Source organism: Lycorma delicatula, chromosome 7 (genome assembly GCF_047948215.1).
Source record: "Lycorma delicatula isolate Av1 chromosome 7, ASM4794821v1, whole genome shotgun sequence".
NCBI lineage: Eukaryota > Metazoa > Arthropoda > Insecta > Hemiptera > Fulgoridae > Lycorma > Lycorma delicatula.
This window is the reverse complement of record NC_134461.1, coordinates 99,011,011-99,299,368: the sequence shown is the minus strand read 5'-3', so window position 1 is coordinate 99,299,368 and position 288,358 is coordinate 99,011,011. Positions and strand designations below refer to the sequence as shown.

Below are 288,358 nucleotides of genomic sequence, written 5' to 3'. Positions count from 1 at the left end.
ATTTCATTTTCTAAAACCCATTTTGGTCGTAGCATAGATAATGATCAAACAGGATTGCACATCATGGTGTCTTCGATTATTTTACAAATATATATATATATATGTCGTCTTTCATCAACTGAAAACAATTGCTTTTGTGAGTTTCTAACACTGATCTACGCCTGGAGAAACTTTTAAATGAAAAACAAACGCAACCATCTCATTAATCATTTTCATTACGTGTGTACTTATAAATGTAAATAAAATATTTATAATAAATAGATTTTTTCTCATAAAATGTTTTCATTATAATTTTGCGACCCTCCTTTGTGAGCATGAGATGCTTGCAGAGATTGATGGGATAGGAGGTGTTGGGGGAGAAGAACCTCAGTGACCACAGACTAATCACTTTTGAAATTGGCGACATTATCCAGTAAGAATGGGCGTGCACCAGGAGCATGAGATTTCATCCAGGCAGTGTCACGCACTTCAGAGCGGCTATTGATTTTGAACTTGGCTGTAGCGAAGGCACGGATTTGAATGAGCTGACAGACACAGTATTCAAGGTGGGAGTGAAAACGGGTGTAATTAAGGATGTAACTGCAGGGCGTGCAGGAGTATATTGGTGTTCCCGTACCTCCCGAACTCGCCAAATTGAAAAGATGTGTGATGAATAAGCGCTGCCTCAAGAGAACGCAGAGGCGGAATGAGAACATTGAAGAGGAGCTCGGAAGGTTAAGACTTGCTAGACAGAACTATCGTGGAGCAATTGCTGCGTCCGAAAAACGCAAGTGGCAGCAACTGTGTGATGTGTTGAAGTTGATCCGTGGGGTGATGACTATCGTATCGTTACAAAAAAGTTTGGAAGACGGTTGTCACTCCTCACCGAAGATGAACTGAGGAAAGGCGTTGATGAACTGTTTCCGAAAGGAATGGACTTTCAAAAAGAGAAGATTGTGGTGAAATCAATAGGTCCTTTCTCGCTGCAGGACCTGAGTGAGGCGCCTCAGTTGATTAAAGGCGGCAAGAGTCCTGGGCCGGATGGAATCCCAGGACTAAAAATAACGGTACCGGTATCTTTAGTTTTACCGCATAATTTATTGTGTAGCAGTTTTTTGACGCGCTAATGAATAAATTAAGCATGAACTTATTTAAATTAGGCATGGCATATAAAAGAATGAAGACTCAAGAAAACTATAAAATGAATTAACAAAGCATAAAAACATATGATAATACAAATAAGATATAACCCTCTAATTGGTTGTAGTCTGATTTTTTTTCAAGCTGTTGCATAGAGAATAATATAATAAATGCCTATGACCTCTAACGTTTTCATTCTAGACTTTCGATTTTTTATGTTTTGAAATCGAAAAATAATTTTCAAGAAGAAAATTTGATATTCATGTATTTCAATTTATGTGCATCATTCGTGCTCTAATACAAGATTACATGCAGTATTACGTTATTGTTTAGTTTTAAAATAAATCCATTTATAAAAACTTATAAAAATAATAAATAAAATGAATTCTTCTCGTCGTGGATACCGGTGTTCTTTGGTGGTTGGGTTTCAATTAACCACACATCTCAGGAATGGTCGAACTGAGAATGTACAAGACTACACTTCATTTACACTCATACATATCATGCTCATTCATCCTCTGAAGAATTATCTAAACGGTAGTTACCGGAGGCTAAACAGGAAAAAGAAAGTGTTTTATTATACTATTTTTGTCATTATGTACCTTATTGTACTAGTACTTCATAAGAAATAAAAATTATGTAATATATTGAATCTAATACAATCACTTAAGAGACGGTTTTTTTTTTGTTTATTTTTTTTTATACCGAAAAGTTTATATTAACTTCATAATCGTAAAACTTTGTTCGCTCAGTATTAAAGAAAACTACTGAATACAGTTTTTAATTATAAGTTCTATTGATTTACAGCAGCGATTCTCAACCTTTTGTCTTTACGACCAACAAAAAGTAAAAAAATATATATATAATGAATATTAGGTACACCCCGTACCTATTGTAACCTAGTTAAAACTATTTAGCTGCGGTTGTTTGCTAACTATACGATGAGATGGACGAAAAGAATAACATATTTTTCCATACAGAAGTGGTTACGTGGGGAAAGTGTTAACCCGGTTGTTGAAATTGCGAGATGAATTAATAATATTTTTCTAGGATAAACAAATATTATTCCCAGTGTTTTTTTACAGAAAATTGAGAGTATTTTTATTTGGCTTACTTGGCTGACGTATTTCCGCATTTAAACGACTTGAATGTGAATTTATAGGCAGTGGTGGAAACATTTTATTAATAATATAGTTCCTACCTTCATTAAGAAGCAAAAAATGATTTATCGAAGAGATGGGTTCTGAATCAACTTAGTGAAAACGTTGTTGCAGCTGCTAAATTACCAGTTGAAATTCACGATCATCTGATTGAAATATCTGCCGATGAAACTTTACAACCGCAAATCACACCGAAAATTTACATACGTTTTGGCATGCTCATCGAAGTGGATATGGAAATTCAGTCACACAAGCATTGAAAATATTTATCTGTTCCACCACGTCTTACCTATACGAAACCGGTTTTTCGTCTATGGTTGCCGTAACAAATAAATGTAGGAGTCGTCTTTTATCAACTGCAAACAATTGCTTTTGTGAGTTTCTAACACTGATCTACGTCTGGAGAAACTTTTAAATGAAAAGCAATCGCATTAATTAGTTTCATTACTTGTGTTCTTATGAATGTAAATAAAATATTTAAAATAAATGTATTTTTTCTTATAAAATGATTTTATTCTAATTTTGTGACAACTCCCCTCTTTCCTCTTTTGATATCACCGCAATCCACGTAGGAGTCAAGATCCCCAGGTTGAGAAGCACTGATTTAGAGTACATAGGTAAATTGATAAAATATGTTTATTTATTCTTGTTTATCTTCCTTAAAATACAAATCCGACCGTGGTGTTATAACAATGAGCTTATATCCCGCAACCGTAAAAATAATAATTATAATATTTAATAATAGATTGCTTGTAGTTAAACAATTAAAATAGCTATCTATATGATATGGTGTTTAATTCACCGCCTATTTAAAAAACAGTTAAACGGATTCAGAGTGTTAATTATGTAACAAACAGATTTTTCTCACATTCCGTCCTGTATTGAACTTCGGATAAGACTCGTCTAAAACGATTACGAGATTGCACTTATAAGAACTACAGACTTCTTATAAGTGCAATCTCGTAATCGTTTTAGACATAAATTGGTTGATCAACAAATAAAAAAACTAAAAATATGAAAAGCAATAGTAATATTTTTGCAAGATACAATAAAAATATTTTTTCAAATGAGAAAATTTACAGGTATTATAAAAATATTTAATAATCCAAGAATTATAATAAACAAGTTACGAATAGTATCTTACAAAATTTTAAACGTTTGAAAATTATACTTAGTGCTGTTACATTAAATTTGCTTTTTAATCAATATATCGATCAACAAAGAATTATGTTTATCAATAAAATTTAACATAAATTTCTTGAATTCATTTTTTAGTTTTCATGAATGAAAACAAAAGAATAATTATAATAACATCGTAATTTCATTTAATGCCAAACTGTTTAGTTTATTATCTGTTAAAATAATATTTTTCAAATTATATCAACTAAGGTTGATATAACGGTGGAGTCTCCAAAGGGATCACCCACCGGGACTTTGGTCTTGACTCCCCCCTAAAAAATCTCAGGTCCAGATGATCGTCGTCAAAGCGGAAAGCGTTATACTTCGTACATGAAGTCCCCAACTGATCATCGGAGCCAGCACATCAATCATACCGGCCCTCACAGCTGGGGCTGTCCAACACCTCCCGCTAGAAACCTCAACACTGTCCCTTATCATCTTTGGCTCGAATCACCGTCCAAGAAAAGATGCTGAACGCATTCCAGCAAGCCGCAGAAGCGATGACATAAGGTAGCAGGGACACAGGTTCGATGAAGATAACTGCAAAAATTACCATGGCCTGTGAACATTTGCATGGTGTAATAGTCAAGGTCACCGTGTTTTCTCAAACACCACGATCGCAGGTCCAGTTTTAAGACTCTCGTCCAGGCTTCTGTTTCCCCGGCCAGTCACCGATCTTGCCAGACGTTAAAAGTCGAGTCCTGTACCAACGTAGCTGGCCTGTCCGTCCGTTCCTTTACCAGGCAGGGCTTTTAAATATTATGATGAATTTAAGCCAGTTTTTAATTTGTAGGATTCAAAACTATCTCTCAATTTTTTAAATTCTTGACCAGTCATATTATTTAATCCAAAAAATTTCACCTAAACAATTCGAAAGTATAATTAAATTTTCTCTTTTTCCTACCTATGTGAGGATTGAGAGCGTCTCTCTGTTTAATCTGAAAGACCATTCGCGTTCAAATCGTAATTAAACTAGGAATTTTTCATAGATTAAAAAATGTTAAGTTTAGATTTCCTGTTCAACCACCGAGATTAAATAAATAGTAGATTAATTTTATTAAAAAATAAATAAATAATACATTTTAAGGTGGAAAAAAACTATTTTCACGGGTAAAGAATGAATAAAAATTAAAATAATTATTTAGATTTTTTTATTTTGAAAGTAAATTAATGAGTAACTTTTATAAGATATATATATATATATATATATATATATATATATTACCCGTAGTTATAGTAATTATAGAAATTTTTGTTCCCTAGCTGAAAAAAAAGATAATTCGCAGTAAATATTTCTTTACAACTTTACGATTTGTATTAATACAAAGATATTTTCAACTGTAAACCTTTATGCGACAAATTATGTCATTAACGTACATTCATTTCAAAACAAAATTGAGATTTTTCATTAAATATTTAAAAGGGAAAGTAGTTATTTTATTTTTTCTTAAAAAAGTAGCTATTTTTTCTTAAAAAATAAACCTGTTTAATTATACCGTTTAACATCTTATTTTAACTCTACTATTTTTTTTTTTTTTATATCTAAAATGTTGCTTCTGTTAATCTTTGTTGAACTCCATATAGTTTTTAAAGAATAATTTTATATAATCATTATATTTTTTATATCTCAATTATATTTGAATCCTTATATGGTTGTATTCAATGAATAGCAAGCTCGAGTTCGTAAAACCTCACGTTAAACTCTTTAATTATTGTTATTATTAAAATTACTTATCTGGTAGACCGCTTATTATAAATGAGATAACTACTTAATATTATGTTTTGGTGTTTAAAAATAAGAAACGATGTATCTTTTCACATGTCAAACAATGTCCGATTATCTTAAATGATCTGATATGTTTTGAATCGATAGTATATGTCTTGTCGTTGTCGATGAATGTAGTGTGTTGTAAGAAAGAGTAAAGAAGAGTAGAAAAGGTGTGGACAGCCGAAGAAGATTGAGAGTGCAGTTGAGGGGAAACAATGCTCCGCTGTTGGCAAGGCAGCACCGCTGGCGGCTATTCGTTCGTTCTTACAGATGCTGACAAAAAAATAAAAAATAAAAGAAATAAAGAAGGCACTGGATTGTTCTGCCGAAATCGCATTTTAATACACGCATGAGATCAGCTCCATCAATAGTGCGGGGAAAACAATGCCGTCCTTTGCATACCATTTGAAATTCGAACCGCATTAACTGTAATCGGACTGGCTTCTTCAACTCATTCGTTCCATCTTATTTTAAAAACTTTTTCCTCTTCTTTCTCTTTCTCAATAACGATTCTCTTTTTCTTTTGATTTTTAACAGCGTCATCCACTGTTTGTCAAACCGTCGCGCACTGTGACGTTGTTCACATCAATAGCAATTGTTCGTTTCATTCTTGAAACGGATTGGTAAATTCAAACCGTGTGATGAGCTCATATTTTGTTGATCAAAATTTAACAACTTCAAAAATGTTAAATTTTTTATTTATTTTTTTAAATAATTTCTACGATCTTTTTAATTGTTTAATATGAGTTTATGTTTTATAAAGTAAATTCGTAATGGTAAATAATAGGTAATTATATATTGTAGATATATAATAATCTACTCGTAAACAAAAGGTTTAACTTATTCTTCACTGCCAGTTATCAGTACTAGTGCAATAATTATTATAACTATTAAAACTTTTATGAATTGTAAAATAAATTTTTAATATTTTTTTATTGAAGTACAAATTAATAAAATAATAAATATACCACTAACAATTTTAACGAATTGCAATGTGAATACATTGAGCAAAAAAATTCAAAATAATCCTGTTTTCTTTGTCTGGCCTAGAACTTTCCAAGATACAATTATTGTATAATAAACTTATTTTAAATGTTATTTGTTCTTCACTTATTGCAATATCTATATTTTTAAATTAATAGATTACTTATCAGTAATTATTATTGAAGATTTTTTTTTAATTATGGGTATAATTGAATTTTCAATATTTTTTTTTTTCTTTAGTGGCTTATCGTAAATATAAAACAAATTACAACTAGTTATTATGCTTTTTATTTCAGTCAAAACAATTTTATCAAAAAGTAGAACGAACAGTAATAATGAATGAGTTTAATTTGTTTTTTTTGATAAATGAGTTGCAGTATTTTTTTTAAGTACGTAAAATAAAAATTATTAAATTTTTATATTTTTCATCATTATCGTTATACTACTTAAAATTACATTCAGACTAGTTAAAAACACTGAAATTATTTTTATAGGAAAACAAATTAATTTTAAAATACATAATTATAGGTTCATTCTGCAGTAGAACCCGTACCAATGATATTACTATTACTATTAATATAATAGTGAACGAGGGTGAAGTGTCATTTTTAAAATAGACGACGTAATAAAATGAAGATAGATATCATAAACACGCAAACTACTGACGATCAGTCACGTAAATTTTGTTGTCAACTAGTCCTTCTGAAATTTCTGACACGCTAAATAAAACCAATTCCTTTTATTTTCTTTCTGTTTGGTTTATTTATTTTATGTAAATATTTCTCAGCTATATGCTTGTGTAACAAGTATATCTATTCAAATTTTACAAGTCTACACAATGTATTTACAACTATCAAATGTTATTACCACGAGTATTCAAATAAAATTATTTTAAAACTTTATATCTATAAAACGTCAGTGGTATTAATTAAAATTATACCTTACCTTTAAAGATAAATCAAAACTTTAGTGATTTTTCTATATATTTTATTTTACATTAAAACTAGTCGAACTACCTGCTCTTCGCACGGGCCAAGTACAAAACTTTTAAGATTTAAAAATTATTTCAGCTTCGTATCTGTTCATAATATGACTATTCAAATAGTGCTGCTTTCTTTTATATTTAATTAGTATATGCTAATTTAAAAGTTTCTAACAATTTTGGAATATAAACGAAAACGAAAAATCCATTTATTATTTTCATACCAGCTTTAAAGTATATCCTAAAATACCTTTATATTTTAGATAGGATTTCATAATTAGCTTTTAATAGAAATTAAATTAGTTTCTTTTGATTGAATTATAAATTTTCAGGATTTTTTTTTTACAGTGTTTTACCCTTTTAAGAATGGTTAAAAAACACGCCCCTACTTTTTCCAGATTTTTTGTTGTTAATTTCAATGTTGAATATTTCCTTCTGCCATAATTAGATTGAAAAATATACGGGATCATTAAATCTATGTTTAATTCAGCTTCATTCTTTAAGGGGTGGTTTAAATGGAAAACCTGAGATAAGTTTTCATATAATGTTAGTTTTATTTATGCTAGATTTCAAACTTTTAATAGATGTTCGGATATTAAGGTAAACATCAAAGTAGTTTCAAAGAAAACTTGAAACGTTTTAAATTTGAAGAAAAATATATTTCTGATAATATATGAATAAAGAATAATTCTATAATATTTTAGTGTTGTTTTACAGCTGAAGAGGTACTCTGGTTCTGATAAAATTGATTTACTTTCCTTATCCCTCTCTTAAAGAGATGATAAAGAAATTTTTTCTTAGCAAGAAGGAATCCAAAAAATATGTTATGTTTCAAGCTCTTTTGTTCGCAGCAACCTTTGTTAACCCCTTTTGTATATTTCTCCTTATTGAAAGTTTATCAAAATAATATTTTTTTCCTATTATTGCTAAACGTCCTGTTAAAATTAACTACGCAAAACTTTATATTTTTATCTATTTTAACAATGATTCAGTTAAGATTTACAGCAGTATTCTGTAGTTAGAGAATGTTTACTAAAGATTATGCAAAAATTAATGAAATGATTTTATAGGAAAAAATTGAAGAAAAATCTACAGAAAACAGATCTAAATTATTTTTCCGTTTGTTGTTTTTTTGTTTTTTTTTTAATTTTTTTTTTTATTAAAACAAAATTAATTACTTAACATTCACGTAAAATATGAAATCCAAATTAAATGTACTTTATCCCTAATCAACACAAAAAATTTTTCTATAAAAATAATTAAAATAACATGTCATTAAAAATTATTGATTCAATTTAAAATCTGATGACCATGTGACATGACTTTCCCAAAAATGATAAGCAGTCTGAAGAATAACAAATATATAATCTATAAAAAGTGAGCAGTGAAGTGATTTCACACTGGTTTGTTTACTGAGCCAGTTATAATATTAAATATCTGTATGCCAATCCTACTGAACTGAAGGAAATATTCAGCCCTTCATATACTCTCTTTACATGTAATATTTCTCGGAAGAAGCAAATAAACTGAAAAGATTCCGCTTTCTAACGACACAGTATCAAGGGGAATCAATGTCATGGCTGTCGATGTTCGCAATCAGATAATTCAGCAAGTGAGTTGAAGTGAATTTTTTAGTATTCAATTTGATGAATCAACAGACATGGCAAACATTTCTCAGTTCTTATGTTTTGTGACATATGAATGCGATAGAGATAAGTCAATCAAAGAAAATATGTTTTTTTGCAAATCAATACCTGGTCGTGCACAGGACAACACGTCTTGACTTAATGATGCAAAGGCGATAACAGGAGAAAATAGTGGATTTCTGAAAAAATTAAAAGATCGTCCTATTCTAAGGGCAGAATGGACGCACTACTTCTTTCATAGACATGCTCTTACCACAAAAAATATGCTGGAAAATCTCAAACAAAATTTTCTAAAGCTGTAACAATGGTTAATTTTATTAAAAGTCAGCCATTATGGGTTTCCTTGGTAAGCCTATCATGGGGTTATCTATTACTATTATTATTACTATTTATTCTTGGAAAAAAGTGTAATTTTGGGAATATTTTGTATATTATATCATACATCCCACATCCGGTTTCTTTGTGGCACCTATTAGATAGGTAATCATTATTTATTTTCTTATAAAATGTTTAAAAGAACAGAAATATAAAAAATTTAACGTGATTACATTGATCCAAATGTTAATGAAGTGGTACATATTTTGAATCGATATTGGTTGCAGAATTTTTCAGGTACGTTGGTAGAACGTTTTTCTAATTACAAAGAACGTCATTATAATTGGTTGGAGTTATGTATAAAATCAACCAATCCACATAAACTTGAGATTAAAATTAATTTTCATGAAGTTTTTTATGTTAAATATATGCCCCCGACGGGGAGTCTTACTTTTTAAGGCTTTAGGGGTTGGCGTCCCCACGGCCCTAGCCTCTGCAGCTTTTCTTCCCACTACACCCAGAGCTATTGAACCTTTTCCACCGTACACATATATCACACCATAAACACTACATAAATTACAACATTTATTCTTGCACAACAGTTCTTCTTACACTTTCACACGGTGGTGTTGTGACACCTTACGAAATACAACCGTAACCCAACGTGGAAACTATCGTGCCAATGGGTGGATGGCTCAACGTATTAGTCTTGAATGATGTCCTCTGGGCACTAGGGTGAACCCAGTTGTGTGTAGCCCTAGCTCCAATACGCGCGCGCTCTTTTGGAGTGGTCCGATGCTTTTGTGGCTTGCAATGGCACCTATATGCAAAGTCAATATTTTTGTTGTGGAGCTGGGATGCTTAATAAGGCCTTAAATATAATTAGCCCAACATTTCGACACGTATTTGTCTGTTCAGATTCCACGAGTGCCTTACGGGCAATTAGTGATATGTTCTCCAGATATCTTGTTGTCTGTGAGATTCAGTGTGTTATTTCTTATATGAATCAACGCAACATAACTATGGGCTTCTGCTGGATCCCCAGCCATATTGGAATTTCAAGCAGTGAGCGCGCTGATAGTGCAAAAAAAGAAGCTTGATTCTACATCCTTTCACTAATCGTATTGTTTCTGATGGTCTTGTCTGTTTTCTGAAGAGGATGGTCCGTGATGAGTGGCAAAGTGAATGGAATGCTACCATCAACAATAAATTTTGTCCTGTTAAGAAACTGTATCACCTTCGAGCTCCTCATACAGGAATTACCATCGAAAGGAAGTTATTACTTGCCGTTAGCTAATAGGACACTTTAGGCTTACTCTTGGATATCTCATGATTCAGACCGATACACCCGTTTATGTTCACTGCGACTGCTAACTAACTGTACACCACATCCTTGTGTATTGCACCTGTTACTTGGCGTTGCGTTGGAAGTTTAAACTGGTTAACTTCCGAAATATCTAAGGAAAAATGATATTGCATCTTTTACGATTTCTTAAGGCCGTTCGTTTGTATTCAAATATTTGATGTGTGTTATAGTATGTTTCAACTATTTATGCCATTTGGCGTATGGCAGATGGTATAAATAAGATGGATTTTATTCTTTTAATTTAGATTATTAATGTAATATTTCAGTGTGGTTTTATTTCACTTTTATCAAACGTCATAGGCGTTTTCCATTTATGCTGTGTTTTTATATTCCTGGGTTTTAGTTTTTAATCTAATTTTTAATATTTATTTATTTACTACATAAATATTGTGTCCGGGCGCTTATGACGACAATTTATTTTGCTCTCAAGAAAAAGAAACAAATACATGAAATAAAGATCTGTTTAGGATCTTCACACATTTAGACTATTTTATTTCGGTTCATTTATTTTCTGCATTCTTAAAATTGCATTTTTTACCTAAAAGATAGTCTGTACCTAATTAAAAATTGATATTTATGTAGTTTGGATGATTAATATAAAGATCATTCCAATTGTAGGGAAGTTATTGTTTTCTATTCTGTTTCTGTCGTTTTACATATCAAATGGAAATACAATTGACTGCTCTAATGGTTCCATTTCTAGACTTACGAAAGTAAATTTTAGGTATATATGTGCTTACAGATCGATAAATATTTATAGCCCCCTAAGTGGCTTTAAATTTCAAGTAAAAAAAAAATGTTCCCTGGAATAAGGATGACTATCTTTATGACCAGCAATCTTGACTTACTAAGGGTGGTTTGTATAAGGGTGGATGGTAGAGGCATACGCCTCTTACTCCAGTAAGGGAGAATCGTCCACTACTGCGAGGTTTCCCTCTCTGGGCTACAAATAGATAAACAGAATATTGATTAATTATTGCACAGTCGACTTAGTTCTAAATTTGTTTTCAGAATCCTTAATTTTTGAAGTGTGAGTTTTCAACTGATATTGATAAGGCACTGTTGCTAATACACATTGTCTAATGTAGTAGACTTTTTATGAAAAAAATTGTAATCGATAGGCTACAGTTATTTATAGAATACTTGATTACTTACTATTCATTAAAATGTAATAAAATTATATAATTTTTTGAAGTTTGCATTTCCTGTAGTGTTTTCTTAATGAAATTTTTACTGCTTTCCAAACTCAATATTTATTAATTTTATGCTAAATACCAATAATCTACATAAGTCTACTTTAATGATTACTTTTATCAGTGAGAATTATGACAAAATAAACATTAAATATTTTTATGCTTCTTAAAAAAACCTTAAAGATATTTTAAAATGCTCTGAAATATTTTACGTATTAAATATTTTTTTATAAAAAAGCCTGACGAAGCTTTTATTCTTATTTTTATATTTTCAAACAAAAAATAAATTTCAGACAATTTGACATGAAAATCAATCTCCTAAACACTTTATTTATTATTAAAGGATCAATAGTCTACGTCGTTTAGGCTTACGGTTTATATTATTCTGTTGGAAGCTTACTGCTTATAGAATAGGAAATGATGTCTAGATTTCATTTCCGCTTTGTGAGAACTGTAACCGCAATGTACTGAAAGGGCTGTCTCAAAACAATACAGAAAATGGACTAGTATACAGTTAATGTACTGACTTAAAAAAAACGTGACATTTATAAATGTTTGATATTTTTAACTACATAATATTAATTTATTTTTTATCAAACAGAAAATGAAGATAATGAAAAGAGAAAGATTTAGCGAGAGAAGAATCAGAAGATGAAAAGAAAATTAGAATGAGATATAAAGAGAAACTTGGATTAGAATAATCTAACAAAATATATACTAAAAACAATTTAGAAAACGTTTTACAAAAGATTGAATAACTACGTGAAAATTTTATTTCTCCTTGATTTTATTTTAAATTATATCTATCAGATTTGGCAATATTTTAATGATAAAACAATCATTCTGAGTAGAATTATTATTTCCTCGTTGATATCTTCCTCAGTGTTTCTCTTCAGATAAAAGACGGATTTGAAGAAGGAAGTAGTACGGAAGTACATATTTATTCTGACTCAAGAATGATTCCGTAGTATATTTCGTAATTATTATTATCACGTATCTGAGCCCTGTCAGAACTACACGAGGCAATTTCACTTAGTGTAAACTTGTTTTTCTTCCGTTTTCTTCTTCCTTCTTAGTTGCTCAGCGGAGTTTGATTTTTTGACTACGCTCCTGCTTTCTTTCTTCCATCCACTTTGTACAAGTCCTCTTTTACTCTTCCTCCTGGTGGTGAACCAGGTACATCAAATATACAAGTGGGAGGTGATCCCACTTGTATATTTTATGTTTGTAAATGTTTTCTGTCATTTATATCGTTTGGTGTGATTCTAGCTTTCTGTAGGTCTTTTCGGACTTCTATGTTCCACGGGATGTTCTTGATTGATTCTGCATATTCCAGGATTCTTCTGGTGAAGCGTGTTGATGGAAATCTCTCTATAAAATTTTAGCCTTCTCTTCCTCATGTCCTTTACTATGTTAGAAAATTTTCCAGTTTCTTTTCTTCATCTTAGTCTGAAACCTTCTTATTATTATTAATAATATCAATATTTATTGAAAATTAGGTGTCTGTAGGCAACTGTATTCCTTGTTCATGTAGTGGTAGCTTAAGTGCCTTTAGATCAAGGTCTGTCGCAAGCCTACTTGACTGCGGTGAGTCATCACTTTGGGATAGACGGGAACAGCTCCTAGCATCTTACTCTTCCTGCCTTAAAGGAAAAACGAATCATCCTCATTATACAGCACCTGCGGATGTTCGTACCCGGCGTTTACTGCAACTTTTAAATTTAAACACCTTCTATTTTTCCAACTTATCCCCTCCTTGATTCATATCCTCCTTGGAGGACCAATCCTATAAATTTTAAGTTTGATCTTACCATATACAATAAAAAGTTACCAACTCCTTTTATCTTCCAAAAAATGTTTTACCAATTTCTCTCTAAGGCAAACCCAGACGCAGTAGTATACAAAGATGGATCAAAACAGAATGAAAACGTTTGATGCTCATTTGTTATTAATGACAAAACCTATATGTTTGGTCTATTTAATATTACAAGTGTACTTACTGCTGAACTGTACGTTATCAATAAGGCTTTGAATATCATTAACGCTAAACTCCGTGATATGCTTATTTGTAGTGACTTGTGTAGTTCACTTCAAGCTTTACAAGATACAAGATATTAAAATTTACAAGATACTAAGATTGTATTCTAGGCATCCTATTGTCACAGAAATTTATAATTCAAACTCGAGTTGAACCATCGCAACACACAAGTGAGTTTCTGCTGGATCCCTAGCCACGTGGGAATTCCGGGTAATGAACGTGCAGATTCCGCTGCAAAAGACGCGTGTAGTCAACCACCCTCCACCACTGGTGTTACTACTTTTGATTTTATTAATTGTGTATAACACACTCGTCGAGCAAAGTGGTAAGGGGACTGGACTGCTATAGCGGATAATAAACTCCAACACATCAAAAATATTGTGTTGCCATGGGACTCTTCCGCAGAAAACTCCATTGAGGAAAAGTGATCCTCTGCTGATTACGGTTAGGACATACCAGAGCTACTCACGGGTATCTGATGCCAGCAGAAAACGCACTCCTCTGTCTACAATGTAACTGCCGCTTGACTGGGCACCACATCCTTGTGGATTGCATATGTTACACGGGCTTAAGTCGTAAATTTAAATTACCGAGGAACATTCGCCGCATCCTAGGCAATGATAAGAATGTACTAGATTGGGTATTGTCACTTCTACGAATTATCAGTATACTTCATAAAGTTTAATTTGCCCAATGATAAATTCTGTTTTTTTTTCGTGTTGTATATTTTATACTGGTTGTATTTTTTAAATTATTTTTGTTTTAATCTTGGAATTATCACACTGTTTCATCTTAGATTTAATCTTTATTTTATTAATATTTTTCTCATTCGAGAAGGAAACTTTTTTTTATAGTTTTTTCCCGGACGATGATAACGCGTAAAGCGTTTTTTTTCACCCAAAAAAATATATATAATGTAGCTCAACATCATTAAATAATTATGCACTATGTAAACATCGCATTCAACTATAATTTGTAGTTTATGAAAATCAAACAACAGAATGGTGGGTAGACGAATTGGGGAGCTGAACAGTGTAAAAATATAACTGGTCCGGCCGGGCTTCGAACTGTATACCTCCACACAGGAAACAAGCGCTAAACCTCTGTGCCAACTCTCCCATAGTTATTTATTCTCTACAATAAAATAAATAAGTTCTTATCACTATTTCAAATGGATAACAGAAAATAAGGTTTGTTATTATATGAAAAGCAAAATGTACCCAGAACATAGTATAATTCTAAGAATTACAATATTGCTACAGTGGAATAAGCCTTTCTCAATTATTTGGACCTAATTCATGGCTTAATAAAATATTTAAACCGAAGTATAAACAAACAAAAACATATTTTAAAATTTAAGAGATGGAACTTGATTTTTGGAAAAAAATTTTTTTTATTATTTCTACATTCATTGTAGATAACAAGTTTGCTGTAATAATGTTTTCTCTTAAATGCGTCTGATGAGAATCGAAATTGTTTTTTTGTGAAATCCTCCATCCCATAACGAATTGTGAAAAAAAATAATATGATCAAAGGCCGATACATAGAAATATTTGAGCTAAATTTAAAAAAATCAGTAAGATTAATCCTAAGAAGGCCAGAAGCAAATATGTACATACGTATGTTTCTTTGGTCTAGAATAACTAGTACCCTAAAGCATAACCAGTAACTGTGTGCCCTAAAACGTAAAATTTGCAAAAAGATTCATCACCCAATTTTTTACACTATCGCCATACTTTCCTCTTCAGTATAGCTACCTAAATTTGCCGGGAAAGTCAAATGAATCATAAAAAAGCTGACAAGTTTTAAGGACTTTCCCTTCACGTGGGTTACACACGCAAACACAACTTAATTTAGCACGTCAGTGCCATACTAGCCGCTTCTTGTGATGACAGGGGGTACTATTGTCCCAGTATATCCACTTAGCCACTAGTTTAGAGCATTTTTTTGTATGCGGGTGCGATTTTGCAAAATTATTATTCTTTAATTGTTAAAAAATGTGTCTAAGAATGATAAGACCTTCAGACGAAATTTCGAGATACTGAGGGTGACCTTGCTTTATAGCCTCACCCCCTTGACCTTGACCTTTTAAGTTAAAAGTTTAATGGTATATATACATACATGGCCAAGTTTAGTCAAAATCGATCCAGTCGTTCTCGGAAGATATAAGGTGATTTAGAGTGTGACACCGAACACACACATGTACATACGAACATTCGGGAAATTTCTATCCGAATTTTTGGGTTCCTTAGATGTCAAAACGACAAGATCTGGTGAAAAACGCATATGCCAAAATTGGACCGATTACAATACTTTCTCTTCTACAGCTATAACTCTGCTATAGCGCTACACGGGATAGTAAAGATTAATCGATTTTGAGAAGAGTAAGCCGTGAAATAACAAATAAAAAAATAACATGAAGGTTAGATTGTGAACCTTCTTTTATCGACGTGGAATAAAACAAGAGCTATTTTTATATCCCCCAATTAATTTTATAATAAATATTTTAATTTTTTTATTAAAAACTAACAATACTTTTTGCGTTTATTCTTAATAATTTGACGTGGAAAAACAGTTTTTATATAAAAGAAATGTTAATTTTGTTTACCGACTATAATAGAATTAAATTATATTACACAATTATTCAGATGAATTTATTAACTAACGATGAAATTTATTCTTTTTGTTGGTTACGTGCTTTAAAAATATTAAAAAAAATAAAATAATTACTTTATTACGAATTCTTGTTATCAACTTAAAAAAGTGACTAAATTAAAGATAATAAGTGATTTATTTAATAGATGAAAAAAAAATAACTCCAGTAAAAGGAAAAAACTAAATAAATTTATTAATATTCATTATATTACACAACAAGGTAATATTTAAGTTTAGGTAGACTATATTCAATTGGATAATGCAAAGGTGGAAAATAACATAGGGTATTATTAGTAAGTGTAATCCAACTAGCATGATAAAATTCAAATCCTTTAATTGCATGCGTAAAAGGAAATCTAAAAATAATAATTAACTACATATTAAAAGTAACATGAAAAATTGCAAATATAATGGCAGCAATGATTTTTGAATCCTACTGAAGCCGGTTTTCTTGAACACAATAAAAGTAATGGAATTGTAGTCATAGTATTCGGATTATATAGTAGCATTTGATGTAAAAGAAGAATTTCATACTATATCAGAAACGGAACGAAAAATATTTCATTTGTTTTAGTCACGCTAACTGGAATAATTAAATAAATTTAATGCTTCAAAAACAGCGGTGTGCACTTAACGTGTTATCGTTCGTCCATAGGGTCACTTTAATAAACTACGTTTCTACAGTAACATACACAGTTTTACTATATACATCCAAGTATCTGTGGTAATTACCAATCTTTATTTGTCTTCTTTCCATAATCTTTTCAGCTTTATTTAATCATTCATCCTTCTTTTATATTCACCTAGTATTCCTGTCTTTTTTTCCTCTTTAAATAAACATTCTGTAACATATATGAACATGTCTAGAGATTTAACGTTACTTTTAATAAATACCTTTATTACTTACTAGTAAATAAAAGTGGTCGATCAGTTAATTTGTATCGCGTACATTATTGACTTTTAAACTTTTCAATTCGCTTTAAAAGCTTTTTTATTGGTATTAATTTTATATATAGATAATTTTTATTAAAAATATACTCATATTCCACCTTAAAAAGCGTCATTTACCGCTTGTTTTTTTTTACAATAAGCGGGATAAACGGGTTAAAATCTCAAAGATTATCACTTACGCTGATTAAATTATCCTATATTTAATCGTATTTATAAATATATGTAAGATAATAATAACAATATATAAGTTTAATCGTAAATAAAAATAAAAATCAAAGAATGTAAAGTGATATATAATAAAAAATCTGATCTGGACGCTACATGATTTCCTTGTACGCCTATTAAATTACATATTCACATTTTTAAAAGTACATAAAATTTTATTTCACTAATAACTTCTGATTTTTTTATTGTTATTATTGAATTATTATTTCATGGTAATTTTTTTTACAATCAGAGATTAATAATTATTAATAAATCAATATATTTAAATTAAAAAAAGAAAAAAGTTAAAAAAAGGAAATGAAGTCGGATTTGAACCGATATGCCCTCTCTTTTAAGATTCAAATATTTCATTAATTAAAATTTTATTTGACTATAACTCTGGAACCAATAGATCATTTACGATATATCGTTGAAAAGCTATTAATGAGGGCTTTTTACTGCAGTTAACAAAAAGTCCAAAATCCATTTTTGGGGGGATTTTGGGCTTTTTTGGTCCTATCGATTACAATGAAAAAGGAAGGTGCACAACTAGATGTTACAACACTCCTAAATCCAAAACTTCAACATTCTCGGCTAATCGTTTTTGAGTTATACATTCGTACATACGTCACGCCGAAACTAGTCAAAATGGATTCAGAGATAGTCAAAATGAATATTTTCGTTGAAATCTGATAACCGAAATTTTTCGCGATCACAATACTTCCTTTACTTCGTACAAGTAAATAAAAATGGTTTAAAAAATGTCTGTCAGTAAATTGGCAAAGTAATAAATTTCCAGCAAAGATTTATGTGATCAAGAATATTAAAATGAGAGCAAAGGACTTACGGGAACGTATAAGCAACTGAAAACCTAGCTGATTGATTTAAGTACGAGTAAGATAATAACCCATAAACAAAAACAGTACGACAAAAACACATATTCTTGAACCATTAATATTATATAGTTTGGTAGTTATTAGCTGTAAAAGTGTATATACATTTTTTGTGACTACCTGATTGAAGAAAATAAAATGATTTTTATGATTTTTTATTTCTTTGAACGTAAAAAAACACTATAAGTTACTATTTAAATAGAATAAAATAAAATCAGTAATAACCCTGGGTCCTCTCTTTCTTTGTTTAGCCTCTGGAACCACCGTAAAGTATTACTTTAGAGGATGAATGAGAATGATATGTATGATTAAAGTAAAGTGTAGTCTTGTACAGGTCGACCGTTCATGAAATGTGTGGTTAGTTGACACCCAACCATCAAAGAACACCAGTATCCACGATTTAGTATTAAAATCCATATAAAATTTGCTGGGATTTGAATCTTAGAACTCTCGACTTCGAAATCAGCTGATTTTTGATAACGAGTTCACCACTAGACAAATCCCGGTTAATAACCCTGGGTTATTACAAACGATCTTTGCGATTACAAATCTGAATAACTCACGTTTAATAGCACTCAAATATATGAAAGTAGAATCAATGGAAAGGGGAACAAAAACGTTTTCCTGTTACATTCAGTTTATAACACTGAGAGAGTCACGTACATCGTATGTACATACATACGTTGCGATGTAAGATACATACGATGTATGTATGAGTCACGCCACATACATCGATACTTCTTTCTTTTACTGTTTAGCTTCCAGAATCACCGTAAGGTATTATTTCAGAGGATTATATGTATGAATGTAAACCAAGTGTAGTCTTGTGCAGTCCCAGATTGACTATTCCTAAGATATGTGGTTAATTGAAACCCAACCACCAAAGAACACCGATATCCACTATTTTTTTCTTTTTCCCCCTACACTCCTGGATCAGATCTGCAGTCAAGCATGATTCAGTCCAGGGTTGTGTCCTTGCTACTCTAACAGGCCTCCCCGCCTGTCAACAGTAGGTACCGTCATGGCAGGTCGGCCCGCCGGTTCTGGATCTTCTTATCTTAATTTGCCTACCTCTAACTTCAGCGGTGGGTTTAACCGGACCTGGCTATACCGTTCCCGAGATCCCGCCCCATCCGTCGGCGCTCGGTCTTTTCTGTAATTTTTTTTTTGACACGGGGTTGGGAGTCCACGTGCCTCTTCACTGCCGCCCACCCGTGCAAGCACGGAGGAACTTTTATTAATAAGAAAATATTCATTAATACCTACTGAATAAGTGCCATAAACAAACCGCTTGTGAGTCATGTTATAAGATAAAAATTATCCCGTGATAGGCTTACCAAGGAAAGTGATCAATGAAATAGTTTCCTGTTGGTTCTACTCTCATCCTAATATATTATTACAAACGTGTATACCAATCCTCCAAGTAGGTTAAATAGACAAAATAAAAACTTTGATTTGGTTTATGAATAACTATAATAAATAATAACAATATTCAATCCAAAAGCTGGCAAAGTATTACATGACTTTCCTGGCTATTAATAATACAAATTAAAAGAGTTACAGCCAAAAAGAAAAAAATAACAGAATATATGTTTTATAGGAGGAGAATTTATTTTAAGGAATATTTTTCTAAAATTATTCATATATAGATTAAACACATTTGCTTAAGTAACACCGCCTTCAATAAAGGTTAAAATAAGAAAAAGAAAATTTTCAAAAAATGTTTCTCCCTTTTAAGTCCAAGGTCTGCAATTTTAAAAACTGTAGACATTTCTTGATAGTTTTTATATGTAGTATAAATTTTTAATAAACTTTTGAAAAATATTTAAACTGAAGGTAGATACAGCAAAGGAACAAAATAGATATAATTCAATCTTAACTTTTTACGAATTTTTGAATAATTTATTCGTACATTGTAGATAACAGATTAGCTTTAATAAAGTTTTCTCTAAAGAAAATTAAAATTAGTCTTTTCACGATATCTCCCAGCCTCTTTAACGATTTTTAAAAAAGAAAATACCATCAATGTCCCATGTATAGAGTATTTGAGCCAAATTTGAAGAAAATCAGTTTATCAATCAAATAACGAAATAGGAAAAAAAGATCAAAATAGTGCGACACACATTTGCACACACATAAATGCATATTGCTTTTTTTTGGATAAGATGAACTAGTTGGACTTTAAAAGATAAAAATTTTCAAAAACCGACTCCCCACTTTTGACATGATCATTATACTTTCCATTTTTTAAATCAATTCCCAATATATTCGGCGGAAAAATAATTGCCTTTAAATATAGCTAGTTATATTCGCCGGAAAAGTAAAAATTAAAACAATGTTTACGGTTTCTATTATTATATTTCTGCTGATATTCGTTGCACAAATTTACTATCTGTGTAATTATCTGAAAGGTATTTGGCTCGAATCCTTTACATAGCTTCCTATATTTTTGCAATAAAAATTCTTCTTTCACTATACGTAATTTAAATTGAGTTTAAGTACGTGTAATTGACGGCCTGTACATAATATTGCCGTTCTCCGTGGGGCGAGTGGTTTCGTCTCGGCCTTTCATCCGGAGATCCCGGGTTCGAATCCCAGTCAGGCAAGGAATTTTCACATACTACAAAAATTGTCATTCATCTAATCCCCTGAAGTAATACTTGACGGTGTTCCCAGAGGTTAAAAAAAGTACGTGTAATTAAAACATATATAATTAATAAATGATATACTTTCGCAAGAAAATTTAAGCTCAGTTATATATCAGCATCAGATTTTCAGGTAAATGATTGTGAATACATTGTCGTTAATTAAACTAAAACGATTTAAAAATTATATCAATAAAGTAGGTAGTTCAAATTCATTTAAAATTAACTACATATGTATTTTAATAAATAGTTTATTTTGTTAATTAAATTATTTTCATTATTTCGCAACTTTTATTAAATGACTTCCTTGTATTTAATAATTGGAGCTTGCAAAAACTGAGAGTATATACGAAAAAACCTGGTCGCTATGAGTCAGTATCGACTGACGAATGAAATGAATTTGTTTTTTTTTTTGCAACAGTAGTATTTATTAAAATTAACATTATTTCATTAACTCTCTTAAACAAATTAAATTTAATCCATATTTAAAATCATAAATTACGTAAAGTTAAGCAAATTTAAATTAATTTCACAACTTATTTTCTAATTTAAAACTCATTCATTCCTACCTAGTAAAAAAATTGTATAATTTGTTCTTAAGAAATGTGTGAAATAATTTTTGTTTTTGTGTATCCAATTTATTTAAATTTATGCCATATTCTTTGGTAAAGTTCCTAGTATAATTATACAACTACGTAAATTTTATGAAAATAATTAATAAATTATGATTTTTAATTAAGATTTAATTATAAACATTGAATTTTGTGAAAGTCAACTAAATTAATTCGATGTGAATTATGGAATTACTTCACTGCAATTCAGTTTTTGATATATCAAAGATAAGAACCTTTCTTAATATTTAAATATAGCCAACTGTACACTAGACTTCATCTTTACGTTATAACACTTCTGGGAAATAACTCTCTTACTAAATCGTAGTGAAATAATGACTTCTAGAGTCACTGGTGACATCAGTTTAATTAGAGGAAAAGGTCGATATTAATGTTAGATGTTATTAGTCTCTTTAAGTAAAAAGGAATTTCTCTCTTTACTTTACAGAAATGAAAATTCAACTCCTTTCATAAGGAATGGGTTATGGTAAAGTTGATGGTGGCGTATGTTTACTTACTTAAAACAAGGAAAGATGATAAAGTATTATTTTACCTCCCCGTTTTGTATAACGGTATATACATAAATAATATTACTCCACGTAACTTCATTTTCTCTTTATTTATAAATAAATATGACAATAAATTTAATTATTTTATACGAGCAGACCCCGGAATACTTCGCTATTGCTAGATTTGAGTATATATATAAATTAAATGAACACAATTGAAAGTTTGATAAAACATTAAAAAAATGAGCATTACGGAACTTCACAAAAATCTAGCCTTTCACTTTATCCTTTTTTCCCTATTTTATTTTTTTCCGTCTTCCCTTTTTTCTTTTTTTCGATTTTCCCTTTTACTTTTTCCCATTTTCCCGTATTTTCTTCTTTCCATTTTCCCCTACTTCCCTTTCCCTTATTTCTCTTTTCACCTATTTCCCTTTCTCCATTTTCCCTTTTTCGAAATTTCCCTTTATCCTTTTTTCACTTTACCCCTTTTCCCTCTCGTAAATCGGTCCACTAATATTTTAGTCTATAGCGGAAAAACGTATATATATAACGTATATGTAGAATATATGTAGAAGAAGAAAGTCTGTTTGTATACTTGTCTGTTTCGTAAATATCTCGACACCGGCGCCACCTAGCGGGTATAGTTTTTGCAAAATTTTTCTGTTCACGTAACTAATACATATTCTGAATATAAGATAAATCGGTCCATAAATATATTTTTTCGTAATATCTCGACTCAAGCGCCACAAATTAATCGGGTCCAAATTAATTCAGAAACCTTCGCGAGCGTGCGCACAACTCACCAAAATTTCATCACAATCGAATAATGGTATAGAAACGCCGCATACGGAACAAACAAGCATTCATTTATATACATATATATATATATATATATACTTGCATGGATGAGAAATGAGAAACAAAACAAAGCATACGTTTCATAGAAGTTTAATTTTGCAATACTTGTGGATATACAATATTACGCAACAATTAATGTGGTGTATTGTTTTTAAATAGAGGATTTAGAAGATGTTTGGTCTAACGTAATAAATATGTACATCTCTGCCAAAACCAGGATTATTGGACGTTTATACTAATATATACATTACAAAGTTCGCGGGTATGTGTGTATCGATGATGGAACATATCTGTATTGATCTGAATAATACTACTAGCAATTCTTATACTTAAATTTTTGAAGTGGTATCAAATGTAATTAATCCAAGATACTCCATCATTTGGTGAGCAGTATAACACATTCTGAGAGCTCACGTATATTTTACATATCATTCTACGTGAAGTAATATCATGAGTTGATTAAATACAAGTATATAAAAATGAGAGGGTAAAATTTTGATGAGGGAGTTGTATCTTATGAACTTTTTATAAAATTAATATAATTTTAAAATATGCAGATGATTTCCCGATACTACAAAAAGTTAAGTGGCTAATGTTATAATCAAAATAACAATATCAGTTTAGAAAAATTCTGAAAATGTAGTTCAATTCCTATAATACTCAAATCCATAGAAGGAATTTAAGAAGACGCAGTATTTTCTTGAAGATGAGCTTGTAAAACTTTATTTATTATAAATACTAAATAAAAATCATTCCTGTAATTTAGAGGAGAAAAAATCGAATGAAAAAGTGCAGTACTATATATATATATATATATATATATATATATATTTTTTTAAAACTCTCTTTTTATACTAAAAACAAGAGAATAATATTAATAATTGGTAACAGAAGAAAGAATTCAATATTGGAAACAAATTAAAGAATTAAATATTAAGCTCACAAAATTGAAAATACTGTTTCTTTCATTATATTACAAGCAACTGGAAAGTGAATAAAATATTTCAATTTTAATTTCTGCCGACTTTTTATTCCTGGTTAGTTCGTACATACCTTTTTGTGTTATATTTTAATTAATTCAGATCTTTTTAACAATTTTCTTGTGTTTTGTCTTTTTTCATTAATTTTCTTTTACTTGCTTTGGATGTTATGTTTTCTATGATACTTATTTTCTTCTTTTTTATAACGTTTTCAAAACTATTTTCATGATAAGGAAATTGTTTTCTTGAGATATAATAATTATTTTAATAAATATATTTTTATTTTAAAGAACCAAAATCATTTCCCTTTAAAATCTCATTTTAGTTATTTTTTTCTTCTTTAATGAAAAAAGAAACTCTTTTTTTTATTTCTACTTAATTTTTATCGTGTTTTACAACTTAGGGCTTTATAATTTATAAATAAAAATTTTCTAGAATTTATTTAAATTACCTATAATGGAGTTTTTAATCAAATTAACATTTGATTGTTTTATTTTAGTATTTGGTGGTAATAGAGTTAGATTTACTCAAATATAAACCAATTTTGTAAAATTATACTGCCTCAAAAGAGAATGAACTACTTTTAAGACAATGTCAGTAACTTCTATATACTGGATATTTGTTTTAAAACGCAACCCAATTAAAAGAAAAATAATGTGATATATTTAATGCTATTAGTTATAAAAATTAAAATTATCTGTGCAAAACAATATTAAAAACATTTTTTTTATAACAAATGTTGAAAGAGTCCACCATTGAATCCATGCAAGCCCTATTTTTCATATTCCGTGCAATCTTCCGCAGTGTACCTCCTAAGATTTCTCGTAATTCTTGAGTTTTGTTGGCTGTCAGTTCCTTAATGTTGAGTGGAATGATTTTTGAATACACAACCTTTTAGATATCCCCAGAAAAAAAAATCTGCAGGAAAAAGATCAGATGACATAACTGGCCATAAGACAATCGATATAATTCTTTTCACCAAAGAAGTTTCTGAAAAGGTCCTTTGTTGTTCATAACATGTGACATGTAGCCTCATCTTTTGAAATCACGAATCTCTATCATTTAATTATAGATTTGCAATAAATTGCATTTAAATGTCTTGGTAGAGGTCAGCATTAAGAGTTTTTTCAAACAATATGGAGTAAATTATTCTTCGCTTGGAAACTGCATACCACATACCAATTTTCTGTAGGTGTAGAGGTCGTGAATGGATGATGTAAGGATTATTGGAGCTCCAGTAGTGATCATTCCAACAATTAACGTAACCACTCAAATGAAACCAAGCCTATCTGTAAAAAATACATTACCCAAAACTTTAATAACAAACTGATTACACCACTGATATAGCGGTACCTAGCAGCATAATTAACCGTATCTAATTCACGTGATATTGAGGTCAGTATGCCTTTAAGTTAAATAGACAAGAAGCTTTAAAGGCAGTACACAGAGATATTCCTTTTTGTTGCGAAAAGTTTTGGAATGACTTTTTAGGTCAGTTTAAAAAGCTTACCCAAAAATCTTCCAGTGTTTCGTCATAAAATACTGTACATTCCGGCTACGTCTCTGATTGCAAATAGAACCAGTCTCTCTAAATTTCTTTATCAAACGATAAATTGAAGAATTATTTGGTACATCATTAACCGGGAAGTGCAACTGTAAAACTTCTTGGAATAAAAGATTTAGTTGTTAAATAATTTTCCACAATGAATTTCTATTTTCTTCCGTGTTCAAAACCATTTTTTCTTAATAAAAAACACAGATAACCAAAAATAACTAACTGTTCCTAAAAAAATGAATAGAAAATTCATCAATTAGCTGATTATAAAATAAAAATAGATAGTGCTGCCAACCTCTACATTCAAAATTATTGTATTAATTTTTCTAAAAAGAATTTTGCTTGGATTGATTTTAAAACAAACATCCTTTATATATAAATTTAAAGATTAAGTTGAGTGGTTTTTACACTAATGCAGAAAATTCCTTCTTAATGGTTCAACTGTGATGCAAGCGAGTATTACATTAAAAATAAAGCACAGACGCTAAAAAATATGTATAATTTAAATCATTGTGATTCTTCGTTTTATTAAGCCTTTAAAAATATTATTTATCTTTATAGAATTACTTTAATATTATTCTATTTCGCTGGAGGTTACATTTTTTTATTTTTAACTTGTTTATTTTTTTGTATCTAAATTCGTTTTGTATTTAAAGAAAAGTTTTAAAACAAAATTAAATTAAAAATTAAAACTAGTAGGATAAAAAGGAATGTTGTTGGGGGAATATTAGAGATGATTCTGAATAGTTTTACGGATGTTTCTATTTTTAAAGAACAAGAGAGTACTGAGAAAACTTTCCTCTTGGGATATTACTAAGGGATTTAGTTACTTTTAGTTTCTACCTCACCTTTTACCTAATCTGAAACAACGAGTACAATCATGAAACCACTTTATTACATGATTTGGTTTTTGTTAGAATCGTGGACCCTTACAAAATTATTGAAATTGTATTAAAAAAAAACGATAAAAAACTTGTCTGTACAAAAAATAAAACCGAGTATAGCAAGCTTGTAATACTAGTATTATTAGAAGTAGCTGTTCGTAATTACGTAACGAAGCTTCCTTAGTAGTTATGTTAGCATTAAGAGGAGGGATAGTTGGCATTTATTATTCTCTTGCAATAGATGAACGTCCGAGGAGTCTTAAGTACCACTCATGTAGACGTACACACACACACGGATATTCAATTTAATTACTCGGTCGCTGAATGTAATACAAGTGGACCTGACTAGCCAGTCGCACAAGTATCTTAGTACTTAGACCCCTTACTCTCAATAAAAACCAGTGCCCAATAATTAAATAACATGTTTGTGTGTTTTTTTTTAATTCTATTTAAAATCGTCACAAATTTATCTTCAATTTTTTTAATCTTTAACTAGATTTTTACGTTTTCGGTTAAATTACTTTACGATTCTTTTTTTTTATTATCATATTTCTTGTTCCAGCCTAAGATTTTAATTATATTTTTTTATCTCCCTAATCTACTATGTAGATTACAATTGGATTTTAATCTTAAACCCTCAGCACATTAGTTAAGATTATTTTTTGTAGTGAGTGGAATCCTATTAAATGAATGTACGAGTATTAATAATTACTAATATTAACTATAAAAAATTGTCAACACCAACGGTTTCCAAATTGTGATTCATGATCCTTTGGTGAGGTGCAAAAAAAATTTAGTATGTCGAAAAAATTTAAATAACATATAATTATTCATTTTTAATCAAATTTAAATAAAATTACTTCCAAAACTATTAAACATTTTCTAAACTAGTTCTGAATTATTTAACGACATTTATAATAACTTACCTTTGTAAAGAGAAGTATTTTTTCATTAGTGTTTTTAAAAAATAAATATAAAAACAGACGTTATAACGATGCAACGTCTCTGCCAATATGTTGTATGAAAAACGGTACTTTCTGATTAAACTGAGGGAGGCCACCTTTTCATAAGGAAGATTGATGTTTTTAAAAAAACTCAAACATTTACACGCAGTATAGGCCTTTATTTATATCACACAAAATTTTCGAAATTTTACAAACTACTTTTGTGCTTGAACAGAGTCCCAAAACTTGACGGTGTCGCCAAGGATCATGTTGAATATATTGCCACCGCTCGCCGATCGCCTCATGTATTCAACCAGATACGAATCTAAATAGTGGCGAGCTGTGCCCCTATGTTTTTTTTATAAATAATAAATAAATATAATTATTATAAATAAAATCTAACCATTATAATTATTATTATTATAAATAAAAACAACAAAGCAAGTGGAGAATATTTTCTGACTACAGAATTATGCAAGAACACGTCAGAAAAAATACACAGAAATCTTCACAAAGAAATGGTAAAAATATGGCACAAAGAGGAATTTCCGGAAGAATGGAAAACCGCAATAATCCACCCCTTACATAGAAAAGGTGATAAAACCAACCCTGACAACTATAGGGGAATTTCCTTACTAGATTGCACTTACAAAATTCTATCAAGAATAATTTACAACAGAATAAAAGACCAACTGGAACAAGAACTAGGGGAACACCAAGGGGGATTTAGACCATGGCGAGGCTGCCCAGAACAAATTCTAAATTTCAAATTAATTATAGGGTATCATAAACTAAGGAATAAACAACTGGTAGTGACGTTTATTGATTTCAAGAAAACATATGATTGTGTATAACGAGAATCCCTGTTAAAAATCCTGAGAAATTTAGGGCTTCACCCAAAACTAGTCAGAATCATCGGACTAACACTAACGGATACCAAATCCAAGGTTAAATTCAGGAGAAAAGTATTTGATCCATTCGACATCAAAACAGGACTGAGACAAGGAGATGGACTGTCACCTGAATCACCGTTCAATTTTATTCAATTGAATTTATAATACGGGATTGGAAAAAATTAAATAGAGATAACGTTGAAATAGGAAAAGATATCTCAGTAAATTTCCTAGGCTATGCGGTCGATTTAGCCCTACTATCCCAAAATATAGAAGAGGCCAGATACCAACTGTCAACACTGGAAGAAATTGCACGAAAAATTGGTCTAAATATTTCATACGAAAAAACCAAAATTATGGTGAGAGACCCGCTATGCATAATCAAAGTAAAAATAAACAATAATGACATAAAACTAGTAGAAAACTTTAAATATTTGGGGGAAAACATCACACACAACCTCCAAGAAAATCCAAACTGGAATGAAAGAATAAATAAACTCATCAAAGCCACAATAAAAACACAAAACATCTATAACAAAAAATACATGTCCATAAACACAAAAATAAGACATTATAACTCAGTTATCCAACCAGAAGTACTATACGGGTGCGAAACCATATTTGGACCGTACCAGATAAAGTTTACCGACAAACTGGAAAAGATTGAAAGACAGATTCTACGACAATGCATCGGGAAAAAACATTAAAAAAGACGGGATTTGGAGAATTATTCCAAACGAAGAGATTTACAAAACTATCATCCCGATAGCTAATAAATTTAGAAGGAAGGGAATTTCCTTTCTAAGACATATTTTCAGAATGGAAGAGACCAGATTTATCAGACGGATAATCGAACTTTTCTGGAACAAAAAAAGTAGACCGAACTTGTTATACGAAGTACAGAAAGACATGGAGGAATTAGACATAAACCCGTGAAAACCTAAACACGAAAACCGGAAACTATGAGAAATTAAAAAATAAAGAAACAAGATTCCTATCAAAACCCAAGAAAACAATAAGCCGAGTGTACTCTGAACAAGAAAGGGCAAGAAGATTTGAAATCCTTACAAATTACTGGCAAAAAAGAAAAGCTGAAAAACAACAAATCAGCAAGAAAAGAAAGAACGTGCCAAAAAAAATGAACTAAAGTGATCCATTATGGTCTTAAAAGCAATAAATAAATAAAAAAATCTAACCAAACTTAACCTACGCTCGCTTCGCTCGCTAACCTTGACTAGCGAGCGTCTGTTAAGTTTGGTTAGATTAATATAATCTAACCAAATCGGCTGCTGTTGCACCTGGATAACATGCGGTTCCGGACTGGGACAGTCCCGTCCGGGAGGGGTGGGATGCTCCGGCGTCTTACTTTCGATGATCGGGTGGGGACTCCTTCCGGAGCCGCCTGGGGAAAAATTAAGATCGTAGTTCCGGTGGGGGATCCCTTCAGTGGTTCCTCATTTGAGGCAAGGCAACGTAAAGACCGGATTCCCGGTGAGGGTATCTCTCGAGGATCTCCTTTTTTGAGGCATGGCAAGAAAAGACCGCGTCCCGGCTGCCTGGGTGGGGCCTTGGAAATGGCATAGCCGAGCCCAGGGTTATTGCTCAGCTGGTATGAGGCAGTGGCACCCCCCCCCCCAGAGCTGAGTTTGTGTCTGAGTATGTGTCCGGCTCTGGGGGGCGGGGCAAATAAAGAAGAAAAAAATATCTATATATTGTTTCAGTTTGTTTTTAAAAGCATCATTCTTCCTTCTGAAAACAGGTGGCTTCCGTTTAATAAGAAAGTATCGAAAACTGTTTAATAATCAAAAGAGTAGATCATTCTTTACACATATATATTATTTTAAAGCAGATATTTTTTTTAGAAAATGAAAACAATACCTGAGTTCTACTTCAATTAATGTTTTTTTCAGTAGAAAATTTTAGTTTCACGATAGGATGATAAAAGAAGGAGGAAAATTCTTTTCTGCTTATTGTCGATGATTGCTTATAAGTTCGTGTACAGCATGCTTAAACATGTTTGGAAAAAGCGAACAACAAAATTGTAATACTTTCCAGGCATTGGTTATTTGATACGTTTTTGAAATTTCTCCCCTCCAAAACTATCCTATTTTTTTTAACTATATATACTTATAACAATGTGCAATATCATAATTCATTAAAACTACACATATTTTCAATGATTAGATAAAATGATTTTGAAGAAATAATTAAAAATTCATATAATATACTTTTAAATATAACATTGTAAATCATAATTCCAATTACTTTACACAACACAGTACAATACTTATTTTGGAAAACAATAATTATACTACAGGATGAAACTCAGTAAAACGGTGAAGTATCAAACTAAACAAATCTTCTATCCTTATGTCGGTGACGCCGTAGAAATTCACATAAATAAGAATGTAACAAATTCTATCAGCCATCATAAAAAACTGCATCATTATTGTGTATTGTTGAATAACCAAACATAACCTACGCTCGCTTCGCTGGTTAAACTCGTCTAATTAACGTTAAATATAAATTTAACATTAATTATACGAGGTTAGCGAGCGTAGGTTATGTTTGTTTAGGTTATGTTAATATACGTACGATACATCATACATCGTTAAAAAAAATCTGATGTGGACACCACACGACTTCCTTGTACGTCTATTAAATTACATATACACATCCTTTAAAAATGAAAAGTACATAAAATTTTATTTCATTAATAACTTCTGATAATTTTTCACTTTTATTGTTTATTATTGATTGTAAAAATTTTTGTACAATCAGAGGTTAATAACTAATAAAACAATATATTTAAATTAAAAAAAAAATTTAAAAAAAAGGAAATGAAGTCGGATTCGAAACGATGTGCCTTCCCCTTATAAGATCCAAATATTTTATTAATTAAATTTTATTCGGCTGTAACTGGAACTAATGAAAATAAATACCACTTATATCCTTGAAAATTCTCTCAATGACGCTTATTACTGCAGTTAAGAAAAGGTCCAAAATCCAATTTTTTTTCGATTTTGGGCTTTTTTTGTTCCGTCAATTGCAACCAAAAGGGGAGATTCACAACTAGATGTTATAACAATTTTAAATCTAAAATTTCAAAATCCAACGGCTAATCGTTTTTGAGTTATGCGAGATTCATACATACATACAGACGTCACACCGAAATTAGTCAAAATGGATTCAGGGATGGTCAAATCGATATTTCGATTGAAATCTGAAAACCGAAATTTTTCGCGATCACAATACTTCGTACAAGGAAGTAAAATATAGAAACATTTTGGGAAAAAATTCCGATAGGGTACTGGTTATTTATTCTTATATGGTGGAAAAATAATGATGCATGAAAATAAACCAAAAAAATTAATTTTTTAAATTCAATATTTTAAACTTTGATCGGCTCCCTCACTACAAGTATTGCCCTCAAACTATTTTTGGGGGATCACTTGCGCTACTACTATGCGTAGGAAGACATAAAAAAAATTCGGTTAAAAAATATGCGATAAATAACAAGATGGTTTTTCTGATTTTTGGGAAAGGGAAATGTTGGGGCAAAAGCTTTTCCAAAATGGTAAGATACTCATGTACGCATGTACTGAACATATAATAAAGTGGGGTTATTTTTGCAAAATTAAAAAAAATGATTAACCTCAAAGAAACTATTTACCCCTCCCAATGGAAATTTTAATACCAACATGTTACCAACAACAGCCCAAATACGCAAGTTCTGAACAAAATTTTTATCAAAATCGGTTAATCCAGTCTTAAGCTTCAAACGCGCCAAGACTTGTTTATACGTATGTACGTAACAGTTTACTTCCTATGTTTTTTGTTTTTTAGGGCCCTTGGATCATGAAACCTTGAGAAACGCCAAAAACCCATACCCCCATTTTTTGACAGATTACAGTACTTTTCTTCTACATCATAACTCTAGAGGTATGATGCCAGGAAAGTAAAATACTTTCTGCTTATGATGATGGTTACTTAGAAGCCCGTGTACAGTTTGCTTTTGCGTGATTAATAAAATCCATAGGGTCATTCACCTCACCAAAGGATGATTGTTTTAATTTATGAAAAAAATATTAATTTTATCAAAATTATTTCGAAAAAAAACTATAATTTTTTTATCGCTACATAGATTATTTTAAATGTTTTCTGTTAGATTCTTTTGTCGCCTAGGTTTTACTTATATTATGACTTAAGTTATTTTTTGATTTCTGTTAACCGGAAAATAAGCAAGTGTTTTTTTGTTGGTTTTTTTGTTTTAAGTTAACTGTTTTTACTTCTTATACGAAGTAAAGGAAGTATTGTAATCGCGAAAAATTTAGTTTTTCAGATTACAACGGAAATATCCATTTTGACCATCCCTGAATCCATTTTGAATAGATTCGACGTGATGTTTGTGCGTACGTACGTAATACGTATCTCGCATAACTCAAAAACGATTAGCTGTAGGATGTTGAAATTTTGGATGTAGGACTGTTGTAACATCTAGTTGTGTACCTCTCCTTTTGATTGAATCGACTAAACCAAAAATGTCCAAAAATCCCAAAATCTAAAATAATTTGGATTTTGGACTTTTTCTTAACTGTACTAATAAACACTCATTGAGAGCTTTTCAATGATATATCATATGTGGTATTTATTTTCATTGGTTACAGAATTATAGCCAGATAAAATTTTAATTAATGATTTATTTGGTTCTTACACGAGGAAGGTACATTGGTTCGAATCAGACTTCATCTCCTTTTTTTTCAACTTTTATTTTATTTAAATGTATTGATTTATTAATAACCTCTAATTGTAAAAAAAAATTACGATAAATAAAAATTTAATAATAACAATAAAAAAAAAAATATGAAAAATATCCGAAGTTATTAATGAAATAAATTTTTATGTACTTTTTATTTTAAAAGAATGTGTATATATTATTTAATAGGCGTACAAGGAAGTCATGTAGTATCCACATCAGTATTTTTTTTAAATCTAGTTTTATTTATGAAAATTTTATTTATTTTTTAATATTTTTCAATATTATGATAGTTAATTATTTCATAAACATAAATAATTACTATTACTAAAAAGTTGTTTAATAAAATTAATAGCTTTTAACTGTAATTATAATAAAGCTTTTTATCCGTTCAAACGTCTACAAGAAAAAATTCTTTAAAGTAATAGGAAAAAATATTATCTCAGTTATTAGAACAGAGCCCAGCTTTCAAAGGATTTGCGAGATAAATGAGGGGTCAGCTGCCATATCTCATTTGGACCTGCACTTAATGAAACGCTTACTTTAAAAATGTTAAGCTATTTTAAAAATACAATAACAATTTTACCTAATACAACTTTCCCCAAATCATTTTCTACAATCAAAAATAGCGCTTTTAGTCAAAATTTTTATTTTCCTATAGTTTTTTATTTTTTTTTTAAATTTTGTATATTTTCTTAAATGTATAAAGGTATTGTTGCAGTTAAATTCTTGAGTATAAATCTCAAAAAATAAAAACATAATAGAGATAGTTAATATGAAATAGGTTAAATCAGCAGAATGTGATTTTAATATTGTGTTGTCTAGCAGTAAAGAATGTTTTTCTGGTAGAGGTGAGCTAACTCAGTACTGGGATTAGCAATGCGCTTGCGCACTGAGTGTCTGTTATCGGACCTGTTTCAACAGGCACGAAACGCTCCATACTACGCAGCGCCACGTTGGTATGCAGTAGACTCAGTACACTCTGTCTCTTACAATATGATTATTTAATTCTGTTTTGTTTGTTTTTAAAAATCCAGTTCATTTATTTATTTAATATATGTAGGAACGGATGGGAAATTTTAGAACAGTTTATGATCAGGTAAGATATTTTGTATTATTAAAATTTAATAATATGATTTTAGTTTTATATTAATTGTACGAATCATTCCTGTTTTCAATTTTTGATATCCACCCTAAGCTTTAAATTTCTGCTGCAAACGGAATGTAATTATTCGTGAAATATAGATATGATGAAGTTGGTTGAATATTTAAAAGATAAATGTTAACAATTATTCGTATATACGAAATTTTAATCTGGGATTCTTAAGTAGTCAACCTCAAAATAATTTTTTCAATTTTATATTATAAAAATTTGAAATTTACATAAGACTACGTATTCGTAAACTCGTAAATATAAGGAGACTTTGGATCCCTCCAGCCCAAATGTACCTCCCGGGAACGTGCAATGCTTAATTGTGAACCCGACCACGGGAGGGGTGGATCGGTGAGATATGAGGTTTGGCACAGGCACACATACACTCTCTTAATCACATCTAGCGGAACCTGTTAGTGAGTCCGACACTCCGCCCGTAAATGGGGTTCCTCAAACTCATCGGAAAAAAGTATTCGTAAAGATTGAGCCTGTCTAAAATATGAAAAATTAACTTACTTGTACCTTGAATAATGCTCAATATTTTATAACGATAAGAAATAATAGTTGTTAATTATTTATATAATTACAATGGATATGCACTGTAGAAGTTAAATTAATGGATTCAGTATCAGTCATTAGCAAGATACAACTATGACAGGTTTGACAACCCCCTTTATTTGGAAATTCTTGAATCTTCCCATTTTGCGATCCACCCTTTCAACAAACGCTTAAATCTTGTTAATATAATTTTGCGTTAATATAATTTTAGATTATGTTTCTATATTAATTACTGTTTAGCAGTTTAACCTTCAACCGTGATATTTCGTGGCATAAATTTTCTATGATAATTCTTTGTATTAAATATTAAAAAAGATTGCTTAAGGAGTGTAATCAAATTCAAAAATTATATTTATTTGATATCGCACCGCTGTTTTTTTTTTCATTTTTTTTTATGCAACTTCTTTGTCAGAAAACAACGTTTTAAACATTTTATTACAATGTTTTAAACAAAATATATGTTTGATAAAGAGCAAAGTGAGCGTAGATTACGTTTTTTTTTCATTATGTTGACTTCGTGTACTGCCGAATCGTACGTATATCAGCATAACCTAACCAAACATAACCTATGCTCACTTCGCTCGCTAACCTAATCTAATTAACGTTAAATATGCATATTACCCTGTGCAAGTTATTTGTAATATAACCTTATTGTTATCGCACCGCCACATTTTTTGGTGACAAACGTTGAAAAATGAATAAAAATTTTGTTTATGGTATTTATGAATTTATTCTGTATTTATGAGGTGTTTATTGTTGTTTTGTGATTTTTATTTTTCATTAAAAATGTACTTTTTCACCTTAAATAAACGTTATTATTCATTTTCTCATGAATTCTGAAGAAGTTGCATCAAAGAAAGTGAAAAAAAGATTATTTCAGAAACCATATTCTTCTCAATCTTTTGAATATTTTTTCAAAAATATGAGAATATGAGGGGGTGCGACAACAAATATAAAAAAGTACCTCAAAAATTAAGGGTTTATTTGAAATCTCCAAGTTGTTTCAGATTTTATGTTTTTCCGTGAAACTATATTCAGTATCTGTATAAATTATAATTTCTATTAAGCCATTAATTAATTTGTTCCAGTATTGGCGTCTGTCATACATTCACAGCAAATTATAACTATAAATAAAGAATTAATAATTAAATTAAAATTTCTAACCCTTTTAAAGAATTAAGTAAGAATTTGCTAAACCTAAAATCTTCATGGAAATATAAAAATTACGTAATTATATACAATTATGGACTAGCTTCCGATTTTGGTGAAATTTGGAATATACCTTATTCACGACGTAACTTCTTCATTGCAATGGAAATTATTCGTCAGAAACTCCTTTCACCTGAGTTATGTCCATCGTAAGTTACATAGCATCCTCACCATATATTTCGTAGTTCAGCACTGTACAATTGTCCGTAATTCGGACTAAATAGTTTAGAGTGAAAATAAGTTAAGAATGAAATTAAATTCACTTAAGAATAAATTAAGTTAGGTTAAACTTAAGATATGGGTTTTAGCAAACGTGCAATATACATTATTTACGAAGTAAATAACTTCAAGTGAAATTTAATTGAGTTCAGTTAGGTTTAGGTCAAAGTTGGTAATAGGTTAGGTAGTTAACAATTTTGTGAACTGAACTTCGTTCGATATCAGCAAACTTAATCTAACGCTCGCTTCGCTCGCTAACCTCGTCTTAAATTATTATTATTATTATTAAAAATTATTATTAAATTGGTCCATTGTTAGGCTGAGTCCATAATTACATTCATTAATAAATTATTTAGTTTGTAAATAATATATATTACACTGTATACAGTACTTAATTACGAAATTTTTGGAGCGTGTACCGTTTAACTTAGGAGGGACCGTTTAACTCTAGTAAAAGGAACTTCCGACGAGTAATTTCTGTAACGAATAATTTTAGTCTTAAATAAGGTATATCCAAACTTCATCAAAATCGGAGGTGAGCCCATTATAATTACCAAAAATGGTATCAAAATGTATAGAAGATTTAAGCATTTATAGAAGTAAAAAGAAAGACCATTTACCGGGAAATTCCAGTAACGACATTGATGATTTCTTTAACTTTCTTATAGACTACCGTGTAATTCAAATAAACGGTTTAATCTCCTTTTTTTCTTTTCTTTATAATGAAAACCTTTCTAAAAGATAATTTAAAATAAATTATTAAAATGGAATGAAAAATTTATAATTATGAGAATAGTAGATATTTATCAAAACACTAATTAAAAGATAATCTTTATAAAATATACGTAAAATATAAAAAAGCGTAATCTGTGAAATAAAAATAAAAGCACCTGATTTTAGTTTTTTATTTAATAATTTTTATTTTCCAGATCCTTACATTTCGTATTAAAATTAATTAATTTTTATCAGATACGGCTTTATTTATTTTTTTATTATAGAAATTTACAATAAATAATACTTTTTAGAATAGAATTTCAACCTTCTGGAAGATGAAATAAGTTCTGTTTTAAAGAATTTTAGGATAATGCAAAGTTAAAATAGCTTTTTTTTGTAAATTGTATGTTTTATTAAAAAAATAATTGTACATAAGGTAGACATCTCAAAACAAAATTATGTACCCTTACTTTATAAAATTTTCTTTCTGATGTTTCTGGAAAAATGAATAACCTCCATAGTTACATTTATGACCTTTCTTAGAATCTTAATCTGATTTAAACAAATCAGATTCAGAAGGTAATAGTAGAGTTTTGTAGAGACTTATTTTTTGTTATCCGATATTAAGAAAAAAAGTTGTCTTGCAATATTTTAAATTTATTTTTAGTTTCCGTCTAGATAGCGCTATAGCGCTAGAAGGGAAATTATTGTAATCGGTCCAATTTGGGCATATGCGGTTTTCACCGAATCTTGACATTTTTACATCTAAGGAACCCAAAAAACCGGATGGAATTTTTCCGGATGTTAATGTTCGTAGGTACGTACGTGTATTCGGTGTTGGCCTTTAAATCACCTTATATCTCCAGAACTCCTGGACCGATTTCGCAAAACTTGGACAGATTACTTTTATCTATGAGGCATTGATGTCATTAAATTTAACTTAAAAGGTCACGGGGGATGTAGAGCAAGGTCCATCCTCAGTATCTCAAAATTTCATCTAATTAAGGTCAATTTTTTTTTTTAGGAACATTTATTAACAATTAAAAAGAAACATTACATTAAAAAAAACTTTTTTGAAAAATCGCACCCCTGCCCCATAAAAGTGCTGTTGTAGTATCTCCTATGTTGTAACGTCACAGGTGAACGATAGAATTAAATAAATGAATAATATTTAAAGTGTAAAAAAATAACTCGGTCTGGCTGGGTCTCACTCGATCACCCGATTGATTCGGTACGTCCAGCTGGTGGCTTGAGGCTGGTGCGTCCAGCCTCAATTTGTTTTATTTATATTGTAAAATTACATTAGTTTAGTTAGTGCTGACTCTCGCCGCTAGTACCGCTACGTCCGCGAGATTTAAATACGGTATGCGCGCGCACGCGCTTAATTAGAATCATTGAATTAAATAAACGAAAAAATGCTATGTTTAAATAAAATGATAATTATATTCAATTAAGTTGTGTGTATATGTATGTAAGCCGTCCATCAGAAACAACCCACAGTTGTAGGATTTTCCCGGAATGCAGCTTTAACCGCATGACAGGAAAGTCCTACAACTGTGTTGTCAGCTTTTTTTATTTGTCAAAAAAAAAATTTCAGTATTAATTATATTGTCCTTATTTTGTCACTGATAAATTATAACTTTCCAAATTTTTTTTTGTAGTTATATAAACGTAGAAGATATTAAAGTTTTTTTTTTTTATGAATAGAAGTATCACTTGTTTTGTTTAAAGATACGTTTTTCAGAATAGAAGAACTCTGTTGTATTAGTTTTTTTTTTTTTACTGAAACGATCTAAAGTTATTAGAATGTTATTATTACTATCAATATATTCATAATAGAATAAATAAATAAATAAGTTATAAATTATAAAACTGGATTCATATGATCTCTAATGCATATATTATATTAACAGATATTATCATTTAAATTTCTATTTGATTTATATCACAAAGGATATAAATCACCGATATCTTATATAGTTAAAAACTTCAACACTTTTTTAATCTTGATAAAAATAAGAAAAAAACAGCTTCGCTTCATATATTCTATATTTTTGCCTGTAGCATCTTAAGAATTATTATTTTAATTCTGCTGAATAACTTAGTTATTTAACGATGTAAATTAACAATTTTTTATTAAAATTGTTAATAAATTTTAAAATAATATTTTAAAGGAACCTTAAATAAAATTTTAAAGACAAAAAACCAAATAAATTACATTTAAAAAAGGATCTTCTCCCCTGTGAAAACATAACTTCAAGCTACCCAACAAAAAAATCAAAAAAAAAAAAAAAAAAAAAAAAAAAAAAAAAAAAAAAAACAAACCCACTAAATAAACAAATCAAAAAATTGCAAAAAATTGCAAAAAATTGCAAAAAATTGCAAAAAAATTGCAAAAAATTGCAAAAAAATTGCAAAAAAATTGCAAAAAATTGCATTGTAATTTTGTGATAAAAAAAAAATAAAAAAAAAAAAAAAAAAATTCGGCGGTTTTTTTTTGTTGTTTTCATATATAGAAAACTATATATGTATATATATATATACATATATAGTTTTCTTAAAAGTTATTCCCTCTTCTTTTCTCAATTATCTCATTTTGTTTCCGTTTCAATATATTAATTTTTTACATCACCTTATTTTTTATTTTATAAAGCCGAATGTGAAAAAGTAATTTTATCAATTTTTAATTTGATAAATTAAGTAAATGTTTTGTGTGTGTGTGTGTGTGTGTGTGTGTGTGTGTGTGTGTGTGTGTGTGTGTGTGTGTGTGTGCGTGCGTGTGTGTGTGTATATATGTATATATAGTCGAAATATTGTAATTCCAGAACGTGAGTATCGATTAATATCAAATAAGTATTAAGAAATTCGTCACACTTTGACAAAGAATAATTAATGATGTTTTGAAAAAGCTCCAAAACAGTGAATTTTTTTAGGGCAATCAACCTAATGGTTAATAATTATATGCAATTACTTGATCAACTTAATTTTTTTTTTATACTTTAATATCCCATAGAAGATATACTTAGATTCAGAAAAACGCCATCGGAAAGATGGACAGCGGATGACCCATGCAAGGTCCAGTTCCGCACCGCGTTAACAGAACTCTAGTCAATAAGCAAGCAGTTTTGTAAGTTATGGTGACCTGTTCAGATACTAATCTGTTCTGTGGAAAGAGGTTACAGTTACAGTTCTGTAAGAGTTACAGTTAAGGTTAGAGTTTGGTGGAGGGAGGAATAAACCATAAACTAACGTTAAAAGTCGAACTCGGAGTCAGCCATTGAAGATAACTGACGGCGCTCATTCTAATGTGAATATCCATCATCATGGGACATGTGTTGCAATTTCTCTGTGTATCGATTATATTTCCATTTAAACATAAATTTGGTAAATGTTCTACGAAATTGAGTTAAGTATTCCCATATCTTGAAAATGTATTCCTAACCTCACTTTATAAAAGTCTAATCTTAACTCAACTATAATCTGTACACTAACCTCTTTCCACACAACAGATTAAAACAGGAACGGATTTAAACAGATTTTTAAAACTCACAAAGCTGGTAGCTAATTGCCTAGAATACTGATAACGCGGCACGGACTTTGATCTTCCATGGGTTACCGCTGTCTAAACCTGTTTTCCAACATTTAGTTCTTATGTTTTCCTGATCTTAGCATATCTACTATGGTATGTTAAAACTTGAACAAAATTATGAAGCTGATCAAGTAATTGCACACAATTACGTTATATTATATTACATTAAAATTATATGATATATATATAAAATTTGACTAACTACTATATAATTAACTACTAACTATATTTTATTAAAAATTTGTTACATTTTTTAAATACAACATACGCCAAAAGTGAAAAAAGGTGAAATTGATTATGAAGAATAATTCAATGAAATATGTTATAGGGTTCCGTTACAATTTTATTCATAAAGAACCGCCAAAACTACATTCCAAGCTTATTAGATAAAGTGAGGAGTGAAGTCGTTTACGTTGCCCTTTTCAATAAGCCGAAAATACTTTTACACATCAGTATACAATGCCTACTGAAATTCAGGGGCTATTTAGCCCTAAAAATTGTCACTTTCAACACAGGGTGTAATTGAATAAAAATTACTGACACTTTTGAAGAAAGCAACTTATTAATTTACGGACCTTTACATATCTATGAATTGTTCCCAGACAGATAACAATGATTTAATTTCAGTAAAATCAGTGTAACATTATTTCATTATTTTAATTATGTATTTCTTGTGTAACTGGTGAAACATTTGTAACCTCTCTTTTATTAAATAAAACACGAGATCTGAGATGAAAAGTATGTGTAAAACGTGAGAAAACATTCATGAATTATAAAATCACTCACGTATAAAGTTTGCTTATCCGTGTGTAAATTATAGAACATTTCACAGAATTACCCGTGAGTTAGAGATAAATACTATATAGTTAATTAAATGTTTTCATAGTATCCATCGTACTATGAAAACTACTTAATCGCCATTAAAAAAAAAGCAAGAAGAGTTACTGTAACAGAAAGAACTTTAAAATAACTGGGAATCTTGTTCATTTACTAGAAAAGTATACAGAAGACGCTTTGATATAATTTCTCTAAGACAAACTTTGTCACACAATTAAAGAAAAATTTTTAATAAATTTGATTTATTTTTTTAAGTCCTAGAAAATGCTGTTGTACTATAACTATGTATGTTATTGAACAAAATATAATTTTTTATATTAATTACTTATAAAGATATATACTAATAATAATATTTTATATATATTAAATATAATATATATTTAATATAATATATATATATATATATATATATATATATTAGTTTCCCGTCTTGGTAGCGCTATAGCTCTAGAAGGGAATCTATTGCAAACGGTCCAATTTGATCATATGCGGTTTTCACCAGATGATAGCTAAGGAACCGGATAATTTTCCGGACGTTAATGTTCGTATGTACGTATGTATGTTTAATGTCGGCCTCTAAATCACCTTATATTTCCAGAACTACTGGACCGATTTTGACAAAACTTGGTCAGATTACTTCTACACATGGGGCATTGATGGCATTAAATTTTCAACTTAAAAGGTCAAGGATGTAAGGTCACCCAAGTATCTTGAGATTTCGCCTAATTAAGGTCATATTTTTCTTAGGCACCTATGTTAAAGAATTTTTTTAACCTCCAAGTCCACCGTTAGGCATGCTTCAGAGAATGAGATGAATGATTTGTAGCGTGTGTAAAGATGCCATACCTGACCGGGATTTGAACCTGGGACCTCCGGATTTAAGGCCGATACCCCCACATCAAAAAATGCTATAAACTCTTGCTATGCTGTTACGTCACAGGTGAGCGGTAAAATTAATAAATGAATAATATTTAAAGTGTAAAATTTAATTTGGTCTGGCTGGGTCTCAAACTTGATCGTCCGGTCGATTCGGTATATGGCGCGTTAAGCCTCGCGGTTACACCAATCTGCCGACCGTATAAACGAAATTTGTTCCATGCAAGTTATGAAAATTACATTAATTTAGTTAATGTCGATCGTCTCTGCTAATACCGCCAAACCCGCGCAAATTAGTACGGTATGCGCGCGCGCATTGGTTAGAATCATTGAATTAAATAACAAAAAAATATATTATATCTAAATAAAATGATAAATATGTTTAATTAAGTTGTGTTTCTAAGTCGTGTATCAGAAACCACAGTTGTAAGACTTCCCCGGAACACTGCAGTCAGTGTTGTCAGATTTTATTAATTACATATTTATTATATTTAATAATTTGACCCAAGTATAATTATGTTTATAATTATTGTACGTGTAACTAAATAATATATTATTGCATTTAAAATTAAAATAAAAATTTTTATTTTATTCATAAGTTTAAATCTTCAGGAAAAAAATATTAAATTTTACTATGAATGACATTTTGTATATATCAGTTTAAAAAAATTACTTTATTCATGAACCCTCTACAGTAGAGATTCGTAAAGTGGGCGCTATTACTCCCTTGGGAGCGTTAAAATGCTCAAGGGCAACTACAGTGCGCGGATAAAGAAGCGGTAAGACCATAAAAATAAGGAAACCTTACATCTTACGTTTTTCTTCAAATAACATTAGAAATACAAATATTTTAACTTAAATATGTTGACTACGAGTTATAAATTAATAAATAAGTAGCAAACAATTATTAGTTAAATCTTTAAATAGCTTTACAAAGTATTAACTTTTCTAATAAAAAGTAGCTTGCACGTTTTCTTTGTATAACGAGGATATCTAAAAAAATTTAAAAAAATGGATAGTCTATCTTTATTTTTGTTACGTAAAAAACAACCATTAACTTAAAGAAGTATATTTCAGATTTGTGTGCCACTTATCATTTATTATTGATACTTTGGGACAAATCTACGCTCATTTCAAAATATAAATGTTTGATAAAAACGTTTTTCTCATTTCTGATTGCTTTTACAAACAGAGCTCTGAAGAAGTATTTGTTTGCTATATATGGAGGTATTCACTTGGAAACAATTTAAAATTCACTGTCTAGTATCAGTTAGTGTTTAGAAAGTCTCGTCATCAGAAATCATACGGATTTTCTTCTAAACCCTTTTTATACACAATTGTATTTATTCTTTCTTTTCGTTTTTATATCTTCATTAATTTTCAATGATTTACTGGTAGTAGGTTTTTCTGAAATCATTTTTTTTTTTTTTGTTAATTTTAACATTAATTCTTAAATCATCAACAACAGATCCCTAAGACTGAAATATTAATTTGATACTTTTCATTCATTAAAACAAAAAGATTATTATTATTGATTTTGTTTTCTATGTAAAAAGCGGTTTACAACTTTTTAATTCTACCATATAAGTAAATTCTTTTCTCATGATATTTTCATCAGTTATCTTAGTCTATTCTTTTCTACTGACGTTATCTTTCCTCTTTATCTACTTTTACGTTCATCATTTCTTTGGAATGATAAATTTGTGATAATATGTAATAAAATACTTTCATCACTTTGACGTCTTTTGACAATATTTAAAAATTTCTATAGATTATTTATTTTTAATTCTGTTCAGATCTGGTTCAAGTTTTTATTTTATATTTTTTTTACGTATTGGATATCTAATTAGTTCTATAAATCATTTTATATTAAAGTAGTTTTAATTTCCTTGCATCATATCTCTACATCTATGATTTGAGAAGTATGGTAATCTCAAAAAATTGGGTATGGATCTTTTTGCATTTCTCAAAGTTTCATAACCCAGGAACCCCAAAAAATACAAAAGGGAGTAATGCACGTAGTACGTATGTAAGGGAATTGGCGTTTTTGAAGCTTTTGACTAGATAAACCAACTTTTGATGAAATTTTTTACAGATTCGTATATATGAGACAGTTTGTCGGTAAAATTTTGAGATCAATATATTCAGGAGGTGGTGGATGGAGGGTTTAAGGGTCAGTTTTTTTCAAAATTTTGCAAACATAATTCTATTTTATACTAATCTCACTCAATACATGTATACCATGCTTATCTTACCATTTTTTTTTTCAAATTGTCTTCAGATTCCCCCTTACCCAAAAATCAAAAAACTATGTTGTCATTTATTACAAATTTTTTAACCGATCTTTTTTTTAATATTCTCCTAGGTAGTGAGTAGCGCAATTGACCCAACAAAAAAAATACTTTAGGGGTAATATTGTGGTTTAAAAATATCGATTTTTCTTTTAGTTTTCGTAACTTTTTTTTGGGTGATTTAAACTTTTAATAATATTAAAGGTTTGTAAACAATCGTTTTCGTTTTAGGTAATCCTAATTTAAAACTCAAAATTTGCTTAAGATAACCTCTTAATTCCAGGTTGCCTACCATGACCTAACACCCCTCCCCCCCCCCGCCCTGTAAGGTTGAAGAAGATAACAATTTCAAAAAAAATAGAGAAAACGTAAATTTTAATTTAGCCAAATAGATATCCTAGTCTGACCGGGATTTGCATCCAGAGGTCCCGGGTTCGAATCCCGGACAGGCATGACATTTTTCACACACGCTACAAACCATTCATCTCATCCTATGAAGCAATAAATAACTGCGGTTTTGGAATTTAAACAAGAAAAAAAAGTAGATATCCTAAGTAGGTAGTTTGAGGCGATGGCATCCCATGTAGCTAAGCTTATGCTAGTCCCGGATCCGGCTCCAAGAGGCGGGGAAATCGAAGGAGAATCAAAAAAAAAAGTAGACTTCCCTAATCGTAGTAAAGTCAGTTACTTTTATACGGACTTTAACACTAGATCGTGGATACCGGTATTCTTTAGTGATTGGGTTTCAATTAACCACACATCTCAGGAATGGTCGACCTGAGACTGTTCAAGATTACACTTCATTTGCATTCATACATATCATTCTTATTAATCCTCTGAAGTAATACTTTACGGTGGTTCAGGAGGCTAAACAGAAAAAAATAAATAAAAAAATATTCCCTCCCATTAACAAAATTTAAGGGAGGGAATGATCGTTTAATGTTCTTTTAACAGAAAGCTTCCACCAAATTATTTTTAATCAATTTAAAATTATAAGATTATTAAATAATAATCCCATATGATAACTGTTAATAAAGTAAGTTTCTCAGATATTTAGTTTTGGTTTATTACGAATAATATTTTTTGTTAAATCTCGTTTCTACTATACTAATGACCAATTTCTAGGTAATGATGGAATACTATCAATTTTTATTCTATAGTTATAATGAAAATAAAATGTTTCTTTATTCCACTCTCAGTCTTTCTTTTACTTTGCCTTAGATACTCTCTATATTGAAACCTTTTCTCTGTAAAGCATATTTGAACGATCTTTATATTTCATAACTTGCTTGTTTATTAATTTAATCAGATTTTATAATGACTTGCACAAAGATTTTTTTTGTAATTTTATTAAAATAGAATTCCTTAAAAAAATTATTTGTTGATAAATAATTTTTTTCTAAACTTCTGTTGTGAATTTATTTATCAGTCAAACAAAAAAAAAATATTATAAATACTGAATTTGTTAATTATATTTTAAAATCCTGTGCTAGTAAGTTTTAATTTTTTTATCGTTGTTCTTGTTAATTTTCTTGAAATCTATATTACGAAAAAATATATTCTGCATTTGATGATCAGATCGCTCGATTTTGACTTAACATATTCACAATACTACACACCTAATGTAAGTGTTTGTTAACTGTAATTATTCTATTCCTCAATATATAAAAATTTTACATAATATAGCATTGCTCTTGTGTTCCCGTCAAAATGTGTTGTCCGATTATCATCTTAATTCGTCCGATCATAATTCTTAATTTATCTTATTTATAAAGTCGAAAGTTTGCTCGATCACTGGCTTGTACGCTTCTTTTTTTTTGTTTGTTTGTTCTCGCATCACGCGGGAACCAACCGACCGACTGCTTTCAAATTTGCGGGATAAATTCATGTTACCTAGTGAAGTTTTTAAGCCATAGGCCGAGTTCCTAGCCCCCTTGGGGATGAAGTTGTGAATTAAAGATATTCTTTAAGGAAAAAAGATTAATACTTTTACTTCATTATTATATTTTTGTCACCATGGCAACAGGATTAAGTTATGAATTTTTCGTCGTCAAAGATTTGTGCACAAGATCTGTTCAGAAAATAACCGAACATTGTTAATTACGCCAACCAATATATTTTGTGACGTGCGGTTGGCAGAATTGTGTTCCGCATAATCTCCTTTGTAACCACATGTTCTTGGATTGTTGATATCTCGTTTTTTATTCGTTATTTAAGTGGAACGTGTTTAATAGTAATTATTTTTGTAATGTGTGATTTTTTTATGAATGAACTTTTGTCTCAGTGTCTTTTAGCCGTAAACCCAGCTTTGGTGTCCCTTTATGATTCTTCACATGAATGTTTCATTGTCATTATCTTGAAAAAAAAGTTGCCGAAAAACATCCACTCGATTTTTTTTCTGCTGTTCGGTCATCAAACGAGGAACAAACTTTGCTGCAACTCGACGCATGTTCAATTTTTCAGTTAAAATTTCATGACATAATACCAAAAGGGTATCAAAAGAGATATGTTGCGCTTCAGGATTAGCTAATTTATCATTAATTCAAAAAACCGTAGAAGGTACTTGAAGCACTGCTAAATGTAGTCATCCGAAATCGAAAGATTTTCTAACCAGTAAGAGCCTACAACAGCACCTTTAAAATAACTTCGTTTTGGAGATATTACCAGTATTATTCTCACAACCATGAAGAAAATGAACACAGCGGAGGTTAAGGAGACAGAGCCCCTGACCGGACAGTATATATATAATTAGATACATCTAATTAGATAAATTCTTTATGCTAACTCTGATCTCAACAATTATTATTGTCTTATTGTTTCTTTTTTAAATTCTATTTTACTTTCCATGGGTTAACTATTTGAAATATTGTCTAAATTTTTATTTCTTTTTCCTTTATAGTCTAGGAGGAAACATTTTTTGCCGGTAAACTGATAGTTTCAGGATAATAACCAATTATTAAATAAAATCGATTTTGATAAAAGTATTTTAAATTACATAAACCACATGGTTATCGCTTTGAGGATAGGATTAACACCCCAAACGGAATTTCATTTTATTCTATTACCGCGAAAAACATATTTAACAGTACGTATGGATCACTCGGTGAGATTGGTAATGATGTAAATTTGAATGTTACAGACGATGTGGGTCATATCTAAATTCAAGTCGACTAACGCTTTGCGATTTATATTCTATAAGCCATAAGCAGTTCACAGGATTAAATATGTTATTTGTAAAATATTTTATGGTTTGTCCAGTTCTTTTACTTTTTTCTTTCAAAATTAAAAAATTATCATAACTTGTTATTAATTTATTAGCTCTAATTACATTGTACACTCCATTATGATATGATTAACAATCGTTACTCAGCCAGATTATGAGAATTGTAAAATAATATTAATAAAATAACTTAGACAAACACATTTTTATTAACTATATATTTTTTTGAAATTATACTATCTTAAAAAAAAAATAGGCTCGGATTTTTCGGCGGTCGTACGTATCTACTTTCAGAAAAGTCATACTTAGACAATGTCGTTAATTGAAATTCATTGTCAGACAACATTAGTAATTTTAATTATTTAAATCTCATTAAAGGTAAAATTTATTAAACTAGGTTCTTTAGAAGTTAAATTATTTATACTAGACGCTTGAATGATTACAAAATTTCAGTTAATTTCATTTAATTTGTAGTCATAGATGTGTACACGTATGTATATTAAATTAAATTAATTCATTCAACAGGAGTTTCATTTTGTCAACTAAATTTTAAACTGTATTAAATGAAGTTTTAAATTACTAAGTCGTTAAGTAAAGAAATGAATTTCACTCTGTTATAAAGCAGTGACTATTGATTCTTTATATTACCAACAGGTTGCACCACTAAACGGGAGTAGCACTGCGCCGGTATATCTTAGCAGACGCTAAAGAAATATGTTCATAATGAATTAAGTGCTGACAAAATAAATTAAAAAAATTCTTTAATTTTTTTGTTATTGTCTTAAAGTTCTATTTTTAAAATAATAATACTTTCTATATGGTATTTACTTACTTTTAACGCGTTTCGGAATTCTGATCTATCCTCAAAAAATCACTTGCTGGAAGTCGTCATCATGTCAAGGCAAAATGAAAAACGAAAAAACACATACGATAACACAACACATAAAATGAGGATGATTTTACAGCATAAAAAGTCATCACCTGAGGATGGAACAGAGTTCCGAAACGCGTTAAAAGTAAATAGATACCATATAGAAAACTCACATAGACTGATATAATTTATTAAATGAATTATCAATTGGGACTTGATATATTAAAATGAATTTTAATGTGTATTAATATTTGTAATAAATTATGATGGATAAAATATAATAAAAGAAATAGTTCCTCTGTTTTATATATATATATATATATATATATATATATCTATACTCTAATAAAACAAAATCCGTCGATTTCTTATTATTTTATTTTTTATTTTTTCGTTAATAACGTTTCAAATTTTAATCAACATTTTAAAAATTTAGAAACGTTTCTTGAAATTTTTATGAAATAAAAAAAATGACTATATATATATTTTTTTTGTTGTAAATTTATAAATCTTTATCGATTATCATAGACGTTTATCATTATGAAAGTGGTAAGTTCTAAGAAAATATTTTAAAATGATATACAACAAAACATTGCACTCCTGGATTAAGATAAAAATATCCTAAAACTTTGCTAAAATCTTATCAAAGTTCTTTATTTTAGTTGTTTGAAGATTCACGGAATAAAAAGACAGAAAAACAGACAAAAATTAAAAAATTAGTAAAGATCATACCAATCTATTTTTAAACGTACCTTTAAATAAAAATAAAAGCTTATCTAGCACGCGCGCGCGCGTGTGTGTACGTTATAGATTATAAAAAGTAAGAGAAAAAGATTCTCGATCCAATATAGACTCTGAATCTCTTTTATATTAATAGAGCTATCATAAATCCTTCAATTCTAGCTCTTCAGTTCTTGGTTAATAAAACTTGCTTATCTCAAAAAAGTTTTTTTTTACATAATTTTTTTATTGATTAAATAAGCAGAATTTTTTCTTTAACTATGACTTAAAATTCTTTCAAGAATTTATTTTAAATAATTGTTTTGAAAAAAATTGTTTTCTAAAATTTATAATGATGATTTTTAATCATAATTTTAAAATTATTATTTTTCCTTTATTGTGCTATAAATAATTACAATCATAGATTATGTATAAGATAAAATAGCTTAAAATAATAGTAATAATAATCTCATAAAAAGTAAAAATTCTTGGTTTTTAACTTCCTGCACATTTTTACGTTGTCTTAGTAAGTTAAGTTGTTTTTAGCTATTAAAGAAATTACAAACTGAAGAGAAAACTGGTTACTGCTCTTCATTTTCCGAGATTAATTTTCTTATATGAAATTAGAGTTTTGATTAATAACTGCGAAACCACGAAATTAACAACTTAAAAGTGACGGCTTCCATTTACTTGTTTAATTTGTTCAAAACTATACTGTAATTTGGTCGTAAATTTTAGAATACTTCTAATGTTCATTATGTATTACAAAAGTTGTATATCATTTATAAATTGCAGCGTGACTGGAATTATGCACCAGTCTCTACTTTCCGTATGAATAAATGGATGAATATTTAGACATGTATTTTCTCCAATAACAACAGGTTGATATCCAATACAGTTATTTAATGAACAATGTACAGTATGAAAAAAAATGCTGTGAATCGGCTGAATTCAAACCCACGACCTACTGTTACCAATAATATTATCTGACCTCCGTGTATGAGTAAGTACCGTCTCGGCATTTCGTACGAAGGTCCCGAGTTTGAATCCCGATCAGGTATGGCATCTTTTCATATGCTACCAATTTTCACCGGATTAATCATAGCTGTTGTTTGCCGTATATTATATAAAAAGGGCATTTCCGAATCTCTTAAAGTAAGTAGAGATTTGAGAAATCTACTGTCCTTAAAAAAAACGTGAACATATTTACACATCAACTACCAAACATTTCAATAGGAAGCCCAAATTTGGGATTTAAAAAAATAGTAAATCTTTTAAAATCAAGCTTCTTTATTTTCTAAAAGTTCAAATTCTATTTGAATATTTTTTTTTTAAATTTTATTTGATTATTTTATTAAAACCCATCTAGCAGGTGTAGTGGTTAACTAGTTATCGCAAAGCAACTGTTTAATAGCTGGTTTTCGAAGTCGAAAGTTCTGAGATTCGAATCCCAATTAAAACTAGTTGCTTTTATACGGATTGAATACTAAATAGTGGATACCAGTATACTTTGGTGGTTGGGGTTCAATTAACCACACGTCTCAGGAATGATCGGCTAAGTCTTTACACAGTCTGCTGTCTTCATTTACATGTCATACATATCAACATCATTTCATTTATTCTAATTTATTAGCATTTAATTTATTATCTGATTTAAATTATTTATTATAAGCCCACCGGATTGGTCTACTGGTAAACTTGTCGCAAATCACTTGTTTAACAGCTGATTTTTGAAGTTGAAGATTTTTAAGTTCGAATCCTAATAAAAGTTGGTTGCTTTTATATAGATTTGGATACTAAACAGTAGATACTGGTATACTTTCGTTTAATTAACATATCTCAGGAATGATCGGCCAGAGTCTGTACAAGGCTACATTTCATTTACGTGTCATCATATCATCTTCATCTCATTGGACCGTGGGAAAGGTGGCTTATTGTTCACTACTTGAACGGATGCAACGTACAGATTAGGAAAATAAAATAAAGGTTTTTATAAAAAAAAAAGTTTAAGAGATAAAAAGAAAATTAAAGGAGTATAAATTACCTTTCCGTAAATTAGATTTCTTCTGTTTTCTTTTCAAATTATTTATTCCTTTTTATTATTTTTTTTTAAAAATAACAATAATGTTTTGTCTTCGATTTTGATTAATTTTTGTTTCATTTGATTTTATTTCAAATTATATCAATGTTTAGTTAGATTGAATTTATTTTAAAATAAACTCAAAAAAATAAACAGTTTTTAATAAAAATTATATGTAGAAAAATTTTCAGATTTTTATTATATTAATTTGGAAATCAAGTTTCGTATTATGTCGAAGTGAAATAATTTCACTTCGATAATTTAAAAAATTATATTTCCAAGTCATCTGTCAAAGAATGCTCTTTTGGTCTTTTCAAAAAGTATTTTTTTGAGTAGATAAAATTATATTACTACATTAATCTGTTTAGCTTCAAGACACGCGTCAATACAAATTATAATAAAACACATGTATGCCTTAAGCAAGGTTAATTTTTTTTTTTCAAAAGAATGTCACCGTATGAAGTAGTAAAATATATTCTATTTAGGTTCGCATTGATTAAACTTAATTTAAAGAATGAGAAATGCTGTTCTTGAAGAAAAACAATAAGGAATAAGTATTCTTTTTTTATTGATATCATTTCAAAGGATGATGCCAAACAGATCGACCGACAAACAGACATCCAGACAAAGACTTCTGCAGACATAATAAAGTTACAAATAGCTGGAGGGTCTCAGAATTCAATTCCGATTCAGTCCTTTCAGAAAAAACCAAGAACCTTCTCGGGGTTGATAACAGTACTGGAACAGGATTAAGGGTGTCCTTATATTTGCTGCTGCTGTAGGATGAATGAATGGTAGGGGGTTAGAGAGTCGAGGGGATTTTAGAGAGAGTTGGAAACAGTAAGACTATGAGTACGAACAGGGAGAAGGAGTTAGACACCCTACACCCAAAATAATTACTTTTCCCTTTATTATTGATCCTGTCACTTCTGTAACCAAACCAGCACCAACCCGCACTTGCAGTTCCTGTTCCCACCCTTCCCGTTAATAATCTGACAATGTCACCCTCCATACTCTCTTTTCAACCTCCTCTCGCACGCACTTTTACCTCCTCTTCCTCCTCACTCTTTTACTCTCTGGCGTTCGTAATCTCTGCCAACTCTTCGAAGTATTCATTTTCATAAGAGTTACAGATGCTGATTTTAAACCTACGTTGTGAAATAATTATTAAACTCCCAAGCAAGTCATCTATCTTTGAATAAATTTAAAATAAAATATGTTTTTTTTAATAGAAGTCGTAAATCAAAAATATAGATATTTTTTGTCGTTTTTATAATTAATCATTCGTTTGACTATTTTAATTTGAATAGAATTATTAATTATGGTTAGTTAATAATAATAATGAAAAATAAAACACCGGTATTTATATTAAAATTAATAATATAATATGAAAATCAGAATGATGATATTGCATTTTTTACAATTCACTATAATTTAAGGTGAAATTTACAAAAATTTAACTAATTTTTATCCAGTTTTCGCTTGGTTTTAAATTCAATTTTAATTATTCGTATCTAAAGTTAAAGTGTATTATGTAATTAAAATATATTGTGATTTATTTAAAAACTATTTAATTCGGGTTTTGAATTGAACAATTCAAAATTAGTTCAATTCGTCGGATAACTGCGGATTGGCACGTTTTTATGAACTATGCTATGCCTTAGACGGCTGTGTAAAATAAACCTATTCAAATTAACCATTTCAGGATTTACTAGTCCTGAAACGTAGACATTAATTCTACTTTAATAACAAAAATTAACTGTTTCCATTAACTTTAAATTTTAAATATTATTTCACTTAGGTAGAAACTCTACATTCTTGCCCGAAACAGCTCATTCTGTGTTATTTGTTTTTTTATGATTATTTAAGTTGTTTTAGATTTCAATCTAGATTATTTACTTTTATATCATATTGGGAATCAGAACACATCTTATCACACTGTTATTTATTTTTCTTCTTTATACTCTTATGCTGTAAAACGTTGTTTATCTTGCAGTTTTCAATTGTTTCATTTCAACTTTATGTTTTATTTTTACTTATTTTTCTTTTTTTTTATTTCCTTTTTTGCCTTTTTATACTTTATTTTATTGCGAATGAAGTTCCTTAAAACGCTTATTCACACTGTTTTTCAGTTTATAGATTTAATTTATTTTTTGTGTGTTTATTATTTTTTTTCTTAAAATATTCCTTTTTTTATTCGATTTTTTTATTTGGATTACAATAAACTTGAAGTTGTGCACAGTTGAGAACCATCCCACTAAAAAAGATTTTTTTTTACTTTATATGTCTGGTTATTAAAGTACGAGTTTAATATATGTATATAAACTTAATTGAAAATATATATATATATATATACATATACATATACAGAGTGTATCACGAAGTTCTCCCGGAATTTTCATAACCTATTCTACTCGTGAAAATAATAGAAAAATAACTATAAACATATGTCCTAAAATGCTTCGTTTGCGAGTTACAGCTAGTGAAATATTTCGTTCGGATTTCAGTTACCCCGGTGAAATAAGGTAGTACTGAAGTTTTAGAACGTTAATTAAGGGGTTAGTATTAATTATTTCTTGGTTAATGACCTAAAAAATTGAATATAATAGGTTCGAGAACCGGAACTGCAAGTTTTTGAGAAATCTGGAGTGAAAACAAATAAATTGGGATAAATAACCCTGTTTTTGTATAGTTAACGTACAATAAGTTTGTTAACAGGGTAATAAACACATAAAAATTTTAAACAAAACTGGAAGAGAATTTAATTCTGATCAAAATGGCGCATGATATGTTGAATAAAACAAAGAAATGATAAAAAAATTCTTTTTCCCATTATTTTCACGAATAGAACAGATTATGAAAGTCTCGGGAGAACTTTATTCTATACATATATCTTATCATTTAAACTATTATTAAAAAATATTTTGCGAAACGTACATATACAGATATTTAAATAAAAACTAATCAGATTTTTATGATTTTTTAGCAGGGTTTTTAGAATAATAGAGTTAAGATTAAGCATCATAGCTTTCACCAATAAAACATGTAGCTGTTAAAAATTGAAGTTTCATAATTTATAAGTACATACTTTTCAAAAGTTTAATTTCTCAAGCGTAGATATATAAATAAAATTATATACATTATTGTAATTGGTCTAGATATTTGTAAATGCGTACACACGCAACACACACACACACACACACACACAAATGATATAGTTTAGTTAGGCATATAAAGTTCTCCGACCCAAGTGTAACACAAAGTGTATTTGTATAATTTAATTATATGATACGTGAAATTAAAAAGACTATATTTTAAATTTTTTTCATGTTCATCTTGAGCATTAATACAAACATGAACTCGTTTCTTCATGTTCAGTGCAATTTTTCATAAGGGTTTCCTCCATCTTAACAGATGTTAAAGATGATCTTCTATATTTTCTTTCAATTCATCTTCTACGGTGTTGGGGTAGTTCTTGAAAAGATACCTTTCAGATAACCCTCAAGATAACCCTAAGATTAGTAAAAATCTGGAGGTAAAAAATCCGAGTATGGTGAAATTACTGTGGAAAAATGAACGGCAATCAAAAAATTCAATTAGTATCTTCAGAGTCAAATCGGCATTGTAGCAAATACCACCATCTTGCTATAACCAACAGCTTTGCCCGTCACTTTCAAGCAAGGCTACAGAATTTGTAATAATTTTTTACCAACTTTTGCAGTTAATGTTTGCATAGAAAAAATATATCCGATCATTCTTATATGCGAATCTCGTACCCATACACCATTTTTGAAACTTCTACAACCTTTCATGATAAATTAGTAATCTTATGAGAGAACTCCATATTTTATTTTTTGGTTATTAACTTATCCCAGAATGATAAAACCATGTTTCAGCTGAATAAAAAACATTTTCTGAAATATATATATACCACCTGGAATAAAACATTTAAATCACACGTAATAATGAAATCGTTTGTTAAGTCACCTTCTCCAAACACTTCCACCTCTAGAATTTTATACAGATTAACTTGAATTTTTCTTTGTTGGATCCTTCTGAACAACAACCCCGACTGTAAGTTAAATCTGTTGATAAAGTTTCTAGAATGATTTTCCTGAAGAAGGTGAAAACGGTTGATAAAAGTCTTGCAAAGTATCAACCTGTAACAGTGATTTTTACAGGTTTTTGAAGTTTTTTTACAGTACAAGGTACAATTTTTTTTTTTTAATTATTTTCCTTGCATAGATTTAAAAGGTATTATAAAATACGAAAAACAAACTTTTTTAATCAATACAAAAAGTTATACTTGAATTTTGTATTTTAGGTGATTAAAAAATTTGTTGTTAAATCCTTGCATTAGTTTGTAAGCTTGATAGCTCACATCATTATTGCGTAATGATTATTACAACATTTTATTTTTGGCGACCATTTTCAGCTGGACCCGACGATCGATTGTTGCTATTTGTGTATTTTTGTAATCCCCTAACGATGCTTAATCCGAATCCGGAATCAAAATTCGAATCTAAAAGTGTTCACACACACACATATAGTATTTGAGTTCAATAACGAACTGTTCGTTATTATTGGTTCAGTGGTTTTTGCGATTATCGGAAACAAGTGAAGAATACGTCTCTTTATATAGTACTGAGATGAGATTAAACTAAGCAACGAAACCCACCGGGTTGGTCTAGTGATGAACGCGTCTTCGGAAATAAGTTGATTTCGAAGTCGAGAGTTCCAACGTTTAAATAATACTAAAGGCAGTTACTTTTATACGGATTTGAATACTACATCGTGGATACCGGTGTTGGGTTTCAATTAACCACACATCTCAAAAATAGTCGACCTGAGAATGAACAAGACTACACTTCATTTATACTCATACATATCATTCTCTGAAGTAATACATGACTGCGATTCCCGAAAGTTAAACAGGAAAAAACTAAGGAACGAATTTCCGTCTCCTGAATATAAGTATATTATATATTGATTATTGGATTTTAGAACCGTTAATACTTGCCTAAATTATTTCTTCAATAATTATTTATTAAGTACTTATTTCTTCAATAAGTACTTAGTACAATATTGTTAATCTTTTTTCGTAATTTCATCTAATAAAAAAGAATTGAGTTTGAAAATAATAATTACATCTGTGTAACTAAATTTAAAATTACATTCATAGTAATTTAGTTATTAGAAACATTGTATTTAATGTCAAAAGATATTTTCGTTATAAATGCATTACTAAATTATTATGTTAACAATCCAGGATGATGGTTACAAGTATGATTTATTAAGTGGTATACGTAAATAATTTTATATTTATCTTATGAATAATATTAATATTATCATATAATATAATTTATTTATTCATATACGCGTACATGAATAAAACTACATTTGGTTATATAAACCTATTCAGTGTGTGTGTGTGTGTAGCATGATGAATATTATTTGCATAACACCTGCTGATTTTCTTACTCTGTAAGTTTTCCGATGTACGTTTGTAAAGTCAAATACGTAAATCGTTATGAAATATTAATTACATCTATTCATGAATGAATATATCTAACTTCTCATTATATCATCTTTCCTCATTATTCTACTTTATTAAGTTTTGTTCATTTCTTGGTCTTGCTCTTATACTACATTTATTTTCCCTTCTTATACATTTCTTCATTTTCTAAAACTTTTATTTTCATTATTGGACATTCTTCTACGTTTCTTGAATTTCTCGCTATATCTATTTTTATATCCTCTTCTAATTATAATTTTTTTCAACTCCTACATAGTTCCCCTTCTTTTCCTTAAAGTTTTCTCTCCTTTTCATTTAAAAGTCGTTTACCTTTTTTTCAATTCATATAATATTATTATCAATATTATTCGTCTATTACTTTTTGTTGCCCTTCTCTTTAGAAGTTCTAATACCTTTTCTGTCTTACTTGTGTTCTTTTATTTTCTTCCCCTTGCTATTAATTTTTTTCTTGTTCTTCTTCCCTTTTTTATTTTCTCTTTTCGTACTTTTATGATTTCTAATAACGTTCCTATTTTCTTCTCGATTTTTTTTTACCATTTCTTCTCATTTTCCTCAACTTCCATATTTACTTTTTACTCTTTCATTTTTAATTTTACTATTTTTTTCAGGTTCTACTAATTTTTATTTGATTCGTAAGTAAATTTTTTGTATAGTTCTTAATTTATTTCATGCTGTTCTCTGAACATTAAATTATATTTCATTTTTTTGTACATCTTTAATTTTTTTTTTTATTTTTGACTTTCAATTCGTCAAATATTCTAATTATTATGTTTTTTTTTTTAGATCTTCTTCGTCTGTAACTTCAAGTTTCTCTTGTTTTTCTTCCTTTAATTTCTAGTTTTAATCTGTTTTCTTTTTTCTGATTTTTATTTTGAACTTTCGTTCTCTAACTTTTATATTTTCTGATATTTTATTTCTTCGCATCTCTGTTTTATTATCATTACTTTCTGATTATTTATCATCTATCATATATATATATATATATATATATATATATATATATATATATACAGTAAAATCTTCTTATTCGCGGAGGTTAGAGACCGTAAAAATGCCGCGAATACAGACGGAACTAACATTCATTTAAGGAAGAATGGTTAGGTTCTATGTAAAATGAAAAAAAGTCATGCGTACTTACTTAGGGCGATGTTATTGATGAAATACAGACGGCAACATTAATTATAAGCACTGGTTTAGTACAGTACATAAGTACGCTACACAAAAAATATTTAACAAAATACAGTATATTTCCTAATTTACTCGTAAGCACATACCGAACTGTTTGATTTAAAAACTCATTACAGTACGTAGAGTACTGTACCTCTTCACGTTCATACTATACCTGCGCCATTAAATCTTACAGATCTTGTTCATTAAGTTCTTCTCGTATGTTTACGAGATTTTTAATGTCTATGTCATCTACTTCATCGAACCCATTTTTCCTCTATTGAACGAGCTATTATTGCTTTCACGCTTTCGGCGATATTTCCTGGGGTCTTGATGAAACCAGTACCTTCCAGCGTATCTATTTGAAGCAGCTTCTTCCAGCAAGATACCAGAGTTTGTTTCTGTTCATTTAATGAAGACTTTATGCACATAATGCAGTCAGCAGTATTAAATATCTTCCAACATGTTGTAACATTCAGCTCAGAATCGAAATCCATCGCGTCTGAAATAATTTTAAATGTTCTTTTGATATAATATAATTTAAACGATTGAATAATTCTCTGATCCATCGGTTACAATAAAGCGGTAGTGTTTGGCGGCAGAAAAACTACTTTTATTTTGGGATGAACTGTTTGGATTTTCTGTGGATGACCGAGAGCATTGCCTAAAACTAAAAGAGCCTTAAAAACAAGATGTTTTTTGATTTTAGATATTTTTTAACTTCGGGTACAAAACAGTTATTGAACCAGTCCATGAAAAGAGAACTGTAATCCACGCTTTTTTATTGGATCGTCAAAAAACTGGTAACAACGTCTTATTTTTATTTTTTAGCGCGTACATGTTTTGGGATCTGTAAATAATAAGCGGTTTAATTAAACAATCACCGGCTGCATTTGCACAAAGCAAGATTGTTACTCTATATTTTGCTACTTTGAACCCCGGTGCTGATCGTTCATTTTTTGAGATGAAGGTACTATCGTACATTTGTTTCCAAAACAAGCCTATCTAAGCATTAAAAATATGTTCTGGCTTGTATTTAATATCCTCGACGCTTTTTACAAATTTTGTTGGGAAGTTCTGCGGCTACTTTATCTGCTGATGCAGCTTCCCCTACAATTTATACGTTGTGTAAAGATTGCCTGACTTTAAATTTATTAAATCGGTCTTCTAAAGCTTGGAACGAATAACATCATTTTGGCTCGGCCCTTGATTAAAATGATCTTACAGTCTCTTAGCTTTTTCACGAATAATAGGTCCACTTAATGGAACCCATTTTTGATTCTGTTCTGATCTTCGATTCAAATACTTAGTGAAGTTTCCATCTTCTTAATCGAAAGATCCCTATTTTAACACTTGAGATGATGAAATGACCGCTGAGATCCTAATTTCTTGTTCAGATTTCTTAAAGAAAGGTCGATTTATTTACTGCAAACCTTCGAGTAACAGAAACTACCGATTCACCTTCTTTAAGCTTACCTGGGATTTCAGATTTTTTATACCACAACATAACTATTTTTTACCCTTTTTCTTTCATTGCTACCGGTTGAAGACATTTTACAGTAATTCAATCCCTTTGTACTATAAAAAATAATTTGAATTAAAAAATAATTTTATTAAAGTTTAAAAACAAAAACCACGCAAATAAATACAAAATAGGCCTTCTATTCTATATGTACAGTAAAATAGATTAACGATCGCACTGGGAAATGTCAACAATTCTGTATTGAATAAAAATACTTCCTACTTATTTACAACACGCACACAAAAATAACCGTTACACGACCGATACTTCTGCTCAACAAAATTACTTTACGTACGTACTGAACTGCCGTAATCTGAAACTCTACATTAACAATGTAGATAATTTTTGTAGGTGACTCTCATCCTGTCCGTCATTGAAAAGCAAATACGATGGAGAAATTTCTGTACTTTATCTTTAAAAACAAGTACTGTACTGTGCAGAACAGTATTGCAATATATATTCGTACGTATTAAATTATTATTTTCTTAATGTGCGATTATGTTTTTATTATTTAATATTACTACATAATGTAATGTACGCGAATACGGAAAATTTTAGCCCCGAATATAGAAAAGATATCGCAAAGTATTGCACCGAAAATAGGGGACGCGCGAATAAAGACATTTCATTTTATATATATATATATATATATATATTTTTTTTTTTTTTTTTTTTTTGTCTTCAGTCATTTGACTGGTTTGATGCAGCTCTCCAAGATTCCCTATCTAGTGCTAGTCGTTTCATTTCAGTATACCCTCTACATCCTACATCCCTAACAATTTGTTTTACATATTCCAAACGTGGCCTGCCTACACAATTTTTCCCTTCTACCTGTCCTTCCAAAATTAAAGCGACTATTCCAGGATGCCTTAGTATGTGGCCTATAAGTCTGTCTCTTCTTTTAACTATATTTTTCCAAATGCTTCTTTCTTCATCTATTTGCCGCAATACCTCCTCATTTGTCACTTTATCCACCCATCTGATTTTTAACATTCTCCTATAGCACCACATTTCAAAAGCTTCTAACCTTTTCTTCTCAGATACTCCGATTGTCCAAGTTTCACTTCCATATAAAGCGACACTCCAAACATACACTTTCAAAAATCTTTTCCTGAGATTTAAATTAATTTTTGATGTAAACAACTTATATTTCTTACTGAAGGCTCGTTTAGCTTGTGCTATTCGGCATTTTATATCGCTCCTGCTTCGTCCATCTTTAGTAATTCTACTTCCCAAATAACAAAATTCTTCTACCTCCATAATCTTTTCTCCTCCTATTTTCACATTCAGTGGTCCATCTTTGTTATTTCTACTACATTTCATTACTTTTGTTTTGTTCTTGTTTATTTTCATGCGATAGTTCTTGCGTAGGACTTCATCTATGCCGTTCATTGTTTCTTCTAAATCCTTTTTATTCTCGGCTAGAATTACTATATCATCAGCAAATCGTAGCATCTTTATCTTTTCACCTTGTACTGTTACTCCGAATCTAAATTGTTCTTTAACATCATTAACTGCTAGTTCCATGTAAAGATTAAAAAGTAACGGAGATAGAGAACATCCTTGTCGGACTCCCTTTCTTATTATGGCTTCTTTCTTATGTTCTTCAATTGCTACTGTTGCTGTTTGGTTCCTGTACATGTTAGCAATTGTTCTTCTATCTCTGTATTTGAACCCTAATTTTTTTAAAGTGCTGAACATTTTATTCCAGTCTACGTTATCGAATGCCTTTTCTAGGTCTATAAACGCCAAGTATGTTGGTTTGTTTTTCTTTAATCTTCCTTCTACTATTAATCTGAGGCCTAAAATTGCTTCCCTTGTCCCTATACTTTTCCTGAAACCAAATTGGTCTTCTCCTAACACTTCCTCCACTCTCCTCTCAATTCTTCTGTATAGAATTCTAGTTAAGATTTTTGATGCATGACTAGTTAAACTAATTGTTCTGTATTCTTCGCATTTATCTGCCCCTGATTTCTTTGGTATCATTACTATAACACTTTTTTTGAAGTCTGACGGAAATTCCCCTTTTTCATAAATATTACACACCAGTTTGTATAATCTATCAATCGCCTCCTCCCCTGCACTGCGCAGTAATTCTACAGGTATTCCGTCTATTCCAGGAGCCTTTCTGCCATTTAAATCTTTTAATGCTCTCTTAAATTCAGATCTCAGTATTGTTTCTCCCATTTCATCCTCCTCAACTTCCTCTTCTTCCTCTATAAAACCATTTTCTAATTCATTTCCTCCGTATAACTCTTCAATATATTCCACCCATCTATCGACTTTACCTTTCGTATTATATATAGGTGTACCATCTTTGTTTAACACATTATTAGATTTTAATTTATGTACCCCAAAATTTTCCTTAACTTTCCTGTATGCTCCGTCTATTTTACCAATGTTCATTTCTCTTTCCACTTCTGAACACTTTTCTTTAATCCACTCTTCTTTCGCCAGTTTGCACTTCCTGTTTATAGCATTTCTTAATTGCCGATAGTTCCTTTTACTTTCTTCATCACTAGCATTCTTATATTTTCTACGTTCATCCATCAGCTTCAATATATCGTCTGAAACCCAAGGTTTTCTACCAGTTCTCTTTATTCCGCCTAAGTTCGCTTCTGCTGATTTAAGAATTTCCTTTTTAACATTCTCCCATTCTTCTTCTACATTTTCTATCTTATCTTTTTTACTCAGACCTCTAGCGATGTCCTCCTCAAAAATCTTCTTTACCTCCTCTTCCTCAAGCTTCTCTAAATTCCACCGATTCATCTGACACCTTTTCTTCAGGTTTTTAAACCCCAATCTACATTTCATTATCACCAAATTATGGTCGCTATCAATGTCTGCTCCAGGGTAAGTTTTGCAGTCCACGAGTTGATTTCTAAATCTTTGCTTAACCATGATATAATCTATCTGATACCTTGCAGTATCGCCTGGCTTTTTCCAAGTGTATATTCTTCTATTATGATTTTTAAATTGGGTGTTGGCAATTACTAAATTATACTTCGTGCAAAACTCTATAAGTCGGTCCCCTCTTTCATTCCTTTTGCCCAGCCCGTATTCACCCACTATATTTCCTTCCTTGCCTTTTCCAATGCTTGCATTCCAATCTCCAACTATTATTAAATTTTCATCTCCTTTTACGTGTTTAATTGCTTCATCAATCTCTTCGTATACACATTCTACCTCATCATCATCATGGGCGCTTGTAGGCATATAGACGTTAACAATCGTTGTCGGTTTAGGTTTTGAATTTATCCTTATTACAATGACTCTATCGCTATGCGTCTTGAAATACTCCACTCTCCTCCCTATTTTCTTGTTCATCACGAAACCTACTCCTGCCTGCCCATTATTTGACGCTGAGTTAATTACTCTAAAGTCACCCGACCAAAAGTCGCCTTCCTCTTCCCACCGAACCTCACTAATTCCTACTATATCCACGTTTACCCTATCCATTTCCCTTTTTAAATTCTCTAGCCTACCAACCTTTTTTAAGCTTCTAACATTCCACGCTCCGACTCGTAGAATGTTATTTTTTACTTTTCTGGTGACCCCTTCCTTAGTAGTCCCCACCCGGAGATCCGAACGGGGGACTATTTTACCTCCGGAATATTTTACCAAGGAAGGCGCCTCCATTATTGTTATGTGAAAATGCAGAGAGCCACATTTTCTTGGAAAAAAAAGCAGCTGTAGTTTTCCATTGCTTTCAGCTGCGCAGTACTCAGAGGACTGAGTGATGTTGATACGGCCGTTTAAGTCGTCCTGACTCACGCCCCTAACAACTACTGAAAGAGCTGCTGCCCTCTTTCAGGAATCATTCCTTAGTCTGGCTCTCAACAGATACCTCTCCGATATGGTTGCACCTTCGGTCCAGCTACTCTGTATCCCTGAGCACTCAAGCCCCCTCACCAACGGCAAGGTCTCATGATTCATAGAGGAGGATTTTTTTTTAAATTATATTTTCTATTAGTCCCATGTAAGTATTGACGTATTTATTAATTTTTTTTTATCTAGTTTCCATTTATTTTTCTGGGTATAGATCAGTTATACAATTGTTATCATTTATTAATAAAAAGTTTTATAGATTAAAATTCAATTAACTGTTAACCTTTTTTTTATAGGTAATATATATATATATATATATATATATATATATATATATAATATATATATATATATATATTATATGTATATTTGGTGTAAAATCCCGATGTCGGCGAAAGATGACATTTTAAATTCCTCGAAAATATTTCATAAAATTCTAAATATATTATTCATTGATGGCGTTACCCAATGATGACCCAAAATATTTTACTAAGAATTTAGTTTTTTTCTCAGTTATACTTAATGCATAATTTTTAAGGTAAAAACGTAATGGGTTTTCAGTTAAAAATCATGGGGATCAAAACGGGTCCAAATTTTCTATTAAATATTTTAATCTTTTTCGAAATTTTACTGTAAATATTGCACATCTTTGTCATTAATACTTAAAAGCCGTATGTTGTATTTAAAATAAATATCTGTCAAGAGCAAAGCCAAGAAAGTTGTACAACTCTTTACAATATTTTTTATCAAACTGCTTAATTGCTATAGTACATGTCTTATTCATTTTAAATTTTATTATAACTACATTTTTAATAGTGATACTATTCAACAAAATTTTGATTTTGTAAATATAATTTCAGTTCTGAATACAATACGACGCAATAAAATAATCATTTTTCTTCAGGTGCTTTATTATTTTATTTCAAACTCTATCAGTAAACAGAATTATCCACATTTTTACTATTAAACTTTACATTTTTAAGTTTATGTCACTAAACAACAGTATAAAATTGGTACGCTCAAAACAGTTTCTTTTATTTTATATTTAATTTTGGTCTTAAATTATAAAAAAAAAAAAAAAAAAAAAAACTAATTATGAAGTCTAAACTTTTACCTTCAAATAAATTTTTTTTAATATATGTTAAAAATATATGAAGATTTTTTTCATAAAATTTATCAAGCACCAGTCTGTTTTTTTTTTTATCTAATTTGGTTCATTTATTATTTATTTATAACATTTAAATCATGTCATGGATGTCTTTTATAAGAAAACATTTCATTTTAGTCAACATCGTTAAAATAACTAACATCAGTACTTTCCATTCTATTGGTTTTTTTCTTAGAAAAAAAATCATGAAAAGATTTTTGACTAACTACTTCGTTTATTATAAGTTGCTTTTCTTATTATCTTTAATTTTTTTTAAACTTGTCAGAAACCTATTAAGTTTAGTACATTACTTGTTATCATTTAGTAATAAAAATTTTTATAGATTAAAATTCAATTAACTGTTAACATTTTTTTATAGGGAACACAGAGTTACATGGGAAATTCTATCGAATTGTTGAGGTGATAAAATAATATTGCACTTTTGTGTTTTGTTTCTCAGAAAATTACAATCTGTGAAGGTAGTAAGGCAGTTTTAAAAACGAAACAAAAACATTGACTTGAATAAGAATAGTCTATTTAAAAGGCAAAAATATATATTTTTATATAGGAGTTTATAACAAAGAACACGGAATTTACCAACGAGAAGATTATGCAGTACATCGTAATAAGCCATATTATTTTACTGTTCTTGAAGGAGGTAAAGTTATTGTTTGTTTTTACTGAAGTTGCAATATCATCCTAGAAGATTTTTATACGCTAGTTTTCTGTTTTACTTAATTTTTTTTAGATGTTTGGAATTTGATAGCCCTGTAGTAAACTGTTTAAAAAATTTACATCAAATTTTATCACACCTATTTCATAAAATATTATGCTTTTATAATAGAAATTGTGTGTTTCTTATTCATGTAATATTTTTTTAATCAAAAATTAAATCTTTTCAACCTAATTTATTATTTAAAAAAATACTGGTTGACGATTTCTGTTTACTCATGACATTTGAGTTTGGTTGATACAGTACATATTAATTAGTGTAGATTGCATAAAAGACTACTCAACGGAAATCTTCTAGGAAAGTAATAATCTATAGATTTTACTACTTAGAGTATTAAATTATCTTACTATCCATTCGGGTAGAGTAATTACTAGTTTTTTGCCATATGCCAGACTTGTACATGCCATATGGCATACGATCTCCCGTTAGCCTCTTCATCCCCGTTTCAATCCCACTTCCCTAATTTTCTTCCATTATCCTCTTCAATGTATACCTCAACTGACATTTCTTATTTAATACTCATTTTATTTTTTCAGACCATTCTTTCTTTACTTACAATTTTAAATAATACTCCGTACTTTATTCAGCTTTTCTCCATATTTATTTATCACAAATAATTTAAGTTATTCTTGTTTTTCTTCTTTAATATTAAAATCCCCACCCCCCGATACAATGCCATCTTTTCTCGTACCTTATTACTGAAATTGCCCTGTAGCAGTTTTTTCTTGGTCAAAAAATTATTCCTTTAATTTCTTAGATGTAGTTGTAAATACTAAAACATGACTTCTTTACATTTTAATATTAATTTTTTTATTTATTTTTATTTTATCTTATATCATTCATTTCTTCCATATACAGAGTGATTCACCAACTATGTAATAAATTTTAATGTGTTATTTAGCCTTTTAACAAATTTATTTTACGCCATACATAAAATAGTGTGTTTTTCGATCGTAATATATTGTCTTTTACTGGAAAATTACGAAAAATGCAATTCTGGGACCTATTTTATTTTTTAGTTTTTAGAGCAGATTTCATTTAAAACTACTAAATTCACTTCTGAGTTTGGGTCCCAAGAAGTATAGTGTGGTTTAATTTCACCGAAGATAGAGAGATGAAGGTGAAATCTTTTACCAGCCGACAATCGCTAATAAGGCGTTTTCGAACCTATGTTTATATGAACTTTCTTCTATATTTTCACCAGTACAGCATATCCAAAAGTTTGGTTCATTTTTCATGAACTGTATATCATTTTAAAATGAATCATGTATGTTATATAATAATACGACTAGGTCGTTATAAATTTAATGTAATCTAAAAATTAGCTAAAATATTTATCATTAAAATATTCCAGATGACTGAGCTAACCAAATTAATACTACTCATTCAACATTCAATCACTTATTTTTCATGAATTTTTTTTTGGTTCATTTGGAAACTTTTTAATGGATGATTTCTTTATTTTTTTGACTGATGAATTCACCACAGAAGCTTATAGAGAAGCTTTTACCGTGGGAATATGGAAATGAAATTTTTTAGTTATGAAATATGTCATGTCTAACCTGGATTCGAACACGGGACCTATGGATAAATTAAATATTTAATTTAATTTTAATTTTTCCTCTCTGCATCAAGATCTTTCATTTTTAATAGAAAAAAAACCATTAATTGTTATCAAGAAAAAAGCAGACGAAAAAGATTCTATTTTTATCAGAAGGAATCGTATTTTTTATTAAAATCTACTAGTAGGAGAATAATTAAAGAATAGTTGTTTTTAACCCTGTAACTTCAAAAAGGCTCCAAAAATCTCATAAAATAACTATTTAGTCGATTCATTTCAAATGCACGAATAAAATTTAGTGTATATAAAGATTTTTAAAAAACGGGAAAAATGATGCATCCGTTTGCTGTTTTGAGGAATGGTATACCATTTTTTTTTTCAAATTAAAAACCAAAATTCTTTAAACTCATCTAATGGGTTTTAAAAAATAATAATGCTTACAAAGATAAATAAAAATATAAGCATGTATGTTTCATATTAAATATATAAAGTGTTAGAGTTTATTTTTAATCACAAAAATGCATTATTCAAGAAATGTTTCGAGTAAAACAATACCTTTTTGGGTTTTTTTTAATAAAATTTATTTATTTTCTAAAATAAACTAAGAAAGCATTTGTCTATTTTATTTTTATTTCAAGGTTATTATTATAAGATTGAATTTTAACTATGTGTATTTTATTTAGCAACTTCTTAGTGTAAAAATTCAGGTACAATTTAATTTTGTGAAATTCAATTTCGCCTAAAAATTTTTCACCTAAATACTTTGTCTCTGTTTTTACAAATACTTAAATAATTGTTTTCAGTTTTGAAATCGGCAAAGAAGTGTTTTCAGGATTGTATGTTCGCGTACATTTCTACAAGTATATATAAAATATAAAAATAATATAGATGTTATGTCAAATAAAATTTAACAAATTTATCAATAATCGAACGTCAGCAAAAATACTGGTCGTATTATGTCTTCGCCGATGAGTTTTAAACTTAAAAGTTCGCTTTATAATAAAAACAGGAAGGAAATTGAGGGATTTTATTCCCCAACCTTTTTCTTTCAAACATCTATAAGTTAGTATAATATTAAAAACCTTTCTTAAAAAAAATAGAAAATCAAATTGCCCCTTTATGAATTTTTTTTAAACTAACACGATTTATATGTGTGAAATATGAAAAAGAGAAACTAAAACTGCCCAATAACAAATGACTTTTCACTCACCTCTCACAATTCTGGTCTTTTTTTGGATTAACGGTATTGTCGATCATTTCTCCAGTAATCATTATTTCAGTCTGAAATTAACATTTTTAGAAATAAAGTAATGGAACTGGTATATTTGTTTCGAAAAATTACAGATAACTGAAATATTATCCGCCAAAAAAAAACACTCAAATTTGGCTAAAAAAGTGAGAAAATCTTGGTTATTGGACAGTTAAGTTTACTCAAGCGTAGATTAAATTTGAAAATTAATTTTAGAACATTATTTTTTTCTGATTTTCTTTTAATTTTTTAATGAAAAGTTGAAATAAAATTATGTAAGTTACTGTTGAGAAATAAAGTAAAAGTCCCCTTTGAAAAGTAAAGTAAATGGAGCTTGTTTCCAGCCTCCTTTCATTAATCGCGTTGTTTCTGAAGATAGCTGTCTGTTTTCTGAAGAGGGTAGTCATGCTGAGAAGCAAACTAAATGGAATGCTACCGTCAACAATAAACTTCATCCAGTTAAGAATGGAGCTCCTCCATTCAGGATAACATCTCTTGCAGGATCCTTGCGTGGAGCTCCTCTTCAGAATAACTGTCGAGAGAAGGTTCTTAATTGCCGTTTGCGAATAGGGCCAAGTAGGCTCACTCATGGATATCCACCGGCTTAGAATAGTGGTGAACTCGTTATTACAAATCAACTGATTTGGAAATCATGAGTTCTAAGGTTTAAATCCTAGTAAAGGATTTCATACCTAGTAAAAGACTTTTATACGGATTTGAATACCAGATCGTGGATACTGGTGTTCTTTGGTGGTTGAGTTTCAATTAACCACACGTCTTAGGAATGGTCGAACTGAGAGTGTACAAGACTACATTTCATTTACATTCGTACATATCATCCTCTTTTATACTCTGAAGTAATACTTTACAAGGTTTAGGAGGCTAAACAGAAAATGATAAGCTCATTCATGGATATCTGACGGCTCAAACAGATGCGCCCAGTTGTGCTTGTTGCGACTACCTATCTTTACACCACATCCTTGTAAATTGTGTCTGTTATGCGGCATTGCGTAGAAAATTTAAGTTAGGGTCTAAAATGCGAAGTATGTTACGGAACAATATAATGATGTTCAAAGATTTGTAAATGCCGTGCATCTTGATTCAAAAATTTGATTATTTTAAGTTTTAAGCCGGATGGTATTTTCATTATTTTAAGTTAGATTTTGATTATTACATTTAACTGTGTCGTTTTATTTCGCTTTTTATATAGGTCATGGGCTTTGTCCATCTATGCTGTATTTTTAAAGTATTTTTGTCTAGTTTTTAAATTTTCTTTTTTTATGTTTGTATATTTACTATATAAATATTGTATACGGGCGTTGATAACAACACTTCGTTGTACACCCAGAAAAAATAAAAAGATAAAACTCACCCCTAATTTCTCCTCATAATTATGATATGAATTATTAAGTTTCAAATTCATCGGCAAAGATATAATGATATTAATAGAGTCAAGAATCATAATTTTTTTTATATAAACGCTTCAGTACATCTCATTACAATGCCTGTTTGACGGTTTATAAGGGATTTTCATATGTGATTGGAGAAGATTGTGTTTGTGAATTTTCTTGTATGATAAATAATATACATGTCTTTTAATTGCATTTTTATTTTTATTTATTTATTTGAAAGAGTTGATTTTTCAACGGATAAAAGCTAATAATAATAATAATAATAAAGAATAGTTAAAAAGCAAACGCCCAAAAATAATAATACTTGAATATTTTTAATCCTGTAAAAGAAAATTACTTTTTGAAGCAGTCTTTAACTAATTACAGCCAAGTTATAAAACATTTTCTCCTTTTTTTCTTTTTTTACAATATTAAGCTTTAATTTCTTCCTTTCTTTTTTTTTCATTAATTTCCTTTTATTTTTCCATCTTTCTTAGATGTAAAAATCATTCTTTAATTTTATATGAAGTTTTAAAAGTAAAAGTGGACGTTTATTTAATAGGGCTCTTTTACAATTTCTTAAAGAAAAGAGAACAAATAAAATCGATTTTTTTTTTTTGTTATTTCCTTAATTTTTTTTCTTGTGCGGATCTTTTATTTTCATAACTGAACGCTCCTTTTAAAAACAATTTTTCACTCTCATTAACGTTACATGGTTTTATTTTGTTCTCAAAAACTTAAAATTTATTTTAAACCTTTTATAATCCTTTATAAGGAACAGCAAGATAGATTTTTTAAGGAACAGCAAGATAGAATTTTTTTTACAATAAATAAATAATTTTTTTTTTTTAATTACGAAAAATCATAATTGATTTTTACCGAAGATGCTTCAATAAGAGTTATGCATTTGTTTTATTAGTTAACCGTTAAATTCCTGTACAAAAATATATGATGTTTTTTGAATACAGATATTAGATGTTTTTGTATATTTTTTTTGTAAATTAATATTTATTTAAATAAATTGAAAATATTATTACTCTACTGCATACAACATAAGATGAAACCTGGATGGAACTACAAGCCTAATTTATGGGGTCATTCTTTGTCTTTCTTGAAGCGTGGAATATTTTTCAGTTAAAGAAACATTTTTTCTTTCTTCATTACAAGCTTTTGCTTTGTAAACTCCGTCAGTTATTTAAGTAATCAGCGATATCCCTCAGTATTAAAACTACCAGCCTTCTTTTCTTCCGTTTAAGAATTCTGCTATGAAATTTTCTCTTCACCAATTTTTTAAAACGTTTCTCAAAGAAATCTTCTTCTTTTTTATCCCTTTGCTTGTTTGGTTCCAATCCTATTACAATTTTAAAATAAAATCTGATCATCTCTTTGAAGGTCTGTCCCTAAATAACTCTTTCCTTATGATTTTCCTAAGATTCTAGAACATCCTTTCTAGTAGAATATACTCGTATTCCACTTATTACTTTAAATTCTGCTATAATCTTATATTCCATCAATCGAATTCTAAATTTTTTTTATAAAAATCCTCATTTTAAGCCTGTATAAATATCATCTACACCATTTCCAAATTTTATGACAGCTTAAAGATAGCCCATCACTCCTTCTTGGAATCCCGCTAATGTTCCTTATGTTTATAGTTTAGCACACACTTTCATATAATTAATATAGAAAATCCATTTTTTTAATAAAATTATAAATAGCCTAAATAAAGAAAATAAATTGTAAAAAGAAAACTCTAAGAGTTTTCTTTTTACAATTTATTTTCTTTGTGTTATACGAATAAATAAATTGGAATACAAGATCACAATCTAAAGACCGTTTACAAAAATTATATTCAAAATCTAAACCTAGATGACAGATCCATTGTTAATTATTATCAGTGACACTGCGGCAGAAATATATATATTAAAGATAAATGAAAAAATGAACAGAGAAATAATAACATTAATTGATGACTAAATAATATTAAAATAAGAATAAAAAATAAAACTTAAAAACCTCAACCGGATGTCATTTTAGGCAATCCCAGTAGAAAGCGTATATTTAGTTTAAAAACATATAAAACCAGTTAAACATTTTTCCCCTCCTCTGAGCCGGAACCACAGCTAAGTATAACTCAACCCAGGGGAATCCTTTAACTCTAACGGGCCTTCCCGCCCACCAGCTATAGAACCGGCAAAGCTGGTCGGCCCGCCAGTTGAATCGTTTTTATTGTGCCAGCCTCTAATCCTCAGTGAGGAGACTCCGGATCCATCTAAGCTGCAACCTCTATCCCCACGCCGAAGGCCGGGTCTCGGTCTTATCTGTGCCTTATGCCTCAAATGAGGGGTCCCTAAGAGGATCCCCCACCGGGACTCTGGTCTTAACTCCTCCCTACTGAATGACGGATTCTGAAGATCTTCATCGCAACAGGGATCATAGCGGTAAGTGTTATGTACGGAGTCCCCAGCTGTTCATCGAAACTGGCACACCAAGGCGTACCAGTCCTCACAGCTGAGGATGTCCAACGTCCACCCGTTATAAGCTCCTTCCCCGTTCCTCATCATCCTTAGCTCAAAGCACTGTCCGGAAAAGAGACTGAACGCATCCCAACGAGCTGCAGAAGCAATTATGTGAGTCAGTAAGAATGCAGGTGTCAAGCCGGGTATCCCTGCACGAACCCTATGTTCCTCCCATTAAGGGCACTGAAACAAGGTGTGTTCCACAGTGTCGTGATCTGTACAGAACATACAGTTAGGGTTGTAATGCCTCTCAATACTATTTAGATAGCTTCCAAAGTTCTCATGACCTGTGAACACTTGTGTAGTGAAGTAGTCGAGATTACCAAACTTTCTTAAACACAACAGTCACAGGTCCAGTATCAGGATCCTCGTCCAGGCTGCCGTCTCCCCAGCCAGCCATCTATCTTGCCAGACATTATAAGTCACATCCCGAACCAAGTCAGCCGATATTCCAGTACACCTGTCCGTCCTCTCTTTAACCAGTAGATCAATAGGTGGGACACCAGATAACACGCAGGCAGCATCATATGATCTGGTCCTATATGCTGCAATGATTCCCAGCAGCGGTCGTCTGTGCAGGCTCTGAAGTTTAGCGAGGTTTCTTTTAATCTGTAATGTTGAGCCTCCAAACGGGAGTAACATATAGAATGATGGATGTAAGGGTAGACATGATGACCCTCCGTTTCGACGCTCGAGGTACCATCTGGCTCGAGAGGAATCGCTTTAGGGCAGCAAGTGTATTGTGGGCCCGCTTGCAGACTGCGATGATGTAGTCGCTGAAATATCAGTTAAACCTACCACGAATTACAGTACTCCTCTTTTATAACTTGGATAGATAAAATTTATCTGAAGAAAGATAGTTAACATGAGCCTTCAACTAAAGAGATATCCTAGCCCATGATAAAAATTTAATTGAGAGGATAACCGTTTAATATTTTTACTAACGAATTTTGTATAAATCTAAAATTCAAAAAGGTTATTATTAGATGTTGGTCTCCTTATCGTTTTTCAACAATGACGTTTCTGTTTTACTCCTGATTAAGTAACAACACTTTAATAACTGGATTGAGTTTAAAGTTTCAATTTTAAAATTAGAACAACATGTTAGAGTACAGTGTGAAAATGAATTTTAATAACAAAACCAAAATTAATGAGGATAGAAGACAGTATACCAATATGAATAACTACGCAAAAAAATAAAAAATTGAAAACATAACTAAATCAAATAAATAAAAAAAATTACTTTCTAATGCTTTTCTGTTCATGGTAGTTAGGTACTATATTAACAAAAAATGAAAACGAAATAAAAAACAAAAATTACAATGACAGAGGAAAGTATTTAACAGAAACAGACTTGATGAAAGTAGACTTGAAGAACCGTCTTGTAGAATGTTATGTTTAAGAAGTAAATGTTGTATTTACTTCTTAGTAAATACGAAACTTTGACACTAAGAAAAAGAGAAAATTAAAATACAGCTATTTAAAACGTGAGTATGGAAAAGATTAAACTGAGAAACAAAGTGAAAAATTAAGAACTGTTCATCAGAGTGAACGAAAATACGAGTAGCAGCTTACACTCAGAAAAATTAAGATTAGGAAAGTTAACGGGCTACAACATTTCATGAGAAAAGAAGGGTTGATAAAAATAATATTAGAAGGACACTCGCTACAAAGGGGATCCACCACACGCAAATATATCTGTACTTATAAAACAAAATGTCTTGACTAACTCATAATCAACGCCCAGCAAAAACTACTGAAGATAAATTCATGAATCAGGTACTTAGTAAATCTAGTAAATCCATTCAAAAAAGATTTTTTTGAAATTCTAAGTTTAAAGGGTTAAATACAGTAATATCAAATGTTATTTCTTTATTATTGTATGAAAAAAAACCTTTATTAATTTCTTAGTAACAAATGAAGACAACTACTTGATTTTTGAAGTGTGTAATTTTCATATAAAAATCTAAAAACCAGCTTCTAGATTTTTTTTTTTAAATTCAACCTGGAAAGGGAATAGAGAAAGAAATAAAAAATTTAATCAATGATAACAAATTTTCCCCATTTTTATACAAAAATGCAAAACGAAATATTCATTCGATTTAGGCTTGCAGATACTTTTAAGATAAATATGTAAAAACTATTTTCGGGATTTTTTTAAATTTCGATTTTTAAGGGGTGCGACGATGTACGGCGCGGCGGTTGAACCAACACTGCCACTGTCCCTGTTACTGTATCTGCAATGTGACTGGTTGCATCTGCCTCAAACTAATTGTCTAAAAAACATAAAATTAAAAAAAAACTTTAAAAAATGAGGAACGAACTCTGTTCACTTCCTAGGGGGTGTTTGTCGGGTAACGCTAAGAACCGGGTGAAATACATTTTTACCCGTATAAAGGATGGGTAGCCTATAACTAATATTTTTTAAAATGGAGGCCGATTATTTTGAAACCCGCATTCTTCAGATGCCTCAAAGTTTCGGGTCCTGTACTGCCAAACTCTTGTTCTGAAGAAATTACAATACCCTGATAATTTTTATAATTTTTTTTTCATTATTATTCTCATAAGCAAGAGTTTAATGAACAAAGGTGGGTCCAGGGGGCACAACCCCCCGGCTAGACGAAAAAACCGAGTACTGACCGGTTAGTATATATATATATATATATATATATATATATATGAGTGTGTGTGTGTGTGTGTGTGTGTGTGTGTGTGTGTGTGTGTGTGTGTGTGTGTGTGTGTGTGTGTGTGTGCAATGTACGTTTATTTATTTATTTATTTTCTATTTTTCCTTAAAGCGCTTTTGTTTTGCATTAATTATTTCAGTTTATAATGTAATTTTTATATTTATTTCTGTTTTTAATTCTGTTTTGAACGGAAATTCTTTATGCTTTCAGCTATATCTCTGTAGGCTATGCTTTGTTTTATGTATTAGTTACATATTTCCCCATCTTTTTATATTTGTTTTTAGGGTGTTTTTAACCGTGGAAAAAAAATCAGATATTCTATTATTAATATCTTATTAAAATAATACAAAACATATAAACTAGATTAATAATATTAAACATAAGAAATAAAAATGCAAATAACAATTTATATCTAATTCGGGTAAACTTGTACAAAACGAAGTTCTACAAAAAAAGCTGCTTAATTAAAAGATATATTGGATTTAAAAGAGAACCTTCCGATGTTTGTATAAAAAAATGTAAAATAGAAATACTTTACTTTTAAAGGTCACTGATAATGAACCTTATCGTTCCTAATTAATCTAACTTATCTTATTCTAATCTATTATACTCTTAATTAACTCAGTTTTTTTTAATTTTCACCGTATGTGTTTATAGAGTTCTGTATCGATCAGGTTAGTAAAATATTCCTTCCATATGGTAAACGTTACAAGAATCTCCCAATTTAACAGCAATATGTTTTAAAAAATAAATTGTTTATAAAAATATAAATATAATTAACCGAACGTTTATGAATTATATAAATTACAAGAAACTGTTTTAATAGAACCTATTATGTTTTAAAATATTTAATTTTAAGTATTAACAATGTTGGCAGACTTACTTTCAATCCGTTTAACGTTAGTATAAGTAAAATAAATACTATTTAAAAAATAAACAAATGATTCATTTTAATTAATTACATACATTCTGAAATAAATATTAAAAAACAACTACAAAAAGAACTTTGTTTTGGAATATTCATGTACTGAATATTTGTACAAGTACTTGAGTAAGATTGAAATGAAAGGGGTGAGATGAAATAGACTATATGTTGTAGTGCCTAAGGGAAAAGGGATTGAGGTAATTCTACTAAACATACTCAAAAAAAAAGAATAGGGAATTAACATGAAGTAATTATTTTCCCCTATTTGCAGTAGTATTTTATTCTCCTTTTTTTTATTAAGTTTTCTTTTATTTGTATTTTTCTTTATTTTATTTTAAATAAGAATTTAAAAAAAAAATTGATGTAAATCAGTGGTTTTGTTTTACTTATTAATAATAGTGATTTTTCAGTAACTTAAATTATTCACTGATTGAATAATTTTATCACGCACTTGAGTGACACATATTAATAATAATTGCCAATAATACGTTTCTGAGCATAATAAGTATATTCTATACTGTATATAGTATCCGTAAAAATAATATTAAATCGATTGATAAGTAAATAAATCATATATATATATATATATATATATATATATATATATATAAAGAAGATATGAAAGAATTGGGAATTTCCCTGACTGGCCTACAGAATAAAACTGGAAAAATTACAAAGCTAAAAGACAAAAACATTAGATTTAAACAAAAGACAGACAGACGACAAAATACGACGAAGAGGGTGTTTACAGATGAAGAAAAGAAAGCAAGATATGAACGGATGAAGAGATACTGGGCAGCTCGGAAGAGTAAAATAACACGCTTTCTCAGAAAAGATCTAACTAAAATTGACTTAAGTGGTCCCATGTTGGCTGTAAAAGCATAATAATAGTATATATGTATATATCTTGTGTGTGTGTGTGTGTATATATATATATATATATATATATATATATATATATATATACATAAAAATGCATGTATGTTTGTTTGTTCCGTATGCGTTCCTATACCATTCATTCGATTGCGATGAAACTTTGGTGAATAGTTGTGCACACGCTTGCAAAGGTTTCTGAATTAGTTTGGACCCACTAGGTGGCGTTGGGGTCGAGATATTTCGAAAAATTTTATTTATGATCCGATTTGGTTCATATTCAGAATTTATTTTAGCTACGTGAAAAAAAATATTTTTGTAAAATTGAACCCGCTTCATATTAAGAATATACATTAGTTAGTTACGTGAAAAGAAATATTTTTGCAAATTATGGACCGGCTATATGGCGCCGGGGTCGAGATATTTCGAAAAATTGTATTTATGGTCAGATTTGGTTCATATTCAGAATATATTATAGTTACATGAAAAGAAATAATTTTGTGAAAAAGGGAACAAGGGAAAGGGAAAATGGGAAAGAGCGGAAGGAGTGAAGATTGGAAGAGGGAAAGAGAGAAAAAAAGAAAGGTTAAATTTTGTGATGTTCCGTAATGTTCAGTTTTTTAATGTTTTATTAAACTTTCATATGTGTTCGTTTAATCTATATATACTAAAATCTAGCAATAATGAAGCATTTCCGGCTCAGATAGTTTTTTATAAAATAGTGAATGTATGTGATACGTTATTTCACAACAGATTATAAAACAAAAATGGGTGTTATATATAATAGAATAAAGAATACATAAGACCATTCTTTATTACGCCTATAAAGCACTTGAGATAAAATAATTTTACCAGAATTGCTTTCAATAAGAGTAATGATGTAAACTGTACATCTAATCCCTGTGGTTAACAGAATGAAGCTGTTATTACTTATACAATATATATCGACTTTATATTATTTAACTTATTATGTTGATATATAACAATATATCAATTGATTCATTTTAATCCACATTCCATTGTAATCCTGGAATGGAATGCTTATTATTGTTGAAAATGTCTGCTCCATTTTGGTACGTTGGTTATTTTTTTTTTTTGTCTTCAGTCATTTGACTGGTTTGATGCAGCTCTCCAAGATTCCCTATCTAGTGCTAGTCGTTTCATTTCAGTATACCCTCTACATCCTACATCCCTAACAATTTGTTTTTACATATTCCAAACGTGGCCTGCCTACACAATTTTTTCCTTCTACCTGTCCTTCCAATATTAAAGCGACTATTCCAGGATGCCTTAGTATGTGGCCTATAAGTCTGTCTCTTCTTTTAACTATATTTTTCCAAATGCTTCTTTCTTCATCTATTTGCCGCAATACCTCTTCATCTGTCACTTTATCCACCCATCTGATTTTTAACATTCTCCTATAGCACCACATTTCAAAAGCTTCTAATCTTTTCTTCTCAGATACTCCGATTGTCCAAGTTTCACTTCCATATAAAGCGACACTCCAAACATACACTTTCAAAAATCTTTTCCTGACATTTAAATTAATTTTTGATGTAAACAAATTATATTTCTTACTGAAGGCTCGTTTAGCTTGTGCTATTCGGCATTTTATATCGCTCCTGCTTCGTCCATCTTTAGTAATTCTACTTCCCAAATAACAAAATTCTTCTACCTCCATAATCTTTTCTCCTCCTATTTTCACATTCAGTGGTCCATCTTTGTTATTTCTACTACATTTCATTACTTTTGTTTTGTTGTTGTTTATTTTCATGCGATAGTTCTTGCGTAGGACTTCATCTATGCGTACGTTGGTAGGGTTGTAATAGGCTAAAAGAGTGTTCATTAAAAAACTGCTGAAATAATTAGTTTTATTGAAAGAGGTATTTTTATCAAAATAGATGTGAATGTCACACATCCTCTTCCGAATTTTTCAATTACTTTATATTGAATCCATTACAGATAATTTAAAAACTACCGCATTGCAATTTTTATGGTTGTAAATCGTACTTGGTCACTGCTGTAAATTGCACATAAAATCGTTTCATGGTCGAATATTCACTGTTGTAGATTGTCAACTTATATAGATATACATAGAATTTTGCTCCTGAATTTTTTTTTAGGGACCTCAAATCATGCAAAAATAAAAACTATCCAGCTGAGGATCATTTTTTGATTATCAGTAAGAATTTATGAATTTATAAATTTTTTTTTTCACTAACTACTTTTTATTTTCTTTAATCTTTAGTAATTTTATAGAGATCTTTGCTTCAACAGAATGGTATTAAATGTATATTTTCAATATTTTAAATTAAATCTTGTAAATATAAACCCTCTAATAAAACAGAATTCTCTGCGAAAGTATTAATCATAGAATAAAAAAGATAAATGTCAAAAAAAATTGATTTTATAAATAACTATATTCTGCTTCTAAGAGCATATTTGCAAAACTATTAATTAACAATTAATAGTAATATTTGCAATCTCTATAATAAATTTTATAACAGCTAAAAAAAAAATTCAGTTTAGAAAATTTATCAGAATTTGATTGTAGCACATACATTTAAAATTGTAAAAAAAAGCTTACATGATGGAAAAATGACATGAAAAAAGTTACCTAACATTTCTTTTTTTTTGAGTTGGAATAATTTATGATAAAGTTTTATTGTAAAATTATCATTATATGTTTAAACAAATCAAAATCAGTTTAAAAATTTCAAAGTATCATTATCTTTTTTCTATGCCCCATCTCGAAAATCATCTTTCAAGAAAACCTTTGGTTTTTTTTTTTTACTTTTACTATGTTAAATGGAAGACAGTAAAATAAATTCCACTGAAAAAACTACAACCAATAAAAAGTTCTGTAAAATTTTTTTTTTTTTTGTTGGTGTGGGGGTGAATTATGGTGAAATTTTATTGTAATATTAAAAGTTTATTTTTTTAACTTTTAATAATATTAAAAGTTTAAATAAACTAAAAAAAGGTTTGAAAAATTCAAAACATTGATATTTTTAAACTTTAATTGGCTACCCCACCACCAATATTGCCCCCAAAATATATTTTTTTTGGGTTGCTTGCACTTCTAAAATGCTTATGAAGACATTAAAAAAAATCTGTTAAAGTATATCCAATAAATAAATTAAAAGATTTTTTTTTTTTTCAGTTTTTTGGGGAAAAGAAAATTTTGAGACAAAATATTTTAAAAGCGGTAAGATAATACAAATTATCTTACCGCTTTTAAAATAATTGTTATATTTAGCACGCAAATAGATTATATTAAGCACGCATGAACACGCTTGCTGAACAGCTTGATACAAGCGTACTTAATACGTATAAAGTGGGGTTATCTTTACAAAACTTTGAGAAAATTGGCTTCAAAAAACTACCTACTCCACTCCGTGGAAATATTAACTGCAAAATTTTACCAACAAATTCCTCCATATGCACGAGTCTCCGTACAAAATTTAATTCAAATCGATTTATCCAGTCAAAAGGTTATTAAGCTTCTAGCACGCCAACACACGTACAGTATATACGTACGTACGAACATTTCTCCTCCTTTTTTTGACTTCTTGGGTTATGAAACGTCGAGAAATAAAATATAAACCACTCCATTTTTTTTTCATTGATTAACCTATTTTCCTTCTTATAGTATAGCTCTAGAGGTATGATGCCAGGAAAGTAAAATGGTCTTCTAATATTTTCATACTAGCACTAGATAGGAAATCTTGGAGAGCTGCATCAAACCAGTCAAATGACTGAAGACAAAAAAAAAAATATTTTCATACACTTTTGATTACCCATTCCAAAATATTTACATTTAAAAGAAAGTTGGGGGCATTAAATTTTAGGAACCTGATGGAAATAATCCCATAGAAAGTTGTGCATGTAATTTAGTCAACTGATTCTTTTTTTTTTAAATCTTATTATTCTAAACGCACGAGGGTTTGTACAAGTAAAATATTGTTTGCTACCCACGTTCATATATTCCGAGATAGAATATAATATACCGCTCTAGCGCGAAACAAGCCTATAAAAGGTCATATTTATCAACAAATTGCCTTTAATTGCAAAATATTTTTGCCGTAAGCGTATAATAAATAGTAAAACTAACAAGTTTAGTTACTATTTACACGCCTTGATTGTCCGTCCTGTAGGAGAAAGAGTGATAAAGAAAAAGAAATAATATAACATTAGTTTAGGTTGTAATTTTGCGGTGTATTTTCGCATTTTACTTCCTTGTAATAAATACGTTGATAAACTGTAACAATTATTGTTATTATATCTAGCACTCTTGTCCTGTACACCATACTATGTACTTCAATTTATCTAATAATTACAAAGTACATTATGTAATGCGCTATTCCAGCAATAATAGTACAATGGTATACTATGATATTTATCTATTGTAATCTTATAAAAAATAATAATAGTAATACATAAACACGTTCTGTTTAATGTATTTATTAAATTATATTTTATAGATAATATTTTTGTTCTTTTTTTATAATTACATACAATTTAGATTATCACTAAAATAAAATTAAGTTATTATTTTGCATAATTATTTTATAACCATACTAATTAATGTTATTAAGTCATATTTTTCAATAACATAATGCGTTTTTCTATATTTTATTATTAATAACATAAAAATTTTAACTTATAATAATAAAAATACATAACTTTTATTATAACCGTCGGAATATTTTTCATTGTTTGATAATTTTGTTTTTCATTTTTCTATAATATTTTAAAATATTGAATTACGAAAAAGTAGTCTATGTAAACCTGTAATGATTGTCACGTTTATTGTCTTCGTTTTATCATATGTATCTCAGGATTATTATAAGATATCATTATAAGATATATATCATATTATAAGATATCATTTAAAATTTATTCATCCTTAATATAATGCATTAATACATAATGTATTTATTTGTTTATTGTTTAACTATTTACTTATTTACATAGAAAAAAGAGGCTTACGCCCTCTTACAGTTACTAGGTAATAATGAATTTTATAGCGAGTGAAAAATGCCATGCCTGACCGGAGTTCGAACCCGGGACCTCCGGATGAAAGACCAAGACGCTAAAAATCTACCACTCCGCAACACTGCTATTATTATTATTATTATTATTATTATTATTATTATTATTATTATTATTATTATTATTATTATTATTATTATTATTATTATTATTATTATTATTATTATTATTATTATTATTATTATTATTATTATTATTATTATTAAACAATTTAATTGATATTTTGGTGATTTTTTTTTTTTTTTTTTTTGTTTAATGGTTTAAACGATATTAAATAATAAGAGTTTTTATATTTAAATATTTAATTTTAGATTAGTTAATATTTTATAAAAAGCTCATTTGCCGTTAGGATATAATGTAAATTTACATATACGTCACATTATTTTAATTTTTCTGTCATTTACATTTTCATTTATTTTTCTTCACTTTCTTTCTTTTCTTTTTTTTTTTGAAATACTGGTTCGTTATGCAGATCAGATTAACTTAAGGGTGGCACATCGTATACGTAAAAAAGATTTTTAAAAAATAGGGGAAGTAAATTCCTGCCAAGAATCTTTTCGGCGTAAAATGTTCTTTTCCACATAAAATAATTTCTGTTTTTAAATATTGTTGTTCCCTATTTATACAAAGAATACATGTATCTATATTAAGGTGAGAAATCCCTTGTTATTCTCTTTTGTTTATTACGTGTCATAGTATCGTGTAATATGAAAATAAAAATAGGTAAGACGTCATGACATTATTTACTTAATCTGCGTATTTTTATTTCATAGCATTAGGATAAAAAAATCTAATGAAGGTGTTTTCTTTTAACTCTAAATAAACTTGTAAATTTTATAAATTCTTATTATAAGTATAACTAAATAAACTTAAAAGTTTATGATTAACTTAAAAGTAATATATTTTATATTACTTTATTACTTTTATTTATCAGGTAGATAAACTTTTTTATTTGAAATGTTTTTATTCTAATTAAATTTTAGATTAAAGTATACCTTCTAAGCTACGTTTGTATAATTTATTAAAATACTGTCAAAAACTTTGTATAATATTACACGGACCTAATGCACTCAGGTAGTACATTATGTAATATTATTTAAATGATTACATTAAAAAAAGGCGTTTTTTTTTTTCATATTTACATTTAACATACGAAGTTTGTTTCAAAGTTTAAAAGCTATCTTAAAGTAGAGTAAGTGAATAAAAATAAATTTTAGATACAAAGTTAATAATTTTTTAAACCCGTAATTTATACTATTTTGATGTTTTTTTTTTTTAATTTATCCTTAACCAGAAGACTTTGACAAATATTAATATCGTATTACCGACTGAAATTCTAAACCTGATGAGTAAGTATTATATTCAAAATTAGAATAATGTAAAAGGTCGACCAATTCATTTACAGTCGCCTACATTAGTTTTTAAATTAATTAGTTTTACTCTTTTCCTGGAAACTATTTGTGATATTTACATTTATTTATAAAACTTTATTTATCTTTTTAACTCTATGATGAATTTGTGTCAAGTGTATATTTGAAATTGCTAGTTGTGAAAAAACATACATAATGTTGTCTTCTCGTTTATTTGATAATATAAGGAGTTAGATTTTTTTTTAACAACGTTCAAAAAAAAAAGAGAGAAGCTTCTCAATTCAATATGTATTTATTTATTTTTAATATGGTTTAAATTTTGTTAGTTCAAAATGAACCGATTTTTTTTTTATGTGTACGGAAAGCTACATTGGTGGTTCCATTGAAAAAGTTTATTGCTAGATAATTTAGATGGAAGATTTTTAAAATAATACTTTATATTTTCTAAAAAAATAGATTTGAAAATTTCTTAATTCTTTCATTGCCCTCGCCATTTAGTCACGCTAAACTTGAAGAATATTAATTGAAAAATTCTAGGTAAAAGTAGATAAAATTCTATTCTACCATAACACATGCTCGTTAGTAGTTTTTTATATTGTTTCTCTACATTTATCTTAGTTTTATCAAAACTTAGATTGCTTACATTTGTGTTTCTTGCGAACAGATTTTTTTTGTACGTGACATTTTTTGTAGGCGTATCCATATTTAATAAAAAAAAAGTAAGAATGTAAAATAAATATATATAAAAAATAATAATACTCTTAAAATCAGTTTAAAAATTGTGTTCATAGTAAAACATTTTTTTTTAAAAACTTTACAACTACCGATCTACAAGCAATGTTATTTGTTATATGTATAACAAATATATATATTTTTCTATACTGGGTATTTCAAACAGGACTTCACAAATCTAAAAGCTTATAAAAACTTAGAGATAATTTACAGATTCGGTTGAGGTATAATTTCATAAAAAAATACATCAAGTTTTTTAACAAACATTCACTTTGGTTCGATATGGCTTCTATTTGTAATGCGACATTCACCCCACCTGAAGTCGATTTTATTCCAGTCGGCCGTTACCTCTGCAGCTGCATCGTTAATTCGAAGTCTTGACTCAACAGACACAGGTGGTAAACCCATTCTTTAATGAACCCGATCTTGATATAATACGATCGGGTCATAAGTCTGATCGTTAATAAACCCCACAAAAAAAAATCTAGTGGTGTCAAATCTGGGAAGTGAGGTGGCCATGCAATTGGACCTTCAAGACCAATCACGACCTGGGAATCGAATATCAAGAAAATCTCCGACTTCTAGGCAATCTAGTTATTTTGGGCAGTTAGTTTCGTCTAACTGAAGAATTAGAAAATTTTGAAAGATGGCCAAATAAACGATACGATTTTAGGTTGGCTCTTGGAAGAAGAACGGACCGTACATCCTTTGTTTGCTTAGGGCACAAAAAACATTGACCATAAGGGTATCACGAATGTTTGAAAGATTTCGTGAGTGTTTTCACTACCCCATATTCGGCATTTATGGGTGTTTAGCAACTAATGTGAAAATTGCGTTGAACTGCAGTTGCTGACTGCAAATCGAGAAACCAAAACGCACAGCAAGCACGTTCCCCGCCAGTAAATGAATTCATATTTAACAATACTGGTGATAGCTTTGGTAGCCAAATTCGGTACTAATGAACTACGTAGTCGAAACTTGATTTGTTTTGCTATGAAATGAGACCTCAGCCGAATCTGTAAGTTACCTAAATAAATTTTTGTATGCTTTTAAATTTGTGAAGTCCTTTTTGAATCATTCTGTATAAAGTATAAAATTTCCAAAAACAGTTTTTGAATACCATATAAACTGAAGGGAGATATAGCAAGAGAATAAAAAAATTCAATTTTAAGAGGTGGGGATTGATTTTTGTAAAAAATCTTTTTGGATTATTTATATATGCAATGAAGGAGTCAAACTGGCAAGTAAAATTTTTCCTAAAATGCCTCTAAAGAAAATCTAATTTTTTTTTCGCGATATCCCCCAATCTTCTTAAGAGGGTGGTTTAAGAGGTTAGTTCGTTCCACTTACATTAATTTTGAAAAAAAAAAAATTAATATGTTACTCCAAATGTAGAAATATTTGAACCAATTTTGAAGAAAATCGGTTTAATCAATCTTTAAATATAAGGCTAAAAGTAGTGCGTCGAAAACACTATGTATTAGTAATGGGAAGAATCGTGAACGAGCAGTTCCTTCGATTCAATTCTCTATACTGAACGAAAGAATCGAGAATCGGTTTGCGGGAAAAACCGATTCTATTTACGATTTTCAACAATAAATTGGATAGGCGATAGAAAACCAATCTTTCTCGTTACAATTCGATTCGATTCATAGCAATCTTTCTTAAGAAGTCGAATAAGAATTTAGAAGAATCGAAGATATTTAGTAGATATGCATCAGTTGAGTCGACATGATTATAAAGAGATATGAACCGCTAAACATGGGTAAAGAAGAGAAACACAGCATGCGCATTAGAGTTTACAGTTTTGGTAGTGGTGGCAAGGAAAAGAATCGTTGAATCGGACGAAAAATTCTTTTTTACGAACCCTTTCTGAGAATCGAATCGAAAGAATCGATTCCTGAAAAATAATCGTTTATCTCATCATTACTACGTACATACATGAGCTTGTAAGTTCACCCCTAGCAATATACTGTATCTGGTGAACTATTCATTGTACTGTACTAGTCTGTTATATTTACATTTTATATACAAATATGACATGTTATTAGTAATCCGATGTTATCATTTGGTTAGGTAGTACAGTAAACACCCGTCACGACTAAGCTAGCTGATAGCGGTTGACAAAAACAGGGGCAAACCTTCAGCTCAAATAGTATACATAAATAAACGCATATATTTTTTTGTATCCTAGATGAACTAGTTGGACCCTGAAACGTAAAGATTTGTAAAACAAATCCGTTATCTCATTTTGATATGACCACTATGTTTTCCCCCATTAATATAGTATTTCTACTACATTCGCATGAAAAGTAAGATTTATAAGCTAATAAATAATGTTACTAGAATATTCTCTATTCCACTTGGCTGTTTTTCATCACAGTTTGTGAATAAAATCTGTAGGTACATTTATTATAGATTTGAATAAAAATTATGCTTAACTCGATTTACTTAAGAGCTATTCTGTTGTAAAACCGTGTTGCGTTGTAATTGAACGTCTCAAAAATTAGGCGTATAAATTATGTTTTTATGTTTTATGTTTGATTATGATCTGATTTATATGTAATGTTTTCATTTGGCTTCGACTGAATTTAGTTTAATTACGAATTAATTACATGACTGTTATATTTAAAGCTATTCATTGTTGACAAAGTACTCGTATACGAGTAGATTGCCCCTCCAGATACTAGTGGGGCAATCAAATGAGTCATCCGTTAGAATTTTTTTTTCCTGTTTAGCCTCCGGAAATCACCGACAGGTATTACTTCAGAGGATGATACATATGAGTGTAGTCCTGGACAGTCTCAGGTCGATCATTTCTGAGATCTGTGGTTAATTGAAACCCAACCACCAAAGAACACCGGTATCCACGATCTAGTATTCAAATCCGTATAAAAGTAACTGCCTTTACTGAGATTTGAACGTCGGAACTCTCGACTTCGAAATAAGCTGATATGCAAAGACGCGTTCACCACTAGACCAACCCGGTGGGTTGGTAGAATTATTGTATCAACACAATCGCACATGCTGCAATAAAATCCCATTACTACAAACAACAGTTAGGATAGCTTTTACGCTGAACACAGTGTACCATTTTTATTATAAAATTATATTAATAATATTATTATAAAATTAATAATATTAAATGGATTTTAATTAGAATAAAATAGTTTATGGTACACTCTATTCTTTTATATAATTCTGATTTTTAATTTATTAAAAAATAAATAAAATTGCCATACTTGTGTTTTAAAATTGAATTGATCCGATCGATTAAGTCAGTATTCATTCATTAACTACGAGTACTGTTTTGAATTCTTTTACTATTGGTATTATGCTAGTTAAAGCCAAACGAATGAGTATGTTCTAAAAATGTTTCTCCATCAGTTACTTTAACTTTGATCTTTTATATTTTTTCTAAACTCAGTCTGAAACGTAGTAACAGCACTACCTACAGAATCAACCGATGTGGTTTTTAAATTGAATTCAATCTCAGTCTTAGTATCTCAAACTCGCTTATTTTACATTTGCAATGAATAAAATGTTCGTTCCACTTTTCAAACGTAGATAACATTTTAAACTTTGATAACTGTAATACTGTAGTTGTAATACTTTTGCACACGCACATAACGTGTTTTTAAAGCACCGTACTTTGCTATACACACAAAAATACTGACTGATAATGGATGGATTCAGTACTATGTATCCTTTCATGTTAAAAATTCCTAAAAACTCAGAATAATATAGATAAACCGTATGATTTCACTAAGTAATTACAATTCCATTCATTTATCATTCTAAATAAAAATGTCTAATTTAATTTGACTGTGCATTTTCAAATACTATTCATAAAAATGTATGCACTTTTTCCCTCAGTTCAGCTTTCATTTAACAATAATAGAATGCTAATAAAAACCCGTTTTTATTTCAGCTAAATACAATACTTAAAGATAATTTCAGACAAAGATTATGAAATATATATATATTTTTTTTATTATTCTTTCATAAATGTGTTTTCATATCTGAATATAATATTTTATTTATGCTGTTGGGTTTTTATACAATCAACCTCTTTCATCTTATTGAATTGAAATTTTGTTATTACTGTTATTATTATAATATCCTTGTATGTGTTAAAATGTATGCATTTTTCCCCAAAAAAAAGAACACATTGTACATGATAATTTATATGAAAGGCTGTTTCTCCTGCTACCCGACATTTAGATCTATAGTTAGAAATCAAAAGACTACTTTGACCCACGTCTGACTAAATGTGGTGGATAATATTTATAAAAAAAAAAAAACAGAAATTTCGTAGTTTTCTTGTGAAATCATGTGTCTCTCCAACTTTAAATTGTAATGAAATAAGTAAAATTATTAACATGCACATCTTATATTAATCGTATACAATTATGAAAAAATATAACTTCGATTGAGTACTGTTTGTACCAAGAGAAATTCCTGTTTAAAAAAAAATGATAAACTTAATAATAGCCTCAGAAGGATTTTAATTTTTTTTTCGTCAGGGGAGTGTGACAAAAGCTAAAGAATTTCACTTTTAATCTACATTTTTATATCTTCACGAAAAGAAATTTATTTAGCCTAACTAGAGGCGATGATGGTCCATCGAGTTGAAATAAAAGTAAGTACCTCTCTTCATTATCGTAAAGTTTTATTTCTCCCCTTTTTGTAAGTCCCATTTTCTCTTTTTACTGGCTGAAAACAATTACACGTGGGTTAAATAGCCTTTCTATCTCGCTCCTGACTTTCATACTTAGCTGCAAAGTGCCGCTTCCAAGGACCACACAGAAACATTTTCACAACCTGTTCCCAACAGTGGTCACCGTGTATATAGATACGGCTGTTCTTGTACATGTACTGCGATAACGTTCGTTCACGAGGGGTAAAGCTACCCTTTGCAATTAGTCCCGCGGGTTAAGGAACCCACCCGTTAGGGTTTGACCCCCTTTGATTGTCATTCCACCGGATGATAATGTGCGACCCTCAATTTTTTTTTTTTTTTAGAGACGGCTAAGCAAAAGGGAGGACTTGGCCGCCCACAGTTGGCAATGACACAAAGGGACAAATTGTAATTTGCATAGTTAATTACGGAGGATGTTTTATAGCTGTTTAAGAGCTTTGCAGTTCGTTCACTCGCTCGCTCGTTGATTCGGTCGTAGGTCGGTCGGTACGTTCATTCGCTCGCCTAAAGCGCAAATCAACAAACATCCCTTTAGTTCGTGATACAGAGATGATTATTCAAGGTTTCATTCTCATTCACTCCGCGGGGGTTGTTTCAACCCTTAATAAAACTTTTAAAAAGAATTTATCTCCTCTCGTTCTTTTAACTAAATAATGGGGAAATCAAAAGAATAGAGTTTATTTTATAAAAAGGATAATGTACAAACAAAATTTATTGTAGCGTTTATGATTAATGATAAACAACACTCATATGATAAATTACTACATACAAAAAGTATGCTTACAAAGTTCGGATCCTTTGTTCATCCTTCTTTTCCGTCTAATCAAAACAAAACGCTTTGAAAAGAAAAGCTTAAGGTAATTTCTGTTGCGTAAAAATAACAGCAAATAAATAAAAATGATTTTATTGGGAAACCGGAAAAATAATAATACTACGTCTATAGAATCAAAACAATAAAATATTTAGATTTGAGAATGTTATCCCAGTGTAAGATAAGTGATTTGGAACACCTTCCTTTACTTTTTCTGTTGTTAATACTTCCATTCTAAAATAAAAACAGTTAAAAAGTAATAGCTATCTAAATAAATAGTATAAGATATTTGCTTAATTATGTCTTCTAAAACCTTTTTCCTTAATTATGAAAATAAACTTTTTTCCCCAATAAAGTTAATGTTTATTTTTGTAACTTATATTTTTGACGTCCTGTTTGTATGATGTACATGTAAATATTAATAGCATTGAATATTCCTGTAATACTCGTATGTGATGGAATGAGTAAATTTTATTAATTTTTAAGTTTATAAAAAAGGAAAACTCTTTATTTTTTTTTTTAATTTCCCTATTAGGTTCCGGTATTGTATTTTTCAATGAACTCAAACCCAAAGTTTCACTCAAACTCAAAGTTTCGTTAATGATGTAATAAAATTAATTGTTTTTTTTTTTTTTTTTTGTAATAATAGGGCTAATCCCTCTACCAAGCTGAGACAATGTAAACAATTTACTGCATGTCAACCAAAAAAAGTAAATTAATTTGTTTTACAATATCTATCGTAGCCTTCATTACAACTGTAATCAATGAAAGGTACAAAAATCAATAACCAGAGTTGCTTTCTCTGAAATTAATAATGTTCTATATATATCTACAGTCCTTGTTTTGAACAGAATAAAGGTTTCATTTTTAAAACTAAAATCTAATATCCAACAATATGTTTGACTCTGTAAAGAACCAAATGAACAATTAAACAATTTATAAAATCTTATTTTTCATTAGTAAGCTTCGCAGGGTAATCTTGTTATTTGGTTCTTGAATAAGAATTTTAGAAGTGACTTTTATCATCTTATGTCACCTATAACTTTATGAATTTAATATACAAAGATCATTCATTAATTAAAGATATAAATTGCCTCTGAGGTAAAACAGTTTATTTAATCAAAGTAACTTTTTTCAGTTTTCAACATAATCTCTAGCAACATTAATTAATACATTTGTCCCATCTTTGAATCTATTTATGTCTTCTGCGAAGAAATTTTTGTTTTGATGTCTGAGACAATTTAGCAGATTTTCTTTGACATCAACAATGACATTAAAAGTCTTACCACGTAGCGCCTCCTTGAGTGGACCATACAAGTTGCCTTTGCGCTGAAATTTAGTATGTTTTTTCAACTCTGCTGGCTTCACTTTTTCGATAAGCATGTCACAATAATATGCACTATTTATTTTCTTTGATCTTCTAGAAAATCGGCAAAAACCGGGCCTTTTGCATCCAAAAAAATTGTCATCATGAGTTTTTCTGCTTATTATAGGGTTCCGAATATTTTCTTGATAAGTGAATTCGTCTACTTTCATTCCAAGCTTCTTTTTTATTCCGGTTCATGATGGTAAATCCAAGTCTTATCACAGGTTCACATCATACTGAACAAAAAAGCATCACCTGATGATACCTTTGTTTCAGCTCTGTCCAAATGCGAATTCTTGTTTGCTTTTATGGTGATCTGCTGTGGATTCGCTTGGAACCCATCTTGTGCTTGTTTTATAGCACTTGAGCTTGTTGGTCTTCTTGATGAGAGAACCTATGCGAGTTTCAAACGCTGAAATTGAAACTTCAATTTGACGTCCAGAATGGTCCTCGTCAATCATTGAAGTTGATCAACCTTCTTTAAATTTTTCTATCCATTTGTAAAAATTTCTGCAGCCCAAAATCGGATCTGCGATTTTGGGCTGCTGAAAAAAAAACTTCGCAAACTTCAAGAGAATTTGCCATCGTAAAATGAGATATTGAGGTTATAAGCAAAACAGTTTAAATCCACATACTTGATCAAAAGTCATCACAGGGTTGGCAACTCTTATGAAAGTACCATAAGCCTAAAAGAGTTACAAGAAAATTAACTTAAAAGTAAGTTACATTTCAAAGTGTAAAAATTATCGTGTTGCTTAGTTAGTTATGTTTAAATTTTAAGAATATATTGTAACTAAAGTAATATCTATTAAACAAAGAAAAACTTCTCAGGTGTAAATCATAAGAACGATAATAATACTTTACTAAAGGAAATTTTTTAGAAACTTAAGCGGTGTTAGTTTCAGTTAAATCAATCAGTTTATTAAAATAAACTTAAAAATTTGATTATGAAATCAGGAGGAAAGTTTTCTAGCTTTTGATAATATTTGCAAGCCTATAAATTTTGACTTGACCAAAAATTTATTTTTGATAAGTTATCGAATGAAAATAAAAAAAAATGATGGATATTCTCTGCCGACTGTAAATAAATTTTTAAGAAGAAAAAATAAATTACCGCTTATGAGGCTTCAACAAGAAAGTTAAAGCGTTTAACTTCTCAATTATTTTCTGACGGAAATTTTAATAGTGTAGTATTTGTTTTTGAACTGTTATTTTAAATAGCAAAGCTTCGTAATAAGCTGAACGAAAATCGCTGGCAACAAGCGTTCGGCCGATGTTTCCCGGCAAAGCTTTCATTAGTTAGATACAAAAATATAATCGCGTTGCCGGTTCACAACAATTTTATTTTCCTTCCTGTATCCTGTAAACATCGGTGAGTTTTGACGTGTCAATGAACAGACAAAAGAAACAATTTTTTGGAGCTCTCTTTGTATGAATGTTGTAAAATAAATTCATATTTTATATAACCAGTTTGAAATTAATCCAGTTATTTATTATAATTTACGTTGCATAAATATATTTCTGTTATTTATAGGGTAAATACAGACAAGTTTTTATTTTTTTTTTTAAAAGAACTTTTAAATTTGTACGAAGTAAAAAACAAGTAATTAATTTTAAATTATATAGTATATTTACTGTGAATATAGTGCTGATGTTCAAAATAAAGTGATATCGGCCTGCCGGATAGTGTCAAACGTGCAGTTTTCAATATGTTTATATTATCAGTCTCTTTGGTCATTTAATATTACAAGTACGCAGTTGCGTTGAATTTCCGAGCGGAAATTAGTACATCTTTTTATCATTTTTGAAGACTGACTCAAAGAATTCTTTCAATTCGATTTATTCGTTCACATGAAATTGCTATAAGAACTTCCATTAAGGAATAATTTTTTCAATAAATTAATCCTATTAACTTCACTGTGTGTATATATATATATATATATATATATATTTTTTTTTTTTTTTTTTTTTAAATACTAGCATCCCCATTATCGCTTCACCCGCGCTGTATGGTTACTTGCATTTCCCGTTGCGTCAACTTTTTTTTAATTTTATATTTTTTAATCAAGTAAACGAAGGCAGGTGCAGCCAGTCGCGTAGTACATACAGTAACAGTGGCAGTGGCTGTTGGTTGAGCCACCACGCTGTGTTCCGTCGCACCCCTTAAAAAATCAAAATTTAAAAAACCCGAAAATAGTTTTTAGATATTATCTGATGAATATTTACAACCCCAAATCTATTCAATATCTTGTTTAGTGTAGTAGAAAATGAGAAAAACTTGCAATCATATTCAAATTAATTTTATCTCTCTTGATTCTGTTCAAGATCTATTTTCGTAAAAATTTTGAAATTAACTTTTAAATATTCTCATGAAGATTGCACATACCAAAAGTCAAGTTGATATCTACATTAATTACCGAGAAGTTAAAAAAATAGTAATTTTCATTTTACTCCATCATAACCCCCTTTAAACTCGGATTTTTAAAAATCCTTTCTTAGTGTGCACTTACAGTAGACGGTTGGGTAAGCAAAGCAAGCCCTGACTGGCTAGTATATGTATATTTTAATGATAATAATAAAATAAATTAAATCTAATAAGTAAAATGAATTAAATTAACCCGATCTCCGTGGTGGAGTGGTAGCGTCTCCGCCTTTCATCCGGAGGTCTCCCACAGGTTTGAATCCCGGTCAGATATGGCATTTTTCGTATGGTATTTTTAATTTAATTGACTGTAGGAAAATGGAATTAAAAATGTCCAGTTTTATTTTCCTACGTACCAGCTTTTTGCAAGCTTCTGTGATGAATTAATTCATCAGTCAAAAAAAGAAGATAATTTAATCTAAGAACCTGTGTATTGATCATAACAAGCTATCGGGCAAATTATTCTGTATTCTTTGAAATTTTGGGTTAATTTTTTTAATTTATAATCTACTTAATTTATAAGAGTATATCTTTGACGCAAAAGTTCTCTACCTTTAGATAATTATTATTATTATTATTTATAATTAAAGGTACTGGTACTAACCTTTAATTATTTTAACTTAAATACTCGATTTTTGAAAAAAAAATTTCTTTAATCTTTACCAAAATCAATTTTTTTTAATTCCTCTGATTACTTTATGATTTTCAAAATCATCTAACTCGTTTTGATTAAGATTTAAAAAATTTAAATTCAAATTTTAAGATTCAAAATTTGTGAACATTTCTCTTTCTCTCTTTCAGTTCGATCTCTATGTTTTTCTTTTTTATGAAGCTGTATTCCATTAAACATTTTTAATATGTACTTTATCACCCTCAAAATTATTTTGCATATAAGCTATCGCTTTTTTTTATATGAAGATTAGAAAAATTTTACCAACTCATCTAAAGTTCTAAAATTGCCTATCGTCTTAAATTCCATGCATATCGTATATCACTGTTCACTGCCGTAAGAAGGAACGTTTTAATAGAATTTCTTTCCATATAGAAACTTTACTATCAGTTATCTATTTTTAAGCATTGTAATATCACTAGTAATTCTCATTATACCTACCCGCATCAATAACAAATTACTACTCAAGAAAAAAAAATTACTCTGATATTTAGATACCTATTTTAAAGTGAGTTAATTTGTTTATTTTTTTTTTTATTTTTATTAAACTGGTTTAGAAACAGTTACGTACTTACAGGTTTTATTTAATAATATGTACTTATGTTCCATCTAAACTGGGTAGCTGATGGCTCATTGGCAGATAATTTAAAATTCTTAAGCACTTAAAAGATATATCTGTAACAAGGATCGTATGCGTTTTGAATGATAATGTATTCGCTGTTTTAAACTATTTTTATGTTTCGATACTAAATCCTTTTTGAAAGTTTGTAATTTTTTTACTTTAAATATTTTTTCCAGTTTTAAAATGTGATTATTTTCTAATTTTTTTTTTTTTTTTTTTTATTATGTATTTACGGTTAAATAATGAATACTCGTATATTAATAGATAACTATAGTAATCCGCAAACTTTAATTATATTCATATGAAATCCTTACTATGTATTATCAGTAAATCACAAGGGCGGGTGGTCTACAAAATTTTATAGCTCATGAAACGCCACCATGTAATAGACCTAACATGTCGTTATAAACAGTTACATTCGTTGGAACTGTAACTGGTGGGAAGTAGATATGACTTCCCCTAATTCTATAGCACTATTTCTCCTACCCCTTAACTACACATACTTACACTGACGCAATCGCTCCCTTTTAGACATACACACACACACATAGACCTTAGACGTTTGTAATCTGCACACCCCTTGTTAACTCCGTTAGAATATTATTAGCTAAGGGTCGAATGAATCATCAGTTAAACTACAGATAGGCTGTATTAGGGTTGTTTGACGGTTTTTTAATCAATTTATATTTATAAGATTATTATATCAATCTTAAATAATAAACTAAATTTTTGCTTAGATTTAATTAAAATATAATAATAAAATGCTTGTTAATTATTTTCAGCTGTTAATAGTTTTTTTTTATTGCCTTATAATTAAAAATATTATTTATTTTTATAAAAATGCTGATCTAAAAAAAAATATTAAACAAAAAATATAAAATTTATATTAAGAAAAACATTGCGAACGAAAACAATTTCTTTATTTTTCGACTAGTATAAATCGTTAGCAAATTAACAGAAATTTATAAATTAATCCATAATTTGGCGCTGATTTCAAAACATAGACATTTAAATTTTGTTTTCCTAATGTATATATTGCAATTTGTTCAACTAATAAAAAATTAGCAACCCCCCTCAATCACACGGCCCAGTGAAATAAGGATGATATGTACGACATAACCCACCGGGTTGGTCTAGTGGTGAACGAGTCTTCCCAAATCAACCGATTTGGAAGTCGAGAGTTCCAGCGTTCAGGTCCTAGTCAAGCCAGTTATTTTTACACGGTTTGGAATACTAGATCGTGGATACCGGTGTTCTTTAGTGGTTGGGTTTCAATTAACCACACATCTCAGGAATGGTCGAACTGAGAATGAACAAGACTAAACTTCATTTACCCTCATACATATCATCCTCTGAAGTATTATCTGAACGGTAGTTACCGGAGGCTAAACAGGAAAAAAAAAGATATTACGACTTGCAAATGAAGTGTAGTCTTGTACAGACTCAGGCCGACCATGTGTGGTTATACCTGAAATGTGTGGTTAATTGAACTCCTATCACCAAAGTAAACAGGTATCCACTGTCTAGTATTTAAATCCGTTTAAAAGCAACCTACTTTTACTAAGATTTGAACCTCAGAATCTACGAAAAATAACCTCGAAAAAATATCGCAGTTAGACACATTTGGGGAACATGTAGACCACCGCCCTCTGCTGACAGTTCGTTCTTCCGTAAAAGCCACATGAAGGCATACTAGTGAACCGTTTAATTTATAACACGTTGTTACGTCTTGTTAGAAAAAGCCGTGCTCTTTTTCACGATCTGTTTGTTAACTAAATGTAGAATAATAATAATAATCTTTATTTCACAAAATAAACAGATTACAGATGAAACATTCTTCGAAAATTGTGTGATACGCTTTTGTATTGACAGTCTGATCAAAAAATATTGCTCCAATAATACGATTTTAATTTGTTAACGCTATAAACTTTGTAAAAATTATTTTAAGAAGGCACATCATAGACCTATTTTCTTATCGTAAGGTGGAGCTGACCCATTTTCTTATCCTCGCTAGATGTTTGAGGATCGAACATCTACTAAGGATTTTCAGTTGTCCGATACCTATTGTTAAGCGAATTTACATGTCCAGATAAATGAAACCATTCCTCGTCTTGACATGGAATTCAGCTTCGGATTTGTCTATCCATCGATATGCTTTTGAGAAGCTAGCCCCAATAATTAAGACTTTTGGTTTTTCTGTTTTCTTAAATTGTTGCACGATATGGTTTCAAGTAAATCGTGAAGAATCTTACAGAAATTTGTGTATTTTACACCACTTTGTTGTGATAACTTATGTATATATTTTTTCAAAGTGGCAGTTTTTTTAGTGTCGGTTTTTTGGTCTCTTGAGTTCTGTTGGAAAGTCGCATATTTCGTTTTGAGTTTGAAACCGACCCCGTTGTATGCCATTTTTTAATCAAATCCTTTATACTACTAACTGAGATACTGGCATTTGGAAATTTTTCTGTAAGTATTTGACTCGTTTCTTGAAAGGATCCATGACGCGCATATTCTTCCACTATAGCAATCCCTTCCTTCGATCGAGTTAAGGCATGTTAGAAAAAAAAATGGACAAAACAAAACTATACTTCACTGAATTGTGAAAAATTTATCTCGTAAACCTCCTGGACAAACTGCTTGAGAGCGAAATCTATTGGAAGGCGATCCTATCATGAGCCGGGACTTTCTCAAGCATAAATGGCAAAAGTGAGTTATCAACAGTGATTGCTACGTGTTGGGTGGGGATGAGACTGTCTGCGGGAAGAGGTAACCGGGGGCCCCTAGGGGTTGCCACTCCTGTTGAGATTCTAAGGCTTACAACATGCCTCTGAGTAATGCCAAAAGGCGGGTGAAATTTAGGCATGGTGAACCAGGGGAAGGGTTTTAAACGGTGAGTGCCCGACATCGCCCGTCTATGCGGGCAGGCGGCGACTGGAAGAGCTTTCCCCTCCTCCGACGGAAAAAAACAGCATGAACAGTTACAGCTGATAACAATAAATAAAAGCAGTAAAAACATAACCAACAGTGGTACTAGTGGCAGAAACGTTAAAGGTGATATCAAATAACTAAATTTTGAATTCGCTCGGTTCGATTTTAATTTCTTAACCCTACAAAAATTGCAAAAATTATTTTATGAAATAGCAAATTAGAATATTAAATATCAATAAACTAACAGTACTTTACCTTTTTTTATTTGCCGTATTATTTGAACAACTGTTTACCATACTTAATTATTTTTATTTAAAATAATACTGTATTAATTAATTACTTGTTTATCACTGTACTAAACAAAATAAAGTGCGCAGTTTTTTTTTGTTTCTTTTTTCTAATAAAAACAAAAGTATTTTTGGAAAGTTCTTTTTTTAATTACTATGTCTCAATCTTTGTTTACTTCCTAGAAAATGTATTTCTTTTTATTATTTTTAAAAGAAGGAGAATCCATATAAAAGTAAATAAATTGTAATTTTGAATTAAACATTGTGTTTTTCTGAAATAAATCAAAGAAACCTTTCAAGTAATTTATAACAAATTAGTTATAGATGAATTTATTTATTTTATTTTATTTTTTTTTATCAACAAAAGTAAAGTATCAAAGTTCGAACAGTGTCAAATAAAGTAAATTAATATACTTTGATGGCTTCGTATCATTCTTTGAAAATCTTTTGTTATATTTGTAATAATACTTTTCCTCCTCCGTATCTGTCACGATTTTTTTCCTTATAATTACTTTTTTCTGTTTTTCTTTAATACTTTATTTATAGTCGCATCAACAGTTAAAGTCATTAGCGACTTAAAGTGTAATGTTACTGTCTCGGCCTCCGTGGCGCGAGTGGTAGCGTCTTGGCCTTTCATCCAGAGGTCCCAGGTTCGAATCCCGGTCAGGCATGGCGTTTTCACACACGCTAAAAATCATTCAGCTCATCCTCTGAAGCAATACCTAACTGTGATCCCGGAGATTAAAAAAAAAAAAAGTGTTATGTAGCGGTAAATTTGTATTCTTGAACAAACTCAGGTCGACTACTCCTGAGACGTGTGGTTAATTGAAACCCAACCACCAAAGAACACCGGTATCCACGATCTAGTATTCAAATCCGAATAAAAGTAACTACCGTTATTAGGATTTGAACCTAAGAACTTCTTCAACTTCGAAATCAACTGATTTACGACGATGAGTTTACCGCTATACTAACCTGGTGGGTTTATAATTACTTATTTTAAAAAATACTAAGAAAAATAGAAATTATTTATTTTTAATTAACTTAGAAAGAAAAAAGTATATAAAGTTAAATTAAAGAGATTTAATTATTCATTAATTACTGAATATTTCCGGAGGTAAATTAAAATATCATCATGTAAAAAGAGTTAATTAAAAATAGATTGTATTAAAAATATAAATTGGTTATAAAATTTATAAATGTAATGGAAACCAAAGCATAAAATCAAAATCGTAAAATTAAAGTGAAATCAAAATTATTTGTAAAACTAAGTGTCACGAGTGAAATCGGTTATTGCCTTTTTTATTTTTTTTTATTTTTTTTTTTTTTTATTGCATTTTACACTGTGGTCCCTAAAAAAATCATCCGATTTTAAAATTTCATAACTATTCAGCTTTTAATCCGTTTTGATCAAACAAGTACTTTTAGAAAGAGGAACTCTCGAGTTTCACGCGGTTACCGCTAGGTAGCACCAGAACAATGTCAGATAAAATGGCGACTCCACAATAAAAATCATTTTGGTTCTACGCTTCGCGCATTAGGAGTCCGTAATTACTGTTCAGCGCGATTTCCGTAGGGAATTCGGTGTTGAACCTCCTACCGCTCAGAGCTTTCTTTCTTGGCGTTCAATTATTTGGGTTTCGCGTTTTGTTAGTGGTAAGGGCCGGTACTAGGTGGTAGGCAAGGTAGGCGAATGCCTAAGACGGCAAAATTTAGGAGCGGAAAAATCGTGTAGAAAAAACTAGAGCGCGAAAAAATAAACACAACCTACAAAAATACATTCAGGCTCCTTGAATCTGGAAAATAATATTATTTACTATTTATTAGTAAAATAATATTATTATTGTAGTAGTTTTGTTTATTGTTTTAAATTATCTCTGAAAATAGTAGTTATTGTTTTAGTTTTGTAAGTTCGTTGTCATTAGCTCTTCAAAAATGTAAATTTCGTTTTTCAATAAAACAATTTTCCGTAAATCTGTATTAGTATTATTGTCTTAATTCAATTATACATAATTTTTCTGGTTAACATGGTTCTTTTATAATTCTGTTTTTTTTTTGGAAAAATTTTAAATTTTTTGAAGCTTGGGGAGCAGTTTTTTTTTGGTTTTTCTACGGTGAAAAAATGCTAAAGCTGTCTCTGTAGTTGTCCCAGACATTCTGCTGCACACAAGCATTCATTCGTCTTGTACCGGTGGATCTTAGCGTTGATTGAGTTGCATTTTTATTGAAGATATTTCGGATGAGGTGTTCATTGCTTCTTTTTGATAGATGTTTGGCGTGATTGTTTCAGTGAAAATACTTGAATTCCTGACTAGAGATTTGATCGTTGTTGATTTAAATACGTTTGGGAGAGTCTTTAGTATTTGTAATGATCTGCATTTTTTCAAAGGAAACTTGGAGGCCAGATTTAACTGCGATCCTTTGATAACAATCATAAAAAGGATTAACGTAAAGAAAATTTTTTATTAAATTTAAAAAAATAATTTTATTTTTTGTATATTTTTACGTTCAAAAATAAGTTAATTAAAATAAATACTAATAGTAACAGTCTAATATTAAATTAAAATTTAAATATATATATCCTTGATATAATTTATACATTTTAACTATAACAATAATTAATTATACAGACTTATTTTTAAATATTTCATTCTATAACCAGTTATAAAATTATTTCATTTATTTTTTAAGTTGTTTATTTACAAACATAGTTTATTCTGTGTATTCTATAAATAAAAAATTAATTTATCTTATATAATAATACAATAAAATAATTATTTTTTTATCACAATTATAATAATCGTAAACCTGTATAGATTAGTTTTGTTTCTTTTCTTTTAATAATTAAACTGGAATGTTATTATATTAACTAATATTATTATTTTTTTATTATTTAACAGTAATAAATTTTTTTTTTATTTTTTGATGATGGAAAAAATTATTAAAAAAAATAAAAACTGTAAAATACAGAGTAAAGAAATTCATAATTGTTTTCTTTCCCCCAAATTTTCTAAAGGTGTTTGAATAAAATATTTAATTATTCATAAAGAAAATGAAAATAGTTATATTAAAAATAGCGCAGGTTATATTAATATCATATTCTAAAATTTGGACTAACGAATAGTATTTTTTTATAATTGCCATGCTTTGCCAAACCCTATAACTACTTGTACTTTGATAATTTTAAACAGTAACGCATGCTGTTGCCATCTGTGTGCAAGACATTTTACAACAAAAAAAGTTTTTACTCAAGTAAAAGCAACATTTTTTTTTATTTTTGTATTTTATTAAATATCTTGTTTTTTTTAAATTTTATATAGTTTATTTTGGTAGTAGCCTAATAAGCCCCAACATTATATACACAGTTATGTTTATAAAGATTGCATCATGTTTCAAAATAATTTTATGTAATCTTATGTCATCAGTTATGATTTTTAACAAAGTAGCTTTTAAGATAGGATAAAAATTATTTTAATGTAATATAAAGAATGGTACAATAAAATCAAATTTTACAAACATTGTATCAAGTTTTACAAAATATCAAAATTTTACAAATTCTGGTAAAGTTTATATGTCTATAGAGGAAGGTAGTAAGAGATAAACAAAATAACAGAAGAAATAAATTGTGGAATCATAATAAAAAATATATTCAGCATGAAAAAAAACTATTTTTTTATTAATATTTTTAATGATTGTATTATATTAAAATAATGTACAATTGTAGCAATTATTTTTTCTGTAATCTAAAATTGAGTATAACATAAAATTCTTATGCCTTTTGTTATGCATAACGGTGTGTTGAAACTATGAGCTTTGAATGGAAGAATAAATTTCTTAAGTTGAGAAATTGAGGCTGTTAAAAAATTCTGGAAATAAGATCAAGTGATACTGTAATGATGAACATGTAAGAACAAAAGGGAAAAACTGATCCAGCGTATGACATGATTGATATGAAATAATTAATTTTTTTTTTTAATTCATACAAAGTAAAGGTGATCCAATGCATTCTATAGAACAGATATCTCAGCATCAAAATTTAACAAGATGTAAGAACCGCCATCTTAAATCTTGTTCAATTTTGATGAGGGTAAAAATAAGAAACATTTTGAATCAATTAAACTACTCTTTTATTCTGATTTTTGTCAGGTAACCAGTTTTAAACTTCACAAAAAAAAGAAGAAAGACTTTTTGATGCAACTGAATTATCTTTTACTTTCTGGGAATAATTGATTGTTTATTTAGAAAGGAATTTCTATTATAAAATCAAAGAATTTGTAAAATATTTGTTCTAATATAGTCTAATTAAAACCATTAATGCAATGAAAAAGAAGAAATTATGAGAAAAATTCAGAGGCACAGTTAACATTGTAGAAGATAAAATTTTAAACAATTAGTACATCACAGATGTATTACTTATTTAAGTCTTTGTAATTTTTTATAATAGTGTTACCATTTACGAGATTTTTTACACGATTAGTAATGCCATCACAATAAAAATGTAACTTTTTGAATTAACTACTTTAGAACAATATAGTATTATAACTTTTAACCTTTTATTAAACTAATAGTTCATCCTATTTAACCTTTATTTAACTCAAAACGTAACAAAAATATAATATAGGAAAATGTTGTAAATCATAATGATAAGTTGTTTTATAGAAACTGAATCAGTAATGTAATTATTAACGTTCATACCTGTGACTTTTTTTTAATGTATTTTTATTTTGACTTTATTATTATTATTTATTTTTATATGTGTTAAAAGAGAAGAAATTACATTGAAGATATGATAAACTGTAATCAATTTCATAAGATACTTATCAGTTTAACAAGTAAACCCAAGTTTTATGTTAGTAAAAAAAAAGAATTGTACAAATAACAAGAACTTTTAACAACTTAGTAATAAAAACGTCGACACAAATCTTAAAACTGTTCAGTATGCTGCATAATAGAACAGTTTTTCTAATTTAATATAAGACAATTTAATTCAGAAAATGTCAAAGTGGTTTCCTTCTAATTTCCATTATTTACTCTTCACTAAACCAAATGCACTACTGTTTATCAGTGCTCTAACTACACTAACATGCAAGGGTTGCAGCCATAAGAAAAATAGTGACAGATAATTTAGTGACAAATTAATTTATCCCCTCTCTATGGTAAACATATTACATTACAATCTTGTTTCTACTTAGTACCAGTGAAAACTTGGGTTGAAAGATTTTATATTAAGAAAATTAACTTTATAAACATAACTTAATATTCTGTTTGATTATTAAGTGTATTTATTCTCTCAGTAGATTTTTATTTCTATTTTAATCCAGTAACATAGATTTCACATTATAATTTTTAATTTTAACAAATATAAAAAATAAATATCTTTGAAAATACTTTTTTCTGACCTAAGTAAAACAATTTTTTTTATTTTTTTTTAACTTGCTTCAATTAGACATTAATGATTAGCTGTGAATTAATCCCAGGACTTTCACTATAGCAGTCAAGCATGCTTTACTACCAAAGTTATTTTATTTTTTATCTTTAAAACATTGTGTCATAGAATGAACACAATTCAACTTAATCATAAAAATAATATAAAAATATATATATGTAATAATAATAATATAAAAATAATTTTTATTTTATTTAAAAATCTTATTTGTATGTAACTGGAATTTAATTTAAAAATGCATTATTAAAATAGTAATTATATGCTCAACATTGAAATGAAGTAGTAAAAACAATAAAATTAGTACAGTCTAATGTCTTAATTAAAATTTAAAAATAATAACAATAAACTAAGGAGATACAAAAATAAACCATATCATCTCTGAATGTATGATACAAAACAAAAACTTTTACAATAGAAAAAGAATTAATAATTTATATACTTTACAGGACTAGAAGTGTGTTTTTTTTACGGCTATATACTTTTTTATGTCTATTTTTTTTTAGTTTAATTACATCATTTTACACTATCTTACAAAACTTTTTTTTTACAAAGGTGATTTTATTTTTATTACTATCCTGCTATTTAACTTTTTTATGCCGTTCTTTGTAGAGGATTATTTGGATCTCTTCTTTCATCTGCTTCCATACCATTTCTTGGTCGACCTGTTAATCTCACGCTATTATCTGGCACTATCACTGAAATTATAATTTATTAATTATTAAACATAGCTTAATGAATTGCATCATAAAAGGAAAATATGTTGTTTTTTTTTTAATAAAAATGTTTCACCAACCCCTTTTCCTTTTTTATCATCAAGTACATTCATAAAAAAAGATAGAAAGATCTTTGTGCTTCTTCAGAATGAAATTTTATTATGAAAAATTAATTATAATTCTAATTAAACATTTTAAATTATAGTTATAGATCCTCCTCTATGAATCATGAGACCTTGCCGTTGGTGAGGGGGCTTGAGTGCTCAGGGATACAGAGTAGCTGGACCGAAGGTGCAACCATATCGGAGAGGTATCTGTTGAGAGCCAGACTAAGGAATGATTCCTGAAAGAGGGCAGCAGCTCTTTCAGTAGTTGTTAGGGGCGTGAGTCACAATGACTTAAACGGCCGTTTCAACATCACTCAGTCCTCTGAGTACTGCGCAGCTGAAAGCAATGGAAAACTACAGCTGCTTTTTTCCAAGAAAATGTGACTCTCTGCATTTTCACATAGCAACAATGGAGGCGCCTTCCTTGGTAAAATATTCCGGAGGTAAAATAGTCCCCCGTTCGGATCTCCGGGTGGGGACTACTAAGGAAGGGGTCACCAGAAAATTAAAAAATAACATTCTACGAGTCGGAGCGTGGAATGTTAGAAGCTTAAAAAAGGTTGGTAGGCTAGAAAATTTAAAAAGGGAAATGGATAGGGTGAATGTGGATATAGTAGGAATTAGTGAGGTTCGGTGGGAAGAGGAAGGCGACTTTTGGTCAGGTGATTTTAGAGTAATTAACTCAGCGTCAAATAATGGGCAGGCAGGAGTAGGTTTCGTGATGAACAAGAAGATAGGGAGGAGAGTGGAGTATTTCAAAACGCATAGCGATAGAATCATTGTAATAAGGATAAAATCAAAACCTAAACCGACAACGATTGTTAACGTTTATATGCCTACAAGCGCCCATGATGATGATGAGGTAGAGTGTGTATACGAAGAGATTGATGAAGCAATTAAACACGTAAAGGGAGATGAAAATTTAATAATAGTTGGAGATTGGAATGCAAGCATTGGAAAAGGCAAGGAAGGAAATATAGTGGGTGAATACGGGCTGGGCAAAAGGAATGAAAGAGGGGACCGACTTATAGAGTTTTGCACGAAGTATAATTTAGTAATTGCCAACACCCAATTTAAAAATCATAATAGAAGAATATACACTTGGAAAAAGCCAGGCGATACTGGAAGGTATCAGATAGATTATATCATGGTTAAGCAAAGATTTAGAAATCAACTCGTTGACTGCAAAACTTACCCTGGAGCAGACATTGATAGCGACCATAATTTGGTGATAATGAAATGTAGATTGGGGTTTAAAAACCTGAAGAAAAGTTGTCAGATGAATCGGTGGAATTTAGAGAAGCTTGAGGAAGAGGAGGTAAAGAAGATTTTTGAGGAGGACATCGCAAGAGGTCTGAGTAAAAAAGATATGGTAGAAAATGTAGAAGAAGAATGGGAGAATGTTAAAAAGGAAATTCTTAAATCAGCAGAAGCAAACTTAGGCGGAATAAAGAGAACTGGTAGAAAACCTTGGGTTTCAGACGATATATTGCAGCTGATGGATGAACGTAGAAAATATAAGAATGCTAATGATGAAGAAAGTAAAAGGAACTATCGGCAATTAAGAAATGCTATAAATAGGAAATGCAAACTGGCGAAAGAAGAGTGGATTAAAGAAAAGTGTTCAGAAGTGGAAAGAGAAATGAACATTGGTAAAATTGACGGAGCATACAGGAAAGTTAAGGAAAATTTTGGGGTACATAAATTAAAATCTAATAATGTGTTAAACAAAGATGGTACACCAATATATAATACGAAAGGTAAAGTCGATAGATGGGTGGAATATATTGAAGAGTTATACGGAGGAAATGAATTAGAAAATGGTTTTATAGAGGAAGAAGAGGAAGTTGAGGAGGATGAAATGGGAGAAACAATACTGAGATCTGAATTTAAGAGAGCATTAAAAGATTTAAATGGCAGAAAGGCTCCTGGAATAGACGGAATACCTGTAGAATTACTGCGCAGTGCAGGTGAGGAAGCGATTGATAGATTATACAAACTGGTGTGTAATATTTATGAAAAAGGGGAGTTTCCGTCAGACTTCAAAAAAAGTGTTATAGTTATGATACCAAAGAAAGCAGGGGCAGATAAATGTGAAGAATACAGAACAATTAGTTTAACTAGTCATGCATCAAAAATCTTAACTAGAATTTTATACAGAAGAATTGAGAGGAGAGTGGAAGAAGTGTTAGGAGAAGACCAATTTGGTTTCAGGAAAAGTATAGGGACAAGGGAAGCAATTTTAGGCCTCAGATTAATAGTAGAAGGAAGATTAAAGAAAAACAAACCAACATACTTGGCGTTTATAGACCTAGAAAAGGCTTTCGATAACGTAGATTGGAATAAAATGTTCAGCATTTTAAAAAAATTAGGGTTCAAATACAGAGATAGAAGAACAATTGCTAACATGTACAGGAACCAAACAGCAACAATAACAATTGAAGAACATAAGAAAGAAGCCCTAATAAGAAAGGGAGTCCGACAAGGATGTTCCCTATCTCCGTTACTTTTTAATCTTTACATGGAACTAGCAGTTAATGATGTTAAAGAACAATTTAGATTCGGAGTAACAGTACAAGGTGAAAAGATAAAGATGCTACGATTTGCTGATGATATAGTAATTCTAGCCGAGAGTAAAAAGGATTTAGAAGAAACAATGAACGGCATAGATGAAGTCCTACGCAAGAACTATCGCATGAAAATAAACAAGAACAAAACAAAAGTAATGAAATGTAGTAGAAATAACAAAGATGGACCACTGAATGTGAAAATAGGAGGAGAAAAGATTATGGAGGTAGAAGAATTTTGTTATTTGGGAAGTAGAATTACTAAAGATGGACGAAGCAGGAGCGATATAAAATGCCGAATAGCACAAGCTAAACGAGCCTTCAGTAAGAAATATAATTTGTTTACATCAAAAATTAATTTAAATCTCAGGAAAAGATTTTTGAAAGTGTATGTTTGGAGTGTCGCTTTATATGGAAGTGAAACTTGGACAATCGGAGTATCTGAGAAGAAAAGATTAGAAGCTTTTGAAATGTGGTGCTATAGGAGAATGTTAAAAATCAGATGGGTGGATAAAGTGACAAATGAAGAGGTATTGCGGCAAATAGATGAAGAAAGAAGCATTTGGAAGAATATAGTTAAAAGAAGAGACAGACTTATAGGCCACATACTAAGGCATCCTGGAATAGTCGCTTTAATATTGGAAGGACAGGTAGAAGGGAAAAATTTGTGTAGGCAGGCCACGTTTGGAGTATGTAAAACAAATTGTTAGGGATGTAGGATGTAGAGGGTATACTGAAATGAAACGACTAGCACTGGATAGGGAATCTTGGAGAGCTGCATCAAACCAGTCAAATGACTGAAGACAAAAAAAAAAAAAAAAAAAAAAAAGTTATAGATGTCTGTTGTTTCCATCATAAAAATAGATAATTTGTTCTGCTTCTATTACAGTCTGTTAGGTAATTAAATAGCACATATTTATAGATAGAAATTCATTTATTTTCATTTTTCTGTATTTTATGTGTTTATCAACTTGATATTTTATAATTAAAATTTACATATACCACAATTAAACATTTTAATCTATATTAAATTTTAGTTAATGTGCTTTGTTTTTGAAGATTCATTTGCAAAATTAACAAGACTAGTAGTAGTTTGAACTCTACATTGCAACTAATAATATTATCACTGTTTGTTGCAGAAGGCCTTGCATTAAATCATGAATTACAGTCTGGGCTCTACATCCTCCTCCCTTTGTAGTGTATGTATGTTAATGGACAATATTTTCCTTCAAACAAGTGCGTAACATATAATATAAAATTTTAATAAACTGTAAAATACTATGAGTTAATAAGAATTTCCTAATAATAATTGTTTGAACCTTAAATAAAACAATAAAATACATCACCTTATGGCATCATTGTTTCAATCCATTAAAAATATTTCACAATTTTCTTTCTCTACCAGATAATACTGTAAAGTAAAAATAAAACTAATAGAAGCTGGAGCTAAATTTTATATCATAGTGCATACCAAATTAAAAAAAAAAAAAAATGCTAAAGTTTTTCCTTTTGATAAATTACAGCTTAGTATTGAAACTGGTTGCTAACGAATGTGATATTCAATAATGAATGATAATTAATATTTTAACTACAGAAATTCAATATCCACTGCAAAAAAAATATCTGTGACCTCATTGAAATTTAAACAACAGTTTAGAAAAATAAAACTGTGAAAGCAATATGTCTGCTATCATTTTTGTCTTGAAAATATGGCAAGCACATGTAATTCTCCAATGAAAAATCTTCCAAGTGAACAACTTTTCTGTATTATTTGACAAGTGACATCCTTTAGAGATCATGTTTTTATGTCTATTCAAAATGTCTTTACACAAGAGGTAATCAGTTTGGACACCTAATAATCCCATTACAAGACGCCGCCTAACAGGGCAACCCACCCAGAGAGCCTAGTTGCAGAGGGCGTGCCTATGGCACCCCTCTGCAGCTAGTATGAATAATATAAAGTTTGGATTTATCCACTAAGCACTTCACTTTCTTGTTTGACATTTTGTGATAAGATGAAAACGTTTATGAACAGTTCTACATACACAGAACACTGATGCCTTTAAATCCCAATAAAAAATCAGCTGGCTTAGCAACTTTTATTCCAGAAAGTGCCAGCATGATATTACCAATTTTCATGGTACTTATCTAAAAAAGAATCAATAACACTGGTTATTACAGGACTGGTGCTATAATGAACATTAATCTTCTTACTTACTAAAAGTAACACTGATTAATGACACTTGTACCTTAGACTCATGGTGTGCTTCAACTACATGAAAACTGAGATGGAATGTGTAAAACAATAAATTTTTATACTTCTTTCTATAGGAAAAAAATCATTATATTGATATCAATAATTTATAAATGTTAGTAATCGATTGGTTGATCTAGTGGGAAAAGTCATCATCCTACATCAGCTGATTTCAAGAGCTCTCAGGTTCGAATCCTAATAAAAGCAGTTGCTTTTATTTGAATTTGAATACTAGTTTGCGGATACTGATGTTCTTTGGTGGTTGGGTTTCAATTCACCACATGTCTTGGGTATGGTCTGCCTAAGTTTGTACAAGGCACATCTTACTCACATGTCACGAACAAGGAATGCAGCTGTTTACAGGCCCTGAATCCAGAAAGCTGCATGGGATATCTGAAAACTTCCAGAATATTCATACGATATTAACCAATTGATTACTAACATATTTTTACGATAACAATATTTTCATACCTCCACCTCCTCTTCTTTTTATAACAAGTTTCTCCATTACCAAAAATGGAGATTCCAATGTTAAAGTTAGAGCTAGAGCACAAAAAATTGTCACTATGAATTCACCCATAAATTGTTGAATCTGAAATCACAATATAATAAGAACATATTATTAATGTTGTACAGTTTGAAGTTTTTGGTAAATCATACATTATATAATAATTAAGTGTGTACTGTTGTGGCATTTGGAGTCAATCCTTCCTATTCAAAAGACTGATACTTCAAGACCAGACTGCATCACTTATAACATTCTCAACACCTTGATACTGTATCCTGTCACCACTGGATGCAGTTACTGGACCACCACCACCACTGGATGCAGTGGTTGGTACTGTATACAGTACCAACATTCATTCTAATTAACTTAACATTCTCACTTTGTAATTCAAATACAACAAATTATAAGTTGTGGTTAACAAAAATTATCTCTAGATTTCTGTATCTAGATCATTCCTGTCATATATTGGCCTGAGTATAAGATAATTCTGCTTTTAAGTAACCTCTTTCTTTGCTCAGTATACTTTCCTATCTTCTTTTATATCCAATAAAAGATTAAAGTAGATCAGTAAACTGAATCTATGTTTAAATTCAAAAATAAGAAACATATATTCCCTTTCAACTTTAAAAATGAATGAAATATGCATTAAACATTCAAGCAGCCTTAGACAGCAATAATTTTTCACCATGAAGAAATTCATGTATTCATACTACTGAATTATTTAGTAAAAATGCAAACTTATTGTAATAATCTATTGATAAAAAAGATACATTCTAGTCTGGATAAACTTCTAGTCTGGACAAAAAATAACACAGAGTCATAAATTACATTCTTTTTTACATGTTATCTCTAGAAACTCTCAGGGAATGCACATTGAAAATTAAACTTGCATGTTAAGTATCCACAATCTATGGCATATTGATAAATTCTTTCTTTTAGATTTTGATCTAGCTAATGTTGAATTGATATCTGCACGATGCTGATGTCTACCAGTGATTATGTTTGTACAGCAGTTGTCAATATTTTTCTAAATTTATCATTCAAAATGACAAAGAATTAATAAATAAGCCTAAATAATAATCATTTTAAATTTGTGATATAATATAAAAATGTTAAACAATTGCCTGTGTTTATTTTTATATTTTGTATGTTTCAGAGTGGTCGTTAAATTTAACTTTAATCTATTTTGGATTTTTAAGAAGTAAAGTGATGTATATTTGTCTGAGTATATGACTGATAGGGTTGTTCCAGGTATTATAATTACAATAATACATAATATGTATATTTTATTAACATTCAATATGTAAACTTAAATTATTCAGCTGAGTAATATTGAAAAAGTTTACAGAATAATATTACATCCATTAAATCATGACTAGAGTAAATAACCCTGTAATGTAGTTATTCAAAATAAATAATTATAATTACTCTTGAATCACACTTTATTCATTTTCAGTTACTTGACGGTTTGATGAAGTTCTCTGCATCTTTCAAATCTACAGTAAATGTTTAGTCTCAATATATTCACTGTATCCTACATCTTCAGTTGATTTGTGTGTATATTCTTGTCTTTTTTTCCTCTTACAACAAATAAATATTTGAAAATTCTATAATTAGATATTTGAATATTCTAAAATAAACTTAATTTTATTAAAATAAACAGTTGGATTTTTAATACTAATATTTCATATAATTTTCATACCTGGTCATAATGACTGAGAAATGTTGGTTGTCTCATATTCCCTAATTTGTAAATTATGACAGCTACATGTGTTAAGTATATTCCATATGTCAATCGTCCAAGTATTATGAATGGTTTACAATTTAAAATATCTGACACTATACCTGAAATAATAATCATTTTTGTTACATGATGTTTAATAAATGTAATTAAAAGCTGTTTTTCTTTTCATACACATTTTTTTCTAGTTTTTTCTGTTTATAGCTGTGAGGAATTTAGTTTGGTAAATTTTTTTTAAAAAATAACCTCTTATGTTTTGTGACCTCTTATGTTTTTCTTATCTCACAATGATTCCTGCTTGCATGTGCACTATAAATGTACGTAAAATCTCAATAAAAGCTAGTCTAATTGAGAAGAAACTTATTTCTGATTCATTCCTCAAAGTTGCTTTCTCAAACAATATTTTTAGTTCTCTATAATTTCAAGGTGTATATATGTGTGTTTGGTGCATGTAAATGTGTGTTTTTTTCTAATTTTTTGCTTTATAATTCATCATTTGTAGTTAAATAGATTTTTTCCTTTCAATCTTTTGAATGTTTGGTACATAATACTTGTATATTATATTTTTCTTACATCATGGGTTTTCCTTCTGGTTAAAATCCCTCACATGATCTTACCATAATATATTTTATGAATTGACATAGAATTCCTACACTAGTCTTCATCTTTCGTTTATTCCGTTTACTAACTGAAACTCTGCTCTGTATTAATTTGGCACAAGAAAACAATAATTGTTTTTTATTGAAATTCAGACCCTATTTATATCAAAATTTTAGTTTGGTTATTTAAATTTCAAGATGGTACAGTATTATAAAATATGTATGGTACAATGAAAAATTGACTGATTTTCTTAAAGTATGACAATTTAGATATCTCATGCTTATCTCATCAATAAATTAAAGTCTATAGAATGTTGATCTACTTAGATTGATTAGGTATGAGTGTTATATAAAAGCAACATCTGTAGTAGACATAAAAGCATATTGGGTTTAATTGTCCTTCTTCAAAAAAATGTACCTGAGAGTCCATTTGAATTAGTTTATACTTTACTTCTATTGTTTTATTTATAATAAATTTATTTACCAATAAAGATTTATTAATATTCTGATGATAATAAAAATAATTGAGTATAACTAATGAACTTCTTTCTAGTTAAAAGTTTTCTGAATTTTGGGAATTTCAATAATTTGTCATACTACTTTCTATCAGAATTGTGATAAAAAAACTAGTCCCTCTAAATATGCAATAGACTCCAAATCTGTAATTAGTAATTTGCTTATTAGTTCATTGAAATTTTTATTATTTTTTTTTTTTTTTAACCTCCAGGAGACAACTGTTAGGTATGGCTTCAGAGGATGAGATGAATGATTTTTAGCATGTGAAAATGCCATTCCTGACTGGGATTCAAACTCCAGACCTCTGGGTAAAAGGCCGAGACGCTACCACTCGTGCCACAGGGACCAGCTTATAATTAATTTTGCTTTGCTAAAACTTTCTTAAAATTTTCCAAAATTAAATTAGAATTTTATTTCATTAAGATAAATATAAAAATGTACAAAAATTAAACCTACAAACAATTAAAAACAAAAAAAAAACACAAAAACTACTTATATTTTAAGAAACAATTTTTGGGTATATTTAGAAGCAAGAAAGTAAGACAAGTTGCTCATCAAAAAAGGCACTGAACCTTAGGTTTGATGCATGAAATACATAAAATAAATAAATATTTTTTTCTGATTAGTTACATAATAATAACATTGTATAAATGTCTTAGATTTACTTTAGATAAATTATAAATACATAGAATTATAAATATGATTAAATATCATATTAATTACATAAAATTAAAACATCTGAAATAATGCTATTAAACATAAAAAGTTACTACAAAATAATTCACAATTCAGAAGGACTATTGAAAATTATTTTGTTCATATTGAATAGGATACAATAAGATCAGAAGTTTTTTATTATTATTTTAATTAATATTATCTTAAAAAATCATTGGCAGAGTGATATTATTAATCCAAAATAAAATTTTTCAATTATATTTTAAATAATACAATAACTTAAATAATAATTTATGAGAAATGTTTCTAATGATCTGGTAAGTTTTTAAAAATGGCAACAGAAGTATAACTTCAGCTTTTTCTCATAAGCTGAAAATATTTAATGTTTTAGACATTTAATTTTTTAAATATTGATCTACATGACTGATACTTAGAGCACTGGATAATAATCTGACAACCCATTTTTGTATCTTAAAACCTCATTTTAACTTTTTGAGGAAGCCCCAAGAGATACTTTAGACAGGAATATACTTAAGCATAATAAATATTTAAAAATCAAGATAATAATGTTTTATTTATGGTCCTTCAAAGTGTAAAATATAATTGTTTACTTTTGGAATCTTATTAATATGATCAGAAGTTTATCAAAATGCTTCAAAAGTACTGATCAGTAAAGCAAATCTAGATAAGCAATTCCACTGAATAAGAATTGTTCAGGTTGCTCACACACTAGTGAATATACTTACCCATTCAATTCTAACTATAGTGTTTATCTTTTTTACATGCGTCTGCATACGGACATCATTTCGTTTCTGTTTCTATATGTTCATAATGCTCATCCAATTTGTAAAAATCCTTTTATTGTCATAACTGAATATACTTAAGAACAATTGTGATATTTGGAAAGGTAGTTATCATATATATTGTTATAGTTATTATATTAGTTATAGTTAATTATATTAGTTATAGTTATTATATTGTTATAGTTGGAATAAGTGGCATACAATGATATGTCATTTCACTTAGCAATAAACAATGTCGTTATAATAATAGAATGAAATAGGAACTCGTATTTCCAATTACTCATGTTTATGTCTAGTTTTCGTAATTATTATTTATGCTGATACTATAAATAAATTCAAGAATACATATTTCACAATCTCTAAACAGCAACTTATGGTAAAATAAGTTATAAGAAAAATAAAAATGTATAAATGTTTTAAATCTGTGCTTGCTCAATTCAAATATATTCAAAAAAAAGATTTTTAATCAATACTTATACTTACAAACATACCAGTTTGGTTTGTTTGAACATGTATGCATCTTCAAATATGTATGCATTAATTTTTAGATTTTATATTTAAAATTACCTTAACATAAATATACAAAGAGATTACATTTTTTTTTTTTATTTTTAAACTACATCTTAATCTGAAAATGAGTTTAAAGGCCAGAAAATCATTTTTTATAATAAATGTAAAAGATGAAAAAATTCTTGATGTTTAAATGTAATTTAAAAGATTCTCCTTCATATAAATAATTCAATATAAATACTTAACATTTTGGTCACTACAACTTCTTTACAAAAACTGATTATGTTTATTTACAGGAAATGCTGACTATCTGTCAGTAAAATCATAGCTAGTTAACAGTAATGAAAAATTAATTCTAGTGTAAATCATTTCTGTCTTAAATTAAAAAAATTACCTCCATATCCTGTAGAGCAGGCTAAAAATACCCAACCAATTCCTAGCCCCCAAAATAACTTGTAGAAACCAATATAAAGTGATGATTCCCATTTGCTATAGGTATGATCAATTTGAAAAAGTGGATACGCTCCAAACAAAGAACCTCCTATGAAAATTAATGCTACCACCCATCCTGTTATTTGTTGTGCCTGAAATAAAGTTGTTTTTTTTCTTTTTAGTAACAAGTTATTTAATAATAATATAAAATTTAAATCTATGATTTAACAAAATTATTTAAGAAGATTAGAACATTGTCCAGTTACAGGTATATATTTTTTTTACTGTTGTGAATGAAATAAAATAATTTCTAATATTTCTTTTGAATTTAACCAAAAACTGGTTGACTGAGAAGTCAGCATATTGCTTGTTGATTTTGTGACCCATATATTGGAGATAACAAGACAGGCAAGCATAAATTTTATATATATATATTTATTTAATTATAAAACAGAGACTCAATTATCAGAAATCACAAAGCCATAAAGCCTTTCCAAAAACTCATAACAGGTTGAAGCCAACAATTAGAATATAAATATAATATAATATTGCTGATATAATGTTATTCATTTTTCTTTTGCCGTAGCCAAAACAGTTGTAGAAAACTTGATATCAGAATCAAATCAATCCCAAAAATTGTATAACCGTTCTCAAAAACATTTATTTCATACAAAACATATTAGGAAAAGTAAGACAAAAAGAAATTGCTCATTCCTTTTCCATGAGTTGAATATATCATTGTACATCAGAATGCCAAAACCATCAAAATATAGTGAGTGACATACTGTCATCTTCAGTGGGTTCAACATAGAGATTCTGAATAGTGAACATTATTACTTTCAGAAAAAATAATTGTTCCTCTTATTATGCCTCTTGTTGGCTTCAGCTGCCTGGTTCTTTTATTAACCACTTTGGGGTTAAAATAAAACTGGCTGGTCCAATCTTCATTGTTGTCAATGATCACAAATCAGGTAGCTGTTTTTAGAGCCAACTTATTAAACTTGATGCTAGCCTAACACAGCCACACTGCTGACTTTCCTGGCAGCCATTTCAGCCCTTTTCAGGACAAACAATATTCAAATTGCCTCTTCTCACATGCTCATGTCAATAATATATATGAAACTTATTTAGCTTATATATGTATACCACTTATAAATAATAGACCTCTAAAACATCCACTACTTCTTGGTATGGATGTTTCCAAAACTGAATTTGTAATGGTCATATTGAACAACACTCTCTTGTCTCGTTAATCTGATAGCATAGGCCAGACTTTAAGTTAAAATAAATTTTATGTGAAAAGGCAATTTTTTCTTCCAAAAAGCAGTACCAGACAGCATTCAAGCTTGTTCTGGTACTAGTGCATTTCTCTCTATATGTTTTACTCTTTTGTTGATAAAAATTTTCAAAGCATTTCTTATGTCAATATCCCGGAATCAGTTAAATCAACCATCATGTCTGGTGCTTCTCTATGTAAGATGAAGGAACTAACTCATTACACTGTTATCTTCTATTTAACTAATCAGTAGCAGATCTGGGGAGAAAATATGAAATCTTCCTCTAAGGACTAAGGAATAAAATGATTTTCATCTAAATGTTTTACTTTGTATTTTTTACACAGTAATGCATTAATGCATGTAGTAATGTATTAATACAACCTTAATCTAATCTAATTTCATAGCTTTTAAAATTAATCAACGAAAACATTAATTACTTACTACTGATAAGTTCCAATTTATTCGATTACTTTTTATTTGAAATATAAGGTAACCTAGTAAAATTCCAATAATATATGAAATGGTTTTAGTATGTGTTGGTAGATAAAGTGTTTCCATTTCTCTTTGGACACGATATGAGCTAAAAGTATAAAAACAAATTAAAATTATAATTTATGACCTAGCAGATACATTTTAATTAAAATTATAATGTATATTGCTTTAATTTTTCTTCATTTTTTATTATTTGCTTCCTATTTTTATTTTAATTATTGATTGTCATATGTATTTATGAGTGCAGAAATAATTCTGTAGCATCTTATCTATAGGTGATTCCAAATTGCATGGGAATCTCTCATGAGATAGCTGTATAGCTAAAAGTAAGAAAAAAAGTTCATATATACATAGGTTAGAAAATTATTCATTAGTGAGTTTCGGTTCATGAAACGTTTAGGGCTGCTTTCTGCTCCCCTATAAAATTAAACCATACTAAAATTCTTGGGGTGAAAATCAAGGGATAAATTTGGTACTTCCTTATGGATTTTGATCTAAGATGAATGAACTAATTGAATAAAAGTGGTCCCAGACCACTAAACCAATAAACAAATAATTTACCAATAAACAAATATTTTTTTTTGTTAGCTTTGTAGAGAATTTAATTTTGTGAAAATTGATGTAATAAAGTCTGTTAAAATTAAACACAAATTTGAGAAGTTCAACTTTAATTAATTAGAAAGAAAACACAAACTGGAGGTTGGAAAAGTAATACAATTTTAAACAGAACAATTTAAATACAAATGTTGAAATTTTATAAATAAATTTGAAAGGCAACCTTTTAAAACATATTAAACATTTTGTTTTTTCATAGGTTGGCAATAATAGCTGATCAACAATTATATATAGTGTCTAGCATTTGAATACTCATTTGAGCAGTGTTTGTGCTGAAACATTTTAATCCACAGAATTAAAATTAAAATAAAATAAAGTATAATTTTAAAATAATAATGAATATTTATAATATTAATAATAATAATAATAGTAAAAATAGTTTACTTACTCTCTAGAAAGTGGTATCGGTGTTTTTATTTCTTCAACAAATGCTATGTAAAAAGGTATAATTATAGAAATAATGATTAAAACAAATCCTTCTATTAAACCAAATTTAGGCCATCTCCATAATGGATAAAGTAATAATGGAGAAAGCCAAAACATTTGCATATCTGCTGCCAAATACCATGATTGCATCATACACTGTAATAGATATGAATTATTATATTAATTACATAAAGATGTCACGCAAATGTTATATTGATATTAAATAATTAACAATGATTCAGAAAATATAAATTCCATCTTTTGTGTGTTTTATGGAACATCTATTTTTAAATTATTAAGAAATTTTGTTATAAAATAGTTAATTATTTTTTCATCTATTTTATAAAATAAATATAGCTGATATAATGTTATTCATTTTTCTTTTACCGTAGCCAAAACAGTTGTAGAAAACTTGATATCAGAATCAAATCAATCCAAAAATTGTATAACCATTCTCATAAACATTTATTTCATACAAAGCATATTAGGAAAAGTGAGACAATAAGAAATTGCTCATTCCTTTTCCACGAGTTGAATATATCATCGTACATCAGAATGCCAAAACCATCAAAATATAGTGAGTGACATACTGTCATCTTCAGTGGGTCAACATAGAGATTCTGAATAGTGAACATTATTACTTTCAGAGAAAATAATTGTTCCTCTTGTACCTGACTTTCTTTAAATTTGCTAGTGTAATAAAAAGGTTTTGGAAAAATAGTGTAAAGCAACTATTGTACACCCCCACTTCAATCATGAAATAATCTACTGCTTAAAAAAATTTCCACTAAAATTAAAAAATTACACTTTTTAATTATTTTTAACATATAATTATGTTCAATTCTTCTTTTAAAAAGTAGGAATTTAAAGGTATTATTTTGTTACACAGCTTTTTAAGTTGGTTAAAAAAATAATTTATTTTACATTTTTAAATTTTATTTTTATAAAAAAAAATTGGATAGTCTTATAAGTCCTGTCTACATGAAAAAAAAAATCCATTTTCAGCAAATACAAAAGCAAGAAAGTTGTATTTTTATGAAAAGTAATACAGAGAAACAATATAAAAAGATTCCTAACAACCACTAGCTCACATTCTTTGGAATTTAGGAATATAAATTACTTTTTTATTAAGAGTTTTCCAACAACTTTCCATTGAAATCCATGGTGGTGTGGTAGCATTTCTGTCTTTCATCCAAAAGTCCCGGGTACGAATTCCGATGAGGCATGGTATTCTTTGTTTGCTAAAAAATTTCATTTCCATAGCCCATGCACAAGCTTTAAGCTTATATGATAATATTATCAAGCCAAAAAAAAAGTTTATGAATTTTGGCATGAAAATCCTTATATATCACTATATCAAGCTATACATAATTATGTTATAATCTAATTACAAGCAATTATAATGAAATAAATATGAAAAATATCTTATAGTAGTCTAAAAATGCAATGTATTTTTTTTTTTTTTTTAAATAAGTTTTTTAAGCTGTGTGGTAGAAAATAATTTTTTTTATAAAGAATTTCACCATTGTTTCATGGAATCATATATTTTGGTAATCTCTATCGTGGAGTATTGGTGTGCGTGCCTTTCAAATAAAAAAGTTCTGTGATAAAATCCTATTCAGTCTTGCATTTTTTTTTTTTCTGTAATTTAAGATTGCCATAAATAAATATTTGTATTAAGAAATTTAGCCAACAAATTTTGTATGATGAGGAACGTTGGCTAAATTTCATGATGTAGATGTTAATTTGGCTAATATCAATTAAAGAAAACGTGGCAAATAATTTTGTTGTAATTTTTTTTAATTTAGTTTTTAATAGTCTCTTTAATTACCAAAATTATAAATTCAAATTTTGTTCTTTTTATATTTTCTAAAATTCAAATTCTTTAATTGAATGTCTCATTTTATTCTGGTTTAATTTAACAATTTATTTATAATATTGAAATTAATTAAGGATTGATTTCATTAATTTGTATCATTTCAAATGCCACTACTCACATAATTTTGTACTTTGTAATAGTTATTGATGTAAAAAATTCCTGGTAACCAGTTATTTTTACAATCTCTTGATGCTGACCCTACTATTTCATCCCACAAAGGTCCATCTCCGAGGCGATATAACCATGTAGCAGTAATTGCAACCATCATAGCATATGCTGGAGTTAATCTGTTAAAAAAAAAAATTATAAATACGATTAAAATAATTTTTTCCTAATTTATCTTCTGTGAAATTCAATCAATTTTTTAGATCTCATGTATAGGAGTTTTGTCAAAAACCTTACCCTAAAATTAACTTCTACTAAATATACTGGTAATTGAATCAGTTAGATGGTCTACTACTTTCCTGCTTTTTACCAAAATCATTGCACATAAACATTGTGATTTATACATAAAGATGATTTTTATGTTTTGATCATTAATAGTATAGCATTTTCTTTTTATACTCTCTCTCTCTCTCTCTCTCTCTCTCTCTCTCTCTCTCTCTCTCTCTCTCTCTCTCTCTCTCTCTCTCTCTCTCTCTCTCTCTCTCTCTCTCTCTCTCTCTCTCTCTCTCTCTCTCTCTCTCTCTCTCTCTCTCTCTCTCTCTCTCTCTCTCTCTCTCTCTCTCTCTCTCTCTCTCTCTCTCTCTCTCTCTCTCTCTCTCTCTCTCTCTCTCTCTCTCTCTCTCTCTCTCTCTCTCTCTCTCTCTTCTCTCTCTCTCTCTCTCTCTCTCTCTCTCTCTCTCTCTCTCTCTCTCTCTCTCTCTCTCTCTCTCTCTCTCTCTCTCTCTCTCTCTCTCTCTCTCTCTCTCTCTCTCTCTCCTCTCTCTCTCTCTCTCTCTCTCTCTCTCTCTCTCTCTCTCTCTCTCTCTCTCTCTCTCTCTCTCTTTCTATCTTTCTCTTTACTAAATTTATTGCCCATATAACTTGGTTAGAATCATGATAAAAATATGATTATTTTAAACTTTATTTTAATTTCTCATTATCACTCATTTTTTGATGTTGGAGGTCCAGTTAACTGTGTCATGTCACAAAAATGGTCTTCCTGAGGCTGTTAAAATCAGCAACCAAACTTTAAGTGTGCTCAGACTTTTTTTTGAGGCAGTGTACTTTTAAATTAAATTATAGTTTAAAATTATTGAAATTAAACTAATTACTTAAGACATTTCAAAAATTATTATTACCTCTTTCTTTAATGTAGTTATTGAACTGCTGTTCAGCAATCTCAGTAACAGTTTCTGAAGAAATGTTATTTAGAATAAAAGCTAGCACTGACTTAAAGTTTTTATAAATGCAAACTTAAAAAAGGTGTATTGTAAAGCATTGCTTGTTTCAAATAAATTTTGACTTAAAATTGATAAATTTACTTTCATTACTAATATTTCCTTTAATTATTGTTTAAACAGAAAGATATCACACCCTTGTTGGATTAAAAGACATGATTATATTCTCATTTCTATCTAATAATTTACTGTGATGAATGTCTTGGACAACTTAGTAAAAAAGGCATGTTTCTCAAAACAAAAGGTAAGTACACTTCATATATATATTTTTTTTTTATTTAAATTTTATATTTATGAAGTTATCTATTAATGCTGTAGTGAATAATAAACAATAGCCAAAACTAAATTTTGCATAAGTTAATTTTGGCTAAAGAATGAAAAACATTCCTTGCTAGAACACATTAATTTTCTAATCTATTATTAAGTTGGACAAGGCAACTAAAATTACAGCCAACACAAGTTTCTGTGTTCCCCACAGTCATTGGTTGTATAGTATATATTATAACTTTCAGAGAAAGGTTAAACCTTAATTTTTATGTACATCACAGCAATAAATATGAGGATTTCATCAGAGTCATCAAATTAAATCTTTTTTTTTTAATTTTTTTTAATATTAGTTCACAATAAGTAATTTAGGGTCTACTTTAATTTATTCTAAATTAAGTTGCCGAAAGCTGAACTTACTGTTCATTTGGTTAAGGATAATGGTTTTACAATAATCTTCAGTATATAGATTTTCATGTTATTATAATATATTGCAACTTACTGTTTTATCAGTTCAAATAAAAGTTCATGTATTCTCTCTAAAAGATAATTTATTATACACTGAGTACTCAGTTTTGGCAAGTATTTTAAAGAGAATATGTTTACAAAAGTTATAGAAAAATAAAAAGCACATACACACGCGCATGCACATGTAAATAAACTAACTTTTAACTTGTTTTATAAAATATAATGACTTGACTACTAATTCTAAAAATTAGTTTTTTGTTATTTTAACAGTACCGGTGAATGAATGTGTTAAAATCTAGCTACACTTTGGATGTTATTAAGATATATTAAATAAGATATATTTGGATGTTATTAAGATAAATTAAGTTGGGACAAATATTACAAAAAGTTATGTTAAGATAGAAATTTGTGAACATTTTTATTTTAGGCTCCATTCTACTTCTCTTTCTCATAAGAGAGCTGGTGAATAGTTTAGTAAAGGGATGTCCAATCGTACATGCAAATGCTACATCATTTACTCTGGCATTCATGACAAACTCTCAGTTAGATTTAGACTCAACCATAGTTTCATAATATTTAATAAAAAAGTATATCTAAGAAACAAAAATGAATTTTGTAGTATGAAAGATGATTTAACATTTGGTGTTCTACATATCCTAGATAGTGCTTTGAAGATTTAATAAGCAATGATATATCAATTATTATTTTGTTATTGTTATTATTCCTTATTTGAAAGATGTACTTCCTAGATAGAAATCAATGTTTCAAATTATTCAACAGGAATGTTTTACTTGAGGAAGTCCTTTCAAGATATTGAAATAAATTTTATAGTATTTTACTGGCGTGCTAAATATTTGTTTAATATGTAAGTAAATAATATAACATATATATCTGTGTATGTGCAACAGCCTTGATTATAATAACCATAGTTCTTGGTAAAATCATCCGTCAAAATTAAAGCTATAACAAGATTTTTGAATGTGTGTTGAATACCATGCATTCTAACAGAAGACCACAAACAATGTCAGTTGGATCTGCTTTGAAATTTTTGTTTCTCAATACAGGTGATAAATTTTTCTATCTGATTGTTCCTTGCAATGAAATATGATAATTGTGTAACACTTCAAGGATGAAAAGTCGATCACTTGAATGTTACCTTGTCACTGAATAAAGCTCCAGAAGTGTAAGAAAGATCATTCTCTAGAGTTTATAATCAAAAGATCATTCAAGTATACAGTCAGTTTTCTATTAACACCAACAGTACATCGCAAAATTTTGAGGACATTTTTAATATGATAACAATTCATAAATAACTTATATTTTTATTTAACCATAATATATAAGTTAACTGAAACATATTTTAAACAAACATCCTTGAATAAATTTTATTCTTTTTCATTAATATAATTTTTTTTTAAATAAAAGAAAACCATCAGAAATACTGTTAACGCATTTTCCAGTCACATTTGAAATACATCAATTTACCAAGTACTACTTTACAAATATATTGTTTCTGTGATACGTTAAGTTTAAAAATAAAAATAAAGCATCAATTCTGAAATATTTTACCAAGCCTCGTTTTCTGGATTCACATATGCACTCATGCATTCAACATACACATGCAACCACATACATACATTTTAGTCACTCTACCCTTCCACTACTCTCTCCCACCCATACCCCCACACCACCACACACACACACACTCACTCATTTGTTCATATCTCACATACGTAGATTGTACACATTTCTAGCACTGAACATTTGTCAGAACTGAATTTAGAGTGCTTGTCAAATTTTAAAGCGGCAACAGCTTTCAAAACATTAGTCACTTTAACATCACACGTAAAGTTAAAAAATTGCAGCTAATGTATTTCCCTCTTCTTATATAATGTTATGGCATTTGTTTATTGAAAAATATGTTGATATATCAAAGTATATTGTAAAATTAGCAAATATAATTTTTTTTTTTTTTTAATTTTTATTATTTATTATACTTTAATTCATTTTTTTTTTCATACAAGGCTTATTCTTTCAAGAAGATTAAAAATTATTTCCAACTTCTTTATTACGCTGACATTTTTGTAAATATAATTTACATTTTAAACACAATTTAAAGAAAATAATTTTTAAATTGTCAAGACCTATCATTCTACAATAAAAAAAAAGTATTAAATATAATAAACTGTTCTTCAAAATCTTTTGGATAGCATATGTCTTTCTTTATATCGATCTGATCTCCGGTATTTTATATACATATCTATATTTAAAGATAATTCAACTCCCTGATTTTGACAAAAAAAAATTGAGATATAGTTCCTATTATTTAAGACAGTAGTTCAGTTGGTTAAATTCACTTACAATTTAATAATGTTTTGATATTTCCATCTTTAAGTATAAATATAAAATCATCTCTTCTGAAAAAATTCAGAACAAGTTTTCATGCCACAAAAATGGGCTCTCAGATCATAAATCATAAATATGAATCACATAGACTATTGTTTAATAAATTAAAAATGCTAATTTACCCATATTTTTATATTTATGTATGAATGTGCAATCTTCACTAAAAAAATAGTCACTTAAATTTTAAAAATAACAATACCCACTTCTATCGAACCAGACAAAAGAACTGTAATTCGTGTGACTCAACACAATACTTTGACTTATGAGAATGGTTCTTATTATTCTTTCATAGCAATTTTCAATAAATTATCAAACAAATTGTTAAATTATTCAATCAGATTGAAAAATTATCTTCCCATCAATTTACTTAAAATAAAATTAAAGGTTTTCTTTTGCAGAAACAATTTTACTGTCAGTGAAATTTTTAACTGTATCGATTAAAAAATCATTACATCATTTGTATCTCCTTTCAACACCTATTAAATGAATGCTTAAAAGTCGACAAAAACAGATCACGGTCGTGCCTTCCTCCTTCCGCTGCAAGAAACAAGACTGAGAAGCACAACCTCGATCAGTTCGGACAGCTCGGGATTGCAACTTTCCATACTCAAAGGAGCTTCTGACCAAGACCATGGCCCCGTCAACCAACATAAGTAAAAGTACCGAAGTAACATGTCCCGGACGTGTGCGTTGATGAAACTGCACGGACGTAGAGTTGGATTTTATCCAGGGCATTTAATTTTTTTTTTTTTTTTTTTTAACAATAACTTTTTAGATTTATTTTAACCTTATTAGATTTTTATATTTATTTTTCGTTAATTACTTAATTTTTTCTTCCAGTAAATATATTAAGATTTTAAAGTACATATTTTGATAAAAATAAACATGCTGAGAAGTTCTACAATACAGTGTACGTATAATTTTATAAAAAAACGACCATCATTATTTTATTGTTCTCGTCACATCAATTTAACCAGTTAGGAATCGTGCATCATTTTTTGGGAGATGGGATGATGTGGTAAATTCCATTACGCTGCATTACATATGATTCTATTTTAAAATATTTTGGCAAACCCGTGAAGTAAAAATAGTTTTACAGAGGAGCGATTGGAATTTTGTGATTATATAAACATGTTTACACTTTTTTATGCAAATTAAAAATTCCACCTATTAATGGTAAAGTTATTTTTCTCTTTAAATATTAGATAAGGTTTGATTTTAAGTTTTGTTATGCCATTAAAACATACTTTTTCGCTTATAGACAGATAACGGATAAATTCTTTAAATGAATAAAACAACTTCAACTACTACAGAATTTTATAGTGATGTAATATAATATTATGGTTTATGTAGGCTTGAATATTTCTAACATAAAAAATTCGTTCAATCACTTTTCCTTGCTTTAGATTTATGTATATGTGTGTTTGTGAACGTACAATTTGGGTATACGTATAAAAAATCCCGCGTACAAACCGATGTGAGTTTTGTTATTGTTAAAGAAAGAAGATACTGTTTTATAACCCTGTTAAAACTTTTTTCATTCAGTCTGCTTTAAAACTTCCCGCGCGAGAAACAGTAGTCTACTGTATATACACTTGATCCTAGTCTGAAACGAATTGTTGTTTAAACAACGAACGGCTGAATTTATTTTACCGAATAAATTGGATCCTTAGTTACACAGCACCGAACGTAAAACAGCGCGCAGCGTATAACGATTTAACCTATAAATACTGTTTCAGAGTCGGATATATTTGAATATCCTATTACAATTAATAACTTTTTTAAATCTTTTTACTCGAATCTTCGGTAAAGAAATCCCTTAATGTACTTTTTTTTATTACTTTAATAAAGTAAATGTATTACATGCTGAGATAATTCCTCTTAGTGTGTAATGCGTCGTCGTTGTTACTAATAATTTGTTTGTTTTATAAATATATACGTCTAAGTTTCTAAGAAATACAATGTTTAGCTTAAAAGATCCCCATCGCTAGTTTAGTCTATAAAAAATCTGAAGTGGACACCACATCACTTCCTTGTACCCCTATTAAATTATATATACACATTTTTTTACAATCACAGGTTAATAATTATTAATAAATCAATATATTTAAATAAAAAAAAGAAGGAAAGAAAGTCGGATTTGAACCGATGTGCCTTCCCCTTTTACGATCCAAATATTTCATTAATTAAAATTTTATTTGGCTATAACTCTGGAACCAATGAAAATAAGTATCACTCATGTATCGCTGAAAAATCTCTCATTAAGGGCTAATTACTGCAGTTAAGAAAAAGTCCATAATCCAAATTTCTTTGGATTTTGGGCTTTTTATTGTACACTTTTGGTCCATTCGATTGTAATCAAACGAAGAGGTGCACAACTAGATGTTACAACTGTTATAAATGCAAAATTTCAACATCCTATAGCTAAATTTTTTAGTTATGCGAGATACATACGTACAGACGTCACGCCGAAATTAGTCAGAATGGATTCAGGGATAGTCAAAATGGATATTTCCGTTGAAATCTGAAAACCGATATTTTTCGCGATCACAAAACTTCCTTTATTTCGTATAAGGAAGTAATAATAGTTTATTGGCAAACATTTACGTTGTAATTTACAGAAAGTGTTGAAAATTATGTCCATCCACTTCTATCCATTTTTCAGCACGTTTGACCACATTCCTGGTTACTCTTGTTTGCTGTACCTTGTTTATTTCTTGGATGGCATTGGTAATGTTTGTTTTCAATTCTGTAGGGTGTGTGGATTACTCCTATAAAAAATTTCTTTAAGTAACCTTACAGAAAGAAGTTTGGACTTATCAGATCAGGGTATCTTGGTGTCCACAATCCTTTATAAATGATTCTTCCACCGAAAATCCCTATAGTATCTCCGTAATAGAGCGAACTGCATGGTAAGTGGCGCTGACCTGACTACAATCAGCAGTCTCGCTTATCCTCTTGTAGTAAGACTATAAGTTGTTGGATATTTCTGTTGGTAGGCCCCAAAATCCACAGGTTTTTAAAAAAATAATCGTCCTATTTATTTGTCGCCTTGAAGCGGCACACCAAACATCTATTTTTTTTGTGGATAGATTAAAAGATGTCCGGGTTTTCAGTACCCCATATCCGAAGTTATGATTATTAACATACCGATCAAGGTGAAACCAGGCTTCATCTGTGAAAAAACTCTTGATTTAAAATGCCAGTGTTGCTTCTAATAAAGTTCTTGAACCATTGATAACGAATAACCAGCATTAGTTAGCTCATAGAAATCCTACATTCGATACGGATAACTTTCAGCATTCTCCTCACTGCAGTGTGGGCTGAACCTAGTGAAATGTTTTTTCCCGGCTTAGTCTCCGCAAAGATTTATGAGGAGTTCTTGTAACGGCCGCTTTAATGTCCTGTACGACCTGCGTACAAGACAATATCAGTTAAAATTGGCCAGTGTCCGGCACAATATTGGTCTAACATCGAACCTGTTTCAAGAAATGTTTTAACTAACTTTCACAATAACACTTTTTACCGGTGTTTCCTTTTCAGATTTTTCCCTGAACATTCGCCGACACACAACATGAGATTTTTCCCATAAATAAGTGTCCATCATGAATGTACGTTCTTCAACTTTTAACCATATTTTAACAAACATGCCATTACGCAATCTTGTTCAAAAGCTCGACACAGACTACCGATATTTAAATGTGCAGGCAATACAAAGTCCTCCCCACTCCAGTCGAACCAACACCCTCCACATTATTTTACCCACCTTACACCAATATATACATTTAAAAAAAAAATGTATTTATTATAAACTACTGAATGATTGAGACCTCTTTTAACTTGAACACTCTGTAGTACAGATATTTCTTCAGTTTACCACTTGGTCTCTAAATTGTTTTACCCAACTAAGTAAAAGTACTTATCCCTGTTTTCAGCAAAACTTCCGCTAAACACTGATAATGTTCCTTTTATTGTTAGGGAATCATTGTTATACGATGATTCTTAAAATTTAATTTTCAAAATTAAACACAATTTAGAAAATTTGATTTAAATCATTATATTAATTTGTGTTGGATTTACTATTCCCAGTATTTAATAAAAAGTGTTTTTATAAGTACAATTTGATGAAGAAATAAGTTTACACACTGGGGTACGATCATTAATAACGATGGTGTCACTACACAGCCCCCTTTATTGTTCCAGTGACATTATTTTTTTGAAAAGTGTATCTTTATTCTTTAAAATCTATGGGTACTTCCCACGTTTTTAATTAAATTAGACGTAATTTTAATTGTACAAATACAGTGTTTTCCATGAAATATTACTTAAAAAGTGGGCACAACGTTAATGTATAATTATGAATTAATTTTTTATATCCAATAATATATAATATACCCTTTTACCTATAATATTAAAAATAATGGTTTTACAAGTGTAGTAATTCGTATTCGCAGTATTATATACTTTTCCTGTTTTTTTATTTTCATATTTTTAAATTACCTCTAAAATACATGTAATGAAACAACTCTTCTACCCGACACTACCATAAAACTATAGATATATTTCGATATATTGAAGAAATTTACTTTTAGGACAGTAGAACTTTCAGAAAGTGATGTGTTATTATGTTATTACGCTCATTGATTGTTCAGTGGCAACGAGATTAAACACAAGATTTATAGGAACGAGATTTACTGCTTATAGGTTTTACTTATTGGGTTATATAAAATATAAATTACAAGACTTGACCAAAAGTATATTTCAGCAAAGAAAATCAACTATTTTTTGAAAATACAAATTTAAATAATATATGAATCTACACAGTTTGACACTAGTGATCCTTAAATTATTGTTGAAATAATATGTATATTTAACGGAATATTTAACGGAAGAGAGTTAATTTCATTTAATGAGTAGTGAATTTCGAGTCATTCTGTGTAATACATAGTATTTATCGAAATCCCATGTAAACAATGTTCTCGATTAAATCGTTTACTGTTCGTACCTAGTGCAATTAGATTGCAGACAGGAAGGAAATGGTTTGTGAAAGACAATAACATGTTAATGGGATATTGTATGATTACCCGTAGAGTTGTAATAAACTTGTGTTGTATAAACAGGGTTTATTTTTGATGGTTGTTTCTGATGCACGTTTACGCCGTTGCGAACGCTTTTTAATTTATTTAAATATTATTTTTATTTTTATCTGTTACAAAATTATATCCCCTTCAAAACATTTGGTGACATCTAAACAAATGGTAATTATAAATAAAATATAATTAATATATTAAAAAAATCTCACGTTATAATTATAAGATAATAATGTTAGATTGAGGTTAAAACCCCAAATTTCAAATCTGGTATTAATAAAAATGCTTCTATTTCAACAACTTTAAATAACAGAATATTTTTCAGCGGCTTTGAAAATGTATAAGTTGATACGTCACACGACCATGTTTCTTACTTTTTGCGCAAACCCCAAAGTAGAAGTCAAAGTTCAGTTTTAACAAAATCTTTTTTTAAAGCAGTCTTGATTACAATAAAAAAGGAAAAGAAAAAATGCATGATTTTTGTTTAGGTCCAGCCGTTTGTTGGATTTCGGTTTCCAAGATTTCAGATTCGATTTAGTAAAAAATTTTTACTATTATTTCTTCTGTTTAACCTCCGGAACCACCGTAAGGTATTACTTAAAAGGATGAATGAGGATGATATGTATGAATGTGAATGAAGTGTAGTCTTGTACAGTATCAGGTCGACCACTCCTGAGAAATGTGGTTGATTGAAAACCAACTACCAAAGGACACCGGTATACTAGATCGAGCATACAGTTGTTCTTTGGTAGTTGGGTTTCTATTAATCACAGTTCGCAGGAATGGTCGACCTGAGATTGTACAAGACCTACACATACATATATCATCCACATTCATCCTCTGAAGTAATACCTTGCGGTGGTTCCGGAGACTGAACAGAAAAAAAAAGAATTTTGTAAAAATTAATTTATTATGCGTAGTTAGACGACAATAGAAGAAACCATAATGAAAAAAACCATTATAGTGAACACAATGAAGCTTTTGAGCATTTTTTGTGGTGTAGGTTTGATTTTGCAAAAATATTTTTCTCGAAACACTGTTATTTTTTAATTAGCAAATGTGCCTTAGAAAAAATGACCTTAATTAGGCGAAATTTCGAAATATTGAGGGTAACCTTGCTCTACAGCCTCACGCCAATCACCTTTTAAGTTGATAATTCAATGGCATCAATGCTCCATATGTGGAAGTAGTAGGATAAAGTTTGATCAAAATCGGTCCAGTAGTTCCAGACATATAAAGTGATTTAGAAGCCAACAACGAACATACACACATGCATATGAACATTTCTTTCTTTTTCCTGTTTAGCCTCCGGGAATTACCATTCAGGTATTACTTCAGAGGATGATATGTATGAGTGTAAATGAAGTTAGTCTTGTACAGTCTCAGTTTGACTATTCCTGGGATGTGGTTAATTGAACCTAACCACCAAAGAACACCGGTATCCACGATATAGTATTCAAATCCGTATAAAAGTAACTCCCTTTATTAGGACTTGAACGCTGGAACTGTCGACTTCCAAATCAGCTGATTTGGGAAGACGCATTCACTACTAGACCAATCCGGTGGGTTATGCATACGAACATTAACATCCGGAAAATTTCCATTCGGTTTTTGGGTTCCTTAGCTGTTAAAAGGTCAAAATACGATGAAAACCGCATATGCTCAAATTTGACCGATTTCAATACTTACCCTTTTAGAGCTATAGCTCTGTGATATAGCGCTATCTAGATGGGAAAGTAAAAATACAAATAACAACACTATCTGTTGCCAAACTGTTTTTTTCTACTGCGTTACTGACCACTCTCTCAGCAGTACAGTTAGACTCACTGAGTGTCAGTCCCTAATATACTATCATTTTAGTTAAGTGAATAAAATTAAGTAATCCCCAATGTACTAAACGGATTAAGATGTACCACCTTTAATAAAGTAAAAGTAAAATAATCGTGTATTGTTATATTACAATGAAATTACTTATTCAAATGAAAACTTACCTTAAATATCTGTGTACGAAATCAATTAAGGTTGCTTTTATATTATGCGTTCGTCCAGGTACTTTCATGTAAACGTATGAATTTAGCAAACCACCGAGCAAAAAAAATACATCCACTGATAGTGTGGCGTTTACTATAAGCATTGACCACCATGCTTTTAATACCTGTAATAAAAAATACTTAGATTGTAAAACTTATTATTATTTATTTAGATGTTAATTTAATTAAACAATCCTGAAAATTATAGTTGATAACGTTGCCAGATTGACGTGACGTCAACCGGAAAATTCTACTTTCTCGTGACTTGCAACTCGGATTGAACTATTCTTTCTAACTAGCTCTATGGTAATTTAAGTAGGCTTAATCATATTATCTTTGTTTTTCCTGTTCTGTTCATTTTTCAGCCTCTTTTTATAGTTTCTAAAGTAATTAAAACAACAATAAAAAATACAATACTAAAAAGAACACAAATATATAGAAATGCAGTTTGAAAAATTGTTGAATAACATCGTTTATAACAGAGTATTTACGATTATTTTGCTTTTAACGCCAGATACCTATCTATAGACCTTTTTACATCATGAGAATTGTCTACCCAGCGTTTTAAGCAGGCATTTACATAATATTTAGTTCTATTCAATAATCTTTTTTCTTCATTATTTTTACTTTTTTCCATAATAATACATTATTTTAGTAAATTTACATAGTATTAAAATGCAAAAAACTATTAAATGTCTCTCATGTTTGTGTATTCTCAAATCTAATGTGTGGAAAATCGCCTCATATATCAACTACGAAGAATTGTTGACTATCAAGATGCGATAACTTTACGCAGTTATCGTATCATGACAATCGCGCATAATGACGATTCCGTATAATTTTGTTATCTAGAAATTCCTCAGACCAATGTTACCTAGCAGGCTTTAAGAAAATCTATAGGGTTTGGTTTTAATTTCTGTTTACAGATTTGTTTTTTTTTTAAGATGAGATCTTACTTTATATATATAGATATATTATGTAGTAAGGTCACGTCTCTCTCATGATTGTCTACACCGAAACCTTATGTTTACGGAATTATTATATTTATTAAGATGTGCGGAATTGTGGCATAATCCTTCTTAAATTCTGTTGACATCGACTGATCCATAGAACTATTTGCCTCTGTGTTTCTTTCAAGGTCTGCTTAAAATTGATAATCATTATTTTACGCTTTCTTCTATAGCTTTTCTTTTGAGCCATCTAGTTAAGAATACAGTTGTACTATTTTGAAAAATAATAGATTGTTGTTATAAGTAGTACTTTCATACTCTCTGAGACAATTCGACTTTCAGTAATCAGAAAAATGACCAATAATCACTTTCCATAATCATAAATAATAATAAACTCAATAATCATAAAATTTTGGGAGGAGTAATTAAAAATTTGATTTTATATATATTTACGAATAAAGATTTGAATTGAAAAATAAAACACTGAACACATTAATATTTAATTTTCATCGTTCTTATCTCGTTATTTTAATTACTTTTATTTATTTGATTTATTACTTACATCTGGGAGGTAAAGCAAATTTGTTAAAGGCTGTTGACAAGTGAATTTATATCGGTGTCCTATTGCAACCCATGCAATGCACAAAAATCGAGCTCCATTAATGCAAGATAATGATCCTTCAGCCATAGTTGTACTAAAAAGTCGACTACAATTTTTTGAAACAGAAAATGCTTTGAAAAACAAGTGCTTCTTATTTGTCTCTATAATCAAACAGTAAAAATATGAATAAATATATTTATACGTTTTAGTAATTATTAATAAATAATCTGTATTTTATTACTAATTAATTTAATGAATAATTTTCGACTCTTAACATATTTTTCTTCAAAATTTCCTTTTATAAGTCATTATAACGAGAAGTGATAATTCAGATTAACACTTCTCAATTCAGTCTTTCTGATTGAATAAAAAATAGTATATATATTTAAATAACCTAAGCTACAATTTATTTTATTTTTTTAAAATAGCACTTGTCACATTCAGTCTAGTTTTTCTACATCAAAATTGAATCTAATTCACTTTTTTAAACTTTCTTTCAGTGTCAAAAAATGTAATAATAAAATATATTTTAATATACTGAATAATAAATGCAGATTTATGAACGATTTTAGTACAGAAATTTCTACTTTAAATCATTGATCAATTTACAATTTAATTTTTTTTTTATTATAAAATACTATCCTCTCTACTGAATTAAATTATAGAAATTTAAAAAAAAAAAAAAAATATTGGTTTGAGTATTCAATTTAATCATGTCAAATTCAAAATATTTTCGTTCTTTTTAAAATAAAAAATATCCAGTTTTTCTAAAAAATAATTCCTCATTCTAATAAAGAAATTTATTTTGAACCTTTCTTAAGCTTTTCAATGGCTTTAATTTTGTAAGTACGGAGAATTCGCCAAACTTGTCGTAACGTCGCTTTTATCAAAGCGCAGGCTATAAAATTCAACCCCATACAATACAAGCAGTTATTGAAAACTTGCACAAATCATAAAATACACTGAAGAAATTATGTAACTATTTTTCATTTAAAATCAGAGCATTGAGAAACTGAAATAAGACTCCTCAAAGAATAATTTCAATCTCATATGGGGAAAAATCGAATAGGAAATAGGGAAAAAGAAAAAAAATAGTTTTGGTTCGTATACATTGCTGATGGAGGAAGGTGCTTACTTTATTACAAATCTATACGGTGATTGCTGGTATTGAAGTCAACCTCTACATCTGCAACTGAATGAATACTTTACCGACTAAGCTGTTACGATATTGTAATATTCATTTAGCAAAGGATTTTCTCCATTATTGGGTTAGCAAGAAAATAATTTTGTTTTTGTAGTGAAATAAAACTCAATATTTTTATACAAAGGATGAACTTTAATCAGTTATATAATTTTCATTTTATCCGATAAACTCCTGCCGTCAACTTCTTGATTCCGCGCCCTTATTAGCAAAAAGCTGAACCAAGTGTGATTTCAGGTCACCATCATTTCTAAATGTTTTACCATTCAAAGAATATTTCAAATTTCAAAATAAATGATAATCTATGGTGTAATATCAGGGCTGTATGAGGGATAAAACAACACTTCCCAACTAAGCTACAATTATTTTCCATGAGTTAACAAATATGTGTGAGGCCTTGCATTGTCTTGATAGAATACGATTCTTTTGCGATTTGTGAATTCTTCCTTTGAATTTTTATAATTGATTGCTTCCTCCAGTTTCCTTAGTTGTTTACAGTAAACATCTGAATTGATCGTTCGGTTTCATGAAAACAGCTCAAAATACACACAGCGCACCGGGCTGGTCTAGTGATTAACCCGTCATCGTAAATCAGTTGATTTCGAAGTCGAGAGTTCTAATGTTCAAATCCTAGTAAAGGCAGATACTTTTAAACGGATTTGAATAGTAGATCGTGTGGATACCGGTGTTCTTTGGTGGCTAGGTTTCAATTAACCACACATCTCAGCAATGGTCAGCCTGAGACTGTATAAGACTACACTTCATTGACATTCATACTCATCATTCTCATTTATCCTCTGAAGTAATACCTTACGGTGGTACCGGGGGCTTTGTAATCCCACCAAATTGACAGCATGATCTTTTTTTTATGCAATTTAGCTTTCGATGTGGCTTGACACATCGATGTGGTTCATCAAGCTTGGACCATGATCGTTTTCGATTTATTGTAGACGATCCGTTTTTCATCGCCACTGATGATGATTCATTTTAAAAAATGTCGATTTTGCGTTTGAGATGTACGTATTATACTAACACAAATCCTTCACGACAGTAAGTATTAATTATAAATTTTCAGGTAATCAAATAATATCTGGAAAGTTATTCGCTCTAGATCCTCATCATAACGGATAACATGAAAACCAGTTTTAACGTGGGATCTGTTGTGTATTCTAATCCATGGCAATCGTATTATACCACTAAATTTTAATAAAATCCATCCATAAATCTTGGATTTTTTAAAGACTTCTGGCCGACGTTAATCGATTAATTACCAAAAACCATCAGAAAAAATTCAATTGTACATAACCTTTGGAGTCCGTCATTCAATATACTTTAAGGGAAATATTAGTGCCTCTCCTCCTCGTAAATTGAGAACTCATTTTAACTGTTATGTAGTATTGTTTTTGTTTTTATTAAAACTATTTACTTTTATTTAAAGCGGAGTAAAAAAAAAGTGTGTAAAAAATTCGAATTTTCTATATAATCCTGAATAAGCATACGTATGATATTGAAAAAAGAAACATTTAGGTGAAATATTATATTTTCCATTTTCTGTCTGTAATTCGATTCTATTAACCAGTTACAGATCCATAAAGTAGATTTAAAATCTTAATCTCATAGCTCGATAAAAAATTTTAATACTCTGATAAAAGTTCAATTTATTTAATTACAATAAAGTATAATGATAAATGATAAACAAAACAAAAAAGTGATATAATATTGTAATTTAAAAATCGATTTTAACGGGCAGCATGACAAAAATATAACAATTTTTGAGTTAATATATAATGGGCGTAATTGAAGAGAGAATAGAATATAGCACACTCCCTTCTCTTTTTTACTGTTTAGCTTCCAGAACCACCGTAAGGTAACTTCAGACAATGGATGAAGATGATATGTATGAATGTAAATGAAGTGTAGTCTTGTACAGCCTCAGGTCGACCGTTCCTGAGATGTGTGGTTAATTGAAATCCAACCACCAAAGAACAACGCGGTATCCACGATCTAGTATTCAAATCCGTATAAAAGTAACTGCTCTCACTAGGATTTGAACCTCAGAAATCTCGACTTCCAAATCAGCTGATTAGCGATGTTGAGTTCACCGCTAGACCAACCCGGTAGGTTGAAAACTGCAAACAATACTACATCGCATGTTAACTCGCCAGTGGTTATGGAGTGGTGTAAATGATCAATGGAACAACAACGCTTTTTATCTGATGTTTCGATGTTGATCTTTAGTGAAAATCAGTCACAAATGTTTTTACATGATAATTTCAAAGAAGCGGACGATTTCCTTAACGGAATATTATTTAAATTTTTTATAAAAATTTCAAAAGACTGAAAAGTGGATTAGATATTTTTTGCCCATTGCCAATTTTTTTAAGATTCTTGAAACCGTTGAAAGGATAAGACAAGCGATTCAGTAAATCTTTATGGATTGATATGATCCTTAAATTATCGGACAAAACGTGCCGCTCTTCACCTATAAAAAATTCAACTCGGTCAGAAAAATGTGCCAAATAATCAACCGAATTTCCTTTTCGTAGAAAATTCATTGAAGTGTTGTGTAAATACCCTAAGTATTAACTTAAAACATTCCGTAGGTGTTAATTTATCATTTCAGGCAATGCTCAGTTCTATTTCATATCTAATATAATCATATATTTCTTATCTAATTAATGATAATGATATCTATTATAATGATATAATTTCATATCTATTATAATGCTAGATACACTAGATCTGTAAATAAAGTAATGAGACCGGTTCAGAAATACTTTTTATTTACAGTTCAATTATACATGGACTCAATCACTTTCGAAATAGTTCCTTTGCAAAGCCACGCAACGCTTCCAATAGTTTTCCCACTATTCATAGCAGTGTTGGAACTCAGAAACCGGAATATCCTTCAGATGGTCAGTTACATTTTTTAAAATGTTTTCTACTGTCCCAAAATGGTGTTCTTTGAGGTGTTTTTTTAAAGTCGGGAATTGGAAAAAGTCGCAGGGACTCAAGTCAGGTGAATAAGGTAACTCAAGAACTATAGGAATGTTTTTCTTTGTCGAAAACTCATTAACTGAGTGTGCAGCGTGACAAGGTGCTTTATCATGATGCAGCATCCAGTTGTCTTTGATGGCTGGTCTCATGCGTGTAACTCTTTTCCCCAGTCTTTTAAGAATTTCTCGGTAAACATGTTGATTTACAGTCTGTCCTGTAGAAAAAAACTCCAAAAGTCTCTTATTCGCTCAACATTGTTGTCACTTTTTGACGTTAACGGTCTTCTAGAGCGTGGATCGTCCGCAACTGATTCCCGGCCATCTTAAAATGCTTTAAACTACCTAAAAACTTGGGCTCGTGACAAAGAGTCATCTCCACATGCCCCTTTCAATTTTGAAGAAGTTTCAGTAGTACCATTCTCATCCAGTTTAACACAAAACTTGATTGCACAACGTTACTCATAATTAATACCACTCATGTTTGTAACGCTCAATATAAACTCTATTCACAAATAGTTTTTTTACGTCTAACGTAGCAACAATAGACTAAAAATATTAATAACTAATATAAAACAGCTGTTAATATAACCATATGTTTATAACTTTACAGTGTTGCCACTTTGGCTGTAAAAAAAAACTAGTCTCATTACTTTATTTACAGACCTCGTAAGTTTTCCGAGCAACTTTTTTTTTGGATGAACGATTACACCTTAATGAAAATTTACCTATTTAGAATGGAGTGACATTGCTTGGAATCACTGGTTATTTTTTTTTTAATTGAATTAAACAAAGAAACTTTGTTTTACAATCACTGCTTGCAGTGTGTTTCTATTACCGCTGAATTACGACATTTAAAGAAAGAAAATAATAAAATTATGGTTCCAACAAAGTGATACTACATCAGACACGGCAAAAAGTCTATAAATTTTACAAATAATTTTTCCTGGTCAGTTAATTTCTCGAAATATAAATATTAATCCTAACGTTTGCAATTTCTTTCTGTATACTTATTTTTATTAAAAAGAAAAAAATTATAATAAAAGATTTAAAATCATCATTGAGAAATTTGAAGTTGCTGGAATATGTAATAATTAAAACAATTGAATTAAAAAATATATGTTTAATAATGTAGCGTTTTGTTTCTTATTTTAAAATTGAAAAGCAATTAAAAAGGTTGAAAGTAATGAATTGCGCTAATTTTTTTGATTTTTTTTTTTTTTATAATTTGCTAATCCTAGCTCTATCTTACAATTTATATTATTGTTAAAAAAATCGTTATATACCGAAGTCGTACCGACACATAATTTACTTTTTTTAACAAATTAAAATTAATTAAGCTTATAACTTACTTATACTTCTTGCTGATTCTCTACTCATCAAAACATCGAATGTTGTACTGACGATTACTAATGCCAGAAATAAAAGGCATATTGCACTGAAAAAAGATTAAAAATTTTAAAAATTAAGAACTTTAAAAAAATAAAAGAAATTAAAGTGAAAGATAAATTTATAAATAGTGTGTTGTTTTTTTTAAATAAGTGTCTTATTGAAATTCTTGTTAACTTCTGTTTTATAAATAAATTATACATCATAATACTACTTTAGCATTAAAAATGAAGGGTTAACTACAATAAACCAATAAACTTAATAAAATCTATAAACCAATAAAATAATTTCGATGGTTGAAGATGATGTCATCTGTCCAAGTATTAAACAATCATACTTGCTAATATATTTGCTCAATTTTTTTAGCATCGTCATTCAGTTGTAAAAAAAATTCATCAATTCATAGTATCCTGCGAGTGAAATCCAAATTCATTTTACCAAAGATTTCTTTTACAAATATTATAATCACAAACCTTTTATATAGACTTATACTTTTTTATTTCCGTACTTAAATCATTTTTTGAAAAAATGGAAATGGCTTTACTCGATATCTATAAACTTCCTTTGTAGGTACATATTTACAAAGTATTTTACGAGATAAAACTTTATTTTTTTAAAGATCGCTCAAAACTCGACTTGCATTAATTAAAAAACTCATCTTTATTATTGAATTAAAACAGCAATGACAGACAAAGAAACTATTTTGGTAATCATTAAATTTATCATTAACTCGTTTAGTTTACAATCACTTATCTTACAACTGTATTACCTAAATATTATAAATTATAAAAAAAGAAAACACAAAAAACAAAGCCAACTAGGATCGACTTACGTATTTTAAACCCTAAGTACACAAGTACCTTTGAAGCTTTTTTTTACTATATTTCATTTTTTATTAAAATAAATAAAACATAAAGAGAATCAGAACTCGTTATTAGTTCAAACTACAGTATTTTAATGTTTCACCAATCAGAAATGATCCTATGGCGTAATAAGATAGATGATCAAGTACAGAAAGTTTTTGAGTGAGTGGCTACATTTGAGAGGTCTTAGTTTGGCCCCGGATAAGTCCAAGGCTGTCGCACTCGCTGGGAGGAGGTGAATACTAGAGATGAGAATAACTATTGGAGATATTGAGGTTAACACGACGGGGTGCGCTAAATACCTCGGAGTGTGGATCGAGAAGAATCGATTCTTCAACACACATCTGATGAGAACATCCGAGCGTGTCGAGAGTATTGTTGCCAAGTTAGGTCAACTTATGGGAAGCCATAAAAGACCGCGGGTGTCCAAGAGGTGACTTATTCTGCATGTGGCTTTATCCGTAATTTTCTATGCGACCCCTGCCTGGATGTATGTATTTACCAGTAAAAGGAACGTTAATAGGCTGTTATCTATTCAGCGGCGAATTGCCATCAAAATTATTGCGGCATACCGACTGTTTCCCGTGATGCTGCTGAAGTGATTTCGGGCATCTCTCATGTTCTGCTGAGGGCTCAAATGCTGTACAGAGTGTATACCGAAATGCCTAAAGTTGAGGCTAGACAAATCCTTCTGAGAGATTAGCAGGAAGTCTGGAATGCTTCTCCTACGGGAGAATGGTCAAGACGATTTATTCATAACATTGATCTGTGAGTTCAGCGTGGCTTTAGGGAGGTGGGATTCTACCTCTCCCAGCTGCTAACCGGGAATGGTGAGTTTGAGGGGTACCTGTGCCGGTTCAGTAAACGCGCTACCTCTGATTGTAGATACAGCGAGTCACAGGGCACACCGGAGCACACCATATACCACGTTTTTAGGTGGGACAGTGTTCGACAGGAGCTGGGTTTGACCTGGCTTACTCCAGAGAGGACTATGGGTTATATGCTTTCCAGTAGGCAGGCCTGGGCAAGTGTGGAGAAGCTAGCTACTAGAATGTTGAAGACAAAATTCCGTGACGGTTTGGACCTCGATCGTGTGTAACCGTGCGTGTGTTTAGTTAGCGAGGGCAGCCTCGATCTGGAGAGGACGGTTTGCCGAGGTGGGCCGTTCGTGATGAGGGATCGAGGACCCTTGTGGTAGTTTTTTGTATAATGACAACTGGATACCCTCATGTAGGAACACTTCTAAAAAAACTGCACAGGAAGTGGGGTGCTCTAATGGGTTGCTAATTGTAATGGCTTATTAATATAATATAAAATAAAGATCCGAGCGGCAGCCCGACCTGCCGTGCCGGACATACTGCCGTTAGGTGGGAAGGGCTGTTAGAGTAGCAAGGACACCCCCTACGCTGTTATATGCTTAATTGCGGGTCCGGCGTAGGGGAGTAAGGAAAAAGAAAAAAAGAGTACGGAAAGTTGGGAAAATTAAAATTTGGGTCATTAATTGGAAAATAAGTATATAAATTCTTGGGGAAATGTATCAAAAATATATAAATGAGGATAAAACAGTTATTAAAGTTTTGCAACCATATTTTATGATATAATTATTTCAGATTATTTTATTTACTTAACTTAATAAGGCACTGAAAAATTACTATGTATTTATTTGTTTAAACTTGACTCGAAAACCCTTGTAGAAGATTGAAAAAGTATACAATAGCTGAAAAAATTTGTGAAGTTATAAAATGTAGTCTGCTGATTTTTTTTTGTGTTGGTTTGTTCTCCTGCTTCCCTGGGCCGGCTCAACAATCAAGTATTACTCAGTCCGAAGGAGTGTCCTTACGACTCTAATGAGCCTCCCCGCCTACCATCAGTAGGCGGGGAGGCTCTTGCCTCTGTCTCTAACCGCTAAGGCCAGTGGTACCTGGCCCGGCTATGCCGTTCCCGGGTCCTGCCCCAGCACCCCGGTCTAGATCGTTATGTTTCTTTTCTTAAAGTAACTCCTCCCACTTCTTGTAATCCACCTCCTTTGCTCGTACAACCTCAGCCAAGAATCTCTGTATTCATCATCAGTCTGCTGATTTAATGTATAAAAAAACCTCTTACGCAGTTCTATGCAAGAAGACCGACTTTTCATTAATTTTATTTTATTATAATATATATTTTTTTTAATTTGGTTTAATATTGCTAACGAACAGTAGATATCGCAGATAGAGAGAACTCAGCGCTCCAGCTTGCAGTATCATAAGGAACTACGTTTCTAAATTGCCCCGCTCAAATTTGTTCGACTTAAAGCGTAACTGAAGAACGACTCGATCAATCTTCATAAAATTTTCACATACACAACTTCAGATACCCTACTATAGCATAGCTAAATTTCAATGAAATTGATGTAGTAGTTTAGGAGATTTTTCAGCCAGAAAACTTTTATACATAGGCCTATATATATATATAAGGAAACCCTACTGTAAGTGAACGATGTTTTCGTACTCCTCATGTCTCAAAACGTAAAGGAACTGAAGATAAGGAAATTAGAATTTTTTTAATAAAGCCCGGCAAGATGCAGCGCGACGTTCCATGTCTGCATCTGACAGTTCACTGATGAACATCGAATGAAATAACCTAACTTTCAAGTCCTTTTTCATATGGTCTTGCGTTGTCGTCCGCGGTATATGAAGTTCAGCTAACCGTTTACGAGTTGATTTCAATGGGAATTGTTTAGTTGAAACTACAACAGCAGCACATGTTTCTAACCGCGTTAACTTTCGCCTATTCCGTGCCCTGTCTTTAACACTGCCTAATTCAAACGCACATTTTTCCCAAGCCAACATTGTTGCTTTTCGTGATGGTGGTGGCTTATTAAAGCGTTGCCGAAACATATCACTAATTAGCGTCATTGTTTGACGCGTATGTTATCGTTCATGAACCATACATTTTTCACTAACCGCTCCTCGACGCTGTAACTACTCGTATCAGCCATTTTACCACAACTGTCTTACTCAGAATGTGTAGCGTTGTAAAAAACTGTTGCCAACCGATCCCAACGAAAATAACGTATGTTCGAAACACATATCATAACTCATAATTTCTAAATTCAAATTTAGGAGTACGGTGACTTCCCGGCTATACTGTACATAATACATTATTTTGCCTGGAAAATATAAGAAAAGTACTCTTTTGGGGGGTAATTTCCGTTTTTTTAACATTAATTTGAAGCTTCAAACTCATCAGCAAAGTTATAACGTTACAACTAGAGTTTACAGCATTGCTAGGTTAATAGATAACACTGACAAATCAGATTTGACGGTATTAGTCTTAATAAATTCAAATTACATTTGGGTAGTTAAACATTATGAATCAGAATTAGGAACATTAATCATCTACGCTATTCTTTAATTATTAAAATTTTTTGTTATTAACTTATCATTGTTTAAACAAATTGTATCTTTCGTTAAGAATTCAAGATAAATATTCTAGCCAAAATACGGCAATTTTACAATGATAAAGCAACATCGTGTTTAAAAAAAAATTTTTATGCAAATACTTTAAAGTATATATTTTAAGTATATGTAAACTAAATGCATATCAGTTCAATAAAAATTATCTTTAAATTAAAAAATGTTTATTTTGATAAGATTTTCTTTGACTATAAATACCTTTGGTGGAAGGAAAAAATGAATTGATCATTGTATAAAATAAACTTTTAGCCAACATTTTCTTAATTTGCCTGATTAAAAATGATTATGTAATTAATTATTTGGATTAATGTTAGCCATAATCACTAGATTTTTTAAAAAGTAGGGAAAAGGCGCTCAAAAATCCTTTACAAAAAAATCGTTGTGGTCATTACAATAATCAACGTAAATCAACGATAATCATTTTGTTACTATGGAAACAGTATATAAATGAAAAAAAATATTGAGCTTTATAAACTAAAGAAATGTCAGTAATAATACAGAGCGTTCGGAAAGTTGCTGTGCATTGTAATTATGGAAGTTAATGACAAAACTTTCCTAACTATTTCTCTGTATTTATAATTAATTATTTTATAGAAACAGATATTACATTAACTAGAATAGTTTATAAAAGGTGTTTCAAATGACCTCCTTCAAGACCAATGCAACACTGCACGCGTTTCAATTTTTTTTTAGTACTTTAACCAGCTGATGTACTAAATGTCTCATACGTAAGCCGTTATTGCCGTTTTCAGTTGGGCAATCGTGCGTGGTCTGTTGCCATACAATACTTGTTTTGCTGCCTCCCATAGAAAATAATAAGGGGAGTAAAATTGGAAGATCATGCAGACAATAAACCTCTCAAAATGATTCGCTCACCAAAGACAATTCGTAAAAAACTGATTGACGTATTATCTGTGAGCGCTATTACGCCATCTTGTTGGAACCAATCGTAATTGATTTCCACTTCTGTTAACTGACTAATAAGTTTGTTAAAACAGCACAACGATCACTATTTTAAAAAAAAATATTGGACCCACAATGCGCGTTCTACTCAAATCTGACCAGACTCCAATTTTCTCAGAATGGTCGACTTGAGACTGTGCAAGACTGTACTTCATTTACATTCATATATATCATCCTCACTCATCTTCTGAAGTAATACTTTACGGTGGTTTCGCAGGCTAAACAGAAAAAGATAGGAGACTTAAATGTTCGCTTCGTGTAAAAATTGTTCGTATAATTCATGGGGGTTAGTTGTCAACCACAGTCGTGTATTATGTGAAAATACACGATAAAACCACGCTTCATCTGTTAAAACATAATTTCGAGGATACCTACGGAATTCTGGTCAATAAAATATTTAAATCATCGACAATAATTTAGTCTTTTGTTGTGATCTGTAAGTTTCAGTTCTTGAACTTACATTACTTTGTAGGGGAAAAGTTTCAGTTCTTTTCTTACAGCTTTATGGTGCGGTAGTAAGTCCGATGTCTTGCTGCGTGCTAATTTACGCATTGACTTTGATAGACTTTCGGCCACAGCATCCGAAATGTCAAGTCTTCAGTAGAGCCTATTGCCTGAAATTTTTCGATGAAAGTTTGAAGTGTATTGTGGTGAGGAACAGGAATATTAGGAAACTTTCCGGAAAACTTGTGCTTCACGAAATCGGTAAACTTGGGGACCTTCACCAATGACTTGTTCAACGAGAAAGACGTGTTCCTCTTCCGAAAGAACCAATACGTTTCTCGCAAATATTGATTCCAATAAAAGAAACGAAGCACGTTCAATCACAACAACTGACGTTTTGGTTTATTACTGAGCAACGCCCAACGACAACACAGAGGAACCGACCTAAGGCAGAAAGAACAGAATGCACCACGTAATTCTAAAGCGGTACTACAAAGCGGACTTTCCGAAGGCAATCTAGAAATATGCTATTACCCGATATCAAACAATCTATTAAAATGTTTAATTAATTTTTGTTTTTTTTGTGAAAATATTTCTATTAAAGAACATTAAACGGTCATTCCCATCCTGAATGAAACATCATTTCGTTTATTGGAAGGGACATCTATTTGTTAGGTTCAATCTTCATACTATCTACATATCTTTATTGAGTTATATCTTTTCTTATCTAAATCTACATAGAAGGCGTACATTACGTCACCAGTTAAGTTAAGAATTTTCATTGATTTAAATGGATTTCATCTAAACCACTGTGTGGTGTACTCATCAAATTCAAGTCCACTTTATATTGGTATTGCCTGGAACGACAGCAGTTGTTTTATTGTTTAATTTTAAACAAAAAACAAAAAAATATATAATTTATTATAAATAATAATAATTTTATTATTATTTTTTAATTACAATTTTTTATACATTCGGAGTGTGACTATTAAATAATGAGACTAATGCTGCTACAGAAGAACTGCGCATGCGCCAAATTCGTACTACCAACAGCTGTGTAGCGTGAAACCTTCTCTTTCGATTGTTGCCACTCTAGTTTCTGTAGACATATTAGTTTCGCCGAGGCCTTCGTTTGGATAACATCTGTTTTTTTGTGTTGCCCAAGATTGACAAGTGTTTTATTAGAGCAAAGAATTGTCGTAAAATTTCATATGAAACTTGGAAAAACTGCTACTGAAACTTATCTTTTATTAAAAAAAAGTATATTTTTATCACTTGAGCGGGTTTTTGAGTGATTTAAGCGTTTCCAAGATGGCTGAAAAGATATTGAAGATTATGATCAAAATTCAAAACGATGATTATTGTTTTTTCGATATTCATGGGATTGTGTACCTTCACTGGGTTCCTGAAGGTCAAACTATTTATCAACATTACTACCTTGATATCCTTGCTCAATTCCGTGAAAAATAAGAAAAAACGACCCGAATTGTGGAAGAACAAGTCATAGGTTCTTCATCAGCACAACGCAACGACTCACAATGCATTGTCTGTCCAAGACGTTTCTAGCCAACTATAACATCCCAGTGTTAGACTATCCGCCTTATTCGCCTGACCTGGCAGCATGTGACTTTTATCTGTTCCCCAAGGTTAAATCTGCATTAAAAGTAACAAGATTTTAGACCGTTGAAACTGTGAAAGAAAAAGCGGCACGCGTCATGAAAGAGCTCGCAGAAGAAGACTTCCAGCACTGTTTTGAACGATGGAAAATTCGGATGGAGTGTTGTAGGGATAGAGGAGGAGTGTATATTGAAGGGGATAATAATTAAATATGTATAAATTTAAAATAAAATATTTTACAGCATTAGTCTCGTTATTTAATAGCCACATCTTTTATACTATTTTTGCAGTGAATTCTGATGAAGATCTTTTAACATTCGAAATTTTTTTTTTTTAAAGCGTAAGTGTTGTATTTCTTTCTTTTTAAAAAAATTAAACAATTATGAAATATTTAATTCATAGTAATTAAATAATTAAAACTAATAAAACTTGTTACTGTTACTTACATTACAATATATTCTCCAACAGTGAAAGGTTGTTTATCGATTGTATGGCAATCTGCAGCGTCTACTTTTACCGTAATATTTACGACCTCTTGTAAGGAATATACTTGCTCCCAGTTAAGTACTTTTTGGTTAAAAAGTAATTGAATTATTTCATTACTACATGTTGAGGGTGCACAAATTGCTGAAGTGAACGTCAGTTCTCCATTTAAAACATCTTGCGGAACCTTGAACAGTTATTTTGAAACTACAGGGAAAATAAGAAAGTACAGTTTTTAACGTAGTCTATGTAATCTAAATTTACATTGGTAAAGGTAAACAACATAATTATATAAAAGGAATTTTATATCGGTAATCTGGCCCTAATTGTATAATCTTTATCAAAGCTTTATAGCTAAAGTACGTATTTTTTTCGAGGCAGGAAAAAGTCTTCCTTTGAACAACTCTTTTTACCTGTTTTATATCAACTTTACACTGAATTATTTTTTTTTTAAATCACAATATTTATATATTCATCGCAGACTTAAAAAAAGAAAATCTTTCGATGCACTTCTAAAAAGAATTTACCTGATGAAATCATAATTATTGTCGTGTGTTTTCCATGACTTACCAAAATTACTGTAAAAATTTAGCTCTTAAACCTATGAATACTGGTAAATTTATTTGTAAACATTTTGCTTGTCCTTTATTTTTAAGTTTTTATCAGTTAATAAATGCTTTATTTGTTTATTTTTAATCTAAATATGGAATCCTTTTGCGAGTAAGACCAATAATTTAATTGTTGTATTATTATAATCAAGATCTTCTCATTATTGGAAATTATTCAACGTTTATAAAGAAACTTATTCAGTTGATAAGGTTTTCTGTAAAGTTGATTCTATTAAACTTTTTTTATAATACACTGTTAAAGGTTTACTTCAGCTATTGGTCCTTTTCTTTCGCTCAGCAAAAAAAAAATTCTAACCTAGGGGCAACCATAGATTACGTTTTATATATATATATATATATATATGTAGAGAGAGAGAGAGAGAGAGAGAGAGAAAATTATAATTTTAGTTTTAGATCTTCCCCTTCTACTGTGCGAGATTTTATCAGATATCAAAAGATGTTTTAAGTGTCTCATGAGGCTCTAAACTAGAAAGTACTGGAAAAATATTTTTTAAATTTCAATAAATTTTATCTTGATATTTCAAAAGTCACGATAGGAAAATAAATTTTCCCAACGTGGGTGAAATTTAAAATTTAATTTTTAAATACATAAAAAAAAGTTTTTCTCGTAAAGTAATACTAATAATAGATGTTATTAATACGTGACTAAAGAAAATAATAATTTTAACATATATATTTTTAAAAAAACCGTATTATTTAGCATAAAACATATAGAACAATTACAGAACAACTTTCTTGTGATTACAATGACATTTGTATTATACATAACAATTTACTAAACGCCCAACTTCATATGACACATAAGGAAAACCACATAAGTATGAGATATGAGATAAGTATACCTAAGGATGCCATCTAAGTAAACTGGAGGAAAAATCTAAGTATCAAAGGAAAACACTTAAGGGATTTGAAATGTTGGTATACAATAAGAGATTTCTTCTTCTTTTTCTATTTAGGCTATGGAACCACCGTAAGGTATTACTTCAGAGAATGTATGAGGATAATATGTATGAATGTAAATGAAGTGTACTCTTGTACAGTCTCAGGTTGACCGTTCCTGAGATGTGTGGTTAATTGAAACCCAACCACCAATGAACACCGTTTTTCACGATTTAGATTCAAATCCGTATAAAAATTACTGCCTTTACTAGGATTTGAATCTTAGAACTCTCGACTTCGAAATCAGCTGATTTGCGATGACGAGTTTAGCACATCACCAACCCGGTGGGGTTGGCGTACAAGAGACTGAAAACTGATTAAGCAGACCGAGTGAAAAATGAAGAGATAATCAAAATTACAAATAACAAAGATAAATAAAAATGAAAAGTTTAAATGTTACGAGAGAAAAGTGAACGGAAATAGAAGAATTATTAAAACGCTATAGAACAGAAAGATAAGTGGTATATATTATCAATGGAGAGGATTTAATTGTAATAGTGTTTAAAAGATTAGTAAAGGTACAAAAACGAGAGGACAAACATATTAAATATAATAACTTTAAAAACATAGTAAAAAATAATAAAATAGTAAATATAAAAAACGAAATAAGGACTACAAGAACAGAAATATTTAGCTGGGAATCGAGAAGAATGGTGGTAGACATCGTGCAAAGAACCTGTCTTTGGGTAGATAATCATATAATATATACAATAAGACGTTTTACGGGAGTCAAAATCCGAAGAAAGACTCAGATAAAACGTAAAGCAAAAATTGATGTGTCCTTTCTAATCTAGTACTGCCATTATTCCATCATGCAGTGGATGTTCATCCAATCCGTATTATCATTCAGAAATCCATTTAACAGTAAATTTTATGGAATAACCAGTATATTTATTGCCGCTAATGATAGTATAAGATACAATTTACTAAAAAATTATTTTAATTTAATGTCTGTGAAGAATATAATTATTGCTACTTATAAACCAAGTAGACTACAGAGAAACTCATTTTTAACTAAAATTAATATAATACTGTTATAATAATTTTTTATTTAATCATTTTAATGTTTATCAACAAATTGTGCCGTCGAACTTTACCTAAATTGAGAAAAATTCCTAAATTTTTAATTTCCCTAAATACAGGATAAATATTGAATTATTAAATGGTAGGTAATTTTTAAATTTAAATTAAATAAAAATTCATTTAATATAATACTCAGTTAAAATATACTTAACAATAAGTAATAAATAATATTGCCTTTATTCAATATTAAATTTTTACAAAAACACAGTTCTCAAAGATCGCTTAATAGGTTGTCATTATAAATAATAGATAGATATAAAATAATTAAAATAAAAACAATAAAAACTATTTTAATTAAAATTAGTTTTTTCCTGTTTTTTTGTTTTTTTTTTGTTCCCTCTTCTCAATTCTTCTTCCCTTTCTTTTCCTTTTTCTTTCCTTCTTTTATTAAAGAAAATAAATAAATAGTAATAATCCTAAATGTTTTTAAATTACAGCAATTTAATCAAGATTTTTAAATCCTTTTAAAACTTATTTTTTTAAAAATGTAATATTCCAATATTAATATTTAATATCTAATATAATATCTTATAATATTTAATATCTAAATTCAATTCGCTAATTAATTTAAATAATAATATAAATTATACATATATAACTATAAAAGTAATCATTTGTTTTATTATTTTTTTTCATTTCCGCAAAAATAATTTAATTTTGACGAAACTTGGTGAAAGTATACCTTTCTGTGTCTTAAATAACCACAAATTTTTTTTGACGTCAACTTTCACCGAAAATCGTTATAATACCATTTTTCACCCCTTTTCAACCCTCGAAAATCAACCCCCGCTAACAGATTTACTTTTTTACGTTTATTATAAGCCCCTTTACCTTTTCCACTTATAAAAGTTCAGGTAACAATTTTTTCCCCTCTAAAGGAGTTATTTCGATCGGTCTACTTTTCTTGTTTACAATAGAATATTTATCATACGTTTTTAAAATTTTAGAATATTTAAATTTTTACAAATAACTGCCAATAAGTAGTCCGGCGGTCGGTAACTACATATTTCGGGAGTTAAAAATTATCATGTTATAATTCAAATATTTGTTTTATGGATTTATATATGTATATATATATATATATATATATATATATACAGTTTACTAAATATTGATAAATTTAATTTTATAATGGAAATAAAATTGATAACTTTAATTTTTTAAGCAATAAGTTTAGCTTAAAATAAGAGAAAATGGAGTAGAGCATGCTACAAGGAATAATATAACAAATTAATTTTATTACACTTTATTTTATAGTAAGTGCTCGTAAAATATATTTTTTATAATATATGTAAAACATTATCTTTAGGACTAATATTCATTATTCAGTTTATATATATATATATATATATATTAAATATATATATATATATATATTAAATATATATGTTTGTATTTGTATGGAGTGATTCAAGGAAACGGAAACTTTTGAAATTTATGTCGGTATTCCTGGGCGAGTGTTAACACTGAATAACTTATTCACTGGCCAGTTCACGTCAAATTGCCGTTCAGTTATCAGGTAATTGGAGTGGTGCGCAACTTGCTTTTGCCATCAAAATATTTTATAAAAGTAATGATTGAGGAGGCTTCGTCATCATGCAGTGTCTTTACAGAAGTTATAGTTTAAGTTTTCGAATAATACTATTGTAAAACTTACTTTACCATCCGCACAAGTTACGGATCAGAAACTGAAATTAAACTATCACATAGCCACCAATTCTGTGAACGAATGGTTATAAATATAAACGAGGAAAATGACATTGTTTACAAACTATGGATGAGTGACGAAGCCCGGGATTTTCCACCTTAATGGATTTCATAATTAACAGAATTCTCGTTTTTGGGCACAAGAGAATCCTACACAGCCAAATTAGCGTCCACTACACAAAAACAAGGTTACTGTGTAGTTTACTATAATATATGGCGTAATAGGCCCTTATTTTTTTTGAAAACTAGGATGGCCTCACTACAATCACACAACATCGATATATGGCCATCCTGAAAAACTTTGTTTTTCACAATGCAAAGCAAAAACTGCAGACATTTCCACAAATTACTGACAACGCTTGGTTTCAACAAGATGGATCATTATCATATATGGCATGAATATCGATGACTGCTATAAGCCAATCGTTTGGCAATCGTATAATTTCGATAAGTAGTGACACACCACTGTCTTTCAGGTCTCCTGATTTGTTGGTTCACCATAAAAGCAAAGTGTGTAGTAATCAAACTGCTACGATAAAAGAACAAAAAGCCAGAATCCTAACAGCAATTGTTGAAATTACTGTTAAAATGTCCGCGCGGTTTCACTACAATATTTACGCAATAACGGAGTATTTACGCAAAAAGGGAGCTCACATGCAAGATGTCATCTTCAAAAATTTAATTTTGTACATATTGTTCATTAATGGAGTATTTTTTTCTGTTCAAATGTTATCAATAAATTTATCTTTATCGAGAAATTTAATTTTCAAAATTTTCCTTTCCCTGAATCACTGTTATTTTTTATATAAATATAAAAAAATATATATATATATACTACACATATGCGTACACAAATACTTACAAAGGAAGGGAGATAGCACATGATAGTGTTAAATGTGGTTGGTTTATTAATTATCCATCAAGTCTGACATTGCAATGTACTACATGACAATCTATATAAGGCGGAAAACCGCCTTTGATTGTGATGTTCAGGGACGTCTCTAATACATCCGACACAATTTCAAATTGGATTCCAATCCTGACTTTACTTCTTGTTCCTTACCCTTTACTGCTATTTCTACTATAGTACTGCTACTTCTAGTATAGTTAGTCCAAAGAGAGGAAATTCGTTGTTAAGAGATACCAAGGTCTCTTCTGTTTCATTCCATACAAATTACATAAGATGATTGATTTAAAGGAATTCGGTTAAAATAAAAGGATTTCCGTTATACTATCATTCAACTTTCCTTAAATAATTTTTGTTTTATTCATAAATAAATTTTTCTGTGGATGATTACTTTGAAATAAGTTTAAATACGCATAATTCTTTCAATGAATAATAAAACAATGCATAATTAGTTATGTTAATGATAATGATTGAGTAAAACCATAAATTAAAGAAAAAGGATAGTAATAATTTCAAACTTGAAATGTCATTCTTTTCTGTATTCCTACTTTTAGGTAGATTTCATAAGAAAGCTACTTATTGTAATGGATAACATAATTAGTCTTTCGGAAAATTGTGATATATCTTTGCGTTTTACATTTCCCAGACCCCAAAACCACCGTCAGTTCAAAAGTTTGTATAAACATCTATATATATATATATATATATATATATATATATATTTCACTTTCTCGTGGACACGATAACTGCCGTAATTTTTCGCCAGTCACTTTCAAATTTATACATAAAATATAATGACCCAAAATCTCGGTCGAATTTGTTAATGGGAAAAATAGGATGGGGGTGGAAATGGGAGGACTTTTTCGAAAAACAAAATATAGCTATAACTTTCCTATTAATTAAAATGTCGAATTCATTTACAGTTCCTACTATTCTTTGAATAAAGGCCTAAAACCTATTTAAGTAAAGTTATTTTATATCACCAACCATTGGCTCAAGGGGTGGAAAAAATGGGGTTTTGAAGACAAAAAATATCATACCTTCCTTAGTAGGCACAGAATCAAATCGGTTGAAAGTGGTCGTTAGTCCTCTAAACATTACCTCAAACTTTTGTCTGTAACAATTTTTGATATGACCAGCCCTTAAGGCAAGGTAAAACCAAAATATTGTTGGAATTGTAAGTAGATGGGGCTTGTCGTATACTAAACATTTGAAACATTTTTCACATGCAACCATTGTGGAATTAAATAAATTTAAAGTTTTTCTTAACTCTAAGGTGGAAATTTTTTTTATCCCCTACTTAGTACCGGTGAAATCTACCTTCTCCTTACGGCGTGCCGAAAGGGATTACTTTTTTTTTATTTTATTGTCTAAAGAAAAATAAAACAAATCTATTTTACTTTTTCCCTTGATTTTTCTACCTTTTATTTAGATTTTTCCTAGTTTTCAAACAACATTGTGTACTCGTTACATTGCATACTATTTTTATTTTATTCAAATTTTACGTAATGACTTTTGCCTTTCGGAATAAGATTATTTCAGATTTTTCTCAATCTTCACTATCCAATCTTATCGTGATATGTATTTCAAATACGAGATTCATTTAATAACTAAACTCACAAATTGCTGTGAAAGCAAAACAGGTGGTAAGAGAATAAGTAAAATACTTTCAGAACAGTAAGTTGGTAACTGTGTGATGACTTTTAATTAGCTATTAGAGAAAAGTTTTTTTTAAATTTATAACCTTAAAATCTCATTTTAGGATGGCGAGTTCTCTTGAAGTTTGCGAATTAGTTGAGCAGCGTGTCACTACACGCTGTTCAACTAATTCGCAACAGATCACTATCCATTTTATAGTTACGTAAGATTTAATGGTAAAAACGGTTAAATTTTATTCTCGTGTGACTAATTGATACAGAAAAAGTAGTATTAATTACATAAAAACGTTTGTAAGTGGGTAGAAAAGTTTAAAAGTGGTCGAACTTCAGTGACTGATGGGCACCGTTCTTAAAGCCCAATTGAAGTTACAACTTCAGCGCTTGAAAATCGCAAACTCTCGCATCCAAGAAGATCAGCGGATTATAGTTAGGATTACAGCTGGAAAATTACAAGAAAGTGTCGTTACAGTTCGTAACATTATCACCAACAACCTTAAAAAGCGTAAAAGAGGGACAAAATGAGTTCAAGAATGTTGGCAGAACTCTCTTAAACTTCTGGTAAGTGGCATAATCGTGGCTATCGTGGTAAGTTGACAAAAGGAAACAAGATTTCGCATGTGTACATAGCTGAAATAATGTTATCACCTGGACTGTAATAATTTTTCTGCACAGTATTTAAGCTGTCATGAAACATGAACCGGAATCAAAAGACAGAGCATGGAGAATCGGGAAGTACTTCCTCACCTCTCTTACATTCATGACTTGGTCCAATCGGAATTCCACTTGTCTGAGGCGCTACGTGGTAAGAAGTTTAATGGCAATGACAACGTCAAAGAAAATGTACTAAATTTGTCTCATGTTAAGACAGAAATCTTTTCCAGCAAACATAAATAAGCTTACTTAGAGATCGAAAAAGTGCACTTATGTAGCTGGAGATTATGTTGAAAAGTGAAGAAAAAAGGTACATTGATTAAATAAACCGTTTTATCTCCAGAAAAAGTTTTTTTTTTTACTTGCTCTTCTTTAACTCACAATTTTTTTTTTCATGTTTGTCCTCTAATTTTTCATCCTTAATTTAACATACTTCCTGACATTGCCGATTGATGAAATTTTGCACAGTTACTGAAGTCGGGTGACAATACAATATTCCACCATTACTTTTGCAAACATCCCTCCGTCCAAGGGTAAATTAAGCATGGAAACTATCACAAAAGAATTGTGATAGTTAATTAAGTAAATGAAATTAAAACTTCACTGTGCAAAAACTTAACTATTTCGTTACTTTGTATAGTAAATGTTTGATTGAAAATATCTTGAATTTTTTATAAATATATTAAAAATTTCAATATATGATGTTATCTTTTGAAGTCCAAATTAACCTACTAATTAAGCTCATGCAATGTATGATAATTTGATTAAAGTATGACTAAAAAGTATAAAGCAAGTTTTTAAAAATTTTGAAAAATTTTTGTAATGTATTATTTTAATTATTGAATGACCCTTGTAGTAGTATAAACATATATTTTTCATGTATCAAATTTGTTACAGATTATCTTCTGTGTAAAGTTAAAATTCCTTCTACCAGTTATTACAATCAACTTTTGAAATCTTCAGTAATTTGAACCTTAATTTTCCCTTCGATTTAAGGAGAATATTACCTCTTTATAGTTTATTATCGATTTCATCATTAATTTTTTATCTTATGGATTTATTGTGTTATTTACTCAAGGGTCTTGTTCGATTACATTAACTTCTTTTTTTTAAAAGTAATATGATTTTTTTTTATTGTCATCATTATTATTTTCGAGAGAAACCGGAAGCGGTTCTCGCAAGTGCAACGCACCACGACCTTGCCAATCGCTTCAGTTTATCGCATGGTTTCCGACCCTGTCGTTCTGATAGTCGCCAGCATTATACTCACTGTTCTTTTGGCAAAGAAACGCCAGGCAGCCTATAGGAAGCGACGGGCAAGCGAAGACCGGGAGACCATCGTCGAGGAGGAACGGATTCGCACGTACCTCATCCGGCTAGAGGCCTGGGACCACAAAACCAGAAGACGATAGACCGCAAAGCTTATCCCTTTGGTCAGACCAGTGCGGCGGCAGAGCGATAGAGAAAAGTGGTGTACTAAGTGACCCAGTTTTTAACGGGTCACGGATACTTCTGCGTTTATCTCCATGCCATAGGGAAAGCGCCGTCCCCCGTCTTCTTCTATTGCCCCGGTGTATGGGACCTCGACGATTTCAAATATGCTTGATGGGCGGCAGATCGAGGGACACTAGAAGCAGATCTCGGAGCACTGAGCCCATCATCACAACCACAATATGGTTGCTATGATGCTCCGTGGCCTGAGTAGCTGTGAGAATGTGGAACGATTCGTTAAATCTCAGGCTAGAATAGGAAGACTCGGCCTGAAGTAATATGTCTAAAGGTTCCGGGTTGAATCCTAGTATAATTGTAACTAAGGTGGTTTTAGTCGGTAGTGTGCTAATGGCGGTTGGATAAGACTACCAGTGGGAGCCCGACATCCATCGTTTTTTGTCGCTATCATTATTTTGTGTATCTCGCCCCTTTTTTTTTTACATCAAGCGTAGTGTTATCGTAAGATATGTTATAAAAATAAATACAGGAGTGTTAGGTGTGATAATAAGTATGATATTATAGAAGAATATTAATAGGTTATTTATTAAAAAAGGTATCGTTTATCCATAACACTTCATTGTATCATTTCATATGTTGATTTTTAAATGTTACATTTCCATACATACTTAAATATTTAGTTTGTTTGCAAGTATCATGATGAATTGTGTGAAAAGTAATAAAAATACTAGACTAGAAGACTACAAAGGATTCAAACATAGGATCTCCAGTATATCAATAAGTCTTTTTATATTTAACATTAAGTTACAGAACTGCAACCTTAACAGTCATTCTTTATACCTATTAGGTAATATATTATCACATATTTCCGTTATGTAGCATTTCTAACCAATGGACTTCTATGTAGGCAGTTGGTCTTTTAACACGACATACAATTCTGATAATGAATGAATTTTCCACTCGAGTGGCTATATAAATAGAAAAAAAAATTCGATATAAAATTTCAGGATATCGATATAACCAAAATGGGGTAAAAATTCTGGTTCTGTTATCGATAAAATCTTCTGTTCTCGGTAAACAAATTGTTTATGTTTCAAAAGTTTAGCGTAAAATCTAAATATGAAGTAGTCATCAAATGGTACTTCCCTTTATTGATACGTCAGGTTTTTATTTATCTCGGTAATGAAATTTATAGGATAGCAGATAAAAGAATGAAAGATGAAATAGGACCATCTATTTATTTTTGCCTCAATTATGAATAAAGTTTTTATCTCATCAGCTTAAGACACATTACACGACTAATATAGTTATAGGCATATGTATATGCGAGATTTTTATAGATCTAATTACATAATTAAGTTTTACGAACTTATAAATCATGATTTAATATGTAAGGTTTTATATTATGATGTATGAGTCTGTCTTTTTATTGTTTTTGTTTTACTATGATTTTGAGATAAAGAAAACTTTTGTAGACTGGCTGTTATTACCACCATATCACGATTTAACGTGACATGACGATTACGTGATTTGTATTATTACGATTTAACATATTCAGCTATTTATGTTGTGAGATAATAGTATTATAAATATTATTGACACAATTATGACTAATTTACCGTTAAAGGATATTACTGTCGATATTACTAGTCGACAACAATAATAATAATAATAATTTAATATTACTAATTTTATTATTTAATATTTACTGAAATACAAGGTTGTTAATATTATTTATTAAGTTTATATTGTCTACTGAACTGTATAAATATAGAATTTTAATATTCAACCGAAAATTATAAACTTTCTCGTTAATTCATGTTAATTTTGTTTGCACAAAATTATTTAAATTATTAAAATGCCGTTCTCCGTGGTGGAGTGGTAGTGTCTCAGCTTTTCATTGGAGGGTCCCGGGTTCAAATCCCGGCATATTTCATAAGCTCAACATTAATTCTTCGAAAATAACTCAAAAAAGATTTTATATATGGGGCATTAAATTTTGGAAAAAATGTATTAAGGAGGAGTTGTTTTCACTATTTACAAATTTTTACTTTTTATATTATAGTGGTAGAAAATTAAGTTTTTGTACCATGAAAGTACCTAATAAGTTATTTAAAATTCCGAAAACTTATTTCAATCGGCTTTAGGGATGGGGATATTCAAAGTTATTTTTAAACAGTTTTGGCCTAACATCACGAAAACCCATGCATCAAAACCTTGAAATTTGGCTGCATAAAGAATGATAATTAAGTATAAAATTGGCTTTATATTTTAAAGCTGAGGGATACTCGGAGGTAGAAACAGATGTGGACCAACATAGTTAAAAAATGACTACTACTTTATAATGGATTTTAAATTTTTATCCGCCATCTTGAATCCGCCATATTAAATCAAATTTTCTTTTTTTTTTAAAAAAAAAGAAAGCTAGACATGTAATATATATGATTTTAATATAAAATTTTACGAGAAAACCCGTTTCTTGATAAATGCCATCTTTTTCGAGTTACAAGCAATTAAATTTGCAAAACATAAAAATCGCGTTAGTAATAAAACGAGGTAAAACGCTCTATAGTAGTTTTTTATTCCGTATTATACCCAGTAACAAACAGTAAACTGTTAATGTTGGAGTTAACGACCCAAACTCTAACAATAAGAGTCCTTCCAGTAATAAATAATAAATAAATAAATATATAATTTTTTTCCAAAATTTAAACGTTATTTTTAAAAAAATGTATTTCAAATTTAGAGTAGTAAATCAGCTACTACTTTACAACAGTGTAATTTGTATAACATTACATCTATGCGAAACATTAATTTATCTTTTCTTCTTCTTACTTCAACATACGAGTACAGTATTTAAGTGTCTCTCAATTAATTATCTATTTGAGAGATAATTTACATTGATTCAAATATTTGTTCTCTAGTGCAAATTTTATTTTTATTACCATCATTTATTAGCAGTGATAAGGAGGAATATACCCTGATAATTTCCTGACATTAGAAATTTATAAAACTGAAATTATATGTAAAAAATAATTTCAGAAGATAAAAGATATTTTACTTTTAATTCTTATGTAAAAATTTTTATAACTTAAAATAATTTTTTTTTGTTAAATTTCCAAAATTATGTTTGCTTTAGAATGTTATTATATAATTAATATTAATTTTGATTATTTTTTCGCATTTTAGTTTTTATCTAGTTAGTGGTATGCTAAACCCATGACCAATCAAAGAATATACATGAATCACGTGTTGTCAACTGATCGACTGGATACGAATGAAGTTATGACTAGTAGAACTAATTCCTATCTGGTAGAAAAGGTAGATTTTTAACAACTTCGGATAGAAACCCAAGAAATTATCCTGGCGTAAACTCATTCGAAACAGTATTGTCAGTAATTTGAATGACTAGTATAGCGAAGTTACAATTGATGACTTGGATTTCCAATCAGGATTTCCATCATGACAAACGGTTCCGGTACTTCGTAAACCAGGGAAGACTCGGACTATCAATGAAGTTGCAAGCAACTTGCCTTAATCAAACAAATATGAGAACTTGCCGATGGAACAAACCAATGATGAAACAAGCCGGAAGGACGCCGCCAACCACCTAGATTTTCCTCTGTGGGCTCACAGATGATATTTCTGCGACTCTACGAACTGATATAGTCGGCCGTGTCCAAAAGCGATTATTATATAAAAATTGTCAGTGTTAAACAGTTGCATGTGATATCCAAAAGCGAGTACATCTAAAAAAAATAATAGATTTGGTCCGTGAGCACAAGCTCGTTGGACACATATTTATGCGAAAGGACAAAAGTGACAGAAAGTGCCTTTCGAGTCGTACTAAAAAGCCTACACTGTTCAATCCCGACTCACGTCACCAAATAAAATTGAAGAACAAGGACACAGGGTATAAAGCTAAACGTCGGTCATTGCGCCATAAAAGAACCATTATCTCCATTCTTCGACAACCTAAATCTAATGAGAACGTCAATAAGGTATTTAATGTACAAGATATCTCGAACTGTAGCGTACAATTGAGAAACCCAGAAGAGCTCCGGGTCTGGTTCGGTGTATGCGATGTCAAAAAAAACGACATAGGAAGAATAACTGCATGTGACTCTACCAGTATGTGAAATGTGTCGAGTAGAGGGACACAGGACTGCGCAGTCCTAGAAAAGACCAAAATACTCCTGCTGTTTGCGTTTTTTGTCACTCTGACCATTCAGCTAATTTTAAAGGTTTTAGGGTCTAAAAGGCAATTCTGGAGAGAAAGCAAGGTAGAAACTGCTACGCTCCAAGGGAAGTGCTAGTCGGCACGAGCCTATGGGGAAAACGTCAATTCATTTAATAAGCAACATCAATTTCCCTTTATTAGGCCGAGAGAGATCTGATGATCCAAGAACCCAATTAAATAGCTATCTCGGATTTTATACCACTGTTGTGGGACGAAATTCCTGTGAGGATTCCGAGGACAGATTACAGAAATTAACTGCCGACATGGAGTTTCTAATACTAGAAATTGGAAGCCTGATGGGCTTACTCAGCAAGGTGATAGAAAAAATTTGTTTATTGCCAGGTTTCTTAGGATAACTATCGTGAATATCAATTATCTTGCTGCCCGCAAAGAAGAATTAGAGACACTCTTCACAAAATTTGTAACGACCTTCACTGATATTTTAAACTGGATCGGGTCTCTCAAGGTATCGGCGGTCTACTGTTTTCGTAGGCATACTCGTATGATCTTGAGAGGATTATTCTCTTGAGTTTTTTGTAACACTTTCATTGCAGGTGGGGCTGGAATGCTAAACATTTTTATTAGGAATCACGACATATAACAACTCAAGGTCGATCTTTAAAGGGTTGTATTATGAACATGTAGCTCGATATGATCTCCGGATTAGAGCCGGCATACTGGCCATTGGATGTAAAAGAACCGGATCTTTATTTTTATTTTTTCTGTTTAGCCTCCGGGAATTACCGTTCAGGTATTACTTCAGAGGATGAATGAGAATGATATGTATGAGCATAAGTGAAGTGTAGTCTTGTACACTCTCAGTTCAACCATTCCTGAGATGTGTGGTTAATTGAAACCCAACCACCAAACAACACCTGCATCCACTAGTATTCAAAGGCAGTTTTACTAGGATGCTGCCTTTACTACCTTTACTAGGATTTGAACCTTAGAACTCTCGACTTCGAAATCAGCTGAATTGCGATGACGAGTTAACCACTAGACCATCCTGGTGGACACATGTATTAGACATAGGTACATAAAAGTGATTCTTGAGTTATGCGTCATTTAAGTATTTATGTTTATGTTTCTGGTGTCATTTATTTTTAAATTACTTTTTATTTTACCTTGTTGTTTTATTCGTATTACTGGACTTTTTATGGATTCTAGTTCCTAGTTGTGTAGGCTTTATCACTGCATTCGCTAGCTTGATTTAATACTGATGTTTTTAGGATTTTTCTTTTAAATTAGGTGTTTCAAGGAAACTCCTTTCCACTTTCTTATTTTGATGAAATTTACGTAATGTATCTACCTACGAAACCGATTGTAAATATAGTTTGATATACCCAGAAAAATTCCATAATTGAATTTTTCCTATTTTTTAATATTACATTAACTAAGTAGATTTTTATCATTTAAAATTATAGTGAAGTATGTAAAACTAAACTTCACAAAACTTTAAAAAATTGATTATATTCTTTTAAGGTAAATTAACTTAATGACTGTGCTGATTATCACATTTTTATTCTTCAGTAAACTATAATTTTTTTAGTCTTGTGAATACTGTTAGCTCCAAATTTGATCAAATTATTAAATTAAATAACTAAATGGACCCAATAAATACGCTTTTGACACCATAAAACAAGGGCTGAATTGGATTCGTTCTTAAAATAGCAATTATTTTAAACTTTTATTTTTAAGATTGAAAATCTGTGTGAAGTACCAGATAGAACTTTTTAAAAAATGGAGGTCCTACGGGATCCGATTTAAGAATTTTAATTTTATTGAATTTCTTAACAATTTATAATGTTCTGCCTGTTTTCAAGTTGTGGATGTTATTAAAAATTTTATATAAGATAGGTATCGATCAAAGAAATCAAAAAGTTACCGAAACGTTGTTTAATTTTGATTTTTTAGCAGTTTTATTGTAAATGTAATATAATTTTGATGATTAAAACGTCATTTGATCAAGGGGATCAACTGGAATTCCAAATTTTTTTACTAACAGTTTTTATTTTTTCTCCAGTTATTCTTATAATACTGTATAATTTTTAAGATAATAACGATATTTGATCATGGGTGTCAAATCGAACCCGAATTTTTTTACTGAAAGTTTTGATATTTTTTCAGTTCTGAGTAAAATCTGCTTCCTGTATCCGGTCATCCAAACCAATAAAAATATTATATTCATTATTATTAGTGATTTATATTCTACTTTTTTTTACAATTTTTTAGTTAAAATTAAATAAATTTTATTTTATTGTATTATTTCCATTTTAAAATTTTGTTAAAGTACAAGGACGTATTGCAATTCTTTGCCGGCCTTTTTTTAAATCTATAATTATTTTTATTCTTTTATTTTAAGTTATTATTACTGTCTCTTATCAGGCTGTATTAACAATTATAATTTTATATTAAATATTGTCTAATCATAATTTGATCAATGCTAAAACACTGACATTTATTTAAGTTAAGCGAATTAAATATAAGGAATTATTTTTGAAATGGAAACATTTTAAATGGTAATTAGGTCTTCGGTAATGATTCTAACTACATATAAAGAATTCTATATACATAAAAAGAATTTGAATTATTTTGGAACAAAAACATTAAATTTTCTCTAAAACCTATATGAGCTTTAAAATTGTGAATCTGAAAAATATTTGCTGAAAAATATTAGCATAAAAGAACTTCTTCAACGTTTTGGTATTTTCTTATACCTCTTTTCTTTTTCCTGTTTAGCCTCCGGTAATTACCGTTCAGATATTACTTCAGAGGATGAATGAGGACGATATGTATGAGTGCAAATGAAGTGTAGTCTTGTACTGTCTCACTTCGACCATTCCTGGGATTAGTGGTTTAATGGAAACCCAAGCCACCAAAGAACATCGTTATTCACGATCTAGTATTCAAATCTGTGTAAAAATAACTGACTTTACTAGGACTTGAACGCGTTCACCACTAGACCAAGCCGGTGGGTTAATATTTTCTTATACCTGTCATCTCTAATTCAAACATAATTTTATTTTGGGGGTGGTTAATTTACATTCTTACTAGAATTTTAACCAAAAATCCTTATTAGCAACTTAATAATCCTTGCTACTGAATTAGTAGGCTTTCCAAAGACATTGTTAGTGAAAAATTTAGAACAGAAACATTTTTAATTTGGTAAATATAATAAAAGTGGATTATATATAACTTTTCATAATCTCAAACAATTTAATTCCACAATTATTGTATTACATAACAATTATAAATTAATTTTTATTAATTAATTAACTTTTTTAAACTAAAAATATTTATTACCTATAATTAATTAACAAATTAATAATTTTTACCTGTACTGGTGCATATTTATTATCGAAATGAACAATAAGTTTCACAAGACAGTGTTGTCCTTTAAATGAATTTGTTTCAACTTTAATACATTCATCATATTGTCCTAAATCAGCAATATTTCCTTCAAGTATACCAGATTGTATTTTTGATGATGCATCCATCACTGTAAAAATAAAATCAAATTAATATATTTACCATACAATTGTAGCTAATTATTTTAATATTCATGTTACCGAAAATTTTAGTGAAATAGATAGAAATAAGTTAAGGATGAAGCTAATTATCTGAATAATAAATTTAATTAATAAAACGGTGAACTGTAGAAAAGATTGGATTCAAATTTCAGATAATATACATCTTAAATTGAATTATTTATTAATACGCCTTATGAAACCTAGCTTATGTTTAGTTCATATTTCGCTTTATTCTCTGATTATTTACTACAGTGTTGTACGATTTTTATTTACTTGTACGAAGTAAAGGAAGTATTCTGATCGCAAAAAATTTCGGTTTTCAGATTTCAACGGAATTATCCACTTTAGCCAGTTTCGGCGTGACGTCTACGTACGTATGAAAAACATCACCCGACTATTAATAACATGACACATTTATACATAAAATACATACACAATAGACTAGTGTAGTAGACAGTACTGTAGACAGTACACTAGCCACTGCAGTTGGCGAGGAGCAAACTTACAGCTCAGGTACTGTATATCTATATCGAATTGATAAATTCCACATAATGAATTAATTCCTTGAATTTTGATTGCAGTTAATAAAAATTTAAGAACTCCTGAACGTCTATTCTGAACAGAAGAAAACAAACATTTTTCCTCAATTGTGGTGTGCATTAAATATTATTAAAATACAGAAATAATTATTAAGAAACTATCAACTGGTTTTTTTTTTAACTACATTGAGTTGATTCCTATTTTAGGTTAGATTACAATAAGGTCTGGATTTATTTTATGAAAAATAATGAAATATTCTCCTTCTAAAATTGGCTCCATGCTGGTTGCATTCTTGTTTATAATTAACTGTTTTGAGATAGGAGATGTTGATCTTACAGAAAACTACCAAAATTAAAAAATTGTAAGCGTAATTTTTCAATAATTTACTTTTTAATTACATCTTTATTAAAGTGAATCAAAATTTACTGAATACAATCAAATATAAATAACTTTACGTAAATATTAAGAAAGAAAAAAATGAAATTGAGTATCAATATTAATTGACATATTTTGTATTAAAAAACATTGAATTGTTAATAAATTGTATTCCTGTTATCAGTAGATATTATTTTATTTCAAAATTGATACGTGACATCATTAATTATCTTATCATTCTATTTATATTTTTTTTTCAAATTATTGCATTATATTATTAAAATTAAATAACTTTAAAATAAAACAAAATTTATTAAGGTTCATATTTTTTTAGTTCTTTTCACAGAATGAATTATAATTAATGTTAAATACCTGTAATATATTTTACTTTTAAAAAGTATTACAAATAATCTGCATTTTCGTTTAATTGTTTTGCCGCTGGGAGGATTAATTGTAAATGAATAAAAAAAAACCAGTTAGTTTTTGTAAAGGGAAAGAATACATAGAATAGATATTACGAGTATTATGCCTTCAAATAAATGTTGATATAATAGTATGTATAATTTTTTATTTGATTTTACTTTAAATTGCCTCATTAAATTTTGGGTAATTAGCTATAAAATACACCGTGTCCCTAAAAACACATCCGATTTTAAAATTTCATACCTACTCTGCATACATCAATACATTTAATACATTTTCATCGAACAAAGTTCTGTTAGAAAGAGAGAACTTTTTAGTTTCACGCGGTTGTCGCTAGATATTACAAAACTTCGTTCACTTCAGTGTTAGAGAAAATGGCGAGTTCACAAGAGAAATCAATTTGTGTTCTAAACTTTGCGCAGTGTGAGTCTGTAATTACTGTTCAGCGTGATTTCCTAGTGAATATGGTGCTGAACCACCTACCGCTCAGACCATTAGGCGAGAGTATAGACAATTTAAAGACACGAGGTGTCTGTGTAAGGGGAAATCAAGTGGTCGACGCTGTGGTTCAGACGAAGTTGTGGAGCACATCCGTCAGAATTTCTCACATAGCTCCCGAAATCTACTTTCCTTATAGGTAATAAAACTAAATATTCCCAGAATATTGAAATCAATAATTTCAAATCAAATAATTCCTGGCGAGTTTTGTGTCAACATTTGCTTATGAAACCGTACAGGATTCAGTTACTGCAAGCTCTTTATGAAGATGACAAACAAGGACTTGTGGAGTTTAATTAATTTGTCCTTAACAAGGCGGCAGAAAATGATGATTTTGTAACATGCTTAGTGACGAGGTTACTTTTCATTTAAGTTAATAGGTACACCGGCACAATGTTATAATATGGGATACGGAGAAGCCACATGAATTTGTACAGCATGAGACTCTCTCAAAGTTAATGTTTTTTGTGCTGTTTCTGAGGAAAAGTTGAACGGTCCTTTTTTCTTAGAGAACAACGTATCTCAATATGCTTGAAAACTGTCTTCTCCATCAGTTAGAGGCCGATTCGGAAGATTTCAATTTCCAGCAGGACGAAGCACAACCTCACTGGAGTCTGTACGTTTGAAAATTTTTGAACGATAGGATTCCTCAAAGGTGGATCGGCCGTATGGAACCTAACGATTCAGCTTTACATCACTGGCCTCCAAGATCGCCAGACCTCACTGTGTGCGATTTTTTATTGTTGGATTTTGTAAAAGATTCCATTTATGTGCCTCCCCTTCCAGCTACAGTAGTCGAACTGCGGATCCGCATAACAATAGCGGTGGCAGCAGTGAATACAGAAACGCTTGATAAGGTGTCGGAGAAATTCGACTACTGTATGGACGGACATATACCGTACATCCCAAAGGGGGCATATTGAGTACCTATGACTTGGTACGTTAAAAAACTTCATGAATAAACCTTTAATACCTTTAATTGATCTTACGTTTTTACATTTAATATTTTTCAAAATATGAACAATTCAAATCGGATTGTTCAAACTTATTGTTAGGTATTTTTTTTTTTATTTCAAAGTATAAAGTCAACGTTTAAGTTTACAGTAGAAAAGCGGAATACCCATGATTAAAAATTCGTAATTTATTTTTTATTTTTAAATTGTATTAGATTTTATAATTTCTAAATTTGAAAATTAAAAATAAAATTTATCAAAAATGGGTGTAGAGAACGATCATATTTTTAAATAAATCTATCAATAGTGTTACCTAACTTAGAACGGGACGGATAGTTTAAAAAAATAGAAATCTTGTTTCATAGTAGCACGTAGCATTGTATTTTAAAACCAGCGGATAAATAATTAATTACAGTCATTTATTAATAGAGTATTACTAATTTAAGAACTTTTTGAAGAAATATATAACGGAAAGAAGCTGTGTCATTCATTTTCTGAAGTATTCGCAGTCACGAACGGTGTTGTCAAATTTAGATTAGGCGCGGCGTCCGCGCTTCCGCGGTCTCAGTTAGTTAGTTTGAGGGAATCGTGTTAGGTTGAATGTGAAGATGTCCATTTTAGGCTTAAGTGAAGGCAAAATTTGATTTGTATATTACTGATGCAAATGTCTGCCGAGGCATTTACATCGGTGGCATCCCGACCGAGGCCTGGCTGTAAGATGTAATCAGTTAGAAGGTCTAAAGGCGAGCTCCGGTAAAGCCCCTCAGGGCTCGGAACGGAGGGGGTAGTGTGGCGGCCGGCAACGTCGCAAGGTGTATTTTTAATTCCAGAAATATTTTTCTGAAAAAGAATTTCTTAATAAATTAAATAAAATTTTACTAACTGTAAAACAAATAACAAGCAAGATTTTAAGAATATCTCGGTGTTACGGAAATATAAAGATATTACTAGATAAATCACGAGATATCGTATACTCTAAACAATTTTACAATTTAGTCTATGGCAGCACACTTACTAAGTTGTAATAGCATAATTATCTTATCATCAATGAGACTAATGGACATAAGACTAATGGACACATTACGTAATGATTAGTTCAGCAATCCGGAGCAGTCACAAGAATACTCATCGTCTATTGTCAATAGTTAACAAATTTTAATTTACGCATAATTTAAACATTAATTTCTCAACGCTATATTTCAACTCGGTTACAATTTCATTATGTTAATTTTGAGAAAACATGTGATCAATTTTTACGATTTTCTTTAACCATACACTTGAAATCTGAAAATATCCTAGGAAGGTATTTTTTATTTTTTTTTTAATTTGATTGTAGACCAAGTCATAAAAAATTAATCAGTTTCCCAGTGAAAAAAATTTGTTATGAAAGTTGATCGATAAATAGTGTTTGTTCAGTGTAATTAGAAAGGATAGGCATTTTATCGATATTTCAACTTAGTTTATCAAATTTAAATTTACTTATTAATCAACAAGTCATATTTTAAAATATTTTTTTATTACTGTCAAATGTGAAAGAGTTAATATGACTATAAATTTTTTTTAACATTATTTTAGAGCATCCCGATTAGAAAATTTAAAAAATTTGATGTGGGATACCACGTGTCTTTCATGTAGGACTAATAAATCACATGTAAACATTTTTTTTTTTTTTTTTTTTTTTAATGAAACGTACATAAAATTTTATTTCATTAATAACTTTTGATATCTTTTCATATTTTTTTTTTTATTTTAACTATTATCGAATTATTAATTTTGTAATTTTTTTTACAATCAGGGGTTAATAATTGTTAATAAATAAAATCAATATATCAGTATATATTATAAATAAGTTTTAAAAAAAAAAGAAGACGAAATCGGATTTGAACCGATGTGCCTTTCACTTTCTGATCCAAATATTTCATTAATTAAAATTTTATTTGGCCATAACTCTGGAACCAATGAAAAAAAGACCATTTATGATCGTTGACAAGCTCTCAATGAGGGTTTATTAATGCAGTTAAGAAAAAGTTCAAAATTCAAATTTTTTTGAATTTTGGGCTTTTTTGGACACTTTTGTCCCAGTTGATTGCAATCACAAAAGAAGGTGCAATACTTGATGTTACCACAGTTCTAAATCCAAAGTTTCAAAATCTTACGGCTAATCGTTTTTGAGATATGCGAGATATATAGGTACGTACGTACGTAAAGAGGAGTCACGTCGAAACTAGTCAAAGTAATGGATTCAGGGATGGTTGAAATCTCAAAAACCGACATTTTTTGCGATCAAATACTTCCATTACTTTGTACAAAGAAGTAAAAATAAATTCCAATGAATATATTGAAACATTATTAACTTCTTTTTTTTACAAAAAAAAAAATACATATATATATATATACATACAAAAACTAACACAATTAGTTTTTTCTTTAATTTCCTATAATTTTTTTATTTTTATTTATTAACATCAGTATTTTATTTACTTTACTAAACAGAAATAATATAAATATTTATGATAAAATTAATTTTATAAATTTGTACAACGTTATTATTTGGTTTTAGATAATGTCTTTATCAAACAAAAAAAAGTTTGTTTTTTATTGTTAATTAAAACGTTCTGATGTGCACTTCACATGACTACCTTTTACGTCTATTAAATTACATATACACTTTTTTCTGCACTTCATTTAAACTTATTTCATTTGAAAGTGAGATATGATCCTCCAATTTTTTAATAAAGTGGAGAGTTACACAATTGTGAAATATTAGTTTTTATTAACATCAAATTTTTATACATTTATTAATTCAATAATCTTACATGAAATATTAGGATAAAGTAAAAGTCTCTTTATTACTCGTATTACTAGATCAGTATTATTTATATCTTTGTGAGTTGCTGATTAACAAAAGTTTCAGATTTCTGGTGTGTCGTATAAATAAAAATTAATAATAATTAAATTATTCTGTTTAGTGAACTCCTGTATACTGGTTACAAATGTTAATTTCGACCTTACGGTGTAAAATATTCAGTTTTTAATACTGGATTATTTGGTGAATAATCAAAAATGGAAAATAAACAATCATACAGGAAAAAGAAGGATAACGCGAAGAAATATATCTAAAAAAACGACAAGATGAATATAAAGAGGAATAAAATATTAAGAACAAGGGAAAGAATAAAAAAATTGAGAAGATGATAAATATAAAGAGGAAGAAAATGTTAAAACCAAAGAAAGAATAAAAAGATTAAGAGAAGATGATGAATATAAACACAGAGAAAATTTGAAAACTAGAGAACGTGTACCCAAATTAAGATCAGAAGAATTATACAAAAGAGCGATTAAATGATTAACAAAAAACAAATAAACGAAATGATGATTAACTCCGACTTCTTTATTCACCATTTAATATTATTATGGTATTTAGTCTATATGCAAGAGACTGATTTCAATTGATTACATATTCCATTAAAGGTAATGGAATAGGATACGTAGTCAATTAATTCCTGATGCCAACATATACACTCGGATTAGTATCTGGTTACATAAACGAACCAGGCGATCATAAGTGCAGGATTTGAATCAGAAATAGTTGGATTATAAATTTTCAGATTTATAATTAGTTTTAATATTCTCATCAAATATGATATTTTAATATTAATTTATGCTAACACAGTTTCGATTTTTTTTTTCAAATGTTTTGCTATTAAAAAATTTAGATAAAAAGTTTTTTTTTAGTATATTTGACTATAAAATGTTAGTCTCTTTCTCTCTACTAACTTAGTTATATATTAAATTGTATTTGATAACCTTCAAAATACTGAATCGAATTTACTTGATATGGTAAAAAGGTAAGCAAAAATTTATAACTGTAAAATTGAAAAGTGATAAAAACACTTTAAATTACTATAATTTGTTTCTTTATTCTTTATTCTTTAATCGTTTATTTAATTTTTTTAAATACCTTATTTAGCTTTAACGACAAAAATACGTGAATAAAAATCATTTTATGTATTTATTTTTATTTTATTCAACAAATGGATGAACTTTCGTAATCATAAATTTATCGAGGTTGATTTATTTTCTATAATTTTGGTATCCCTGAATCCATATTAACAAATTCCACTACACTTATCCGAACTATTTTTTTTAATTCAATTTACTAGTATTATTTAATACTCAATCAATGTAGAATAAAATAAAAATATAGATATGCTTGTATGAAATTTAATCTTTACTAAGAGTTAACAAAGTCTATGAAATTTTATTATAGTTTAAAAAAATTACGCATTTAAAGCTTAATTTCCGTTTGCATTTTTTATTAATTATTTTAAATTGTTTATCAAATTTAATTTTTAGTATAGTGTATTAGTAGTTTTTAAGTGTGATTAAAAAAATAAACCCACTATGATAATCGATACATATATTTGTAACTAGCTGTTCGCTAACGCGTTAACTCTTGCATGGATAACTTGATTGCCATGTATTTTTCTATACATTACTACCTCATCAATACTCGATTGAAGTCGAGAATGAGTTAAAGCCACCCACAATTTACTATTATAATGTTTTATATATAAATATATATATATATATATATACTCGTTTCTTATATATAAATGCGAAAGTCTATTTCTTCGATTGTAACAGCATCAAGCTACAACCGACCGACCGATTGCTTTAATATTTTCAGGATACATTCATATTATCTCACGGGAGGTTTTAAGCTTTTAAGCTATATATCGAAGCCCTAGTTCCCTTGAGGGTTAAGATATTAAAGATATTCATTAAAGAAACAATTATTCCTTTTATTTCGTTATATTTCTGTCATCATGACAACAGAGATATAACGATAAGATCCGATAAGATCATAAAATAAAACTTACGGTGTTCATAATATTTCACATTTTTTATTGATAATTATTTTTTCTATAAATAAATGTATTCTTTAAATTTTTACTTTCATTTAAATATGCCTTTTATAATACTGAGAAATAAATACAAGATATTCAGAACTATTAACTTATTTGCGATAATGATGATGATGAAGCCATTGATTATTGTACAAGCGTTACTCGTAGCACGTGATTCATCGTTAAGTGCATTCGTATGAAATCGCAGAATTGTAGAAAGCCAACATAAGTATTGCTGTTATATTTTCTATATATTTTACAATCATAAATATTCATAATATCTGATTTATTACAAATTGTTTTTTTTTTAAATATAATTACAAAAGTAAGATTTATAATTTATTTATTTATTAAGATATAATTTAGATTTATTAATTCTCGAGTGGGCAAAAAACTCCAGCTGTACCCTATAATATCCAGCCTAATGTTTACAAAGGTAATTAATTAATTGTATTTCTTCTTGAAATATCGTTTTCTTTACTATGCTAAACCATTTATGTTGCTTATAAATGTATCCCTCGACCTATGAGCAAATATTTACCTGAAATTCATTGTCATATGACAGAAAAAACAAGTATAATCCAATGGGACTAGTACAATAGAATAACAGGATTCTCAATGGGATTTCAAATCGGTCAATACAATTTTAAATATGGTATCATGCTATTTAGATTTTACTATCTTAGGGAAGATGTCATGGGATCTCGTACTAATAGCATATCCTTGTTTTATATATTGTAGTACGATCGTAAAAAGTATTACTCTTGAATTTTTCTTAGAAGCAGTAAAACGTAAAAGCAAAAAACCCATAAAAACTGAAGCGAAAGATTTTTTATACAAAAAAAAGTGTTTATATATATATATATATATATATATATATATACATTATTGTTATTATTATTATCTACTATACTATCTACTTATCTATTTACTACTTATTATCTAGTATTTACTTACTTACTATCTTGCTACTTATCTATATTATCAACTTATCTACAAGAGTATTACATGACCCAGTTTTTACTGGTCACGGGTACTTCCGCGCTTACCTCCATGTCATAGGGAAAGCACCAATCCCCCGACTGCCTCTATTGCCCCGGTGTACGGGATGACGCTGAACACACCTTTTTCAAATGTGCTCGGTGGGCGGCAGATCGAGGAACACTAGATGTTGATCTCGGAGCACTGAGCCCCCACAACGTGGTTGCGATGATGCTCCGTGACCTGTGCAACTAGGAAAGTCTAACTCAATTCGTTGGCAACATTCTGAGGACCAAAAAGTGTGACCTGGATAGTCCTGAAAATTAGGTAGCGCCTTCTCAGGCTAGTATAGGAGGACTCGACCGGAAGTAATGTTTTAAACGTTCCGGGTAGAAAGAGGGGTGGTTTTAGTCGGTAGTCTGCTGATACTGATTGGATAATACAATCAGCGAGAGCTTGACATTCCGTGCGTAAATGCATTTTCACCTCTCTCCGCAAAAAAAAAAAAAAAAAACTATTATCATAGGAAAACGTTTATTAAAATATTTAATAAAATATCGTAAAATGTTATACATTTCTTTTTGCAAAATATTTTTCTGTATCTACTGCGATACATTGAAAATTTTATCAGTAAATCTAAGGAATATTCAGTAGTAGGATCTCATTTAAGCATCTTTTAAAAAAGATTACGAAATGTTTGGATTCGGGTTATAGTAACTGGTAGCCACTCAATGGATTAGGATGATTTCATTGAACAAAAATCTCTCTTTTTAATGGAAAAACACAGTAATTATATTTGAACTACTAGTAAACAAGCAATCTGACATTTCAATGAAAATTTTATAGGAGTTCATTTTCAGGGTTAAAATTCGGATATTTAATGTACAATATGGTGGGAATTTTTTACTTAATAATTACTAAAATTCTGGTTTACGCATTCGATAATTAAACAAATTGTTTGCAGATAAGTGAATCAATCATTTTGTTAATTTATTTTACTTGTTGAATTGTTAAATATTTTGGTACACTTGACCGCATTTTTTCCTTAATAAAGTCGATTTCTTTTATATTTATGTACACATAGTGTTATAATTATCAGATTACATAACTTCATGTTGATTGATAGGTTTGTAGCAGTAGAAAAACATTTTATTTTAAAACCTGATTTATTGTTGTACTATCAATTCTCCTATTTTTAATTGTTTAATGTTATGAGAATTAAATAAAATATAATAAAATTTGTGTTTAAAAATTTTAAATTACAAAATTTTATATTTACAATATTACTAACTTTAATCAAGAACATTCTAAAATCATATCCTTATCAGTGTTGGAATTTTTCTTATGGTGTAAAAATATTCAGTATTAATCTTATATTCTTAAAATATTAAAATTTATGAGATAAATTAACTCATCTTAAAAAAAGAAGAAAATCAAAACGAGAAAGAAAACCAACATTTTAAATAAACAGTTATACTTTTTTATCATTTTTATCGCTGTTAACTTTGGAAAACGATGCACATCAATGATGTATAATTATTACACAATAAAATTACAACGCTACATCATCTATATCATGAGTGTGTGTTGTGGGTGTGCGCGTGTGTGTATGTGATGAGTATTTATTTTATTTAATATACTTACATAATATTTACTTTTTCATAATTTGGATTACGTAAGTAAAAATTCTCTTTTTAAACACAATTTAATAAATCTATATTAAAAATAATATAATTTTTGTAGGCAAAAGTTATTTAAATATACAATTAGTTTTAAACATAGGTTTTTAAATGAAGAATATTATTATTATTTTACAATATCGAAATTTTATTTAAAAAATTTTCTCTCAAAAAGTAGAGTTAATATTTAAAAAAAAAAAACAACTGTGTTGCTGCAAGACCCACGTATAAATGGTTAGGTATAGTTATAGACTTCGTATAATATACTTTAGGATTAACGATATATTTTTATTTATAGGTTGAAGTACTATACAATGTTGGATTGCTAAACCAGTAGAATAAATTTTACATATTTGGGATTACACCTTACTTAGGTAAAAAAATTGTAAATAATATACATTTGTTTGTACTTCGAAAAGATTGAAATAATTAAAAACATGACGTTATATATAAATTTAAATTAAACAAAGATAATTGTTAAATGGTTAATTGGCTGATGTATTGGGTAAGCGTTTCAATATTACAATATAATTTAAAATTTATTTTTTTCGACAAAGGTTACTTCTACTAATCCAAAATGATGATATTAAGTTAAGAATAATTTAATTAAAAACAAAGTGTCAGTATCTTAAAAATATATTTTAAAATATGCAGTATAATTCTTTTAATTAAACTTTATAATTTATTAAATCTTTACTTTTAACAACCCTTAAAAAATAATACTAAAACTCTAATAATTTGTTACCACCAAATTAGGAATTCTAAAACCGGTTTAAAATAAATCATCGAAATTATTTGGTGGTCACTCAATCTGACAATTTACTAATAAAAACGTGTTAGAGAATCCAAACCTTTTCTGTTTCCAGTTGCTTTCAGTCACCTATCGGGTTGGTCTAGTGGTGAACACGTCTTCCCAAATCAGCTGATTTGGAAGTCGAGAGTTCCAGAGTTCAAGTCCTAGTAAAGTAAGTTATTTTTACACAAATTTGAATTCTAGATCGTGGGTACCGGTGTTCTTCGGTGGTTGGATTTCAATTAACCACACATCTCAGGAGTGGTCGAACTGAGACTGTACAAGACTACACTTCATTTACACTCATACATATCATCATCTAAAGTATTATCTGAACGGTAATTACCGGATGCTAAACAGGAAAAAGAAAGGAAAGGTGCTTTCAGTCATCTCAAAAAAATTTCCTAACTACTAGTCCGTTGGGTTCGAGACGTGGAGCCAGCAATGGACGTGTGTATGGAGGTAGAAAACATGGAGTTCTGTGATAATACCGAAAAGTGGGCTCGGCATCTCATGTTAAAGAGAAGGAGGGGTTTTAGTAGGAGGCCCAAAAGGAAGAGTCCCACACTACCATGGTGAACGAATCAAAATCACATGGTACCTATAAAAGGTTTTCCCTCCACCCCTCCTCCGACGAAAATAAATGTGCTTTCACTCAAACTTTACGTTTTAAAAGTTTAAAACTTTACGTTTGCAAAGATTTAAATTCGTGGAATACGCGGCATGGCAGAACTACAGGTCGTTGGTTCATATACAAACACTGCCTTTTCAGCGTCTGGTGTCATGGGTGATTATTGTTAACCGATTGAGGCTTATTAGACTTGTATTACTGGTACTTGTCACTATATACCAGCAAAAAGGTACAACTTTGAATTTTGCCTGGTTGTGATGTAACCGAGTAATCTTTCAGTCTAGTTTGTTAAGATATCATCTCCTTCATACAAAACGATCATACTCTCCCATTTCATTAGTAGTCCTAGGCTGGGTCCACTCTGTCTAATTGATTACTCTCAGCAGAATAGTTTTACGCGATTTATCAGCTGGACCTATGTGACAGGAGTATGATTAGAAATATTCGGCACGAAACCTACGGTAAGTCGCGGGCTAAATTCGCCCCTGACAAAAATCCGTTGCCCTGAGTGAAACTCCATTGTATTAGAATGGGTTAAATCAGTTGATCCAGCATACATTTAATGACCATGGTGGAGTTTGATTTGTAGATTGAATACCGGTAGACGAACAGAACTTAATCTTCTTAAAAGGCTGTCATCGACAAGTGATTAGCAGTAAGTTAGCCTTTCTTCTCAAAGTGACAGTTAACGTGAATCTCACAGTTTATTACTGCAGATGATGATATGGCCATGTTGCATCAAGCCTTAAGAGTAGATTCGTAACCTAGAAAATCCTCTCAGTAAAGGTTGAACGACACATGTCAAACTGTCGTTGCGCTATGAGTCCTCTAGGGTGCGCTAAACGATCACAAATCCTCCTATTAATGTACTCGTACATGATTAGTATTACATATGAACGCTAAATTCTATTGGAAACCTGAAGGGTATTGAAATCCATTGGTCATACGGAATTCATCTATAGTCAAATGATATTAATATCGTAAATATATTTAATAAAAATTAAATATCAAGTTATCCTCATTTTTACAAATTTAGCAATAAAGAAACTGAACTTTAAGATATATATAAATTCATCATTTTTTCTATACTGTTTTTTAATTTAATAAACTGCAAGACTAGTCAAAATTGTCACGGAAATAGTAAATGTATTCTCTTTTTGACGCTTTCGTTTACGAAATTATAGTGTAGCTTTATTCTACATTTTAAGGGCTCTCTTTTGTAGGAACACCACCGAGAAACTCCTACGGTATTTACTCCTGAATTTATTATTTTTTTTAATAAAAAAAAGGAAAATAATATAATTGATGCAAATTATTACGGTTCTTGTGATAGAGTCCTCCTTTTACAATGTAATAAAATATTATTTGTTATAATGTAATCGAGTAAAAAAGAAAGACTAAATAACTGCCATTAAGCTTTTTATTTTTTATCGTCTTATCTAAGTAATTATTAACCATTTATTTCTGCCCTCATTTTTATTCAAAATTGAATTGGGACAATAAAATATGTGTCTAGACAGAGTAGGTTGTGTTTATGTAATTTAAAATCCTACGTTTAAATAGGAGTGATGCAGAAATACATTTATGTTCATTGAGTGAATAAAAATTATTTTTGTTAACGGAGATGTATTTAATGTAGGTGTGTTAAAGATAAAGAAGAAGAAGAAAATCTTACATCTCATTAACATGAAAGACTTTGTAAGCGGGTACGTATTGGTATGTTCTGAACCAAGAATAACAATAACTTAGTTTATTTCCTTCATCACTGTTATAAACTAACCGGTAAAAATACATGTCAAGGTTATTTACTAATCGGTCTTTATCATTTAAGCTGTCCTTTTTCTATTTATTCTGAAGCTATTTTAGTTTGTAACTAAATAGTTTTATAATGTAATGTTTAATGTAACTCATTACTCGTATCGTACATGTATACATGTATTAAATTTTATTGAATTTTGATTCCATTCCAACAGTGATAATTCAAAATTAGAATTTCCATTATCAAAATAAATGAATTTCACAAATTTATATCGCTAAACACATTTTGAGTTTGTACAGAATCAAGTGGAATGAAAAAAGAATAAAATTAGAATAATTATCAGTACTTTAGAAAAATACCATGGATATTATTAGAGATTTTAAGTAAATTTATTGTCATAATTGGGAAAAATAATAAATTTTCAAGTTCTACAACAATACAATTGGTAATACTAGATCTCCAGTTAGAATTTATCAACACTCAATCCTGTTTACAACTGCTTAAATTTTATTTGAACATAATTATAAAAGCATTATTGCTCTAAAACAGTGTAAAATTGAATAAAAATAAGTTAATAATTGGTAGTCTAAAAAATGATTGAGACTTTTGCGCACGAAATAGCGTTAGCGTAATGTACATAATTCTGTTCTACAAATATCTGTTTCGAATAAATGCGGACGTAAATCGTTAATACATTTTCTACTGGCAATCTACACCACTTAACGAATATACTATGCAACAGTTCCGAAATTCATTTTTTCCGAGTGTTATTTTCTGCCCTCCTAACATTGTTTCCCTAACATTAGTAGTTGATGCATTTTGGAGTACCTCCATTCTCAAATCTGCTTTTAGAACTGACTTCTACTTAGTTAGGATCGTCGAAAAAATATCCTTCTTAATTTTATCTTGAATATTTCCACGTTTCCTTAGAACAGGACATAATTAATGAACAAATAAACACTCGGTCCGATGTAATGTTTAAAAACTAAAATTTAATAAAGTAAAGAATCTAAGAAATAGTTTCAAGAAATTATAGAACCGTTAAAAGGGGAGGGACAAAGAAGAAGAGGCTATGATAGTAGGGATAGAAGTGGGAGGAGCTTAACATCGATATTTATTCGACGATCTCAACTCAGCAGACTCAAATCGAAAAGTAGTTTTGAGAAGGGAGGTACTACAAAACGCACCAACTACGAATGTTAAGAGTCTCAGTGCGAGGAATGGCAGAAAATAACATCCAAATCAAGTTATGATAAAAATGATGAAGCATGAGACGAAGCGTGGCGACGTCTAGGGCTAGAGAGGTAGTCCCCTACCTAGGGTGTTCTGATCCACCCACATGCAAGAGTGGAGGGTCGGAGCTACCCGATGATGATATGGGGGACACTCAAGGTGTGAGAGAACGGGTCGCGTGGGGTAAACACCAATGTGCGTAACGCACACTGGTGCTTCGTAAGTTAGAAGGGAAATTTTCCAGCTAAGGGATGAGCTGACTATCCAAAAGTGGAAGTCGGCGTATTCTGATGACGCTAGGGAGACCCCGGTGGGATGTCTCTACAGGGGGCTAGACAGGGTGAGCAGGCTGCTGCCACGACACCTTGAGTGACCCAGTAATGCTTAATTGCCGGACTGGTTTCCTTAGGGGTGTTTAAATCAGAAACACAAAAAAAAACTAGAAATACTTAAAACTATATTAATTGGAAAATTAACTTATTTCCTATCTATTTCATAACTATGATAATTCTAGTGGAAATATAAAATTATGAGAATTTTAAATATATTTTACTAAAAATTAGGTTTTCCTTTAAATCGCTGTTTAACGATTATATTTTTCGTAATAAACTTTTTTTTTAAACCATACCAATAAAAATAAATTATCTTTCTCACCAGAATTACTCAGTCTATATTTTTGAAACGGATTTCAGAGAAAGTATTTTTGTTCTTCAAGAATTCACGTTAGATTTATTTTCATAAATTTAATTTCAGTTGCATAAAAATGATAATATAATATATTACGATTCAAAAATTTACGTGAATTATATTTTTATTTTTTTTCGTTTCATAAAATTAATGAAGTAGCTAATCAAACATGTAAGGACATTTTTTAATGTAAAAATGTCACACACAATGTATTATTTGATCTAAGTGCTGAATTGACAACAATTTACTGTTTAACTTGATAATTTAAAATTCTACAATTATTTTTTTTATCTTTTATTACCTTTTCATAAATTTATATAACAATAGGCACTAAAAATAAACTCACTTGTTACATATGAAGGGATTATAAAAACTTATCTTTTAAGTGGAAGTTCTTAAAACATACAGTTGTTTTTTTAAATTAATCCTAAAATTATCTAAAAAAAATTATCTCACTGCAAATTTTAATGCATAAGGAAAATATTAATAAATTATTTTCAAGAAATTATTCTTGTGAAACCATATTTGTTGATTTATCGATTTAAATTGTTTAAAATAGAGAAAAGAATATAAATGAACTTAAAGAATTGAAGTCAATTACGTGATGATTTGGTCATAATTATCCCGATATAAGCCTCGATGTAACGTCAAACCCAAGATATTTTTTTATGGAAAGTATAGATAAGGGTCTCAGTCACGGTAATTCGTATACTGTACATAGAACGCTATACTTATGCTAGTGATCTTCAAGATGAATAACTCATTTCGAAAACCTTTTATTTTACCCCCTTCCATCACGATTCAATTTTTCTCCTAATTTATGCAACTTTGTTCTATACTGAAATTTTTCTTCATATTAACTGATGGGAATGAATTAACAATACCTTTATTTACTACCTTGCAATCTTACAACAATACTCCCGTGTTAAACGCTCAATTTTTAGTATCCTGGCATCATAGCTCTAGAGCTATGCTGCAAGAAGGAAAGCATGGTAATCAATCACAAAATGAGATACGAGTTTTTCTTTGCATTTCTTGACGTTTCATGACCCAGGGACCACAAAAAACAAAAAAAAAAGTGGGGGTTATGTTCGTACGTACGTATGAACATATGTATGTATGTGTGCGTCAGCGTGTTTGAAGCATAATATTTTTTAACTGGATAAACCGATGAGATAAAATTTGGTGCAGAGAACTCGTGCTATGGGGTAATTTGTTGGTAAATTTTGGGGTCAATATCTCCTAGGAATGGAATAGAACTTTTTTGGGGTAAATATTTTCAAAGTTTTGCAAACATAACTCTATATTAATCAGTACATGCGTATCTGCTTATTCTTGCCACTTTTAAAAAAATGTTTTCCCCGATTATCCCTTCCCCAAAAATCGAAAAAAAATATTTTTTTATTTCTTACATACTTTTTAATTAGATTTTTTTATGTCTTCCTAGGCATAGTAGTAGTGCAAGTAACCCAAAAAATTCGTTGGAGCCAATATTGAGGGGTCCCGATCAATGCTTAAAAATATCGATTTTTTTTTTTGATTTTTTTAATTTTTTTATTAGTTTTATTTTCTTGTACCATTATTTTTTCACTGTGTATGAATTATTAACAAATCCCAGAAAAGTATATTACAACTTTGTTTCAATTTTTTTTAATCTCTATACCTAGTAAATTACCTAAAGGTTGCGCTATTCTTTATCTAACTTGTTTGTCCAACGAACCAATCTGATTGGTCCTGACAAAATGGAGGCGATCTACCTAATATCCAGCTCGGTTGGTTCAACCAGTTTGTGGAAGCAATAGATTGGAGGTGAATCAAAAATGGTAATACTTCTGATATAATTTTAACATAACTTGTTATGTAATTTCTTAGTTTTTATTGATCTCATGAATGAATGTTTGCCGTGCTTCCAGTTTTATCCTTCAGTTTTAAGGAAGAAATTTACAGCCGGTGTAAAAAAATTGTATAAAATTGAAAGTGATTCATTTGTAAATTTATTTCCTCAGTTAGAGGCAAGTTGTTTTAGAACTTCTTTAAGAATGGACAGTGACTTTTTTCAGTGAATTATTTAACATGGCGTAACCATTTGTTGAAAAACAAAATATATAATTATAAAAAGTCATGTCTGCTGAAGAGTGGTTAATTGTCACCCTAATGTTTCTTGCTGCAGAAAGAAATGATGAGGATCTATAATATATTTCATTTACATCACCACTCGTTCCTACACTGTAACAAGCTGTCCAGTTAATCCAAAAGTGCTTCTAACATTATCGAACAATTGGAAGAAATGATTGGAGAATCTTAAATTTGGATAAGTTGAATGTTTTGTTGCTAACTATAGTATTAACCTAAAGACAACTAATTCGGTTTGACAATAAACCTGCACACAATACAATTTGGTTCGAACAGTTGGATAGTTGGCACAGTGGAGCATACAGTGTTCCACTGAGTCAAATAGAAAGTGGCGAGGCGTGAGGTATCCCCACTAATAGTGTTTTGACACCTGAGAATATTTTGGAGGCATTTTGGGAGGCGAAACTGGGACATCATTAGCAAGATGTTCATTACCATCATGAGGAAAAAAGCTCAGGAGGTGGAAGATAACACCGACGAAGAGGACGTTGAGGTGTTAGAGTAGGGGAAGGGTAGACAGCCCCGTCCATGAGGGATGGGATGCTGAGATGTCCTACTCCCGATGATTGGGCGAGGACTTCAGGGTCAGTAGGTTGGGGTAAAAAATAATTAGTAAGGCGTAAAGAATCAGTCCCGGCTGGCTGGGTGGCGATGCTGGGTCCAGCAAAGCTTCCTGGTGAGTTAGAGGCAAAGGCATTCCCTGGGAACGTGTAGTGCTTTTTTCAAAGCGAGACCAGTACCAGGGGTAAGGAATATCCAAAAAAAAAGTGGATGTTGGCCAGATAGTTCTGACCAAGTTGAGTAAAGTATACTTGGTTATCATAATAACTAATCATTTCTAATTGTGTTTGACAAATCTGGTCATTTTTTAATCATTTTCCAGTTGTCAGTCACTTTTCAATCATTATTTCTGAAAATAAAAAAGTGATTTTTTCATTCAAAAGTGAACTCTGAAAAAATGGTGAAAAGCAGGCATTATTTCATTAATATATAGTGACTAATTAATATGGAAATTAAAAATGTAATTAGTATGTATGAAAGTGTGAGGGATAAAGAAAACTTTGTAATAAAATTATGAACCGATTGTGCATTGCTTATGAGTTGCAACTTAAAACAATAGCTACATAATTTGTTACAACGCGTTTGTTACAGTATTTTTTGTTTTCCACAATTGTTTATGATTTAGTAATGTGTACTCGGCTGATTTGTGGGGAATGGTAACGACTTGGTCTTTAACCAGACTGGTACCGAATTTGAATCCCGGTCAGGCTTAGCATTTTTCACGCGCTAAAAAATTCATCTCTTATTAAAAAAAAATATATATATAATTTTTTTAAAAAATACCAATCCTTCACCATCGGAATATAATAAAGGTTATTTTTTATTATTATGTATAATTTTAGTTTCATGCTATCAAAGCATTTAAATTTTAGAAATGATCATTCCTGATGAAATAGCTATATTCTGACAAATGAGCAGATACCGGAATATCTATAAAATTAAATTTTCAACTTGTTCCTTAGTTTTTTCTTCCAAGTTTGATATTTTCACATAAATATCTGATCATCATAACTTTTTATTGGATAATTTAATTAAAAACATAATTTAAAATATTAAAATTATGGGAAGGTGGCAATAAAATATTAATTTTATAACAGAGATGGTAAATAAGCCTCTCTATAATTTAAATTTTTAATTAATTCCAAAGTAAAACCTTCTGATGAAAATTTCTCTTTTTAAAAGTATTAATCGTGAAAGAAGTAACTAAGCAGTAAATAGAAAAATTAATTTTACAAACTAATATATTATATTTCTAGGATTAAATTTGCTAAATTATTTATTAAATGGAACATTTTTTGATAAAAAAAACTCCAAAATTTGGCAAAAAAATTAAGAAAGATTGGTTATTAGGAACTTAATGAGCAAATTACTTATATTTTTTTAAATCCTAGTACTCTGAACTTATATTTTTGGAAATCATTTATTGTCATTTTCATGCTCAAATGTCATTTTCCTAAAAGAAAATAAAATAAAATAAATTTATGAAATATTTGACAAATTTTTTTCTGTAGTTTTTATTAAAAATTTTAACATTTTTCCAATTAATTGGTATAATGTTTATCAAACGAAGACATACATAGGCATGCATCATAATGCCTATGAATGCCTATTCATATTTATCGGAAGTACCAAATCCGACTTCATCCCCTTTTTTTTAACTTTTTCTTTTAATTATGTATATTGATTTATTAATAATTATTAACCTTTGATTGTAAAAAAATGTTTGCAATAAATAATAATTCAATAATAACAATATGAAAAAAATATGAAAAATATCAGAAGTTATTAATGAAATAAACTTTTATGTACTTTTCATTTTAAAAAATGTGTATATGTAATTTAATAGACGTACAAGGAAGTCATGTGGTGTCCACATCTTTTTTTTTTAACTTTGTTAAATCTATATTTCCTACGGTTGTGTTTAATTTTTTTTTATTTTATATAATAACCGGCTGTTCTACTACTCTGACCTTTGTAACGGAAAGCACCTTCTTTATATTTTAATCAGATGGTTTCGGGTTTGAATACCAGTCAGGCATAACAATTTTTCATACGTTAATAATTTTCATAATTTATAAAATTCTTTAAGTACCGTTGTTTTTTTTAAACTCAAGAACCCCTAAACTGATATGAAAAAAATCTTAATTCAGCTTTTTCATTTTCATTAAAGTTTTAGGAAAAAACTGGATTTAGACGTAAATTTATCTAAATTATTTCATTATTGAACGATAGTATTGCGTAAACAGAGAACATATCGTACTTTATAGTAACATTTCATTTCATTTAACAATATTTTAAGATTTGACTACATCACCTTTTATAAGATAGACTGTTTACCGTGTGAAATTTATTGAAAAAATATACTGAATTTATTTTTATCTTATTCTTTAAAGTATGGTAAACTCTCAAAAGATGTCAACTATTTAAAAACAAACTTTGTTGTACTAAAATTTTCGTAGATCTATCAATGACGTAATTTTTCGTATAAAACGCGCTGTATTATACTGTATATATTATTAAATTTACTTATGTATTATTATTTTCATTTTTATTTTGTATTTTATTTTTAGATGTTCATTATTTTCTTGTATTTGCGTTCACACGCAACTGAGGAAATGGCTTTGTTTCAATGGCCTTGCTTAATTTTTTGTTTCAGTTTATGTATAACATGTCGATTTACGTCTATTCTACTATTTGTGTAAGGAATTACAAACAAATGACGTTATGTGTTTAAATAAAACCTGAATGAACTTATTTTAACTAGACTTCATACTAATTTATACTATTGAAATCCTAGAATTATCTTCTCTAGGAATGCATTTTAAAAAAATAAATAAATAAATAAAAATAAACTCTTTCCTCTTTTGATAAAACTTTTATTTTTAATTTACATTGAAAAGTTATGATACATTTTAGCTAAATATTTCATGCAATGAAGATTAAAAACAATAGTATATTTTTTTTAAATTTTAAACGTGGTTTCCTTTATTTATCAAGATATGATTTACACGCTGATAAAGAATTAAATTCAGATTGAGAATAAATTAAAGTAAATAAAATTTGAAGCAATTTTCATGTAAAATATTTTTTTTGGAATTTTAACATAAGGTTTCCTCCTTTAATGTAAATAGATTAATTTATTATTTTTAATTATCTGCCCCAATCTTTCTTATTTTTATGATGCATATAAAATATCTGTTAGGGTACTAGTTTGAGTTAATTTCTCTATAAGTGATGATGTTCAATGAAATGAATTGATTAAAGATGTCACTTGTAGCGCTCAAAATTAACTGCATTTAGATTGTCTTGGCTCGATAATATGCAAAAGTATATGACTCTTTATTTCACTCTTTTGTCCCCGTAATAAAACTGAATAGAATGCTTGTTATTGTTGATAATGGCTCTGTTATTTCAGGAGTAAGTGTTGTCTTATGTCCGGTAGCTTACAAACGTTTTGAATACGGGTACGTATAAAATAAGCTTATTTACAGATTTTTCGAAAAGAGTACGGTATTATTGTGGGTCGCTTGGTGAGAGTGGAGGTTAAAAATGGATTTTCTTTACGTTTTTGAGGTATGAGGAGTACGAAAATACCATTCACTTAAAAATGGGGTTTCCTTTTATATTTATATATGTTACGGTAAATTTGATTAATCCAGTGATTATGAATAATTACCGGTGAATTTTAAAAGTTTAATAAATATATGGTAATTTATTAAATATACTGATCATTTTACATATTCTCTAAATAAACATACTTTTCAAATTAAAATCACTCAACTAGAAGCAATAATTACTGAATTTATTATTTAAATTAAACATTACTGTTAATTAGTCGAGGTTAACGAGCGAAGCGAGCGTAAGTTATGTTTGATTAGATTACGTTGGTTCCATGTTATGACGAATCATAATCACGCTTCGCTCGCTAACCTCGTCTAATTAACATTAAATATAAAAATTAAATATGTTATCTAACATTAGAAGCGATTAATCAAATTTACCGATAATTATGCTCTCATTAAATCATTAAATCTTCGTAACAATTGAAAAAACCGAGCCGAATTGTTGAAAATTTCATCGCGTACCTGGCAAGAGAACGGATTGCCGAGGAAATTTAGGGTTCCGCCTGGTCTTTCCTGTGTTGTGGTTTTGTATTCTTATGATATAAGATTTGATGTTTTTGTAGTATTTTGTTTTTTTTTTTAATTTTATATTTATTTCTTGTTTTGCGTTATATTATGGTTGCGTGTTGAACTCAAGTTCTTACTTATCGGGTATGTAGTTGTGTTAATTCAGTTTCTTCATGTCATTCAGACTTATTAAAGACTAAACATAAATGTGTTTCGTTTTAAAGTTGTTTTTTATGTTATTTACTGAAAGATAATTTACCAAAGAAGCTTGTACGTGGGTACATAAAAATGGAAATTTGTAGTGTACGAAAAATTCCATGCTTGAATGAGATTCAAACCCGGGATCTCTGGATAAAAAACCGAAACGAACAAAACCGAATTAAATTTTTTTAAGGTAATTAAATTTTAGGTGTATTTTAAATATAATTTTCATATTTCCCTTGTGATTAATATGAAAATGTAAAATAAATTTAACTATTAACTTATAAATTTAATTATTATTTAGAGAAATAGATATTTCTCTAAATTAATAAATTTTTTAAATTGTAATTTAGAAATCTTAATGTATTATATTCAGCATAATTTTTCCTTATCGTAAAAACTTCTTCTGCCCTTCATTAAGTTAGTTTTTTTTTTTAATTCATCACATACTTATCACTTACACGTATGTAATGATCACTCATAAAATTTATATAAATCATTTGATATTCGGTGCGTATTTTATTAAACTGGAGAAATCTGTTCCGATGAAAGATTTACATACATATGTAACAGACTGTAAAACACATTGTTTTTCTCTACAGCTAGATAAAAATTTCTTAATTATTATCGGCTGTCGAGGTACAGCTATGAATGTCTACTGTTATAACCTCCAAAGAATAGCTCACAAGTTGTATTTAAGAATAAATGTTTGTGTCAACTTGTGAGACGTCATTTAGTCTGTTTCAATATAGTGGAAATAAGGTAAAATAAAATATAAATCACATTTCAATCATTATTCCAGATGTAAAGAAAAACATTATAAGAGATTACTTTTCGTAAAAATAAAAATACGCAGCTATATGTATATTATATTGGGAAAACCCTCACTTATCATTTATTAAAGCTATAAAAGTGAAACTTTTATAGTTATCACAACGCAAGGGCTACCTTATGAAAAGTAAGAAAACATTATTTTGATTTACATCCCCTAAGGGGGTTAAATTAAATAGAAATGAAAAAATGGTGTCCAGAATTAGAGGGAGTTTGGAAGAAATGAAAACATGAAATCTGGCAAAGATATTGCCTTTAAGCTACATCAAAGAAATGATTTCCATCTCTCATCCCTTATAAAGTGTAAAAACGAAAAAAAACATTTTTTTATATTTTTTTTAATCATTGTATCTTGATCCAACTAATTTGATACTAAACTGATACTGATTTATACTTGATTTGAGACTTATTGATACTAAAACTTTGTCTGGAATATTTATTGTCAGCTATACCCACCATAATATTTACCTAATGTTCCTTATTACAATCTTTTAAAACCAACCCTATCTGAGATAACCGGGATTTAAGTCCAATTTACCAGAACTAGTTTGTTCTGGTAAACAGAAGGGGCTAATTGAAATTATCACAGATTATAATTTCAATTCTTTGAAACCACATCAAAGAGGTAAAACTAAATTTTGTAGACCCATATAATATTCAACTTAATTGTGGTAAAAAAAGTAACTTCAACGATATCTGGAAAAAGAAAATGGAGTTTTTTTCCCGTAAAAAAGATGAAAAAGGATAAATATGAATTCTTAATTCTAGTGAATGTTTTAAAACGTTTAAATAATATAAACCCAAAATTCAGTAAAGACCTAATTACAAAATTATATGAAAACTTTTTCCGAGAATGTCCTTTTAATTTATCCTTAAGAAAATTAAACTGAATAAAGTTGTTTCGTATTTTAATTCTGAACTTTAAAGGGGTAATAACATTTAAATGATCAGTGAGGTAAAAAATTTACTTGTATAATAATTGTAAATGGGAAATCCTTAATTGATCAGTATTTACTTATCTTTAAATTAAAAAGATGATACTATCATTCATATGTTATCTTTAGAAGAAAGATTATATCGAAAAATGTAATATTTGGATAATCACATCTGGGGGATGGAGGGATTAAACATATCGTTGAAAATAAAATATCTGTTTTTGGAAATCTTCTTGAATCATCCGACCAAAAAAATAAATAAATTTATTAATTAAGTAAATAAACTGACAGAAAATCCAATCATTTTCGGGAGCATGAAGTCAATAATAAAATCCATTTCATTTATATATAGAATTAATAAACAACATACTGTCGACAATAAGTTTATTTTAGCTGTAAACATTTCCTAATATGACTTCGGTATGTATTATTATCTATTTCTCAGTATAACCAGACATCTGTTACGATAATAAAAATAAAGATAATTGGAATTAAATAACCAGTTCAATACTGATTTTTAAAAATGTTTTTTTTTAATAGAATGTGCTGGAATAAGCATTTTAAAAACGTTCAAGGGCATAAACATGCACTAACTAAATACAGTTTGTTATACCAGTTTCAGTTATAAGTGAAATGAACTTTGCAGCACTTAATTAACGATTTAAAGACAAATCCAGTATTTAATAACAAAAGTTTATTTTTATGAGACTGATAACAGGTAATATTTATGAAGCAAATCCTTTAGCTAAAATCAAGAAAATTTTTTTTTTTTTTTTGGTTTATTTTCATGTATCATTATTTTTCCACCATATAAGAATAAATAGCCGGCACCCTTTCAGAATTTTATTCCAAAATGTTTCTATATTTTACTTTCGTGTACGAAGTACAGGAAGTATTGTGATCTCGAAAAATTTCGGTTTTCAGATTTCAACGGAAATATTCATTTTGACTATTCCTTAATCCAGTTTGACTAGTTACGGCGTGACGTCTGTACGTACGTATGTATCTCGCATAACTCAAAAACGATTAGCTATAGGATGTTGAAATTTTGGATTTAGGACTGTTGTAACATCTAGTTGTGCACCACTCCTTTTGATTGCAATTGACTAAACCAAAAGTGTCCAAAAAAGCCCAAAATCCAAAAATATTGTATTTTGGACTTTTTTTTTAACTGCAGTAATAATCCCACATTGAGAGCTTTCAAAACGATATATCATAAGTGGTACTTATTTTCATTGGTTCCAGAGTTATAGCGAATTAAAATTTTAATTAATTAAATATTTGGATCTTACAAGGTTAAGGCACATCGGTTCGAATCAGACTCCATAAAAAAATATACTTTTTTTTAATTTAAATATATTGATATATTAATTATTAACCTCTGATTGTAAAAAAGGTTTTACGATAAATAATTCAGTAATAACAATAAAAATTAAAAAAATATATATATATGAAAAAATACCAAAAATTTATTAATGAAATAAAATTTTATGTACTTTTCATTTAAAAAAAAAAAATGTTTATATGTAATTTAACGGGTGTACAAGGAAGTCATGTAGTGTCCACATCAGATTTTTTTTTCTTTTTAACGACTGTCGACTGTCAACCAAAAACATATTTTACGGTAATTTAACGTATCAGTGGTAAATGGAATGGATATTTTTGATACACGTATTACAATTTTCAATAATTTCCCAAATTTTTATGCGTCTTTCTTTGCGGAAAAGATCATTACTGAAATTATAAAGCGTCGAAACTTTTACCAGTCTTCCTACGATGAAAACGGGTGACACTTCTGCCCAATTTAAACTGTTTAATCTACTTTTAACAACTTTCATGGTTAATACACTTCTTATCGTATCCTTTTCATAATCGCAAGGTGAATTCAACCGGTTTTACACCATTAGAAACTAAAAATCTTATTACAGCACGCTGTCCTTCCACGGTGTACGATTACAAAGAAACCGTCATTTTTAAATAAACAAATGAGGTTAAAAACGTATATATAAAACGTGAGTGTATAGATAACTATTTTTTATATTGAATAATATTTAAACTACACAGAATTACTTTTCTTTTCAGCAATACAATTATAATACTTAACATTAGATAACTGCAATTTCGTTTTCAAGTCACCAGTTATTAATTTTTGTTTTTTTTTTTTTTGGTTATTTACACATTAAAAAACAGATTATATTAATTACAGAAGTAAATACAAGCGTTATCATCTTTTCTTTAGTGCAGTAGTTTATCTTTTTATTCTTAATATTTTTCTTTAATTTCATAAACGATAGTAAATTTAAATAACTATGAACGAGTTGTTTATATTGGCTAAAATCATTAGTTAGTATAAAGAAGTATTAAGCCTGTGTACTCTTAAAGAAATATGTTGATGTAAATTCTAAAAAAAAAAAAACAAATTATCTAAAAGCATTAACGTCAGCTTAAAGACAAATTTAAAAATACTGTTTTATTGTCATGATAAAAATGACGAGTATAAATGAACTAAACTCATTAAATAACATGTTTATTTTATTTATGATATTTTAGATATAATTTTAAAATACTATTATCCAAAATGTCATGTTTAAATAATTATTTATCTATGTATGAAATATGATTTTATAAATGGTTTTTTTTGTAGTATATTTTTTCGAATAGTCATAGATTAACTTTTTATACTATATTAACTCATAAAATTTGTATAATTTTATTTGTAAGACACCTCTTAAAAGTGTCAGGATAATTTTAATATATTCTTAAATCGTTATTGATTTTATTTAATTATGATATCATCGTTATATGATGATGAATCATTAAAATGAGAGAAATGCTACTAGTAAGTATACGCGCTCTTGTGTGTGTGTGTGGGGGGGTGTGTGTGTGGGTGTGTGTGTGTGTGTGTGTGTGCTATGAGATAAAATAACACTCCTTAAATTACATACTTGTGAATATTTATTGTCTCAAAAATGTTAAAAGCAATTAGATACACTTGTTAATCAAATAAAATATCTTGCCATCACTTTGTGTGTGTTTTCAAAATGAAAAAAATTATGTAAGTATATTTTATAGAATTTTCCTTATGATTTTTAAAAAAATAATAAGCTTACTTATTAGATAAATGTATGTAAAACACAACGATGAAAGAAGTGGTCAAATTTTTTCATCAATTAGAGTTTTTGTTGATAATATATTTTTTCCTGCTAATTTTCTCATTTTTCTACAAGACCTACTACTTTTTTCTCTTTTTTTTTTAGCCGGGAATCACCATCAGGTATTACTTCAGAGGATGATATGTATGAGTTTAAATGAAGACTAGTCTTGTACAGTCTCAGGTCGACTATTTCTGAGATGTGTAGTTAATTGAAACCCAACCACCAAAAAACACCGTTATCCACGGATCTAGTATTCAAATCCGTATAAAATTAACTGCCTTTACTAGGATTTGAACTTAGAACTCTCGACTTCGAAATCAGTTGATTTGCGAAGATACAAGACCTACTTGAAAAAAAAACATCTTCCACGTAAATTATATGAAGCATTGATTTGATAATATATATATAATCCCTAACAAATATCAGATATTCCTAACAAACATATATTTAGCAGCACATTTTATCCGACATCATATTCATTAATTTAAAATAACGATGAAAGTTACGAACCTTATCCCGTGTTTTTCCGTAGTACAGATCCAAAGATAATATGTTTTTTACATTCTAATAACTCATGTATGGGTGTGGAAACCACGCCAACACGTACCAACACACATACCAACACGTATATACGAACATTATAATCGAGAAAATTTCCATCCGGTTTTTTGGGTTCCTTAGGTGTCAAAACGTCAATTTCTATTGAAAACCGCATATGGTCAAATTGGACCGATTACAATATTTTCCCTTCTAATTTTTTTGGGGATCTGATGGAAGATGTTATTTTTATAAAGCGGAGGAACTATATAGATTCGAGTACACAAATTTCTTGATAGTAGATCTCTGAAGGGACTTTTTTTAAAACAAAAACTACAAAAAGATTATAAAAATAAGCGGTTTTCGTAAAACGTAAGTAAGATGCATGAAAAAATCTGCGTAGCTGGAATTGAGAATCTTATTATTTAAAGTCAATAAAAGGTTTTAAGTTTTGTGATAAATTGTTATGAAAGATATAACAAAAGAAACGCATATTTCTTGTAAAATATTGTTCCAAAAATAAAGTACTAATAATTAAATAAAGTGGGAAAAGCAATATAAAAAATTGCAAAATAATACAGAAAATAAAAAGAAGAAAATAAAATATAATGAAATTTTATTTTTTTTGCTCAATAACAATTATAATTACAATCGGCTCTCCTGCGGAGCCATAAGTAAATTTCCTGACAAAAGCACGTGATAATAAGGTCCTTAAGGAACCCCCAAAATAAATAAAACACAATAAACAGTTGCAAGCAAACTTAAAGTCAAATATAAGTCCCAGATTGGCATCGGGCTCTCAAGGAAGTCGTTAACATCCGCATCACCGGGGCCCTCACCACCGTAGGGTCGGAACGTTACCTCTAGGTGTGAAGCAAACAGATATAATAAAATTGATGTAAATTTATTTTTTACAGTTTCTTTTCTACGTATAATTGTTTATGATTGGATATCATTTTAACTTTTAACCCAGAACCAGTAAATTGTTAATTCAATTTGAAATGGATAAACAACTAAAATTCTGAATAAAAAATGTGATGTGAACACCATATGACTTCCTTGTACGTACGCCTATTAAATTACATACACACATTTTTTGCTGCACTTCATTTAAACTTATTTCAATTAATAGTGAGATACGATTGCCCAACGGAGGCCAAATGTACTCTTTGTAATTCTCGGGGGCATTCTCTCGGGGAACGCGTGGCTGCAGGACCAAGACCAAATAATGAGGTGCTTTTCCTGTGTTCTGGGGACAGCTCCAAAACACCAGCCTGGGGTTGGGAAAGCCTTCTCCAGGAGGGGTGGGCCGCTTAGGTGTCCCGCTGCCAGTGATTGAACAGTCCCTGTTCAATCACTATATTATTACTATCACTATATTATCACTATATTAAGGGAGTCCCTCCCTTAATATTCCGATCGGAATTCGATGAGGGGGCAAACACGCCGAAACTAGTGAAAATGGTTTCAGAGATGGTCAAAATGGATATTTCCGTTGAAATCTGAAAACCTAAATTTTCTTAAATTTTTTTTGTCCCGGTGGGGATCCCTTTGGGGTTCCTCATTTGAAGCGTGGCGTCAAGACCGGAGTCCCGATGGGGGATCTCTACGAGATCCCTCATAGAGGCATGGCGACTAATAAAAGACCGAGTCCCGGTTGTCTGGGGGGAACATCAATTTTCGACTAGGCAGTTTGAGGCGATGGCATCCCCTGGAACTTTGTTCATGCTTTTTTTCGCGTCTGGCTCAATGGGGACGATAAAAACTGATGAACTCAAAAAAAAAACTTCTTCAATAAAGTGGACAGTTAGACAATTGCATTCTGGTAGACACCTTATTGCATTACAATTTTTTGTGGTGTCATATCAGCATTTTATATTAGTTTATACATTAATTTTGTTTCAAGTAGCTCAAGCAATTAAGTGTTGTAAGTGAGAACGAGTCGGATCCGTAACCATGTACACATCGGTTCGAATCCCGACTTCATATATATATATATATATATAATTTTTTTAAATTTTTCTTTAATTTAAATATATTGATTTATTAATAATTATTAGCCTCTGTAAACATTTTTGAATTAATATGAAAAGTACATAAAATGTTATTTCAGTTAAAAATTTCTGATTCTTTTCATTTTTTTTTAGTTTTTTTACTGTATTATTGAATTATTTATTGTAAAATTAATTTACAATCAGAGGTTAATAATTATTATTAATAAATCAATATATTTAAATTTAAAAAAAGTATATTGTTTTATGGAGTTGGATTCGAACCGATGTGCCTTAACCTTGTAAGATTCAAATATTTCATTAATTAAAATTTAATTTGGCTATAACTCTGGAAGCAATGAAAATAAGTACCTCTCATAATATATCGTTGAAAAGCTCTCAGTGAGCGCTTATTACTGCAGTTAAGAAAAAATCTACAACCAGTATTTTTTGCAATCAAAAGGAAGGTGCACAACTAGATGTAACAACATAACAGTCCTAAAACCAAAATTTCAATATTCTACTGCTAATCGTTTTTGAGTTATGCGAGACAGATACGTACATACAGACAACACGCCGAAACTAGTGAAAATGGTTTCAGAGATGGTCAAAATGGATATTTCCGTTGAAATCTGAAAACCTAAATTTTTTGCGATCACAATATTTTCTTTTCTTTATACAAGGAAGTAGAAAAAGTGTTCCAATTGAAAGCTACTGACAAAATTTTTATTGTTAAAATATCTTTAAAAAAAATAAAAATTTTAATAACAGGGAAAGTATATTGCCTTCTACGATAATAATATTTTGAGCATAATTTCCTTTAATGCGTCACCACAAACCATTTATCTCTTATACTGTGTATTTTCTGTATATCTATATATAAATAATTTATAACTTCCTTCATTTTATTCTACCTAGGTTACTCTGGTATTCATCTAATCTATAATCTACGATAGTGGATTTAGTACTTTGAAAAAGATTAGAAAATGTTTACAGAATATAAACATATCTAATCCTAAAATTAAATTATATAAGGAAGAAAGTTCAGTTAAAGTAAGTTATATTAAAATCATCAAACTAGACAAATTAATATTTCATTAAAAGAAGAAAAAAGTAATATTAAAACACATTAGATCATTTATACGTTATTTATATGTAATACAGTTTATAATTACGTACAGGCCTCCAATAATTTCTTCTTTTTTTTTTTTAATCAAAAATTTAGAGTTAAATAATTTACTTATTAATAATACTATACTTACATAATATTTATTTAATTATCACAAAAATTATTATTACTTGGATACAATTGCCCTTTCAGGAAAATTTTAACATTTCTCCAGCTTCAAAAAAAATTTCACTTGAAAGAATAATCATGTACATTATTTATTTCGGATTGGGATTTAAAAGTTGATTTATTGTAACAATTTCCGCTGTAATTTCATTTGTTTCATCGTTTTCCTTATTATTTATGACTTATTTTTCTTTCTCTTGTATTGTTTGGTCTTAAAAGTTCATAATTACTTAGTGTATATCCTGTTTGTCACAAAAATTCTTTATAATACTATTGTGCAATTTTTGAAAAGTTTTGTTGGAAACTCCTTATCATGTGATCCGATTTACTCGTATAAATGTAATCGATTGTAAAAAAACTTCGAAATTAAAAATATATATATATTTAAATTAATACAATATAATGTTAAAAATAAAATTATTATAATTTTATTTAATATAATCATTTCCAAAAATTGATAATTAAAAGATTAACTTGGCCTCCATTCTAAAATTTGGAAAAGTATACCTTTCATATTTATTTATTTATTTATATATTTAATAGACAGTTTTGATGTAAATACGTTTTTTAAATTTTACTATAATACCTCAGTCTGTCAATCAGTATGAATTTCTATCTAAGAGAAAAAAAAATGGACTGATAGACAGAAAAATTAATTCTTCTAGACCTGTGTAAACTGTTCTGTATGAAGATTATTAATATGTTTCCAAAATAATAAACCAGTTTTACATATACATTCTACATAAATAAAAGTTCACTAAAAAATAGACTTTTATTTTGATTTTTTTAAATTATCATAATTTAATATTTCATAAATCTTGGATATTTAAATTTCTCTGTCATTTATTATGAAAATAAAGCTGACAACAAGGTTGTAATACTTCCCTGACATTTGTTGTTTATTCTTATATAAAGAAAAACAATGATACATAAAAAAAGTTTTAAATATTTTTTTAAAAATGGATATTTTTCAATTTTGATCGCCTCCCCCCCACCGTAAACGTTTTTTGGGGTCATTTGCACTACTTTTATGCTTAGGAAAACGTAAAAAAAATTCACTTAAATAATATGCAATAGATAAAAAGATTATTGCTTTTTTTTGGTGGGGGGAAAGAGGAATTTTGGCGAAACATTTTTTTAATAATGTTAAGATATACATGTATTTTTATTTTTTTGTTAAAGAGGTGGAGAAACCCCATTTACGAGCAAAAAAGCAGTGTTGGGCTCGCTAACAGGCACCTACAGTTATAACCAAGGGCGTATGTACATCTGCGCACTACAGAATAAACCTCCACCCCTTCCTAGTGCCACACACACACACACAGTCATAACAAACCTTAGGGTCACACATTAACACCACATATGTATTCATGTACTGAGCTTAATTAAAGTGGTTGAAAAATAAATGGTTTGTAAAATTTTGAGAAAATTGACCTCCCCATGGAGATACTGACCCCAAAATTTTACCAACAAATTGCCTCATATATACGAGTCTACTAAATTTCATCAAAATTGTTTTATCCAATCAAAATGTTAGTAAGCTTCAAATCCTCCAAAACACGTACATTACCCCCATTTTTTTTTTGGAGTCCCTGGGTCATGGAACGTCGAGAAATACAAAAAAAAACTCGTACTCCATTTTTTGACTCATTATCATACTTTCATTCCTGCAGTATAACATCTAAAGTTATGAAAGTAAAAATTGTTAGCTCATAATTCAAAATTAAAAAAAAAAAAATTTTTTAGGATAATTAATGACTTTAACCAAGCAGAACGGAACCTGATCCATGGCATATTAATATATATATATATATATATATATATATATATATATATATATATATATATATATATATATATATATATATATATTAATTAATTTAAATATTATATATTAATAAATATATGTTTATTTACTTACTTTTTAATGCCCATAGTTGTTTCAGTTTTACCGCATCGATAATCGAATCAAAATGTGAAATACAACGAAGCGTTTCTAGTGGTAATTTTCCTGTTAAAAATTGATGATATGTCGATTGCACAAAATATTCTGTCGAATTTGCCACTATATCTAAAATACTTCTTGAATCTGTATTCGATTTACACGGTGTATTACCGGTTACATTTTGAGTATTCACATTTTTAATAATATCAGCAGTAAAAAACACTAAAATAAATAAAATTATTTTTTTTAACTGAAAGTTTAACCAATATTTGTTATTATGAAACATTATTGTTAAAATTTAATGTTAAAATCTTCATAAAAGTTTAAAAAAATAAATAAATAAATCACTGTTCACTTGTCTTGTCCTATATACAACTAAAGCGACTAATATACCCTTAATATGCAAGTTTATGTTGATGTACTGTTATTGTCTAGTCTGAGCGAGTTAGTTATATTGAGCGAGTGAAATAGACGACTGTAATTTATCATTACGTAGTTTTTATCTAATCTATAATAACTATAAGTGTGACCAACCAACCGATTCCAATAAAAGCAAACAAGAAAACCACTAAAATAAACACATATTTTTTTGAGTATAATCATATAATTATTTTTTAATATTTTTCATTAAAAAATGCCATTTGTTTATATTTACGATGTTATTCATGGATATTTGGAAAAATTTAGTTTCTTCTTTATAAACGTTTTCCAGCTTTTGAAAATACTTCTACTTTTTCTGAAAACAAAAAAAAAATAATGAATTAGACAGTAACGTATAATTTAAATGAATAAGATTTCTACTTTATTAAGTACCAGTATTTTCCAAGGAACAATATTATTTATTTTTTTTAATTAAAAAAAAATTATTTTTATTTATTTCATTCAGTATACTAGTTTTCTAGCAAATCTAAATGTGTGTGTGTGTTTGTGTGTGTTTGTGTTTGTGTAGGCAAATGCAATTATTGAAACCGGCTTGCCAGGCCTGCAGCTGCAAATGTAAGTGTAAATGTCCGGTAAACATGTAGTCCAGAACGGACTCAGGTCGACTACTCCTGAGACGTGTGGTTAATTAAAACCTAACCATCAAAGAACATCCCAACACCTGTAGGGGAAGACACCAGCCTTGTGACGATTTCGGTCGTCACACCGACCACCCCCCTGTTCCAAGCCCTGATGGGCTTTAACGGAAGTCGTCTTTTGACTCTCTCTTATTACATCTCATAATTAGCCAGGCCTCGTTGGGATGCCACCAGTGGAAATGCCTCGATAAATATTTACATCAATGAATTTTGACTCAGTCTTTGCCTTCGCTGTAGGCTTCTTTCGGACATCTTGAATGTCCACCAGCAAAGAACACCGGTATCCATAGTCTATGTATTCTATAGTATTCAAATAAAAGTCTATAGTTTTTAAATCTGTGTAATCTGCCTTTACCAGGACTCGAACCTTAGAACTCTCAACTTCGAAAATCAGCTAATTTTGGGATGACGAGTTAACCACTAGACTAATCCGGATATAAGTCTTTTATTTCATTCCGTTTTTAAGTTTTACATTATAGATATACACAAATGATCAAAATTACACAATATTTTATGAAGACAATAAAACAGATAAAAATTAATACTTGAGCTATCTGTTGTATTATTTTTCATTTAACTGTCATTTTTTCTACTTTCACATTCGAAACCGGGATCATTACTACCTAATAATCTATCAATGTTTACCTAACCAATGCCATTATATCAATTTACTTCTGCAGTCTCCTTCAAATCATCTTCCCACCGTTTCTTCTGCCTCCCTCTTTTCTATTTCCTATAGAAAGATTTCCTTGACCTTAGCGGTTAGAGGCAGCGGTAAAATGAAAATAAGGAAAAGATCCGGAACCGGTGAGCCAACCTGCCATGCCTGACATACTGTCGGTAGGCGGAGAGGTTTATTGGAGTCACAAGGACACTTCCCTGGGCTGAGCAATACTTGATTATTGCGCCGGCCGAGGGAAGCAGGAGAACAAACACACAAAAAAAAATAATCACAATAGAAACAAGTGAAGTATAAATAATATATAAATTATTCTTTTTAATCGGTAGAATATTTTTCTTTGATAAAAATATTTTTTTGTTTAAAAAGAAAAGGAAAATTCGTTGGTACATATAAAATGATTCATAAAGAATGAAACAAATTTTCGGGAATTTCTACTGGTGAAAATAAAGAAGAAAGTTCATTTAAACATACTTTTGGAAGAGCTTCGTTAGCGAGTGTCGGATGGAGAAAGATTTCTGGGTCTTCAGTAAAATTATGCCTCTTGTTATCCAAATTAAGCAGTAAATTTAGTGGTCTTTTATGAAATTTTACCTGAAAAATTGAAAAAATAAATAAATAAGTGTTTATTACCAATTTAACAGAGTTATTTTACGTCAAACATCAAATTCTTTGATCTCGATTTTTTGTCTTCTTCCTCTAATTTTTCAAAATTACTAAAAATATAGCTCCGGGACTTATTTTTTTTCAGTTTTTCATGTTTATTACCCCTTAATTTGGACTCTTTCTATATTTTACCGAAGGCGCAGGGGTGAATTTTATCGGGGTAAACTCTTTCGCCAGCTGACGCTCGTTAATGAAGCGTTTCCGAATGTATGTTTATGTGAACTTTCTTCTTTATTTTCACCAATAGAACGTTTCCTAAACGTTTGTTAAATTCTTTGTGAATCATGTGTAATTAATTTAACAGAGATAACTATTCTTAAATTTTATATCATCAAAAAATTATTGATTAAAATAAATTTTTTTTATACATCCTGACCCCCTAGAGGAAGACACCCGTCTTATAGTGATCCCGGTCGCCACACCACCCCCTCCGTTCCTAGCAATGGGCTTTACCGGGGAATCGTCTTTTAGACCCTCTGAACTTGATAACACCACACAGTCATCAGTTTGGTTTCTATCTGGATACCATCGATGCAAATGCCTCGGCAGATATTTCCATCAGTGTAATTACACAACCTACTATCACCTTCATATGGCTTCTTCCAACCACGATCATCTACTATAACTTACAACCCTCAACTATCAAATTAACCGATTCGCGGAAGCGCCTTCCTCTAACACCGAAAATTTCACACAAAAACTCTTCCTACATCTAACATCAATTAGATATACACTCAGATCATATTACTTGATTGAGTTTTTAAACACCTTAAATACTATACTTATATCAACAAAACAGTTGTTGATTGCGACAACGATAATTTTGTCCTACAATTCAATTTACTTAAAGCCCTCTTGATTAACTTAAAAATCAAGAAACATAGCCTCAAATTTAAAAAGCCTCTAATGAAAACATAACCTGTCTCTCTCTGTTCTGGTCAGCTTTCGGGAGCGAAGTCAGTTCCTACAGCACACCGCAGCTCCATCACAGAGTTTTCTCCACACGTCCATCTCACCCTAACAGGGAATATCTCAGATAGCCGGGGCTCGATTCCAAAGCGCCTATCTTGGCGAAGTAAGCACCCAAGCAGGCCGCTAGCCACCCGGATTTCTATTCTATCTACACATCTATAACGGCATCAAACTCCCTTAGCCATCCTCCGCAGGGCTAAGAATCTAAGGAAGCCAACAACTATGTTTCATTCCCTTTCGGATTTTCCAATTAACATGTAGATCAAAATCACAATTGATCTTCGCAAGCTTTCTGGCTACTTTTGTACATCCAGCTTCGTATCTAGGGCTGACATATAAGAAATAGATGGCGCATATCATCAAAGGCCCTACACTCCGGCACTCCGGATACAAGCCTGAATTAACCTGGACAACAATGTTCACAAATGTCCAAATCTGCACAATGTCCAAAATAAATATGCCGGCTGGAGGAAATCCACCTAACTACATGTATGCTTCTGCTTCTCACTTATTTTGTTACACATCGGAAATAGTGTTATTTAAGAGTACTTATACAACTGCTACAATTACAAATATTTTTTTTTGCTATATATTCACAATAATCATATAAAACAGTAACTCAACTTTTAAAAATCTATAACGTACGTATCAAAGCTTTATCATCTCATACACTTGGGAAAATAAATAGAAAAAAATAATTAATTTCATTTATTTAGGATAGAGAATTGGAAAAATTAGATAATGAAATAGTAACATCATTAAGAATTAATTTAAGATTATCTATCTTTAATAAATACAAATATTTATAACGTAATGAAATTTAAAAATAGAATAAAATTGAAATGGAGAAATAAATAAAAAGTTTTATTTTGTAAAATTGATGGTATATGGTTACCAAATAACAAAAAAATGTAATAATCAAAGTAAGAAGTGTAAGAGTGATGAAAAGGATCTATTAATGGCGACACAGAGAAAGAGAAAATCTAAGCAATGGATCACGATGAAACTAAAGTAAAAGATGTAGGAAAATTAATACTAGAAAGAAAGTAGAATTGATCGTAGTAAAATACAGAACCGAGAAGGAAGATGGACTAAGAAAATTAGTAATCATTGATTTTGAAAATAAGGAAAAAAAACCGGAAGATCTTTTTTAGAAGAAACAACGACAGAGAGAAAAGTCTTTTTAGAAACAAGAAATATAGGAAACAGAATTTAAAACCACCGGGTTGGTCTAATGGTGAACGCGTCTTCCCAAATCAGCTGATATTGAAGTCGAGAGTTCCAGCGTTCAAGTCCTAGTAAGGTCAGTTACTTTTATACGGATTTGAATTCTAGATCGTGGATACCGGTCTTCTTTGGTGGTTGGGTTTCGAATAACCACTCTTTTCAAGAATGCTCGAACCGAGACTGTACTAGACTACACTTCATTTACACCCATACATATCATCCTCATTCATCCTCTGAAGTATTATCTGAATGGTAATTACCGGAGGCTAAACAGGAAAAAAAAGAGTCTGTTTTTGTATAAATAATAAATAAGTTATTCCCACTCTCCATTGCATTAAGTTAATTGTATATAGTGCGCGCGTGTGTGTTTTATCGACTTTTCGTATTAATTTTGGTCTCATAATGGGGATAGGATGTGAAAATGAATTTTGTTTAAGTTTTGAGGTATGAGGAATAAGAAAATACCATTCATTTAAATAGGAGTTTCCTTATATATTTATAGGCCTATATAAAATTTTTGGCGTAAAAATCTCCAAAATTACTAAATTAATTTCACAGAAATTTAGTTATGCTGTAATAGTGTAACTGAAATTGTATATGTGAAAATTTGATAAACATTGGTTGAGTCGTTCTTGAGTTACACTCAATTAAAGGCTCAAATTTTGTGGCTTGAAAATATCCAAAACTACTTAATCAATTTCATTGAAATTTAGATATACTGTATTAGGGTATCTGAAGTTCTGTATGTGAAAATATTATGAAGATTGGTTTGGCTTTCTTGAATTAATTTATGGTCGAAAAGTTTGACCGGAGCAAGTTAGAAGCGTGGTTCGTAATGATGCTGCAAGCTGGAATTTTGATATTTCTTTATCTATAGTACCTATTGTTAGCAATATTAAACCAAATTGAAATAATATAAAAATATTTAAAAAAAGTTAAATTAACAAAAAGTCTTCTTGCGTAGAACTGCGCAAGATTTTATTTTTTATTTTTTTGCTTGATGAATTAATTCACCAAGAAATTTGCAAAGTTTGTAGGTGGGTGGGGATATGGAAATGAAATTTTTTAGCGTATAAAAAATGCCATGCCATCCCGAATCCAGATTCGAACCTGGGACCCTCGGATGTAAGGCTGAAACGCTAACACTTTGTCATAGATAAAAAGATCGGAAATATCCATGTAATGATTTAATTAGTTATGTACTTAGTTCAATATAGTATATAAATAAAAAATAAGAGAAAAGGGTTTTATTTTTTATCTAAACAGATTAATTTTCTATACATATATTTATTTTTTCCTATATAATCTGAACTTGGTGAATGCTTTCTTTTTTACAGTTTGTATTTAACAATTATTTTATTTACTTGCAAATTAAAATACTTTGGTTTGATTTATATTATGTATGCATAATAAAATTAATTTTAACATTATTTATAGTAAGTTATTCCAATCAAATTATACTTTACTAAGTTTGTATATAATTGACTTAATCCCCCACTAAATAACTTTTAATTAATGTTGACATGAGAGTAAGCATCGTATTTTAAAGTTTTTCGTATCTTATGGTGGTCGGATAATGTGAAAGAAGGAGGCTGAAAAAAGCTCGAGTTCGACTCATGTAAAGGGGAAGCAAGTGTTAACGTTCTAGCAGGAGGTTAACCCTCGCTGCCGATCGCCGATCTTTCCTGCTTGTCGGTAATTTGTCTTGTCGACTGTTGTTAACGTCAGTCAAAGAAACAGAACCGCGACAGCTGCACGTGGTACACAAATAGAAATCCTAACACTTTCTTCTCTTTGAACGACTTTAATTTCTCAAAGAGCTTCTTTGAAAAACAACGAGACATTAATTGGTTAGGTGTGGATTTATTTCTCATCTTGGCACAAGTTCCATTTTTAACAAAGATCCTTTCTGTTATTTTCAAGCTAAATTCTTTATTGCAACTTCAATTTGTCTCACAAGGCGCCTATACTAACTTATTCACGTCGTTAATATAAAAATAAAGAAAAAATAAGAAGGAAAAAAGAAAGTAAACTTATAATTTCAAGAAAGAAAAATAATTATTTCTTGTTTTATATATTTCTCTTTTCAAGTCAACGCTTTACCTGTTATATAAATAAAACTTGCTCAATTATATACTTATTTATTTTTGTTTTGTTTGTATTTTCAAATTAATGTTTCTTTTAATATAATAAAAAATGATTTTACTCGTACTTTAAAATAGTATCCCGTTTTAAATTATTTTTTAATTTAATTTAATTAATATTTCTTTGTTTTTAATCAAATACGTAAGTTAATTGTGTACCATAGCTCGATTACGTAATAAGAAAAATCAAGTGATGCAATTGACATGGCTCCGATTCAGTATAGGATATCATTAAATAAACTTTTATTAATTTTTCCATATAATTATAGTTAAATCAATTTCAGTAATTTTTTATATGAAAAAAATCAACTTAATTATTTTATATTAAATTTAGTAAAACGACTTATACAGAGTGATTCACAAAGAATGTAACAAATTTTCAAGATATTTTCTACTGCTGAAGGCATTGTTAGATAATCACACATACGCACTATTCCATTACTATTTCAATGTTTATTGTTGTTCAAATGCGATACAAAAACTTCAATTTTTTGAATCAGCTGTTAGCATTCCCAACTTTTGAAATAAATTATTTCAAACAAATTTAGATAACATTTTATTTTTTTAATTAGCTTTAATGATTTCTAATAAATTGTTTTATTGAGGTGTTGCTTGATTCATTTTCATTTTTTCTTAAATTTGAGTGTTTATTTTTTCTAAAATATTTAATTAGTTTGTTCTGTAATATTGAAAATATTGCGTAGTTTAAAATTGTTAAAATCTGCCAAATTTTGATATTGTCAGGGTTTGCGGTTCGACCAGGATATTGAGAGATTAACAAATTAAAGATTTCTTAAAAATACAATTTATTACTCTAGAGACATAAATAAACAAAATAAATAAAAATAATATTTACAATAACAATACGAATATATAACATACAAAATACTAATTCAGATAAAAGGGACAAGATTTGTTTAATGACAGTTAAATTATTAAATACCAAAATACAGAGTAATTTACTAAAAAGGTTATAATGACCGTTAGAAACTAATATTGCATTAACAATAAGACAACAATAAAACTGTCTAAAATTCATTCAAATCACCTTCTGCGAGTATTATTACCTTTAGTCTTTATAATAGAACTACCCTACACTTTATGAATGAGTACAATACTGTCACTTTCATTACTGTTTACCAATAACTCGCCGAACAACTTCCTGCATTCATCCACTGTTCACGCTGGAATTCTTGTCATGTACTCTTCTCTCGTTGTTACCACACGCTTACTGATACCGCCGTCACCGCAACCACGTCGAATTCGGGCTTGCAAAACTACTCTGTTATCGCTTATTATCACGACTACGCCGAAAACGGCCTCGCCAAACTACTGATTCTCTCCGCTGGTCCCTGGTAATATTTATAACCTCTGGCCTGCAGAACCAGTACCCGCGTCATCCCTTTTTTGAAGCGTAATAATTTTCATCGTACGTCCCCCTACGTTTTTCTATAACTCCTTACTTCGGTCCGGTAATCCTGGTAGAATTGTGAAGAACAGCTTTTGGAGGTGCCATTGTCTATATTACAAAGAACAGATTGTTAAACGGACTTAGTTATTCTGAGAAAAGAATCCCTTTTAGTTCCTTCTGGATTCTTCTTTTGATAATTATTTTCTCTTTTTTTCTTCTTAATTGGAAGAAATCCGTTTTTCTGGTCCTGTTATACTGGTTCAGTATGTATTTTTTTATTTTTTATTTTTTTTATAAACTTGAAGAAATTCTTATGTTCATATTTAGTTCGTGGATTTGATTGGTTAGTAGCATTTTACTCGCAATCAAGTTTTCTACAAGTTTTGCTTAAGAGTGTTACGTGTTTATTATTCATTTAACAAAGTTATTTTACGCCACACATAAAATAGTGTTTTTTGACCTTACAATTTTTTTTCGTCTTTTACCCAAGATTTCTTGAAAACTATCTAAAATACAGTTGGGCACCTATATTTTTTTTTTCAGTATTTCAGTTCAAATTTTATATAAAACAATAAAAGCTAACCCTTAAGATTGGTCCCAAGAATTATAGTCTAGCTTCATCCTATTGAAGGCACAGAAAATCAGGGAAAACTTTTTTCGCCAGCCGACACTCGCTAACGAAACGTTTCCGAATCTGTGTTTATTACTTTCTTCTTTATTTTTACCAGTAGAATATGCCCTGAAAGTTTGTTTGTTACATTCTTCTGAATCACTCTGTATTACTACTACCACCCTCTACAAAAGTGGAAATTATTTGTTTTTCAAATGTTTTTATTTTCCCTTGATTTTATTTTATTCAAAGTATCTAAATTAGCTTTTTATTAAATCTTCCAATTTTCTATCATCAAAATAACGAATTTTTGGATATTCATGGCTCAGGCCTACGCTTTGTCACAAGTGGTCTTATTTACAATAAAAACCAGGTTTTTATAAATAAATTTAATTTATTTAAATTACTAATTTATTTATACTTATTTATAATTTGTTTAAACTAATTTATTTATTTAATAAGCTATTCAAATAAATGGGTTTTTATTTTGCAATAAAAACCTATTTATCAAATATTAGGCCGTTTTCTTCTGTTCATAACTTTTTTTCAAAAAATCTAAACTCCTTTCCAATCTATTTGCTTCAAGATCTTCCTAATCTCTCGCTCTCTCTCTCTCTCTCTCTCTCTCCTGTTAGAAATCTAACATCGTGATAATGGGATTATTATTGATTCAGATCGATATTGCAAATATTCATACCATGAAAACGGTTTCCCTTTCTATTTTCACCAAAAACAACTTCGCCGTTATTCTTTGTCAATTTTTTTAATTCTACCTCTATCAAAAAATCATCAATTATAACAAATTTTAATGCAGTAAAGATTAATTTTAATTATTTTATAATAATATTTGTTGATTTTAAACAGTAACATTTTATAGTTTCATTCGATTTTACAAAATTATTTCGTAACTTGGATGACTTGTAGTCGATTAGTGTTTAACTAAAAAATTTTATTTCTCTCTTTATTTCTTATAAAATTGTGTAGGCAGGCCACGTTTGGAAAATGTAAAACAAATTGTTAGGAATGTAGAATGTAGAGGGTATACTGAAATGAAACGACTAGCACTAGATAGGGAATCTTGTAGAGCTGCATCATACCAGTCAAATGACTGAAGACAAAAAAAAATGCAAAATTTTATATTTAATCAAATGCAAAATAAAATTCAATATCTTTGTAGTTTATACACCATGTAAGATTATTCGTATAATTTAAGAGGTGTTAAGAGATTGAAAAAATAATATCAAACAAATCAAAAACAATGCAAAAAAATTTTTTTCTCCGAAACGTTTATTTGCATTGTAAAAAATGGATTGGATCAAAGTTATTTGAAATAGGCACCCAGAAGTTCCTCGTTATCAAAATAGAACTCTCTGTCTACTGACTTGGGCAAAGGTCATACATCTAAGTAAGCAATAAAAATAAAAATTTTGATTCTGTAGTGATAACAAGTAGAATTCTAAACCAGGATTTAGTGACTTGACATTTCAGTTAATAAACTATTTAATTATTATTTATAATAAGAACATGAGGGCTAGATATTTACCGGAAAGTTTACCGTCATCAATGTTTAGCAATATTAATAAAACAATTATACACAAAAATGTAAAAAAAACTACTTTATACAGAGATATCTGATATTTTATTTAAGTGTTCGATTTATGTGTTCTAATTTAATCCACTAGATGGTTTGGAAGTCGATTTTTATATAGAAAATCTCGATAGACCATTATTTGGATTAAATTTGAATATTCCAAAGTTGAAAATATTGATTCGGTAAAGTAACGTATGACAATGGTTTAAACACTACAGATAGTTGAAAATAAAAACAAAATTATTACAACATTGCAGAATTAATACTTTATGCAATGCAAAGTGAATATTGTTCCGGGTGTTTGTATTTGATGATTTTTTAAGTAAGTAAAATGATTTTTTTTCAACATTTTAAGAGCAGTTTTCATTTCTCTATTAATATACATAGTGTATCACGAAGTTCTCCCGGGATTTTCATAACCTGTTCTACTCGTGAAAAAATGGAAAAATAAACGTATAAACATAATCCTAAAATGCTTCGTTGGCGAGTTGCGGCTAGTGAAAGATTTCGATCCGATTTCAGCTACCCTGGTGAAATGAGGTAGTACTGAAATTTTTAGGACGTTAATTAAAGGGCATAATTAGTGATTCCTTATAATTTTTGATCTGAAAAATCGAATAAAATAGGTCCAAGAGCCGTATCTGCAGTATTTTTTGGAAAATCTGAGTTGAAAATCAGTAAATTGGGTAAAAAATTCTGTTTTTTTTTATGTTTGACGTAACAAAAACGTTCTTAAATTTTTGGTAACACAATAACTTTGGTAAAACAAATTTTTTAAAGAAAAATTGTAGAAAATTTAATTATGAACAGAATGGTGTAAGTTATATTCAATAAAACAAAGAAAAGTCAGAAAAATTCAAATTTTATTTAGGAACAATACATTTCTACGTTTGTCAGAAAAATACTTATTTAAAGAAAACTAAAACCAAATTCTTTTTTTTGTTATGTGAAAAATTTGTAAAAACAAAATTTACTGTTAAAAATTGCAGTAAATTTTTTTTTTAAAACTGGCAATTATACAATAATCGTGAAATAAAAATTACTTAGATAATAATCTTTTTATTAATGACAGAAGTATAATAAATTATTTGAAAAAAAATATTATTTCAAGGTCGGCAATAAAATAACAGCTGATCAACAATGCGCAGAACTCTGTATTAGTATTTTAAAACCATTCTGTACAATACATTAAGTATGTTTATTACCCATTTAACAGAGTTATTTTACGTCAAATATAAAAAACCAGGATGTTTTAATCCAGTTTATTGGTTCTAACTCCAAATTTCTCATAACCTGCTGCAGATACGGTTCTTGGACCTATTTTTTCATTTTTTTTAAATATAAAACCATAAGGAATCACCAATTCTGCCCTTTAATTAACGTCCTAAAAATTTCAGTAAAATTTCAGTATTTCACCGGGGTAGCAGAAAACCGAACGAAATTTTCACTAGCCGAAACTCGCAAACAAAGCATTTTAGGACATATATTTATATGAAATTTTTCATTATACTCACAGTAAAATAGTTTTAAAAGTTCCGGGAGAACTTCGAGACACACTCTTTATATACAGAGTGTCCCATATAAAACGCAACCCAACCTTATATCGGTAGGTATTGAAATAATAAAAAGGCATGTGTAAATGTAAATGTAATTTTTATTATTACCCTACATTTAGAGTAAATGTTGGAAATGGCCGCCGTCTTCTTGAATACAAGCTTCAATTCTTTTTACAGCGTTTCTTGCAACTTTTTTCAAAGTTTGTGGCTGGATATTTAATACAGCTTGTTCAATATTGACTTTCAATTGTTCAAGTGTTCGTGGTTTGTTGCTGTAGGCTTTTTCTTTGAGGTAACCTCATAGAAAAAAATCCGCCGCATTCAAATCTGGAGATCTGGGTGGCCACAAGCGTCGACCGATAACACGATTACCAAAGAAATTTCCTCAACGAAATCAGAAGTTGAACCTGCGTAGTGCGATGTCGCACCGTCATGTTGTACCCAGCAGTTTCTGCCTTCCTCTTCCAAGAGTGCAATGAACTAAAATAAAATATCCTGATATCGTTCTGCATTATTGGTGAACTCGAAATAAATAGGTCCGATTATTTTCTTCCGCGATATCGCGCACCACACGCCCAACTTCTGCGGGTGTAATTGTTTTTCGTGATAAACGTGGGGATTTTCAGCACTCCAAATTCTACTGTTTTGGCTGTTTACGTAGCCATCCAAGTGAAACCGTGCTTCATCTGTGAAAAATAACGAATCCATAACATTAATTCCCTCACGCAGAAATCGACGGAACCATTGACAATATTGTAGCCGTTTTTCTTTGTCGGGCTCAAGAAGTCGATGAACCGTTTGAATGCGATAAGGTCGTAATTGTAATTGTTTGGTCGCCCGATGAACAGTTAATTTAGACAAATTAATTTCAGCAGACAAACGTCTCATCGATTTATTTGGCGAGGCGAGTAATCGGTCTTCGATTTCAGTGACTGTATCTGTATTCAACACTGACGCAGATCTTTTGTGTTCCTTGTTATTAACAGAACCAGTCTCTCTAAATTTTGCAACTAACCTTAATACTGATGTTTTGTTAGGAGCTGGTTTATCTGGGTACTTATGGCGAAACAAATCTTGCACTGCAACCACTGATTTCGTACTGAAGTACGACTCAACAATGAAAACACGTTCATCTAGCGAAAACACCATCTTGTCTCTAGCAATACACTGAACGTTATGATTGCATTGTTGTTACTATCGGTAGTGTTCTACTGTGTTGCCGCGATGTTCAGATGTTGGACGAGTCCATTTCAGTAACGAGTAGGGGAGTAAGCTTGACTTTTGAAATTTTATGGATGAGTGATTGATGGGTTGCGTTTTATATAGGACACCCTGTACATTAGAATTCGACTGTAACATTAGAAAGCTTCTGAGAAATTCGAATTTGTGAATTATAGTTATTTAACGTAATTTGAATTTTATTATTTTTATAATTAATACCTGAATTATCTGGTTTACCTCCGTTAATCAGGTATTTCTTACTACTTATTTATTTTTACTTTAACAGCAGTTATTCAAACTACGCCCATTAACAGCTGCTAATGGATTATAATGAATTTTTTGACTTGTAAAAAATGCCTTGCTCCAGAATCTAGAATTCAAAATTCTTTTAAAAATTTCCGAATAATATATACATATATTATTATTATTTTTTTAATTATTTCCTATAATCAGTCCATTCAGAATTTTGTGAGGGGAACATCACAAAAAATCGTTCTACAAGAGGGAACCGAATAATCCTCAATTAAATGTGTTTGTAAAGTTACTGGAAAAAAGGGTAGAATTTTTATAATTTTTTTTTAAATATAAAGTACATTGCAAGCTTAAAAACAAATTTTCTTAAAAAAATAAATCTATAAAATTTTTATCTAATTCAATTTTTTCTTTATTGTTATTACAATATTTAAACTGTATAATGATTATTTAATTATGTAACATTGTTACTGGCGGGGGGGGGGGTAATTATTTAATAGGGAAAAATTTAATAGAAAAATCAATGTGAACGTAATATCTGATATTTTAGTTAATAACATAAACAGAGCCTAGAGACTGTGTTTTCAATTCATTTTATTCCGTTTTGACAATATTGATAGTAATTTGTTCCTTGTCATGAGAGATAAAATATTATTGTTGTTATTTCAGATAAGATAATAAGTTAAATTTATCTTTTGATCTTACAAAATAAATTTTAATATTGATAAATAATATTACAAATTAATTGTTTTATGTTATTTAACATTTATTGTACTTTCATTAAATTGATATTTGAATAGAATTTAATTTACAAATATATATATGTACAGAGTGTTAACAAAGAATGATAAGAGATTTTTAACGGTTTAACTTAAAAAAAATTAAATTTAGCAAGTGCTTCACCACAAAACGTTTTATCTTTCATTATGAGATCATCAAATTCTGGAAGCCCCGTGGGGACAACTCAAAATGTTTAAATCGAAACAGTAAGGTTGAAAGGGTATTTTAAAAAGCACTGAAAAACAAAAGTTTCGACGTACCAGTCTACAAACTATGACAACCCTAACCAAAATCGTAGCTAGATAATATTTTTCTCAGCAATTTCAAAAGTGGTTTGCAGTATACCAATATCAGTTCACCACATTTATAAAAAAAAATTAATCAAATTTTCAGCATTTTCTAAATTAAAAGAACCAATCAGGATATACAAAATATGTTAACAGCATGGATGAACTATAACGATACAAATAAATGACCAGATGGTTTGCACTTTTCCAATTTTTTATAAAAATAGTTTTATTCAACTTTCACCCTTCAGTGTACGCTGAATGCGGTGGATTGATTAATCGCCTCCAATGTTGGAGAATAAAATACAATTTATATATTTAACGGTAATTAAACAAGGATAGCGAGCGAAGCGAGCGTAGTTTATGTTTGACTTAAATTTAAACTTCCTTTTTTTACGAGGATTTCTCGTAATCTATTTACCTTAGAGATTGTTACTGAGTGATTTTTTTTTTTAATTTTTATTTATCGTTTTAATCCCCACCAGATCTTATGTGTGTTTCTCGTCATATACCGGCGAACGTCCAAATAAGCAAATATTTCGGTATTTACATAAATTTATACTAGTTTCGTATTACATTTATTTATTTATTTTTTTAAACGATTTTAATATAAAAAGATTTTACCCATGGAATTATACATTTTATAAATATTAAACACATTTATTAACGAATCGAAATTATACGCTGCATAAAACCTGTAATAAACGATTAATGAACGAGTGATATAAATAGACCTCTTTAGTACATATGCTTATGTGTTCTGTTTTAAACTTCCTCCGCTAGTGAAAAGAAATGTCAATTACAGATGTGTTAACTATTATTGAAAATTTTAACTATTGCCATCCAAATTTGAAATTATGAATGAAAAATTAGAAAGATACTGACCTCTGTGGCAGATTGATAGCGTGTCTACCTTTTATCCATAAGGTTCTGACTCGAATCCCAGTCAGACTTGATATATTCCACACACTAAAAAATCCATTTCTCATTATTAAAAAATAATCGGTTAGAGAGATGAAATTTTGGCATAAGCCTGAATTACCGGAGCATAAAATAAATTATTATCGTTAATTACTTTGTCTTCCGTTAAGTTATTGTGGTTTTTAGTTTTACTCCCACGTTGATATTAAATTTAAATTATCTCTGTTGTTTAAACGTACGGTTTATTTCGTCATTAAAATTTAATTAAAATCGTATTTATTTCTTATTAACTGTAACTAATAATTCTGAGGTCATCAGACTTTCGAAACAATCCATTTGTTCATGCACTGATATATTATAAATGTTAGAATATTGCCACTATTATACTCTATTAATGAATTACTAACAGTTTTAAGTATATTTAAAATTGTTTACGATTTTAACATTTTCCAAATAATTTAATAGCCTCTATTATTATAATAATAATTTATTTTTTTATAAATAAAATATCTTATTATTTTTACTTCATATATACGTACAATAAAAAATGTCTTTTTGTCACTTTTATTTAAAATTTCATTGACTCACAAAAAAGAAAAAATATTTCCTTTGAAAAAAGAGAGTGAAAAAGAAAAAAATCACTGAAGATTGACCTGCTTTTTCCAATTTGGTTGGTGGGAGGTCTTGCACCCGAGCCAACTTTCTTTTTTTTTCAAAAAAATTAATTTATTTAAAGTAAAACATTTTGAAATTTAAAAAGTAATTCTATACTTGCTCAGTTAAAATATGAGAATTTTAATTCATTTTTTAACGAATATAGCTTAATTTTATTTTTTTAAATTTAGTCCTTTTATCCGACCGGCTGGTCTAGTGGTTAACTTATCATCGCAAATCAATTGTTTAACAGTGATCTTCGAAGTCGAACGTTCTGAGGTTTAAATCCTAGCTAAACTTACTTGTTCTTTATACGGATTTGAATATTAGATAGTGGATACAGATGTACTTTGGTGGTTCGGGTTCAATTAATCATACGTCCCAGGAATGATCGGCCTGACTCTGGAGAAGATTACACCTCATTTACAACTCACACAAATTATCCTCATCCCGTTGAGCCGAGTAGGGGATTGCTTATTTTTCACTAGATGAACAGATTGCAACGTACACATTAGTAAAATAAAAAATGTTTATGAAATTAATTCCCAATAAAAAGATATTACTTTTAATTACTACCGGAGAAGGAAGAAATGTATTTAGAAAAAAAGCCTTGAATCTAAATAGATACTTTTCTTCTTTATTCCGACTTTTCCGTAAAAAGAAAAAAAAATTATTGGGAATTCAGTTTCATCAAACATAAATGTTTTTTTTAACGTGTAAATTTTTTTATTAGTCTTTCGGTTTCTACTTATGTAAATTAGTTTTTCTGTACTACGTAGAAGTTTTGATAAATTGAATCTAAGAAGATAGATGGAAATTCAACCTTATAAGTGGTATTTTCTAACAAGAAAAATTAATATATTACTTGGATTCTTCTTTATTTATCCAGCTACTAAAAATATTTTATTCGGGATATTTGTATTTCTTTGATACAAATATCAAAGGAGTTAGATAATGAAAACGAATTATTTGTATAATATTTATTTAACAAAAGTTAATTAAAGTTGTAACCATTTTCAAATAACACATTTATTTACTTATTTGTATCATTTTTTTTATATATACATTCACTTTCATTAGATCTTCTTGAACTAATAAGGTTTTCAATTTTGTCCGATCAAATGTTTGTGTTGAAGCCAAAATGAAGGAAGGAAAATACTCGAGGGTCAAAAACGTGAAGTAATCGAAAGAGAAGGTTAAGTGATGATGTTTCTTGTTTCTTGACATACGAACAGGGTAGAACGAAGGGATGACAAATAGAAGATGTAGATAACAAAATAAAATTTACAAGAGTGAAAAGGGAGGAAGGAAGATCAAAGTAAGATGAGGGACGATTTTTTGCCCCGATCCTCGAGGTTGCGAAAGATGTCTGTCTTTAAGGGATGCGTGCGCTAGGATTTAGGGTCTCACAGAATCTGTTTAAATGCACGACATGAATTTATCTTTGTCTCTCTCTTTCTTACCAGTATACAGTGTTTCTTGTTTCCTTCATTCCCCTATATCAACCCCCCTTTTTCTTTATCACTTTCTATTTTACTTTTGTAATACAAGATAGAAAACAAAAAGCAACGCTCTCTCTCTCTCTCTCTCTTATCCCTCAGTTGTAAAACATACACAGTATCACAATTGTACTAACATTTTTATTTGTGTGCTAAAAAGGTTAATAAAAATGTAGACATTTTTTTTTCTTTGGAAAAATACAGCTTTTCTTAGTGACGTATCCTGTATTGATATAAAATATCACGCAGTTTTTATTCATTTTATGTGAGGAAAGTTTTTCAAATTCTTTTTTGAGTTTTATTTTTATAATATTATTAAAAATTCGTAGAGATTTTACGTTTTATCGATTTTTCGTATCAGTTAAAATGGATTATCTCAAATATTAGTCCAGTCAATAGGAATTTTTTGCTAAAAAATTAGTACAGTTTAGGGAAGTAAATGGGGTTCTAGTTAATCGGTTTTTCAATTTTGTAGGTCAAGGTAAACTTCCTAGTCGATAAACTTCTAAATAAAATTTGAATAAACAGTTATTTCTTATTCAGAACAACTTTCAAGACTATGAATATCTTGTATAAGGACGTCTGCAAGGCAATTATGCTACATGTGGCACTTGTTTGGGCGGATAGGATTAAATGTAAAGGCTATCGGGATTGGTTTGCTTGCAATTTCTCACGCCACCATCCCATTCGGTCGCCCTAAAGCATAAGACAATTGTCTGTGCCATAAACTGCTACTGAGCCACGAAACAGTTTAGCGACCAGTGTCCTAAATAACTCTTAGAGCTTACCTAACAGCGTAAGCGGACTAAGCGCGGTGCCGTACACCACCGGCTTACGTATCCCAACCGCTCATTTTTCATATATTTACTAAAATGGATAGGCGCACCCCGTCAAGCTATCGGGATATTTTGTTACTGGCTCAACGCCTTATATTGCTAACGGTAACGGGTGGTTACCGTATGGGAGGCGATCTTGGTGATCGCAAGTCTGAAACCGATAGACTTGATTGCGTCTGGGAGGTAACTGCGTTATTTTGCTAAAAAGTTAGGTGAATTGACTTCGGAGAAAATAAAAGGGGTATAACAGCATGGTGTTGCCCTGTGGCAAGCCAGATGAGATGACAAAGAAAGTATGGGCGTTATACGCATGATCATTTCCCTAACGCTGTTTATTTTCGAGACGCCACTCGAGTACACACGAACAAGTTTGTGACGCAATTTCTTTCGGGGCATGGCGCTTTTCGGGACAGACTACGGAAATTCGGCCTGTCGGACTCTGGTATGTGTCCGCAATGCGGTTTATTGGATGATACTTATCATGTGATATATGAATGTACTAGGTATGACTTAATAGCCGGCCTCCGTGGCGCAACTGGTAGCGTCTCGGCCTTTCAACCGGAGGTCCTGGGTTTGAATCCCGGTCAGGCATGGCATTTTCATACACGCTACAAATCATTCATCCCCTGAAGCAATACTTAACTGGGACCCGGAAGTTAAACAAAAAACAAAAAGTATGATTTAATACGCACGGAGGTCATTTGTCGGCTTGATATTATCGGATCAAAACACTTGATCTCTGTGTTAACTGGAAAAGCCGGGCCGAATGGGTGAGGGTAATCGTAGAAAGTTTTATTGCAAGTTTGGCAAAAGAAAGGATCGCTCAAGGGGTGTGATGTTGCGGTTGGACTTTCCTTCTTTGTATTTGTGTTTTGTTTTATTCTTATTTTGTTTTATGATTTTCTAAACTGTTGCTGTTTGGTTATAGATTGTTTTGTTTTTCGTTAGTTATGTTTTATGTTACTGTTATGTTAGATTATTTATTGTTATTATGTGTTGTTAGTGTTTTTGTGTTTCATTTTATGATTCGTTGTGTGTCGATCTCATTTTTACCTTTCAGGTAGGTAGGTAGAGTTTAGTTCCTTCGTTCTTAGAGAAAAAATTCGCGCGCGACTGCCGCGAACCGATTCCCCCTTCATGACTACCGCGCGAGCACGCTCTATTTTTCGCTCATTTTTTCGAAGAACTTTAAACAAGTTTTACATTAATTTTTGGTCTAAAGCTTTTCACCATTTGATAGTACAAGTCTGGAAGAATAGATTGCACTTGAAATGGATACGAAAGCCAAAATAATTACAGTTGCCTGAAGAGTCTTTTAATAAACAAATTACAATATCTCAGTAACGAATTAACCAATTTTATTGTGTAACAACTCCTTAAATTCGGAATTCCAAGAGCTAACTTTAAAAAAAATAATAATAGTAAAAATGATATTTTTATAGTAAATATTGGCTTTGCAAAAATAACCATTTTTAACGGTTTTTCGTCTTTTTTCAGTAACTAATTAACTGGATTCAACATTTAAGAACTTAAATTATAGGTACTGCAAATGCCTACATATCGATTCCCCCCCGAAGGGAGAAGAACCCACCTCGTAGCGTGTCCGGTCGCTACACCACCCCCTCCGTTCCTAGCCAGCAGTGGCTTTAACGGAGGACTTCTTCTCGCCCTCAAACTGATGCGCACCACAGCTTACAGTTTAGGCCCCGCAGAGATGCCACCGATGCAGATGCCCCAAGGGACATCTACATCGGTAAAAATTCACCCCGAGATAGATTTACATGTTTATGCCTTCATAATGAAGACAACGGACACCTGCAGCTACCACGTCGCCCTCAAGAACTAAGCTAGAAACCTAACCGCGGAAAGAAGACCCCGCGCCTAGATTCTACCATAAAGAGCCACTATCTATCACAGATCCGCACTAACAACCTCAACAATAAACTTCCCACTAAAGTTTAACATCGAAATTTAGACCTAGTTCCCTTAAGAACCCCGCTTATACTCTAATGAGTTCTATCTGACTCCGTTCCGGTCTGCCCGGGAGAGGAGAATAAACGCCTACTCCCGTACAGCGCCATCGCGGAGTCCCGCGTGACATTCACCATCTTTCGCAATTGCCGCCGAGACTCCCCTACGTACCACATAAGCAGCACCCAGAGAAGCCCCGCCGACAGTGACTTTAGCTCAAAATGCCCTCGTCGGAGCGCGACCGCACCCGCCGGGCAAGAATAATCCCACCCGCCGACAACGGCCGCAACTCCGCCGACAGCCTGATTCAATGCATACCACCAATACATCTAACCGAGGCACGCTGTCTAAGCGCCTACCTTCGGCCAGTCAACTGCCCAGGCGGTCCCTAGCCACCCAGGTTCCTATCACCTACTAAATTCCTTCGGCGGTCCTGCTCAGGGCGAGGAAGCGAAGGAAGCCAGCAACTATTTTCCACTCTCTACGAGTCCTCCAGTTGACTCGTAGATCAAAAACAGAGTTTACTCTCTCGAGTTCCCTAGTAACTCTGGTACGTTCAGCTTCGTACCGGGGACATATGTAGAGGACATGGTCCACAGTGTCATCGACCCTACAGTCCGGACAGAAGCCGGAATCAACCAACCTAAACTTAGGCAATTTTCCCTAAATGCACCATGTCCTGAAAGGAACTGAGTGGTATGCCGATTGGGAGATACCCAGGTAATTGCTCGCAACTCTCTAACATCGGGGAATATACCATGCGAATAACGACCTGTCAAAGAAGTGTTCCACCTATCTTGCCAAGAGTCAAAACCTTGGTCTTCGATCTCACGCATACGCCCAGTAGTAAGAAGGCCAGCCTTCCTAGCAACATACCGCTGGCTACGTTCCGTAGCCGAAATATCCGCAGGTTTGATGCCTGCGATCACAGTCACTGCCTCTCGCGAACCACCGACAACCGCTAACAGAAGAATGCAAATGCCTACAACTTTTATACAGAACGTTTTCGCCTGGAAAGTTTACCTTTGACTACAAAATTTAAATTCCGATTTTCATCACCTGTGAACGACCGCCATTTTTTTAAGTTAGCGAAAAATTTTCCCAGTCGCATATAAAAAAAAGTTTTACTTTCCCTAATCTAAAACCCATGTTCTTCCCTAAACTTTATTAATTTCCTCAAAATTTGACTTTTTTTCCCCCATTTACTGGACTATTATTCCATTTGTCAGTTCTTTGATTCTTTGTCCTTTTCTTCTAGTCAAGGCTTGAAAAACGTTTATCTATACCATACAAATTTTACATTTTCCAGATACTAAATCAAACACCTAATCTAGATGAGTTGGAAAATGAAAATAGAATCCTGATTTTTTTTTATTATTCACTTAGAGGATCAAAAATCGGGATTATAAATTATTAAATATTTTTTAAAATCGATCTTATTTTTATTATAAATGACTAAAATTCTATGAATTAATTTAATGTTACGATCTAATTAAAAAAAATAACCTTATACAAAAATAAAAATCCTATAATTTGAAAAATGAAAAAAATATTATTGTTAAAAGCTGAGTAATAATTTTTTATAGTTTTTGTTTCCTAGATATTATTTATTTCCTTCATTATCTTTCTTTGTTTCCAAACATACTAAAAATTAACAGTTAATTTCTTGACCAATGTAAATAAATAGATAGTAGATGAAATTTAATGAACGTGTTTTGAATGTTTAATTAAAGGCAAAAAAATTACTTTCAGATGAATTCAATTTCAATTTAATTCATACTACATTTTTCGCCGATATTGTACTTTAGAATATTGCAACATTATATTAACATTAAACAAAATTAAATAAGTAAGCTGATAAATAATGTTTTTGATGAGAAAACGTCAAATTTTACCTCTTCTTTCAATTTAGCATAAGTAAACCCAGAAATCCATGTATGCTCAAAAGTTATGGACACTTCAAGGTTTTGCAAAGTGTCATTTGTAATAACGTGCAAGTGTAATTTTGCAGTAACAAATTAACTTACCGCATATAGCTCAGGATACTTTTGGGCAACATTAGAGATATTTTTCTCCATAGTTTTAATTATTTTGAGAAAAAATAAAGAATCTATCGAGTCTTAAAATTCAGGTTCATTTTTTCGCGATTTTTTTGAATTTTTTTGCGTATTTCACGATATCTAATTATGAAATCGTTATCTAAAAGATCTCAATCTATAGGAAAAGCGATACCTAAAACGTTTTTCTCTGATATTTTTTTCTAAGGTGATTTTGGCCGAGCTATACGCGATTTTCGCCGGTCACTCGGGCCATGTTTTCAATCTTCTCCTCCTTTCCTTCTTGGAAAACGTGATTCATGTTTATTTTTTGTTAGAAACATTAATTTTCATCGGTTACATCAAAAGGCTAAGTTGCTAAGAGGTACGAAGTTCTCCGAAATCAATGTCTAATGCTCTCTTGGTTTAACAAGATAGAATTGAAATACTATCACAACAAAAAAAAGCTGTAAAAATTTTCCGTCATGTACTTAAAAAGGATGGCAATATATTAGCCTGTAAATGAACATAAATATTTGTATATTCGATTAAAATATGATTTGTACTGAATTGCGCCCCTCCAGCCATTACAAATTACAAATATTTTCCCAAGGGTGAAAAATATTTTAAGACCTCAGATGTAATTTCGAACAACGTAATATAAATTTCAACATTTTTATTAACTTATTTGTGTATAGATCAGTGAATGAAATTAACAAAAAAATGGTAATTTTTGTGACTAATCAAACTAGATTAATTGTTTAACGGAAGTTCTTTTGTTAAAACCTTTTCAATTACAGAATTAATCACTCACTGATGAAGATTACATAGAAATAAAGATAATTGTTTTGACATTCAGTACACCACTTAAACATTATATGAGTCATATTTTATTACTCTCTCAAAATACCCTATCATAGATTGGCATTAAATCGGGGAAAAAACTGTGGAAGTAACATATTTTTAACTTTCTTCAAAAAAAAAAGGTTTTCAATTGATATTAAAACATGTTAATTTCGTAAAATAACGGGAAACCACTTCTTTCCTGGTAAGCTTTATCTGTAGTTATATCCTAGTACAGTTATTTTCTTCTTTTTTTTACCTCCGGGACCACCGTTAAGTATTGCTTTAGAGGATAAGATAAAATGGCAACTTTGTAGCGTGTGGAAATGCCTTGCCTGACCAGGATTCGAATCCCGGACCTCCGAATAAAAGGCCGAGACGCTACTACTCACCTACAATTACTAATAATTGTACTAGTACAATTACTAAGATTTTACTGAAGAATATGGAATGGAATTTTTTTTATGTATAAAAAATCCCATACCTAACCGGAATTTAATCAAAAATCATTTGGATAAAACCTTGGATTGGTCTTTACCGCCACGGAGGCCTGCAAAGATGTAATGTTATTCTCAATAATGGTTGTACCCTATTTCCCTTTGTGGATTAATTTGTGTCTCGTGTCGATTCACCTACAACCAATATGGAAGCTAATATTTATGTATGTTACAAGTGGTCATAAATCATGTTTAATTCAACTGAATGACGCGTGTTACATATTCTTCACATTCATTATGCTAATTTACCTTAAAACAGTATAATAAATTTATTAAAACTCTGTGTAGTCTACTTATTACGAAATTCACGTTGACTCCTAAATTACATAGTTTTACTTAGTTAATGTAATATTAAAATTAGGAAAAAATCAATTTTGGAAATTTAACAAAAAAAAATTATTTTAAGTAGAAAATTTTTACATAGCAGTTAAAAATAAAATATTTTTTATATATTCTTTAATTATTTTTTTAAATAAAAAAATTTAGTTTTATAAATTTCCATAAACAAACTCAACAAAATTATCAGTATTGGTTCCTACCTCCCCACTCCGCTTAATCAAACCTCTTCAAAATCGTTATACTCTTTATTTAATTTTTTTCTCCTGCTCCCCTGGGCCGGCTCAACAATCAAGTATTACTCAGCCCAGGGGAGTGTCCTTGCAACTCTAATGAGCCTCCCCGCCTACCGGTAGTACGTCCGGCATGGCAGGTCGGCTCAACGGTTCCGGATCTTTTCCTTATTTTTATCTTGCCTCTGCCTCTAACCGCTAAGTCTAACAGGGACACCAAGCCCGGCTACGCCGTTCCCGGGCCTTGCCCCAGTAGCCGGGTCTCGGTCGTTATGTTTTTTCCTTAATGTAACTCCCTCCACTTCTTATAATCCACTTCTTTCCTCGTATAACCTCAGTCACGAATCTTTCTATTGTCAGCCAGTTCTCTTTACCTCTCAGTAGTTTCCGGGTAATTTCTTGTATGTTATATTTTACTTTTAGATCCTTCCAACGTGCACATTCAAAAAAGGTATGGCAGGAGTGTCCTCTTGACCTCAGTACACACAATTTGGGAGCTCCCTTCTTTTAAACCTGTGTAAGTATACACTAAATCCTCCGTGACCGGAGAGGAATTGTGACAGTTAATATCCCCGTCGCCGTGTTTCCTCCCCAGGTTCTATATCAGGAATAAATTTCTTTGTCCACGCCCTAGTTGTAGCGGCCTTCCTTCTCTTGCCATCTTGTAGCAAGAGATTAGTAGCATCTTCTGGTAATTAATTACCTTAATTTTTGTTAAATGTATAAATACTTCATTTTATATTATTAGGTGTTGTCTTCTTTTTGCTCCTTTTTTAAAATTAAATTTATTTCTGATTGGTTTTATTCCTACTTTACTTCTTAAATTTCCTGTTTGGTTTTACTTGTTTTAACTCACTTAACCTTTTTTTAACCTCCGAGACCACCCACCGTTATGTATTTACTTCAGAGGATGAGATGAATGATAATTTCTGTAGCGTGTGAAAATGCCATGCCTGAGCGGGATTCGAACCCGAGACTCCCAGATGAAAAGCCGAGACGCTACCACTCGCGCCTCGGGGTGGCCGTCTCTATACTTTAATATTGTTCTGTATATGCTACTTATTTGATTTTAGTAAGAAATAAGTAGTTATAATACATAAGGAATTTGAGATTTTATTAAAACTCCGACTTTTGCCGTCCCTATTAAAGATCTTAATATAGTTATTATTTTTCACTAATTTGGGTAAATAACAAGTAGGCTTACACAAATATTTAATTTTCTATTTATCTGATATTATGAAATAACATTCTTTTTATGATTAAAGAGACCAAAAATATAAGCTAAAAAGTGAAAATTATCTGTATTCAGAATTGAGCTTCCTAAATAATACAATTTTATAATATTCCGTAAAAATTTAGAAAAGTGAAAACAAATGTTATTTTTATTGCTAGATAAAACATAATCTATTTGAATTATTACATGTAAAGCATGAAACATTATTACTACATTTCTGTGGTTTATGGAGTGTGTGTGTGTGTGTGTGTGTGTGTGTGTGTGTGTGTGTGTGTGTGTGTGTGTGTGTATGTGTGTGCGCGTGTGTTTTGTCACGTGTGTTGCTATTTTATTGTCATAACTATTCTAAGCACGTATTTCTAATACACTCTGACCACCGTTTTTAAAGAATAACTCACGTAATATGTGTGCATCATTTTTATTATTTTTTTCTTTTAACACTATATTTGTTAAATTATCATTCTTCATTTTTATTGAATGTTTATTTTTATTTACGTTGTTGTTAATGTTATATTTTGACATATAGGTCGATATTATACAATATATTGTTGCAATTTTGTTTATTATTTTTATTCGTGTATTATGATATATCTGGACATAGTAATATTTGTATTAGGATTCGTAGATTTTATAAGAAAGCTATTTATTGTAATGAGTATCATGATTCGACTTCCGGAAAATTTCGACATATCTTTCGCGTTTCATATCCCCCAGACCCCAAAACCACCGTCAGTTCAAAAGTTTATATATACATATATATATATATATATTTCACCTTTTCTGGACACGATAACTGCCGTAATTTTCCGCCAATCGCTTTCAAATTGATACATAAAATATGACGCCCCAAAATCTCAGTCAAGTTCGTTAATGGACAAAATCGAATTTAATTAAGTAAAATATGGAATTCGTTTAAAGTTCCTACTATTCTTTGGATAAGGGCCTAAAACCTATATAAATAAAGTTTTTTGATATCAGCAACCATTGACCCAGGGGGTGGAAAAAATTGATTTTCGAAAACAAAAAAAAATCATACCTCCTAATAGCCACAGTATCGAATCGCTTTAAAGTGGTCGTTAGTGCTCAAAACATTACCTAAAACATTTGTCTGAAACAATTTTTGATATGACCAACCCTTATCGTAAGGGATTACCAAAATATTGCTGGAACTGTAAGAAGATAATGGTTATCTTTAAGAAAGATAAGCAAAGAAGCTTTTCGTATGCTAAACATGTGTAATTTTTTATCACGTACAATCATTGTCGTATTAAATAAATTTGAATTTTTTCTTAACTTTATGGATAAAATCTGTTTGATCCCCTATTTAGAAACGGTGAAATCTATCTACGCTTTCCGGCATGACTTTATAATTTTATGGATCACATTTTTTCTTATTAGTTCCCAGAAATTTGATTAATTTACCAATTAAATTTCTAAATTTTATCCTTCTGATTATTTACCAAGCTTTGGTTTCTTTCTTTTTTTAAGTATCAGAATAATTTGGCCTATCCAACTTTCAATTTGTATTACAAACGTAATTTTTGAATTATTTTTACTCTCGATCTTCCCACTTTTTTATTTGCTTTTTGACAGCCCTTATTTCTTATTAAAAAACATTAGAAAAATGTTTAATGGATATGTTTACCTATAGCCTTAAAATGTTTAGATAGTCCTATTTCACAGTTTTTTACGATTTCCAAAAATCATTTTTTTTTAAAAATGGTTGTTTACTGAATAGAAAAAAATTCTTATGATAAAAATATCTCTTATGGTCTGTACACGTTCTATGAATTCTTTTAGTACGATTGTGTCAAAATTATTTATTTTTAACAATATTCCTAAAATGGCAACCTATAATGTGTAAAGCCTTAAACTGATGTTTTTCTTCAAAATGATTTTAAAAACTGTAACATTTATTTCAGATATAAGGAAAAAATACTTCCAAAAAAAACATATTAAAATAATGTAACTGTTTTTTAAAAATTCATTTTTGAAATTTTAAACTTTTTAGAAATGTGAATAATAACTATTTGAAACACTAGTCAAGTAATAATTAGGTGGTAAATCATTTCACATAAAAATAATTATATTAAATAACAATTAATAAATTCCTATTAATTTTTTTTTTTTAATTTAGCTTTAAAACTTTTTTAATTTAACTTACCTACCAGTTAAAATTTAAAATTCGTAGAACAATAAATAGCCTATTTTCGGCAAGATAATATGGCATATATTATACACATATTTTTGAGATAAATAAAAAATTTGTAAACCTGCGTAAAATATTTTTTATAAAAATATTTAAAATTTTCATAGAAATACAGTTGTTTGCTCTAACATTTGAAAATGAGACACTAATTACTTTGTCTCTAGTTAGAAGTCAAAAACATTACAAAAGACGACTTTAACAGTTCTCTTTGTACTGCATAACTGAACTGACTTCTCTGTCTGTTGCAATAAAGAACACATGTCTTCGTAGTGTTCATTTACTCAAAGTTTGGCGGCTCTCTTTAAACACATTTTTTTCTAATTCCTGTTCTACTCCTGATACTCTTTCTCTTTTCATCTAACTAACCCTCTGCGTCTGTATGTGTATATTTGTCTGACTGTGGGAGTGTGAGGGAGATTTTTGTATTCAATTATAGGACTTTTTTAAATATTTTATTATCTCCTGCAAGAACCGTGCACTCATATTAATATACATCTCTTTCCTGCCTGTCAGCAGTTTTAAAAGAGGTTTCTATTTCTGTCATAGACTAGCATTAATTTGTCCAAAATATGTTTGTTTCAACTATATAATTACAGTATGTTACATTTGTTATATACGTATTTAATTATAAACTAATTTAATTTTTTTTAAGTTAATTTTTTTAACAAGTTTGGATCGAAACATATGTTTATTATCATATTTTTATTTTTATTACATATTAATTTATTAACAGTATGTTACATAATTAGTTGGTTTAGTCTCACGGTTACTTTTTATAGTAGTAACTGTGATTTATCGACAATTTTTCTGAATTCGATTATTTTTTTTATTGGATGTCTAGTATTCTTGAAAAACATATGTTGTCCTGCATTGTATTTAAAAAAAATCTGATGTGGACACCACATGATTTCCTTGTACGCCTATTAAATTACATATACTTTCTATATATTTATAATTTTTATTACACATATTTTACTTCTTTTTTTTTTTTGTTATTATTAAATTATTATTTATCGTAAAATCGTTTTTACAATCAAAATTTTATAATTATAAATAAATAAATATATTTAAAGTAAAAAAAAGTTAAAAAAAGGAAATGAAGTCGGATTCGAACCGATGAATTGAATTGAAATTTCTCTTATGTTTTAGCACATTTTAATGATAGTTCCATTTTATTTTTTTTTAATTATTTTTTTTTAATTTCGTGATTTCTTGAGGGAACCCAAGAGATGATACTGTAAATATATTACATTGTAATATATAGTATCGAAAAAAATTACAATGAACTCTTACCGGCCCGATTTCATTTATTAAACAACGAATAATCATAAAAGTTGTATTATTTCTATAAATGTGAAATGTATCACATATAAATGAAATCGGACCGGTAAGAGTTTTGTAACAATTTTTTTCTATTTTTTACTTATTATATGGGACGCTTAAAGATTGTTTATTATCTATTATTGTATATCTATTATCTATTACATACATTTTAACATGTATTTTTTTTTAAACAAGATTCTAAATTAATAACAGATTTTGATAATAGAAATGTATTGCCTTACCGTTTTTGATATCAGTATCATTTTGTTAAAAACATTTTTATTTACATTACAGAAATTTTTGTGTTTGAGCAGAAGAAATTATATCTACGAGACTTTAGGATTATATCTGCGAAACAGTTTACAATTTCATTGTAATTTTTTTGGATTCACTGCGTTTTGTTAGATTATTCTTTTATTATTTTTTTTTTTTTATGAATTACTGATTGTTATCTTATAGATTTATTATTCAAATTTATTGCCTTTCTAGAACAAACAAATATACATTTTTTATGAATTTCACGGCCAATTTTGTTTATTGATAGTCACCTATTCGATTCGTGACCTTCATGAATCGAAGATCCGTGATGTAATATTGCACTTTTAACTTTGTAAGTGTAACCCTCGATTTTTATCGTATCCGTGGACACACTTTTTATATTATTACTTAATGAACTTTTTTTATTTCTCCATCAATTAGTTCAAATAGTTCTAATCGTAGAAAAAAAATTTTAACAATCGAATTTATTTCTGTTTTATGCAACAAATCTTTCTTGCCACATTTGCAACACTTTTCTACTGTTCGTGTTTTTTGTGTTTTTAGCAACTTTAATCTCTAGTAAAGTATACTTTTATTTTTTTTTTATTGAAGTGATGGGAATTAAAAAATTGTTTCATCTTCCGTACTTTAATTTACATAAGAGCATAACAGCAGTTAAAATAATTTGAAGTATATTTTCCTTTAAATTTTATTATTTCAAGTACGCTACTTAGTACTCTATCAAGTACTGCTACCTAGCGACGCGATTCATAGACCCACCTTTTTGAGGAAAAGTGAATATTCGAGTCCCGCGGTTCATCATATGGAAGAAAAAACGTTGTCTAATAAAATTCGAGGTATTTTTTGTAAAGTATTCTTTATTACAAATCTAATTGAACTGAAGTATTAAGGTTTCATGCTAATTTTTTTAATTTTTCCCCATTTTCATTTCACTTTTAGGTTAGGTCTTGTTTAGAACTGTAAACATAATTCGTTGATTTCGCCGTGCCGTTTAGTTCTGCGGACTCTTACCGGCGAAATTCTAACGAACTTCGTGATTTAATAATGATAACAGTCTTATCATTTTATTAAGGTACTTACATTCAAAACAGTACGCTTTGATATTTTTACATACATCAACTTAATTATCCCAAGAGAACTTGTCATCTAATAAAATACCCAGAAATTTTGCTTTACGGACGAAAAAAAATACTACCGATCATTAACTAATAACGGCATCCGTAGCGCGAGTGATAGCATCTCGGCCTTTTATCCGGAGGTCCCGGGTTCGAATTCCGGTCAGGCCTAGCATTTTTCAAACGCTACAAAAAATTAAATTTCATATTCCTACGCACAAGCTTCGAGTTTCTGTACTGAATTTCATCATAGAAAAAAATATCTATCCACGCTATCGTGTATGTTACGTAAGCCTTAGAATTACAACGCAACAGTTTTATCTATATTTTAAGTTAGATGGTTACAATCCATCCAGTAAACATTTTTTTATGTATTCTGATTTTTGTTTACTTCTCTGTACGAAAATCAAATTTATGTGTGTGTGTGTGTTTTATGAAGTATAAGCTCTTACTAGCTTCATTTTCCATTATTTGGTACGATATAATTAATGTCATAATTCAGATTAGTATACTACTTATATGATTGAAGGTTAAACAATATTAATTATACAAATTTTTTATGGTTTATCATGTTAGTTTATTAAATGTTGTTTATTAAATTATATCTAAGGTTATATAAATGTAAAGTGTAATTAATTACCTTTATCATGTTTTATTATATTGATTTTCTTTTCGAAAAAAGATACGCACTATAAAATCAATCACTCCCGAAACGTATTTTTATTGTAATCTATAATAAATCACAATTAATGATTGAAAATTAAACCATTTTAATTAAAAATATTATTCAAGTTTATCTTTTGTAATTAATAATATTATTAGAAACGTTATAAAAGCGGAATACTTATTTTCAGTGTAACTTAAATGCTGCTCCACGTATATATTACATTATAATTTTTTTTGATAGCATTGTTTCTTATACGACTTAAGAAATAGCTTCAATTGTTATTTTTATACGTTCGATAAAAAGTATAAAATAAACACAGATGTTTAAATCATTTTTAACAATAACAAGATGCATCTAAGGGAAGCTAATTTTGGATATTTTTTTTTTATAAATCCATTGTTTAAATTTTTACATTAATATAAAACAAAGCAAACAACGTAATGTTTTTCTAACAGAATAATTTTCATTGTTGTAAAAATACGTAACTGTAACGTAGCATTTTACACGTTTTAGTATGTTATTACAAATGATGTTTCGTAATATCTTAAAACTTTACTTCCTAGTGAATAGAATTAATCATGAAACAGAAAATTTTCTATCTATAGCTTTTAAAAGTGTAAAATTTTAATTAACTTACTATTACTCTAATAAATAAAAGAATTTTTTTTATTGATTCATCTGCTTTTAATCATTTTCATGTTTTGTTCTGGTTTAGCTTAAAATAGCTAACTCGGTTTCTAAACTCGGTAGATAAAATTTTATTTGTTTCATTGTTCAGTATTCGACTTTACTTTTAAAAAAAAAGCGCAAAAGGTTGTTGCATAATTTCCCCCAATTTTCCCTTGATAGATTTTTATTTCAAATACGCCATAAAGTTTTAAATTTTTTTTTTTCTGAATTTTTATGGGCATCGACTGCTAAGGTCATTAGCCCTCATCACAATCTTTAAAAGAAACTACTATCACCATCTGGATCGTCATATGTAAGGGTGTAAAGGGCCCTTACATTTTATTTAAAAGCACAAACTACACAAAACATTTAAGACATAAAAGACAAGGACAATCACAAACACTTACGGGGTGTAAAGGGCCCCGATATTAAAATTTAAGATAAGGTTCTCAAAAGACCATGAAATTAAAATTAAAATTAAACTTATCAATACCATTTCTTTTTTTCTTTATATATATATATATATATAAATAAACTACCGCTTAGAGTATCTTTTACCACAGCTTTAAACTTTCATTTTATAGACTTTTAAGAAGTCCACTGGCGTGTAGAAATGCAACTATATTTTCTTCATTTCCATTATCCAGATCAGCACTAATATTATTTGTAAGACGGAACCTCTTTCTGAGGTCCTCATATATAGTACACTCTTCTATTAGATGCTTGATTGTCAGTCTTTTATTACAAACACAAATTGGTCTCACTTCGCCGGTTAACAAATATAAATTTGTTAATCGCGTGTGACCGATTCTAAGTCTGGTCACAGCTACTTGTTCACGGCGAGTCAACTTAAAGTCGCTTTTCCATTTATAAGGAGAAGTTTTTACTGAGTTTAATTTTGTATTTAAACTCCTCCATTCAGCGTTCCACTTGTTTCTTACTATGTTTGTTAGACGGTTTTTAACATCTGCCACTCTTACAGGAAATGTATCCAAATCATAGCAGACTGTTGCCTTTCTGGCAACTTCGTTTGCGATTTCATTACCTGTAATACCAGCATGCCCCGGAGTCCATACAAATACGCATCGCTGTCCTCGTTGTTTTAGAACGTATAAAATGGACAGGATGTTTGCAATTAGGACATCCTTAATGTTCTTGTTCCGAATTGCGACAAGTGCACTTAATGAATCGGAACATATTAGCACTCTCTCTTCGCAATAGTGTTCAGTGTAGCATAGAGCTTGCTGAATTGCAGTGAGTTCTGCCGTGTACACAGTGGCCACATCTGGCAGTTTCCAAAAGTGGGCTTCTTCATTTACATATATTGAGCATCCAACACCATGTTCGGTTTTAGAACCGTCAGTATAAATTCTAATATGTTCTTCGTAGCTACTGACGGTTGGAAAAAATTCCTGCTGGATGATCACTGCTGGTTTTTTTTTTATTTCTCCTTGAGAGAGATCCAAACTTGTATTTACCGCTGGCAAGAGCCATGGCGGTATTTCTTTAGTGGAAATTGCCAATGTATCTGGAATGGCAATTTCATATTTATTTCTTAATTCGTGGTACCTAATTCCGGCTAGTCTGGAATAGGTAGCACGATGTTCATATACTGCAGCCATAGGATGATTCGTAAACAATTTATTATTTATATGAGCAGGGAAAGCCCATACATTTGCTGCATATCTTAGCAAAAGGATTTCTCTTCTATAATGTAGTGGCATTATCCCGGCTTCAGACGTCAGACTAGCCGCCGGACTTGTGCGGAAAGCACAAGTTTTAAATATTAATGACTTATTTATGCGATATTTAGAATACAATTGAAAAAAAATCCAAATTTTCAATAAAAAAATTTATAACAGATTTGATCTAGTTGATCAAATTATAATTTTACCTTAAAAATGCAGCATTAAAAGTATAACAGTTAGTCCTCTTGACAAAATAGTATTTTATCATCAAAAGTATACTGTATTTAGAGTATAATTGATAATAAATAAGTAAAAATTATAGTAAATAAGTTTAGATGCTATTTGATCCATTTGCTCGACAGCACATACCGTTTTTAATGACAGACACAAATTGAAAAATTAGCAAAAATTATAAAAATATTCAAAAATTTTTTTAATCGGATCTCATGGGACTTTTTTTAAATGTTCGCGTGTTGTGTACGTTAATAATACATTTAATACCCATCTTTTTTCTGATTAGCCTCCGGAACCACCGTAAGGGATTACTTCTGTGGTTAAATGAGGATGATATGTATGAATTTAAATTAATAATAATCTAGTACAGTCTCAGGTCAACCATTCCTGAGATGTGTGGTTAGTTGAAACTGAAATCCAACCACCAAAGAACAGCGGTATCCATGATCTAATATTCAGATCTGTATCAAAATAACTGCCTTTGCTAGGATTTGAATTTTAGAACTGTCAACTTCGAAATCAGGTGATTTGCATGACGAATTCATCAGTAGACCAACACGGTGGGTTGGTTACATTTAATACTAGATGCAATTGACTTTTCAATATTGAGAATTAAATTTTTTAAATTTAATATTTTAAGTACGGGTCCTATTTAGCCCCTAGTTTTTTGAGGCTTTAAAGTTTATTGGATAAATTACTTTCTTCAATAATTTGGCCAAATAATCTAATAATTTCATAGAATAATTTTGGTGCAGTATTATTCAACTTATCTAAAAAAATTAGTTAAAAAAAAATTAATTAGACATTATGATGTTCCATTTCCAGATGGGTGGAAAATTAGACCTAAGCTGTGATATATATGTAGCCAAATATTTGTGCTAAATTTCAACTTTTTGGGTCAACAGGTTTTTGAGATATGCAGCAAAAACTGTTCAGAAGTAATTTTGAATATCCCCCCACCCGTAAATCTGATTGATTTAAAACTTTGGAATTTTAAATAACTTAAGAAGTACTTCCACGTAATTAAAGCTCAGTTTTCTACTACAGTACACAGAAAAAAGTCAAAAATTCAAAATAGTGTTTCCTTCTCCCTTTTATAAAATTCAAAAAACTCTAATTTCTTTTCCTTCTTATAATCCTTCTCCATTTTATAAAATTTAATGCTGTTAATGCTCCATATATAGAAATCTTTTGAACCACTTTCGAAGAAATTAAAAAAAAAAAATACAGATCAATGCATGTATGTACGTACATACATCTTCCGGAGATTTCTAAAAAATGTTTATTTATTTTGGACTACGGGAAGGTTGTGTTTGATCATTTGAAAAATGCTTTGATACCTAAAATTTTGGTTTATCACTTCCCCTTTCCCAGAAGCATATTCTACAGAGCTATAGCCTGGAAAGTAAATGCAGAAAAAATCGTATTTCACAAGAAGAACTAAGAAATATCAACTTTTTATACTCGTAGTAAACAAGATTTTTGTACAAGAAGAGTGGTTTTAAATTTTTGAAAGTGTTTTTTTTAATAAGAGCTTTGTATCACCAAAAATATAATACTAAAAAAAAGTATTTTATTACAAAATATTACAAAAATTGTACGTTTAATATAAGTATAAAATTTTTTAATGTTATATTCGCTATATTCCATTGCACGAAGAAATTCACAACTGCCTAGTATTACCTTATGTTCGCAAAGAGGTCGAATGGTTCGGTTCAAAATGTAGGCAGCGGTTAGATAATCATATGAACTTTCTTGCATTTAATCTCCTAGACAATAGCGAGAATGTTCAGCGGCTGAAACGTCTACATGAACTGTATTTGGAAGAATCAGAGTATCTCTTAAACTGCTTCATTATCACAAATGTGATGAACATCTTTCAATGCATTGATGAGGAGCCTAACCACTTTCCATTTATCATTATGAGCTTGTTATGTTACTATTTGTTTGTCTTTGTCTATTGTTTAATGATGTTATAATTTTTTAATACATTATTGGGTATCGGGTGATTTTTTTTTTAATTTCTAGTTTTCGTTTCGACCCCTACCGGAGCTCATCTGTATTTGTCGACATATACCGGCGAAGGTTCAAATAAGCAAATACATTGGTCTTTCACCGACGTATTTGGTATGTGTTGATATTCATCGGAGAATATTGGCATTCTCTAATTTCGGTGTTATTTATAAACCGAACTTTATATGTTTAAAGTTTATATTTATAAACATACTCGTGTTCAATAAGTCCACTTAGATACAAGAGTTCACGAAGGTCTAATGAAAAACAATCAAGATCATTAAACAACTGACAAAGACAAACAAACAGTACCATAACAAGAGCATGGAGATATATCAAAAGAGGCTAGGCTCCTCATCAAGGCATAGAAATGCTCATCTCATATCTGATATTGAACCAGCTTAAGAGTTACTCATATTTCCCCAAGTCCTTCACATGTAGGCGTTTCAGTCGCCGGACATCCTCGCCGTTATCTTGGTGATAAACTGCTAGAGAGTTAACGTGACTAACTAACCGTTTCTATACTTTGAATCAAACCGTTTGACCTTTTTGCAACCATAAGATAATTCAAGGTAGTCGTGAATTTCTTTGTTCCGTGCGAACTGTGCCTCTGCAATGGATCGTGCCAACTTATTCTAGAAACGTTGTGTAATGTCAATATTATTATTGCTCGTCGTACCCCTTACCTCTATGCCACACCTCCAAATCGGTTTAAGTTTGTCGGACAGCATAAACTGTGAATTCCTGCCTAACAATCAATAAAGCTTCTTATACTTCTTATTTAACTCTTTAACTCTATTTTCTTTATTCTCTCAAATGGTACTTTCACGTCAAACCACGATCAAGGTGAAGCGGGGTCAGAGTGTGGGATGAAAATGGACCTAAATAGATCCAGGTACAGTAACCTGTTCTCATCGCAAACGTAATATGACTTGATTTATTCTGATTCACCTTTACTCTCCATTTTGATAACCATACACTGATCAAGTCTAATAACGATTGGAGCTTTACAGTTGTATTTATTAAAAAATATTTATCTTAAAAAATAATTAATGAAACTTTTACAAAAAACAAAATTAATTGATTACGGTTTTTGGCTTAATCGTATTTTTTCACCTCCATTTTAAAAAGCCTTTTCTATGATTTTTTCTGAACAATCATGCTGGAAGAATTATACTGTATATCGCTTTATGATTTGTTTTCTAGTTTAATAAGCCAATCTTCTTACAGTTTTTTAACTATTTTTTTTTAATTATGAGAATAAAAATTGCTAAATATCAAAGGTTGGCTCACCGGACTGGTATGGTAAATATTTCATCGCAAATTACTCTTTTAACAGCTGATTTTCGAAGTCGAAGGTTCTCAGATTGAAATCCTAATAAAAGTTGGTTGCTTTTGTATGAATTTGAATACTAGACAGTGAATTCCGGTGTACTTTAGTTTTAGTTTAATTAACTGCACAAGACTACACTTCATTTACATGAATATCATCCTCATCTCAGTGGACAGAGGTGTAGCTGTTGTTCAATAGATTAGCAGATTGCAACGTACACATTAGGAAATAAAATATCAAACAAATTGTTGTATATAGTTTTATGTTATTTCAGGTGCAGAATGCACCTAGGTAATACACCTATATTAACATTCATTAATGTTGAAATGCAATCCTTCAGTTAATCTTGAATCGGAAATTTTTATCTTTTTATATACTATACGTTTATATTAAATTAAAAATAATAGATTTATCTTGTTCTTAAATACTTCTCGGATATAATATATATATAACTCGTAATATATTATATATCAAAACGAGAAAGTTTTGTTAATACGTTTATTGCTGTTACCTCTCAGCTTGCTAATTCGGTCTTCTGTTCGTACCAGTGATTGCCGTATATGTTTATTAATGAAAGTCGAATAGTAATAAGAAAAGAAGCTTAATTCATTAATGCCGAACTGATTAATGACTACAATAAATGTCAGCACTCTCGCTTACTTTGTCGTACTGTCATTCTCTCGCTCTCTCTCTCTCTCTCTCTCTCTCTCTCTCTCTCTCTCTCTCTCTCTCTCTCTCTCTCTCTCTCTCTCTCTCTCTCTTTCTTTCTTTCTTTCTTTCTTTCTTTCTTTCTTTCTTTCTCCCCCCTGAAATAATTGGTACAGATCGTACAGTTTATGTGGATAGAACTTTCTTTTGGCAGACGAACACCGTTAAGCGTTTTATTTAAATTCATTTAAAATAACAAAAGACCAGCAAAGAAATAAAGATTTCTAAAGACAAGTGAATGACCAGTACAATATTCTTTAACAATGAATGCTGTGGTTGGAATAACGGTGTTAATAGTGTCTTGCTACTATGAATACGGTCAATGTCTTCAGAACAACTGATCGATTCTGGGAAGTCTCAAATAATTAGTCTAGCTTTCATGATTTCGAATATCCGTAGACAGCACTGTCACTTTTTCATATCATGAGTTTTCCTATATATTATTACGTTCATTTCTTGACCATGATGTGTTATTGATTAAAATGTAGCAACAGAATGGTGGCAGGAGACAGTATCAGTTAAGCCATCAGTATTAAAATACAACTGGTTTCATTAGGCATCGAAATATCAACTTCTCGCGCGAGAGATTCTAAACATCTTTACTATTGTAACTATCGCTGAACTGATGCCGAAGGTTCATTTATAATACGTTATAACATTCAATTTTTAAATATAGAATATTAGTGTAACGTACATGCATAACTACACATCTCCCCTCACCCCATAGTAGGCCTATAACTCCTAATAACTGTAAATGGGTCATAATATCACCACTATATGTAAGTGATAATTTTTTTTGTCCTATTTAACAAACATTCAGTGATTTCATGACATACGCGCGTGGATGCGCACTTACACACGCTCACATACACCACACACAAGAGTATGCAATCAAGAACCAATAAAATAATTATTGATTAAAATTTGTAGGAAAAACCTCATATATATATATGAGAGTATTTGACGTATGCTTACTACATGTGAATAATACTTACGTGCATTATCGATGTGATTATACTGTTTGTTTTATTTATCGTAAGTAAAAAACAAAAAACAAAAGTTACATAAAATTACGTAATTGATTGTAAGACAAAAAAAATGTAGTAGTTCAAGTGTATTTTTTTCGTTTTTATCTTCGTTGGATATGTCTTCATTCCAGATATTAAAAATAATGATTACGTACTTGTAATTCAAAAAAAAAAAGGTCAAGAGATTGAACAAATAGATTATTTTGAAAAGGAATCAATAAGTATAACATGTGAAAAAATTAGCTGTTAAATGATAATATATGTGTTCATCCTAACATTATGTAGAATTTATACTGATGATTTCCGTAGAAAAAATTGTTTTTCATAACAAAGAACGCGGTAAGGAAGACCGGAGATTGAATTAACTATTGTTAAAATTATTTATTTAGGAAGTAACACAGGCTTACGCCCTCTTACAGTTACCAGATGAATGATAAATGAATTTTGTAGCGTGTGAAAAATGCCATGCCTGAGGGATTCGTAATTATATTTACAGTTGATGTAAAACAGTAATACTGATGCCATGATCCACCATGGTCTAATTTTAAAACCATGCAAGCTTACTTTTAAAATCATAAAATATAAAAACCCAAATAATGTATTGATTTAATACCAATTATTTCTATGAATATGTATTTACAATTCGGTCAATATTTTTCTAGTGAAAAAAAATTAACCTAATCAAATAAAATATTAGTAAATTCAACACAATACTATTTAATTAAAAGTAACGAACAAGATTCCAAAAGAATCACTAATTGCTTAGTTCTGTAATGACACATCCCACACATTCTTTTGTAAGCTATCCTAATAGAATAATTTCCTTGGCAACATTTTGCGTTACTATGGTTACTGTTTACTTATTTAAAGATGTTATTGATTTCCAGCATAAGACATAGTAGTCACACTATTCACTAGGCCGATAATTAAGATCATTCTAATTTTAATACAATAGAATGCGAAGGGTAATTGGAATGTAATGTTCCTCACAATTCGCAATTAAAAAGAGATAGTTAAATGAAACAAATATGGGATAAAAGTACACTTTATTTGCTACCAAAACTTAAGTTTTTTTTCCACGTAGTCACAACTTATAAACATTCTTCCCAGTGGTGAACCAGTTTTCTCATTATGTCAGTGAAGAATTCCTGGTAGTCATTCTTTCATAAACCACCTCACTGTGTCCCTCAGTTCAACACCCTTGGTGAAACGAGTACCCTTGATATCACCTTTTAATTACGGAAACAAGTGAAAATTTCAGGATGTCAAACCTGGTTAGTATGGAAGATGTAGAAAGGTGCAAATTTTAATTTCAAAAGAGCCTCGGTTGCTGCACGCTGTTTGGGGTCGATCATTATTGAGTTTCAGAATTATCGGTACTGTATATTATCGAACACGATACATGTCAACTAATATGTTTAAACGTCTCTATGAATCGTACATAGTCGAACCAGCTTTTAGATAGTCAGTCATGTATTCGATTTTGGAATCCCAGAACAACATCAAGAGAATATTTCTTTTTGCAGATGGTCGTGTTTTGAATTTTTTTTTATTGTGGTGAACTATACTGCCGATATTCCACGCTCTGCCGTTTTTCTTATGGGTCGTAATGATGGGCACTGAGTTTCGTCTTCCATCACAATATTGAAAAGGGAGTCGATGTCCTTCGTCACAACAAAATAAATTCTTTACAACATTCCTATCGTTGTTGTTTGTTCTTGTCTGTGAGTTTGTGTGGTATCCACGGCGAACAGATTTTGCAGTAATCCAGTTCTGCAATAATGTGCATTGAAGTGTGATGCGATTTTAAATCAGTTCAACCGCCTCCTTTCGGTGCTTCTCCTCAGTTACAGAAGTTAATCGACCAGTGCGAGGTTTTCCCTGATATTCGGTTCTTCTTAGGCAAAAAACTTTAGTTCCCATCTACTCACCGTACTTCGATCAACAGTTTCATCACCATGAATGGCTTTTAAACGATGATCAATACATTAGTGTTTACTTTTTTCCCTGTTAAGAATTCAGTCGTTGTACTTGTTTTAGACCCGTTGACATACCAGGTTCACATGCAGGTAGTTAGGTGGATTTTCTCCAATCGGCATATGACACAGTTTCTTTCTGGACATGGTGCTTTTCGAGATAGATTGGCCAAATTGGTTTGATTAATTCAGGCTTACATCCGGAGTGTAGGGCTAATAATGATGTACGCTATGTCATATATGTCTGTCCCAGGTATGAAGCTAACCCACCGGGTTGGTCTAGTGGTGAAAGCGTCTTCCCAAATCAGCTGATATGGAAGTCTACGGTTCCAGCGTTCAAGTCCTAGTAAAGTCAGTTATTTTTACACGAATTTGAATACTAGATTGTGGATACCGGTGTTGTTTGGCGGTTGAGTTTCAATTAACCATATATCTCACGAATGGTCGAACTGAGACTGTACAAGAGTACACTTCATTTACACTCATACATATCATCCACATTCATCCTCTGAAGTATTATATGTACGGTAATTACCGGAGGCGAAACGGGAAAAATAAAGAAATAAGCTACGAAGCTGAACGTACCAGAGAGCTTGCGAGGATATATTGTGGTTAGGATACCATGTATACTTTACTCTTTATCAATGGCGACTGACAGAGAATGAGAAACCTCAATGGGTCAATGAGTTTTGGAATGTTAGGAATAACAAATGAAACGGCACATGATGGAACCAGCTGTCGCTTTGTGGGACCTTTTGTTCTCCGATTACTTCTAATGTGCTTATATTTCAGTACCCCTTCTATTAATATAAAACAAAAACAGTAGCTCGATGACTGTTCCTCAGGTTTCATTTGCTCCTTTTTTATTAAAAGAAGGAACTTTAAATTTTATCAATGGAGGAATTTTAAAATAAAAATTTTCACTTGTTTTCTTACTCTATAAATAAGATAAATTCTCGCTTTTTTGTTACTCTTATTAATTGAATTGGTTTAATGCCCTATTTTTAGTCAGTCTAGTTCCATCTTCCAAAGTCTCAACTTGTGTTTGTTACGAATGTATAATTAATTGATATAATAATGATATATATATATATGAATTAGAAGTTCAAAGATTATAATAAAAATAATTTATATTATAAACGAAATAAAGATTTTTATTTATTTGATTGAACCAGGGAATAATAAAATATTTAGAATAATTAAACCTAACCAAGGTATTGAACCAATACGGAATATTATTCTACAATGACAAATAGTAAGTTAAAATAAATAAACAGATTTTTAAACGTGCAAGAAATGAGCCAACTCCAATCAAAAATCGTAATGAAAATTCATAGCTATTTAAGACTATAAATCCATTAAATAATAACGTAAATTTGTATCCATTTATACATTTATTTCAGATGCCTTACTTTTAATGCTTGTATGCGACCTGATGTGATTCATAAATCACTCTTTTAAAATAACCAACATTTCCAAGAGTAACAAGATACAATGTCAGACTTCATAAGTAAAGTGAAATGCGAAGATGTTTCTCATCGCCTTTTTCACTTAGATATACTTGCATATCAGCATACCAGACCAACCGAAATATGAATGATATTCAACCCTACAAATGATTTACTCCTTTCCAAAAGGGACCTTCAGAAAATGTAAATGTGTCACTTGTACTTCATGTGCTTTATATATATATGTATTACCCATAAGAAAGTTTGGAAGAGATAGCGTAAAGCAGCAAATTAATTTATCCCTTTGTTTCCAATTAATGTAATTATATGGATAATAATTACATAAATAAATTAATTAATCAATTTTTCTTCAACTCTATAAGAAAAATTTCAGGATTTATAAAGATTTTATTTATAAAATTATGAACTTCTAAATTTTATAAATTTAACTTGCAAATCTAGCAAATATTATAATTATAAATATTTATGTTTTTATTTTTCACTTTTTAAAATTTAATTTTATAAAATTAATCATTAATCAAAAATTTTTAAATTCTAGTAGAATATTCAATTCTTATACAGCCGCTGGATAAAAATAAAAAAAATATTTTGTAATATTAATTAAAATGAATAATTGTTGGTACGAAATTAGCAAAATTATAAAAATTTACCCAATGGAATTAATGATGTAAAAAATTATTTTTAAAAGCTATAAAAATAAAATGGAATCTGGTGACCATTTAAAAATTTGGCTTTCACTTAATGCTTTTAAAAAAAACTATATCAGTTCTCAAATCAGATCGTCAAATTGTGAAAGTGTAGGAAGTCCTTTTGTTGGTTATCGTTCAGTAAATAGGTTTTCTTTATAAAAGAGCGATAATAAATTATAAATACACTGAATAAAAATGATTAGTATTACTTAATAACAAAATAAAGAATTATTAAAAACGCAAAAAATTAAATAAAATTTTTATATTTCTTTCTGCTTGAACTCACTAGCATTGAAATTTTTGTGTTTGTAGTATAAGCATGCGAATGTGTATTATAAGAGTGTATTTTAATCCAATTCCTGAAATTACGTTACGTTTAGTTCCTTTGATCTGGTCCCAAATTCCTTAACTCTAATCTCAGACTTGAATGCGTAAAATTTAATTTATACATGTTTTATTTTAATTAAGTTTACTACTTTAAATAATGGTTTCTTTTAATGTAATGTAATATAATAAATAAGGCAGAACTTTGGCAATACAGTTTAGGCTGTATATAAATATGTGTACACCTATTAAGCATTAATTTTAATTATAAATCTAATTTAAATGATAAGAGAAAATTTCTGTGCGTCACATTTCATTAAGATTTAAATTGGAATATTATTTTTGTACGTAAATATAATTAAAATTTTTATCCGTTAAGCAAATAATCTGACAACAAAGTTGTAATACTTTTTTAGCATTTATTTATTCTTATATGGAAAACTATAAATAATACATGAAAAAATTTTCTTAAAAACAAAAAGTACCTAAAATATTTTTTGGGGGTTGGGGTAATTTATGATAATTTTTTATTAATTATCATTATATATTTAAATAACCCAAAAACCTATTTAATTAAAAAAAAATCGGTTTTATATATTCTTCGCTCCCAAAATCATCTTCCAAGAAATGTTTTTGAGTTTTGGACGTTTACTTTGATAAATAGAATAAACTAAAAAAAAATTCCACTGTAAAATATAAAGCCAATAAAAAGTTACCTCATACTTATTTTTTGGTGGTGGGTGTGAATTATGTGAAATTTTATTGTAATATTATTATTAAAAGTTTAAATAATTTATTATTTTTATTATTATTATTATATTTTATTTTTTAATACTAAAAGTTTAAATAAACCAAAAAAAAAATTTAATTCAAAAATCGTTATTGTTAAAGTTTGACCGATTACCCATTCCCAATATTGCTCCAAAGAATTTTTTTTTAATTTTTTTTTTTGTGTGTGGTCCATTGCATTATTATGCTTAGGAAGACAAAAAAAAATCAATTAAAAAAAATATGCAATAAATAAAAAGATAGCTTTTGTCGATTTTTGGGGAAGGCAAAACCTTGTAAAAATGGAAAAATAAACAAGTACACATATAGTGAGCTTAATATACAAACTTTTATATAACTTATATATACTTTTATATAAAGTGGCGTTATGTTTGCAAAATTTTGAGCACTTAAAACGCTAAAAAATAATAAAGAAAACAGTTTAAAAAATGAATATAAAACAACCTAGTAACAGAAAAAAATAAATCAGACATTAAAACAAAAAAGTATTACTAAAATAAATACAAAAACAAACAAAAATTGTTTTTATTGAGGTTTTTTTATTGGTCGAGAAAATTGGCCCAAAAAAATGATCTACTCCCTGGTAATGTTGACCACAAAAGTTTAGCAACATATTGCCCCATATACATGAGTTTCTGTACAAAATTTCATTCAAATCGGTTTATCCAGCTAAAAGTTATTAACCTTTAAACACGCCAACACACACATGCATGCATACATAGGTAAGAAAATTACAATGTAATTTTTTTTATTTTTTGGGGTCCTAGGTCATGAAACATCGAGAAACGAGAAAAAACGCATAGCTCATTTGTTAGCTGATACCAAACTTTCCTTCTGGCAGCATAGCCCTAGGGCTATGCTGCCAGGAAAGTAAAAACTTCATATTAGTATATAAATTTTCTTAGTTTTTAACCTGTGTAAATTATGTAATGAATTATGAACGAAGGATTAGTCAACATTAATCTTCTTTACATTAACATAATACATTGAACATAAATATCAATTATAATACTTTAACAACTAAGTTAACATTACTAACAATATTATTTATCCAAATATCACAGATTCGATTTATCACAAGGTATAGATTTTCATGTAAAGAGTTTTTTCATATAGAATTAATATTTTTCAATAATTGTAGGGGTTCATCATATCAGGTAACAAGCTGCTTCAATTTGTATCGTACTGACATACGAGTATATTCTATGTAAATTTATGCGCTGACAAAGCTTGAAAGAAAACTAAATCGATAATCTGAAAAACAAAGCTTGTTTGAGACGACTGTTGGTAGGTTACGTACGAACCACGTACCATTGAAACTGAGGGTAACAATGATGACAAAAGTAATGACTAAGAATCTTCTATGTAGGTCAAGTCGAATTTCTATAGTGGAGGTGTTTTCCTATCAGTCAAATCCATATAGCGAACATAGGATAGAGATTTCCTTCCATAGAAGTTAGATTGTCACGGAAGTAAAGATAATTATGATTACTAACGAAAATATACGTTTACTATTCAGAACGATTGTATAATAATTCCAAGTTTACCCGAAATGATGTTTTATTCAATAAAAAAACTAACTTTTACGTGTTTTGGCGGGTAAACAAACCGTAAGCTACAGAATTCAAAACAATCTGTAGCAATTTTATTATAACAATAAAATTACCATCTGCTATACGCCAAATGGTATAAACAGCTGAAAGTTATTACTAAATACTCAAATGCTTGAATACAAACTGACGGCCCTGAGAAATCGTAAAAGATTAGCTAACACCGTCTCATTGTTCCCCAGCGTACTTCCCATGTTAGCCCCTAGTTTAAACTCGCGACGCCATGCCGCATAACAGATACAATCTACAATAATGGGATGCAGTTATTGGTAGCTTTAGCGAGCAAAAACGAGTGAATCTATTTATGTCATGAGATATCCATGAATGAGCCTTGTGTGCCCTACTCGCAAATGGCAAATAATAACGTCCTCTCGATGATTATTCCTGAATAAAAAGCTCCATGACGACAAAGTGTTCTTAACTTGGTGATATTTATTGTTAATGGTAGCATCCCATTCACTTTGCCACTCATCATGAACCACCCTCTTCAGAAAACAGATAAGATTGTTCGATTGGTGAAAGTTGACTGGAAACAAGCCTCTTTTATCACACTATCAGCGCGCTCATTGCCTAAAATTCCAATATGGCTGGGGATCCAGCAGAAACTCACAGTTGTATTACGTTGAGCCATTTAAGAAATAACGCTCTGAATCTGAAAAAAAAAAAAAAAAAAAATAGGGTGTCTGAAATACATGTCACTAATCGCCAGTAAGGACTCATGGAATCTGAGCAGACAAGTAAGTTGGCCTAATTAAATTTAAGTTCTTACTTAAGCATACACCTCCGCAACGAAAATACTGACGATACTGGAAAGGCTAAACACAAAAACACAACCAACCAAATTAATATTTTTAGAGCCATCCGTATAAACTATAGCAGAAAGATTCTAGCTATTTGTAATATTATAAAATTCTTCTCGTAACAAAACCGGATTTGTATTCTTATGATACTGACAAAGACCAAAGCAATAATTAACGATAGAAGGCCCACAAAGGGAGTAATAACATGGAGCAACAGTAAAAACTGAGGGTAATTGTATATTTATAGCTAAGAAAAGGCGCGAGCTTTGATGCCTAGCATTAGATCTCGGATGTTCCTGGTATCGATTCAGATTTGGGTTAGGGAATACAGCATCAAAAGTTGAATGATTTTGTTACGCTTTAATACGAGCTACCTAACTGCAGATCATTTGGTTTCGTCTTTTCCAAAGGGATGACTCATGGCTTGATCGAAATGTACCTGAGGCAAGACGGATGAATAAATGATGGATTACATCTAGCATTTTAAGAGCGGTGGACTGAGCTGACGAATAAGCCACGTAGCCGTAGACTAGCGGGAACTGACTTGAGTAGAAGTAAAAAAATCTTTTCAAGTTTACAATCTAGAATTATATGCACATATTGATGAGGATGCTTATGAACAGAGTTCAAAATAATTCGGTGATGAAAAATGCATTGTAAGTAAAGGACAACACTTTGAACATATACTTTAATATAATTTTAATGACTTCGTATCGGTTTTTAATAATTAACGTGTGTATTGTGTGTTTCCCAGTTGTTCAGAATTTGAGGTAATTTTTTACTTTACTATTCCGTAGTACCAACATTGTTCACTAATTAGGTACTAACAGTTTTTTTTTTATTCCGTGAATTACATGAAACTTTTTGAATGAATCTGCATCTCTCTCATTAGTAGTACTAACTTATATTCATTGACATAGGAAATAAAAGCTATGCACTCGTAGAATTTCATTTTATCTACAACTGTTATCTATCTAGCTCCCAAAATTCCAGTCTACATAATGCTGTCCCCCATAAAAATATACATTAGTTCTAAATGTATTACTTCTGGTTTTGTTTTAGGAATCATGCAACATCACTGATACATTTGTTACTCAAAGATCTGAAAAATCAGTAAATTAACAACATTACAATTCTGAGGTTACAGTTTTCAATCTTCAAATCTCTTGGTATGTACAAAAATTTTTTTTTTCTACTGTCTTTTATCTTTTTTTTTAATATTGCACGAAATCTGGAACATATTTTAAGAATGTTGATACATTTGTTTTTTTATTATTTAACATAAGTATTTTTAAAATATAATTGAAATGATGGATTAATAAATGCTAGAACCTTGCTGAGATTAAATTTGAAAGAAATTGATTTAAAAAATAACCAACCATTAAAATCATTTGGTAAGTAGATTATGACATTTCTTCATTAGTTTCTAAATTATGTAGACCGTTCTAGTTAATCCTAAATCATAAATAATTTAAAATAATAATTATTGCCTTTTTTACTGATTTTACCATCTCAACTAATTTTTAGCTAAAATTTAATCATGCAGAATTATATCCATTAAAAAAAATCCCTTTCGACACGCCGAAAGGCGGAGGTAGGTTTCACCGGTGCTAAATAGGGGATAAAAAAGATTTCCCCCTTAAAGTTAAGAAAAACTTCGAATTTACTCAATACGACAATGATTGCACATAAAAAAATGTTTGATATGTTTAGCATACGACAAGCTCCATCTTCTTACAATTCCAGGAACGTTTTAGTCATCCCTTGCCGTAAGAGTTAGTCATATCAAAAATTGTTTCATACAAAAGTTTTTGATAATATTTAGAGGACTAACGATCACTTTAAAGCGTTCGATACTGTGCCTATTAATGGAGGTATTTTTTTGTTTTCGAAACCCCATTTTCTCCCCCCCCTCCTGGGCCTGTGGTTGGTGATATGAAAAAAATTTTACTTAGATAAGTTTTAGGCCCTTATCCAAAGAATAGTAACAACTTTAAAGAAATTCTATATTTTACTTAATAAGAAAATTATAGTGATATTTTGTTTTTTTCGAAAAAGCCCCCCATTTCCACCCCCACAGTCCAATTTTGACCATTAACAAACTCGACTGAGATTTTGAGTCGTTATATTTTATGTATCAATTTTAAAGTGATTGGCGCTAAATTACAGCAGTTATCGTGTTCACAAGAAAGTGAAATATATATATATATAAACTTTTGAACTGAGGGTGGTTTTGGGGTCTGGGGGATATGAAACGCGAATATATTTCGAAATTTTCCGGAAGTCTAATCATGGTATCCATTACAATAGTTAACTTTTTTATGAAATCTACCTTTTTTCCTGTTTAGCCTCCGGAAATCACCGTCAGGTATTACTTCCGAGGATGAATGAGGATTGATATGTATAAGTGTAAGTTAAATGTAGTCTTGTACAGTCTCAGGTCGACCATTTCTGAAATGTGTAGTTAATTGAAACCCAACCACCAAACAATAGCGGTATCCACGATTTATTATTCAAATCCGTATAAAAGTAACTGCCTTTACTAGGATTTGAACGTTGGAACTCAGGACTTCGAAATCAGGTGATTTGTGAAGACGCGTTCACCACTAGACCAAACCGGTGGGTTATGAAATCTACCTAAAAAAACCATAACTACACTATTTAGAGAGCGTTGTTAATAATGTTAAAGTGTCGGTTTCCATTTTGTACTGAAGTTAAGTGTCTTCGAACATGAGTGAATGAATGTACAGATAAACATTAATTTATAAGTGTTCTGTTATCGAGCAAATAATGTCACGAAATGCATCCTGCTGTAAAGATAAACCAAATCGGTACTTATCGGTTATGCGGGACCCCTACTGAAGTTAGTTAGTTCTTAGATGATCCCACTGAAACGCTACATTGAAATAAGAAACAAATAAAATTATAAATATAATCGAACCGAAATTAACCTACGCTCGCTTCGCTTGCTAACCTTGACTAGCAAGCGTAGGTTAATTTTGGTTAGATTATATTTATAATTTTATTTATTTAATTTATTTCAATATAACGCTTCAGTGGCGCCATCTAAGGACCAACTACAGCAGGGGTCCCGTGTAACCGATAAGTACCGCCAAATCTGTTCTATCTAAAACTCAACGAAACCGATAAAAAAATTATTTTATCAAAAAAAACTGTAAATAAATTTAGTAATCCTAATGTCACTAAAAGTTATTTAAAAAAAAATAATAATTTTACGCCTTAAATTTTATGATTTTAAGTAAATTTACTGAAACCGTGTGGACAGTTACAAGTAATTTTTTATTAATTTATTACACCATTTCCAGTTTGATTTTTGAATTCTAGAATTTGAAATAATAGGATGTAAATCTATAAGAATTTAAATCTGTAACAAAACCCGTAGTTGATAAATCGTGAACAATAAATTTATACAATACTCCTAAAAAATTGTCAGTTTACTTAAATCTAGATATTTGTTTAAAATATATACTCCATGAGAAAAAAAAATTAATGATACAACATGGAAATTATTTTATGTTTTATTTACATTAAAATATTTTATATACTTATATTAAATTGTATTGTTTAATGAAAGATTGTTTTGACTATCTCTTGTTTTCTTGTCATGTAATATTTATGACTCGAATTTACGTGTAAAATATGTTTCAGAAAAAAAAAATCGTGGGATTAAATATTTATCGGATGAATATGTTTACAAGATATGACATACATTCATAATAAAAAAAAAATGTAAAAAAAGATGTATATTGAAGAAACAAAGTGTTGTTAGTTGTAACTTTTAAAAAAGAAAAAAAATGTATATATAATAAATAAATAGAAAAATAAAGGATAAAGTTATAGATACATTCTGTCCGTAACAACAGTTTCCGTTTGTGGTCTCCACAGGGGCCAAAATACGGAAACAATATATTTTTTGAAGCATCTTAATCGTTGTCATAAACTACAAAACTCTCCTATTCGCCCAAAACAACCCAAACTTGTTCACACACCACTGGTCGCCGTATTTATTTTACCACACAAAACAAATGTCATACATCTTTCTTTATTTCTTCTTACTTGCTTTGTTTTTGTTTTTCATCTTTTTTTTTTCATATTTACTTTTATGCAATGCAAAATGATACACTGGATTATTTCTTTTTATTCCAAAAAGAAAAGAAAAGTAGCCGATATGTATTATGCATGTATATATGACTAACTTTTTAATATCTAACATAATACTGTAGCGAGTTATTTTTCTGTAAAAACATAATATTTCATTTTTATGTAAGTTATATATTTACATATTTTTTAAATCTTAAGTTCATAGTATAGTTTTATTTTATTGTGAACTTCTTTTTTACTTTATTAAAAAAAAGTTGTTACGGTAAATATTTGAAAGACCGTTGCAACATTTGTAAAATAACAGCAAATTTTTTAAATTTGTATGGTTTATACAATTTAAACACTTAAAATAAACTATTTCACCGAAAATAATTATTCGTTATTCCTATACACCGGATGATACTGCCGGGAAACTTTATACTGCATATCTGAGAAATATTTGGAGACAAAAAGAAATAAGGTTCTACATAGTTAAAATAAACTTGAATTTTGGCGGGTGTTTAATTTTTTCCGCCATATTGAATCATACTTAATCTGTTTAAATAGGAAGGTGAATATATATCACATTAAATATTACAATATTTATTTTAAAATTTTAAATAAATGTTTTCGATTGTAAATTGCTAATGAAATAAATTTTGAAAGCTTACCATTCTACAAAAATGTTCAAAATGATTCCCATCTACAGCTTGGCAGTGTGCTAACCTCAAGTAATATCCGTTTGTAACTTGTGTAATGACTGGAAATACTCGAGCCGGTTCGTCAAATATTCTTCCTTTCAATTCGTCAATGTCTACAGGTAAACATTAAAAATTGTTTTATAAACATTATGTTTCAGGTATCCCAAAAAATATAATCCAGAGGAGACAAATCTGGGAACTTGGCAGGCCGTTCTATGGCTCCTGTACAACCTATCCAGCCATTTGGAAATTGTTAATTTCAAATTTGCCGTGCCCTTAAATAATAATGAGGTGGTGCATATGTATGAGCTTCTAATATCCATTTGGGATTATTATCGCGCCAATATTGACAGTTTTGCTTATTCATATGGGCATTTAACATAAAAATCGCTTCATCAGTAGATATTATTGAATTACAAAAATTTGCGTCTACGTCTAATTTTTGCATTATAATATCACAATTTTCAACCCGGCGGTCAAAATGATCTTCCGAAAAGTTTTCCCACCAGGTCTACCTTACAATGATGAAATCTATTTGTATTAAGAATTTTTTTAACAGAAAACTGATGTCATGTTGGACACAGCTTTCCAGATCGATGATTGAGGGTCTTCAACAAAGGTCTGAAATATATCTAATGACTTGGCATCAGTTGTGACAGTTCTGGTCTACCTGTGCGAGGACGATTCTTTACAGTACCGATTTCTTCAAATCGCTGTACTGTCTTGATCACAGTCCATCTACTTATCGGTTCTTTGTTTGGAAACCTATTATTAAATAAATCACATACCTCTTTTAAAGGCCGAACTCTGTTACCATATCCGAACACCATCAACAGAATTATTCTTTCGATATCCCTTAAAGAAGGCATTTTTATTTGAGGATTTAATATTTAATAAAACGAAATAAATGAACGAGGAAACTAATAATAAAACTTTCACCAAAAAAACAAGTTTGAATCGCAAGACCTACAACGTAGCTGGCCTCCGTGGCGCGAGTTATAGCGTCTCGAGCGTCTCGGCCTTTCACCCGGAGGTCCCGGGTTCGAATCCCGGTCAAGTGAGACATCACACAAGCTACAAATCATTCATCTCATCCTCTGAAGCAGTATCTAACGGTGGTCCCGGAGGTTAAACAAAAAGAATAAAAAGGCCTACAACTTAATTTTTACTAGCACTATCAAATTTTACCATTACAAGTATGTTAAAGTAAAAAGGTGAAATGTGAAGTAAATAAGTTGCTCTTTTCAACGTAATACAAACTGCATTTATGTAAATTAAAAGTTGATTTACTTAATTAAATTTGCAATAAATTTTTTAAGTAAATATTTCCAGCTAGTGTAAATTTACGATAAGTAACAAATATCGGCTAATATTAACACTGGAAGTTAATTTTTATTTTTATTTAAATAATTTCACTTGATATAGCCGTTTAATCTGTTGTTATATTGCTTATTATTAAATATTGTTTGTTACCATATGAACCGCAGATGAGGAATTCTAGAATAGTAGTAAGTAGTAAATAGGCATAACTCTCTGCTACTCCCCAGTTCAATCGATTTTAAGACACTCCAGTTGTGTATTCTCATCATATCTATCAGTTACAGATTTTATCTTGAATAGTTCATCATCTATCGAAGAAGAGATCGAAATCGAAAGAAAATATGACAAGGATTTTTTGTAAAGATTATTTACGAAAATTCAGTTCTTTTACCTAAGTCTAAAATTCTTGGTATTTTAAAAACGAAAAAGCAAGCTTGGAAAATAATTATCGCAGAGCCTGTCAAACTTTCGTGATATTTGTAGTATCTATAAACAGGTTAATCGACTAGGGTAAATTTTTATTTCTCGAATCTTCCACTTTATTCAAAATCCAGTTCTGTACAAGTTTTTTTTTTTTTTAATTTCTTATTTGTTTATTACCCATTTGACAAAGTTATTTTACATCAAACATAAAATAATGTATTTTTCGACCTCAATCTTTTATTTATACTACAGTTTTTGTAAAAATTCAGATCTGAGACCAATTTTCAATTTTTCAAGTTGGATTTCTTATTAAAAAAAAAACACTCAATTTACCTCTTAATTTGCATCCTAAAATTCAGACTACCTTAATTTTACCGACGACGCAAAAATCAGAGCGAACTTTTCGACAATCGCTAACAAAACACTTCTGAACCTTTTTATGAAACAATTCTGAACCTACGTTTTTATGAACTTTCTTCTTTATTTTCACCAGTAGAAAATCTACTGAAAATTTTTTACATTGTTCATGAATCAATCTTTATAAATTTTGATATGTAAAAAACTAAAAAATAATTTAATCCTCACTTCTTATTTAATTACTCTTTACAGTTTTCTAATTATTATATAGAAATTAAAGGAGAATGAATTTTTATATTTACAATCTAAATTATCTAATTGTATATTTTTTTTACATAGAACACATAATGAATCAATTTTACTGTATAATGTCTCCAGTACTTTTTATTGTTGAGTTAATAGGACTTTTGTAAAAATTAAAAAATATAAAAATTAGATATTATAAATTTAGGAGATCTATCTGAAATAGTCCTTTAAAACTTTAGAGAATGCTGAAACAGAATTTGTCAATTAAAATCAACCAAAGTTGGGGGGTCTTCTAAAGTTTTGCTGTAAAATTTGGAATTTATTTTTTAAATTATATAAAAATATCTCATTTAAGGGAACAAAAAAAATTTGAATGCAATCACTACATATAAAATTTAGTATGATTAAATGTTGATATAAAAAACGTAAAAACTGACAATCCGTTGCATAATTACTAACCTTGAAATTAGATAACCCATAATATTTATTTGGATAGTAGATTTAGTTCATTTCTATACGGCAAACTTTATTACTTCAAGTTTGTTGTTTTGAAAGGATCTTCTTTATAAATAATGAAGATTCTTCCAAAACGATAAAACATAAGAAGTGTTATTATGAATTGTGTTTGTGAATTAAACAAACAAGGAGTATATAGTTAAAAATGCGAAAACTACGATCTAAAATATATCGGATGACTAATCGTTCATTTTCAATTCAAATAAAAGAACACATTAACTGCATAAATAAAGGAAATAAATAACGGTCTAACTTTACTAAACATATTTTAGAATACAAACATAATTACAATCCAAATTAATTTATTTATGTATTGGAATGCCCTAATAATTATCAAAAAATTAATATTTTAGAAAAATGTTACATTTATTTAAATAATAAAAAACTGATGAACGAACAAATTATATTCAATAACGATGTCCTGTTCAAACAAATCATAAAAAAATAATTAATAGGTTGGCTAAACTGCTTTCTTTAATACTTCATAACAGTTGAGAATCCCTTACAGACAAGACGTTTTTCTCTAACGTAAGACTTTATTTACTTCTAATACTTGACAATCAACTGTTTAGAATATACAAATTTTAATCATTTATTCTATTTCATTTTAATTTCTATTCTACTGTTTAAATCACCACTGTAAATTTTATAATTAATCGATTAATTATGATGGACGAAAAAATCCAAAAGCGCTTGAATAATTTAACATTCATTATTTTTTGTAAGTTAAACCTTTATTGTTTATATAGCTGATTACTTCATTTCTTGTTAATAATTTCATGAAGTATTGCTTCTTTGTTTTATATATCTTAAGCTAATTTCTTTATAACTTATAAATATCTGCAATTTTTAAATAATTTCTGACGTACCTCCAATTTATTTGTAGTCTACACATAATTCTTCCTTTCTAAACTTTGTTACCATCTCAACTTTTATCATTTTTTTTTATAAATTATTAATAGAATAACCACATAATTTCAACAGTTGTGCATGAAAGTATAACATAAAACATTTTCCAACATATGAAAAATATTGTTTTCAGTTCCTTGGTTTTCCAGTTTTAAAGGATGAAACCAGAAACCTTTTTCTTTTTATCAGAGCTTTATTAATGAAATCTAAACTACAGATGTTGTGTTTATGTAATTATAAACAAACATATTATCTTAATTTTTTTCTATATTTAGATCTTTTGCCTTTTGGACAGTTAGAATTCATTAAAAGAGATGGGTAATGAATAAATTGTTTTTTGTATTAATGTTTTAAAATATTTTGGTGAAATACTTATATATTTTCTTGAGAATGATGTGTGTATAATGAGTCGACTATAAATAATTCATCAATACAGGAAAGAAATCTTACTTTCCATATGCACTGAAAATTGAAACCAAGATTCTAACTTAAAAATGTGCACAACTACAACATACTAGCTCATAGAAATTTAAAATTATTTTACACGTTAAATTCAAATGTATACAAAATTAATATTATTATTATAAATGTTATTATTTTGTTCTGTTTTAATTTTTTTTCTAGAAAAATTAGATACTTTTACATGTAATAAAAGTTTCCAATTTAAATAAATTACAAATATTTTTTAAAAGTTTTTATAAACTTGCTTTATACTTTTTAGTCACACTTTAATGAAATTATTATCATACATTGCTTGAGTTTAATTAGTAGATTAATTTGGATTTCAAAACATAACATCATATACTGAAATTTCTAATATATTTATAAAATATCAAATAAATGTTCAATCAAACATTTAATATAAAGTAACGAAATAGAGATGATTTACACCTGAGGACAAACATGAAACCGCCAGGAGATATGTGAATCATACGGAGCCGAGTAACCCCACCAGCCGCTGTGTGAATGGTACGGAGCCGAGTGAATCATGCGGAGCCGAGTGAATCGCCTGGCGCTGTCTCAACATACCGCCCGCCAAAAATCTTGTGTGTGTGTTTATATATACATGTACGTATATAAATGAGTGATGACGAATGTTGTCAAATTCGAAACCAAAAAACTTCCATACCAAGTTTTTGTCATTCTTTAATGTCAAACGGCTATCGGATTTTTCATCTGTGATCCCAAAAACCTCGCATAGCCGTTTTGCAGATTTTGCAATTTTTTCACCCGCAGCCTTAATTTACCCCCGTACAGGAGGATGTTTGCAAAAGTAATGGTGGAATATTGTATTCTCATCCAATCTTGGTAACTGTGCAAAATTTCATCAATCGGCAATGTTAGAAAGTATGTTAAAATAAGGGAGCAAAATTTGAGTACAAACATGAAAAAAATTGAAAAAAAAAAACATTGTGAACTTTTGTTACGAAAACAAACTAACAAGCTTTAGTAAAAGCTTGTTAACAATGGGAGTATTAATCAACATTTTTTTTACTTTTAAAAAAGACCAACTACATCAGAAAAAATTATAAAAATCATTTATCCATTACTATAAAAGCAGAAAATATGATATTTGTAATCGAACTTAAAACTAATTCGCTTTTCGTTTTGTAAAAAAAGAAAATTAAATAGTTTTTATACATTACTACACAGGATCTGTTTTTCAAAAATTTTTTTTTATTTTTAGGAAAAATAATGTTTATTTTTCCTAAATTAATTAATTTAAAAAAATGAGTATTTTCTACTTCATTATCCAATTTTCCTTTTTTTATAACATAAAAAAATGATTTTTTACCAATATCCATTAAAAAGATCTTCCCAATCATTTCTTAAAATTTCACTCATATGATCGAAAAGAAAAGAAAACATCTTTGAACAGAAATAAAACACTAATTAAGTCGATGCTACCAATAGGAACTACAAGACATCATATCGGATATGTGTATGTCGAATGTTCCCATAAGAGGGTTGTGACTGGCGTGTTAATTGTTACAACTCCTGAGGGATAAAAGCGTAGATTCCTGTTTCAGTTGTACCACCACAATAGACCTACTACTGACACCAACTCCCTTAACTTAATTGTATACTCTAACTGAATACTGACTTTTCTAAAAGATATCATCCCGTTTTTTCAGAAAGTAAAATTACTTTTATTCTCTCTTTCTACATCAAAGCTTTAAAAAAATCTCGTTACGGTGAGGAAAGTGTTTTTTTTTTTTTTTGCGTACGCACGTAGTTTGTGTTGTGATATTCGATATTCTTTAGAAAAAGTTTCACGTGCACTTAATGAAAGAGTAAATAAAGAAAAGAAAAACCAGTGAGTGTTATAAATCTGAAGATCTTAATTGAGACTTAATTCCAGGACCACTAGTTGACAATGGGTAAATCGATACGTGAATGAACTACTTCTCTACTAATTTGTGTTTACCTTCTTACAGTATTCGTTTTTTTATGAAAAGGTTTTTTTATGAAAGCTACAAGATTAAAAACAGAAGTAATATTTGATTTTAAATTTTGATTTTTTTTTTTTTACATTTTTTGTTAAATTATATTTTTTTATTACTATAAGAAACTTCTGTTGTAGATATTTATTTTGCGTCGGCTATCGCCCTAGCTTCAACAAAACCTTTATGTAATATTGAATTCTGAATGATGAATAAAGTAAAATCAGAAGAAAAAGGCATTATTATAAAAAACATACACACACACACACACACACACACACACACACACACACACACACACACACACACAACCACACACTCACTATATATATATATATATATATATATATATTCTGATATAACTTAAAATCTGATGTAAACACCACAAGAACTTACTTGTACGCCTATTACATATACACATTTTTAAAAATACGTAAAACTTTATTTCACTAATAACTTCTGATATTTTTCATATTATTTATTATTATTATTATTATTATTATTATTATTATTATTAAATTATTATGGTATGAAATAAATCCCAAAAATATAAAAATGGGTACTAAGAAAAACTCCATCACACTAAATTGCCTAGGATTTGCAGATGACCTCGCTCTTTTAGCAAATAATATTCAAGAAGCCAAAACACAAATCATGAGCCTTCAAAACCTAGCACAAAAGATAGGGCTTCATATCTCTTTCGAAAAAACTGAACTAATGGCCATAGATCCTCTGGTAATAGAGCACATTACGGTAAACAATCAGAAAATTAAAATAGTAAAACAATTTAAATATCTAGGGGAAATAATAACTTATAATTTAAATGAAAAAGTGACATGGCAAAACAGGACAAATAAAATGATTAAATCCCAAAAATTAACTTGGTCAACATATAACAAAAAATGCCTTTCTGCTAAAACAAAACTTAAACATTATAAAACTGTAGTACAGCCAGAAGTCACCTAAGGAAGCGAGACCCTTTTCAAAATCACTCAGAAAAACCGAATTGAAAAAATTCTGAAAATAGAGAGGAGAATTGTCAGAACGTGTATCAATAAAAAACACCAAAAAGAAGGCCAATGGTGGATTGTGCCAAATGAGGTGGTGTATCGAGAAATAGAGCCTGTTACTGATACTATGCGGAAAAAAAGAATCTCTTTCTTCGGTCATCTCATAAGGACACCGGAAACAAGACTGTCAAGAAATATCATTGAAAAGCTCTGGTTCCAAAAGCTAGAAGTAGGATGGATCAAAGAAATTAGAGAAGATATGAAAGAATTGGGAATTTCCCTGACTGACCTACAGAATAAAACTGGAAAAATTACAAAGCTAAAAGATAAAAGCATTAGATTTAAACAAAAGACAGACAAACGACAAAATACAACGAAGAGGGTGTTTACGGATGAAGAAAAGAAAGCAAGATCTGAACGGATGAAGAAATACTGGGCAGCTCGAAAGAGTAAAATAACACGCTTTTCTCAGAAAAGATCCAACAAAAATTGACTTAAGTGGTCCCATGTTGGCCGTAAAAGCATAATAATAATAATATTAAATTATTACTTACTGTAAAACTTTTCTTACAATCAGAAGTTAATAATTATTAATAAATCAATATATTTAGTTTAAAAAAAGGAAATGAAGTTGGATTCAGGCCTTCTCCTTGTAAGATCAATATTACATTAATTAAAATTTTATTTGTCTGTAGCTCTGAAAAAAAAATTGATGTGAACACTATATGACTTCCTTGTACGCCTGTTAAATTACATATAATTTTTTTTTATTGTTATTAAATTATTATTTTTCGTAATTTTTTTTTTACAATTAGAGAGAGGTTAATGATTATAAATGAATCAATATATTTCAATTAAAAAAAAAGTTAAAAAAGTAGATGAAGTCTGATTCGAACCGATTTGCCTTCCCCTTCTAAGATCCAAATATTTCATTAATTAAATTTTTATTTGGCTATAACTCTAGAAATAATGAACTTAAGAACTACTTATGATAAACCGTTGAAAAGCTCTCAATGAAGACTTATTACTGCAGATAAGAGAAAGTCCAAAATCCAAATTTGTTTGGTTTTTTGGTTTTTTTGGACACTTTTTTGTTATTCAATTCAATCAAAAGAAGAGGTACACAATTAGATGTTACAACAGTACTAAATCCAAATTTTTAACATCCTACTGCTAATTGTTTTTTAGTTATGCGAGTTACATACGTACAGACGTCACGCCGAAACTAGTCAAAACGGATTCAGGGATGATCGAAATGGATATTTCTGTTAAAATCTGAAAACCGAAATTTTTCGCGATCACAATACTTCCTTTGCTTCAAGGAAGTAAAAACAATTGTTTGATTTGTATTATTTTAGTTTTTTTAGTTGTATTCAAAAGTCCTACGAACTATTATTTTTCTAAGTACTGTTTATTTTTCATTACGAAATTTTTTATTATTATTTATTCTTATTTATATATTTGTTTACATATTTTTACTTTTCTAGCTATGTAGCTAAACAGCGTACTATTTAAGGGAATATATCCTATTAAGGTCAAATTTTTCATGTTAATGATTTCTCAGATTTTGATGTTTCAAAACTCCCCTAACCAAAAACACAAATTTAGCATCGAAAGATTCCAGAAGGATGTACGAACGTATAACTTAACTAAACAGATTTCTTTCGTTTAACTAAATTAAAATGATATGGATTTTTTATCCTGTATATATGTATCGTGTATATGTTGGCCTGGCTTTTTATGATATCTCTAGACGGGATGGACTGATTAGGGTGAAGTTTGAAATAATGATTCCTGTATCTGGAGCATTGATGGCGTTTAATTTCAGTTATGAAAGCAGGGAGCTTGTGGGTATCGCATCTCTCTAAATTTTATTCAAATTTCGGTAAGTTTATCACATAATTTAGTCCCTTGCTACTATTAGGTAGCTCAGATCTTATCTGATGGTATTTGGTCTTATTCAGACTTCTATAAAGGGTTAGGACCAAAAAATTTTTTTTTTCATTTTATCTTTTTTGGACTCAAAAAAGTCACAACCTGTAAGTCACATTCTTATACTAATTACATGATTTCATTATATTATTACGTCATTTTGGTTATATATTTGGTAATTTCATTCAGGAGTGGGAAATAATAAGCCAAAATTTTTCGTTAGGTACCGTTTTCCTTGATATCTTTTGACTGGATTAATCATTTTTTTAATTAAATATTGTATTGTATGATAATTAAATATTGTACTGATTACAATTCATTGATGCTCTTTAATTTTATTTACGATTAGTAAAAAGGATGGAGAGATATAGTCACCATTGAGTCCATATCTTAAAATTTTATTCAAAGAGGATTGTTTTATCTAATTTTTTACTTGCATACTTTAATGTTCCACTTAATCTTCCTACTAAGCAGTCTCAGTAACAATAGCTGTATTACTTTTCCGGCTTCGCCCGAAACATTATGTGATTCTCTGCCGGTTTTTATTTTTATATGCATAATTGTCTACTGATTATTTAACAATTAAAATAAACAACAAGATTTAGATTGCAGGTAAAAGTTTTTAAACTTTTTTATACGTAAATTTAGTTTCCCAATTTATTTTCATAACCATTTAGCATAGCTCTCTTTTACTAGTTAGATTTAATTTGATAATTATATAGATTTATCAATTTTTTTCATAAAATGTTGATATCTTAACTAAACTGATTTCTTTCGTTTAACTAAATTAAAATGGTATGGATTTTTTATTAGTATGATGATAAATCGTTAGTAACGAAATATATCGGGTGAAATTGTGTATGTGTATTTTATAAATATAGTAAATAAATTCTAGCTAAATTGTATTTTTTGAATCAATCTATTTCACTATTTTTTTATACGTTTAATTTTTTATTACTAATTAATTATAATTATTCATTTCATTAATTAAGCTTTCATTACTATTTATCAAATATGTCATATTCCAGTAATGTTATTAACAAAATTAAACAACAATTTGATATTAATCAATTATAATTACTGTAAACTAAATTAATTAATTATTATAATTTAGCGTGTCATTATTGTCATTTACTGTTACTATTTAAACATATAGTCCAAATGTACACATTCATAAATCATATTAAAATTTAACGAGTATTTTTGAAAATCAATTATAAGGGTGCAAATTAATGTTATACTGTATGACAAATTTAACAAAGCATTATTTTTATAATTGCCTAGTTAATTAGCAGTTAACTAACAATTATTATTAATAATAATAATAATACTAATAATGGTTTATGTCTCATATCACTGATTGATACTGCTCTAATATATTACTGGTAATTAAAATTGTTCTAATTAATATCGTTTATTGGACATTCTATTATTATATTATAAAACCCCTATTGTAATTTATAATTTAAATTTTGTAATTTTCTATTTTTAACCTATTAAACAATCTTCTTTATGAGTAATCACTCTATGGCAGTTATCCTGGTGAAGAATGTATTGACCAGAATGAAAACCTGTTTATACCCTCTACTTACCAGGTATGTACATAGGTACATCTTTTGGTCTGTTATAATTTTTAAAATAAAATTTATTAAATTATTTATTTATTCAAGAAACAAAGTCAGAGTTCACACCCAATCAAAGTTTCAAGATGTTATATTAATTTTATATCTCATGAAGAGTGGCAAAAATTATCGGTATTCAATCCCAAAAACATTCAGTTGAAAGGAAAACATCCTATCATTTCACAACGGAGAGTAATAATTTAATAATCTGTAATATTATATAAAAAGGGTTTTTTTTTATTCGGGATAAACAAAAAGACTACTCGAACAATTGCTACCATATTTTTCCCCATGTTTCTTGGCATAATTGAGAAGGTTTTTAGATATATTTCATTTCGAATAATCTTGAAAAAAATATATAAATGTAGTAGCGAAGATTTGTCTGTTGCAGCACAAACTTTAATGAATTGAATTAATGATCTGTGAACTGTAAGTCTCTATCACTGCGTTAGCTGGGTTTCAACTAAACGATTGGAATCAATCGATTAAATGAATAATATTGCAAAAATAATAGAATTAAATTTACGTTAAATAAAATAATATAGGTAAGAAGAACCGTTCTAGACGTCCAAATCTAATTGAATTTTCAGCTCCTGCGATTGAAACTCGCATAGACTCTTCATCCAAGAACGATGGTTGAGATTATAGCTGAAAAAATTGCATGTGTCGGTACAATTCAGAACATTATTACAGACAATCTCAAGTATTATAAACAAAGCGCAAGATTATTTCCAAGAGAGCACGAATCATCGCATGTGCATAAAGATGAAATAATATTATCAGGAGGAATATGATGTCTTTTTTGCACAATATTCTAACCTGTGATAAAATATGAATTAACGATCATGAACTGGAATCAAAAAGACGAGCATGAAGTGGAAAAATGAGTTCTCCTGTCAAAAAACAACTCCAAACCCAAATTATCAGGAAAAATCATCATGATAATCTTTTGGAATGCAAAAAACCGGGATTGTATAGAATTTCATTTTTTTATTTATTTGATTCTGTAGAAGATTAGCAAATAATAAACGGCGTATACCACTATGATACCCTTATCTACAACGTGAAGCTAACAGTGTTGAAAAACCACTCTGGATTTCAGCGCAAAGGTACATTAAACACTACCTTACTCCCTTCTCCCCCCCCCCCCAGATAATGTTGATTTGGCCCCGTCGGATTTCCACTTGTTTGGTCCTCTTTAGGAGGCACTTCGTGGTAAGAAGTTCAATGGCAATGACTACATCAAAGAAAACGTGCTTGATTACTCCGACATCAAAAGAAAGATTTTTTACAGGTATAAATAAGCTGATTTAGAGATGGGACACGTACATTCATGTCGCTAGAGATTATATTGAAAAGTGAAAAAAAAAAGTCAAATTGATTAAGTAAAACATTTTAGGTCTAGAGCAATCTGTGTTTTTAATTATTTAATGACCTTCGTATTTCCGTAAGAAAATTAGAAGGAAAACACGGATTTTCATTGGTTAATTATTAAATAAAAAATAATATAATGCGCGCATCCATCATCTGGAGATTCTTAACTAAGATTTGATTCTGAGCAGTATGGTTTTTTCTTACTTTCATCAAATTACATATTTCTCATGTCTCAAAATACGATTAAGCATTTTCTTTGCAAATGTTTCATTCTTTTCACCAGGAAGGTCCCTTGATCAAATTCCAGTTAAACGTGATATTTTTAGACATTACAAAATTTTAGTCCCATATTCCCAAGAACAATCTTCGATCTTGGGCGATGAATAATCAGTAAAAAAAAAAACCACTTAAAGGAAAATAAAATAATTATTTATTTACTTTTTAGGGTAATTTTTTGAGTTCAACTTTATTTTAATTTATTAATCAGTACATTAGTAATATTAAAATTCAATTAAATAAATTTTGTCCCAGTTGTGATTATTGAAATTACAAAATAATAACAAACTTAAAGGCTTATGTAAACATTGCCAGATACATGTTATTTCAAAAAGACCTAAAGGTAATTATATTAAAATATTTATTGTAATATAATTTTTTTATAATATTTATTATAAAAATATGAGTGTATTAATTTTAATCTTTTCTCCTGAAAAATTCACAAAAATGGATTTATCCCCATTTTCCTGTGTGGTCTTCAAATACGATATTAGTATAAAATAAAATAGTTTTTTTTTCATAGAATAAATGGATTTAACTTTAACTATCTTTAATAAAAAGAGAAGATTATCTCTTCAATTTGTTTTACGTATATACTCAGCCCACCAGGTTGGTCTTACGGTAAAACTCGTTGACCAAATCACTTGTTTAACAGCAGATTTTCAAAGTCGAAGATTTTGAGGTTCAAATTCTAGTAAAAGTAAGTTTACTACTTTATACGGATTTGAATTTCTAGACCGTGAATACACCGGTGTACTTTGGTGGTTGGGGTTCAATTAATTACACATCTCAGGAATGGTTGGTCTGAATCTATACAAGACTACACCTCATTTACATATAAACTTTATCTTATTGGGGGAGTAGGAATTTGCTTACTGTTACTAGTTGAACACATTGCAACCTACACATTAGGAATAAAAAAAAGATATATATATATATATATATATATATATATATATATAGTTGTGCACCTCTCCTTTTTATTGCAATCGATTGAACCAAAAGTATCCAAAAAAGCCCAAAATTGGATTTTGGACTTTTTCTTAACTGCAGTAATAAGCCCTCATTGAGAGCTTTTCAACGATGTATCATAAGTGGTACGTATGATATATTCCATAAGAAATATAAATTGGTTCCAGAGTTATAGCCAAATAAAATTTTAATTAATGAAATATTTGGATCTTACAAGGGGAAGGAACATCCGTTCAAATCAGCCTTTTTAACTTTTTTTTTTTTTTTAATTAAAATATATTGATTTATTAATATTAACCTCTGATTGTAAAAAATGTTTTACGATAAATAAAAAATTCATTATAACAGTAAGAAAAAAAAGAATGAAAAAATATCAGAAGTTTTTAATGAAATAAAATTTTATGTACTTTTCATTTTAAAAATAAGTGTATATGTAATTTAATAGGTGTAAAAGGAAGTCATGTGGTGTCCACATCATATTTTTTAAATTAAAACAAAAAACAGTTTTTATAACCGGTTGAAATTTGTTCTTGTTTTTGCGTTCATCGTTGCCTAGAATTGGATTGTTACAGCATAATGTCATTACTACCTTATGAAAATCCGACATTCGAAATAATTTGCACGAAAATTTAAGAAAATTACTTCATTTTCCCGCATTTAAAAACCATTCAGTAATTAGCTGATATTTTTTACTGATCAATTCGTTTCTTAGCATTCTTTTTTTTTCATGATGAAGGTTACACGCATTTGTGTTTATTTTCAGTATAATTCTGTCATTTCTTAAACAAATTAAATCTATTATAGTTATTTATTTCTTACTATTCTATGTTCGGCTTTGAAATTCTATTCCTCCGCTGAAGTAGATTTATTATTTGATTCAAGTGTCGCAGAAAGTTTTCGTGGCGTTTATATATTTATACATAATTACAAAATATGTAATGTAATGTACTGCATATCTTTTCATATTCATGAGTGGTAGAGAAATGCTATATTTTTATTACATATGTAGGCTTGTTTGTAATTTGACTCATCAAACACGTGCCTATTACGACATCAGCTTCGCTGCACTCGCTCTACTGAAATATATGTACACGTATAATGATGGCAGGTGGGGTAGATGGCTTGGCTGTAACATTTTAGGGGTGAGTTGAATGGATGTGGCGTGAAAATGATGTTGGAAATTAATCTAAATGACAAGTTGATAAATTCATACCCCGTCTACAAGTTCCATACGGTACCTCTTCATCGTACCACGTCGTTGAATCGTTCAACCATTTGAACAGTATTTCACATAACACCTAGTATGTGTTTTACAGATGCATAAAAGGTGTAATTTTTTTTCTATAGTGTTTTAAATTTATTTTTTATATTCTGTATTTATAATATTATTAGTGTCTGATATTATTCTCACACGTAATTCCATGTAAATCTGACGGATTTTTATTTTTTGTTCAATGCTTTGATTCAAAAATAAGTAAATAAAAAATTTTAAACCTATAGAACATTATTTACCTTTTTTAAATCTAATTTGCGTATGTTACATCCAATTTATTTTAAAACTGTTAATTATGGTAAATCTATATGGTAATTATGGTAAACTTTTAATTATGGTAAAGTTATATATGTTATTCAAATCTTTCCTGAATTATTACAAAAAAATACACTGCCCTTTTCTTATTTAAAAACACAATATATCAATATTTTTCATAACAGTAATTCTAACAAATACAACACACATAGTTCTTCCAGAAATACAGTACGTCTGAGAGACTCTCTTCGGACCATACAAACATGGAGAAGTAGAAAGGATCGAAAAGATAAAAAGGAAGTTTGTAGACAGAGTATAAACAAGAAAAACATAGTGGAAGGACAGTTGAGGATAATCCCAAATGAAGAAGTATATAAACTAATAACCCCACTAACAAATTTCTTCAGAAAAAAAAGAATATCATTCTTGGAGCACCTACTTAGAGCAGAAAACACCAGACTTGCAAACCAAATAATTAACTTATACTGGGAAAAAACAACAAAACCGAAATTGATAAAGGAAGTCCGAAAAGATATGGTAGAGTTAAGAATCTTCAAAGAAGATCTAATCGCAAAACCTGAAAAATACGACAAACTAATTAAAACTAATATGATAACATTTGAACCTAAAATCAAAAAGAAATCCAACAGGGCGTATTCAGACGAGGACAGGCGCCAATGATCAAAACGCGTCAAAAGGATGTCGGCAAAAAGAAAAGAAATAAAAATAAAACAACTCACACGATTCAGGAATAAGAAGAACCGATTACAGAATGTATTGGCCCAGAAATTGAAATAAAGTAATCCTATGAGGTCGTAAAAGCGACAAAAAAAATATAGGCCTATGTCTAAAATTTGTGGCTCAAAATTTCCAAAACTACTGAATAAATTTCATTGAAATTTAGATATTATGTAATAGTTTATCTGAAGTAGTGCATATAAAAATTTGGTAAAGATTGTTTGAGTTATTTTTTAGTTATGCTTAATTTAATGTCGATAACAGACAACATAAACTCAAATTGGGGTTATGTTGAGTTTGTATTGATGTATTTTTCATACGCGTTTATGTAGTGCGTTACAGTGGTGAATGATTTTAAACTTGGTGCTTGTGTGTACGGTCTACACATTAATCGAATGTATGTAATGCGTTGTGTTATGAAAATCAGGGCGTATCTGACTGAGTAATAGTAAGGGCGTCGAAAACGAAAAGTCTATCTTCTTGCGCAGAACTATGTAAAAGTTTTTCTTAAATGGTTAATTTGTCGAACCATCTTCTCTTAATTTTTACGTTTTACCAATATTTATTTGACTCTAGTTTCATCTTTTTCATACTCCTTTTCCAGAATCTTCCTTAATTTTCTTATACACTGCTTTTTTCTTTGCCTTCCTTCAAATCACTACCCAATTCTTGATAGACTCACTTTATATTTTTTATCAAAAGTATAACTGAATTGACAAGTTTTGTAATATTAAACATCTACCACCTTAAATCGGTGAAAAATAAGTTATTAATTTAGGTAAATGAATCAAGCCGTTTAAATTTTAAATACTATTATTTTTTTTTTAAATAATATTTATTTCTATAGAAAAATATTAGATTAATTTGCATTCGTTTATGTGTGTGCGTACTTGATGCACGTGTGTTGATATATCCCCTTTGAATAAAACCTGCAAATAATTGCTTTTTAGTAAAACTTCGGTGAAGAAGGAAAGAAAAACGGATCATATATTAATCTTTATTGAAGAAAAATTTAGTAGTTTCATAACGAACCGGCCGTGTCTGTTTTTTAAAGGGATTGATTGTGAAGCTCATAAACCATTGAGCTAGATTATGACCGTGCTTGAGAGAGTCAGAAGGTGATATTATTGGTAGGGATAGATGTTCGGTCGGGTGGTTTATAGCAGGGAGATGAGTGAGGTAGAGGTTTAGACGGCAGTGTGAAAATGATAGCAGATTAATCTCAATGACTGTTAATGATGCCGCACACCCGGGGGTTCACTGCGCTCTCTGACTGGGTCCAATCTGACTCCAGTTCATATGTTATTCATAACTAAATGTCCCATGTGTTCCACCAACGCGTATCACACCACCACCACCACTCATACAACATTTTAATCATATATATATATATATATATACACATATGCAGGTTTACATAGTGGAATAAACCAACGGTTTATAACGTATAAACGCACTTTCGATTTTCAGCCTCCCTTTGCGCATGTCAGAATTAATCCTAAATCATTATTAGGCACGGTGAAATTTGAGTTTGAATAAAGTACAAGTATTAAATTTTAGAACAGGCGAATCCATCAGTATTTATCTTATTTTAATATCTATTTATTTATTTTTTTAATAAAATAAAATTAATTTTTTCTTAGTTTTTATATTTATACTTTTTTTTTTATTTTGTCAATAACTAAATGAGTTTACGATCTATAGTTTTCAGTGATATGGAGCAATTAAAAATATAAAAAGGAATTTAATGGCGCTTTGAAAATCTTTGCGGAAGAATCAAAATCAGGACGTTCAGTTTACTAATCAATAGAACGTAATTAACCATTGCACCGAGATGATTAAAATAATCACATAATAAACAAAAGAGGATAATCTCTATCCGCTCTTCAATGGTCAACATCTTTCAGTACTGCAACTAGAAAACGGAGAAAATTTAGTAAAAACCCTATAGTACGGGACTTTTGGGAGAGTTGTACAGAATTCCTTTTGGGTATTTTTAAATCGAATTTAACTTTTTTCCAAATAAATTAACTATGAATTTATTCATAACTGTACAAAAAGGTACACTCTTTAGTTGCTTTACACTATTTGTTACTGTGTTTCTTATGGCTGTGAGCCATATCTATAATAGGCACTGAAAGACTACAATTGCTTTCACTGAGATTAGTGATGTCAACTACAAATTTACTCGGTGAACAAAATGAATACATCACGTATAAAGCTGAATATGATTTGTTTATACAGTGAAGAAGACGAAAGGGAACGACGTCACTGCTCATTTTCCCTAGTAAGCTTGACATAGAATCAGTTTATGCTTAAAGATGCTAAGCCATTTTTGAAAGTGATTTATGACTCATATCATGTACCCTACAACCATTATGGTTCTTAGTTAACCTGCATAAGCACAATTCATTTTTTTCTTGTGATAATTCTTTCCTATCATAAATTTTCAAAGTAGATTTTTTCTAAAATCGTGTTTATGGATTTGAAAGAGTTTTATCTAGTTTTGAAATTAAATTAAATAATTTAAAATTTTAATAATTTGTTTTTAAGAGGAAGAATGTTTTGTTGTCAGTTTTTTGAGAAAGTATAATAAATATTTTACTTTTTCCAAATTCTAAATAGTGACTAAAAATGTTGCCCAGTTTCAGTTGTTCTTTACTATTAAATTATCAAATTTTTATAATTTAAAAAAAAAAATTAAAATTATATTTTGTATTCGAATATTATATAATAATATTATATTTTAAAAATGCGTAATATTATATTTTTTAAATAATAATAATATTATATTATTATTATTTTTTAAATAATAATAATATTATATTATTATTATTTTTTAAATAATAATAATATTATATTATTATATTTTTAATATTATGTTTTTAAAATATATCTAATATTATATTTTAAAATGCATAATGTTAAACTTAAAGACACTTTAAGTACCTTAAAGTGCCTTGTATAAGAAAGCAATAAAAACAAAAAAAAAAACGAAAAAGATATATTATTTGTTTAGTAGGGTTAATTGTTTTTGAAAAAACTTTTTGGCGAATTGTGAATGTTTTGACTAATATTAAAATGCATCAGAGTAAGCTCTCCACCAAACTTTACACATTAAAACACATCACTCCCTCCCCCGCCACAAATTATATCCTTACCATCCTTAAGATATCACCATCAGATATTAATACCTCAATGGTCAGTATGTAGAAGTCATCGTGACAAATTTCTTTTTTTTTAATATTACGACGCTAAATATAAATCGATTTAGAAAGCAACGCACATACATACTACACACGTGTGGATTTTTATCGATTTTTCGAAGAAAATTACAGTATTACTTTCGGTCGCATGATGTGATTGAGGGATGAAAATGAACTTTCTTTACGTTTTGAGGTAAGAGGAGTACTAAAATACCATTTACTTAAAATCGGGTTTTTTTATATATATATATTTATACACATAGACCTATGTATAAAGTTTGTGGCTTCAAACACCAAAACTATTAGACAAATTTCATTGAAATTAAGATATGCTGTAGTAATTTACCTAAAGTTCTGCAAATTTAATTTTGATAAAGTATGGTTGAGTCGTTCTTGAGTTATGTTTAATTTAAGGGCAAAAAAATTGAGCGGGGCAATTTAGAAGCGTAGTTCGTTATGATTCTGCAAGTTAATTTTCAGTAAGTTCTCATGTAGATCTTCCCTGTAAATCAGTACATGTTAACTAATTCAAAGTAATAAGTTGGTGGGTTTGCTTATACGTTTCGAGTGACTTAAATTTAGATGGATGCATGTTAAGGCATGCAAAGTGCAAATGGGGTATGTAACCGAGCACCTTAATAACCTGTGAGGGTGAGTATAAGAGAGTATGAGAAAGTGTGTGTACACATGAGAACGGGAAGAAGAAGAATAAGAGACATCAGACAGTTCTTCTTCCTTAGAAGTTAGTAATATTAATTATAAGTAATTGCACCTTAAATTACTCTATATTACATACTAACTTGTAGTGAACATTATGTTGTAATTTAAGATGGTATTGTAATTAATTGCTATCAATTTCATACCGTTGTGCTCTTTAACTTTTAAACATTCTCAACAACAGATAAGTTATGTAACATAAGTGATGAACTTTAACAATTTAAACTTAAAAAAAAATATATATATATATATTACCTGTTTAAATCGAACTTATTTAAAACTGCTGTTATTAAAGTTATTAAAACAAATCTGCTATGAAATTTAATAATATTAACTAATTTTTTTTACTTTTTTTGAAGAAACACAGGTTTTTATTTTTTAGTTAAAAATTTCTAGTTTTCAACGCAAATGATAAACCCAGATTTTAAAATTTATTAAAATTTAAAATACACACACACACACTTGTGTTGCGAGAACAAATTTTTATTTGTTCGACATTTTAACCAACTTCCAGACGAGATAGAAGATTGCTTCTTCAGACATTCTTATTCTATTTTTTGATGATCTTTTATAATCTGAAGTTAAACATTATCAGTTTTTTTTTTTGGGGGGGGGCCAACTTTATAAGAAAATATCAAAACAAAACTAAAGACACTTTCTTTTACTACTTTTCCATGTGCTATATTCAAATATGAATTAATAATTTTGAAATTCCAAGAAAAATGCATGGATTGAGATATTAATTCCATCAATAAAGTTTCTTGATAACCAGAAGTCGATTAATAATTTACCTTAAATTACAAATTTAACAAGTATAATCAGTTAATTCTAATTATTAAGTTTACTTTATAAGATAATAGATTTATTTTTATAATTTCTATATTTAAACTTATATTAGCTGAAAATTAAAATAAAGTAATTATTAATTGAGGATAATTTTACAGATTCTGTAGATAATAAAGAACTTGATTTGTTTTTCTGTTATGAAAGATCAGGTATCAACAACTATAGTCTAGATCCGTGGAAACTGGTAGCGTATGAAAAATCATGCCTGACCGGGATTCGAACCGGGGACCTCCTTACGGAATGCCGAGACGCTATCTAATTAGTCACGGAGGTCGGCAAGTATCAACTTGCCGACCTAATAAATATCAATTTATTATCAAAATTATAGCATTCAAACGTATAAAAATGAATAATCTTCAAAAAGATATCATTTGAAACAAAGATTCTAGTATCTGATGTTCTTCATAGACTTTTTAGATTTCCTTACTCTTCTTTCTAATCATTTGCCGAATAATAAATAGCCGATTTAAATGTAAATTTCTCTTGGTGATTAGAGCAGAAAAGAATTAAGAAATAAAAAATGTTAAAAAAAAAAGTAAAACTAGAGAACACAAATTAATAAAATAAGTAACGAATTGATTGAACACTTATTAATAGCACATTAGTCGCGTTATATCCTTCCCGATGAATTTTTAGTTTATTAACTCAATTTGCAATAAACAACAAAGAAAAGCTGAGGATAATATTATTTTATTCCCGTTCAATTTTCTTTTAATTTGTCTTGAAAAACTGGAAAAACTAATGGAGAATACCAGTTTTTTTTATTAATTTTTGATCTAATTTGACTTGACTTCCGTGTGAAACATTCAAAATTATTATAAAAATGTGCTCTTTTAAAAATAAATATGTAATTGCAGACTTCATGTGCTTTACTTTTCCATGAAAATGGAAAAGTATGCTATGCTAATATTGCATAGCTATTGCTGTACACTGCTACTCAGAATACAAGATGAATTACAATGATGAGTTATTTTCAAGCGAAAGTAAATGACAAAACGTAGGCGTACTTTTATATTTAAACATCACTTCATCAGCGATGGAATGATGATTTTTTTTTTTCATTAATATGCTTACATCATCTTTTCTGAAGAAACAAACCAGATTTTATTTTATTTTTTTTTTACTTTTTAAAAATAATCGAAACAGATAACACTTGAAAAATGTCTAAAAATGTGAAAACCATTTATTTATACAAAAACACTTATATTTCAATGAGAAAATATTAGTTATTAGTAGTTAATACGTAAGATTTCTTGTCTCGTAAGCATGCCCAGCCCATTCTCGTAAGCATGCCCAACTCGAATTAAAAAAAAGCCATTTATTTGTCAAATAAAAACAACATGATTTAATGTGCATCTTGATTCCAAGAAGATTAAAAATTAATTAAAATAAATATTTTTCTTCAGTTTTTTTTTCAGAATAATGTCAGTAATGAAATTAAATATTATAAGGTAAAAAAAATGAAGTAACTGAGGAATAAAATAAGCCTTCTTGATAATTTATAACTAATATGAAGTAAGTTTATTAAAATTGAAATGATTCAAAATTGGCAAAAGATGTAATGCACTGATAAAATAAATATTGTCTGTTTTACTCAACGTATTTTATATATTTTATTTTAAATTTTTTTACATTTAAAAAAATTATAAAAATATATTTTCTGAAGTTAATTTTCTGCATAAGCTACGTATATTTGTGGTTGGAAGTAAACGTTTGTTGTATATTCTATCTGCTTCAGTTATTTGGTTTACTTATTCTATTGTTCGATAAGTACTGGACTAAGATTGTTGTATTTTATCATCCTGGGAGTTTCTATGTAATGTTTTGTGTACGTGCACATGGGTACTTGTCTATTTAAACTGTATCTACATTGTATACTAGCGTTATTATTATTATTATTGTTATAATACTACTATTACTTTTTCCCTTCAATAAATGTACAGGGTTGTTAAGAGCGAGAGCACGTGGTAAAGGATAGAAATAGACGGAGTATCGCAAGACACTTGATACATGCGTTAAGAGCGTTCCAGGGTCGTGGGTCCCAGGGCTTTTAGTGGGAAGTGTTTGATTAGAACAGAAATACGAGTAGACTCGTTTACACTACTACGAATAGCATTGTTTACTGTGGTCACCATAGTAACGTTTTAAAGGTCTATCATCCTTCATCTATATTTTCTTAGGACTTTAATTATTAAATACATTTTTAAAATGTACCATATTTAACTTCTTACTTTTTCTTATTCTATTCTTGTTTTATAATTAATTGTTAATATTCAGTTTTAATTTTTAAATTATTAAAAAAAAAAATTTAATTAATTTATCTTACACCATTTTGATTAGAATTAAATTCTCTAAAAGTTTATTTTAAGATCTTTATGTGTTTATTACCACCCATTTAACAAAGTTATTGTATGTCAAACATAAAAAAACAGGGTTTTTACTCCAATTTATTGGTTTTCACCCCGGATTTTTTAAAAACTACTCCAAATGCAATTCTGGGACCTAATTTATTCGAACTTGCAGATCAAAAACTATAAGAAATCGCTAATCCTGCTCCTTAGTTAACGTTCTAGAAATTTCAGTACGACCTCATTTTACCAGGGTAGCTGAAATCCGAGCGAAATCTTTTACTAGCCATAATTCCCAAACGATGCATTTTAAAAAAATATGTTTATATGAAATTTTTCCATTATTTTCACAATTAGAATAGGTTATGAAAATCTCGGGATAACTTTTAATACACTCTGTAAAAAGTCTATACGTAATTAGTTATATAATAAAGCATGTTTTTTTTTTTTTTAATCAGGCAGTAGTTAAATTTATTTACAGTGGTTCAATTTTTTTTTGTCTGAATTTTTTTATTTATAATCGGTTCCGAGTTAGGAATCACAAGTAAACCATACTTCAAAAAGCACATGACGAGGGACTTCCAACAAACAACCTCATTAAAACGTACATATACATAAAGATATAAATAAAGTACATACAAACATATATAAAGTTCATTTATATAAACACACTCGCACTGAATAAAATCTCATAGATATAAGAATTCATAAAGCTCTAATCGAAACAAACAAAATTTATAGCATCCTTAAACAATAGATAAAAACAATACTAACATAACAAGCTCATGTAATTCCAATTTAAATTCCTGATTCATGTTTCCTTTCAATTTCAAAGGTTTTTTTTTCAATCCGGTTTCATTTTTAACAAAATTTCCATTGTGGTGTGTTAAAAAACATCATTCACATGATGTATATTTTTATGTGATTTTTCTGATATATTTGAAAGTATGTATTCGAAAACAAAAAATTACCCATTTAGTAATTTACGATATTCTCTTTAGAATGGTATATTATATTTGAAAGTTTATTCAAACTGTGACAAGTCGGTTAAATTTCATAGTCATCAACCACTCTAGAGTACCACTTTTATCATTTTTTGTATGCACTTTTATCTGGAGTACCGGGTTCGATTCCCGGTCAGAGATGATATTATTTCATATATTTATATTTTTAATTATTAATAAACTTTAACCAGTATCTTTTTTTTTAAATTAATTAGGTATTTTGTAATATTGCTTTGGTTAAGTTTTTATCGCTGGTTTTCCTTGATACATCCAGGCATAGGCAGCTCCATTTTTTATCTATGTATTAGTATATCCACCTATTCCTGACATGATCTGTATAATGTATTACATACCGATCAGAAGGTAAAAATATTCATTTATTTAAGTAAAATATCCTTTTCTCCGTAAGTTAAAATCTTAAAATCTGATTAATATATAAATAAATAAATCTGATTATATATAACTTAATAAAATAAAGTTATAATCTGTTACGTTTTATTACTCTTTTTAACTATCAAAATTTATATTCTAAACAAAAAAATTATACATTTTTATAAAAATATTATACGTTTAAAAAAAAAAAACAAAATAAAACGAAAAATCGCATTTCACTTTAATTTCACGCTATGTGGTAAATTTTATTGTATAGGCCGTCATCATAACGTATATTGCTTGGGAAAAACAACGGTTATACTAAATTGCTTCCGGCAGTGTAACAGTCTCTTGAGACTCAAGGAAATGAGCAGTGGCAAGAGCAATTAGTGAACACACATGGTGGTTTCAATCTGTTCTGTTAAAGCTAACAGGTTCGGCATGTTCTACTCTTGTTCTCTTTGTAGGAGCCGTACTGGATATAGCATCTACACAACGGCTATACACTAACATAATACACAAAGCCATATGACGCAACCACAATGGACAATGGTTGTTATCTTATTTTCTTAATTTTTTCTGAACGATTTTATAAGACGATACCAATTTTGAAGGAAAATTATATTGTTTTTATTTTACTTTTTCTTTCAACTTGTTAATTAAATTTAAAATGTGTTTTTAACCTCTCTATAAAGATGACAAAATTTGATTACTTCTTTAATTCTCTAAAATAAATACTGGTGAGAAAATGTAAATGACACAAATTCATATTCCTGTTACTCTTCTATTGCTACGAATAATTTGGTTCGATTTTATTTATTTATTTTTTAAATTATTTTTGATTTACGAGATATTAGCCCATCAAGTAATAGTTTATCTGCTGATTTAATAAGTTTTGAGCAACCAAACACAAGTATATTAAGTACAGCCGTGCCAAATTCACTCTAGACCATTGATAGTTTTAAACTCGTACCATTTACTTAACCGTTTGGAAAGTTCTCGGCCTAACAAAAAAAAAACACAAGATTTTTCGGGCATTTCTTTTTCAACATAGTCACCTTGCATTCCGATACACTTAAGACTAACGACTTCAATTTTTTTAATACCTTCAATATTATACGATTTGTCCAACTTTGTAAAATAAGCAGTTTTCTCAGGATATACTTGTCATTTGAAGTAAGAATCTTCGTCCAGCGAATCATAACTTCAGGTTTGAGAAGAGGAAGTAATCGCTGTGAACAAATCTGGTAAATACGGCGCATATGAAAGCACTTGAAAGCATAGGTCATGGAATTTTGTAACAATAGCCCGAGAGGTATATGAAGGCGAATTATTGTGGCGAAAGAGCACTTTTTTGGCCAGACGTGGACGTTTACCTGAATAGCCTTCAATTGATCCAGTAGTGAAGTGTAATACTCCCCTATGATGGTACTGCCTTTTCTTTAGGTAGTCCAGGAACACCGCACTACGAGAACCCATAAAACTGTAGCCTTGACTTTTCTTGAGGCGGAAACGGTTTCCTTTTCTTTGGTGCATTTTCACCTGCTCCAATTAACTGTTTGATCTCTAGCGTGTAATGATGAATCCATGTTTCATCTACTGTTATAAAACGTCAAATTAACTGAGCGGAATCGTGTTTAAGTTTAAACAGCCTTGATAAGTGTAACGCGGCCGATCGAGCGAAAAGTTTTTTCGTACACAAAACATAGTATATAATATAGTGAACTTGATCTATAGAGATGTTTGCAATGTTAATAAGCTACTTATCTTCACCCTTGGCGACCATTTAATACGACATTGTGGATTTGTGTGACGTTTTCATTGGTGTTACCGGTTTTTGAGCGTCATGAATGTTTACCTTGAATGGATTTACGACCACGTTTAAATGCAGCAGCCACTTTTTTACCGTCATAAACGAAGGGAAAGGATTCTTTAAATAGAATCTAACTCTTTCTTTATGTTCTTCGGGATTAAACGTTTTTTAAAACCTAGTATTTTATAACAGCTCGAACTTCAGTTTTATCTGTCATTCTTCATTCGATCGCTACAAACAAGCAACTAAAGACACTCGTTTGAAGCAGCACGCCATCAAAAGGATCATACTTCTTCACAAATACAGAGTGTCCAACGAAGAAACTTTCAGGATATGTTCTATTGGTGAAAATAATGAAAAACGTTCATATAAACATAGGTCTGGAAACGCTTTGTTTTCCAGTTACGACTACTGAAAAATTTCGCTTGGATTTCAGCTCTTCTAATAAAAAGAAGCCCTACCGTAATTTTTGGGACCCAAATTAAGGAGTAAAGTCGGTGGGTTTTTATGCAATTTGAGCTTTAGGATAAAACAGATTCCAGAACTGTAACTCCAGACGTGTTTAAGATATCCAACGTAAAGCAAAAAATTTGTGTTGAAAACCAGTTGTTTTTAGGTTTGTAATACAATAGCTTTATTAAATGATTGATAAATGCCGAAGATTTAGTAACAAAACTTGTAAAGAACTTAATTCTGAGAAAATTAATGAAAATACAATCAATAAAAAGAAATAAAAATTTTTAAAAACTATTTTTTTATTGAAGCAAAATAAATGAAAAATAGACAGAAAATCAACCAATTCAATATTAAAAATAGTAAAGATTATTAATCAATTTTTTTTTTATGTTTAAAATGAAAACGTTTTTTCAAAACTTTTAAACTTTTTTAAAAACATTTAAATAAACCAGCGGTTGCAAAGATATTAAGAATTATAAAGTTACATGGCCGTCATTTTGAAATGGATTCAGAGATCAGGTTTATTATGTTTATACTAGTTAACCTCTAGGTATCCTAGCAGTATATGAAATTTCAGTTTGATTCGATTAACCATTCCTGAGAAATAGATTTTTATGTTAAAAATACAAAATGACAGATAGCCGGTAAACCAAACGTTGCCGGATATATGTTGATATAAAGGGTTTTCTTTATATCAGTGTGGGGAACCTCCCCTGAATTCTTGAAACGGTTTTTATAAACACTCTGTAAATATATATATATATGCTACGACTTTTCTACAACCTGTCTACATGGCAAGATACTAAATTTGCAAGTTTTTCATTGCCCTCTGTCCATCAATCACTCCGAAAATTAAAAATTTAATATTTTTTTTTTTTGTCTTCAGTCATTTGACTGGTTTGATGCAGCTCTCCAAGATTCCCTATCTAGTGCTAGTCGTTTCATTTCAGTATACCCTCTACATCCTACATCCCTAACAATTTGTTTTACATATTCCAAACGTGGCCTGCCTACACAATTTTTCCCTTCTACCTGTCCTTCCAAAATTAAAGCGACTATTCCAGGATGCCTTAGTATGTGGCCTATAAGTCTGTCTCTTCTTTTAACTATATTTTTCCAAATGCTTCTTTCTTCATCTATTTGCCGCAATACCTCCTCATTTGTCACTTTATCCACCCATCTGATTTTTAACATTCTCCTATAGCACCACATTTCAAAAGCTTCTAACCTTTTCTTCTCAGATACTCCGATTGTCCAAGTTTCACTTCCATATAAAGCGACACTCTAACATACACTTTCAAAAATCTTTTCCTGACATTTAAATTAATTTTTGATGTAAACAACTTATATTTCTTACTGAAGGCTCGTTTAGCTTGTGCTATTCGGCATTTTATATCGCTCCTGCTTCGTCCATCTTTAGTAATTCTACTTCCCAAATAACAAAATTCTTCTACCTCCATAATCTTTTCTCCTCCTATTTTCACATTCAGTGGTCCATCTTTGTTATTTCTACTACATTTCATTACTTTTGTTTTGTTCTTGTTTATTTTCATGCGATAGTTCTTGCGTAGGACTTCATCTATGCCGTTCATTGTTTCTTCTAAATCCTTTTTATTCTCGGCTAGAATTACTATATCATCAGCAAATCGTAGCATCTTTATCTTTTCACCTTGTACTGTTACTCCGAATCTAAATTGTTCTTTAACATCATTAACTGCTAGTTCCATGTAAAGATTAAAAAGTAACGGAGATAGAGAACATCCTTGTCGGACTCCCTTTCTTATTATGGCTTCTTTCTTATGTTCTTCAATTGCTACTGTTGCTGTTTGGTTCCTGTACATGTTAGCAATTGTTCTTCTATCTCTGTATTTGAACCCTAATTTTTTTTAAATGCTGAACATTTTATTCCAGTCTACGTTATCGAATGCCTTTTCTAGGTCTATAAACGCCAAGTATGTTGGTTTGTTTTTCTTTAATCTTCCTTTTACTATTAATCTGAGGCCTAAAATTGCTTCCCTTGCCCCTATACTTTTCCTGAAACCAAATTGGTCTTCTCCTAACACTTCCTCCACTCTCCTCTCAATTCTTCTGTATAGAATTCTAGTTAAGATTTTTGATGCATGACTAGTTAAACTAATTGTTCTGTATTCTTCACACTTATCTGCCCCTGATTTCTTTGGTATCATTACTATAACACTTTTTTTGAAGTCTGACGGAAATTCCCCTTTTTCATAAATATTACACACCAGTTTGTATAATCTATCAATCGCCTCCTCCCCTGCACTGCGCAGTAATTCTACAGGTATTCCGTCTATTCCAGGAGCCTTTCTGCCATTTAAATCTTTTAATGCTCTCTTAAATTCAGATCTCAGTATTGTTTCTCCCATTTCATCCTCCTCAACTTCCTCTTCTTCCTCTATAAAACCATTTTCTAATTCATTTCCTCCGTATAACTCTTCAATATATTCCACCCATCTATCGACTTTACCTTTCGTATTATATATAGGTGTACCATCTTTGTTTAACACATTATTAGATTTTAATTTATGTACCCCAAAATTTTCCCAAAAATTTAATATTATTCCTCAAATATAATTTAAATGAAATTTTTTTTTCTTGTTTCTATTTATTGTAACAATTTTGGTATAATTGTATATTTCTTTGTTAATCAACAACTTTACTTTCTTGCGTTTAACTACTCACTACTATGATCAACATTTTCTGTAATTTTATTTTTTATTTTATACTAGCAGACCCGGCAATGCTTCGCTATTGCTAGATTTGAGTGCATATATATATATATATATACATTAAATGAACACAATTGAAAATTTGATAAAACATTACGGAAATTCACAAAATTTAGCCTTTTCCTTTTTTCTCATTCTCATTCTCCTTTTCCCATTTTCATTTTTACTATATTCCATTTCCCCTGTTTCCCCCTTTTCCTTTCCTTCCTCATTTCTCTTTTCCTTATCTTCCTTTCCCCCTTTAATTTTTCTCCTTTCCCCTTTCCATTTCCTTTTCCCTTTTTTTTCTTTTTTCAGTTTTCCCCTTCTTCCCTTTTTACTTTTTTCGATTTTTCCTTATTTCCCCTCTTTCCCTTTTTCCCTTTCTCCCCGCGCGTAAAGCGGTCCAATAGCTTTTTAGTCTATAGCGGACACACATATCGGAAATATTGAAATGAAATCGTAAAATATTTAGTCTAGAATATGTTGCTTTTACATCCAACAGATAACGCTGTTTTTAAAAAAAAATCATGTTTTTACTTGTCATACAGGTGTGACATCTTAGATATATAAAAAGTAGATATATAAAAACACGCGTATTCGAATGCAATGTTGTGTCAAAATTTCAAAGTAGTCTGTGAAGAACTTTCGGTGATTTAAGATTTTGAACATACGAACATTTACATTTTATTTATACAGTTTTTTAACTGACTTCAAAAAAGGAAGTTATCAGTTCGATATTTTTTTTTTTTAATGTATGGTACCGCAATATTTCCGACATTAGACATTAGACTGATTTTGATTTTTTTTTTTTTTTTTTTTGAATGAAAAGAGTATACTTTCAGAATAGACCTAAATAAATTTTAACCAAGTCCGATGATAATCTTAGCAAAAATATAAAAAAACCGAACGGCTCGACACCCTTAGCCGCTGACCGCTCGCACAGTACAAAAGGAAGAGGTTTTATAAGGTAATTTATAAAAAATAAAAATAAAAACCTGCTTCAACAAATAATTATAGTAAAAGTATTTACAACAAATAACTGTTTTTGAAGCGGTGCCAGCCGTCACACCTTAAACATAAAGTTACGTAAAATTAGTACCTTAATCGACCGCTAGACGACTAAACGGGATTCTCACATGGAAAATGAGATCTCAGGAGCATATAAGAGAGAGCGTCTCAAGTACATACCTCATCTTCGGTTCGGTAAGGCATATATACAGTAAATATAATTTATAATAACCTCAAAGGAACCGACGATTTTAGGTCATTATAACCGATAACCACAATAGCCGATGTTTAGGTAACTGAGTGGTGCTACTTTAATCTGCTATCTACACGGGTATTGTAATACAGTAAAATAATAATTATTTATTTCCATAATAAAATAATATAAAAAAACAAAAATATGCAATAATAAATATTATTTTTTCTGCAAAACGTTGGTTATTTTGCTTTGTTTCGAACATTTCGTGTTGTAATACAGTTTTTGAAGGTTCTTTTCTAAATCAAAATAAACACTCTTTGTTTTTTCATTAGCAATTTCTATAAAACTGAGAAACCGGCAAACGGTTTTCATTTCCGCTAAAACTTCTGGAAGATTTGACGGGTTGATATCTTAAGCTACCTTTGATATCATTACCAGACCAGCAATTTCATTAGTTTCGCCATTCCCTAACCACCAGATAGTATGCGCCTTATCCTCTAACGTGAATGTTTTTCGCGAAGTCATAACTAAATCATTATTAAATGAATTACACAGAATACGTAAAATAAAATACTGTACCCGCACGATATGATACGCTCGCAGCAAAAGATTAATAACAACTGAATGTGGCTGCTTCAGTTTACAATAAATTGGTAGAGGAAGAAGATAAGAAAAATAAGAACTATAGTATATATGCAGGTAAAAAGGAATAGATGACTCATTTTAACAGTCAAAATATTTTTTTAGCTACAATTTAGATATACTACGTTACTGACGAGTCACTTCCGTCCGTCATTATATGCGATAAAATGTTGTATTTCAGTAGAAAAAATAAGTCATAATAACCGATATGTCACTACAACCGATATTATAAACAATATACTGTATTTATGTATTAACAGCATAGTAAGAGACAAGTTTTTGGTCACTATATCCGATATGTCATTATATCCGATGTCACCATAAACGATATTTACTGTACTTTATGATAATAGTCTTTATGATAATAGATAATAATCTACCTAAACATCTATAAAGTATTGTTATGTCATATTTTTGTATGTCGCATTTTATTCTTATATTATATTTTTGTAGATCTCATTCTATTGTAGTAAAACTTCTATTAACAATTTTGAATTGTTTGAAATAGGATTTTTATTATATAGATCAGAGATTCCCAAACTGTGCGCCGCGGTGCCCCGCGGAGTCACGACCTCTTCACAAAGGCGCCGCGAAATATTGTAAAAGCTTCATAATTAATTGAACCAAGACATTTATAAATATTAATTTAATGTTAATAAAGTAAAAATATAATGAATATATACGAGTTTTATTTATTTTTATCTCTTACTTACGAGTAGTCATACTTTTACTTAGGGTAGGGCACCATGGAAAAATTTTAACTGAAAAAGGGCGCCGAGACTCCGAAAAGTGTGGGAACCACTGATATAAATTACAGTTGTTTTTTTTGTTGTTTAACTTGTGTTGGCTGGCCCCGACTTCAAAAATATTTATTTGTTGTAAATACTTTTCTTTAGTTAATAAATAAAAATATAATTATCTGTAATTTTTTATTTGTTAAAGTCGATTTTTATTTTTTATAAATTATTTCGTTAATTATTCGGCAGTAACATATATATTTTTGTAAAAACTTACTTCATAAAACATTCTTTCAAATACATAATTTAGAAATTTTCTTTATATTTGGTTGTTTATACATGGGTACAGTGATGCAGAATTCATGTGGGAAAATTGATAGGGGAGAAGGCTTTTATAGGTTGCACAATAAGAACTGATATCCTTTATCTTATATACGTACAACTCGATGAGAATAGGTTTTTTTGCGTCTTATAACAAAAGATCTGCATCAACCGAAACAACTGGTGTCTGTGATGAGTATACGTTGTTTGCATACCAAATGTTCTACGTGCACGAGTTTAAACCCTCCCACTTGAAATCTTACATCACATATATACATTCTATATATAACAAGGGCTACTCTCAATTTGGACCATTGTTGGACCCCCTCCAAAAGTAGGACTACCCATTCGCCCTCTGTGATTCATACCGATCAATTTCCCGGGACATCTATCAGCTATCACACCGCTTCTAGGGTGGTCCCTGATAGCTAGCTGGCTGGCTGGTTGTCTGCCTCGCTCGCTCGATCTCTAATCTCCCTCCATCTGTCTGACCAAACACCCTTGAAATACACCCTATAAAGACCTACTGTTTCACTCCCTCTCGACTCAATCTACTATTTCTACCAAACGGCCTAATCAGTCAGACAACAGTTTTTCCCATCTGCTAAAACCAGTATATTTAACGTATGATATCAATAAAAAAAGGCAAATGTCAACAGTTATTCAATAATGTATATTAATTATTACGTTAAATAGTTATTTTTATTCAAAAAATTTTATTACTGCATTCCCCGCTTAAATCTTGCATATTAAAAATTAATGGACCCTTTGTAATTTTTTAGTAGATTTTGAAAGTTAATATTCATAATAGTAGAATATTTTGGGTGACCTTATACTTTTCCCTAATTATTTTATTTACTTAAACTGTTTTCTTTCTCTTTTCTCAATTTTTTTATCAAAAGCTGAACAAAAATTTTAAAAGCAATCTTTTTTACTTTCTTTTTCTGTTTTAGCTTTGGAACCACAACTTCAGAAGTTGAAATGTATGAATATAAATGAGGTGCAGTCTTGTACAGTCTCAGGTCAGCCATTCCTGAGATGTGTGGTTAATTGAAACCCAACCTCCAAAGAACACCGGTATCCACGATCTAATATTCAAATTTGTATAAAAGTTCTTTACTAGGATTTGAGCCTTAAAACTTAAGACTTCGAAATCAGCTTATTTGCGATGACGATTTCCTTTTTTTACTACTATTCTTCAACCTAATTCGTCATTCTACTCGTGAAAACACAAAATTAAAATTCTGAAAACATGTATACTAACTGCCTAATAACTAATGTCTTTTTGTTATCTCCTCACTCAATTTAGGCATATGTATGGCAGTAGGTTAACGACAGTTTTTTTTTTTTTTTTCATGTAATAACTATTTCAGTCAAGATTATTATTTTAAAAAATAAAAAACTGGTATATTAATTTTGATAAGCTGATTAAGAAAATGTGAGAGAGAGAGAGAGAGAGAGAGAGAGAGAGAGAGTGTGTGTGTGTGTGTGTGTATGTGATAAAAATATTTGTTTTATATTACTGAAAAAATGATTTTTGTAAATAAAAATTAAGGGAAAATGATGATAGTCAAAACAGAAATGATTGGTCTTAATAATTTTAATAATAAAATAAATACTAGAATTTTTCATTGGTAAAATTAAATTTTTTGTTAGTGGGGAATTATGAAATGTCAAAATCTGCAAAAACCTTGACATGCAAAATTTGATCTGATTAGCATATTTCCCCTTATATTGTTGTATACTAAAGACCCAGCAATGCTTCGCTATTGCCAGATATTAGTATATATATATTAATGAACGCAGTTGAAAGTTTGATAAAACATTAACAAAATGAGCATTACGGAACTTTACAAAATTTAACCTTCCCTTTTCCCCCTTTCCTTCACCTTTCCCCCATTTTCATTTTCCTCTTCTCCTTTTCCCGTTTCCTTTTTTACAAATTCCCTTTCCCGTTTCCTGTTTCACCATTTTTCCCTTTCCGTCCCTTTGCCTTTCTGTCCCCATTTCTCTTTCCCTTATTTACTTTTTCTCCTTCCTCTTTCCCCCTTTTCTTTTTTATATTTTCCGTTTTTCTTTTTCCATTTTCCCCTTCTTCCCTTTTATCTTTTTCAAGGTTTTCCTTTTCTGATTTTTCCCTCTTTCCCTTTTCCAATTTTTCCCTTTCTCCCTTTTTCCCCGCGCGTAAATCGATCCAGTAGTTTTTTAGTCTAAAGCGGACACAGATATCGGAAACACTGAAATGGATCGTAAAATATTTAGTATAGCGTGTGTTGCTTTTACGTTCAACAGATAGCGCTGTTTTTTAAAAAAAACATAATTTTACTTGTCACAGGTGTGACATAGGTATATAAATAGTAGGTATATATAAACACGCGCGTATTCGAATGCACCGTTGTGTCAAAATTTCAAAGAAATCGGTGAAGAACTTTCGGAGATTTAAGATTTTTAACAACATTACATTTTTATTTATACAGATTGTATAGCTATGGAGTATGAGTATCACTACATAGTCGGGGAAAAAAAGATATTTATTTTTTAAATTATTTTGTTAATTTTCATTCAATTATTATTAAAAAAAAAAAATTATTATTTTAATATTTTTTCAATGTTTTCTGCTAACTTCAGTTTTATTAGAATTTAACAGATGAGTTTAGTAAGCAATGTTTTTAGTTTTTTTTTTTTTATCCGCTGATTATAAAAACAACTCAGAAATCTCAGGTAGTTTGTCAAAAACGTATCTTACAATATTTAATTCTTATTCTTTATAAAAAAAAACTACGATAATCTGCGTTGCTTCAAATTTTCACCGACTAACTATTTAGATGGATTAACTTATCGAACTCAGATTTGCAACACTTTTTTTTTTTGTTTAAATAGGCACATGTCTATTTAAAACGTATTTCGTTTTATAATATTCCTTAAATAATGAACCTCATGCCTTATCTTACATTTAATATTTTTGAGCTTTCTACCCCCCCCCCCCGGCCCTGAAAACCCAAAATAATGAGAAGTTGGATATTATAGGTAAAACGATAGTTATTACGGCTTAATAAATTATAAAAAAATTTCAATTTTTTATCTTCAATCATTGAAAAGTTAAGTGAGTGTTAAAGGGACTATTTTAATAAAATTTTATTCAGTAATTTTCACCTTTTATAGTTTTATAATCTACACATCCCTCTATAATTAAAATATCTAACACTGGTTATTTCAATAAACCGGGCGATATTTAAGTATGGAAACAGCTTTAAACTGAATATCTGAGAGGTATTTGGAAGCAGAGAGGAATGGGGTTCTACTTAAAAAAAATCTGCATTATAGTGGGTTTTTAAGTTTTGTCCGGCATATTGAATCAAATTTAATATTTAAAAAAAAAAAGGTGGACATATGATTTCCATTTTAAGTTTTACAAGGAAAGAAATGGTGAAACCTCTTTTTCTGTTAATTCCTTCGTCATCGAGTTACAATCATTCAAAGTAGCAACCATGGAAAAATCGTGTTAATAATAAATCAAGGTAAAACGGACTGCATGAATAATTTTATTGCATTTTACATTTATAATGTATACAATAAATAACTTTAAACAATGCCATCATACTGATAGTAATAAACAATAACTAATAATTAACAACACAACAAATTAAACGGCTATATCAACTGATATTATTTACTTTTCATATTACAGTATTTATTTTAAAATTTTAAATAAATGTTTTCGATCGTAAATTACTTAATACAATAAACTTTGAAAGCAAACCATCCTACAATAAATGTTCAAAATGCTTCCCCTCTGCAGCTAGTGAGCTAACCTAAAGTAATATCCATTTATAACTTCTTGTATCATGTTTGATGGTACACAAGCAGATTCGTCAATTATTATTCTTTTCAATTCGTCAATGTCTGCAGGTAAACATTAACAGTTGTTTTGTAAATATTATGTTTGAGGTATCCCAAAAAAAGGAAACCAGAGGAGACAGGTCTGCGGCCCTGCCAGACCATTATATAGCTCCTGTATGACCTATCCAGCTATTTAGAAATTGTTTATTCAAAATTTTCCGTGCCTTAGATAATAATGAGGTAGTCCTCCATCCTGCTGAAACCAAACGTTATTATTTAATTCTTATCCAACATTTTTCCGGTTATTTAGTAAAATCCTATCGGCTAACAAGTTACATCTCCTGTAAGAAAAAATTTTCACCAAAAAAATAACTTTGAACCACTAAGCCTACAAGGTAATTTTATCCGTACTATCAAATTTTACCGTTACCTTGTATGTAACGGTAAATTAATAAAAAAAAATATATATATTATTATTTAAATTGTATTATATTATTATTATTTAAATTGTATTATTAAATTGAATTTAATAATTATTTATTATAATTATTATAATTATTTATTTTAATTGAATTTAATAATTTGGTATTATTTAAATTGAAGTAAAACGGTAAAATGAGCAGTTAATAAGTTGCAGTGTTTCAACGTAATACAAACTGCATTTTTTTAAATTAACAGCTGAACTAAATTTGTAATACATTTTTTAAGTAAGTATTTCCAGCTAATTTGTTTCATTTACGATAAATAACAGATATCAGCTGATATTAACATTGAAAGTTGATTTTTATTTAGAAAATAATATCAGTTGATATAACCGTTTAATTTGTTGTTAATTATTAGTAATTTTTTTTATTATTATCAATATTTTATCACTCCTTAAAGTTCATTATTGCATTATACATGTAATATGCAATAAAACTGTTCAGCGCGTTTATCTCGTTTTATTGTTAACACAATTTTTACGTCATTACAAATTTGAATGCTTATAATCGATAACGAATGCACTAACAGAAAAACGGGTCTCACCATTGTTTTTCTTGAAAAATTTTAAATCGAAATCATGCCACTCATGTTCACCTTCCTATTTAAAAAAGTTAAGTTTTATTCAATATGGCAGATCCAAGATGGCGGAAAAAACTTAAAAACCAACCATAATGCACTTTTTTTAACGATGTAGAACCCCATTTTCTTTCTGCCTCTAAATACTTCTCAGATATGCAGTATAAGGTTATTTCCATACTTAAATATTACGCTGTATAACTTAAATTCAAGATTCTATTAGAATTATTCTTTCTCTTTTATTTGTCTTAACATCTTTTATTTTCTTTCTTAATCAACAAACATAATTTTCAACATCGGTAACATCATATTTCAAAGCCTTTTATCATCTTCTTTACTTTTCCTAAAGTTCATTAGAAATAGGTATAAAAATATTAACAAAAATAGTATTAATAAATTTAAAAATATTTAATAAACTAATATACGAGTATATAAAAACGTATATGATTTGTTTCGTTAAAATAGTTTTAAATATATTAATAAAAAATCTTTTAGACAAATCATTATTGAAAAAAAAATAACACTAAAAAGATCACATGTGTTATTTAGTTATATTAAAAAATACTTGGAATATTGTTTAAGAAATATTTTTTTTAATTTTTGATTGTTCATGAACTGAGAAATCAGCTTTTCATAGTAAACAATTCAAAATAGAATTTCACTTTTTACTTCCTTATACGAAGTAAAGTAAGTATTGTAATCGCGAAAAATTTCGGTTTTCAGATTTCAATAGACATATCGATTTTGACCATCCCTGAATCAATTTTGATTAGTTTTGGCGTGACGTCTGTACGCACGTATGTGGTACGCATAACTCAAAAACGAATGGCCGTAAGATGTTGAAATTTTGGATTTATGATTGTTCTAACAGCTAGTTGTACATCTTTCCTTTTGATTGCAATCGACTGGACCAAAGATGTCCAAAAAAGCCAATTTTTTTGGATTATGGACTTTATTCTTAACTGCAGTAATAAGCTCTCATTGAGAGATTTTCAACGATGTATCCATTTTGACTAGCTTCGGCGTGACGTCTGTACGCACGTGTGTATCTCGCACAACTTAAAAACGATTAGCCTAAGTGTTGAAAATTTTGATTTAGGACTGTTGTAACATCTAGTTGTGCACCTCCTCTTTTGATTGCAATCGTCTGAACCAAAAGTATCCAAAAAAGCCCAAAATCCAAATTTTCTTTTGGATTTTGGACTTTTCTTTAACTACAATAATAAGCTCTCATTGAAAGTTTTTCAACGGTATATCACAAGTGGTATTTAGTTTCATTGGTTCCAGAGTTCTAAACAAATAAAAAACTTTAATCAAATATTTGAATCTTACAAGGGAAAGGCACATCGGTTCGAATTCGACTTCATTTCCTTTCTTTTTTAATTTAAATATATTGATTTATTAATAATTATTAACCTCTGGCTGTAAAAACGTTTTACAATAAATAATAATTCAATAATAACAATAAAAAAAGTATGAAAAAATATCAGAAGTTATTAGTGAAATAAAATTTTATGTACTTTACATTTCAAAAATGTGTGTATATATAATTTAATAGGCGTACAAGGAAGTCATGTGGTGTCCACATCAGATTTTTTATTTTATTTTTGATTAGATTCAATGCATTTTACGTTCCATTTTCTTGTAATTAAATAAAACAAGGAAAACAAAAAAGAATTTTTTTTTCTAATATTATTTTATTTTGAAATTTAGGTGTATCACTTTAACGCTACTTGTCTATTTTTAGATAGATTTCATAAGTAAGCTACCTACTGTAATGGATACCATGATTCGACTTCCGGACAATTTCGACAAATCTTCGCGTTTCACATCCCCCAGACCACAAAACCACCGTTAGCTTAAAAGTTTATATATATATATATATATATTTCACTTTCTTGTTACATAGTAACTGCCGTAATTTTGCGCCAATAACTTTCAAATTGTTCCTTATTAATAACTCGTCTCAAAATCTCGATCGAATTCTCAAAATCGGACCATGGTGATGAAAATGGGAGGGGGGGCTTTTTCCAAAAAAACAAAATCACGCTATAACGTTTTTATTAAGTAAAATATCGAATTCGTTTAAAGTTCCTAATATTCTTTGGATATTGGCCTAAAACTTATCTAAGTAAATTTTTTTTATATCACCAAACCATTGGCCCAGGGAAATTGAAAAAATGTGGTTTCGAAGACAAAAAAGAACCATACCTCTCTTAATAGGCTTAATATCGAATCGGTTTAAAGTGGTCGTTAGTCCTCTAAATATTACATAAAACCTTTACCTAAAACAATTTTTGATATAACCAACCCTTACGGAAAGGGATGATCAAAATGTTGCTGGAATTATAACAAGATGGGGGTTGTATGCTAAACATGTGAAATTTTTTTTTTCACGCCATTGTCGTATTGAGTAAATTTGAAGTTTTTCTTAACTTTAAGGTGGAAATCTTTTTTATCCCCTACTTAGCGGCTGTGAAATCTACCTCCGTCTTCCGGCGTGCCGAAAGGGATTTTTTTTCTCTTTATATGTTCTTTTATGATTACGTCAGCAAATTAATTACTTCTGGTTCCAAGATAATTTTAACTATTCACAAATACTTTAGTGAGATAAAAAATAACAATAGTAAACACAAAAACAGATAAAATCTTAAGTAGTACAATAATCAATCACAAAAAGATTACAAAAGTCACAGAAAGGAACAATAAATTAACAAATTCAGTACGGGAACTGAGAGAATCAAGAGTTCGAGAATAAATAAAAGGTGGCTGTGACGTCAGAGACGCAGTGTTTCTGAAGTGTACAAGCCCGCTACCGGAATCCGATAACGACCGCTACAGTTCACCGGTAATATGTCTTGTTATCTAATCATTTATTTTTTTATTTAACTAATTCTCTTTTCCCCACTGATGATCATTGCTTAACAAGCAAAATGTACTCTAATTTCACATTACTATATTTAGTAAACAGTTCTTCAGTTTTTTCTGTTTACGATTTTAGTTCAATAAACGGTAACAATAACTTTGTTGGTGTACATTAAATATGTTATTAAAACTTCTGAAGCCATCGGGCGCATTCCTATAAGGTCAAAAGTCATTAACACCTATAGGTTTATTCCACTGAAGGGGAATTACATCGGGAGAAGGACGCAAATATTTCGCTAATTTCCCAAGAAATAACTTAAGTAAAATACTTCAAAATCTGACGTACAAAGGACCGGAACGCAATTCCCAGCCAGCTCCGTCCATCTTAAACTAAAAATCTGATATGGATACTACATGACTTCCTTATACGCCTATTAAAATTACAAATGCACATTTTTTTGCTCACTTCATTTAAACTTATTTTATTTGAAAGTTAGATAAGATCCTTCAATTCTTTAATAAAGTGGACAGTTACACAACTGCAATTGTGGTGGACAAAACTTTGCATCGCATTTTTGTGGTATCCGTATTAGCATTTTATATATATTTAATTTATACGTATTTAATTTATATATATTAATTTTGTTTCATGTCACTCAAGTAAAGTCACTCAAGTGTTGTGTAAGTGAGAACGTGTCGGATCCGTAACCATGTACACAACGGTTCGAATCAGACTTCATATAATATAGATTTTTTTGAACTGTTTTTATTAATTTAAATATATTGATTTATTAATAGTTAATAATATCTGTAAAAATGTTTAAATTAAAATGAAAAGTACATAAAATTTTGTTTCACTAATAACTTATGATTTTTTCTTTTTTTATTGTTATTATTGAATTATTATGTATTGTAAATTTTTTTTACAGTTAATGGTCACCAGTAATTATTAATAAATCAATATATTTAAATTTAAAAAAAAATAAAAGAAAAGAAAATATATGTATATGAAGTCGGATTCGAACCGAAAAACCTTCCCCTTGTAAGATCCAAATCATTAATTAAAATTTGAATTGGCTATAACTCTGGAACCAATGAAAATAAGTACCAATTATGATATATTGTTGAAAAGCTATCAATAAGGGATTATTACTGCAGTTAAGAATAAATCCAAAATCCATTTTTTGTTTTTGGATTTTGGACTTTTTTATTTTTGAAATCCAAAATTTCAACATCTTACGGCTAATCGTTTTTAAGTTATGCGAAATACATACGTACGTACAGACGTCACGCCAAAATTAGTGAAAATGGATTCAGAGATGGTCAAAATGGATATTTCCATTGAAATCTGAAAACCGAAATTTTTCGCGATCGCAACACTTCCTTTACTTCGTACAAGGAAGTAAAAATTAATACATAACTGCATCTAAAAATTAAATACCCGTCAGATAATTAGAAAGACTAAGCAGTAACGGACTAATGTCCAGGCTTTGAGATATACAGGAGGATAAAATATTGTCCTAATAACTCTTGCGTTCCGTTAAACTTATGAACTGTTTTTTTTATAAACACATTTTTTAAATTTAACATTTTTATATAAAATTAATAAATAAA

General features: G+C 29.8%; 1 protein-coding gene across 2 annotated transcripts; it reads right to left on the bottom strand.

The window, feature by feature from the left end:
• Positions 1–100,015: 100,015 nt before the first annotated feature.
• Positions 100,016–226,960, bottom strand: LOC142327378 (nose resistant to fluoxetine protein 6-like). Of its 2 annotated transcripts, XM_075370379.1 has the most exons (15): positions 226,757–226,960; positions 197,888–198,007; positions 195,632–196,391; positions 162,286–162,449; positions 145,651–145,874; positions 137,826–137,911; positions 132,241–132,440; positions 130,690–130,853; positions 119,207–119,375; positions 117,172–117,365; positions 116,118–116,256; positions 114,362–114,551; positions 110,826–110,968; positions 109,087–109,207; positions 100,016–103,669 (listed from the first exon to the last, which is right to left on the bottom strand). In XM_075370379.1, exons 3-15 carry the CDS (start codon positions 195,939–195,941, stop codon positions 103,566–103,568), a joined length of 2,208 nt encoding a protein of 735 aa, XP_075226494.1. In that variant the 5' UTR covers positions 195,942–196,391; positions 197,888–198,007; positions 226,757–226,960; the 3' UTR covers positions 100,016–103,565. The 2 variants fall into 2 exon arrangements, with proteins under 2 accessions (XP_075226494.1, XP_075226493.1); XM_075370378.1 differs by lacking the exon at positions 197,888–198,007.
• Positions 226,961–288,358: the final 61,398 nt, after the last annotated feature.

Coding starts and splice junctions, on each gene's coding strand:
- LOC142327378 (XM_075370379.1), bottom strand. CDS start 195,941: ATGTTTCATAATAACAAATATTGGTTAAACTTTCAGTTAAAAAAAATA. Junction 119,376..130,689: donor TTCGTACACAGATATTTAAG/GTAAGTTTTCAT, acceptor TTTTTTTAACAG/ATTAACTCCAGCATATGCTA. Junction 103,670..109,086: donor AAAAAGAAGAGGAGGTGGAG/GTATGAAAATAT, acceptor TTATAATTTCAG/TGATAGTGCCAGATAATAGC.